The sequence below is a fragment of the Lissotriton vulgaris genome, chromosome 1_1 (assembly GCF_964263255.1).
Source record: "Lissotriton vulgaris chromosome 1_1, aLisVul1.2, whole genome shotgun sequence".
NCBI lineage: Eukaryota > Metazoa > Chordata > Amphibia > Caudata > Salamandridae > Lissotriton > Lissotriton vulgaris.
Genome location: NC_141685.1, coordinates 929,927,154 through 930,215,511, shown reverse-complemented (window position 1 = coordinate 930,215,511; position 288,358 = coordinate 929,927,154). Strand labels below are relative to the sequence as shown.

General features: G+C 44.7%; 2 protein-coding genes across 2 annotated transcripts in view; one reads left to right on the top strand and one right to left on the bottom strand.

Annotated features, from left to right (window-relative positions):
- The window catches only part of ZGLP1 (zinc finger GATA like protein 1), a 448,601-nt gene extending 446,872 nt beyond the window's left edge, over positions 1 to 1,729 (top strand). The window contains exon 6 of the mRNA XM_086936394.1: positions 1,534 to 1,729. Coding sequence (XP_086792520.1) covers positions 1,534 to 1,582 — 49 coding nt within the window. The 3' untranslated portion in view covers positions 1,583 to 1,729. The remainder of the gene's footprint in view (positions 1 to 1,533) is intronic.
- Positions 1,730 to 49,550: 47,821 nt separating this feature from the next.
- LOC147748197 (intercellular adhesion molecule 5-like) lies at positions 49,551 to 275,301 on the bottom strand. The gene is made up of 5 exons (XM_086959112.1): positions 274,998 to 275,301; positions 142,795 to 143,073; positions 126,110 to 126,385; positions 81,743 to 81,985; positions 49,551 to 52,059 (listed from the first exon to the last, which is right to left on the bottom strand). The coding sequence occupies exons 1-5, from the start codon at positions 275,059 to 275,061 to the stop codon at positions 51,977 to 51,979; spliced, it is 945 nt and encodes a 314-aa protein (XP_086815238.1). The 5' UTR covers positions 275,062 to 275,301; the 3' UTR covers positions 49,551 to 51,976.
- Positions 275,302 to 288,358: the final 13,057 nt, after the last annotated feature.

The window sequence follows — 288,358 nt, the reverse complement described above, 5'->3', positions numbered from 1 at the left end:
GGTAAGTAAAAGAAGTGTAAGGATAGTTGGTGTTTTGTTGCTGATAATGATGTTTTATAAGTTTGTTGGTTATGGCTGTATAAGGTTATGCCTTTCTCAAAATTGTGACACTGGTGATCATGTCTTTGGGATACAAGGCATTTTTTCAGGAGACTAACAAAATAAACTAAGTGTTTTCTACATGCTCCTATTACATACAAAACAGCTGTTAACATGTAGATGGCAGGGCCCTCTTTTTTGTAGCCAAAACGTAAAATAGCTTAATTGTGCATGGTGTCGTTTGCAGGGGTGGGTTGCGTGATGTCCCGCTCTGCACAAAAATAATTGCTCTGCCCGATTCATGCTGCCCGATTCATGCTTCCCGTCGACACTAACTCAATCACAGTTTGTCCAGTACTTTAAGTGCCATGATTATACACTCTGACCATACCATCTCCACCCCCCCTCCTTACAGTTTTCTGTAGCCAACAATTAACTGCGCAAGCAGACCTATCAGATCGCTACATCTGCTCCCTATCTAGAAGTAACCAGTTCCTATAGCTACAGGCTATCAACTCGCACTATCCAGCACAAAGCAGTGTGAGTCTTCTAGGGAGAGCATGGTGTGTGGGAGAGCATGGTGTGTGAGAGGCAGCAGTGTGAGTCTTCTAGGGAGAGCATGGTGTGTGGGAGAGCATGGTGTGTGGGAGAGCATGGTGTGTGAGAGGCAGCAGTGTGTGAGAGACAGCAGTGTGAGAGACCTTTTATTTATGTTTTGGTTTTTGAAACAAATAAAACGCATTGTTATCTGCAATATCATTAGCTCAAACTCGCGTAAATACGGGACCTATTGCATTGCAAATGCTATAGGTCTCGCGAGAGGTTAAGCTATTTGCATTGTAAATGACAATGCCATTTATTGATTTATTTTCAAAACCAACACATAAATAAAAATTGTCATTTACAATGCCAATAGCTCAAACTTTTCAAAAGGCGAAACCATTGCATTGTAAATGCTTGTTTTAAATATGTCATCCATACTGGAACTACAAAAAAAACACTACTCTGTTTACAATACCACTGCAAGATCGTTATTTTATATGTATTAGAAGCATATGCCCGGCAAGCATATGCAGTTTACTTTGACAGTATTTTTCACTGTGGTCGTGTAAATGTCAGCTGACTTAGGTAATAATGGTTAATTGAAAAATATGTACATTAATGGTTTAAACAAATCGGCATGTTCGACTCCTCTTGTGAAATACATTTTGTTTGTGACATTTTTACTAGGTGTTACAAATACTGCAGTTAGATTTTGATCGCTGCTGGTTTTTTTTTAAATTTCATCTTCACAAAGTTGCCAAATTTGGAAAAAGTAGAGGATGCAGAATTTTGCAAATGCTGGATTTTGAATGAGAAAATAGCAACTAAACATACTATTTACATGATAATTCACGTTTCTGAGGGTGACTCAGTCATCAAGAAAAGGCAAGGTTAATGCAATTTGAAATATAAGACACTAATACTGCCGTTTTTTTCTCTCTCTCTCCCTAGAAAATGTAACAGTTACCTGAAAGTACCTGGTGGAACGGTTTGCTGCTGAGAACGTATCCATCAACAACTGGGAATTTTTTTTTTTTTTTGGTTGTTTGCTTTTTGAAGTACATTTTGAGAATGTAATCAACTTGAAAACTTGCATTTGATGTTGTGTTTGGCAATGTCTCAAGACATCAATACAATACATGTTGTCAACAAACATATTTTGTGTGAGACTTTGGTATTGTACAAGTGTCATGTCTTTTACTGGCAAATGTGGTAAGCATTCGGACTTGGGGTCCTCGAAGGTGAATCTTTTGTTGTAGTTTTTGTTACGAGTGGGCACTATCCATTGTCCTGGAAGGTGAATGCAGCTTTATTACAAAGCAACATTGTCACTTTTTTTGTACTTGTATATAACTGTAGCATTGACACAGTCCCTTAAGAGCATTGTCAATCCTTGCACTGGTGTTTAACTGTAGCTTTGTCTACTCACAAGTATAAATGTTGCTGTAAGGAGTGCTGCTAGTTTGTGCCCTGGAAAAAGATGTAGCTTTTTGTCCCAGAGAAGCGTTACAAGTCGAAGGGTTGAATTGTAAAGGTAGCTACTTATTATATTCAAGTGAATGACCACAGAAAAGGAAAGACTTGTCTTATCTTAAGAAGACATATTCTGTTGCTGGGCCACGATTTAATTGAAATGTCATGTTGACTGATTGTTTTCCCTGTATGAGTAATTTCAGTTGATAATGATTAAGTTGAAGTTGCCCTCTAGGAACTATCAATCAAATTATAAAGCCACTTAGGATCAATATACAAAAGCAGAAATGTTTTAAATACAGTTGGATTGGTCTACGTTAAAAAGTAGGAAAAGTCCAATGTGGGCAGTGTCTCTAAAAGGGCAAGGTGGCTGGGTCATAGCCAGTCACTTGATTGACTGAGTCACCCATGGCTACCCTTATCCATTCCTGCTGGTCTCTCATCCGTTCTGGCCTCTTGGGAGTACGCCTGATAGTATCAGCTGGCTAGCATTCCCCTGCTGCACAACACTGAATAAATACGTTTTTATGATAAGTTATCAAATCTACCGTGTAGACATGTCATTTGCAGCATGACATTTTTTCTTTCTGGTGCAACCAGGCTTCCTAAAGCACAGGTATAGTTTATTAAAGTATTTATTTATTTAAAAAGTTCCTGCAGGAACTTGATTTTGTTTATTTCAAGTCAAATGTAAATTCTGTATATTTCTGTGAGAGATTTTTGTTTAAGATCAATTTTTGCTCAAAAGCTCTAGGTTTACCTTTACTTTGCACATGTGAAAACTAGAGGGAAAACTCTTATACCAGTCAGTGAACCTTGAGAATCCTGACAGGATTCAATATAGGCAAATCGTTTTGTTATTAAACAAAAGATTTAAAGTGTTATTGATTGTACTGTTGTCTAACACTCGCACTTTACAATAGATATAGTTTTCATGTTGTGTGCATTTTAAAATCGTCTTTCACTTAAGTCTTATTTGCTAAACCTAGTTAAGAATAAACCCGGGCAGGGCTGGCGTAGCGGGGATACGTGGAGGTCTACGGAGTTGGGAACAAACTCCATGGAACTCCGCTCCGCTACCTGCCTTCACCCCACCTATTAAAATATTAATAATACTTTGTGAAAACCCTAAAAAATAAACACTTATCTCTTCTCCCTGCGTCCCCGGGCTGCCCTCCTCCTCTTCCTCACCATCTCCGACTTGGGTCAGTCATCTTGCAGAACTGCGTATGGCCGCATGTGCATTTCTCGCAAGCTGATCGACCTAAGTAGGAGAAACGGGAGGATGAGGAGGAGGGCAGCCCGGGGACGCTGGCAGTAGAGGTAAGTGTTTATTTTTGGGGTTTTTATTAAAGTATTTTTAATTTTTTAATAAGCGGGGCTGGCCAACTCCGCTCCAATAAGGAGTAGGAATTTGCCGCGAGGTAGGGGAAATCTCTGCACACTCTGCTGGCGGAGCGGAGCTGTGGACTTGGCTTAGTTAAGAAGGTCTTGGATCTATGCCAGATCTACAAATTATAAATGACTATTTGAATGAGCTCCATTTATGATCATTTGAATGAGATCCATTTAGATTTGTTTCAAAGAAATTTAAATTATCAGGATATACTGAAAATCTAGCATGGTGCCTGCTTTTCTGGACCTTCATTTCCCATATTTCTTTTAAATGGATGTCGTTTTGACTTAAGCCTCTTGAGATGAGCCCTACATCTGATGGCTTATCAGGTTAAACTAGGAATAAGATTCCTACTTAAACGAATTAGAAGTCCCACCATTGTTCTGTCATTCCTATAACTGTGACGGCAGAACACTGAGCTTCTAGGGTTGGGGGGGGGAGTTTTGGAACTCCCTTCCTCTTGCCCTCCGGTCCCAATACAGCCTGCAGCTATTCAGAAAGCAGCTAATGACCTGGCTATTCCTGCCAGTAAACAACAAGGTCACTCAGACCTAACTCGGTTTGATGCTCCTTCCTTGATTCGCCTAGCGCTAAGACACCTGCTGGTAATGCATGCTCTATAAAACTATTTCATTCATTCATAACAATCTTCACTTATTCCTAGCTTTATCCTACTGACTTGACTCCAAAACCATCCAGATCTAGTCGAATTCATATCATGTGTTACTTTATGTTGAATATGAATTTATTTGCATAAGTTAATTAAAACCATTGCATTATAATTAGAGCATTAAAAGAAAAAAAGACATGACTGTTCATAAAGGTTAAAAACTCTGAGGTGCGATAGTTAAAGTCCTAATATTTGACTCCGGGCTTTTTCACATATTTGCGGTTCGCGTTGTTCTTTGACCTGTCCCCTATGAAAGTAACAACTGTCTGGCTCCTCAAATTTCCAGGATTACTTTTACCATTCTACACGCTGATATTCTTTCTTTTGTAGAGTGCTTGTGCGTTTGCAACTGTGTTGAAGAGTGTTCTTTCGAGGCCCTGTGTTTAAAATAGTCCAGTATTAGCGTTTGGACCTTACGAGGGCAGGGACGGGGGGCAGTTCCGGGGTGCATGGCACCCCTGATAGATTGTACAAATCTTCCGCCAGAATGTGAGGTTCATTTTGTGAGAAACATACTGCAAAGGACTCATGGCAGGTGGTTACTTTTTCTCTCAGGCATAGTTCTGAGAAAGATCCTCCTTTCAGTTGCTAAGGTTGGGCAACAGAACAGGAGGTGTAGCCATGATTCACGTTTGTAGTCACACAGTCAACATGCTCCTTCTGTGTTTTGGTTTGCCCAGGCCCGGCTGAAGTATGTAATTGGAAGTGCCAGCAATTGCATGTACATAATCTCTCTTCTGGTTTTAGGGTTAAGCGGGCGGTAAGGTAGGGCTGAGGTTTGTTTACTAAATATGAGTCATTCAGTGGGGTCAAAAAAGATAGTGTTTTTAATGAGGCCTGGTCTTGATGGAACGAGATTAGTTGGACTTATTGATACTCAATTTCTGGGTGGTGTATGAAACGCAAGGGAGAGCGAACGCTGGTTTGTTTATTTCAATAGAGGCCATGGCTCTTGTAAGCTGCTTATTCCATGGCAAGCCAATTTTTTCTAATGCGTCTCTGAGGCATCTCTTTAAGGATTCCCTCAGAGATTTTAGGATTTGAATATAATATTTTAGAAAGTCGGCCTCAAGGGTTAATGATTGCTTGCCCAGCCCGAGCCCCAGCCTAAGTCTTACCCTAGAAAGGTGTTTTGGGAGTTGAAAGATTTTTTTTTTTTTAGGCCACACATTGAGCCCACTATAGGAAACGCTTGATGCCCATATGAAAGTGCTGGGAGAAGAGAAGCTTGACTGACCTTTATGATGCCTACTGCTGACGGACTTTTTACCTAGTTGTTCAATTTTATTAAACCATATGTTATGGCATTCAATTTGTTAGATAGCTCTTTTTTATGGGCAGCGGGTCTTGCTGTTTCTGTGAACCAGACCTCAAAATACTTACATTTCTGCACTGAATTGATTATCCTGGGTAGAGCCTATGATGCATTTTTTGTTTGAATATATTTTATTGCATTTCTTTCATTAGAATACAGGAAAGCAGAATAGTACAGCCATATGAGTACATAAAAGAAAAAAAAAATCATGAATCAGGTAAAAGCATAGAATGACCAGGATGGTAAATGCAGCTGTACAAAGATACTTCTCCATGACAACAGTTTGCTGGTATTATAGCTCTGCCCAGTTTCATCCGGTAGAAAATGGACGTCTGTATGGCGGGATATCCATAACAATAAGGTGACTGATGAGAAGAGCTTGATTGCGCCAGAGGACTGACGAAAGAGCACTAAGCAGGACAGGTGTAGTGTGTCACGGTAATAAGTAATATCCAAGCCTCAAGAAGCGTTATAATGGGGGAAAGCCGGGCAGGCAGGGTGCTACCGCACTGATGAAACAAGTGTAGCTTAGTCATCCACTCCCTGTCGCAGGGCGTGTCCCTTTCATTATGTCCCTGAGTATCGCACTCATCCTAAGGGTGTTATCCGCAACTGAGTGGTCAAAGTCGTCCTATAGTCACCCCGCAGAGCACTGGAAAGAAACCTGCGAATAATCAATATTCAATATCATTTACTCAGAACGATGAACAGTGATTTAATAACTTGTGTAAATAGGGGCTATGAGCCAACAGAAGGGGAGAAAATAAAAATAGGGAGTTAGGGGGAATTTAAACGAAATAAGAAGCTTGCATTTAAACAAATGAGACGGGGCTATGGGCAAGTGCATGTGTAAGTGTATCCGCAGCGGGTGTCGTCCAGTGTCGTGCGTAATGGCCGCAAGTGCAGCGGCGATGGGGGGGAATGTCCAAGGAGGGTTCCTGTCTGGAGGGGGGGCGGGTTTGGGGGGCCAATAGGTAACCTAGAGGAAGGGGAGGAGAGAGGAAGGAGGAAAGAAGGGGGGGGGTCAGGCGGCGCTCAGTGGGAAGAGCCTCTATGTGATCCCGCCTTGTACGCACACTCGGTGAAAAGCAATTAGGGTGTCATCCCAGGTCTGAGTTATCGGGTACATGCGGATCCCCGCTGTTTCTTCCCTGTGTAGGGCTACACTTTCCGCCTGCGCCCAGGTAGCAAATGAAGTGCGCCAGTGTATGGCCTGGGGAGGCTCACCATTCTTCCAGCGTTTCGTGACAAGTCTCTTTGCTGTTATTAATCCAAGGTCCCAGAACCTAGCCTGGGTTTTCGACTGTTTTGTTCGCTTATACAGGCCCAGTAGACAAGCCTCCCATGTGTTTGGTAGGCTTCCCCTGGTGGACGCCGCCAGGGAGGACGATACTGCTGACCAATAGCTGAGCAGGTGTGGACATGTCCAGAGCATATGTAACAAGTTTGCATCCACTACGCACGGTGTATGAGGAAGTATTGGATAGTTTTAAAGCTGGAGTTGCGCGGGATGTTCAACACTCCCGCTAATACCCTCGTCCACTCCCCATCAGTCCAGTCCCGTCCCCTGTCCTCAGTCCTTTTGTCACGCAAGCGCCGTGAGGAGAACTGGGTGTGCATATGTAGGGCCTGTGCCAACCAATGAATAATGTGGGAACCATTCCCCATCACGTGCAGATACTGCATCAATAGGTGGGTAGGTGGCTCTTCCGTGAGATCACCCCAGGCCTGCGAGAATGAGCGTATGATCGCTACATGCGTGAGGAATTGTCCGACTGGTAGCCCCGAGGTGGCCGCCAGCGTCTCAAATGATAGTATTGCACCTTCAGACAACAAGTCTCCCAGTCCCTCCATGTCAGCTCGCGCCCAGCTACTTATTGTAGCCTCGTAGAGCCTATGATGCATGTGATATGTTTTTCGTGCATTTGCCTTCCTATTATTATAATCTTAGTCTTATCGTAGTTGATGGTAATATAATTAGATGTGCTGTATTCATGTAAACTGGTCAGAGGTCGTTGGAGGCCCACTTTGGTCTGATCCATGCTGACTATGTATTCTGCATACTGAAGAATATGTAGAGATTGATTGCCTAGTCGGGGGGGGGGGATCCAGCTGTTGTATACGACCGGATTGGGTGTCCAGTCCTATAAGTGCCACGCATCAGGTCTTAGACTAACGCATTGAAGTTTGGTGGTCCGCATCACCGCACTGAAATGCTAAGTCATGCATTATGCATAAGGCCTGCCTCGACTGTTAAGCCATATCACTGCTATACCCAATGCTGACAGTGAAACTAAAGCTGGTGGCAGTGCGCAGTAGCATGCGTGCTGCAGCTGGCATGCTTAGCTGGCTGAGCTGCTATATTGTTACAAAACTGGATTCTGCGCAGGGCAACTTGATTACAATGATGTCAGGAGTGGCTGTGTGGCGAGGTACAGCTCGGTTTATGGACCGCCTAGTCACGACGACTCCCATGGTAAATGCACCACTGAGCATGAATATTCAGACTATCAGTTGCAGCACAGAGGTGTGCTCTCCTCTGAGATCCAGTAGCTGCTGCGGTCTATGGGGTTTGGTCCGAGTCGTCCAGTTGCAGGGATTTACATTGTCGATTTTTGTGCTGCGCAGCCTCACACACAACTTCTCATTATGAACTGCAGCCACCTGCTCACGCCACCGTTGGAGGCAGAAGGACGTCCTCCTATTGAAGTCTGAACTGGGGTGGCAACGTGAGCTAAAGAATGATGATGGATTAAACCCAGATCTGTGACTTGGGGTGAGTGTCTGAAAAGTTTCAGAGCTCTGTCCATCATCGCCTTGTGTTTGCTTTGTTTGCCCTTATTTGGCAGGGTATTCCCAGACGTGGGTCCCTTGCTCACTTAGTCACTGGATTCAAGCTAGCCTGGCTGATGAGGGCTGTTCGCCTGAAAGCGGTCCCAGGATGCTTGTTTCCGGTCCAGGGAAGACATGGCTTGGCAGTTCAGGCTGGACCGTTCCCATAAGGCACAGGGTCAAGAGGGATTTGCATATAGCTGTGTCTCAACTGGCCTGGCGAAGTAAGCTAAAGAATGATGATGATTCAACTCAGATCTGTGACTGGGGGCGAGTGTCTGAAAAGTTTCAGCACTCAGTCTATCATCTCCTTGTGTTTGCTTGGATCTCTGAAGTCGAGCATTTATGAGCTATATTAAACAGAAAGACAGGTCTGTACTGTCTGTACTCAGCATTTTACTACATTAGATGTTCGTTAGTTGGGGTCTTCAGCTATGGAACCCTTAGTCACGGGCTCTTTTACTTCCATAAACCGGTTAAATCTTTTGGCATTTATTTCTCATTACGAGGCCCTCCTGCATAGTCAATGCAATTCCATTTCTGGTGCTTTTCAGCAGTTTTAAGTTGTTCTTCGTGTTTCTCATTGCTCAAATAGGTGTCATTTCTGATATTTATATATTTCCCTAGTCTTCATTGCTTTGATTTTGCTCGTGTGAAAGTGTCACATAAGTATGTTTCTACAATTGGGTAGTGAAGTTTTAACTGCGCAGAGTCTGAGGCAGATATATATTTTTTGAGTTATAATCAGGTTTGCTACCAAGGGAACCAAAAACAGCCACCACCCCGTGCTGTTGACTCACAATTGCTACCAATTGCTAAAAAATCAAAAATTTTGGTCGGATTCCCCGAACATTAACATAGTATTAGTAAATCTATACATTTTCAATAATTATCCAAAGTCAGGTGTTCAATAAAGTCCAAATCCAATCAGTAGTGTTTTATTTCCGTATTCTTCAGATTTCACAACGAAGACTTGTTAAAGCACAGGTCCAATTTCATACAGTACAGCCAATACCACTGCCAAAACAGCCAACACGCATGTTTCGTCAATGGAATATTATTCCAGAAGACTTCCTCAGGGCTGTAAATGAATAAATATACATCACTAATTTTTCTCAATATGAGGCTAGGCCAATCCTCCACCATGAGAAAAAGGGATGAGAGCAGAAATCAAGAATAGACAAAAATCACCAAAAATTGTTTTGTGTATGATAAGAACCCAACCACCGAACACGCTAAAAGGCAATCAAATGATTCATAATCAGATTATTTTCATCAAAATAATATTGTTATCTTCTCAATTCAAAAACCAAGGAAGAAGAGACGAGCAAACATGCAGTGCAGCGTGAATATATAAATCCACCAAAAAATAGCAAAAATTCTCTCGTATATCCAGCTCACCTCAGACAGCTTTAAATAACATTCCTTTATTGTTCTTAGTATTTCAAGGCCCACTGTATTCGGGCATAAATAAACTATAAGAAGATAGTATCACACCTATCAGTACAAGTACTATTTACATCTAAGTATTGCAATCTGTCAATTAATAACCACTTATCAGTGTACTCACCACATCCATTTTAATTCATCATATCATGGATCAATCTTTTTTATTTATTCCGGATTCCACGTAGCCTGTAATCACTTTCTGGCTGTAATGCCCTATTTCAACAAGCATTTACAATGCAATGGTTTTACCTTTGACAAAATTAGAGCTATTGGCATTGTAAATGTCAAAATGTTCACCTATGTTTTTATTTGTAAAACAGATAAAGAAATGGCTTTGTCGTTTACTAGTAAATAGCTTTATGGTTACGAAATGTGAGACCTATTGCATTTGCACTTATACACACATAGGTATATGTACACAGAGCTATACACACACACACAGAGCTCCTCCTCTACACACATTGACAGGCTTTGTATACACAGCTACATACACACACATAGCTACAGACATGCACAGTTACACACACACACACACACAGTATTATACATACATAGCATCACACATACATAGCATTACACACAGACAGCATCACTCAGCTCCTGGACACATCTGCACACATACACAGCTACAGACCCACACATACACATAGCATAATACACATATAGCATCACACACACATACACAGCATCACTTAGCTCTTGTACACATAGCTGCACACATACACAGGTACGCACAGTCCGTCAGTCTGCACAGTCAGTCTGCACTCACAGCCTGCACTCACAGCCTGCACTCACAGCCTGCACTCAGTCTCACAGGCACGAAAACGGAGGCACAAGCAGGCAACAGGGGCACAAGCAGGCAACAGAGTCACGGCACGAAAACGGAGGCACAAGCAGGCAACAGGGAGACACGAAAACGGAGGCACAAGCAGGCAACAGGGAGACACGAAAACGGAGGCACAAGCAGGCAACAGGGAGACATGAATTGTAACTTTAAATAAAAGCAACCTTTCTCACCGATGTGTCTGTGTGTATTTATTTATTTAATTCTATGTCCGTGTGTCTCTGGCATCTTTCTGTCCGGGGAATTTTTGTCAGGAGAGGAGTGGCGGCTCCAGAGTGTGAGGTGAGGGCAGAGGGCTGCGGGTCTGGGGTGGGCTGCAGGGGGGGTGCAGGGGGGGGGAGATGTGCAGGGCAAGAGGGGGTCACTGGAGGCTGCAGGATGTGCCGACGATGCACGGAGTGCTGGGGGTGTAGCGCCTTGTGGGGGTTGGATGGCGCTGGAGGGATCGAGCCGGATACGGGGTCCTCTCGTGGCTGAGAGTGCTGCAGGAGCCAGGCAGTGCGGGCAGTGTGCGGGCAGTAGGGGCAGTAGGGGCAGGGGAGGGGTGATTAGCCAGGGAGGGGGGGTGACAACGGGAGGGCGGGGGACAGAAACGCAGAACCGCTGAAAATATCGCAGGGCTGGGACAGAGTCCGTGTAACGGGCAGATCCCGGCTTCCAATGTTACTGAGGTAGCTCAGCGGGTTAACGCGGCTCCTTCTCCTCGTAACTGTACATGGTAAAGGGCCATGTTCACACCCTGTTGTTGATCAGTCTTCCCACTGCAGTACACGGTGGAGTATACTTAGCCACCCTCATTAGACAGATGTTGCAGCAAACCTCTCCTACCAACATCTAAACGTAGCGTCGCTCAATCACTGCAGCTTCAAAGAGCTAGAAACATGTTATTTTAGAGGATAAAAGGCTGAGTAGGCCTTGCTAGGATTCTAAGTTGTGAGCTGCCAATCAGGGGCAAACACTCAACTCATTCAGCTATTCCACCAAGATACTTCAGATGCATGTGTCGCGAGTACAGAGTTGGAAAATGGGGATTCCCTAAAATAAAATGAATACCCCTTTGTTAGTTGGGTTGAGGGTGTGGGAAGATAATGGTCTCTCCAGTTCCGAAGATTTCAAGGCTGTACGCCTATGAAGATTTTGAGTTTTAGGCCAGAATTTATATTTTAATGCAATACCGAGAATTAACAGGCGTGAGTCTAATTGAAAGCATCTACGGCTAACTTAGTATCAGGATATAAGGAGGCTACGGCCTCTGGTCATGCCTGCTTCAGTGTATGGTACATGCTGGTACCAGCTCATGCTGGTACTTCAGAAGAATTTAATGAAAACAATAGTTGTCTTTTTCTGGACCCAAAGTTGGTTTTGTGATCCCTACGGCAATATATAGTCCCCTGGGACTCACTTTATCCCCACCCCTCTCCCACTCATTGCCGCCAAGCCAAAAACTGTCACAGAACTGGCCGTTTTCCATGGTCTGCAGTTTTTCCTTTTGTAATAATTTAGAATTTGCTGAAACAAATGCTTAGGGAACGAGGACTACAGGGTAATACTTTTATGTTTATTGAATGTGGGTGTAACCTGCCCAAGGGGTTTGAAACTGGATAATTGGATGTATGCAGGGCCGTGGAATGCTGCAGCCATCGTGTTTACCGCATAGTAATGGATATACCCCATGTGGCACATAATCAACCATTTACTGAATAATCTGCAGATTTTACGAATGGTTAAAATGCGTCTTTTCAGGTGATGAGTGCTTTAGTCAGGTGCTACAGTAGTACTATTGAAGCGAAACCTTTGCCTGAACAGTATTAATGTGTCCATTGCACGGTCTCCATCGCGAAAGACCTCTGCCTCTGTTGACCTCTGTTGGTTAACAGGCACGGATCCTCCATAACAAAAGATTAAGATTTCTCACCCTTTTATGGTTGACCAGGCAATACGTGCTCCCGGTCAGAAGGTCTGTTCTAGTTCTTATGCAAGGCACCTAACCTATGACATGCAAACGCACTTAGGCTCTTTGCAAAATGCGCCCAGGCGGAATTTTGCTGCTTGCATGTTTCCAATCAGCCACTCCCAGGAGGACTTCACATTTAGCCGTATGTTCAGCAAAGGAAAGGCCACGTTGCTGCTGCGCCTTCTATTTACGGGTAGTTCTTTGGCTGATGCAGCCCCGCCAATAACCCTCATAAGTGTAACTATCAGTTGAAGGAGGCCCCAGTTGTTGGGCTTTACAAGTCTTAAAATAAACAAGCCATTTTACTTGCCCAGATCAACATGAGGTCCTATTCTATTTCTCATTATGTGTGGGGCTCTGATGGTGAATGCATCCTTCAGCACGTGTTCCCATGGGCCCGCTTGTTTGCGCCCTCTGGCGGTGGGCTGCAGCTCTGTGGAGAGATTTCGGCCAATTAAGAATTAAACCACTATCACTCTTTCTTAAATCAGTCTATTATGCAAGGGTTGGGAAGGAGTATGTGCCAGACTCTTCAAGAACCTGTGTATCTAGCCACCTTTCACATAGTCTCTTGCCTTCTCTCTCGCATCGTCTTTTTCACTCTCTCGCAGTCTGACTCGCATTCTCTGACTATCTTTGCCTCACTCACTTTCTCGGTGTCCAGAAGCCCCTCGCCGAAGCGCTGGTCAAAGAGGCGGCTGGCGAAGAGGGGGCCCGGGGGGCAGAAGGGGCGCCGCATCCAGGGGTGGCTGATGGTGACGTCCATGGCGTCGGGGCGAGGGTTGCAGCGGGAGCTTCTCTAGCGCTTCCTGCAGTCCTTGTCCGCCAGGCGCCTCGGCGCTTCCTTATAATCCCCCGCCGCGGCGCCCTGGAAGAAGCCATAAGTTTACAGAAGAGGACGGATGCCAGGGGGGGGGGGAGGGTGCAGATCATGCCAGGCGAGGAACCCCGGGCCAACATGTCACCAGGGAGAGGAGGAGGGCGGGGACAGGAGGGCCACCAGGGGAGGGGGCGAGTGAGAAGCAGCGAGAGAGGGAAGGAGGGAGAATCAGCGGGAGGGAACGGACACACGGAGAGCGGGAGGGAGGGTGCGGGGGCGGGAACGGACACACGGATAGCGGGAGGGAGCCTCCCCTAGCCCCAGCACGGAGGGTAAACAAACAAAGCACTCACCTGGACTTCGTCGTCACGGAATAACGAAAACAAACGTGCGGCTTCCTTCTTCTGTGGCCACGCCCACAGAAGAAAACACAGGAACGCCTCCCAATCTGGTCCGCGTTGACGGACAGCACTAGTGGTAATGGATTAGCAGGAAGGCGAGGCGATTCGGGGGCGTGTTTGGCCAGAATGACGTGCAACAAAGTCGATCCCACATAAGATAACCATGCCCAGGGAAAAAATTGCGGGAACGCCCCCGAATCTGGTCCGGCCTTGACGGACAGATCTCTGTTCCAATGGCTAGCCTCCATTTATGGAGCTAGCCAATGGAATAGAGGGCGGATTCAAGTCCCCCTTACTGAAAACTAAAGATTTCTCCTGGGGGCGGAGCTAAAGCTCCGTGCCCCAGGCAAAACCTAAAAAGCATATTATACTTGTAAGTTACCAACGACAAAGAAACCCCTTATTTCAATATTTGTACTTTTATAAAATGATTATAAAGGCTATTCGTTATTCTAATCCAAAAACTATAAATTGACATACTGTTCTTTATTATCGTATCAAGTATCATTTCCTATTCAAACACATCTCATACAGCTAAGTCACAAAAGGCCAAGAACCCTTACTTCGATACTTCCACTCGCATCAGATTGTTTTAAACACGGTCTGTTATTGTGGTCCATAGAGAACCACTATGTGTACAAGGGCAAGTTTTACATTTTACTATTGCGTCAAATATCATTCCACAAACCCCCAAACCATTAAAACTTACAATTTCTCCTCCAAGTATAAAACTACATATCCATACGCGTATTGTCTCAATATCAAAGGTATTTCCCAACTCACCAGTATTTCATAAGACCAAAGTCTCCCGGCGAGTATGCTAGAGCGTGATAGCGGCGTGTTCCACAGATGCCATTTCCCGTATCTAGGGATTGTCCGCTTCAACACAGTAGAAAACAGCCATATAATTCTTACGTGTGGGTCTTTGAAAGTCTCTCTTTCTGATGGATCGTGGTAGCTACAGAATTCTCATCTTAGAATTAAGCCTGGGCAATATTTTAATTATGCTGGCATAATTGGCATCCTTTTGGTAACTTAGCGTATATACAGACCTTATGCCACTTCACGTAATATCGGGCAGAAATTTTAGTACAAGATGTACCATTTTGGTAATATTTATACGCAAGTGGCGTTTCAGGTACATTTTTTTTTCATTTTTACCCGAGGGTACTGTTTGGGTTATTTTTTAGAGCAAAACTCCAAATCCAAATGTGATCAGCAGTGGTTTGAACACTTGTAGCAGTACCTCTAATATGGGTGGCCACCAAACATTTCAGGTCATTCTCTTACCCAAGCAGACTGTTTGGATACATTATGAGCATAAAACAATAGATTCAAACACAAGCAGCAGTGTTTTGAATGCAAGTAACCAGAAATCCCCTCTAGTTTCCATATTCTAGTTGAATTTTCACCCAAACAGACTGTTTGGGTAATTCTCTGAGTACCAGATGCGTTTCTTGTAATTGCATGTAATTCCAGAATAATTGTGCATAATTAGACCACAATGAAATTCAACATACGCGCGTTTCGCACACCACCCATCAGGTGCCATACTGTATCTGGAAAGCTTTCTTTAGCAATGCTCAACTTTGTAGTGAGGTGGTTCCCTCCAGATTTATGTTCACTCTGTATTACCACGGAAGTGACGGAGCAGAACCGCATGTAAGCGTCATCCCTGAGTACCTGTTTCTATATTTCTGTGTTTTCTAAAAAAAATTCAGAGCTCCACTGCCAACGATGTCCGCTTTCCGATTGACTCCAGAAAATCGAACCAATCCAGTCTGCATGGAATGATGTCCACTTGTACGGCTACTGGTTTAGAACCCTGCCTCAACTGTAGAAATTAGATTTCGCTCACAGAGCTGCCATGTTCAGTGTCTGATGTTTGAGGTCAGGACAAAACTTGAAGTTGTGCAATAAGTGTGCCCTCATACCCCCAAGGTGATCTGGGACCAAGAGGTGAAGCTCTACAGTACCAAACACGAGAGGTCATCCGAGACCTCCTATAGGTCTCGGACCCAGTCCTGCTCCCACTTTAAGTTAAGGGTGCTGAATTGCCATCTCTCCCAAGGTTGCTTCTCCCTGAGGGGCAACCAGGCAAAATGAGAATAATGGAAAACCCCTTAGAAGCCCTAGTGGGAAATCCAAAGATTTGAGAGTAGAGGCCTTGCCCACTAGATGGTGGCATGGTTCAATATCAGCACCTATCCACAACCTGGTAGGGTAATACCACCAGGGTGGATTCAACCATGAATGGGAGTTCCTATATAAGTCTCTTTCTGGATAAAGCAGGGATCCAGTTAGGAACATTATAATTCAAAATGTCCAAAGGTATACCCAAACAGAATTACTATTTTTTAATAGGGTACTATGGGTACGCTTAAAACAAGACGGTGAAGGGGCAGGAGAGAGTGTGAGACTGAAATAGAGGAAGTGTGGAGAGGCCAAGACAGTGAAGGGGCAGGAGAGAGTGAGACAGAAATAGAGGAAGAGTGAAGAGGTCAAGACAGTGAAGGGGCAGGAGAGAGTGAGACAGAAATAGAGGAAGAGTGGAAAGGCCAAGACAGCGAAGGGGCATGAGAGAGTGAGACAGAAATAGAGGAAGAGTGGAGAGGCCAAGACAGCGAGGGGGCAGGAGAGAGTGAGACGGAAATAGAGGAAGAGTGGCGAGGTCAATACAGTGAAGGGGCAGGAGAGAGTGAGACAGAAATAGAGGAAGAGTGGAGAGGTCAAGACAGTGAAGGGGCAGGAGAGAGTGAGACAGAAATAGAGGAAGAGTGGAAAGGCCAAGACAGTGAAGGGGCAGGAGAGAGTGAGACAGAAATAGAGGAAGAGTGGCGAGGTCAAGACAGTGAAGGGGCAGGAGAGAGTGAGGCGGAAACTGAGGAAGAGTGGAGAGGACAAGACAGTGAAGGGGCATGGGAGAGTGAAACAGAAATAGAGGAAGAGTGGAGAGGTCAAGACAGTGAAGGGACAGGAGAGAGTGAGACAGATAGAGGAAGAGTGGAGAGGCCAAGACAGTGAAGGGGCAGGAGAGAGTGGGGCGGAAACTGAGGAAGAGTGGAGAGGCCAAGACAGTGAAGGGGCAGGAGAGAGTGAGACGGAAACAAAGGAAGAGTGGAGAGGCCAAGAAAGTGAAGGGGCAGGAGAGAGGGAGACAGAAATAGAGGAAGAGTAGAGAGGCCAAGACAGTGAAGGGGCAGGAGAGAGGGAGACAGAAATAGAGGAAGAGTAGGGAGGCCAAGACAGTGAAGGGGTAGGAGAGAGTGAGACAGAAAGGAAAGGCATATGGCGAATTGCGAACAAATGTGAACATTAACAATGCAAAAATACAACAAAGCAAGGCGAAGTTGTGGTGTGCATGTACCTAAGACCAAACTGCAGGAAGAAGCTGCCTCAGCCATGTCTGGAGGATGTAAGAAAGGGTCGACAGAAGGCCATTCCTGGTGAGACAGCCATTGTTCCAGTGTCGCCCCCTTTACATGGTCAGTCGGAGCAAGTGGGAGGAGGGAGTGGGAGAGGGGTGTGAGATGGATCAAAGCCTTTACTGCGATCAGTGGCCGCAGGCTGCCAGTGGGAGGGAACGAGCACGGCAGGGGAGTCTGGTGCAAGGTGTGGGGGGCTGGGGAGGGGGAGCAGGCATATGGGGTGTGAGTGAGTCCAAGCGCGCGCCTGGGGAAGCTTTTACGCTCCAGTACACAACATCCATTGTAGGAAATCCGGCTTGTTCAAAAGAGTTTGGTCACATGTAATAGGTTTCGAGCAATAAATTGCTCGACCTAAAAAGTACAGGGTTTTAATTGAGCATTTGTTTGTCAATCATCCCTGAATTATGCCAACATGTTTCAGCCCTCGCAATGAGCCCACTTGTGTATGGATATTATTTTGGAAGAATGCAACTAGCTCTCTCCTTCTCCGCGTGAAAAAAGTGCTTCTGCCCGAGGTCAACTTCACAGTAATAGTTCTCTGGTATGTCACAGTTTGAAGTCCAAACAGAAGCAATAATAAATACAAAGCGGTAGTCTCCCTTACTCACCACCATCTAGCCAAAATAAAGGTGCAAGCGCAATGCTATGTCAGTGACTCTGATTTTGACGGAAGATAACTATCATACAGAGATGTAGGGGATGGTCTACCCCCTCATTATGACCATCTTTATGTAATGGGCTTGACCCTTCTGCAGATGCAGGGTTTAATTTGAAATTTGGACCACCAATGGAAGTCTGCAGGAAGCTGGCGTTTTATATAGTGATACCAATGTAAAGGCCCATCCTGCAAAAAGCCTAGACGTCCCTTATGTGGCTTTCTGGGCTTTCTTTAATAATTCCAAGTGCACGATTTGTGCTAGTGTGGTCGAGCAGCTTAGGCTTATCAGAGGGGAGTTTAAAGCATTTGTTGTAAAACACAGTCAATAAATCGTTCACACTCAATCAGAAATCTGAGACCCATCAACAGACTTTTACAAATATTTATGCACAAGATCTTTCGAATAACTTTAGTATAAGTGAAGGTATGTTTTAGAAAGACATAGAAATATAGCTCAAAGACCTTTTTTTGAGGCATGAGCCTTGAACTCTACAATGTTATCCTATAGAGGAAAAATACACATGGCAAACAGGTACTTGAAAGTGAAGTTCATAGGTGCCCTTTAAGGTGCTAGGGGGCCATGGTCCATTGTACCTAACCACAGTTTCACTTTACTTGCCCTGGTGTGTCTGGATGCAGACGGCTGGTCGGGATGGTAGTATCGAATGCTGCACCGATAAAGTCAATGGAACCTAAAACAAAGGCTGCAAAGGGGGACTTGGAGACAGGTCCGAATGAACCCAAAGGAAGGCTCTGGTCTGGGAGATCCCTAGTCCAAGCAGACCCAGTCAGAGGTTTGGGATCCGGACTGTGGAGCGCGGGTGCAGAGGTGCTTGTCTGACTGTCCACTTGAGTTTGAGGCTCTTAACGTCGTCTGGATACCTGCAGAGGGAAGAGAAACAAGACAGAAGAGGGCCACTCTGGTCATGGGTCTCATCTGTCCTGATGTCCCCTTCCGGAAGGCTTCCTGGACCAACAACTGCCTTCTATCTCTTTTTATTTTTAAATCATTTCTATTAGTTTATTAATAGGTGCAATAGTGACAAGTAATATAACATTAAAAATAATGTGCTCTACAATATTATTTGAAAAATAGATGTAAAAAGGTGTACACAGATACTAGTCATAAAAGGATTAAATGGTAGATCTTAAAAAGAAAAAATATCCAGATAATTAGAATTAATAGTTGAAAAGTGATAATCAATACATCTCATATGACAAGCAACCACAAACATTCAAATATATTTAAACTATTGTAAATGTCATACTTATCTTAGTTCCACTAAAACTACAACTGCCTTCTCTTGGTACTAAGACTAATGTCCTTATGTAACTCCTATTGCCAGCCACAACTGAGTCCTTGATCCTTTTCAATGAAGTCCTCACTCAAACCTTAATGGCTACCAGGTCAAAGCTTTGTTCTTGGTTACTGTTTAATAGGTAGATGGCCAGATATTTGGTGCCCGGTGATCCAGATTTTCACACTAAACATCCTATTCCAGAAATTCTTGTTGTTCAGGTCGCAAAAAGCAAGGTGAACCCTATTTCATTCCCTATGACTTTTCTGGACAGTTAGAAATCAAATATTCTCCTTGCCTATCCTAGCATTTAGATCGGTCAAAGCAGTATGCTTTTTGGCTAATATATGCATGGCTTAAGGAACATGGCCAGTGAGATCTTGAAAGTGGTCCCAGAATACCTTGGGGCCTCACTGGCTCAAGCAATTCAGGATCCGCAAAATACAGCCAAATAGATGATTTTGGCTGCCCATGATGCTACTGATTGTCTGGAATGGGTGGTTGTCACTGATGTGGTGCTTCGCCACCATGTGTGGATGCACTGCACAGGGTTTTTGGGAGACATGCAAGCCTGTCATGGGTTGTCTTTTGAAGGTTCACAGTCGTTCAGTAAGAAAGAGGATTCTGCATTGGGATGTTTCAAATAAAGTAGTGCCATGGCACACTGCATGGGTCTCGCCACATTTAAATTCTAAGGCAACTCTGGGGGGTGGAGTTGCTGGGCCGCATCGCGGCTCACATCCCACCATATGACCCCTCCTGGCTCATTCTGGAGGGTGGTACGCATGGCAAAACAGTGTGCAGGGCCCTGGAAGCACCTACAGCTACCGTGCCTCCTTAATGGCCTTATTTAACTGCTGGTGGCCCACCGGAGCAATCTTCTGTTCTCTTTGGACGGCCTGTCTAGAAGACACCTTCAATGCATCCATCTTTTTCTTCTTATTATTTCCAGAATACTCTTTGTAGGATCATCATGTTAAAAAGCAGCCCAAACCAAGATTGAAGTCATTCAGGGGTTCCCAATCGATTATGGCAGCACTAGTGTTGTGAGGTAATTTCCTGTTTTGGGGGTGTAAAAGAATCTATTTCCCTTACTTAAATGTTGCTGTTGGGGAGTTTCCTTGCTACTGTCAGCCCTGGGTTCCTGGGTTCTTCAGTCCTGTGCTTTGTTTGTTGGGCCTCCAATTTGTTGCCATTTCTACTGCCTGCCTCTGCCCTCGTTAAGCCTTGTTACCATCCTCGGAGATGTTTTACCTTCAGGCCTTTTGCTCCGTAGGGGCTTCTTATGGAAGGCACTACATGCTTAGGTGCTTTTAAGTGCCAGAGGCATTGTGGCTCCTGGAAGGAGTCGCTCTTTCCTCTGGTAGACCACAACCAGGGCTACAAGATTCACCCATAGCCAGATGTCTCTTGCTAGATGTTCATGCCCTGAGAGATCTGACAGATTTCACTGCCCATTTTCTAGTCCTGGCTCTGAAACTATGGAGTCAGCTCAAGATCTGGCTCGGACTGTGCCGGTCGATCCAGCTCAAGCATTGGTCCAAACTGTTCAACAATAACCTCAAGAACTCCAACTAAGTAATGAGAATATGATACTTTATCAAACTCTCACTGTAAGAGTGTCTGATGTTCCCACCCTTTCATCAGCTACTACTCATTTCTCTGCGGACCACAATAAGTTAAAGAAATTCTTGGTTTCCCTGATGGTCTTTTTTGCTTTCTATCCAGCACAATTTTCTAGGATAGAGCGAAAGTCTGATACCTTATCGGCACCCTCCCTCGTCCAGTGTTAACCTGGGGGACCATGTCAGTAGCCTCAGAAGATCTAGTCTGTCAAACTACTCCACCTTCCTCATGACTTTCAAGCGGATGCTTGAAAGATCAGGCCTAGAGTGTTCTGCCGATGAACCCCTTTGTAACATCCAGCAAGGCAATCAAGACGTCTTGTATCACCTTCTCCTGTTAGCTGGAAGCTGAGACCACATGGGTCAAACGGACCCTTGTTAGCCTTTTTTCAGGAGCCTCAAAGAAGAGATAAAGAAGAAATTTAGTGCAGCCTGTCCACACTGAAACAATTTCTACTTTGACAGCTCAAACATTATCAGGTAAAGATTGTGTGCATGAGTGTTAATCTGCAAAATGTTCAACTCAAACCTCTTCAGCCTTGAGAAGCACCAGATTACTCACCTGAAGGCTGAATCAGCTCCTCTGGAATCTTATTATTGAAGAACCTATGCAAATTGGTCTAGCTTGAAGGATTATTTCGGAAACAAAAACAAAATGAGCAGAATCATGTGTTAGTCATGTATTGTGGATCACCAGAGCATTTAACTCATGCTTGCCCAATTCAAGCTCCGAAGGCCTCGGAAAATGCCATGTCCTGTCCTTTTTTAAAGGTGAATTAAACGGGAATATCTTTCAGCCCTTTGATCTGCATGTCAGAGACATTCAAGCCTCACTTTTTCCTTGGACTATGCAACTAGGACTTCCTAATGGTCATAGGCTTCTTGATAGTGGAGCCAGTTGGTTATGTCTAGACACCTGTGGGCTCAAGAGAAAAGGATTCTCCTGCTTCTTAAACAGTCTCTAGAACAGGTTCATATGGTCAATGGAAAATATTTGGTCTTTAGAATGATTAAAGAGAAAACCTTTCTTTTGAAATTAACCTTCAGAAATATCATGAGGTTGTTTCCTTTGATCTTATTGCTTCTCCCAGCCATGTAATGTGTTTTGAATTCCATGATTTGTTCAGCACAACCCTTACATCAACTGGGAAACTAAGACAATGTCTTTGTCTTCCCAGTTCTGTCATCAATTTTGTTATACAACGGAAGATTATTGGACTCATAAGGAAATCTCCAAGAACCTTGTGGAATACTGCAATACCATTAATCTCCTGCAAGGATTCCTTGTGCAATATCAATAATTTGAAGATTTAGTCGACAAACCCAAGGAAGTGTTTCTATCTCTTCATTAAGATTTTGATTGTGTCATTCCCATTGAACCTGGAACCACCGTTTTGTTTAGAAGAATATAATGCCTTTCTGAATCTGAAAAGGCGGCCTTAAGACCAATACCTGGAAGAAAATCAGGAAAAGGGTCTCTTCACCCCATCCTCCTCACCAGTCAAGGTCTCTATGTTCCGTCTTCCTAAAACGTCTAACAAACTGAGACCCTGCATTGACTTCAGAGGCTTTAACAAAGTAACCATTAAGGATAGGTATCCCTTACTACTAATTCAATTTTAGAATCTGTTTGGGACATCAAGATTTTCACCAAATTAGACCTTCATGAGGCCTGTCAACTTTTATGAATCAAGGAGGGAGATGAATAGAAGATGGCTTTTAGATCCCCCTCTGGGACACTTTGAATACTGTATTATGCCATTAGGTTTAAGTGATGTTCCAGCAATCTTTCAGCTCTTTATGGATCAGATTGTCACTGACCTACTTAATTTATATGTTGTCTACATAACATTTTGTTTTTTCTAAAGACCCATGTCTACATCATCAGTCAACTACTCAGTCAGAAGGCTATGTTAAAATCCGTTATCTGAAAGAAACATAGGTTAGTTATAGATTCCTTACCTTAGAACTACCCCCAGGCGCCCAACTGGATCCGGAAAGTTTTTCATCAGCAGTACCCCTGCACGTCGGTAGGTGGCGTCGTCCGACTCCGCGTTCGTCGTCGTGGTCACTGCGATGATGTTGTGGTAGCTACATAGACGCTGCCCTCACGTGCTGCCGATAGATTTCTTTTTCTGCGCCAGCAAGAGCAGATCCGGAGAGAGTGGTACCTCCAGTCTCTTTTTGACTGACTACTTCTCGACTTTGTCGCCTTCAATTTTTGAGTCCAACGACTTCTGGTGCATGAGGGATGCCCGGCTTCAAGACATGCGGTTTCTGTTACCAACTGATGTCTGTGAAGGACCGGCACAGCATGTGCCTCTTCTGCTTGGAGCACGACCATGACCCCAAGTCATGCTCCGACTGCCGAACCATGGCCCTGAATTCTTTGCGGGAGCAGTCCTGAAAGCTCCTCGAGGCCCGGCAGTTGGCTCCACGTCACTCAAGGTCGCGGTCACTTGGGAGGTCAAGGGTACGATCGTGGAGTCATCATCACTCCTCTTCCAAGTCTGCGCACTTGGGGCTCAGGTACGTTGAAGCATAAGAAGAAGTTGAAGAAGCATTGTCACTCTTCAACTTCACCTCAATTGTTGGCTGACGCAACAAGGGGTGCAGGTAGTGCCCCTCCAGGAGATCTGCGTGCGGCGCCTACAGGGTCAACTGCAGCCTTCCCTCCCTTACCGGGAGCAACCCCTGCCCAGCTTCATCAATTTTACAAAGCAATCCATGCCATCCTGGGGCAGCCCAACTCTGCCGGCGCGCCTTTCGGCCCGCGCTTACTTGGCTGCGGGCCCTACACAGGTGGCTTCGGCCTCGGCACCGCAGGGCCCCCTTGGATCCAGGACTGGATCCAGATCAGCACTGGTCACCTTAGTTACACCTCCACCAATGCTGATTTCACCACCACCACGTCCGCAGCAGATGTCGGTTGGACCCCGAGCCTGTGTCTACTCCGGCTTGCACCCCTATGTGGACACGGAGCCGGACCGGCGTTGATGGGTACTTTTGTGCCTCTGTTCCACCCGAGTCCTTTTCAGACAGATTGGCAGTCAGAAGAGGGTGAGGAAGAGTGGGAGGCGTCTGGTGACCCTTTAACCGCTTCAGCGCAGCGCAAATTCCTGCGCTGTGCTGAATGTACCATTGGGCTTATGGAACCATGACGGAACGGTTCCGTCATGAGCACAGGCCAACCAACGCTCATGACGGAACCGTTCCGTCATGACCATGGAAGGGGTTAACAGACCTGTTGGGTTATGATCTGGACTGGAGAGAGGAACTGGGGGATGTCAGTGGTCTGGATACCTCTCTAGACCTAGGCATGTTTTCTCCTCCTACCATGGCTAAGGAGGGGGGAGCATTATACACAGTGGTGTTGCATAGGGCAGCTGAGGCCCTCCACCTCGAGCTACCTATGGTAGCAGTCGGGACTAACCTCCTGACAGAGGTGCTTCAGCCGGAAGTGAGCTCTTTGGAGCCCCTGCTACCGTTCAACGAAGCCCTAACAGACATTCCTTTGGGCACCTGGTCCAGGCCCAACACAGTGGCTCCTGTGGATAGGATAATTGCCTGATGCCACTGCCCCAGGCGACCCCACTTTGTTCTCCCAACACCCCACCCCTGGGAGCTTGTTAGTCCAAGCCTCCACATTCAAAGGCGCCTTCCCTAATGCTCTACCTTATAGGGAATCTAAAAAGCTTGCCCAACTTGGGAAGATGTTTTTTTCGTCCAGCGTGAGACTGCAGTTGGTAAACACTGCATGTCTGTTGGGCTGCTATTCCCACTCTTTGTGGGATACGGTGGTGCAAGCGTTGACTACCTGGGCCGTGCTCTCCTATGCAGTTGCCAAGGGGAGAGACTCAGGAAAGTGTACCATCCGCTGAGGACTGGACACCGCCGACTCGCTAAGTAGGATCTTTTCAACGTCGGTAGTCCTTCGACGCTACGCCTGGGTGAGGTCGACTGGTTTTTCTGGGGATGTCCAGAACACCCTGATGGACATGCCTTTTGATGGCCGTCGCCTGTTCGTCGACAAAGCAGATAGTGCGCTAGAGTGCTTCAAGGACTCTTGGGCTTAGGCCAATTCCTTGGGCTCTCCACCACACTCCCTGCATTGTTTGCTTTTTGCCTCTTTTGTGGCTACAAAAGGGGTGCCCACCACGTTCCTTCCAGGCCCACAGGCCGGTGAAATCTGTTTTAGCCCCAGCGCGGCTGGGGACGTGGAAACCACCGCCATGGTTCTAGGGGCCAGCGGGTAGGCCAGTACACCACTGTCCCCCTCTGCAGCAGCCTCCAAACCCACCTAGTCTAAGCTTTCAGGCCCATCACATGCGAGTGGGTGGCAGAATTCGCCATCATCTCTCCCACTGGTGTGCCATCATGTCCGACAGGTGGGTTTTGCAGATAGTCCGAAGGGGCTACTCCTTCCCCTTTGGGACTACCCACCCAGCCATGCCACCTCAGTACCATTGAATGTCGTGGGATCATCTGACCCTTCTCGAACAGGAAGTTACGGTCCCTTGGCCAAGGGCGCCATTGAACGAGTTCCCAGCCCAGAAGTCGGTTGTGGTTGCTACTCCCACTACTTTCTGGTGCCCTTGAAGGACAAGGGCCTGCTTCCTATCTTGAATCTTAGGAATGTCAGCAGCTTCCTCCGGAAGGAGAAGTTCAAAATGTTGACTCTGGCTCAGGTCCTGTCTGCCATCGACCCTGAAGACTTGATCGTAGCGTTGGACTTGTATGACGCTAATTTTCACATCCCCATCCTGCCGGCCCACCGGCGTTACCTGTGGTTCATGGTAGGCCATGAGCACTTTTAGTTTACCGTGCTTCCTTTTGGTCTTACCAGCGCCCCTCAGGTGTTCACAAAAGTGATAGCGGTGGTCGCAGCTCATCTGCGCAGATCAGGGGTTCCAGTCTTCCCCCTATCTTGACAAGTGGTTGTTGAAGGTGGTCTCGCCCCAGGCAGTTGTCTCCCACTTCTAGACTACGGCCGACCTCCTGCATTCTCTGGGGTTCTCCATCAATGTGCCGAAGTCACACCTGACTCCCTCTCAGAAGCTCTTCTTCATCGGAGCGGTTCTGTGCATGACACAGTTTAGGGTCTATCCTCCCGAACCGCACGTCTGGGATATGATTCTAATTTTTTAGCCTCTATGCCGGGTTTCGGTCAGGATGACCCTCCGGCTACTGGGCTTCATGGACTCCTGCATCCTGCTGATGGATCATGCTTGATGGCATATGTGGGCTCTGCAGTGGGACCTGAAGTTTCAATGGGCACAGCATCAGGGGAACACTTGAAATTTAGGACTGCAGCTTTACAGTGAAATTTAACTGTAAGTTTTCTTAATGCAAACCACAAAGTACATTCAAAAGGAGTACGCTGCTAATGGCACTTACAGTAGACATTTAGGACAATTTGGGTGATTACAATACATGCATTCAAGTCACTACTCAACACTGGACTTGCATACCTCCATCACCGGCTTCACTTCCAGCAATCCACCAGACAACTTCGCTCAGCATCACTCTCACTCGCACACACAACCTGCAACCTGCCTTGGTGCCTGTGGTCTTTCTTCCCTGACCCTCTGGTCTCCGGATTGAACTCCTCTGCCCCAGCTCCTCATGAACGATGAGGCTGTGACTTTGCTGCGGACTGCCTTTCTCACCCTGGACTTGCTGGCTATGTCTGCCCTCTTCCTGGACTTTCGGACTTAGACCTTTGCTTTGTGCTTCCCACTATTTTCTTTTTATGACTCGCTTCTTCTTCTACCTTTCTCCTCCGCCATTTTAGCGATCTCTGACCTCCCCCTCTGTCCTAGCGACCTTTCTATTGTCTCTCCTGTTGCCTCTGACACACTCCTTACTGTCTTACTCATTACTATCTGCTTCCCTCTCTCATTTGTCTCACTTTCCTGCCCTTCTCTGTCCCTCCCTTGGTGCTGTGACTGCATCCCCCTCCGACCCCACTTAATGGAACTCTTTTTTTCTTAATATAGAGATAACTCTAATCACTAGTATATGCAGTAGACCATTGTACTCTCTACCATTCCTATGTGTCTCTTAGAGTATATCCATTCATATCCCTTCCCTATGTATATAGACATAACTATAATCACCAGTCTCTTCTTTGTGTGACTTTACATCTTGTACATTTGCAATTGTTTTCTGTGTGTATTGTTTATGTAACGCATGTAATCCTAAGTCCTTATGTTTTGCAACTGGTTCTTATGTAAAGTGCTCTGACACCTTCGGGTAAAGTTTGCGCTATATGAAATCACATTAAATAAATAAATAATAATTAAAAAAAAGATCTCAAAGGGCACTGCTCGTCAACTGCAGTGGTGGCTCACGGACCAGGATTGGGTCGACGGCTGATCCCTTTCCCTTCCTAAACCAGAGTTCACAGTGGTGACCAATGCATCTCTTCTGGGATGGGGCAACCACATGGGAGGCGGAGATCAGAGGCCTCCGGTCTCCGGTGGAGTCCGGGCTCCATATCAACCTTATGGAGCTACGGGCAATTCGTCTTGCACTGAAGACATTCCTTCCCTCTGTCTGGGGAAGAGTAGTGCAGGTGTTCATGGACTACACCACTGCCACACTGTGGTACTGCAACAAGCAAGGCGGGGTAGGGTCGTCAACCCTATGTCAAGAGGCTTTCCGTCTCTGGACATGGCTGGAACACCAGGGTATTTCCCACACCTTTGCAGGTTTTCTGAATGCCAGGGCGGATGAACTCAGCCGGAGGTGCATGATGGATCACAAATGGTGCCTTCACTCTAAGGTGGTGCAATATCTCTTTCAACAGTGGTGAGAGCCTTGATTAGATCTATTCGCCACTGAAGAGAAGGCGCAATGTGAGCAATTCTGCACATTGGAATTTCCAAGGCGGCATTCGCTAGGCAACGCTTTTCGTCACAAGTGGAGTTGCGGTCTTCTATGCGCTTTTCCACCTATACTACTTCTGTCCAGAGTGCTGAAGAATATCAAGCGCGACCAGGCCCACGTCATTCTTGTGGGTCTGAATTGGGCACGAATAGTCTGTTATCCCAAGCTGCTCAACATGGCCATCGATCCTCCGATCCGACTGCCTCTTCGGGAGGATCTTCTGTCGCAGCAGCAGGAGACTGTCCTCCACTCAAACCTGTCCAGCCTCCACCTCCTTGCGTGGAGATTAAGCAGCAGCAGTTGACATCATTTGAGCAGCCTCCCGAAGTCTGCAATGTTATCTTGGCATCCAGGTGTCCCTCCACTAAGACTGTATATGCCTGCAGGTGGAACAAATTTGTGGCATGGTGCACAGCAAAGACTGTGGATCCCCTTTCCACTCCTCTTTCTGAGGTCCTCTTGTTCCTCCTTTCTTTGGCCCAGCAGGGCTCTGCTCTTGGTATTCCTAAGGGCTACCTCTCGGCCATTTCAGCCTTCCTTAGGCTTGCTGATCAACCTTCTCTGTTCAAGTTCCCTGTTGGAAATAGATTCCTTAAGGGCATTACTCATCTTTTTCCTCCTGTATCCTTCATAATGTCTCAGTGGGACTTGAACTTGGTTCTTACCTATCTTATGTGCGCTCTCTTTGAGCCACTACATAACTGTCCTCTCAGACTTCTCACTCAGAAAACTGCCTTTCTGTTGGCCATCACCTCTGCATGCAGGGTGACTGAGCTATAAGCTCTTTCTTCCAAACCTCAATTTCTGGCTATTTATCCGGACACGGTCGTCCTCAGAACTAGACCTTCCTTTCTTCCCAAGGTGGTTATTTCTTTCCACATTGGCCAAACCATCACTTTGCTGACCTTCTTTCTGCATCCACATCCTTCGAAAGAGGGAGAGGCTCCACCGTCTGGATCCAAAACGTTATGTTATGTATATACATTTATAAAGTGCATGGCTGCCCCAACATCGGGGCGTCACAGCGCTAGCTACCCGGGAGAAGAGAACATGAAGAAATAAATGGAGAAGAAAAGCCAAGTTTTAGTTAATTTCATGAAGGCCCATTGATCTTGTGTGCTCCACACAGCAAGAGGGGCGGCACTCAACAAGGCAGGGGCCAATGCCTTAAAGGAGCGCCCAACTGCTCTTTGTCGGTCCACTCTTGGAATACTGGCCAGATGCATATCGACCAAGCGCAGAGCATGCCCTGGGATGTATGGAGAGCAATGCTCTTGCAGAATTTGAGGGGCTTGGCCATGTAGGATCTTATGCATAATACAGAGTCTTAAACTAGACTCTGTTCAATCGGTAGCCAGTGCAGATGGCAGAGGAGGTGGGAGGTATGGCAATGCTTTGGAAAAGCAAAAAGAATGCCCGCTGCGCATTCTTAACCAGTTGGAGTCTTTTGGGGACAGTTTTATTGAGTCCAAGTAGGAGGCCATTACAATAGTTCAGATGGGACAGCACAATTGCTTGAACAATCGTTTGGCAAATAGGTGAATCAAAATGGGTTTCACACTGCATAGGAGGCCAAAACAAGTTCCTGCCACTTTTTTCGCGTGGTTCTCAAGAGAAAGGGAATTGTCTACCAAGACCCCTAGATTTTGAACTCCCAATTTAGATTGTGGAGAGGTGCCTAAGGCCTTCGGCCACCATTGGTTGTCCCATTGGTGAGTATACAGACCCACCAAGAGCACCTCAGACTTGGTGGGGTTCAATTGTAGACAGTTGTCTGCCATCCAGTCATGTGCGCTTTCCTTCTACTTGGATCGCACCAAACAATTCCGGGTGGATGACCAACTCTTTATGGGTTACGTGGATGCTAAGAAAGGTCAGGCCGTGCACAAACAAACCATCTCCAGGTGGGTTGTTCTGTGCATCAAAACCTGCTATTCTTTGGCAAAGAAGGAGCCTCCAGTGGGGCTGCGTGCCCATTCCACCAGGGCAACGGCAACTAATACTGCTTTGGGATGAGGAGTCCCCCTAAACTACATCCCTCAGGCAGCTATGTGGGCATCGCTGCACACGTTCCCCAAACACTACTGCCTGGACAGTCCAGTCCGGAGAGATGGCTTCTTTGGCCGTTCTGTTCTCCAGGACTTTCTGGTGTGAACTTCGTTTACAGACCCACCTCCGGGACTGGGATTGCTGGGGTGTCTATTCTAAGGTAAGGAATCTATAACTAGCTGTTTCTTTCAGAAGAACAAGTTACTTACCTGCGGTAACGATATATCTGTAAGAAACATAGGTTAGTTATAGATTCCTTAGCGCCCCACCCATCCTCTCTGTTCTGAGAACTGACTTCTAGGGTTAAGGACTTCCTTAAAGGGCCCTAGTGTTGTGCATCAGTGGTCAGTGTCTTGCACGGCTCTGTGCTTCTGCCGTGGAAAGATGTATACAGAACTGATGTCCATGCGCGTGGGTGGCGTCTATGTAGCTACCGCAACATCATCCCGGCGACCACAACGCCGACAAACGCGAAGTTGACCGACTCCCCCTTCTGAAGCACAGGGATACTGCTGATGAAAAACTTTCCGGATCCGGTCTTACGCTTGGGGGTAATTGTAAGGTAAGGAATCTATAACTAACCTATGTTTCTTACAGATATGTATCGTTACCGAAGGTAAGTAACTTGTTCATTTTGTATACCAGAAAAGTCAGTTTGACCAGTCTGAAAAATAATATTTAGTCTTCCGCCTAAACTATATTGGAATGTCTATTAATCACCAAATGGGTTTTGCCATTTTAGATTGGCCAACTCCTTCTAACATTATGGAAACAGTGTTTTCTTGGATCTGAATTTTTTTTGGCAATTTATAGGGAATTTTGCCTGGTTAAACGGTATTACCCCAGAATTCTTAAAAAGGAGAAGCTTCAACATGAGTTTAAGTGGGACACTCATGCTGAGGAGGCCTTAATAAATTAAACGAAGCAATCATTCAGGCCCCAGAATTGAACCTTCCAGCTCCAACTTAGAAGTTAATTGTTGAAACTGATGCCTCAGATCGAGTAGCTGGAGCTGTCCTGCTACAGCAGCAAAAAGATAATGACTATGAATACCCCATTTTCTGCCTTTTTCAGATCCTGTCTGACTCTGAAAGGAATTACTCAGTTTTAGAACTCTTAGCCATGAAGATATCTTGCACTGAATGGAAATGTTTTTCTGATGGGACCTGGAACCCATTTGAAATCCAACCCGACCACCGAAATCTTCATCTTCGAAACATGCAGTGCAGGAATAGCTGCCAGGCATGTTGGACCTATTTTTTCCAACATGTATGTCTTAATCACTACTCATATTCCTGGCACTAAGAATGGTTTGGCAGATGCTGTTTCTTGCAGATATCCTGCATTTCCAACCACCTTTGATCAGAATGTTCTTCCTCCACAGCAAATTATTGGAGTGACCCAATCTTTCCTTGACAGAGGATTATCTAGCTATGCTACAGTCCATAAAGAAGATTGGATGTCCTTAAAAGAACTTATCTGATAAAAAGTAATATGTTTGCTTATAATCACAGCTATTTTTTTCCCTCCAAGTTGTTACAATTAAACATTTTCGAAATGTGTCATGACTTCCCTATTGCTGGTCACAAAGGCACCCAATTCACTGTAGAGTATATGTATGAGTATGGTGTCTTGAAAAAGACACCATACTTCGGCCCTTCTTGTCCTACTTGTGCTCAAAGTAAGACTTCCCATGTCTACATTTCTGGTTTACTTCATCCCTTACCTGTTCCACCTGAGCCCTGGCACTCTGATTCTACTGACTTCATTAATGCACCACCTCCATCGGCAGGAAACTGAGTTATTATGGTAACATTTGATTTCTTTTCTGAGAGGACCCACTTCACTGCCCTGAAGGATCTACCCTCTACCAAAGTATTCGGGAAAATGTTTTTGTAAGGAATAGCAGTCTTCATGACCTACATCATGTTATGGTTTCTAATATGGGTCTACAATATATTTCCAGTTTTTGTAAATATGTTTTCAAATCCCTTCAGATCGAGGTTGCTTTGTCCCTTGGTTTCCATCCCCGAATTAACTAACCATTCCACACTCCCCCTGCTAATACCCCTAAACAGGCTCTAGCAGCACTCATTAATGTACGCTCCCTCCCAAAACACAAACTCGAAATCCTAGTTTATTGTGTCACACAATCTCGATTTACTATTCATCACCAAGACTTGGGGCGACAACTCCTCTGGTTCTGACTTCAAAGCTGCCCTTCCTGAAAACTACTGTGTTCACAGACTAGACAGAACCATTGCATGAGAATAGTAAGGAGTACTGTCAAAAAGAAGATGAATACGTGGGACACAAAATTGGAAAGGGAGGTAGAAAGGTGTCACCAGAGAAGGTAGAAATATCAGAAAAGGGGGATAAAACCACAAGATGAGAGAAGAGTTTACAACACAGGTTTCCTCGTGGAGTTACTAGCTACATGGGGTAACGGATTGACTTTCCACAAAATGTCCTGACTTCTTTCTGAATTTGAGGTGGATTTATCTTGGAAAATTAAAAACACAGAACAGGATAATGAGAGGGCAAGCGTTTATGACTTCTTTGTGTCCTCATGGGTTTCGCTAGGGAGGGTTCGTGTGCTGATTCGAAGGGGTCAAGGTTGACTCAATTGAATTGGGATGGTTTGGAACACTTGTTATGGCTGTTTGAAATGTAACTGTTTAATTATAGAGGCTGGGCGGTGTATCACGGTGCCCTTATTGTCTTTTGAAAGAGTTGCTTTACGTCCGTGTTTTGCGGCAGGGGGTGTCTGTGTTTGGGCGGGGGAGCTAAGGGGCCGGGAACATCGTATGACTATGCCCTCCTCCATTCTTCTTCTTCTTCCTTCCTTTAGGGTTTAGGTTAATGGGGCGACAGGCACGCTGCTAGTGGGGTTAGGCTATAGCCATCGGCAGGGGTGCAGGGTGGGGGGGTCTGTGCAGATTAGGATGTGACCGCCAGGGTGGCGGTCACATCCTCTATTCTCTATTTCTGTTCCTGCAGCTGCTAATATCAGGAAACAATCAACATCCCTTCCTTCTGTAACTTCAAATCAGTTTCTGAGAAACAAATCTCTCGACTAATCTCTAGCACCAAATCAGGATCACCCCTGGACCCTTGTCCACCTTCCATCCTCAACCTCATCCCTGATGCCATTTCCCCCGCCTTGATGAACATTTGTAATACTATGTTCACTACCGGCTCTTATCCCTCAGTCTGGAAGAAGGCCATCATCAAGCCACTTCTGAAAGAAACCACCCTTGATCCCGCCTCCCCATCCAGCTACAGACCCATTGCTTGTCTCCCATTCCCTGCAAAGATATTCAAAAAATAATGAATATACAACTTGCCAAATTTATCGATGAAAATAACTTACTGGACGACAACCGATTTGGCTTTAGGCAGGAACACGGAACAGAGACAGCCTTAATAAAAGCAGCAGACGAAATAAGAATGACACTAGATAAAGGCGGAGCAGCAGTATTAATACTGCTGGATCTATCTACGGCTTTCAACACGGTTGATCATGCCACTCTGATCAACCGTGTCTCAGCAATTGGCATTCACAACAATGCCAAAGAACTTCTTGCCTCTTTTCTGGCTAACCGTTCACAGGCAGTAAAGCTGGGCCCTTATTTCTCCCACACGTTCTCCCTTCCATGCAGAGTACCACAGGGCTCCTCGCTAAGTCCGACCCTGTTTAATATCTATGTTTCGGACTTAGCGAGGGTGATTAAGTCTTACGGCATTAGTCTCACAACCTATGCCGACGACACCCAGCTGGTCCTATCAGTACATAATGATGGACTGACAGTTGCAGCAAACTTTCAAGATGGAATGCTCGCCATCAGCTCCTGGATGTCCTCAAACTGTCTAAAATTAAACTCTGAAAAGACAGAGGTGATGACATTCGGGAAATTGGAACCTACCTGGTCCCCCCTATGGTGGCCCAATGAGATGGGACCTCCACCAGAACCTGTTACTAAGGTTCGCAACCTCAGTCATATTTGATGACAGACTGCTCTTCCACCATCACGTCAACTCCGTAGTCTCCACCTCCTTCTTCACTCTGAAGAAAATCAAGAAACTTCTTCCTTATCTTCCCACCTCAGCTGGAAAAACTCTGATCAGCACCCTCGTTTTTGCCAGAACGGACTATTGTAATGCCCTCCTTCTCAATGCACAGGAAAAGGTCCTTAAAGGCTTCAGTTAGTGCAAAATGCCTCAGCCAGAATCTTACTGGGCATTCCCAAGTTCCTCAATTACCCCTTACATCCAACAACTTCACTGGCTCCCTGTCAGAAGCCGTACAAAATTTAAGGCACTGTGCATTGCCTATAAAGCCATTCACAACTCAGGCCCGCAGTTTCTCAAAGATGCCCTCCGTCCGCTCAAAAACCCCAGAACCCTTCGTTCATCCTCAGCTCATCTGCTCAAAGTCCAACGCACAAGGAAAGCTAACTGGGGTGACAGATGCTTTGTGATCTCCACAGTCAGACTATGGAATTCACTCCCGATCACCATCAAAACTGCCTCAACCCTCCTTAGCTTCAGGAAGAAATTAAAAACCTGGCTGTTCCCACATTAAGATCTGCCATAGCCATCGACTGTTCAGTCAGTGCCGAGACACCCCTGGGTATTTGCGCGCTATAAAAATTGCCAAAAATAAAACATAAACATACTCTGGGTAACACTGGACCTGATGATAGCAAAGAGAAGCATCGCACAGCTATGGGGGATGGCTCACACAACCACAATAGAGGCCTGGAAAGCAGACATGGACTGGTGCATGTTTCGAGAGAAGAGAGAATACGTGGCTCAGGGATGCCCCCGAAAATGGTCCTCCATTTGGAATGCATGGAATACCTATCGAGGGAATGTCTGTACCCACTGAGCGCTCAACATGATCACCCTCCTTCGCCGGATGTAACAACTCAAGAACAGGGACTCAGAAACTGGTTAACCTGTGATTACCATGTAATTTTGATTTAATTCCTCATTGATATACTCTGTGTTGTCGATTCTATGGGGCATATTCTCAAGGAGCTATCGCCGAGTTATCAGCACTTTATCGCGGCAAAAGTCACTATAAAATTACCGCCCCAGTCACAAGCTGGTGCCTACAGCCGATATCACCAGTTTTCCGGCGATAGCAGCCGCAAGAAACATTGCCACGGATGACCCCGGCAACTATCGCTAATGAGATTCAGAGTAGGTGTTCCCGAGCAAATATCCGCGACAACACCACTCCACAACATTCTCAATGACCAGCCACATCTGCAATAAGATCACAAAACTTGTGATAAGGCGTTAGCAGCAGAAAATTAACACCTGCTCTGACCTGGTGTAAAGTCAGACGACAACTGGCAGCAGCCAAGGGAGCACAGCCCAAAGACAAACATGAGGAACAACAGATGCCCAAGAGCAACTGAACATGCAGCAAGGAGTCCCAATAGGTCAACAACACCCACTGCCACCACACCCAGGACTACAACCCCCACCCTCCCCCCGGACACCCTACCCCCGGGACCACCACAGAGGCAGCACGGAAAAAGACAGCGGACCCACAGGAAATGCACCAGCCTCACAGACACAACACCAAAGGATGCCATTGCCCACTACAGGCTCAAAAGGAAAACTATCCCCCTCATCCTGAACATCATTGCCCAACAGGCCAACTGCACCAACACAGCAGACAACCAACATCCCACCCCCACACAAAGCTACTGGCTGTGATGCACCTGTTAGGATCTGGTACCCACCAACCAACACCCGCCACAGTCGGAGGAGTCTCACAGCCAGCCATATCCAAGTCCCTCACACCTGTCCGGGATGCCATCATCAGCCTAGTACCCCAGTATCTATACATCCACCACAATGCACAGGATCTGCTGGAGACATAGCAAGGACCATACGCCATAGCTGGATGTGTTGGGGCAATCAACAGCACACATGTCCCACTTGTGCCCCCAAGTGACACAGCACACAATTACCGCAACAGAAAGCACACATCTCCCATCAATGTGCAGGCAACATCCAAACACCGTGGAATCTACACCAATGTTGTCGCCAAATTCCCAGCCAGTATGCATGATTCCTTCATCCTCCGACAGTTAATCATCCACCAGTGCTACCAGGATGTCACCAAGGAAATGCACAGCCCCTTTGCAAGTTCAAAATGAATACCCCACACACCTGAACTCCACAATCATGCAACTCACAACTCTGGCAATGCACATGTCACAAAATCACATACAAAATGCAAAACAACATGCCCACCCACCAGACATGACAGCACAACTTACTGTGGTAACCTGGGCCAGCCATGTACATGAGCCATCAATGGCATGGCACCTCAGCCACACAATAGCAGAATGTGGGGAGAGGTAGGAACCAGGCACGTGTGAAGGAGGCAGGAGAACCATGATTGGGAAAGTACACAATGCCAAAAGTGGCTGCAATGTGCTGGACAGACCGCAGTATGCTAAACACACCCATAACCATGGCTAAATACACTGCTGGTGTATGGAGTGTAGTGGACAGTGGACGCAACCACGTCACCCGAGCCAGTGGGGGAGTACGCAGAAAGGTTGCCTGTTACGTCCCCACCGTAAGCGTGAAAGGAGTGGGATGGCCCGGCATATACCAGGCCAGCGTAGGGGTGTGAATAAAAAGCACGTATCTCTGGGCGTGTTCTCTTCTGGAATGCCCAAATTATCTGCCAGGGCAGCGCCTCTCACCCTGCCACAAGGCTGATGCTGTCCTTGTGAGCGGAGTTGCCTGCGATCCTGTGCGCCTGCCGTACCCTGGCCCGCTGTACCCCGAAGCTGCCAGGCCTGGACCTGCGCAGCCAGGCCACAGTGATCACCTGCAGACACCGGCATGTGTCAAGGAGGGCCCACCACGTGCCGCCGCAAGCTCCAAGCTTGAGTTCCGTGACACTGGCAGCCTCCTCAGATGATCACTGCCTCCACGACACAGGCCCGCTTTACTCCTTTCTCGTTGAGGTACTCTACTGCTGCACCCGGCCTACACAACGGTCAAGTAGGTCACACATTTGAAATTGAGTCTTGATTACACCATGGCAGAGAACATCAATTATGGCAGATTTTATCTCACTATAGTCCCATCAATGTGGTGCCACTAAGTCTGTGCATAGCAGTCTATCCACAGGTGTCCGTGGGCCCAGGAGGACTACAGCCCTCAGGCCATGCTGCATTCGAGCGGTTCACACATGTGGGTCTGAGTCTTGATTTGTCAATGGCAGATTAAATAGCATTGCACGCAAGGAGAGGTGTAAGAGGATGACGCGTTTCAGTCCGGAGGGTAAAAGGGTCATCGATACTGAGGTGATCGAGCACTACTGACAACTGCCCTGGCGATACTAACTCTTTGCATGGCAAGCCGATGACACATGCCTGTGGGCCCCTGATGACCCCTGCCTCCGGCCTCCACTGTGGTTGAGTAGATCACGCACTATTCAAATTCAGTCTTGATTTATGTATGGCTGACTAGATTTCATTGTACAGGCCTCAAAGCAGACTGCATCCCCTCTCAGCACCGGTCCCACTAAGTCTGTTCCCTGACATTCATGGACACTCACTGGTCGTACATTGGTGGCGTCTGAGGGTATGGACTAGGGGGTAGTTTAATCCTCATGTAGCTGATACCGAATTTGGTCTGACGACGAGGCTGTCGCTTGCCACCCACTATTTGCTGCTTCTGGATAATATCAAACCTTCCGCATCATGCCCTGGAGAACACCTTCCACTGTCCCCAACAACCCTCCACCACATTCAACTTCGACATTGATGAGGACCCGCCCAGTCGGCGTGGCCCTACCTCAGTGCACCACAAGTCACCGTCCCGTGGCAGGGTGCCTCTGCCGGCAGCTGTGCATCTGGGGCCACTAACTCTGTGCAGCTCAAGTCAGAGACCCTGTTTGATCCAATATTTGATGGCCTCTGAGAAGATGGCTTTGGGGTTGTCAACACCATGTGTCTGTGGCCTTGCGCTGTCCACTGCCTCTGGCCTCATCTGCGGTCCACTAGGGCTCACACATCCAATCGAGTCCTGACCAGCCCGGTCGTGGCATTACCACAGGAGGCACACACCACCATCGCCAGGACCACCTCCAACCGCCATCTGCTAGAGTAGAAATAGTGGTCCTGACAGACTAACGGAGTTGCTCACACCTGTCGTGGATGACATCATCTGGATGTTACCCTGCTCAGCACTCCAGGTGCCACTAACTCAGTGCACCGCAACCCATGGAACATCACTGATTGACTTTTGTGCTGTGGAGAGGTTGGGCTGCAATGTCACCTCAGGGACTGTGGGAGACCTGGGACGCTTGATGTGGAAGATGATGCAGGTCTAAACACACCCCACTGCGTCTGCATCAGGAAGATCCCGAAGAACACAACCCTAGTCATTTTCATCACTTGAGCGCGCTCAGCTCTAGTGCCCCAACCTCAGTGTACTGCAACTCACAGACACTTCTATTTGTATGTTGGGTGACCTCTGTACTTGCTCCGGCTCCCTCCATGTTGCTCAGCAGTTGACTCTGCTATTCAGTTATCTATGTTACAGTTGCACTGGTGTCCACTGTTTAGGTTGTTGCCAGCACCACGCACTCCGTGCAAGCTGGCTTGCACTCACCCCACACACATCCAGGACAGACGTCACTGTACATGTGGCCCTGCCAATAATGGGGATGGATGCACGTGCCCTTAGCCAGTTCAACATAACATCTGCGTGTGTCCCTGTGGTTTTGTTGTATGCATGAGGGCCCTGGGTCCTACGACATTACATTGTACTGTATACAGGGGACCCAGACATGTCACCGCAGGCAGAGGGTTAGAGCTTGGATATGATGTAGCTTTGTCATCACCCACTCATTACGTAAGGGGAGTGGACTGGGCCGTCGTACGCAGAGACAACGTGGGTATGGGACTGATATTTGCGTGCCCCTGGGCGTGGTTCTGTAATGGGAATGTGCATCCGCATGTGTCTCTATGGCAGTATGGGTCTCCTTTGTGGGGTGTAGGTGATTCCTGAAGGATATTAGACACCCACGTATGTGATCTGATTCGCCTTCAATGGGTTCGGAAATTAGTCGAACCTGTTCGGCCATATCCTTCTGACGTTCTGATACCTGGCATTGGGATGCCATGTGTGGCTCGGTGAAGTGTTGTGAGCCAGCCGTGCTTGCGGGTGCTTCCTGCTGTGTGGTCTGTTGCAGGGTCTGTGTTTTCCTCCGAGTAGCTTGGCTGCCCTGTTCCTGGTGGTGGGTTGTGTGGGATGTCCATGGGCTGTTGTAGGGCGTCAGTGTCGAAGGTGTGGTGGTCCTCTCTGGCATCACTGATGTGTGGTCTTCTCTGCTCTGTTGGGCATGTTGTGTGTCCCTCTGCAATATGAAGGGGAGATGCATGTTGACCTTCTCTTGACATGTATGTCATCGCATTGTTCTTGTTTACATGCAGACTGTATGACAATGTACATTGTGACTGTTTGGGAGGAGCAGGATTTGGATGTGGGACCATGTACATTTGGACTACATGATGGATGTGAGGTTGTACGCGTACATTTTCATTTCACAGTTTCCAGCTCTGTCAGCTGTAGTAATCCTGTTTTTGCACATGTGCAGACCCATTTGTATCCTCTGTTATGCACAGTTGTGTTTGCGCATTTTACCACATTGTCGACAAAGTGAGTGTGCTGTTCATGCTATGTGTGTGTGCTGGAGTGTGCTACGGGGAACATGGACATGATCATGGGTCATTGTTGGTGCGCAGAGTGCTAGACCTCGTTTTGCATGTGTGCAATTGTGCCCATCTCCCCCATTCCCTGGTCGTTACTCACCCTGTGGATGTTGTGTCAGGTCCTCCCGAGCTGTGTCCACACTCCCGACTCCTTGCACCGTCTCCACACTGATGACTGTGGCCTCCATTTCCTCCTGTGTTGCAGGACTCCTGCCTCCTGTTGACGTTGATGCCTTCCTGTTGGCAGCAGCTTTGTGCCTGGTTTAGATTGTCACATCATGGCAGCGCCTCATGGCCTCCTCCATTGGCCTCTTCGATACTCCAACTGCATTCCCGGTAGTCTAATTGTGGACCAGTTGATGGTAGTGTTTAGTCACCTCCATGACGCTGATCTGGTTTTCCTGAGGACTGCACCCCGTCTTCCTCTCCCCCCTGGCCTTCCCCGACCCTGTTGTTCATTGCTGGTGGTCTGTAGGGGTTGTGATTTTCGCGTCGGCCTCTGTGCTTGGTCAGGGTGCATCAATGTTGCTACGCGCTTTGGGTTGTTTCTGGTGTGTTGTATTTGTAGCTTTTATAGTGCATTTTCCAGACAAACGCGTGGGATTTGCAGGCTTGTCGCTGGTTTTTGCTGCTTTATGTACCGCGCTTGGCCTCATTGCAGGATTTTTGCGTTCGCGTTTTGCATTTTTGCGGCGTGGCATTGATTTTTACGTGAACATTTGACGCGGTATCTGGAGACTATCGCATGGTACCATCGTGTTAAGAATACTGTTTAATTTTCCTGTGATAGACTGCGATGTTGGGAGTTGCGTTAAGTAACTTTTGCAATGGTTATCACACGTTCTTGAGAATATGCTCCTCTATGTTTAATAAAAAGAACTATAAAAAAATGTTTTGTAATTGCATGAAGTGCAGAATCGAGGATTTTGATTAATTCAGAGTGCAAAAAATAAAATTCTGCACAATGGAACATATTTTATTTTTGACTAGGCCCAGGCGGTAAATTCCGTTCCACTCGCGGAATTTGGGTAATTTTGTGTTCCACGGAGTACGCGAAATTGCTCAAAATCTGCGTTCCACGACTTCCCGAAATTTTTTGCTTGTTCGCGTTTCAAATGCGCGTTCGCGAGATATTCCCCCCCCCCCCCCCCCGAGCATGCAAACACCAATTGCCAACAGTAAAATACATAGTAAACAAGCAATTCCGCGTGTTTGAGGAATTTCTGCGTGTCTGCGGAGATTTTTTACCGTTTCGCGTAGATTTGCGTAACGCGATAAGGCAAATTCCGCCCACCCCTATTTTTGACCCCTAAGTATTTTTTTTGTAATACAGTGTCAAACCTGGTCGGGGTGCATAAGGCAGGCAGTACTATTGCGTCAAAACCTTGGTGGTTGTGGTGTTTGCCACAACTAATCTGGGACTCTGTTTTACTATGGCACGGCAAACTGGGATAAGTGCAAACTTTCCTGCACTTGTCTTTCAAGGTAGCAATGGCGTGCAGTCTTAGACTTCTCAAGGAGGCAACGTGTGGGGGGGGCAAGAGTTCTAAAACCAAAAGGCACAAAAACATAATGTCCAGTCCAATGCTTATTTATGTAAAAAAAGAGAGCACTTTAATCACACAGCAGAAATTAATACTACACAATTATTGGATGCGTCTTACAGGATTGAAAACTACATTGTGTTAGGGAGTGAGACATTGCACCCCTTCTTCCATGTGCCTTCTCAGTATCCTCCCTTCCTCCAGCTGTGGTTGAGGCCTTTTATATACAGGGTCACTGGAATCATGCGATTGTGCGACTGCGGCGATTTCTCATAATTATACATTTCCCGCGTTGCAGCATAATCCATTATCATGTGCATAAACTACAGATTTTAACAAACAAAAAATTAGTTTCTCGTTCAAATAGTTCAAAAGTTACTAAAACGCAACAACACGTGTTGCTGTGCTGTGGAAGGCCCTTTGCAAAAGTTGACTAGTCACCTTTCTGTTGCTTATTGATATATAATGGTGTTAAAGTGGTGCTAAAGAGGTGCAAACAAAGCCCAAACAGTGTTAACAAGTTCAACATTGACAAAATAATGAAGTAATACTATGAAGCTAAATGTACTGCAAAATGCCACATAATTTGCCTTTTCTTTACTGCCGCATAATTTGGTCCTCTGCTACCACATAATTCCAGTGGCCATACATATACTGTCGCAATAATAAGGGCCTTCATTTCTCTCACAGGTAAATTATGCAACTTCAGTGCAATGTCTCTTTATCCCTTTTTGGCAATAGTCTTTGAGTGTGGGCAGAGTCGCCTGTGCATGTCTAGTCTCTTGTGTCTAGTGCTGCCCTGCTAGCTTCAGAAGCAGTTTGGACAGCACGATCAGTGCGGATTGGCTCCCGGGCTTGCATCAGTGGCTCCTCTCATGTGTAGGCTGCCTTACATCCTCGTTCAGGAGGATCGTTGCAGAAGAAATTGGTGAAGTGAGCCTGCCCAGCAGTGTCAAACCTTGGCAGCAGGCTTCCTGGCCAGCTATGGCTCGTATCTCAGCATGCAATCTGCAGTCTTCAAGCTAAATGACTTGCGATAGTGTCTTCTGGAATTTGGAACATCTAGGCCGAGTAGGCCTTGTTGCTTTGGTGGCAACTCTGATTTCCTTCAACGCGACAACAGTGATAGCACCAGATACTCGGACCATGTTAAAATGCTGGGTGTTAGACGGACCGGGAGGGTCGGCCGAGGATAAGGGGAGAGGTCTCCGGGGAGAGCCGTCTCCAGCGATCGTACAGACAAGTAACTTCCCCCCCACAGACGGACACCACACAAGGTTAAAGTTCAACGAGACTTTATAGGCAATTCTTTAAGTTACGATGGAATGGTACAAGGAGGTCTGGACTCAGGGGTCCCCTCGATTCTGGTCTCTAGGTTGGGAAAAGGGTAGCGGGACAGTCTTGTTACCAAAAAGATGGAAATAGCTCTCAATCCTCGAGCTCGGCGTTCTCGATGATCGGGCCGCGGCGGAGCCAGCAGGTCCCGAGATGGACGAAGGAAACGACGGTCCGCGGCGGAGCCAGCAGGTCCCGATGAAGATGATGGTTACAAACGGTCCGCGGCCACGCCAGCAGGTCCCGACGACGATGAAGGATATGAAGGTTACGAAGGTTGCGGCAGCGCCAGCAGGCAAGACGATGGTGCACAAGACAGAGCTACGGCAGCGCCAGTAGTCCGTCAAGGATGAGTTCTTCTTTGCGTCTCTCGACTCCAAGATACAACTGCCTTCCTGCTCTGGAGCTGCCCCAGTTATAGGGCTGGTGTTCTTTGATGTCCGGACCCTCGCACTTGGAGGTCGGGAGGTCCGGGATGAGGGAGTCCAGACACCCAGCAGGGGGGTGGAGCCAGCGCCCGGGGAGGCGATGGGCGAGCGGCACTTGGCGGGGGAGAGCCATCGACACCTCTTTCTCCCATTGACTTGCCAAGCAGCCCGCTCACCTCCTGGGTGGATGGTGGTGCCGGGATGTCTGAGGCCTGGCCAGGCCCAGGGTTGAGGTCGATCGGGGGCCAGGCGGCCTCGTGGTGGAGTGTCCAAGATGGTGCCCAGGATGGGCGCGCAGGCCTGCAGTGGATCGGGCCCACGAGGTCGACATGTTCGAGGGCAGGGGTCCCTGAGGGGTCGGAGGACGTGTAATGGTGGTGTGTGGTACCTGCGGGACCGGGCTCGGGCCTGGTCGGGCCGGGGGAGAGCGGCCCTTCATGTGGCCTGTCCAACATGCGTCCCCCCCAGCTGAAGGCGGGGAGAGTTACCCATCCTCTTGGGGACTCTCCTCGTCGAGGCGGAAGAACCGGGACAGGCCATCCGCGTTGGCGTGATCTGGCCCAGGCCGGTGTTCAACCGTGAAGTCCATCCCTTGAAGGGAGATGGACCAACGTAGTAACTTCGGGTTTTCCCCCGCATCTGCATCAGCCACTGCAGGGGTCGGTGGTCGGTCTGCACCCGAAAGTGTGTGCCAAAGAGGTAGGGCCGGAGCTTCTTGAGGGCCCACACCACAGCGAAGGCCTCCCCCTCTATGGTGCTCCAGCGTTGTTCCCGTGGTAGGAGTCGCCTGCTGATGAAGGCCACTGGCTGATCAAGGCCTTCGGTGTTCACTTGAGACAGGACTGCCCCAATGCCATGGTCGGAGGCATCCGTCTGGACAACGAACTCCCGGCTGTAGTCGGGGGCCTGGAGCACAGGGGCGGAACACATGGCGTCTTTCAATTGCTCGAACGCTGTTTGACACTCTGGGGTCCAGTTGACTTTCTTGGGTTGATCTTTTGACGTGAGTTCTGTGAGGGGCCCCACTATAGTACCATAGTCTTTCACGAACCTTCGGTAATAGCCCGTGAGGCCCAGGAAGGCTCGTACCTCGGTCTGGGTGATGGGGGGGCTGCCAGGACTGGATGGCGGCAATTTTGAGTTGCAGAGGGGCCACCAGGCCGCTTCCCACCTGGTGCCCGAGGTAGGTTACAGACCCTTGACCAATTTGACATTTGCTGGCCTTGATCGTGAGGCCAGCTCGCTGAAGGGCTTGTAGCACTGCCCGGAGATGGTGGAGATGCTCGGACCAATGGTGGCTGTATACAGCGATGTCGTCGAGGTAGGCGGCGCTGAACCCTTCGAGCCCCGCCAGGACCTGATTGACGAGCCGCTGAAATGTTGCGGGGGCATTCTTCATGCCGAAGGGCATGACCTTGAAATGGTAATGGCCATCGGGGGTGGAAAAGGCAGAACGTTCTTGGGCCCGGGGTGTGAGGCCGATTTGCCAGTAGCCCGCTGTCAGGTCGAAAATACTGAGGTAGCGGGCAGCTCCCATGCGGTCGATTAGTTCATCTGCCCCGGGGGATGGGATGTGCGTCTGTTCTGGTGACCGCATTCAAGCCCCGGTAGTCGACGCAGAACCGGAGTTCCGGCGTGGTGCCAGGGGCGGCCGCTTTGGGGACCAGTACTACAGGACTGGCCCAGGGGCTGTCTGAGGGCTCGATGACCCCGAGCGTGAGCATCTTTGCTACCTCTTCCTGGATGCAGGCCCGTACCCGATCTGGCACGCGGTAGGCCCGGTGGCGGATAGGGGGGCTGTCCCCCGTGTCCACATCGTGCACACACCAGGAAGTGACACCTGGGGCGAGGGAGAACAGGCTGGCGAACTGTGACAGGAGGACTCGACACTCCTGGCGTTGTTCTCGGGTGAGGGCCTCCGAGAGTCGGACCCCATCCACGGAGCCGTCTTTCTCCCGAGTCCGTAGGAGGTCAGGGAGGGGCTCGGAGTCCTCTTCAGCCCCATTGTCTGTGGCCATCAGGAGACTGAGTTCTGAACGCACAAAGTGGGGTTTCAGTCTGTTAGCGTGGAGGACCCGGAGGGGGTTCCGGGAAGATTCCATGTCGATGAGATAGGTGGCAGGACCCTTGCGCTCGACTACTTTGAAGGGCCCCGTCCACTTGTCTTGCAGGGCGCAGGGTTCGGTGGGGGACATCACCCATACCTGTTGCCCAGGTTCAAATTCGATGGAGGAGGCATTCCGGTCATACCACTTTTTCATGTCCTCTTGACTGGCCTCTAGGTTGGCTTTTGCCAGCTCTCTGAACCGCCGGGTCTGGTTGCGGAGGGTGAGGAGGTACCGGAAGACATCTGGTGGGTTCTTTAGAGGGGGCATCTCCCAGCCTTCTTTGACTAGGCTGAGCGGCCCCCGCACTGGGTGTCCATATAGCAGTTCAAACGGGCTGAAGCCCAGGGACTTCTGGGGAACCTCTCGATATGCGAAGAGGAGGCACGGCAGCAGCACGTCCCACTGGCGACGGAGGGGCTCTTCCAACCCCCCGATCATCCCTTTGAGCATGCGGTTGAACCGCTCAACGAGTCCGTTTCCTTGAGGGTGATAGGGGGTCGTGAATCGGTAGGTAACCCCGCACTGTTGCCAGAGGGACTTCATATATTTAGAAATAAAGTTCGTGCCTCTGTCGCTGACGACTTCTCGGGGGAAGCCCACACGGGAGAAGATCCCCATTAGAGCCCGGCCGACTACCGGGGCTGTCACAGTTCGCAGGGGAACAGCCTCGGGGTAGCGGGTGGCGTGGTCCACTAGCACCAGGATGAATCGATGGCCTTGTTTTGTGCGCGGGTCCAGGGGCCCCACGATGTCTATCCCGACCCTCTCGAACGGGGTGGTGACCACGGGAAAAGGTTGCAGGGGGGCCTTTAGTTTGCGGCCGCTCTTTCCACTGGCTTGGCACGTGGGGCAAGATCGGCAATGCTGGTGTACATCGTTCCTCATTTTGGGCCAGAAGAAGTGGGTCACCAGACGACTGTAGGTTTTATCTTGACCCAGGTGTCCCGCCAGGGGGACATCGTGGGCCAGGTTTAGCAGAAAGTCTCTAAAACGGAGGGGCACCACTAGTACTCGGCTGGCCCCCAGCTCCGCGATTCTTTGCTCACTGTACAGCAGATCATTGTCCCAGTAGACCCAGTGAGTTCCGGACGTATCCCCTGCGCTTTGGGCGAGCGCTTGCTGGCGGAGTCCCTCGAGGGAGGGACAGGTCTTCTGTTCTTGGCGAAATTGTTCTTGCGTGGGCCCCCCCTCTTGAGGCCACTGGTCGAGGTTAGCGAGGTCTGGCGGTTGAGCGTGTTCTGGGGGGACGTCACGGTCGGTGGTTTCGGCTGGGGCGACCGGAGGCGGCGGCGCCGGCCATTCGGGTTCCTCTGGGCGGGGGTTGGCACGGGCGGCCATGGACCGGGTGGTGACGCACGCCCAGTCCGGGACGCCTAACATCCCCAGGTGTTCTCTGCGTTCTACGGCTGCCCACGGAGAGCTTTCAAGGTCATTCCCCAGGAGGCAGTCTACGGGGGCATCGTCTCGGACCGTTACCTTCAACATGCCGGAGACCCCTCCCCATTCGAAGGGGACGCAGGCCATCCGACACAGACTTTCCGAGTTATCGGCTGAACGTACCGGGCAGAGAATGTTCGGTAGATATTGTTCTGGGGTCACCAGGTGACAGCGGACGGCTGTTACACTGGCCCCGGTGTCACGAAGGGCTTCGGCCCGGCGTCCATTGATGCTCACCCATTGGCTGTACTTCTGGGTGTTAGCGGGTAGGGGGACCCGCGGGACCAAGTCTCTCCCCCCTAAGCAGGCTAGAGCCATGGCGGCTGGCTCCCATTCTTGGTGTTCCTGTTCATATTCCTCTTGTTCCTCTGAGATCTGTTCCTCCCCCAGAGCAGCAGCGGCTACTTGGCGGGGTCTTGGGCTCTGGTACTGGGGGCAGCTTGGGTCGTTTGCATAGTGGCCGACTCGTTGGCATCGATGGCACGTAACATTGGCTCGGTATCCCGGTCGCGCCGGGGTGCTGCCCCGGTTGGCCGGGGGGGTGGTGCTGGTAGCGGGGGCGACCGGAGCGTTGTCTCTTCCGCGTCCTTGGCCTCCTCCTCCTCCTCGGGGACGGTGCTGACCATTGTTGTTCCGGTTCTGCTCGTAGGACCCATTTCGGCCCACTCTGGTGATTTCCCACCGGTCAGCTTCGGCTGCGAGCTGCCGGGGATCCGTTAACTTGCTGTCGAGGAGGTGCTGGCGGAGTTCAATGAAGCAATTGTTCGACAGATGCTCCCATACCATAAGATTGAACAGTTGTTCGTAGGTTGTGACCTTGCTTCCTTTGATCCAGCCCTCGAAGGCTCGGCTAAAGTAATTTACATAGTCCACCCAAGTTGTACCCGGGATGCGGGTGCAGTCTCGGAACCTCTGACGGTACATCTCGGGTGTGAGGCCATAGCGGGTGAGGAGTGCAGCTTTCATATGGTCATAGGAGGTCATCTGGTGGTCCGGGAGTTGCAGCAGGGCGTTGCGGCCCTCATTGAGGAATCTCCCCCATAGACCGGCTCCCCAATCGCTTCTATCGATCCGGTGTGCAGTCATAGCGATTTCATAGGCTTTAAACCATTGCTGGATGTCGTCCTCTCGGAAGTATTCTCGAACGACATCCTTGGGGATGTGTACCTTTTTCTCTGTTGCCCCTGGGGTGTGGGGTTGCTCGGACACCCCTACTTCCTTATTCTGCTTGCGTAGGTCGATCTCAGCTAGTTTCCGCTCATGTTCATATGCCAGTTTCTTTTCCTCGAGCTCCCTTTGTCTCTGTTTCTCCTCTCTTTCTTCTCGGAGACGCAGGTGCTCTAAGTTGATTTTTTGTTCGGCCAACTTAAGTTCAACGTCCATTTTGAGCCGGGCCATTTCCAGCTCGTGTAGTCGGGTTTTTTCTCGTTCCTGGATCTCGTCTTGCGAGAGACCCGTTCTTCGCTCTTCAGGGGCCGGGGTGGTTTTTGCTGCGATGTTTTGATCGGGGGTTCCGGCAGCCCCGGTTTCTGCCCAAGATTCTAGGGCATGCTTAAAATCATCTTTGGTACTTAGTCCGGTGGTAGCGATACCTAGTTCGATGCAGAACTGCTTTAGTTCACGATGGCTGTACTCGTCCAATTTCTCCATCTGGAATTTCTCGGTTGCTCCGCTTTCTTTAGTTGTCATCGTGATTTCGTCGTGGGGTGAGCTACTCTCTGTACGATTATGCGGTGATTCGGATCGCGCCGCTGGCCACCAATGTTAGACGGACCGGGAGGGTCGGCCGAGGATAAGGGGAGAGGTCTCCGGGGAGAGCCGTCTCCAGCGATCGTACAGACAAGTAACTTCCCCCCCACAGACGGACACCACACAAGGTTAAAGTTCAACGAGACTTTATAGGCAATTCTTTAAGTTACGATGGAATGGTACAAGGAGGTCTGGACTCAGGGGTCCCCTCGATTCTGGTCTCTAGGTTGGGAAAAGGGTAGCGGGACAGTCTTGTTACCAAAAAGATGGAAATAGCTCTCAATCCTCGAGCTCGGCGTTCTCGATGATCGGGCCGCGGCGGAGCCAGCAGGTCCCGAGATGGACGAAGGAAACGACGGTCCGCGGCGGAGCCAGCAGGTCCCGATGAAGATGATGGTTACAAACGGTCCGCGGCCACGCCAGCAGGTCCCGACGACGATGAAGGATATGAAGGTTACGAAGGTTGCGGCAGCGCCAGCAGGCAAGACGATGGTGCACAAGACAGAGCTACGGCAGCGCCAGTAGTCCGTCAAGGATGAGTTCTTCTTTGCGTCTCTCGACTCCAAGATACAACTGCCTTCCTGCTCTGGAGCTGCCCCAGTTATAGGGCTGGTGTTCTTTGATGTCCGGACCCTCGCACTTGGAGGTCGGGAGGTCCGGGATGAGGGAGTCCAGACACCCAGCAGGGGGGTGGAGCCAGCGCCCGGGGAGGCGATGGGCGAGCGGCACTTGGCGGGGGAGAGCCATCGACACCTCTTTCTCCCATTGACTTGCCAAGCAGCCCGCTCACCTCCTGGGTGGATGGTGGTGCCGGGATGTCTGAGGCCTGGCCAGGCCCAGGGTTGAGGTCGATCGGGGGCCAGGCGGCCTCGTGGTGGAGTGTCCAAGATGGCGCCCAGGATGGGCGCGCAGGCCTGCAGTGGATCGGGCCCACGAGGTCGACATGTTCGAGGGCAGGGGTCCCTGAGGGGTCGGAGGACGTGTAATGGTGGTGTGTGGTACCTGCGGGACCGGGCTCGGGCCTGGTCGGGCCGGGGGAGAGCGGCCCTTCATGTGGCCTGTCCAACACTGGGTGACATGAGTAGTGCAGGTATTATCATATTGCAGCTTAACAGAAAACTGCACTGAGTGTCTGGGGGAACCATTTCACAACACAGATCGTTTCTGTTTTTGTGCTCAGGTAAAATAAGCTTTCTCTGGGTGCTTCTCGTGCTAGGGACATGCTGGGATTCTCTGGTCATCTTGCACAGCCAGACATACTCATTTCCCCTCTCAGAAGGCAGGCAGACCCTCCACTCAGAAAGTACAGACTTCAGGTGATGTCCACTTATCTCTGGGTCACCGGCTGTTATGCAGGCACCAGCGTAGGTCACTCATCAATCTTTTAAGTACTTTGTGGAGCACTCACATTCTCTGTAATGAAGAAAAACTTGGGACTACAACAAAATGGTGTGCTTTGGATCCCAATTTGATATACATTTTCCAGATGTTTTGATTTTGTTCTCTTTCAAGTGTAATTTTCAGGCTACTCTCCAGGCTAAAGCCATGGTGCAAAGTGATGGTTCTCACAGCAGGTTGCAAAGGAGCTGGCTACAAGCAAGAGTGTTCACACAGGGGAAGAATGAAGTGTGAGATCTCAGCATCTGGATGTCATCGGCCTTTCATAACGCAATTATCAAAGACAGATGAAAGGACTGACCCTGCCTAGAAACTGCCTCACTTCAAACAACTGTGCTGGAGCCCCACCATCTTTCAAATGACAGCGTTCAGGAATAACTACTCATCCACCCTCTGCTCATTGAATTTCTCAAGGTAGCCCTATCTCACTTCAGTATCTGGGCCTCCACTCTTCAGCCACTGGAACACATTCACTGTCTAGATGAAGCTGTCCTCATTGTGTGCTACACCAGAGGCATCCAAAATGGATCCCACTGGCCACTGTATTCAAACTTCCAGAACACAACAGAGTCGTACTATCGTGCATGTGCTGCACACACATGCACTGCACATGTACATGGGATGTCAACACAGAGTTCTCAGTTTTAGATAATAGCTGAATTTAATATGAGTGGGGTCAGTAGACCACACACTCACTGAACAGAGAAAAAGGTCTATTCACATGATTCATATACCATGGCATGTTGTCATCACCACATTATGTGACACACCCAGGGAATGAGCAGTAGCTCACTACCAACTCAAAGGGCACACTTGGTGCACTCCTCCGAGTTGCCGAACAGGATCTGAACCTCATGTTACCAGGGACCGGCTTAGATTTCTGTGCAAACCCTAGATTAGTGTGATGTCAAGGTCATAATATGTCAGGATACCAGTTTAGCCAGTTACCAGTTAAAGGTGGTCAGGCACTCCGGTCAGGGGGTAAAGGCTTTTTTAGATGAAACGGACGCCCCTGTCCCAACATAACAGCAAGGCATTATATACTCCTCTTACTGCCCACTTGCGTTCCCCCTTCTTTCTAACGTCCCCTACTCCATCCTTTGTGCTCATAACATAAAGCTTCCCTTATCACTGTACCCCATACAAATAACTCCGGTTTAACTGTGGTCCCAAAGCGCCTATGTTCTATCATACATCGATCTCTCTCAATCTAGATAGATCTTACATGTTTGGGTGCGTTGTATGTATGGCCAATAAAGTCTCACTTAATGGCTTTGGATTAGACTTCATAGAAGTTTAGGGACCTTTGAAAACTAATAATCGTACAGCCCAGGATGATAAATTGCAATAAAGGCATGTGCAAGGGTCTGGTTCGGTGGAAATACCATGGCTTCGCTCCGTACCGTCTCCATGTCTTGGAAAACTGCATGGGTGCAAGAATACGCCTTTGCTTCAGGCCTTAAACCCTTTGATGATGACCTATACCAAGAAGAGCAGAGGATATTGTACAGCTCGAGGGGGCAGCAATAACTAGCGAAGTTGATAGTGAGGTTGGGTGAACCAGGTGACTGAAAAGCAACATCGCCAAATGTGATGCAGCGTAGGCAACAAAATTCGTTTTTTTTTGTTTTTTTTGTTACTTACCTGTAATGGTCGATATCCCGCATTTTCAAACCCCCCACCCTGCCCCTCCCCCGCCTGACGTCACCGCCCGGTATAACGTCCTGCACGGGCAGGGCCTGACTCCCAGATATCACTGGAACACCATCAGAGACTCCTCATCCAATCCCCACATTGCTCTCATGCTGCATGAGAGCAGTGCGGGGATTGGCCTGAGCGGGCTGGTTTAATGCTCACTCAGACACAGGGAGTCAGGGCCGTTTCTCCACCTGGATGTGGAATACAGCTGGGTTGGAGAAACTCTGCAAGTCTGTTTGGCCACTTATAAGTGCACTCCACTCCTCCTCCCTCTTCCTATGACGCAGCCCTACCCTGCCCCTCCCTGCACGCACTTGGTTCAGACAGCAGCTGAAAAAAAAAACAATAATAAAATATAATTGTATCTTTCAGTTTGTGGCTCTAGGCAAGTGGGGCAACGCACCTCTGTCATTGCTGAGGAGCCACTGCTGATGAGGCCCTATATGAAGACCTAGCCCATTTACATGTTCTATAGAGAGTTGTTTGATTTATCTGTTGTGCCAAACAATTTTACAAATGCTACACATGTAGAATATATTGCTCCAAGCAAGAAGTAGGCCAAATTACACTTAAGGCACACTGTCAAAAAATATACATTTGAGATAGAAAAGCACAAGTGAATTTGTTTTTGCACTCTTACAAAACTTTCATTTTCAATAGAGGAGCTGGAACCCCATAAAGCGTAATCACATCTGATGCTTAAGTCCAGGTGAGTTCTTTTGTTAGAAATTTCCCTGAGCATTTGAGGGTACAGATATCCCACAAACTGCACAGGTTAGGGCTGCACATGTAGATCTGGCATCTTCTGTGTCAGAGGACTGTCTTGAAGATCCCTAAATCATGTGGCAGACCAGAACTAGCATTGCCGACAGGATGGTTCCAGAACTTGCTCTGTTTGTAAGCTTCGAGGGATTTTCTGAAAAGAAATAAAATAGATTGGTTTCAGGTTAGTGCTCCTCATTAGAATCTTTTTGCTTCTACTATAGTGTGTGGTACATGTTTTCCTAGATAATGTAATTTCAAAGTCTTACTAATGGGGCCCACTCCATATTTACGGAGTGCATATAGCGAAATACCAAGAACAGTTTTTAAAGTCAGATTAAAAAGGTGACGGTTTCTTATCCTTTTTTACTGTCAATATTTTGACAGCTGGATCTCTTCTTCACTTACTTCTCTACAGAAATGTAATTATAATTGAGACTTTTATCACGACCATTCTATGCGATCTGCAAGGAGGCCAAGGATAGGATAAAGATAAATTCTGAAAACCTTCATCACCCACTGATGGGAACTACATGAAACTCGCACTGCCTTCAACCCCAACCCCAAAACTCTCTTCTGTGCACAGCCACGAACATCCATCCCCACTTTGAACTCACCCAGACACCTATGGATGACCCAGTTTGCAGTATGCCCTATTCAGGACATGAAGTAAGCAGAATTAGGTTTATTCACCAGTAACAAGTTGTTCGTTCAACAGGCACGAGAGCACCATCCAACTGTCTGCAACTGTTACCCACCAAAACATTCTGAGCCTCAACGTTCTATAAAGAAACCACAGTGAAAGAGTAAACAAGGAAGGAAGAACTGGGAACGGGAGAATGCACAAGAAAGGTGGATGCAATGTAAAGAAAAACACACTGAGGGCCCGATTCTGCTGCGGAATGGAAAGCTTCCCAACCAAATGGGTTTGAGAATGGTTTCTGACAAAATCGGATTGGGAGAGTTCAACCAACTGAGTACACTGCACCGGATGCTTCCAGATACAATTTGGTTAGACTCCCATTGACTTCAATGGGACCCTTTGTTCCGACCCAATGCATAAGGCTCCCATTGAAGAAAGGGGTAGCAGGGGAAAATCGGACACCCTGTGGTGGGCACCCCCTGATGCCTGCCACACTGTATATGGCTGGTAAGGGGTGAGCCCATGGGTACCCCCATGGGCCCAATTGGGAAGGCTCTGGGTGTAGGGTGCTCACTTAGGCCCCCCAAAGTCTGATTCTGACTGCTGATTGAGTCAGACGGCACAATTCAGAAAGGCTGTCTAAATCCAGCATAGTACCAGGTCATTCGGAAACGCGGCCTGTAGAGACGTGCGATTCTGCTCCGTACTGCTCGGTCGTTTCCAAATGCCGTTGGGTTCTGATTGGGATATTCCTAATGCCTAACTCGCATCACACTCGGTTGGTCAGAAACCTTTCCAAGTCGGTCGGAAAGACACATTCCCGATCCGATTTGGACGGAGCAAATGCCCCACGGCGCGGGGGAAGGGGGTGCCGTGCCGCAGTGCTTGTGATGAGCCCAGCTTGTCATGAGTCACAGTAGAGCTGTGCTCATGACGAGCTGGGCTCCCCACGACTCCGCCCACTGAATAATTCTCCCGCACAGGCGGGGAATCAATCTCGCGTGGGCGGACCGCAACCGTTATGACGAGCTCATCTTGTCATGAATACAGCTCCACTGGGACTCATGACGAGCTGGGCTTGTCATGAGCATGGAAGGGGCTAAGGAAGGAGGGAGCCTTTTAAATGGTCCCACTATATTGAGACCAAGTTCCTGTCAAGGATTCTGAGTCCACTTGTCAGGCTTCATTGGTTGGGTGAGACACCTGACACATCTGTCATAACTCGTACTATCTTAACAGTCTGTAACAAAATGCGCTGCCTCAGCATCCATTTGCAGCCACCAACAATGTGATCTATTGAGGTTCTTCAAAGCAGACATTCCCATATGGCCATGGTGGCAAGCTTTTAAAATCAAGGAATGAATTCCCTCTGGAGGATTGCATGTATCCTTATGAAAAACGAAGCCATTCTTGACACTAACTTCCTCAGAAACTTGGTGATAGGGGTGTCAATGGGCTTGCAAGGTTTTGATGGGAAGCCCGCCCTCATTGACATATTTCATAACTAACTTTATAATGCCATCTTTCAAATCGTCTAAATTCCACATGTATTCAGTCAGATGGGACTCATTCTAGGACACGCATCTATCACACTCACAAAAGTAATCACATCCACAAAGTTGCAAAGTTGTGCACAAACTAAAAATAGAATTCGCAAAGTCTCAGAAAGGACAACAACTTCTTATCAGGTGGTAGGGCTTCCTTTATAACACGTAGTAGATATATCATCATCCTCCTCATCTTCAATTGCACAAGGTAGGAAAAACAAATAACTTGAAGTGCAGTTTATTTTCCTGGCACTACCTAACCGCAACACAATATTCCTGTAATTTAGAACAAAACCTTGCAGTCCATGCCATAGCAGAACACCCTCCTCCTGGAGACAGAATACAAACAAGGGGCTTGTTATCAGTCTACAAGGAAAATAACTTCCCCAAATTAAATGACGAAAATAGTTCACCGCCCATACTCATGCAAGTATCTCCCTCTCTATGACTGCATAACATCTCTCAGTTTCATTCAGGGCTCTTGAGGCAAAAGCTATCACCCAGCTGACATTGTTTGTGGTTTTCTGAGAAAGCACTGCTTCCAAATCGTATATGTGCTAGCATTTACTGTAATGAGACATTATTATCCTACAGTGAAAGTTTTTAAGGTGGTTCCAGGAATGGTCTGTTCTTTGATCTTTTCAAAAGTGGCTAGTTGGTCAATATCCCATTGGTACGCCACCCCTACATGTAGGAGTTCTCATAGGCTCAATTAAAGTTGCAAAGTTGTGCACAAACTAAAAATAGAATTCGTAAGGTCTCAGAAAGGACCACAACTTCTCCTTATCAGGTGGTAGGGCTTCCTTTATAGCACGTGTGAGGGAGTGCTTAGGTATCAGAACCTTAGAAGATATATTTTGGGGACAGGATGAGGCCTTACGGCTGAAGCGGTTGTCCTCGAGGCTGGGGAACAGGTTAGAGTCTTGGCAGGGACGCTAAACATCCTGTGATTCTGGGCAAATCACTTAATCTCCCTGTGCCCAACAAAAATTCATGTGTCCGTCTGTAACGCAGCTGGTGCTCATGTAAAGAGCTCTGATACCTTCATACCAAGTTCACACTATATAAAAGTCACAAAAAGATAATTTTGTGGTCCAAATAATCTATATGGGAACAGTAAAAGTTACATTTTCCTGGTGCAAGCACTAGACCATTCTTTTCTAAATGGGCAATTATTTCCTTGAGTACAAGATCATTTTCTATCCTATTCTTTGTAAAAACAAACTAAAATATGATCTTGAAAGCACTTAATGATGTCTTCTAGGTCTTTGAAAATGTGGTATATGGTAATAGGAAGCTCCTTTTGGGGACTCTTGTGCTTTACATAGTTAAAGAATAACTCACTAGTTGCGTGAGTTGCTTCTGAAACTTACACAGTTCTGGAACCCACAGAACGTTTGCTTTCCTTACAAGCTTTAGCAAAATGCCAGGTTTTACCACATGAGTTGCAACTTCTGCTTGATATCCCATATATGGAGGTTATATGGAAGGAGCTGCGAGTGAGGCAACAATTGGTTTCAGAACCAATTCTCTTATTCTTCTAATTGTCCCCTTTAGTCAGTTTACTAAGGGTGCATACTCTACATTTTTTCTTTTCTTTTCTTTTCTGCTCTCTGTTTTTTCCTTCACACAAGACATTGACTCTCAATAGACTTTGCTGACTTACGGACCTCTCCAAGCCTGGGATTACCCATGACCCACAGTTTCTCTTGAACATGCTTATTACTGGTGTTAACCATAAGTTTGTCGCAAAACATTTTGTTGGTAGCAGAACCAAAATCACATGGTATGGATAGTCCCCTCTGAGCAGTCATGAAATGTTATGTTATGTTATGTTATTATTGGCTTGTAAAGCGCTATATCACCCCGAGGTATCTAAAAGACTCAAAAGACTTTTCATCCTTTTGCCTACGAGTATAAAAGTGATATATTTTAAGCATAATGCTTGCAGTATGTTTAAAGTATCCTTTCAAACGAATAAACACCTCCTCATATTTGTCAGGATCACTGACATAATACACAAATATAGAATTACCAAAAATCAAGAAAAAAATATAGAATGCAAAAATATTGAATTCCTAACTACAAACAGTATAAAAATATTGAATCAAAAATATTGTTTTAAAAAATATAGTTAGTCAAAATATCCAATGTTTTTAATGTCTTCAAATTCATTTAAAATTAATGAAATAATAAATATAATTAACTAAACCATACTTAAAAATACTTAAATAACCTTCAAATTAATAAATAATTAATTTAAGTTATAAAAAAATATACAATTTTATGTTTTTTATACATATATATATAAATTACCATAGTATTTATAAAAAATATACAATATTTTTATTATAGGATAACGGGAGGGTAACATTTACTATTACCACTCCAGTGAGTGCAACAGTAGAGAAAACATTGGATAGCGTAGGGGGAAAAATTACTATTCCCACTCCAGTGAGTGCAACAGTAGGGAAAGCGTTGGATATCGGGAGGGTAAAAATTACTATTCCCACTCCAGTGAGTGCAACAGTAGGGAAAGCGTTGGATAGCGGGAGGGTAAAAATTACTATTCCCACTCCAGTGAGTGCAACAGTAGGGAAAGCGTTGGATTGCGGGAGGGTAAAAATTACTATTCCCACTCCAGAGAGTGCAACAGTAGGGAAAGCGTTGGGTAGCAGGAGGGTAAAAATTACTATTTCCACTCCAGAGAGTGCAACAGTGGGGAAAGCGTTGGGTAGCGTAGGGGTAAAAATTACTATTCCCACTCCAGAGAGTACAACAGTAGGGAAAGCGTTGGATAGCTTAGGGGTACAAATTATGATTCCCACTCTAGTGAATTTAACAGTAGGGAAAGTAATGATTTAATATATTAATAAAAATAAATTAAATATCAATACCAATAAAACATTAATTTAAATTAATTGGCAATTTAATATTATGTAATAATTAATCAATTATAAATAAAAATAAATATTAGTTATTCAAATTAAATACCTATTCATAATTAATTAACTAATTAATTTTCAATAACAAAAACTAATTCATAATAAAAATGAATACCAATTATTAAAATGAATTACCTATTCATAATTACCATCTAATACATTTTCAATAACAAAAACTAATTATAAAAATGAATACCAATTAATAATTCATTAACAGTAAATTAATTATCAATACACAAAAACGTATTTTTAAGATGTAATTAATTACAATTAAATTACTTCCCACCCTATTCCCCTATAATACAATTATCGTAATTATTAATAAATAAATAATACAAATTGATTACCAATTAATAAGAATTAATTACCAATTAACAATCAATTAACAATAAATAAAAAACCAATAAATAAATAAAAATTATTTACTTAATTACAATTATATTACTTCCCACCCTATTCCCCTATAAACCCACAACCCGCTACAGAAAATAAATTAATACAATTAACATAATTATCAATTAATAAAATGAATTACCAATTAAAATTTAATTAACAATTAATTCAAAATGAATACAATACATAAATACAAATATTTAATTAATTACAATTAAATTACTTCCCACCCTATTCCCCTATAAACCCACAACCCGCTACAGAACTAAAACTCAAAATTAAATTAAAAAGAATTAGTAATTCAAAAAATTTATATTTAATTTAATATAATTAAATTACTTCCCACCCTATTCCCTTATTATAAACCCACAGCACGCTACAGAATTAAATTACGCAAAAATTAAATAACATAAAATTCATTACTTAAAATAAATTACAAAAATAATATACACTTTTCACTTATATACTAACATAAAAACACTTTAAAAAAATGTGATATTATTAAAAATTCGATATATTTTAATACCTATATTATATACTTCGATATTTTGACTTCGATATTTTAAAAAGTCGATATTATATTACTTACCTTCAATTCGATATTTTTCACCTCTATATTCTGTTCATTCAATATTTTGTCCATTCTATATTTTGACTTCAATATTTTGGTAATTCTATATTTTGAATTCGATATCTTGTCTTGTTACCATTTGTCATGTTCCGTTTCAGTAGCTTCTACCATGGGAGGAATTGTAAAAGTCCCTGGTGCTACTGTTCCTGAACAATTAAGGAGAATTCTGCTGCAGTGTTCAACTAACAACCTGCCGGCATCTAATGCAACAATATAATTCAAGAATTCCTCCGTCAAATTTTTTTCAGGGCTGTGAAGGATCGCCCTTATTCTGTAAGAACTTTGAGGTGGGGAGGGAGGAGGGGGTTCAAACTGCATGGTAACAAGTGGAAGGAAAATCGAACCAAACCATATGGGAATTGGATCGAGGATGAGAAGAGTAAAAAATAGTCAAATCACCATCACACAGTGTAAAACGTGAGTGAGTGCAAAGAAGGAGAATGACTAACTCTACATCAATAACATGTCAGGCCAAGGAAACTGAATAATTATAGAATCCTTTGGGAATCCGTTTACCTTGGATGCATGCTCCACAGTGTCACTCAAAAGCCAATGGAGGGCAATAGCATTTCAAGACTGTGTCTGGAACTAAAATGAGGCTTAGAGCGCCACTTTGTTTGAGGAAATTCTTCTGGTGTGACAACAAAGAAAAAGTACATCCCAAACCCACCTCAATCAACCTACCATCCACTGTGAGAGAGGCATGAGGTCTTGTTTCGGCTTGCTATATGTCTCCGCTCAGAACAGAGCATCAGCGACTCCTCACACTTCGAGGGGGTTTCTTATGAAACACAGATGCCTCATGACCTGACGACCTGGTGAGGAACATTGTTCAGTTGGCTTCTACACTCTATAATAGTATGTCCTCTTTCAAAGGGATGTGGTACACTATAGGCTTCAGAAGAAAAAAGGGGGAAGGTAGAGGTATAAGCTAAGTCCACCCTCCAAAAACTGGAGTAGATCTTAAAAAACCCAAAGTATCAGGTAGAGATCCTAGCCAGAGGTGTGATTTCTTCACTCAATTCAAGATAATCTACAGGAAAGAAAAACTTTTTTTTTCTTGAGTCCCCTCACTCACCAGGGTTTCCCCAAGCCGACATGCTTCATCATAGGGGCCATCTCAGTTAGAAGCATAGCTAGAGCTTGTGGCACCCGGGGCTATCCTTCAGATTGCAGCCCCCTGGCGGGGTGATGGGGAAAAAAGACGGCGAGCACCTGAAAGAGGTCCGAGAGACACATTGTATCACCGCTAATAGTTACCTCGATGATGCAAGTTTCATGCACATTCATGACACGGTCCAGGGCTAGACCGCTCCCGTCCCCAAAATAGCGCCCCCTGGGGCGGACCTCCCCCCACCTAACTAAGCTGCTGAAGGAAAAGCAGAAGGAAACCCAAAACTTACATCAGTTCTACCTACCCTGTTTGTGACATGTCACTCATAACATCACAGCTTGTGCAGGACCCTTGTCCCCTGTCCCCTATCTGCCCCGTCCATGACATCTCACTTATGACATCACAGCTGGTGCAGGACCCCTTTCCTCTGGTCATATTCAAGCCACCTACCACATCACATGCCCAGCTTCTGTGGCACGAACACCTACTCCTCTAGGAATAAGCTGTGATTGTAGCAAACTGGTTTTAGGGGGTGCTGATCTGGTTAGATTTACAAGACCCCCCTCCCCCCTGCCTCTCACGACCTTAACTGGGTCCTGCAGCACCCACCGGTGCTGCCCCAATCCTTGGTTTAAGTGTCTGCAAACCCTCCTTAGAATCCACCTCTCTCCGTGACTCAGTATCACTCTGTGAATGAGTTCTTGTTCCACAACACATGACCTTCCTCGTCTACCTCACAGATGTCAGTTACAAAGTGTGCTGTGCCGAATGCTGAGTCAACCTTTCCTACCTCCGAAAAGGTGAACTTTATTCTCGTAACCCTATGACTGCCCCTCTCACCCAACCACGCTTGGAGGTGGAGGAAAATGTACCCTTGGTACATCACTATAAAACAAACTGTGTACCACATGTCATTTACTGCTCCTGTTAAAATGTACAAAGTCCAAATAGGAGAGTCACTTATTCTTATTACTGCATCCCCTCCACTTTGGTCTTTCACCATGACCATCTACTGTGACACTAAAAGTTAAACAGAACCTACGTCATTGCCGTTGTGTTTCAACAAAGGCTAGAGTAGAGGCCCCAATCTTGGCAAGAAGCAGATGGGTTTAAGTGAGGTCCAAATGAAATCAACTGGATAAGACAAGAAAAAGACTTCTTTCCCCAAACCTTAGAAAAAACCCTCCCCCTACATCTCAACACTAACGCTCCCTTAAGTTGGATGGCACCGTCATCACTCCTCTTGTCCCAGGCAGTTCCATTCCCCTTCATCATTTGCACTGTCGGTCTCTCATATCACCATTGATCAGTGAAATCTCATTAGGCTGTGCAACCCCTTTAAACCTATCAGCCACTCATGGCTTTAAGCAGCGCAGCTCCTAAAACTGACTTTGCAATGGATCACTAATGGCTCTATATCCAGCTACTTACATTTCAAGGCAAAAGCATGGATCAATTTCTCAATAATGCTCAAAGTGTGAACATAAATATATACACCTATCTCAATAATGGCCATAAAATAAAACCTTAAGGTAATCTATACCAGCAACGCAGTTCCTGTTTACAGTACGGAACACTGCATTAACGACGCAGATGTATGCAGTTCATCTTCATTACATCTTTCATTACATAAGAGTATTTTCTATTTTTCGATTTATGAGTTATATTGTTCCTAGACATCAAATTAAATTCTATTCAAATATGGTGTCCTGTACATTTTTTCTGACTAATATAATTGAGTCAACACACATTTGTTTTAAAATAAGATTGAAGTAGAATATAAATAAGTCCCACAGGAATATTGTTGGAATATAATAAAAATTAACCTGCTTCTCGTGGGCATATAGTTTCCTTGTTCTGTTCACACGGAAATTAAATGGAGGCAGCTCTGAAGAGTATAGAGTTTGCATACTGCTTATGGTGAATGTTTTACATGAGATCTCTAACATTAAGTATGTATGGAAGAATACTACTGGCTAAGCTCAAGACACCCCTGCCTGCTACTGTACTTTGACAAAGATAGGAAAAACAGAATGGGATCAGCACTAGGGAGTACTGTGGGTCCATGCTATTTAAGGGGCATGTTTTACATGAGAGATATCAAAGCAAGGGTACCATTTAGTGTGTATGGAATAACGCCACTGGCTAAGTTCTGAGACACTCCTGCCTGCTGTTTCCTTTGAAGAAAGAAGGTTTAAACAGAATGGAAGTATGCCTCTACATAAGAGTGTAAAGGTAGAGGTAGCATCTAGTATGTATGGGATAATGCAATTGACAAGGCTGAGAGACATCCCAAACTATTACTGCCCTGAGACAAAGATAATGGAAAAAGAATGGGACATCATTGGGGAGTATTGTGCATGTGTTTACAGCATATGGTGCACACCTCTACATGAGTTATCTCACAGTACAGGTACCATCTACTATGTATTGAATCTCATACATTATTGTGCTTTGTGCATCATCATGCATGCATTGGGAATTCATGATATTTAACTTTCTCCAGTGCTTTTTCAACACCCTACCCTTTGTTAGACACAGTCCCACCTTCTTTGGATGTGCTGCCCCACCATGAATAGTCTCTTCAACAAACATGGTGCCTCAAACGCAGATTAGAATTAAAGACAGTATTACATTGTGTGCCTAATAGGGAATCTTGTGTTAAACATACCTCATCAGCAACAAACATCTTATCAAACAGCCAGAATGCCCAAAGGCATGAATGCTTGCTTTACAAATGCAGATGTTAGAGTCCGCATTTAAGAATGAATCCATTAATCACTGCTCCTAAAGCAAAACTTTCCATTTTCAAAATCACAATTACAGACACAATGAATCATTCGTTTGTGAATTATCGCATACAAAATGTCACATAAGGCAAAGGAGACCAAAAAGTGTATGATTCACGCCATCCACACTGGTATAGGAACAACAGGAGAAAACCCATAGACCACGTTGGGATGGGTGTGTTGTGTAAATAGAAACAATTCCCAACAGGTATCATGTAAGGACAATTTAAGTAATGTATGCAGTCTGCATTACAAATAATAAACAAGGAGTCACTGAAGTTTTTAGAACAAAGGCAGTATTATTCACCAAATAGGCACAGGGAGAGGTCTTTCACATGGTAATACAGTTTAAACAGCACTGTACAGAACAGATCATGTGACAACCCTAGTGGCACTTGGTGCGTGATGCTATATACAGTGGTGATTGTGAAGGTGCAAATGCTCTAGGCATGAGCGGGAAATCCGTTACGCCCGCGGATTTTGCGGATTTTTGGGAAATCCGCAATCTGCGAATTTTGCGGATTTCCCGCAAAATCCGCAAAAAAAAATCCGCGGACGTAACGGGTTCAAAAGTTGACCCCCCACTCATGTAACTATTTTACAATGGCGCCAGCAAGCTGCCAGCGCCGTTGTAAAATAGTTACAAAGTTAGCTTGTACAGGAACCACTAGATAAAACGAAGCAGGTGCTGCTTTATTTTATCTAAGTGCTTCCTGTGCAAGCTAACTTTGTAACTATTTTACAACGGCGCTGGCAGCTTGCTGGCGCCATTGTAAAATAGTTACATCATACAGGCCAACATTTCAGAAGCCTATGTCGCTATTTCTGATAGAGACAATATTTTGTCAAAACATCCGGGTAAGATAGTATGTTTTGTTGATTTAAATCTTTATTCTTTATGTTCTTTTTAAATTTCAGTTAATCACTTCTAATTCTATGTCAGGACCGGAGGCTTCAGATTATGCTATATCTTCCTTCGCTTTATTAACATAAAGAAACCACAGCAGCTTAGGAAAAGATATAATATGAACAAAAAAATGCTTTAAACATAAAGCATTGACGTAATGTTCAACAAAAAATCAACAACAACTCCCAAGAGTCTCTTTGCGTATAATCATAGTCCATAGTCCTTTGTCTCTGTTCATCAACACTATATAACCGGACTTCCCATCATCTTCCTCCCTCTTTCTTCGCTGCTCCCGCAGCCAGATAAGTGCTTTTCTATTTTGTCTTCTTTTATTGTGATTGATTGTCTTGCGGTCTTTGGGGACTCCTTGCATGGTTATTCCCTTTCAGAGTCCCTGGTTGCGGGAACGTTCTGCCGTTCCTACGCGACTTTATTCCCACTTGTGCGGTGTGTACATAGACCGCAAGGGGGCGGCCTGTCGCCTCGCCGACCCTCCGGCGCGCCTCCGCTGTACGAGGAGCCGCACCGTGGGGTCTGCTTGCGCAGGGGCCGACCCTCGCGTACCCCTCTGACACCTGGTGATCCGGGTCTGTACTTTCACAATTTTTGACGCCCTCTGGGGCCTGTATAGCGGTTTTGACCGCGTGAATCGCCTTCGGGCGAGATCTGTGCACCTCTTTTAACAGTGTGTGGCCTAGCGCGCTTGAGGGGTACGTAGACCCGGTCCCGGCGAGGAGGGTCTGCGCGCTTGGGGGTTGGTGCAGCCCACCTGCCACGTCAGCTGGCCCAAAACGTGATCGCAGCCGCTGGGCCTGCCCACATTCGAGAACTTTCTCGGTTGCCGCCCTCTTGGGTGCCCCGCATTTGCCCCTTGGTTCCGAGATGGAAGGGGAGTACGAGGAAGAGACCTGCCCCTATCTGCAGGATGATGAGTTTTACCAGGCGGTGGACAACTCCATCTATCATTGTGTGACGGAGGTGGTAGGGCCCATGGAGGACCGCCTTTCGGCCCGCATCGTGGAGGAGTGTGCAAAGCTGGCAGCGGCGCAGGTGCCGCCGTCCCCCGAACTCCCGGGGACGTCCGGCGGGCTGCCGCCCGCTCCGAAGAGACCCCGGGGTGAGGGGCCTTTATCGGAAGCCCAAGGCGTGGATAAGGGCGCTTTCGAGCGTCTTCGTGACGCCTTCCTAGCCAAGGCGACGGCGGTGCCTCCGACGCCCTTGGTGGAGCCTGGCACTTCGGGCGGCCTGTCGACGGCGCCCGCCTCCCCGATCTACGACTCTCCGGACACGGATGACGACGGGGAGTCGACCCGTTCTTGGCTCCCGGCGCCTTCAGGGAAGGAGATGCCCCGAGATGAGTCGGGCATGCTGGACCCGGACGAGATCGTCCACCCCCGTTCCGCGGCCTGGGCCCCGGGGGAGACGGTGGCGAAGTTTGTCGCGGGCAGGTTGCGCAAGCCCCTGGAGAAGGAGGCGAGGGGTTGCCTGCGCGGGGAATGCCCTCGGCCTACTTTGGAGGGGAAAGTGGCCATGACACCAGAATTGGACCCCAAGATGGCCACCTTCCTGGCGAAATTCATGAAGGACCCCAGGAAGGGGATCGACCGATCCTGGCGGGCCTGCCAGGACAAGCTGTTGGATGCGGTCGGGCCCGCCACGAAGATCCTCGATATGGCGGAGGAGGCTCGAGCGAATGGCACCGCCATTTCACCGGAGGTGCTCTCCAACTGGGCCCAGAGGGTGATAGTGTTCTTGGGCAACGCCAACTGTGCCCTGTCCACGGAGCGGCGGCGGTCGCTCCTTATCAAGCTGGACCCGAAGCTAGGGGACCTGGCCTCGTCGGAGGCAGGTGCCGTGGCCCAGGGTGGCCTTTTCGGTGAGCCTTTCATCCGCGAGCTTGGAAAGTTCGTGAACACGTTCACGTCGCTGGACAAGGCCCAGTCCAGCATCAAGAGGGTGTTCCACCAGCGTTTTTCTGGAGGGGCCGGTCGCGGCAGGGGCCGCGCGATCAGCCGTGGTCAGCATACCAACAACCGTGGACAAGGCTCCGGAAGAGGTCAGTACCAGACCTCGGCCAACTACACCAATTTCTACCCCACGAGGGGACAGCGCTATGGTGGCAGAGGATTCAAAAGGAACTCCGGACAAGGGAATGCCCCCGGTAAGTGTACTTTGCTTGGATCAAGTTCCGATTGGGGGGCGGCTGGCAAGCTTTTACGGGGAGTGGGAATTGCTCACTGCCGATGCTTGGGTTTTGCAAACTGTGAGAGGTTTCCATATAGAGTTTCACGACCAACCAACTCAGGTGAGGCCCCCGCGCCCGATGGTTTTCTCAGAATCCGACGCGCGTTTGATAGACGGGGAGGTCTCAGACTTGCTGCGCAAGGGAGCCATCCGTCTATCAACGCGCCACCCACATGGGTTCCTCAGCAACGTCTTCCTGGTAGACAAGACGGATGGGGGCAAGAGGCCTGTGATCAATCTCAAGGAATTCAATGGGTGGTTGGTCTACCGTCACTTCAAGATGGAGGGGATCCACCTCCTTCGGGACGTGCTCCTCCCTCGGGATTGGATGGTGCGACTGGATCTCAAGGATGCCTACTTGGTCGTTCCCATCCACCCCCCTCATCGTCGTTTCCTACAATTCCTGTGGGACGGCAAGGTGTTCGAATTCACCGCCCTGCCGTTCGGCCTTTCTTCGGCCCCGTGGTGCTTCACGAAGGTCCTCCACCCGGTAGTGGAGTTTCTCAGAAGTCATGGGGTCCGTATGATAGTATACTTGGACGACATCCTCCTCATGGGGCAGTGCCCAGAGGTACTGGCGGGACAGCTGCGTCAAGCTGTCGGCCTGCTTCAGAGACTGGGGTTCGTCATCAACGGCTCCAAGTCGGTCTTGGTTCCCACTCAGCAGATCACCTTTTTAGGTTTCGTGGTGGACTCGGTACAGGCGGTCTTGAGCCTACCGGGTCGGAAGGTCGCAAAGATTCGACACCTGCTTCGGCAGACGATCGCGAGGGATCGTACGTCACTGCGCCATGTCGCCAAGGTGGTGGGTCTTCTATCGTCCTCCATCCAGGCGATTTTCCCAGGGCCGCTGCACTACAGGGCTCTTCAGCGCCTGAAGGCACAGCACTTGCGCCGTGGGATGTGTTACGATCAGTGGGTTCCCCTCACGGACGAAGTGAAGGAGGAGATGTCATGGTGGCTGTCTCACATGGAGGCATGGAATGGGCGAGCGATCTTCGGGTCGGCTCCAGACTTGATCATAGAATCCGACGCCAGCAGGTCGGGCTGGGGCGCCCGGTGCGGGGATTTTTCCACCGGCGGCGGCTGGTCATCAGAAGAACAACAATTGCATATCAATTGTTTGGAGCTCCTTGCGGGCTCCTTCGCGGTTCGCTGTTGGACCAAAGATTCGGTCAAGGCTTGTGTCCTGCTACGGATGGACAATGTTTCGGCGGTCCGATATGTGAACCACCTGGGAGGTCCTCGGTCCCGCACGTTGGCGGACTTAGCGAAAGACTTCTGGAATTATTGCCTGTCTCGTCACATTGCGGTGACGGCGGAGTATCTGCCAGGCCAATCCAATCAAGTAGCGGATTGGCACTCTCGACATCTCAGGGATGCCAGCCAGTGGAAACTGGATCCGGGAGTCTTCCGGTGGCTACACTCCCTCTGGGGCCCCTTCTCGGTGGACCTCTTCGCGTCCCGTCTCGACCACCAGCTGCCGCGGTTCTACAGCTGGAGGCCGGACCCTCTGGCGGAGGCCACGGACGCGTTCTTGCAGGATTGGAGTCGGGAACAGCCGTTTGCGTTTCCCCCGTTCTCCATGATCATGCGAACGGCGGCTCAAATACGCCGCCAGGGTGCGGAACTGGTGTTGGTTACACCGCTGTGGAGGTCTCAAGTATGGTTTCCGGTTCTTCTGGAACTTTCTTGGGATTTTCCAATCCTACTCCCCCTGTTTCCTCTGCTCCTGACGAGCCCGGATCAGGAACCTCACCCTCTCGCCATGCAGAACACTCTCCGCCTCGTGGCGTGGAGGCTCTCAGGAGACGCTGGACGCTCCCGGGCCTTTCGGGGTCAGCTGCGCACTTGCTCTCCAAAGCATGGGCCGATAGTACGACGAAGCGTTACAGATCCGCTTGGCTTAAGTGGATGCGTTGGTGTTTACGAAGGGATTTGGATCCCATGGTCGCCGGCCTTGTTCCCGTGCTGAATTTCCTGGCTCATTTGGCCGACAAGGGTTTAGCGTATAGGACGATCAATGCTATCCGGTCGGCGATATCTGCGGGCCATGATAACATCGATGGCCATCCGGTAGGGGAACACCCTTTTGTGTGCCGGCTTCTGCGAGCGGTTCGCCTCGCCCTGCCGCCAGAACCTAGGTACTCCGTCCTTTGGGACGTCAATTTGGTTCTGAATCTGTTCCTGTCGTGGCCAGCGAATTCTTATCTCTCTCTTAAGGAGCTCTCGGCGAAATTAGCCATGTTGTTATGTCTGGTCTCTTGTAGGCGCGTCTCGGACGTGCGCGCGCTGGATGTTTCTGCACGCATTTTTTCCCCGGATGGGGTTACTTTTACGGTGGGCCGACGCACTAAGACGTCGTCGCGTTCCATTTCTTATCCAGCTTTTACTGACACTCCTAAGTTGTGTGTCGTGCAATGCCTCAAAGCATATGAGGACCTGACCTTGGATCTGCGCCCTCCGGGCGAGCGTCAGTTGTTGATTGCCCTGCGGAAGCCACACAAAGCTGTCTCCTCCCCCACTATTGCTCGGTGGGTGCGGTGGGTCATGCAGGAAGCGGGCATCAATACTTCTCTCTTTGGAGCACACTCCGCCAGGGGGGCCATGGCCTCTAAGGCATTCTCGGTGGGTGCTCGTCTGGAGGACCTTATGCGAGCGGCGGACTGGTCCTCGGATTCCACCTTCAAGAGGTTTTATTTTAAGCCGGTGGTGGATTTAGCTCAGTTGGTGGTAAGTAAGCTTTAAACTAGCATAATCTGAAGCCTCCGGTCCTGACATAGAATCGAAATTTGCCTAGCTTACGTAACGGTAAGTTTCAATTCTATTAAGGACACGGAGGCGAGGATTATCCCACCCGGACTACAGTGGTGTCTCTACCCACCCGTATGGCAGTAAGTAAAGCGTTTTCCTTTACGTTGTCAGTACTGTGTTGTTCACTGAATGCTCCTCGCCTTGTTGTCGCATTTTCCTGGGCCACCTCGCTGATGCTGTTCCTTTTTTGACAGGCAACGACGGTGCTAAACAGGACCAATGAGGCTTAAGCGTGATCTGCGCGAAGAAAGAGGAGGAAGATGATGGGAAGTCCGGTTATATAGTGTTGATGAACAGAGACAAAGGACTATGGACTATGATTATACGCAAAGAGACTCTTGGGAGTTGTTGTTGATTTTTTGTTGAACATTACGTCAATGCTTTATGTTTAAAGCATTTTTTTGTTCATATTATATCTTTTCCTAAGCTGCTGTGGTTTCTTTATGTTAATAAAGCGAAGGAAGATATAGCATAATCCTCGCCTCCGTGTCCTTAATAGAATTGAAACTTACCGTTACGTAAGCTAGGCAAATTTCGATTCAGCACAAATATATATCTACAGTTTATATTTCCCTTAATTCTTGATTTATTGAATTTGGCTTGAAAATAAACAGGTTTAATTTTCAAGCCAAATTCAATAAATCAAGACATTGAGTTCGCACGGGTTTCTGCAAGTTCGCGAGGGTTTTGTACAATTTCGCAATTTGCGAAATTGTACAAAACCCTCGCGAACTTGCAGAAACCCGTGCGAACACACAAAAAAAAAATCCGCGGATTTTCACAATCCGCAAATTCGCAAATCCGCAAATTCGCGGATTGCCAATCCGCAAAATCCGCCCATGCCTAAAATGCTCAAGTGAACAGCGTGATCGGCGCATAGAACCAAGTTTGTACATCAATAAAGGCCCCGTGAACAACAAGTAGTAATCACTTAAAACATGTTTGCATAAATTTGAACAGGAGCACAAAGAGTGATATGCGTCGTATTGTTTATGCTGTAGAGTCAACAGCGTTTCGATCCCCGTTAGTCGGGATCGTCATCAGGACAGGGTTGTAGATAGATTCAGTGAGTGGCACCCAGGCAGGGAGGCGTGGGCGGCTGGGGTCCAAGCGGTGACTAAGGACTCGCGGGCTGATCGTGGGATGAGTCCGATCAGTGGACAGGACGTGCGGCGCCTGTGTTAATCAGGGCGGCTGGCGGCAATTGGGGCTCTACAGGAGACGGGCTGCTAGCAATGAATGCAGGAGCTGGTAGACACTTTTTAGAGTGCTTGGTCTGGAGAATGACTAAATCAGGATTCAGAACATAACACAGTGGTTAGGGTCTACTTTAATAAGAATTTATTTCTACCCAAGCACACCTTTCTTTGCAACATCAGGATCGAAAGACTAGGAAAAAAACATAACATTTCGCATGATATTAACCACCTGCGCTACCTCACACAAATGAAACCTGCCACTAGATGAAACTCCCATCTCTCTCCCACAGCTAAATGAATCACCAGAGATTACTTGACACTGTGTGTTGCCCGAAAACTGCTCAATATACAAGTAACATTGTAGTACTTTTAACACCTCTGACTGTACTACTACAAAATTGCGAAACAAAGGTTCCATTACTGAAGAGAAGAATATTTTGAAGTGCAGGCCCATTTAAAACACTGCCCCTGTTACTGAGCCAGTTTGTCCCTGTGTCCAAGGCCAAGGCCAGAGCCTGCAACCCACACCCTCTACACATAACAGAGAAAGCACTTCTCTTCAGTGTCCTCCTTTCCCTAACATCACCTCCAGAGTGATACACATCTTTTTCTTTTCAGAAGTGCCTTCAAAAACAGTCTACAAACTTCAGAGAAAACTTACTTGTAGTTGCTTCAATCTCCCAAGGAGCAGCAGGCACCACCACAAGGAGAGTTGAGAGTCAATGTCTTACTCTCACAACCTGCCCAGTGCCCGAGGCCCAACCAACTAACTCAGTAAGAGTGACAAGTGCAGCAAGTCACTCCCTCATGGCCGGAGACTGGGAATTGGTTCGGTTCCCACTTCCCGAACTTGCGTTGGCCCGCCTGTTGAGTCAGTCTCTGAAGGCATACACACCACCACGTGCGTGCGTGTTGCGTGCTAAATGACGTGGTACAAAAGGGGGTGGTGATGGACGGAGCATCTGAACCAATCAAACACTCAAACCCAGTCAACAGATCTGGGTTTAATCCATCACCATTCTTTAACCCAGTCTGCCACCCCAGTTCAGACATGGCCATATGCAAATCAGTCTGACCCTGTGCCTCATGGGAACAGTCCAGCCCGAACTGCCAAGCCATGCCTTCCCTGGGGATCACTGAAATAATATTGAGAGACAAAATATCGACCTGCAAGAATATCGTTGAGAAAATATAGACTGACAAAATATTGAGTTTCTATCTACAAACAGGTAAGTACAAAAATATTGAGTTAAAAATATTGTTTACAAATATATAGTTTTAAAAAATATCGACTTTACTAAAAACAATGTTAAATTAAATTATTATTAAAAACGAAGTACTAAAATATACTTAAAAATACTTAAATTAATTTATAATAATTAAATAATTAATGAAAGTAAAAAAATATTTTAATTAATATTTCTTAAAACATATATATATACTAGCAGCCCGTCCCGACGTTGTCCGGGAGCAATCATGGCTCAGGGCCCCCGCCCGCCCTGACGTTGTGCAGTATTATGCCTCTATGTTTACTTTATACGCTTTTGTAAACTGCCCACGTCACACGTTTCTTTCTCCTCCCGTAATGCCCCGTTTGGTACCTGCCCACATCACTGCCCACGTAACTTTTTCATCCTGTAATGCCCCGTTTGCTACCTTCTCCCGATTGTCATTTTAGCTTTCAGCTGACCGCTCCACTTTGTATGCTTTTGTAACCTGCACACGTTTCTTTTTCCGTTTGGTACCTGTGGCTTACTCACCGCTCTTCTCCGCCGCCACTCCTCCCTCACGTTTGCTTTGCTCACTCCTTACTTGGCGCCCTACCTCATCCGCCGCTCACCGCTCCTCCCCGCCGCCACTCCTCACTGCCTGCCCGCCGATCCTCAGCGCCTGTCCCCCACTCATCTCCGCTGCTCCTCTGCTCGTCACTGCTTCTCCCCGCGCTGATCTCCGCCGCTCCTCGTCACTGCTCCTCCCCATGCTGATCTCCGCCGCTCCTGATGTAAGCACGCACATGGTGGCCGGCGATACTTTGAAGGGACTACTTTTTTTTAACTTATATTTTTTAAATAACATATTTATTTTTAATTTATCTAGCCTATGTCCATCTGCACACCCTGAGGATTACAACGATGTATCGGGTGTGTGGATTGACGCTGTGGTTCCCGAGTTTACCCGCCTCAAAGCCTTAAAGTTCTTCCTTTATAATAGTAGTATAGATATATAAATAAATAAATAGCCAATATTATTAACGTACAATAACAAAAGAGTGAAAAATACTATTCCCACTCCAATGGTTGCAACAGTAGGGAAAGTGTTGGATAGCGTAGGGGTTAAAATTACTATTCCCACTCCAGTGGGTGCAACAGTAGGGAAAGTGTTGGATAGCGTAGCGGTTAAAATTTACTATTCCCACTCCAAAGAGTGCAACAATGGGGAAAGCGTTGGATAGCGTAGGGGTTAAAATTACTATTTCCACTCCAGTGGGTGCAACAGTAGAGAAAATGTTGGATAGCGTAGGGGTTAAAAATACTATTCCCACTCCAGTGGGTGCAACAGTAGGGAAAGCGTTGGATAGCGTAGGGGTAAAAATTACTATTCCCAATCCAAAGAGTGCAACAGTAGGGAAAGCGTTGGATAGCGTAGGGGTTAAAATTACTATTCCCACTCCAGTGGGTGCAACAGTAGGGAAAGTGTTGGATAGCGTAGGGGTTAAAATTACTATTCCCACTCCAGTGGGTGCAACAGTAGGGAAAGCGTTGGATAGCGTAAGGGTTAAAATTACTATTCCCACTCCAGTGGGTGCAACAATAGGGAAAGCGTTGGATAGCGTAGGGGTTAAAATTACTATTCCCACTCCAATTAATTAAAAAAAAATTAAAATGTTATCTAATATAATAATTAATATTTTAAAATTACTAATTAACAATAATTATTTTAATTAATCACCTATTAATACAAATTAATTAAACATTAACAATTAATTATTTAATAATTAAAAATGATTTTACAATTATTTCCAACTAAATACATTTTAATTATTTTTATTATTTAATTAATTATTAATAAATTACTTTCCACCCTATGCCCCTATAAAACCACAACCCGCTACAGAAATTAAATTTATAAAATTTACAAAATTACCAATTAATCATTTAATATAAATTAATTAACAATTGTAATTAAATTAATTAACAAATATAAATTAATTAACAATGAATTACTATAAATTATCAATACATAAATGTACATATTTAATTAATTATAATTAAATTACTTCCCACCCTATTCTCCTATAAACCCACAACCCGCTACAGAATTAAATTAGTAAAATTTACATAATTACCAATTAATCAATTAATAATAATTGTTTTCCAATTACAATTAAATTAGTTAACACATATAAATTAATTAACAATTTCAAATTACTATCAATAATTTAATTTACATATTTAATTCATTATAATTAAATTATTTCCCACCCTATTCCCCTATAAACCCACAACCCGCTACAGAATTAAATTACGCAATAATTATAAAAAATAAATTCATTAAATATAATTTATAACATAAATACACACTTTTCACGCATATTATATAAAAAAAATACACGATAAAAAATTATATATTAATAAAAAATCTATATTTTTAACTATCTATATTACATACTTTGATATTTTGACTATCTATATTTTTAACAGTCGATAATATTTCAGTTACCTTAAAAACGATATTTTTGTAGTCTATATTCTGTCCTGTCGATATTTTGTCCAGTCTATATTAAAAACACGATAATATGTCCAATCCATATTTTGGACTCGATATTATGTCTGTGCACTCTTCCCTGGACCAGATTCAAGCTTCCTAGGACCGGTTTCTGGCATTACAGCCGTCTTCAGCCAGGCGTGCTTGAATCCAGTGGCAAAGTGAGCAAGAGCCTCACGTCTGAGTATACCCTGCCAACGTATGGCGAACAAAGCGGTACAAAAGTGGGTGGTGATGGTCGGATCATCTGAACCAATCAAACACTCACACCCAGTAGTTCAGGGAGAATAAGTGGGTAAGAATTAGTGAGATATTGACAGTAAGAGTGTTCAAGTAAGTGTGAGTGAAAGTGACAGAGATAGGGAGAATGAATGAGTAAAAGTGAGCAAAAGCCTGCGTGTATGTGCTTCAGGGAATGTGAGTACATGTATGAGTGAAAGAGTGCAAGTGAAATTCCGTGAGATTGAGCAAGTGGAAATAACTGAGAATTAGGGAGTGGGATTGTGCTTGAGAATCAGAGTGCAATTGACATGAGTGAGAATGAATGAGCATGTGAATGTAAGTGAGCATGAGTCAGAATGTGTGTGTGAGTGTGTGATGGCAAAATCTGTCACAGGTAGTCGCTAGGTAATTCTTGTCATAAAGGACATTGATAGCAAAATGCTCACTCTGGCATGCTATAGGTAATTTTTGGAATTGGGGAGAACCACCCGAGTTCTCCTAGAAGAAGTCTGACTCTAACTTGCTGGAATTCAGGGCATGTATTATGCCTCACCACTTTCAAAGATCACTAGCTGCCACTGGCTTTAACAGACCTGTTTTCTCCAGCCAGATATCACACTCAGTAGGAGAGGACTTCAGAAATGTGCTTCACCACTGTCACTTAGGGCTGTTCTAGCCTTTAGATGCAGCAGGCAAACACATTAGCTGCCACTTAAAGACTTTGTCACATCCTTTCCTCGTTGGTGAAAGTCCCACTCAGGGTCATAGGGCAGGGGGGAAAACCGAGATACTCAAACAATTGTATGCAGCTGGGGAGCAGCGTGACCAAAGCCCTGCAGATCAGCTAGAGCATTCAAACTGCAGTGAAGTGCCCCTTAGTGTCCCCAGCCGACGTCCTCCTTGTATTCTTGGTAGGAAGTGACCGACCATGGGGCGTTGCATGCAAAACGATGGGCCCATACTACTTGATGTTTCACAAGTGTCTGTAAGAGATGCGTACTGATAATTATTTCGTAGGTGTTTACAACGTCTTTTTTCTTTCATTGTGGTCAGGTAGCTATTTATTTGTGCTCCGTGTTATTCATCGTTAGCCAGGCCTCTATGAGTTATTCTTTACGAAACTCTAATGGTTGCTATGGTGTGGTATTAAAGGTGTGTTTTTTCTGATGATGTGGTGCAACACGGCTATGTGATGTTGGTGGATGCTGTGTTAGATTGGTGTTGAAGGTGTGCTGTGCAGGAATATCTAACCAGATGTCTTGAGAGAAGAGAAGAAAAGAATGAAAAGAATACTCAAAGGTGGATAGGCTGGTTACATTATGCACCACACAGTGCAGGAAGAATTTGATTCTGATGCAGTCATTGAAAGCATTTGAGACTCTAATGAAACATACAGTTGACATATTCAAGGGAGTTGAGTCTAGAGTTACCTGGAATCCCAACAACCCGATTCAGAAGGGCACATGGGGCCAGTGCAGAAGGAGGTGCATGATTTACTGGCGTCATGTTGTGTCTTAATGCCATGACTTTGTAAAAGAGCAAACTTGAGGCTTTGGGAATTGAACGTTGAGCAACAAATGTATGTTTGTTAGGTCTCCACAAGCTAACAGCTAATATGGACTGTACAGAGGTGACGCGCGCAATCGTTGAGCTGTGCTTTGCTCCTGTGAGCACTCCGACCCAGCGCTGGTGAGGAAGGCTTACAGACTACTGCCCAGGGTACTTACTGCCTTCCCGTGTGAGGCATGCTAAGCAATCAAGAACCTAAAAAGAAGCATTCTAGCCCTCCAATAAGATATATAAATAAAAATGTTTTTAGAGTACATGGCATTGGGAGTGGGAGAGCAATGAGACAAAAAAACAAAAAAGAATTACTTTTTCAACACACTGGCTTTGCCAGTGCTTTTTGCCAATGCTGAACCTCATCAGCAAACAAGCATTGGAAATGCAATAGGTCTCGCATTAGAAAAGTTGGAGCTATTGGTCTTGTAAATGACAAATATTTTATTTATTTGTTGCTTTTTAAAATAGCTAAATTGATAGCTTTGTCATTTACAATGCCAATAGTTATAACTTTCGCGAATGCGAGACCTATAGCATTTGGAATGCAACATGTTTTGTATTTATGTGACTTAGATGGCAGCTCTGGTCATTAGGCCACATCTCCAGAGAGCAGGAGAGTGCAGCAGGGGAATCTCTGAAAGGTCCCGTGTTGGAGAACTTTCTGTTCCCAACTGGTTAGTTGGGCATAAAGAAGACAGTCATCAACACTTGAAGATAATAAGTCCTTCGACTCCTCTGGTGCAGCCTCTGAGATGTTTTAAATTGACTTAGAATCTCTGTCTAGTGATGATAATTTTTAGGTGATTTTCAGCTTATTGCCTTCTGACTGTGCGAGCCACATGATGCTGTGATTGAAACTTATATATATTTTTAACTTATTCTGCAGAGTATAACCGAGTTGCATAACAGTGAACAAACATATAGAATAACTCAGTAATACTATCTGAACTCTGCCTTCCCGCTCTTAAGTGTAACAGACAAACACCCTCTGCGTGCTTCACTCCCAGGATTCACCCTGAATTTAACAAGAAGTGAATAACTTTAAATAAATGCAGCATCCTAAGCACTGTGATTTGCGGAGCCAAATTCTATGCTCTGTACAGGGTGTTGTATTAACTATTACAACGCAAATCACTTTTTGTTACCGTTTAGGCTCTTGTGCAGTACCTACAGAGTTGCTGCCTGTGTTGTTGTGAGTCTTATTTTGAAATTCATTCTGAAAAGTTTACCCTTTAAAACATTCTTTTTGTAAAGCTTACGTCTGGAGGTTCTACTCTAATAGGGCATTGCTGTGGGGAGGGGGGAGGAGAAATACAACACGGCCGCAGCAGGGGGCGGAGCGGGGAGAGCGGCGATGGGGGAGAGACACGGCCGTAGTGTGAAGCAGCAGGGGCCTTTGAAGTGAAGCTAAGCTTCACTTCAAAGGTGTGGGAGGAGTGCTGCTGGGGAACAGATGGCGATTTGATGATGTGCACGCGCATTTTAGTCGCCAGTCAATCGCCAGCCTAGGTAAACCTTATTTAAGCCCCTATAGTCTCGTTCAATGCGCATGCGCATTGAGAGGCGAGACCTGAAAACATATATTTTCAGCTTCAGCTATTGCTGTACATCATTTCCAAAAAATCGAAAGGAAAAACAGTGCAATGGCTTCCATGCATCATAATGCTACAGCAGCATGCACAGTGCCTGTATATGCGTGTCACCATGCATGTATTTACATAAGGCATGTCAAAGCTGCCATTTGGTTTATTGTTTTCTATTTAGCGCTCCAAGATGACGGATGCCAATCTTGGAGTGGTAAATAAAGAAAGAATGCCTTTTTTTTAAGGAGAAGTCTGGCCCTCCATTAAAATATATAAATACATTTTTTTTTTTAAAGGACATAGCATTGGGAGTGGGAGAGCAATGGAAGTGTATGATGCATGGGCAAAGTAGAAATGAATTAAAAACCCAGGGATGGATGGGTGAAGCAATGGATGGTCTGGGGTGGAAGTAGAAGTGAGCAACACGGAGCACACTAGGGAGCCTGGAATTGAATGGCAAAGCAGCAAATGAGGGCAATACAAAATATGCACTCTCATGGACGGCTGAAACAAAAAGAAAATAGTATATGAGCGGTGGAAGGATATACATAATCTATTTGAAATATTGGTAAAAAATATAGATGCTGCTGGAGAGGGACAAACACAGGAAGAGGTAGCAAAGTCATCAAGTAGGAAGCAAACACATGGGAGTGACAAGAAAGCCAACCAATGAGAAGCGATGGGTCAGCCAAAAGCCCACTGTAAGTTTTGGTGTTGTAGACAATGGGTCTTCAACAAAATACAACTGAAAGCCTGTCTGTAGGTGAGCCATAGAAAGCTGCTTTTCTGAGCTGGGAATTGCTATATATGGAACAGAGGCTTAAATGTTTTCTAGATGCGTGAGTGGTGATACAAAAGTGCAAATCCATCTCCTACACGAGGTCTGTAAGGAACTTTTGTCCCTTGAGAGTCATGTCCACCTTGAGGAGACTGGTGTGGGATAGCAACATAACATTCTTTTTTTGCAAGCGTGGGCTAACAGTTTTTTTGAAGAACATGTGTGATGGCTAGAGTCTGACTAGGATAGAAAATAGGACCAGGCACCAAAATAAAAGTGGCCTACTCTATTGAATTAGATAGTTAAAAAGTGGGCCAATTTTGCAAATTGGTCAGTTGTGTAATTGAAAAGACATGGTGTGTTGATGGTTTGCAAGGTATGGGAGACTGCATGGTTTTAAGATTTATAATGCATTGGGGTCCATCACTCCTATACCTAGTTGCGGGGGTAGTTCACACTTGAGGTTTGGACCTACTTAACCTCTTTGCAGTCAAATAAGAAAAGGAAATTGAGTGTCTCTTCCTTTTGATTTCAAGAGAAACACAAAAGTACTTGTTGTCTTGTTTTTTTGTTTTTTTCATTGTTCTTTGGTAATAGTTGATTCCAGGTTTACCGAAAGATCTCATTCTGATGTGATTTTTTTTATACTGTTGATGTATAGTAAGACAACCGACGTGTTTTGCCCACTGCGTGGCTATATTGCCTAGGGTTTTCTCAAGGCTGCAAAGTTGAACAAAGCTTGGATACGTTTATGAATTCTCAGATAGGTGTGAACACAAATGTGAAGCGATTTTGATTCCCTGTATAGCAATCATTTTGGTGTGTGTGATGTCCCACAAAATAAGTGAGCAGTTTATATTGCCCACATGCGAGTATCCAGGCATGTGTGTGCAATGATTAGTTCATAAACCTGAGAGAGTGGTGCATAAAATTGTGATCACCCAAAGTGATAGAGGCTATACAAAAAATGAGTGATCAATTTAAAATTTCCTTTTTTCTTTCCTTTCTTTCAATATCGATGATATTTTACCGTCCACAAAAGAGTTGCGTGACAGTTGCTTTCAGGAATGATTTTAAAACTAACATGCTCATTTTTTCATATAACCACTAGCACTTTGATTGATCACAATTCTACACACCACTATCTCAGTTCTATGAAGTAATCATTGCACACATGTGATCGGACATTCCCATGTGGGAAAAATACATCGCTTAATCATGGTGTTGGAGCTCACACACGCCAAAATGATTGGCATGCACAGAATCGAAATGACTTCACATATGGTGGTGGACACAACTATCTGAGAATTAATAACTATTTCCACACTTTCTTCAACTTGGCAGCCTTGAGAAAGCCCCAGGCAATATAGCCATTCAGGGACGGAAACACGCGTTGACTGTTTTACTACACATCAGCAGTATAAAAAATTCATATGAGAAAGAATGAAATCTTTCTGCAAAACTTGAATCAACTATTTCCAAAATAAAATGGAAAAAAGAAAAAAAACAAGACAACAAGTCATTTTGTGCCTCTTTTGAAATCAAAGGGTAGAGACACTCAATTTCCGTTTCTTATGGTTGTAAGATTGTAATGCAATCTATGTGTTTTTTCAATATGTCGGAAAGCAACAATAAAAACAGGCTCACAAACAGCCAGATAACAGGCCCACAAGTTGACCTCTCAGACGAGCCAATCAGGGTGCCTGATGGCTCCATTACAGTCTTATAGCCGCTCTTTGGGCTGTACCAGATCCCCCGCCTAACCATGACCAACTGCCCCATTCAGCCAAATAGCGGCCTCATAGAAGGTGCGACACAGCAGGAATATTTTGATGCCGCACCCTGAGGATGCCTATCATTTTATTTATTTCTTCGTCCCTCTGAAGTATTTCTTTTTAGTCTGTTCACTTTTTTGCATTTCCCCTGTTACTTCCTCTCTTGCTGTGCCTTTCTTCATTCTAGTCTATACTGAAGGCATGGGACTCTTCTAGTTAGTTTCTGTAATTAGGGCTGCTTTAAAAAACAAGCAGCGGCAAAGCCAATAAATAGCTTCTTTTGACCTATTGGCTTTGCCAATATTTTTTAGCCGAACTGTACAGCCTCCTCAACTCTGTGCAGCGTGTCTAAAGTAAAAAAAAAACACAATAGCCTTTGACACTGAGGGACGGCAGGAGTAATGTAGGTAGAGGGAGAGGAAGACAAAGAGTGCAGGTGCAGTGAAGCATGGGGAGACGCATAAAGGTGAGCATAAGAGGGAAGGGCAGGGGAGAAACAGTCGGATGGCAGAGAGCAACAGGGAGTATAGGGGGAACGAAGTACATGAGTGGAGATGGCCTGAAAACACACATATTCTAATGAAGTGCTTCCCACAAATGTTAAAAGTAGTGCTTGAAAAACAAGCAGTGGAATCAGCGATGCCAGCTAGTCAAACAGATTGTAAAGAAACAGTTCTCTATGGGAGGGACAAACAAACTACTGACATGCTGGGACACCAATTGAAGCAGGCAAATGAGTGACAAAGTAAACCACCAATGGAAGCAAAGTGCGGGCTCCAAGCACCTCTATTTTCTTGGTAAAATACAGGGTACCTCCCAACTGACAGCGTATGCGCTGGCTAGTAAGCTCAGCCTAGTTAGTAGGAGCATTATGTTAAGAGGTGATGGCTATGGGGATTGCTATCGGGGGCTTGGGTCTTTCAATAATGCCCAGTGCACCGCTGCCATTCATGTAAACTAGAATTGATTAATATGATATTCCTTTTGGCAGCATGCTTTAAATTACGCTTCAGCTGGGCTTCCACCCAGGGTATAGCATGGAATCCACCTGTGTGGAAGTCGCTGACACCATTACGTTGGTGGTTTATCTAGGGAAACAGGTTGCATTGCTTCTTTTAGATCTATCCGCAGCTTTCAACACAGTGTCTCATATTACTCTTCTACAACAGTTAGAAAATATAGGCATTAGGGGATCCACATTGGCTTGGATGTGATCATCTGACAGAAGCCAATTGGTCTGGATGTCACCTTATGCCTCTGAAACCAAGCTCTTAAAGTATGGAGATCCTTAAAGCTCTGCTTGAAGCTAGACACTGTTCAATATTTATATGACCCCTCTGGCTGCACTTGTGGAATCTTTTGGCATCCAGGTGGTATCCTAGGCCGATGACATGCTGACATCATTAATTTGAACAGAAATGTACCAAACGCCTAGAGTAGTTTCAAGGCCTGCCTTACGCCCATGTTCCAGTGGATGTGTCTTGCAATTTTCAGTGTAACATAAGCGGAACAGAAATCATGCTATTTGGCATACCTTCCCCCATGTTGGATGGTGAATGCTGGCCCAGTCTTGTCCCTTGCCTGCCACCATAACATGGAATCTAGGAGTAACATTTGACAACGGACCTTCTTTTGGCCCACAGGTGGATGGCGTGGTGGGCGTTTGTTTCGATCTTCTAAAACTGCTAAAGAAATTTGTGTATCTGTTACATATGCCGTATCAGAAGATGGTAATACATGCCCTTATCACTTCTCGGCTTGACAACCCCAACTCCCTTTACTTCGGCCTACTGGCATACCAACTTAGAAGACTCCAGCTGGTATAGAATGCCATAGCTCAGCTTCTATTAAAATTGCCAAAAAGCCACCATATCCAGCATCATCTTAAAAGAGCTGCAATGGCTGCCTATCAAGGAGAGAGTATGGCTTAAAGGGCTTATGTTGGACCAAAGAGCCTTCCAGCAGGCAGGCAGGCGGTACCTGCCGAAGAGAATTATTCAATACTATCCAGCAAGACCTCTGCGCTCTTCTGATGCTATGTTGGCAGTGGTTCTGAGAATAAAGAGGAAAACATGGGGTGGCTCCTTCTTTTCTTTCCTTTCTGCCATCTCATGGAATTCCCTTCCTTTCCATCTGCTTGTGCTGAAGGATGAACATGCCTTCAAACTCTACCTTAAAAATTGGCTGTTTGAGGTGGCGTATCAGTACTTTGCTTGTTGTACAGGTGGTCAACGAGTCTAAGCAGCACCGGGACAATGTTCGAGTAGCTGTGCACTTTAAAAATCAGGTGATTGATTGACTGATTGATTAAGTTGTAATTTGTTGATGTTATGTTGTGGGGAACGGTGCTGTAGTTATAGTGTTATGATGCGTGGTTTGTGGAGGGGTGATTTACTATGTTGTGGTAATATGTGACGTATTATCTAGCATGATGAGATGTGGATTTGCTTGATTGCTTCTATGTAGAGTGTTGGAGTACCATGTTAAAAGTTGTATTCAGTGGCATATAGTCTGGTGTATAGAGTTATGAAACTGTACTGACTGGTGATTGTTGAACAGTATTTGACCTTGTTAGATGTTGAGGATGGTGTTGAATACATTGATTCCATGCATCCCAGAATGAATGGTAAGGTATGAATGTACTTTGTGGTAGGTAGTGGAATGCATCTTAGATATAAGCATCAATGTTTGGGATGCCAATGAAGTTGGGTACAGAAAACTGAATGGGAAAGAGAATTTTCCTTAATAGGAGAACATTTAGAATAAACATTCTTACTAAGTAAAGAGGTGAATAAAGAAAAATGTAAAACAGGCATGGTGGGTTTGAGCTCAAAGGCCAGGAATCGCAAAGCAAGAGATGCATTGCAAAAAGAGAACAAAAACAAACAAGTTTAGATAGATATTGATAAAATAAACATACTTTACCTTGAACTGAGACAGTGATAATTTTCTTAGCAATGTCAAGTTTGTTCTTAGCTCTGCATGTGTATTTGCCAGAATCATTTCCTGTGACTTCAGCCAATATTCCTTTTGGGTACGTCAATGTGTCCTTGGAACAACTGACCTCAGGGGTAGGCTTTCCGACAGCATTGCATAAAACCACGTTTACTTCCCCTTCTCTTAGTGTTTGATTAGTTGGACAGCCATCATCCGTGAAGCCTGGCGCATCTGTAAGGAATGGGGACAACACAGTATACTGAATCAGAGATCTTCAGCCAGTGGAAGCTGATGTGGTGCACTGTGGACATATTTTATCTGCCCCTTAATATACTCTTTGGCCAACCTCCCACTGCACTATCTTCGTCCGTGCATGGCATGGGGGTTGGCCACTCGTTGGTGGTTGAGGGTTCAGGTCCTGCAACCATCCTCCTACCATGAACTGCTGAAGTTTACTTGGGTACAATAATCAGTGATTCATTTGAGCCTGTGGTTGTGGTGGGAGTCACCGGCACACTTTTTAGGAGACCGGCTCTTAGTTTTCCTTATCATACATTTATGGAGTGAAACAGAAGGAAAAACTCATAAACCCAAATAACAGTAAAAGAGAAAGTCGGAAAAAACGTCAGAAAGAGGGAAAGCAGGAACCTGCAAGAGTGAGATAAATGGGCAGGGAATGTCTGGTAAGCATGGGCGAATTTTGCGAATCTGGCGTTCTCGAATTTTGCGAATTTGCGAACTCGCAGTCCGCAGAATCTCGCCAATTTTTTTTTTTGTGTTTGCAAGGATTTCTGCCAGTTCGCGAGGATTTTGTACCAGTTCGCAATTGTGAACTTACATGTCGGCTCGCAACGGTCGCGATTATGTTGTTTCTACGTCTGGTTCATCATCACAGGTTCCCAGCACCCTCTGTTTCACCCCTGCCACCTTCTGTTTCACCCATGCCACCCTCTGGTATATCAATGCCACCCTCTGGTTCATCATCACTGTAGATTATGGGGGGGGAAAAGCAAGCACACCTGCCCTGCTTCAACTGACATGAATAAAATTTGGGGTTGATTTATTAATGTGTCACTGTTTTAAAATTCCAGTCTGGCACCTGCTTCCTTATCTGTAATTTGCTTTCTGTTGCAGTGCAATTTTTTTTTCCAGGACCTTTGTGGCCTACTTGTAGCTATTCTATGAGCCTGCTGTGAGGGTCAGAGCAGGGTCATACAATTGTTGCAACTAGCAACTGAACTCTGGAGGGGCCCTAGTCAGGAAGCACTACAGGGAATGGTTACTAATGAAGAGTTGGAACTTTTGAACCTGCTGAATGCTTTCACTTTTGCAAAACTCGTTTTTCTGCAGAACAGCATTACAGCAACTGTAATGCCCCAAACAAGCTTACTTGAGAAAGTTGATTTCTAATCCAAAAGTGATCCAAAGAAAGTCAAAAGGCCTCAAATCCAAAAAACTGCAGGCAAATGTCAACCTGAGGAGTTATTCTGATAAAAATCATCATTTTCAGAAGGTCTATGCTGCTTGCTAGTAGATTTCTTGTGCAGAATTGCAATTTTTGTAATTCCGCGAGTGTGAGATTGTTGCTGCCCGCCGCACCTACATGATCGCAATTTTCTGTCAGGTTCTCTTTGAGATTAATATACCCTAAAACCATATATCTCAAGACTTGTCTTGCATCATATTTTAGTACACAATAGAAGTTTTTGGAATGTGCATTGTGAGAATTGCTGCAAAAGATGAGAATTATCTTCTACCACTGGCATATTAGGGTTTCTATTTAATGTTCCTGTTTATCCAGTGTTCTTGGAGTTCTAAACTAGAGAAGGGGATGCCTAGAGTCTATTGCTGTTCCACCTCTTGAGGAAATACCTGAAAAACTATGAGAACGTGCCATTTGCACTCTCTTCTGTTGACTTGTTTTGACTTTGTAAAATGCCCACATTCTTTACGCATGTTTGATCTCTTGAAGACATTTTCCAATTGGACATTATTACATGATATGTGGTCTTGTAGTTTTAGAGTGAGCTACACCTTTTGGATGATTTGAAGTCAGCTGTCAGTGCAGAGAATCGGAAAGGACATTTGCGAAGAGTGACGTGGACTAATTTGTGAAATTAATTATCAAGGGTTGGCATACTGCATGCAAGAGGAAAATACCAAGGAATACAGAGCATCCTAACAATGTTAATATAAGATGATTGGGATCGTTTTGGCTTCTTGTCCTGACAATTCTGGAATGAAGATAAAAGAGCCTTCTATTATGAAATAGTAACCTCTATTTTTAAAACTGGGAGGTTGCTTGATAGTGTAGTTGCCAAGCAAGAAAGCTCTTTGGACAGCTAAGAACATCTGAAAATCATTTAGGACGTAAAGTGGGACATGGAATCAATGTTATTAATCTTACTCATAATCTAGTTTATCCCACTTGGTCAATTCAAGCTAAAACATTCAATTAAGTCAACATGTGGGCGAGCCCTACATCTTCAACTAAGCTACGTTCATTTAAGAGGTCACCCTTATTTGAAATCATGCATTGGTTGGAGTTTCATCCCGCAAGATGTAGCTGACTATGTTGGAACCATGTCCATTTTCGTTTGCAATTGTGAATGAGTGTCACCCATTTTACTAGTGATCTCAGCTGATGATGTAATTTTCCTTTTCTTGAAGCTTTGACTGTACGTGCATGTCAACATTCTCGCTTTATGTTTTCTTATTGATTTTTTATCTTTATATTTGGTGTGAAGTTTGCAAGTTATTAATGTATTAATTTAGTTTTGCATTGGTTGGTTTAAGCCCAATGCCTATGTAGACTTTCTCTGAGGGTTGCATGGGTTCTCCGGCAAAATGACTAAATGGTCATACAAATTACATTTTTTTACCTAGAACTACATGCCATGTTTTTGCCATTTATAAGTGCTATAAGTGACAGGTGTTTCCAAAACGTACGTCAAGGTTGCACTCACTGAAATTGGCTTAGATCTGTTGAATAGACTACGGGGCATTCCCAGATAGGACAGGTTCTCATAACATCCCATTAACCAGGAGAGTCTTTGCCCTGCACTGAACACCGTAGCCCCAGAAATCACATTAACTGGATACTTAATATGTTATGTTAGACAAGTCACCTCAGGACCTCAAACACTCTCATTGTTGTGTGCAGATATGGATCATGTTATGCTTCTGGATAGTGGAGTTTGGGTGCTTAAAACGTGTTTGTGCGTTGTGACATTTTTTGCAGATTATAAGCCCTTGGGTTCAAACCTATTAAAGTTCCACCCTCAAAGACATTCCCACCTCCTGCAGAAAAAGACATGGTTTGTGTGCTAACATGCAAATGATTCTAAAGATAGCCAAGCCAAGATCTTTCATTCACAGAACAACATTGGCACGTCGGTGTTATGTTATTCCCAACTATAGTGCCTCAGTCTGGACGCGTGCAATGAAAACTGGATCATGTGCTGGCCTCAAAATGGGCTAAATATTTTTTTCCAGTTTGTCTTTGTTTTTACTATAGTAAATATAGAACAATACTCTTTATAAATATATAGCAGTGTCTGAATTTCAAACCATCATCATCTCTTGGAGTTAGCCTTGACTGCTTGATCACATATCTTTGGAGAGTTACTTCCTAAATAGGAAAACGGAGCAATTAAATAGTTCCCCAGGGCCTGGGGCACCAATAGAAAACTACACTTCGCAACGAGATAATTGTTGAGTAACCACTTACTGCCTCAGGTTGCCGCAGGCTGCTGACTAAGCAGGCTGCAATTGCAGTTACTCTCCAAAGCTCAGATGCTGGCTCTGCCGTTACTGATACTGCTCACATATTGGAAAACACTCTGGGGAAACTTTAGTCCTCTTTGATACCACACACTAGGGAAAGGTGAGGTTCAACATTGGGCTACAACTTGCATCAGAATCGTCCATGTTGAGTGGAGAACGATAACTGCAAACATATGCGTAAGCTTCTCTAGGTATGAATAAATGAATATTTAAATATATTTTTTATGAAAAATATTGTTAAAAGTTAAGTTACAACCACCAACGCTAATGAATAATTAAAAAGATATGGTCTAGAATGAAGGGACAGTCAATACTTCCCATAGCCCTTACGGTGTCTTCATATTGTAGAGTAATAATTTCATGCAATCATGCTTGCATTTCAAGTTTCATGTGTGATGTGTTATATTTGTATCATGTCAGAGTGGTGCGAGTCACAATGGGGCAGATGTATCAAGTGTTTTGCATGTCGCAAAAGCTGCGAATCTCTATTTTTCAGCGTTTGCGACATGCAAAAAAGAAATTGGCATGTATGAAAGAATTCGCATCGCACATTAGGAATTCGCATGTTTGCGAATTCCTAATGTGCGAGAATGGATAAATCGCAGAATAATTAGCGAATTCCGATTTTGCATTGTCGCATAATTGCGGAATTCGCATGGATATGTAAGAATATTCGCAAATTGCGATTTTTCCTATTTTGCACATTAAGGAATCGCTATTAACACCAGGTAGAAGCAGGTGGTAAAAAAAACCTATAAATGAACACCCAGAATGCATTTTCACTGTTTCCAAAATGGCGGGACTGTACCTGATTGCCAGGAGGATGCGCATCCAAGCTCTTGGCCAGAGAAGACAACGGCAGGAAAGGATATTCCGATTACGCATTACGCTGTTCCAGCAGACACAGGAGGAGATATATGAAAAATACAGGCTACATCCCCACAGCATTCTTGACCTCATTACTGAATTGAAACCATTTTTGACACACCCAACTGCCAGAACACAATCAATACCAACACATGTGCAGGTATTGTGCTCACTGCACCTTTTGGTTTCTGGCTCCTTTCAAACAGTAATAGCAGAGGTTGGTGGAGTCTCACAGAGTGCCCTATCACGTTTCTTCCATGTCTTCTTGGATGCAATGATCAGTAGACTTCAACATCATATATATTTTTCAAATACACATCAAGCCATACAGGAAGACAAGTTGGATTTCTATCAAATTGCAAGATTTCCACATGTGATTGGATGCATAGATGGAACCCATATTGCCATCACCCCACCAGCAGCCATTGAATATGTATTCCGCAACAGAAAAAACTACCACTCACTGAACATCCAGGTCATATGCAACGCTAAATACATAATCCAGGACATTGTGGCAAAGTTTCCAGGGAGTACACATGACTCTTACATCTTCAGACATAGTGCAATACATAGACGTCTCAGTGCTGGTCAGTTTGGAGATGGATACCTGCTGGGTAAGTAATACTCATCCATCCTCCCTTCCACCCAACCAATGTAATGGAACTCTGAGTCACTTTTTCCTCTCTAACTTGCAGGTGATAGTGCCTACGCAGTGCGTGATTTCATACTCACCCCATACTTGAATCCTGCAAATGCAAGTGAAAGACGCTACAACAGGGCACACCGATCCACACGTGGGGTAATAGAACGTACATTTGGAATTCTGAAAAGCCGTTTCAGACGCATACACAAAAGTGGAGGTGCATTGCAATACAATCCAGAGACATGTTGCAAAATAGTGACAGCATGTGCAATGCTGCATAACATGGCAATCCGCAAAGGCACAGAAATTGAAGTGAGTGACTCAGACACATCTGATGATGATGATGATAACCCTCCCCCAAGAATGGCAGTGGCAGGAGTAGGAGCCATGGCTGGTCGTCAAAGGAGGGCAGAGATTACACGTAACTATTTTTAGGTGAGAAAAAAAACTAAACACCATTTTCACTTTGCTATTGTTCTTTTATTCAGAACTTGCAAACAGTGCTATATGTATGTTAAATTATTTGTAATCATTGTGAATTTACATATCCATACTACTAAAACCAAACAAAAAATAGTATCTATGCATGACTGCTGCATAGGTACTTCAACATGGTAAGTCATTTTTTCCGTTGGCGGCTGCCAGCATGTTGCTCAAGTGGAGCCATGGCCTCTTGCTCTGCTCCAGTAGTGGAACGCCTTCCACTCCTGCGTTGCACCATGATGTTTGTTGGTGTGGGGTTGTTGCTACTCCTACTGGAGTTGTCCTCGCTTTCTCCCGAGCACAGGAGGGCCCTTGCACCTGAGTGGGCTGTTTGCATACTTTCCAGTACCAATGTCATATTGTCCACACTCTTTCCAACAGAACATGTGCAATCACTCAATTCACGCTGCATGTTCACACTGCGACGTGTGAAGTTGCTGGTGACTGCACATAGCCTGTTGATGGCTTTGGTGTAGTTGTGCATTGTGTCCTGCGCAGCCTGTGCAGCCCTGTTCCGTGCCTCCTCTGTGTTGACAAGTGTCAGGCAAAGTGTATCTATGGCATCAGCCATGCGTTCCTGGTTCTTGTTGGATTTGACTAGCTGCCTATTGATAGATCTCAGTGCCTTATGTTGAAGGCTTTGTACCTCAAGCATGTTGTGCTCAAGGCCTGCAAACACTGTCACTACTTCACTTTGTCCTGTGTTATTTACAGATGGCTCAATACGGAATGCACGTGCCCACCTTGGACTTTGTGATTGCTGTTGTGCATCTTGGGAGGACACAGTGACTGTCTCATTGGACACTGCTTCTACATCTGAGTTTTCATCCTCTCCCATTGGTTGTAGAGGTAGAACTCGCCGGCGCTTGCTTTGTATGGTCACAGGGGCATTAGTGACTTCATTGTCTATATCTGACATCACATGGGGAGGTGACAATTCAACATCATTGTCAGTCCTGTCCTCACTGGTATGTCCTGTGAATGTAGAGTGCAAAATATGAATTTGTGTTCATGACAAAATAAAAATTCTCATGGCAGAGTATTACTTGTACTGCACTGTTTCAGCATTACGAAGTCCCAATTTAAAAAGTAATATAAGTGACTATGATTGAGAGTGTTACTATGTCAATGGGACTACCACTCCCATAATGCATTGCTCTGTTCTTGTTTCACAGTGTTAATGGACTAATGGTAATCTTACATGCAGTGCACACACACACACACACACATTCTTTGTACACACACATGGGTGCACTTTCAAATCCTCTTACCTTGTGCTGTTGCTGTGGGTTCTGAGCTGTCTATGTTAGTCACTCCACTCACACTTTCAGTTGTCAGTGTGGATTCTATCAGTTCCTCATGGGGTGTGGGTTTGTCCACCATGGAAGTTCCACCACCTGTCAGGTTGGCATCTTTGATCCTCTCCGCAAGTCTTTCTTTGGATCTGAGTCTCATGTCATGCCACCTTTTTTTGATTTCATCAATGGAGCGAGTGGTGACTCCTACAGAGTTGACTTTCTCCTGGATCTCCAGCCATATTTTTCTTTTCCTGGAGTCCGGTACCTTGAAAGATTTTTTCCCAAACAGGTCCTCATGGTTACACACAATTTCTTCTATTAGCACTTCTTGCTCCTTTTCTGAAAACTTCTGCTTTCTTTTTTTCTTTTCAATTGGCTGCTCCTCCTGTGCCTTCTGTGACTCCATTGCTGAACAAACAGGTCTGCTCTGCCTCAGCACACTCTTCCAACTGCCACTGGCTGTGGCTCTGGGTAGCAGGTGCAAGCAATCACTGGTACTTCCTGCTTGTGATGTCATCAACTTGTTCCAGCATTGCATGATTCCCGTTTTAGCGAATTCTTAAATTGCAAAAATCGCAATTATGCGATTCGCACATTTATCTCATTATTTTCTGCGATTTTTAAGAAATCGCTATTTTCTCGCAATATTTTTGTTACATACCATTTTGTGATTCCAAAATTGCGATTCGCAACAAATCGCTATTACGGACTCGCAAAATGGTTTTTTGATACATCTGCCCCTATATGTGTACTTCAGGTTTTTGATTACAGTGTGCTAAGTGTTAATAGTGAGTGTTTGAAGTATGTATTCCCATTGATTACTGGCTATTTGTTTTAGTCTGTGTTCATTTTATTTATAATTGATATGTAGTCTGATGCTGACTATATGGAAGCAGTGTATTTGACTTTTAGTGAACTTAATGGTCTTTGCCATTACTCATTTATAGTGAGCTGAGTTTTATTTTTTCCACTATAACCTTTAAAGGCCCCCACATTTTAGACTTGTTTTTCAATTAAATTATGTCTTTATTGAAAATAGATCAGTTTTTTAGTAAGACCTTAATGAGTGTTGAAAATATTTTCTGTACTGGCTTAGTTTCATGAAAAGCTTCCGAAAATATTATAAAACATGTGGCATTAAGGAAATTAGTTATAAAATGTACTTCCTGCCATTACCTAAATACATTTTAATCAAAATAGTTATGTTCTCTTTCTATATATACATTTTTACCAAGTACCCTGATTTCATACTTTTCAAATGATGGAACTCTGGAGTGTATGATAAAATATTCTTAACAAACCTTCTTTGATAGCCCCGCTCACCCCCTCTGTAGCTTGGCACGAGCAGCCAGGCTTATCTTCAAGACAAATGTATAAAGTATTCGCAATCACGCTCACAATGACCCAATGATGATACCACAAATATTATAAAACGAGTATAAACTTTATTTAAAAAGATATACAATAAGGCCACATGATATAAAACCAACATATGAGGTTGTATAATATTTCTCCCGGCCTGTTGCTAGGCCAGCCAGCCCTGGTAAGTTCTGGTGATGTCAATGAGCACTTCTAAACATTCTCCTGTACTCCTACTATCATGTCATACACTTCGTAATGCTAGAATCAGGCACTTTTGTAATGTAAAAATACTGTTACTCGTAACGTAGCAATCAGACACACTGCAATGAAAAAAATGCAATCTGCAATGCAATAATCAGGCACTTTGCAAGGTAAATTAATGTAATGCGTAATACAACCACTAGATATGTCATTCTGCAAAAATAAGGCAATGCGTATACACTAATCAGGTAATTTGTTATGGAGGTATAATGCAATGCGCAATACGCTAATCAGTGCGTTCGGTATGCAGAAACAAGGCAATTCGTCATACGACAATCAGGTAGTTCGTTATACAGAAATTATGCAATGTGTGATACGTCAGTCGGGTACTCCGTTCTGCAGGAATGGAATACTACGTACCACTCTCCTCTCCTCGTCCAGCGGCTGAGCCTCCAATGCAGCTCTGTAAAATGGCAACGGAGGCTGGGGCCGACAACTTAGCTCCTCCGGGACTGCCGGTCCGGGCCGCTTCACTTACGAAGATCTCAGGCTGCCACAAAGCACACGCACACAGTGTCGCTAAGTCTTCTTTCACTCTCGGTGCCCGATCACGGGGCACTCCACACACAAGTCTCAGGCTGCACAAAGATCACGTGCACAGCGTCGCTGAGACTCACTTTACTCCGGTGCAAACAATAAAACAGCAAATCCTTATGAAAGTCTCCTGGTGCACAACGCACCCGCACACAGCGGCAATGAGACTCACTTGGATTCCGGTGCACACAATAACAAGGCAAATCCTCACGAAGGTCTCACAGTGCACAACACACATGCTCACAGTGTCGATGAGGCTCACTTGGATCCCCATGCACACGATCACTGGACAATCCTCACAACGGGGTTCAGGTTGCACAAAGCACACGACCACAGCGTCGCTGATCCTTGCTTGAATTCCAGGTGCCCACGATCACAGACCGATCCTCCTGAAGATCTCAGCTGCAATAAGCACAGGCCCACAGCATCGCTGAGACTCACTTGGAATCCAGGCGCCCACAATAACAGGGCAGTTCTTACAAGGGTCTCAGACTGCAACAGGCACGCTCACACAGCACCATTAAGACTCTCCTGGAAACTTTTTTGTTCCTGTGTTTCACAACAGGGAGCCAGCTCACCTCAGGCCCTTGGGGATAAGTTACTTCAGGACACAGCACACAGCAAAGTCCTTCAAGCAGGGGGACACAGCACACAGCAACGTTCCTTTAGCCTTTCCTTGGTTAAAACAGCAAACTGCAGGCCAGCCCCAGAACACACAGCAAGGGTCAGTCCTATACTTCAGTCTATTCAGTTGTCTCTTCCTTGGCAAAGGTCCTCTTGATCACGAAGTAGCTCCAGTCTTGTTCACACTTGATCAAGCCATTCTCCAAAGTTTAGGGGTTTCAGCTCTCATAGTTATACCCCTCAATGGTTCTGAAGTTCTTGTGTTTCAGGGGGCACTGACCCTTGTTCAAACCAGTTCTGGGTGCCTCCCAGCCAGTGACATCTTTCTTCCTTTGATAAGTGGGGGTCTGGACTCTCAATCAATCAGCAGGAGATGAGCCAATTGTTTTATAGCAGCAACCCATGCCTCTTCTCCTCTAGGAGCTTCTCCTCAACCTACACTCCAGATGTAGGGCAGCCTGTTGCTGTCTCACCTCCTACCCTGGGTCAAGACATTCCCTCAATCATATCGCTTTCAAATCCAGACAGTCAATCCATAGCCAGGCAGAGACACACAGAAATGTTAGAGCACAAAAACTCAGCCACTTCTAAAAGAGTGGCTTCTGAACACACAATGCAAAAACCACCTCCATAAAAAGATGTGTGATTACATTGTGAGTTCAGACATACTAATCTTCACCTTTCCATCTTAAGCCTTTGGGAAGATAGGATGGAAAACATATTACATAGCATTCCCATTCTATCCTATGGGCAAGATGGCCTTTCCACAGTGAAAAACGAAAATAGAGATAATTTCACTGTCAAGACATGTCACAAACCTTAGTACATGTCCTTGTCCTACCTCTCGCATGCACTGCACCCTGCCCAGGGGGTACCCTGGACCTACCATAGGGTCTGGTAAGTGAGTGCACTTGACAGAACAACATGGCAGTTTAACAAACTTTGCACAGGCCCTGTAATGGCAGACCTGAGCTTCCTTTTTAGAATCAAACAATTTTATTCAGCAGGCACGTAGCAGTGAACACAGCTGAGCTGCCTACATCCACAGGCCGGCAGAGCAGAGTTAAATTGCACAGAACACAGTAACACAGCCATAGGGTCTACAACCCGGAGGGCGACCCGGCGAAGGTGGGCTAACAGCCAGGCGGTGAGTTCATGTAGGGAGGCGAGGCTGCTTTTTGTCAAAACCAGAAAAGAAAACAACCCGAAGGAAACCGAACCCTCCCGCCCCCCCAGTACCCAACCAACTCTAACTCCCCCCCCCCATCCCCTCCCACCCTCTCCGCATCAGCATAGTTCAGAAAACCCTCCGAATCCCAGGGTCAGAGTCCCCGTTGCTGTCCTAAGACGACCTAGCAGCCATCATGCCATCATGCCACAGCCCCGGGCGGTTCCAAGGGAATAAGTTGTAAAATCTGGAGGAACTTGGGGCACGTGACCTCCCGCAAGTCCCGGGACAACAGGTGTATGAAGGGTGCCCAAAGTTTAGCATATGTGTCCCCTTTACCATCCACACACAGGGAAAGCCTCTCCATCCCCAGAAGCAGCCATAAGCGCCTAATCCAGTCCCTGGGGTCAGGGGCGTCCAGTGAGCGCCACTTCGAAAGGATCACCAGGCGCGCCGCCAGAAGCGCCAGCGCAATCTGTCAACCTCGAGGGGAGCGCAAGGGAAACGCCTTAGGGTGAGGGAGGCCCAGTAGTACATATTCCCGAGCCCTGGGAAAGACGATACCGAAAGCATTGTCTATGTCATCTAAAACTGCTTGCCAGTAGCGCACCAGCTTGGGACAGTGCCAGAGCAAATGGGAAAGAGTGCCTGTAGCGCCGGAGCCCCTCCAGCAAAGCTTCGAGCACTTGGGGTCCCACCCATGGAGCCTCGCCGGTGTGTGGTACCAATAAGTTACGATTTTGAAGGCCGCTTCCGCTCCCGCCACGTTCGCCGCTGTGTGGTGCGCGCGATAGAACATTTTACCCCATTCCTTACTCGTTAGGGGGCGGCCCAACTCCGTCTCCCAACGAACCTGTGCCTTGGAGCGCTGCGGGTGGTGGCGTTTCATAATGAAGGCGTACAGCTCGGAGATAAGCTTGCGATCGTCTTTCTTGAAGGCCACCCAGCGTTCCAGAGGTGTCATTGGACGAGACATGTCCGCGATGTTGTCAGGAAGCGTCACCCAATGCGCCACCTGCGAGTAGTGGAAGGCATCAGCCACGGTCAGCTCAAAGTACTCCCGGCGCAGCGTGGTGAACGGTATCAGCCCCTCCGGCTGAAAGAGGTGACCCACTCTCTTACAGCCCAGTTCCCTCCAACGCTGGAAGACCGGCGAGTCGCACTCGGGGGGGAAGTCCGGGTTGTCAACGATAGGCGTCAGTGGGGATGGAAAAGTGGTCCAGCCACGCCTGAGAGCTAGACGATCCCACACCGCCAGGGTCGGGGAGGTCACCGGGGAGGAGTAAAGGCCCCAGGATCTGTGTTTGCGTGGGAGCCATAGCTCGCGCCAGATGTTGCGCCCGGCCACAGTCTGGTCCATGAAGAGCCAGTGCTTGCTGGACAGCGGCCTATTCCATTCCAGAATGAAACGTAGGCACGCTGCCTGGTAGTACGCCTCCACGCACGGGAAGTTAAGGCCGCCGTCATCGCGCGGCGCCATGAGGCGGTCAATAGCGATGCGAGGGCGCTTATGGTTCCACAAAAAGGTGGTCAGCGACCGCTGGAGCTTTCGTAGAGTTCCCGGGGGGGGCGCAGAGGCAGCATCTGGAAGAGATAGAGGATGCGGGGAAGGATCGTCATTTTGATCGCCGCGAGGCGGCCAAACCAGGCCAGCTGCAGCCGGGACCAGTCCGAGACAGACTTAGCCGTTTGGTCAATGAGGAGCCTGTAGTTGAGAGCAACCGTTTGCGCGAGCGTGGGCGCCAGCTGGATCCCGAGGTACGGGATGGCCGAGTGGACCCATTGGAACGCGAAATCGGCATCGAGGTCCCGGACCTCCTCTTCCGGCACCGAGAGGTTCAGGATTTGGGACTTCGAGAAATTGACCTTGAAGCCGGCCACCAGGCCGAAGTCTTCTAGCTCCCGGGAGAGATGTCTCAGTGAGGAGCGCGGGTGCGTGAGGGATAGGATGACATCATCCGCATAGAGGCTCACCTTGTGCTCCTCTGCCCCAAAGCGCACCCCCTGTACGTCCGCATTGTCCCGGAGGCGTTGCGCAAAAGGCTCCATATAGAGCGCGAATAACAGGGGCGAGAGAGGGCACCCCTGCCTCGTCCCCCGGGTGATCGGAAAACAATCAGACCGACAGCCGTTCACTCGAACAGCGGCTCGGGGGGAAGCGTAAAGGCAGCGGACCCAGCTAACAAACGAGTCCCCCAGCCCGAACTTACGCAGGACCGCAAACATGTACGACCAGTCAACACGGTCGAAAGCCTTCTCGGCGTCGATGGAGAGGAAGCATGCCTGCGTACGCGACCGGCGAACCAGATCCATCAGATGCAGGAGGCGTTTGGTGTTCTCCCCGCCCTGACGCGTCGGCACAAAGCCCACCTGGTCGGGTTCAATGATACCGTCCATAAACGGGCTGAGGCGAGCGGCCAGGATGCCCGAAAATAACTTCATGTCTATATTCAGAAGCGAAATGGGGCGGTAGGAGCCACACTCCTGGGCGTCCTTGCCTGCCTTATGAATAACAGTGACCACGGCCTCGGCCATGGACGGCGTCACGTTCCCGGACTCTCGGAAGGAGTTGAAGAGACGTGTCAGGAAGGGGGCCAGCGCGGGACGAAACTTCTTGTAGAAGGCGGCCGTAAAGCCGTCAGGGCCAGGCGATTTCGCCACCTTCAGGCGCGCAATCGCTGAGATGACCTCCTCAATGCGTATCTCGGCGTCTAGCGACGCAGCCGAGGTCTGCGACAGGGGAGTGATGTCACAAGACTCCAAGTATGCTTGTACTTTGTCTGGGTCCGGGGGGTCAGCAGAGTAGAGAGCTTGGTAGAAGCGCTGGAAGCTGTTCGCCACTTGTGCGTCAGCCACCTGTACCTCCCCATGTTCGTCCTTGACAGAGGACACCATCAATTGTTGCGTTTGCGCCCTCAGACGGTGCGCCAGCATCTTACCCCCTTTGTCGCCACTAAGATAAAATTTATGCCGCAGACGGAGGAGCGCGTATTCAGCCCTGTCCAGGTCAAGGTGTTTCAGCATGCGCCGTTTCGTCTCCAGTTCCCTCCAGACCCTTTGCGCCCCGGTCCGTTTATGTATCGCTTCCAGCCCGTGGACGTCCCTCTCGAGCTCCTCGCGCTTCTCTTTGCGCGCCTTCGCCAACGAGGCCGAAATCGCGATGCATTCCCCCCGCACCACCAGTTTAAGCGCTTCCCAAACCGAGCTAAGCGACATCCCGTCGGTCTCGTTGGTGTCAAAGTAATGCTTGATCGTGTCCTGCAAACGATCCACCACCGAGGCGGCGTTAAGCAGAGAGTCGCGCAGCCGCCAGCTCCCGCGCGCCCGCGTCCCGGACCCTCCCGACAGCATAACCGAGATAAGCGCATGGTCAGAGAGGGAGCGCGGCGCTATCTCCGCAGAAGAGAGCTGGGAAAGCAGGGAAGAAGAGGCAAGGAAGTGATCCAGGCGCGCATAGGACTTGTGCGCAGCAGAGTAATAGGTGAAATCGCGCTCAGCTGGGTGCAAATGCCGCCACACATCATGGAGCCCCCCTTCTTGCAACCAAAGCAGACCCCCTTTGGAAAGCGCGCCAGACGCGTGAGAGCGCGCCTCAGACCTATCAAGCGCCGGATCCATCACCACATTCAAATCACCACCTACCAGGATCCCGGGATCAGGAGAAGCCAACACATCCGCGAGCGCTGAGGTCAAAAAGGCCTCCTGTTGCACATTTGGGGCATAGATGGAGCCTACCGTGAGTTGGGAGTCCCCCCATTGGATCCTAACCGCCAGAAAGCGCCCTCTAATGCCAACCACCTGGGATAGCACTTTACAATGGGCTTTCGCACTGATCAATATCGCCACCCCCTGTCTCTTTGTGCCACAGGAGGACCATATCTGGGTGGGGAAGCGCCTGTCCTTCATCCGCCTCGTGTCTTTGGCGAGTAGGTGCGTCTCTTGCAGGAGACAGATGTCGCCACCCGACCCCTCCAGCAGGGAGAGGATCGCCGCCCTCTTGACAGGGCTATTGAGACCTCTCACATTCAAGCTAACAACCTTCAAATCCCTCCCCATCTAGCGAGCAAAAGAAGCACTCTGCTGAGAGAAACTAGCGGCTGATGCGGAGAACCCTCCCTCCCCCTCCCTCCCCTCCCCTGACCCACAACCACCCCAAAACCTTCCAAGTCAAACCCCCCAAAACATACCCACCCCAACAACAACAAACCCCGACATGGACCCCAGGAGCGAACTGCCAAGAGGGAACAAGAGTCTGTCAGTGAAGTCCCAAGGGCTGGGGGCATGGACTTACTCCCACCAGCCACCCAGATCCTGATACAGGACAATATACACGGGGAACGTGTCAGTACATTACCCATCAGTGTCCAGTAGGTCGGTCCCTCCACTGCCAGCCAGCCAAGATGCACAGGGGAAGAAGTGCAGCCAAACCATTCAGGGCCCCTCGGGCGAGACCGTCACCTTCGACACCGAGGCCACTGCGGCGTCACGCTCCTGCAGGCTGACGGACAAGTCCGGGCCCACTGGCTTGGACGACCTGCCCACGGTGTGCCATTCCTCGGAGCGGCGGCGAGACCTCGAGGTAGGCGATGGATGCTCAGCGGCCGGGTCGGCCTGCTCCATACCCAACAGGTCACGGGCCACCTCCACTGAGCGCACCTGAATCAGCTTCCCCTTCCATCGGAAGACTAGCCTGAAGGGGTGCCCCCAGGAGTAGGGGACACCCTGTTCCTTCAGAAAAGCTGTGACCTCCCGGAAGCCCCGTCGCTTGGCCAGGGTGGTGGCCGCCAAGTCCTGGTAGAGCACAGGGCGATGGCCACGAAACAGAAGGGGGTCATGCTCACGGGCTTTCTTCAGGATCCTCTCTTTGAGTTGGAAGTTGTGGACGCACACCAGGATGTCCGGGGGGGGTGCGTTGGAGCCACGAGGCAAGCCGACTCTATGGGCCCTGTCCAGCTGGATCTCGCCGAGCTTCTCGTCCTGTAAGATGTGGCGGAACAAGCCGTCGATGTACTCGCGCAGGTCCGGCCCCTCACCTTTCCAAGGGACCGCACGAATACGAATGTTATTGCGCCTGGATCTGTTCTCCAGATCCTCCGTGTGTGATTGCAGGTCGAGGAATTGAGTGTTAAGGCGGAGGATCTCCTGCTGGAGCCCATGGATGTCCCCCGCCGTGTCCACGTCGTGCTCCTCGAGGGTCGCTACCCTCTCCCCGATGGCGTCGACGTCTCGGCGTACTTCCCGGAGGTCCGAGGCCAGCTGCGTCCGGAGTTCCTGTATGTCCTCCTTGATGGCCGCAAAGAGGTCACGCATAAAGGCCTTGGTGGCCGGCGCCTCGCCCTCCTCTGGCGCCGCCGCTTTGTCAGGGGCCGTCGACGACCGCAGCGGAGAGCTTTTCAGCGAGGCCTCCTTCAGGGCTTTCTCCCTCTCCTTGTCCTTCTTGGTTCTGTTGGCCGTCATGGTGGCGGCGGACCCCCAGACGCCAAAAGCGCGCCTCCGTGCAGTCGCCGGGCGTGTAGCAGGGTCCGCAGGCGTAGTGCGCCCAGGCAACCGCGCTGTCCAGGGGCCAGCGAGCATCAAATCCGCTGTCCACGGTAGGGGCTCACCACCCGGAGGCCCTGACCAGGCCGATGGCGCCGGGGGTGAGGATGGGACTACCGCCCCCACGTGCTGTGTGTGCGCCTTTTCCACCGCCGGCCCAGGCAGGAGGGGGGAGGGGATGCCGAATGGCGCCCCGCGGGTCTCTTCTCCCCAGGCAGGGCCCAGGCACACGAGTGTCTCCACAGAGCTAGCACTGTTCCATCAGGTGCAGCACGGTGCACCACGCTGGGTATCCCCGCCAGGCGACACCACCGCCGGCCCAGGCGGGAGGGGGGGGGGATACTGGTCGGTGTCACGCGGGCCTCTCCTCACCGGCCAGGCCCCAGGCACATCAATGCCCGCTTAGTGCCGCTGCTGTCTCGCCGGGTCCAGCGCCGTGCCCCCCGCTGGGTGTCCTCTTCGGGTGCTCCCCACCGCTGGTCCAGGCGGGAGGGGGGAGGGGATGCTGGACGGCGCCACGTGGGCCTCTCCGCAACGGCCAGGACCCAGGCACGCCAATGACCTCTGAATGCTGCTACGGTCTCGCCGGGTCCAGCGCTGTGCCCTCTGCTGGGAGCCTCCGTCGATTGCCTTCCCCCGCTGTCCTAGGCGGGAGGGGGGAGGGGATGCAAGCCGGTGCCACGCAGGCCTTCTCACTCTGGCCGCTCTCACCTCGTCGGGTCCGCCCCACCAGCTGCAGCGCGGAGCACCTCGGCGGGTGTCACCAGCGGCCTCCGGCGAACCTCCGTTGCGATGGGACGCCACAGCAATGGCGGCCCGCGCGATGCAGTACTAGTGCAGGCCGCCGAGCCGGGACCCACAGTGGGCAGCGCGCCGGCCGCGCGCACCACGGTCGCTAGGCGCCGCGCCGGCTCCACCGCCACCCAGCGCCGCGTCCGCCTCTCCGGGGCTGGAGCGCCAGGAACCGCATCCGCGGCTACCGGACCGTCACTGAGGCTGCCGGCGACACTTTGGAGACGGCAGCGAGGTCCCCTGCAGGGCTAGTTCAACGCTTTGCAGAAGCGGCAGCGGAGGGACCGAGAAAGACGTCCTACGCTGCCGCCATCTTGGCCACGCCCCCCTGAGCTTCCTTTTTAAGGCTACTTATGTGGGTGGCACAAATGGTGCTGCAGGCTCACTAGCCCTGGCACACATAGTGCACTTTACTAGAGACATTATTAGTAAGGCAAAAGGGTCTAGGGGGAAATCAAACATTTTAAGGACTTTAGCCAAAAAGGGCCAAGTCCTACAGGATATAATTGTTAAAAATTGTGGGCCCGGGGGAGGAGCCAAGATGGCAACCTGAACGGACGTTCTGATTCCCGGCTCTGCGAGCCTGTACATCCAGCACCGACATCCTGCCTTCTATCCTGATTTCTAACCGCAGCAGAGCGATGCTGTGATCGTGCTGAATCTATCCGTGCTCATCCGAGGTCCCTGGGTGCCGTATTGGGGGAGTTATTGTCATGCTGACTGGACGACCATCACAGCCCTGGCTCTGGGACCCGTTCAGTTCCTCTCCGCCGACGGACGCTGGACCGGCAACAGTCTGTTGAACCCGGGGTGCCCCGATACGATCATCTGCCTAGTGACGGAGCGGCAGCGCCATCCCCCGTGCGGCGCTCTAAGGCCGTGGGCCAGGATTGCGGTCACTCGATACCGCGCTCGCCCCCCTTCTCTGTGCAGACGTCCGAGGAGGAAGAAATGGCGGCTGTCTTCCCCGGGATGGCGAGAACTGCCTCGCATTGTCATTATGCCGCCCTGCCCGATGGCGAGCTGGGGGCTGCACTCAGTAACTCATCACCTACTGTGGAACTAGAGAGCCTGCGGCCGGAGCCAACGTACAGGACCGTTCTGGCTGCGCTTGCCGAGCTCAGCCGTGACTGGCGTTCCCTCTTCGGTGCGCTGAGTGTGCAACTCAACGGTGTCCTTCTCTCGGGTCGGGGGAGACCGGCCAACTCCCAGCACTGTACTGGTTTGCCTTTGTCTGTCTCTGTGGGGGACACCATGATGCGGAGCGAGTGTGGGGAGGTGTTTTTCCCTACTTGCCGTGATGATTGTGAACGGCCGTCTAACAGCTTCAGTGGCGCTACAATGTTTCCCCTTTTGCCGGGGTCTGAGACTTTGTCTACGCAGAGGTTAGTGTTTCCAACTTTGCCTTTGATGCCATCGGTTCCCTTTGAACCAGCAGCCTCGCAAGCATTCTTCTCCAGGCGATGGCTTGGATATTGTCTCCTATGTTTGTGGGTGACTATCCTGGGTGCCTGCGGCTCGACCAGTGACGGGAGGCACCCATTTTGTCTCTGCCTCCTTTCTCTTCATCGGGGGTGGCCATTTTGTCCTCCGGCTTTGTTTGGGTCGGACCTCCCCCGGAGGCCATGTTTACAGAGACGGTTGCGATCTGGCCAGGGCTGAGGGAATCTTCGTCGATGCTCGTTATAGACTGGCTGATGGAGACTCGACTCGGACTGTTTTCACTGTATATTCATTGGAACTGTATGTGCCTGACGTGTCAACTTGCCTGAGTCGTACTGATTCTCTCTCCTCTTGTTTATATTCCCCCTGAACTGCCTAACTTTGCGCTGATTTATCTACTTGGCCAGCTGAGACCTGAACTGGGACGCTTTCCTGGAACTTTTGTATGAGCTACTTGCGATGGTCTTTTTTCATTTCAGGTTGCCATTGATGTGTCCGGTCTTTGATCCTTCTTCGCAGGGTGCATGTTTTTTGCGGGCTGGGGGACCGGGGGTAAATGTTGCTGCTGGTGGTTTCGGTACTCATGTCTAATCGGCTGGGGGGGACCCGGATTGAAACGCTGTTTTGGTATACCTAGGGGCTCTACTTGTGCTATCCCTTCCCACTTGCGGCTACGACTGATGTGCTTTTCTTGACCTTGTGGATGGGGTGGAGGTTTTGTGCGGGCAGTGGAGTCCGGGACTCAGTGATTATGGCCCTCCTCCGGGGTTGGGTGCTTCATGGGAGTTTTAGATTAGGCTACTCTTTTCTTGCTCCCTATATCTTATGTGTTATGATATTATTCTCTTTTTTCTTCTCTCACTTTCTTCTTCTATATTTCGGGTTTATTGGGTGACAGACACACTGCTGGGGGGGGGGGGTAGGCCATAGCCTCTGCATGCGTGTAGGGTGGGGGTTGGGGGATGGGGTTTTTAGTTCTCTTCTTTGTTTCTATGGTGCCTTGTTTTTCTTCTTTGTTTTATTTCTTCTTTTCCTTTCGATCTTGGGTCCATGTCGATGTTACTGGTGGGCGGGTGGCGGTAGACAAATGTTGGGAAGTTGACTCTGATACCTTGCTGCACACTCTATGGGCCGCCATGCCGCCTGGGGGGATTTGACATTTGGGTTACTGGGATATGTGTGACTCTGTCGCTACTGGTATATCACGTCTACATGGACCCTGCTTTCTTAGTTTATAGTTTCTATTTTCAATTCAAACGGAACAGTTGGACTTTAATAGTTGCTACTAAAAAAAAATGTTAAAATGAACCTTCGATGCTCCTGAGGCGCGGTAGCACGTGATGTACAGTGTAACTGCTGAATGCTCGCTAATTGATATTGATGTGCTATTGCGCCGCCGTATTGCATGCACTGGTGCCTAAACAGTATTCGTAGCCGGCCTGAGGGTTGTGGGCCCGTATTTGTACTTTTATGATTGCACAAATAAAGGTTTTCAAAAATTTTAAAAAAAATAAAAAAAATTGTGGGCCCCATTTATGAGGCCTGCAGCTTCACTTTTGCGTAGCCGGAGCATCTTTTTTCTGACGCCCCGTTGGCCCATGTGCCACAGCATATATACAAGGCCACCCAAAGCCACTTTCGTGAAAGGGACAGTCCATGGATGTCGCTGTGAGTGTTGCCATGCAACATCCATGGATTCTGAAGCATTACCAGATTTAGGAGGAATCGTAAACCTGTGATTGCACCAGAAATCCAAGGCCACCCCATGGGTGGCATTAGGTAGGCGCAAGGAGGAGTAATGTCCTTATTTCTTTTCGTTTTTACCTCTTTCTATGTGTGCTGCATTTGGCAGCACACAGAGAAAGTGGAAACACCTATTGTGATTGTTTTTGTGCAGGAAGGTGTCCCTTTCTGCACAATAACAATCACCCCTGCAACACAGACACCATTGCACCATGGACAATGGAGCCTGAATTGGTGCATAGCAGCCCACTGTGCATTAGCGCAGGGGAAAAGGACATGAATGCACCATATTTCATAGATACAGCAAATTCCTGTCCCTTTCATTTGCCACAGGGCAACACAGCAAGATTCCTTGTGTCACTGCCCTGCGCCAAAACCTCATAAAAGATGCACTCTGTGTTTAAAATGTTGTTTCTGATGTTTAAATATACTGTCACAACATGTCTACAAATCCCCATGCCCAGTTTGTTTAACAGATGTCTCAAAAAGCTTCTCTCATTTGCTAGCTCTGGGCATATAAGCACAATATGAATGATGGACCCAAAACACCTGTTGGCACAGTCTACAAATGTTGGAGGACCTCTGTGATTCTCTTATGGACATTTAATGGGAAAGTGCATATTATTTCATGTTTAACAAAGGGTTTGAAGCTACTGATATTTGGAGGAGGTTCCTGTCTTTCGAGTTAGGCTTAAGATCCTTTCCCAGAAATGTAGTTTTCTTTTTACATCTATATTTAATGTACTGTAGAACTGTTGTGTTTAGTTTAGGTAACTTTGTCCTATTTATTGCAATAAGTCTTCTTTACTATGCGTTCTTCTCACAGGGTATGTTTTCTTGAAAACATATTTTATTGAGTAATTTACATTATGTATCTGGAGCATTAAGATGTAATACCTATGCTATTTCAAAAGAAAGTTATTTGAAATCAAGGATTTATTTGAAAAAGGTCAACTGAATAATCAATATTATTGTTATTTGAAGTAAGGGAGATACTCTGAAGCAGGACTTGGGATCATAAACATGTCTGAGTTGAAAATAATAGTGTATTTAGAAATCTCTGGTTTACTTGAAGCTGGCCAATGAATCTTTTAATGTTACGTTCCACCTGAAATAAAAGAACTGAATTGAAATCTAGCACCTATGTTCAAAAACTGTTTTTTACTTGCAAATGCTCACGGAAATTATTTTGTTGTATTTATTGTTTTAAAAATAAAGAACTCTGCCGAAATCATGACTCCTGCTCCACAATCACACATTTTCTGTAGTCATGTTGCATTTTAAACTCATGCAGTGATATGAAATTGAGCAGTGTCTTACATTTAGAGCCTGTGAACCCTCACAACAACTCAGGCCCCCCTGAGTTCTCTACCTTAACTGCTGGTGTGAAATCAGGGATCTGAATTAAAATCAATGTTCAACTTCAACAATCATTGATTGATATTTGTAGGAAAAAGCATTTTGAAATCCAACATTTACTTCAAAGCAGCCCACTGAATTCTCTGTTGAAACTGTAATTTTGAAACACAGAAATTGAAATAATATTAAATCCATCAGCAGCTATTTACTACAGTCATAGATTTATCATCTTCTGTTACAAGTTGCTGAAAAATACATTTGAAATGTGAGGTGTAATTGAAATCAGCCCATTCTTCAATCAAGATATTGCCTACTTGAGGGAATAATTAGATTGTATATGACTGATCATATTGAAGCCCTGCTGGAAACCACAAAGACGTAATCTATGTGCATTGCTTCATTATAAAGTCCTTCATCCAGAATGACCATGCATCTGGATTGGCTCAACTTTTATCACAGAGGGCTTGATAATATCAGTCAAAAAGTCTCCAACAAGTGTGTTAAAATTGCCTAGTGGGCAAGCCCGTCAATTACATTTATTATGGGGTCCCCTGGCAAGTTTAAACGTACAAAGATTGATGCATGGAAATATTTATTACTACTGTGTCTGCAATTCTACATGTTGCAGCTGCTTTTTCTTTCTCCTCAGAGTCATATGGCCTTCTTCAGGACCAAAGTTAATGCTAATGCAAACTGATTAGATGGAAAGAGGCAACGGAGAGTGATCAATCCTCCTGTAACTTAAACAATTCTTTTCCAAACCTCTTACAGTTGGGAGGCCCATATATACTTCGACAAAGTAATAGATTTTTTACTCTACGTTCATTTGCAAGTAAGACTGATTAGGACAAAAGCCAATAACACAATTTCTCTAATGCAGGTACTGGCACTTATGCCAACTGACCTCCCAAAAACCATCCTGACTTTCAAGAAGGGATGGCATCACTACTAATTACAATGAACCCATCAACAGAGGGACTCTCTCGCAGCCAAGTCATATGCAACATTAAAACCGGGATTTCTTCTACGATGCACTTGTAAATAGATGAGTCCTCGAGTGTATTAAATTCATGTACATTCCAAACCAACATTTTACTTGCTGCAGGATGCATGTTGTAATGTCATCCGCTCCTTCTGTTTCTATACTAACTCAAAATCCCAACATTTAGCTTGCCACCTAGTCATGACTCATCCTGAATCCTTTCACCCTCTCCTTTTTCATTAATAAATATTACAGTTACTATGACATTTAATATTAATAATAGTAATCCATATCTGTAAAACGCGAACACATCACCCCTTAAGGTTTGAAGGCACTGGGGGTCATTGGGGAGATTAAGTGCGCTATTAACCAGAGTCAAATGGTGCTAAGCTGTGCTGCCACCAGTGCAGGGGATCAAGCTGTGTGCCCCGCACTCCAGAGTCACCCACTCTGCCCGCTGCCCAACACAACACCCTTAATTTAAAGGGCACCCCTATCATGATGACTAAGTTTTCTCCTATCAAAATGGATCCCAGGTAAGTGTGGTAACTCAATTTGGGTAGAAACAAGCAAGAACCCCAAGATTTCTAACAAGAGGCACTTTAAGCTGGTTTATAAATTCTCCAAGGACCCCTGATTATCACTAATCATTATGCCATGCTCTGTTAATTCAACCTTTTTCTCAATTCCTTTTGCTGCAACTACTTTAGAGTAAAAGTCAATGCCGGTTAATTTGCCTCCATTCGCCATACAAAATAGCATCAGGTCTAGGTACCCTGATGTTACTGCACTTGAAGGTGGAATACATTTGAAAAGTGTTACCAATTTGGACCAATTTCAGAGATACATTTTAGATTTTTTTCTCCCTCTCTTTACTATTTTAAAGTAGATAGTCATAGTAACCCAGATATTGACCTGGGAGGTTTGACTTTGAGCTTTGCTTCCTGGTTTATTTTGTGTCTTATTTCCCCTTCTTCCTTCTGTTTATCTTCTAGATGATAACTTCTGCTTCTCATAATGAGCTGAACTGTACTTACGGAAGGGAAATGTCAGCCGCAGCCCATTATCCTTTGCTTTAATAGTAAATGGTCAATCAGAAAATCTCTAGTTACCACTATAGCATACTTCTTCGATTAGCCTATTGGACTGGGACAAAGTCTTTACAAGTCAGTTATGACCTACATTTGACTGCCATTGCTCCAGCCTACAGCCTTTCTAGGAAAAGTAGCCTGTTGGGAAATATAGCCTGTGAGATAATGTATCTGATCTAGCTATCCTTATTTTGTTTTCAGGAGCCATATAATTTATTAGGTTAATTTGCCTTCTGCAGAGGCCTGCAAAAACCCTAAATAGCAGTAGTTTGAATCCGAAATGACCAAATATAGCCTGACAAGTCACAAAGTGATGTTATAATAATAGCTACCTGTAGTAATGTCTAACAATCGCTACGCAAGTAAATATTTTCCATTTCTAGTGCACATGGCAGGCTCCCATACTTTCTATATATACCACTCAGAAAAGGGCATGATCAACCAAAGAACGTTGGGCACATAGAGGGTTATATACAAGGGGTCTACTGAATGTGAAAGAGAGGGGAATGTCCATAATTCTGGAAGTGGATGACTTTGTATCATCCAAATGGGAGGTTCCATGCAAACAGCACCAAAGGGAGAGGTCATCACGGAGCAGGATCCTAGATGCAAACTGTGAAACAGCCATTCAGAGTCATTCAGGCAAAGCTGCTGGCTGGTCATCTACAGCTACTCTAACAGGAGATGGAACTTGTGATCTCAGTCAGGCCACAGGCCTCATATGGACCAATCTAAGGCTCACAGAAAGCACCTCTCCTATACCATGCCTACCTATCTTGCTGTTCGATGTCTGACAAAAGTCTCCTTTTGTACATAACATTTTGCACAACCTGCCTGTAACTATGCGGGGTGTATGACAATGTTAAAGCCTGCTTCAGTACATGCAGTTTCGACTGCTGCTTTTGATCCAATGTAATTGAACTATCCATCTTTTGTCACAACCTTATAGTGAAAAGCATTGTGGGTCCATCCCAACATCCCCTGTAACATGACATTTAAATTCTATTTATTTTTTACCTTTGTTCCCAGCCCTAAAATGTTTAAAACATACTGTTCACCACTAATTTCCCACAATGTCCTGGATGAATATGCTCTAAGCCCTCTGAAAAGGTACTTTAAATTAGTGATTTGATTTTTTCAATGATTTGAAATCAAGAATGTACTTGAAAAGAGACAAGTGAATGTTGTACTGTAATTGTTAATTTGAATGTATATAACTTAATTATAATCAGGACCAATCGATCACATTCCGGGATTCATCATCCCCAGTGATGGTTGTGCCTCCCCAGCCGAGTGGTTGAAGTCAGGCCACTAATTTATCTATTTTAACCTTTGATTTGAATTTGGGGAACTGAAAAAAAATAAAGCTAGGTAAGGACTCCTCTCACACGGGTTTTGATTAGTTGTCCGCAAACATGCTTCATTTAAAAATAAAGGTAGTGTTTTTAAATCAGAGATTTACTTGGACATAGATGGATCAGTTGAACTCCGAGTGATGATCATTAGACTCACAGACACAGGCTTTGAGGTGTACATTGTTGTACCTTATAAATCAATCAACCAATCAATTCTTTACTTTAACAATTGACATTAAATGAAAGAACAGATTCAAAATTAGGATTTATCTTCTGCGGTCATGAAGTCATCATTCCAAATTATAAAATGTTTTAAAGTAAAAGTGACTTGAAATCACAGATTTGTTTGAAACTAGGCCATTCAATTATTTACTCTTACAAATGATTTGAAATTGAGGAACTGCAATGCAATTATGAATCCCCTTGCTTTCACAATCATGGATCTAATCAGGATTTAGTAAAAAATTAATTCTGTAATTTGAAATCAGAGTATGATGTAAATTCAAACCACTAAATCCTCTGCTCTACTGGTGAATTTGAAATCTCAAATTTTCAGATTGATATCTCACTTCAAAATGAATGTGATATTAGAAATCAAGAGTTTTTTGTCATTATTAGCTGAAATAAAAAATAGACAAATCTTTCACAGTCATTAAAAATGATCTTCTCTTGTGCTTAGTTAAAAAGAATTGTGATTTGAAGCCATTCAAATGTCTTGTCAATTCAATTCATAAAGCTTTATTCGGAACATTAAAAAGCATGTCCATAAAAGCACATACAGTTACAGATACAAACATTTCATTAAACATTAAACATTAAACATTTCATTTGAGAAAAAAAAGGAACACATAATACATATATTATCCAGAGGGGGATGGAATAAATATTTAAAATAGTTAAAAGCACATACTTTTCCTGGCGCTAATAGCTTTAAGCAAAAATGTAGCAGTAAAAAAGCAAATGTCCGGATGGTGCAGATTAAAAAGCAGTTTCATAGCGTCCATGGTTGTTCTCACTCCAAATCTCTTTAACATTGGCTTTAGGTAGAATTTCCGGAGTTCACTATACAATTCGCATGATAATAAAAAGTGCTTAGTGCTCTGTTCCGTTTTGTTATCACATACACAGGGTCCATTAGGGCGCATTTTAATATTAGGGCACGCAACAAGGTAATGTACTATTTCCATCCTCATTCTGGTGAGTACAAACTGGTGCGAAACTCTGGTTACCTGTGACAAATACGGATGAAATCCAATAAAATCATTCATGCTATTGTACAGTACACATGTGGATAGTTTAGAATCCTCCAGAAAATGCCTTTCATTACAATAATTCAAGAAAGTTATTTTCATACTTGATTTAGAGATATCCGAGGCACTGTATGGATCATTGATCACATTAATCCCAAAAATCTTTTGGGAACATTCAATGATATATTTAATCCAAGGGATCTTTAAATGCTGGTCTAAAGAAAGGCAGTCCTCAATAATAGCTCTATTCAATGAGGTGCCATCGCTGACCCAAATGGAGCGCCACAATAATAGGGGTCTTAACATGATCATATCATTTATGGTTTGAGTCCCTGTTTCCTTATGGACCAAGGAGTTGGAGGTAGACTTGGGTAAACACAGGAGCCTTTTCAGGAAGTTATTCTCCTCCATCTGAAGGCTCCCCGCTGGTGACACACCCCATACACCAGCCCCATAAAGGGCTGCAGAAAGACATCTGGTTTGATACATTTTTAACATGTCTTTAATACGTCTGCTCCCCAGCTTCTTGGCAAATGCAAAGACCCCATTAGCACTCCTAATCATCTTGGTTTTAACAGCTTTGTGTTCAGTGACCCAGCTCCCATTATTAGAAAAAGTAATTCCCAAGTAGCAAAAATTTTCAACTTTTTCGACCAGGACGCCATCAATAAAGTAATGGGATTTACCTTTCATTTTAACTCTTCCTGGCCCACACTCCATCACATATGTTTTGGATTTATTGATCACCAGTTTCCTATTTTTGATGAACCGCACAAAGTGGTTCATCAAGCGTTGAAGACCCAGGGGAGTCCTGGACAGTAACACTGCGTCATCCGCATAAAGTAATACGGGTATGTTAAGATTATTGACTCTAGGGGCATCCGCAGTGACTGTCTGCAGGACAGAATCTACCTCATTTATGAAGAGGGTGAAAAGCAGGGGTGCTAAAACACACCCCTGTCTAATTCCCCTTCCGATCCTAAACTTGGTCGTACACTCCCCATTAGGTCCATATCGGACACTGGTGCTAAGCTTTTCATACAGGCGGGCGAGGAAGTATATTATACGTTCAGGGGCCCCCATTTCTAATAATTTGACCCATAATATAGCGTGGTCTACCATGTCAAATGCGCTCCTTAGGTCAGCAAAACATAAATAAAGCAACCCTTTTTTGGCCTGGGTGTATTTCCCTACCAAGAGCTCTAGATTCAGACACTGCTCTATAGTGCCACGTCCTTTTCTGAATCCAAACTGGCAGTTAGTTAAAATCTCGTTGGTTTCTGCCCATTCCTCTAGTCTTACTAAAAGGACCCAGCTCATAATTTTAACAGATGAATCCAGTAAGGATATAGGTCGGTAATTTTTAGCATCGCCCCGGTCACCTTTTTTGTAAATGGGGACGATTATTGATTCCTCCCAGGTAGACGGTATTTTACAGCAAATGACTGCATTGAAGATTTTGGCCAACAATGGGCCCCAAATCTCTGGTACAGTCTTATACACGTCTATAGGCACACCATCCGGTCCCTGGGCCTTCCCTCCCTTACTGGATCTTATACTAGCCATAACCTCATCTATGGTGATATCTAAGGCTATGATGGGCCATCCTTCTCCATTAGGTACAGTCCTATTACTTGAATCAAAAATAATGGAGAAGTGTTGGATCCAAGATTCCATACTCACATTTGATGTGAGTTCCGGTGTCTTTTCATCTTTTAGGAAAGGACTATTCACCGTAGACCAAAACAAAGTACAGTTCTTCAATTCTGCAGCTTGACTGAGGTTGTCCCATGCTTCCTGCTGTAATTCAGCTTTTCTACGTTTAAGGATCATATTATAATCCTGCCTAAGTTGAATTACCAGACTCTTATCTCTTGGTTTAACTGCTAATGCCTCTTTGAGATCCCTCCGGGCAGTAGAGCAGGCATGATCAAACCATCCCCTTTTATATCTATTCTTATGCCCAACCTCTTTGGTAAACTTCTTATTGATGGTTGAATTAATTCTATCAAAGTGGTCAATACTGACAGCCGAGGTGTCATCCTGTTCTAAAATTGCCGTGATTTCCATCAGACAACTAGAAATGATGGACTCAGATGTTATGTTCGCTTTTTCTCCCTTCCACCTCAACCTATACCCATTCTGACTATGGGGTTCAATATTAACAATACTGCCCTGTTCACGTGAATAGACATTATTCCATATTATTAATTCAGTAGTTAAACAGTTATGATCACTTAACATAACATCAATCACCTTGGGCACTGGGCATAATGGAATAAGGGTTGAAGACATGCAAATAAAATCAATAATGGTATTAGCGCCCCTTCCTTTAAAAGTCGGGATATTTTCATCCGCATCATTTTTGGCATTTTCCATAATTTCCATATCATACTGTATCAAAAAGTTATTCAGGGTCTCCCCATAGGTGTGATGGGGAAAATGAACATCAGCATCCCCCAAACGATTATACACACCGCACAACCTTTGAGAAGATAATGGGCATACAGAAACATTAAAATCCCCCACAAAAATAAATTTTAAAAAACCATTAAAAATTTTAACAAAATTTTTCAATGTCCTATCTAATTCATTAATTGCAACATATCTAGTGCCATCAAATGTATTATTGTAGAAATTAATCAAAAGTATATTTCTACCCGCTTCTTGTGTTAGCCATAGAATTTGTGAATGAGCCCCCACTTTTACATACTTTTTCACCGAGATAGGTAATTTGACTGAAATCAACACCAACAACCCTCCTTTAGCTCTACCATGGGTTGAGGCTAAGGCTGGGAGTTCATAGGATACAAAACCATCAATGCCTTTAAAGTTTTTACACCAGGTTTCCTGAAGGCAAAGAATATCAAATAAGTTCACAAACTCTTTCCATCCTAGCATATCCTCCTTGGCCACTAAGCCTGCAATATTCCAGCTCGTGATATAACCAGTTTGACTATCTCTCTTATGGCTGACAATAGGCGGTTCATCACTAAATATGGACATGTTATTCTCTATGTTAAAAAGCTCTATGTTATACGTTGGATTAGAGACTTCTCCCCCTGTCAGTATACAATCTGTAAGCACATCATTGTCTAATTCATCTACAGACATAATTACTTCTCCATAATTATTACTATTTGCATCGTCCCGGGAGGGATCAATCTCATGTCAGTCATTTTGATCTAAACAACTCAGTGACTGATATCTGTTCTGAGTTGGGACTTGATAGACCATCCCACTAACCGACAAAGGCGTACTACCATAGGTTACAAATGGGTTGGGGGTATGTGTTATGGAATTATTCCCGCCTAACATAGTATTCACCATATGCATCGGCGGGGTAAATGTGCCATCATGTGAACCTGGACAGAAGTTGGACAACACAGGTCTATTTACAGAAGATGGGTAAGTAAAGTTGCTCATTGCCCCCTCCCTAGAATTAACTGAAGGCATCCTGCTAAGATGGTTGTAAAAATAGCCCAGAGGTCTAGCAACTACTTCTGTCTCTAACTGCGTGATTGAGGCTGCTCTAAGCAAAACAGTCGCAACGTGTTGCGGATGCTTAAAATTAATGATCACACAGTCACCCCCACATGACTTTTTGGTATTACCGATCCAATTGACTCTTCTGATAGAGATGATTTGATCAGAGTAGCCAACTGGATAACCACAATGGCAGTTTAGCCAGGAAATTGTTTTATTCTTCAAAGATTCCTCTGACTCCTGATTATGAGGGAACTGGGTTAGGATCGGGACATTAGTTAAGACCACAACGTAGGGTACACATTCAGGTCGAAGATCTACTGGACGCCTGCATATCCGTGTGGGTACCCCATTAGTTCCCCCTGTAGTAGCCGGTAAAGCTGAAGCCGCTGGAACCGAGGCTGTCTTAGGAGCTAATGATGTAGGTCTAATATCATTCTGCATAGTACCCGACATTGTGCTTGTTGACCCAGCATTTAGTTGCTTTGAAGGTCTAACTGCCTCCTGGGCTGTTGTAAGTAATGGTACAGGTAGCTCTTTGGATGTTGTTTACTAGTATTGGTGGGAGGAGCACTATTTATGGGTCTTGGCTGTGTTTGCACCCTATCTTTTGTAGAGACAGGGGTTGGGCACGCTGGTATGTTAATATCTGATATAGATTTTGCCAATTTATCAGCATGCTGATCCACAACGTCCCTTAGTCTAACTACTTCTGCCTGTATATCTTCAATTTTTGTTAACAGGGGCTCTACCACCATATTAAATTTACTGTAGATGCTACTCAGTAGTTGGTCAATTTGATCGGGCTTAATGGAAATTATCATTTACTAAAGACCCTGTTTCCTCGGCGCTCTCCTTGTGTGTGGCTTCTTTTTTGTTCTTTCTAGTAGAGTGACTACCCCGCTTAGGTGCCGTTTTCCTACAAGCTCGCATAAACTTAGTAGCCCTAACGGACTGCTGAGGTGTACCCCCGGATTTATCACGTGGGTCATCTACCGCCCTTGTCAAATTGTCTGAGGCCGTAGTTAAATCAACATTGTCTCGGATATTATCATACTCCACTGCTGTGTCTGTGTCATTAACGATGATATCCGCATTATTAAGATCCGCAGATAGAGTCAGTGGGGGGTCTGGAACAGTATTTTTTCCCAGGGATTTCCTTCTGTCGCTATTGATTCTGGATACTACTTTCAGCAAATAGTTATCTGGTAGAGTACTTTGGACAGACATTTTGGGGGATCGGACAAAAGTCTCAAATACAGTAGTTTTTTCAAACTTAAAGAACAAGGTTATTTCTGCAGATATACACCTAAGGGTACTCACAATTCAAACCAAAGGGGGTGGTCCAGCCCGGCCTCTTCTGGCCCCTGACGGCCACAGACGGCCCCGCCCTTGTCCCGGGCTTCTCCCGGCACTGCCCGCGCGCGTCCCGCGATGCGGGAGGCGTTCCAAGTTCTTAAAGCGCCTCCGGGCGCATGCAGAGCGTCAGGGTTGGCCGTCACCCCCGGGGCTTATGGGGAGTGTAGTTCGCCTGGTTGAACTACCTGGCGGCGAGTCCAGGCGTGTCCTGCCGTTTCCCTCACGGCGTTGGCGGTAAGGAACTGGTGCCGTTGCCCTCACGGCGTGCTGAGAGCCTGTGCATCTGATTGCCCCCAGGAGCGTTCGGCGCTCCAAGTTCTTAAAGTGCCTCCGGGCGCGTGCAGAGCATCAGGGTTGGCTGTCACCCCCGGGGCTTATGGGGAGTGTAGTTCGCCTGGTTGAACTACCTGGCGGCGAGTCCTGGCGTGTCCTGCCGTTTCCCTCACGGCTCTGGCGGTAAGGAACTGGTGCCGTTGCCCTCACGGCGTGCTGAGAGCCTGTGCCTCTGATTGCCCCCAGGAGCGTTCGGCGCTCCAAGTTCTTAAAGTGCCTCCGGGCGCGTGCAGAGCGTCAGGGTTGGCCGTCACCCCCGGGGCTTATGGGGAGTGTAGTTCGCCTGGTTGAACTACCTGGCGGCGAGTCCTGGCGTGTCCTGCCGTTTCCCTCACGGCGCTGGCGGTAAGGAACTGGTGCCGTTGCCCTCACGGCATGCTGAGAGCCTGTGCCTCTGATTGCCCCCAGGAGCGTTCGGCGCTCCAAGTTCTTAAAGTGCCTCCGGGCGCGTGCAGAGCGTCAGGGTTGGCCGTCACCCCCGGGGCTTATGGGGAGTGTAGTTCGCCTGGTTGAACTACCTGGCGGCGAGTCCTGGCGTGTCCTGCCGTTTCCCTCATGGCGCTGGCGGTAAGGAACTGGTGCCGTTGCCCTCATGGAGTGCTGAGAGCCTGTCTAATTGTTTATTTCAAATCAAGAAAATGATTTGAAATCAATAAATTATGACATGCCTTACACGATCAAGGGCTAATAGAGGAGCAGTGAATACATTACTGAAATCCATATATGCTTGTGCTGTTGAAGTTTTCCACAGCATTTGATACTGTGTCTCATCCCAGGCTGCTTCAAAGGCTGTATGAGATTGGAATCCATTGGACAGCTCTACAATGGTTCAGTGATTTCCTAACAAACAGAACACAAACCTTCTCCCTCTGTTCCTACAAATCTCACACCATGACCTTGGACAAGGGGGTGCCCCAGATCTTTTGCCTCAGATCTATGTTTTTAAACTTATATGTTGCTCCCCTTGCCAAGACGGTCAAATCTTTTGAATTTGAAGTACTATCCTATGCTGATGACATGCAGTTGGTCATCTCCTATGACAAAGACCTGGTCAAAGTAAAAGAATGCTTTTCAAAAGGGATGAAAGTGATTGCTGCCTGGATGACTAAGAACTGCCTTCAGTTGATTGCAAAAAGAACAGAGATTGTGCTGTTTGGTAAGGCCGTACAGCTCTGAGCCTCCCTCTGACTGGTAGCCTTCAGAACTAGGTGCTGCACTGACACCCAAACAGGTAGTTAAGGATTTGGGTGTCTAATTGGACCAATCCTTTACCATGAAAGAGCAGGTTTGGTCTACCATTGGCACCTGCTTCCACTAGATGCGGTGTCTGAGGAAAGCCTTTCGTTTCCTCCCTCTGTCAACAAGGAAAACTCTGGTCCAGGCACTTGTCATCTTTATTATGGCAATGCCCTACTAGCCTCTGCAAATAAGATGGTATTATCGAAACTACAAGTTGCTCAAAACACTGCCGCAGGTTTCATTTGCAATCTTCCATCTGCCTCCTCTTCTCTTTTGCGTTCTTTACATTGGTTGCATGTCCATAAAATAATAATTTTTTTAATCTGCACTTTGACACATAACTCATTGATGATGAGGAAAAGCCAAGGCTACCTATATTTCAAGCTCAATTACTATTGTCCAATCAGACTTCTAAAATCCAGTGATAAAGCTCTGCTCATTGTCCCATTGGATAGAAGGTCAATAGCTGGTGGCAGGTCATCCTCATATCTAGTCCCTCTCTACTGGAATGAGTTGTCTCTTCACATTTGAATCTACACAGATCATCTTAAACTTATGAAGTTGCCGTTTGTAATTCAGTAGTTTCCCCTATGGCTGCTCTCAGCCCTGCGCTGAGAAACCCACCCTGGGGTGATTCAAGTGCGTTATCAAATTAAACTGACATTACATAACATTATGCCACTTTGCGTAATTATGTGCCATTTGTGGTAAAAGGTTTATGTGAAAAGTGTGATTTGTGATACAAATTTACAGAGAATGCATTTGAAAAACAGGACACGAGTAGCTGTTGTTTCTGGTGCTTTGTGTAAATGTATTGTTGCAACAACAATTGATGCAAGTGTATTTCACGATAAAATGTAGCACAAAAAAACAAATTTGCATTTTGTGTAATTACGCCTAATTTTGCCACAATTTGGCATAATTATGCACCCCCCTTCAAATAACCATGTTACATACAAGTGAATAGGGAAAAAATCCAGACAACTCCCGCAATAACGTTAGTAAATGACGTTAGTAAATGCCTAGAAGAGAACGCAGCAAACACAAGATGTTGTATGGAGTGCTGAAATATTTCAGGCACTCACCCCCAGTCACAGATCTGGGTTGAATCCATTATCATTCTTTAGCTCACTTTGCCACCCCAGTTCAGACCCAACCATATGCCAATCAGTCTTGACCCTGTTTCTCATTGGAACCGCATACCCTGAATTACCAAGCCAGTTCTTCCCTGGACAGGAAACAAGCATCCGGAGACCGGTTTCTGGGTAACATCCGTCATCAGCCAGGTTAGTTTGAATCCAGTGGCAAAGTGAGCAAGAGACCCACATCTGGGCATACCCTACCAACTTAGGACAAACAATTCAAACAGAAGGAGATGATGGACGGAGTGCTGAAACTTTTCAGACGCTCACCCCCAGATCTGGGTTGAATCCATCACTCTTTAACTCATTTTACCACCCCAGTTCAGACCCAGCCATATTCAAATCGGTCTCGAAATTGTCCCTCATGGAAACAGTCCAGCGCCAGATGCCAAGCCAGGCCTTCCCGGTACCAGAAACAAGCATCCTGGGACCAGTTTGGGGAAACATCCCTCATCAGCTAGGCTACTTGGAATCCAGCGGCAAAGTGAGCAAGGGACCCAAGTCTACGCATACCCTGCCAACATAGGGTGAACAAAGCAAACACAAGGAGATGATGGACGGTGCGCTGAAACTGTTCAAATGGTCATCCCCAGTCACAGAACTGCGTTGAATCCATCATCATTCTTTAACTCACTTCGCCACCCTAGTTCACACAAAGGCATATGCAAATCAGTCTTGACCCTATTCCTCATGGGAACAGTGTGAGAAATGCCCTCTTTCTGCATGGTATGCCCCCACTTTTTGCTGAATTGCAGAAGTTCTTTGTCTGAGTGTGCCCTGGGCTCCTGCTAACCAGGTACCCAGGGTCTATGTTCTTTCCCTAAAATTGCATTGAAGCCTAAACCCAATTGGCATATCTGGCCACAGGTCAGCCCCTGGTGAATGGTACCACAGGTACCCAGGGCACTGTGACCGGAGAAGGCCTTATTGTGGCACCCTTAGAGGTCCTGTACCCTAACACTCAGACACTGCCTTTGCAGGCTGCGTTTCTTGGTAAAGAACAAAGTGAAGAGTCGGCATGGCACACATCTCTGTGTGCCATGACCACAAACCACTGCGATGGCATAGATCAGTCAACCCTCTAGCAGGGTGCACTATGCCAGTGATGAGGGTACAGGTGCATGAGCCCTGACCAAAACAACACAAATCCAACATACACAGTTCAAGAATATGATTTTAAAAGAGTTCTTAAGGTTGCGTTAAAATAATCCACAGTTGCGACACGTTTTAGTCAACAGTACCTTTAGATGCAACAAAAGTTCCAAGTGAAAGCTGCAGCATTGAAAAATAAGCGATGCGTCACTCCTGAGACCCTGGGGAGGCGATGCGACAACCTCGCTGGACGCAGCCGGCATGTTGTAGTGACTCCGGTCTGTATGGGGAGGGATGCGATACCTTGTGTGGATTCCGGTGCACAGGTTTCGTAGGAAGATTCTCGCAAAGGTACGATGCGACGATCTTCGGGACGACGACGATCTCAGGTGCGGCGACGATGCGCAGCGTCGATCTTTTCCTCTCGCGGCCCCTTGATGCGATGGCTCTGCGACGACTCTCTCAGCGATGTGATGCGGTCCGCAAGCAAGCGGTGCGACGATCTCACCCAGTGACGACAGGCGCTGCGACGATACTCGCAGCAATGGTACTTTTCCCGCACCGGAGCGATGCGTTCTGCAAACGAGGGATGTGTCGGTTCTTGCAGCGGCAACAGGCGCTGCAACGATCTTGATCTTCGCAGCAGCAGGAATTTCCTTGCATTGACGGGGATGCGCTCCGCAAGCGAGCGATGCGTGAAACTTGGTAGAAAGACTCAGTTTCTTCTTGTCCAGCTTCCCAGCCAACAGGTACAACTTCCAGAGGCACCATAACTGGCCCAAGCACTCTAAGAAGGACAGAACTCTCTCAATAGAGTTCAGGGGGGAAGCCGGGGGTGAAGTCCTTTTGTTTCTGGGACTTCTTAACAGGGAGCCAGCTCAACTCAGGCCCTTGGAGATCTATTCAAGCAAGGGGACACAGCACAAAGCAAAGTCCTTCTCCTCTCCTTGGCAGCAAAGCAACTGCAGGTCAGCCCACAAACACACAGCAGAACAGTCCTTCAACTTCAGTCCTCCAGGTTTCTCCTTGGCAGAGGTTCCTTCTTGATTCCAGGATGATCTAATTTTCTGTAGTCTATGGTCCTGTACTTATACCCCTAGAAGTCTTTGTTCCCTTTGCGCATGAGGGCTCTGAGCCCGGTCTGAACCAGTTCTGGGTGTTCCTCAAGCACTTTGTTTTCCTGGCCTCTCCTTTCCTTTCAAAGAGAGGAGCAGGGTCATCAGACGCCCAGCAGGAGGTAGAACCAGCATTGTGGAAGGCAGACACAGCCCTATTCAGACCCAGGTGCTACCCCCTCCCACCACTCTAGATGCAGATGGAGCTATTCAGCCCAGGGATGTCCCACTCAGCCTCTGGGAGCCACCCAGCCCCTGCCACTCACCAACCCAACAGTCAATTCACAAACAGGCGAAGGCACACAGAAAGGTCAGACAAGAGGAAAACCACTTTCTAAAAGTGCTGTTCTCAAACACAGGATTTAAAAACTACCTTTCCTAAAAGATGTGTTATTAAATTCTGAGTTCAGGGATTACAGACTTTTATGTCCTATCTTGCTCCTATGGGAAGATATGCAGCTAACCACTGTACACAGCATTCCCCATTATAGCCTATGGGCAAGATAGCCTTACAATAGTGCAAAACATAAAATGGCTGTAATTCACTACCAGAGCATGTCACCCGCTCTAGTACATGGGTTGCAATATAGTACATCGCTGGGCATAGAATCCCATCCAACTGTGTCATAATGATACAACTCTACCTCTCACACACACTGCACCCTGCCCAGGGGGGTACCTAGGGCCTTCCATAGGGGTGTCCAATGTGTACAGAAAGGGAAGGGTTAGGCCTGGCCAGTGTGGACACTGGTCAGGTCAGCATGGCAGTTAGCAACTGCACACAGACATTGCGGTGGCAGGCCTGAGACACCATTTTAGGGCTACTCCTTTGGGTGGCACAATCAGTGCTGCAGGCCCACTAGTAGCATTTGAGTCACCAGCCTTGGCACACCCAGTGCACTTTACTAGGGACTTCCTGGTAACACAAATATGCCAATCGTGGATAACCAATCACAATAACAATGTTATACCGAGAACATATGCACTTTAGCACTGATCAGCAGTGGTAAAGTGCCCAGAGTCCTATTGCCAACAACCACGGGTCAGGAAAAATAAGGGAGGAAGAAGCAAAAAGTTTGGGGATAACCCTGCAAAAAGGGCCATTTCCAACAGCAATGGAGTAGGTTGACCGAACCTTTTTCAGTCCTGACCTTTTAAACTACATACAACTATCATTTTTGGGCAAATTCGTGCAGTGGGAGCAAACCAACATAATCAAAACACACACTCACCCAGAGCACCAGCGCTTCACAAGTTAATTGACAAGGGATTTATCCAATTCAGGTTTTGTTTTTTATCTCCTAGAGCTTGCAGGTGTGCGTGTGTATGTAGCGTAAATTCAGCACTACAAGTAGCTGACCACAGCAAAGAACCTGTGGCTACCTTTATTCTGTGCATTTTAGGACCTGTAGAACTGTTGATTAAATTAAATTCAGGATTACAATTAAGGGACACAGAAAAATAGAAAGGAAAATAGCTCACCTGGACAGGGTGCTTGTGAATGGAATCTTGAATATCCCTTTGTCACTAACATGTGCTTGTAAGCAGAGGACTCAAGTCTTCAGCTTCCATGAGTGAGCAGCTCATCAAGTCCAGGACTTTCCATTGAATTGTGGGACTTGTAGTCCAGGTTGTTTAATGGTTTGAACAGGACAGCAAAGTCCAGTATGCATTGAAATAATTTTGGCATGGATCTCCTAATCACAGCCGGGCCAGAGTAACTTGAGAGCTCCGCTGTAACCATGTCCACTATCATTATGTAATTCTGTGTCTGCCGCATATTTTGCATAATTATAGATTTGCCGCTTTTGCCACATAATCCATCACCTGCATTATTTGCAGATTGTAACAAAAACATTTTTTTGAGCTCAAATGGCTCACACGTATTAAAATGAGGCCACAAAATGGATGGTCAACTTTCTTTTGGCTGTGGCTGTATTTGGGTATTAAGCCCGGTGGTAGAAGTGGATGGCATCAGAGGGGCAGAACGTGCCCATGTTGCACACATGGTCCAGTATGCTCAGCTGCCACGTTTTCCAGATCAATGGGTGATGACCTGCTCCCTCCAGTCCAGGTTCTTTCTCTGAATTTTGGAACTTGTAGTCCCGCTTTTAAAGTGGAATCGAGACTAAAGGAAGAAACCTCCACTGGAGCGGCTCATCACGCATGGAACTGGGAAACCAGGCAGGAGTGATTGCCCCAGAATAACTAGAAGGAGGTACATACATTGCCAAATGTATTCCAATCGCTCCTGGTCCGAATGTTTTTCCACTTACGGCTCATTCCAGAAAACAGTACAAATAAGTCTAGCCCATCACTGTCCTCTAAAACCGATTTTAAGTGACTTGTGACACAGGGTTAAGAAGCACAACTACTACCAGGTGTGTAAGAGATTCATAGCTGCTAAGGTTTCAGATTGCGATGTCTGACATTTTCATTTTGTCAGCGTAATTATGAGTGACATTTCAATGACTATGAGTGACACTTTCTAGTGAGCAAAATCAAGCAATGAAGATGAGGGAAAAAGATAAATATCAGAAATTACACACATTGGAGCATTAAGAAACTCTAAAAAGATCTTAAAACTTCAATAAATTACCAGAAATTAAAGGAAGGCCACTAACCGGAGACAGACTGCGTGACTGCAGTTCTCAGTGACAGAGACATTTTTTCCATTGAAATAAAACGATGGAAAAAGCAACATTTCCGAAATTACGCCCTTTAAAACAATAATAAGCTTTGGAAAGACTTTCAAGATGCTGCGAAACCCCTGAATTGCAAAGTTACTAACCTACTTGCCCTTTCTAAGGTGATTGTTACAGGAAGAAGATCTGAGAGGAACCATTTCATATTTCAGGCTAGCAACAGGCTTGTCTTTTCAAACTCTATTGAGGTTAAAAGAGATAACCAATCCTGGTAATTGAGAAATATATTTTAGAACCATTAATTGTGAACTGTAACTTAGTTCAAGTGCGATATTTCTCTTTTAAGGGACCATTCCTCCCTTTTCCTTTTTCATACTGCTTTTCAAGAAGTGTGCATGCCTTACAAGCAATATGCTGTTTAGCCGCATGTGGAGAGCAGAACATCACTTGTGGATGGCAGCGCTCTAACATGAAACCTGACTCCAGAACTCCCAGCGTTTTTAGATTACCTCTAGACGCCATAATGCACTATAGAAACAGCCTGTTGAAAATAAAAGTTAATCGTTTAGACAAAAATGCAATCATTGAGATCGGAAGGAGTCAGGGTATTAACATAACGAGAGGGGTTCGGATTTAAATATACTCGTAACCCTGTGCCTGCCACTTTATTCTAACTGTAGCTCCCCCGTAACAAGTTGTGCCTCAGCGTCATGAAAGTAATGTACCTTGATCATGTAATGTACCTTAATCATGATGCGCCTGCGCTGCGTGTCGGGTGAATATTAAGAGGCCCGGCATGTGCACCATTTAATTCTTGATAAAGAGGCTTGCTGAGTGAGGGGCCCCCTGGAGCGTGGGGACCCCCTGCAATGCGGGGGCTGCGGGCCTGTGTTACGCCCCTGGCAGGCAGAAGATGTCAAAAGGGACGGGGCTCCAAATATTCTTCAGAACTCCCCCCCCCCCCTTTCTAATAGCCACTCTGTGGATAATTTGACACTTTAGCAAAGCCTGCCTGACTAGAATAGTTTGTTTGGCAATCATGTATTTGATTGTATTTTTAGAACTGTAACAACTTAACTGCGATGTTTAAAAGGGTGTAGACATATTTAAACATGCCAATTTAATAGAATAATTGTGAAAATTCTAAGGGGGGGCCTGATGATTTGTTTTTTACTCGGGGTCGCAGCATTAAAAAGTTTATAGACCACTGATATAGGGTATTGGATTACTTATTAATTATGTAAACATTATGTAGAATTGAAAGCTAATGCAATCTGATTTTTGTATTACAAAATATCATTATTTAAATAAACTCTGTTTAGGAATATAGTGAAATGATCCTGACTATTATTCCCTGTTTTTGCTCGTTGTATACGAGTTAAATATAGAAAAGTTACTCCCATCAAAACATAGACCAATTATCGTACAGAATATTGTGAAATACCTAGTAAGTGGCAGTGGACCTGTCGGATGGGTTTGAGCATCTGCCTGACCACTGATACAGAGTGCCTAGCGGCAGATTTACTAGCCCCTTGAAATACTTTGGCACCGCCGTTGCATCACTTTTGTGATGCAGCGGCGGCATAAACAATGTGCCATGTGCCGACACATTTACAACGTAACGCATCTAGGGAGATGCGTTACATTATTAAGCCCTTTGTCACATTATACCTGCATCAGGTATAATGTATGCAGGGTGGGCGTTCCGACGCTAGAAAGCCTCGTAAAAGTGACGCCGTGAAATCTACAAGATTTTACTGCGCCACTTCTACGATGCCACTGTGTCAAAATCATCTTTGAAGCAGGCGTAAGGAGTGACGCAGCACAGTAGGTATAGGCCTTCCTGAGCTCGAAGGCATTGTGTCATGCTGGAGGCACGACTCCAGCAATGCATGACTTTTGCGCCGACAGATGTGTGACGCATCTGTCAATCCTTGCACCATTGTGAGCTGCATTGTAAATGCGAAGCATTCATGGTGGTGCAAAAGGTTTTTTGCGCGATGCAAGTCAACTGACGCATCTCTGCTATAATGCAGAGATGAGTCCGTTTCTCGTAAATCTGCCCCCTATTTTCTCTCTTTTCTTCTGTAAAAAAATCAACAATGAGGTACTTATAATACAGGTTCATGTTGTTACCCACCTCCCCAAAACATTTAATCCCTAATCTCTTATTTCCTCACATGAATGAATATGATTGCAGATATGTGGTTTAACCGTGGAATGCGTGGTGCACACCTAAATACACCAATTTGCAACCAGCACAGTAGGTATAGGCCTTCCTGAGCATTGAAGGCATTGTGTCATGCTGGTGGCACGACTCCAGCAATGCATGACTTTTGCGCCAACAGATGTGTGACACATCTGTCAATCCTTGCGCCATTGTGAGCTGCATTGTAAATGCGAAGCATTCATGGTGGTGCAAAAGGTTTTTTGCGCGATGCAAGTCAACTGACGCATCTCTGCTATAATGCAGAGATGAGTCCATTTCTCGTAAATCTGCCCCCTATTTTCTCTCTTTTATTCTATAAAAAAATCAACAATGAGGTACTTATAATACAGGTTCATGTTGTTACCCACCTCCCCAAAATATTTAATCCCTAATCTCTTATTTCCTCACATGAATGAATATGATTGCTGATATGTGGTTTAACCGTGGAATGCGTGGTGCACACCTAAATACACCAATTTGCAACCAGCAATTTGCTGCAAAAGCATATTGCATGCAGTTTAATGTGAGTCACTTTTGAAAAACAGCTAGAGGTCATAATCTAAATCAGCATGCAGAGAGGTGAATGCTTTTCTATGATGAACTGCAGCTGTACAAAATATAAACATGCAGCTTTAAACGATTAATTTTGCTAATGACCTCATTTTAGGAAACAGTTCAGGAAAGCTGAAAAACTGGGCCTCATTTTCTTGCTTCACCAACGGCTGTTGCGCTACCTAATGAGCATTTATCATTTTGTGGGGGTTTGGAGTTGCTTTTTTGTGTGCTGTGGAATGTTGTTTTATAGTTGTTTTTGTCTGGGTGCAGCGTGGAGTCGGACAGATAAACGTATGTTAATACCATTTGTCAAGTCATACTTATTTCTCGTAAAAGTCAGTTTCACGGTGGTAAATTCGACTTTGTTTTTAGGCACGTTGATAAGCAATGCCTGTTTTTTACATCGTCATTTGATGATGGCCACTGATTTTTCTGTGCTGGGACTTAACTGTTTCATTTTGGGCTTTTTGAGAGCCCCTTTCTCTCCAATGGAGCAACCTCCACTGGTACTAGCCACAGCATGCACACAGACCAAACCTCATCTACACAAGACGGTGTTAGAGGAAAAAGTCTAAAGGGTGCTTGCTCCATGTCATAGTCACCAATTTGCAAATAACTTTGCAAGCAATGCCACAACCCCATCAAGAAACCAATTAATTGACAAATGACACTTCGTACAAAAAATCGCGTAACATGGCATTAAATCTAAATAAGGTCCCAAGTGAGGGGCTATACTTGAATTTCTTCACCAGAACTTTACAAGGGTGTGTAGTTTGAACAATCTAGACAATGCGAAACCATCTTCAATTAATCCAGTTGCACCCTGGATTTCTGTTGAGAAAGAAGCTTAGTGGACTAATTCTGGACAGCCAGTTTTATGTATTAAATTCTTTCACTTATTGTTTCATAATGATGCTTTCTGCTTTGGTTTGAATACGTTACATAGTTTTTAAAAAAAAGATATCCATTTTAATTATGGCTGTGCAAACTTTTTATTGTTCAAGTGTAATCTTGAGTAAATCACAGTTATTGGGTTTCATAGGTTTGTTTTACATTTCTATTAACTAAATGATCTCGCTGATCGCAAACTTTTTATTTGAGCAGAAATATCTGGTGGGAACTGAGAAAGTGTGAGACACTTTCGCATACACTGTGCTAGCAATCTTCACTGTATGACTTTAAAATCATCGGTATGAACAATACATCAAGCTTATTTGCAATGAGCGAGGTGTTGGTGTCTAATCAAAATCTATAGTGGTTTTATTAATATACCGTAGGGAGGACCTTCACTTGAATGACAATTAGAGCCACGTGGACTTGGCCTATCTTGAAGACCTGTGCATGCTCCAGAAAGCCTCTGCTACAAGAAATCCTCATATGCCAATTATCCACTTTTAGCAATTGTGAAAAGATGGCCTGGGCTGCCTGAGAATCTGTATGCAAGATTCACAAACTTAAAAAAATCTTCTGGATGATTTTATGGGTTAGCGCCTGGTCCTAGGCAAAGATATCTATAATATGAATGCATTCAACAGATTATCTGTGCCAAATTCATTTATGGAGTTTTGAGGCTTGCTATTAGGATGACTATCAGCTATGTTTATGTTCTATCAGGTATTAAATGTAGAACAGGAATGGTAAATCACAAAAGGGTCGAGACCCATTCTTATAGAAGAGCGGGCTATTTTCCAGACAGTGGTTCAACAGGATGAAATGCAGCGGATGGTGAACAACGCAGGCTACTGATGTCAAGCATTCCTCTGCACTGAAGTTCTAAGCATTGAATTAAGGGATTATAGTAGATGTGACCTGTGTGGGTGTTGGGAAAACCTTCTACAGCGACACATCCCCTCACCAAAGTTATGAGGATGTGTTGAGTTATTTTTCATTATAACCAAGGCTGGGTCGTTGTAATGAGAGAATGGTTTTATTACGTTGATTCGAATTACAGTTACTTTAAATCAGTAGTTTGAGAGTGCAGTTAGTGAGAAATCAAACAGTGACTGGCGAGATAAATTTAAAGTTAAGGAACTACAGTTAAGGTGAGGGCAAACTGTAGTTTGAAAGTTAGAGTTAAGTAAGGGTTGAAATTGGGAAGAAGGTGAAGGTTTCGTGTGAATTTAGGATGGAGATTAGGATTAGAGAAAAAATGAAGATTAGAATAAGAGTCATATTAAGGTTAAAGGGTACAGTATGATTTGGGTTTAGGGGGAAGTTAGGAAGAGGGTTAGAAGAGTTAGTGTTATTGAGAAGTTTAAGGAACTATCAGGGTACATGCTAAGGTTAAGGTTGAAGTATGTTTTGAGATAAAGACAGAGGTTAGGTCAAGGATGTGGGAAACGGACGAAAATAACAAAAGGGGATTTCCATCATGTGATTCTAACGTATTTCTATTTTAGTATTTTCAAACCATTAGCCAAGAAATATTTCGAACCTACCTACGTCTATTTCATACAAACTGGTTCAAATAGGATTGGGAGTTCGTTTATTGGGTTCATGCCAGAGAAATGGAGGCGACAAGAGAACGCCAGAGCGAGTCCACATCAGATGTGTTTCAGTGAATTTGTATGGTGGACTGCAGTGTCATTTGCATTTACTCACACTCAATGTCAAGCACTATCGTCTTCTCCTTCGTCAATAGTTTCCCAGGAAGTGACATCACAGCTTTACAGGTGACTGTCTTCCCATCATATTCTTTCTGGTTCGTCAAACTGCAGCTCTTTTCAGTGGATCTCTGTTCTTCACAGGTGAGGATTGCACTTGTAGCTGTGATATGTATTTCCACCATTGGGCTCACTTTGCGCAGCGTGCAAGTGATCATTATGTTCTCACCATCATCCTCATCCTCCTCATAGGCAAGGAGAGGATCTGGGAAATCTACAAAAAAAACATTTCCAAAGCACGTTAAATGAACTGCATGCATTTTTAGTTATTGCTTTAGGTTCTTTTTCATGTATTTCATATGATATTTTTTGTTGTTTCATTAGAATGTTTATGATGCGCAGAGCTAGCTCCAATGACCAAAAGGGAGCCAGACAGCGCATGCTTTAGTTTTAGCAGAAGCCTCTCAAACAAGCTGTGATGTACACGGAACAGTATGGTGTGTGTAAGGGGGGGAGGAGGGGGGGGGGTCTGCTGAGACCAGGTTACAGAATTTAGGATGTAATGGGTGAGAGAACATCCAATAGACACATTAACAACATGGATGTCATTTTGGGGTCTCCCATGCGACCCCCCGATGCCACCCCAAGTGCCAGGGGTTGCTCATGTGACGATCAACAAAGGGAGAGACAGGGTTCAAGGGCACTCTTAGTCCCCAGTCAATAGATACACAAACAAAGGAAGAGTGTCCGTCAGTGAAGCGTGGGTGTGATCAGGATAGCACGTATAAATATGAGGCCAGCTTTAGTTGGTCAAAAGGCTGGACTAACTTTCAAGAAAAAACGCATTATTTCTTCAAGAAACCCTCACTCACCCTAGTGGTGACATGCTTCATCATCGGGTCCACTCGGGAGATCGAGTACCTCCCGAGTGTGCTACGACGCCAGGAGACTGCGGAGCAGGTTGTTGTGAGAGTGAATGTGAAAAAGAGGGTGTAGTTAAAAATGTCAGAGGTTGTCCCAAAAAATCTTTTATTCGCTGGTCAAATTGACATATTAAAATTAGAAGCTATGTGCAGGGAAACTATCCACAAGAAATACAGGTGTTTCCCTGTTAGGGGAAGGTCAACATGTTTCTGCCCTTTTAAGTGTGTGAGTTTACAGGGCTTTCGTCAGGACCAGTAAGTGGGTGTTACCTCAACAGGTATAGGCGCGCTAAGGCCTACCCTGCTGTAGGTTGTGAAAGTTAAAAACAGTGGCACTATGTGTAAAAATAAGTGCGTGGGAATACAAACCAAAGGCTTGGGGATTTACCTCTATTGTGAGGAGCCCAGAAGTCTGCAGGTAGGTAAAAGACAGACAGACAAACACAACATGAAACACAAAAATGAGCAAATGGTCATTAAGGATCACGGTTTTATGCCACGCAACTTTGGATGTGGCGTGATACGTGCTAACAGACCTATCAATGGCCGTGGTCAGGGGGGAGAGAGAGATATCACGTTGTAGAGTGGAACTTGTGCCCAAGACCGTTAGTGATGGGCCTCAACTAGGGCCAGGGTAGTGTGACCTGGCGCTATAAAAAATAGTGGGTAATGCAACGGGGGCTTGCAGTGCTAAGTCCGGCCGTGTGGGAAGCCTGGTAGGCTGCCCTTAATAGTAAAATTACCTATGGTTACAGTACGGAGAAGTATTCCCCGAAGGGTGATATTATTAGACATAGCTACGCAGTGGTAATGCGCAGCTTTGCTGGCCGTGAATTAGAGAGCTTAAAGTGGCACACTAATAAATAATATAGGTGGCAGAGTTCTCACTTGTACTCAGTATGAACCACGCCCCATAGATTCAGAGGGGGGGTGGGAGCGACAATGGCACACCCTGTCAGGGTAAAAAGAAACACACAAAGGAGAGTTCAAGGAAAGTAGGCAGAAGTTCACACACAAACACTTAGCTTGTTAGGAAGTCAGGTCGCTTGTACATACGCCCGCAACGCTCAGCACCCTCTCGGCACCTAGCTGTCCCCGCTGGATCTCGTGGATCACGAGCGAGGAACAAGCCCGGCGCTAAGAGAGGGAGGCGTCGGGACGTCGTCCAATCACGAGCGCTGACTCAAACGAGGCTTGAGAAGCAAGCCTCGCGTCATCGCGTGCAGATCTCTCTCGCACGTCGTGCTGAAACCGAGGCTTGGAGTGCGCAGTCTGTGCGCATGCGCGGGCATGATCAGTGTTGTGGCCAGATCGAGGCCTGAAAACGAAAACGAGGCTTGGAAAGCAAACTGTCAACCGGGATTCGGAGACAGAGGCTTGACACGCAAGCCAAATAGACGGACCGACTGAATGAGTTATAAGTCGGAAGTCCGCTATGGAAACAACCAAAGAATTCACATTAAAATAGTGGTGGGTGTAGGTTCATTGACAGGATTACAGAAATACCAGACAAGGGGTTGGAGTACCCGTCTAGGGAGATATAATTAGAGGGTGAATAAATTGTGCACAATTAAATGGTGACACAGGCATACAAATATTCGATGCAAGCGGCACACATAACGATAGTGAAGAGTGCCCACCATCATAGATGTTATTCTCCAGGGTTACTCTTGTCATCTATGGTATTGGTAGAATGAAAGTTGTCACAAACAGAGCGATCTCATCAGTAGAGGGTATGCATCATGGACGTTGCTGTTGGGAAGTAGGACAGTGTTAATGTTTGAGAACGCTGGCCCAAGGTATTTGGTCATTTAGACCTTCATTGTGTGTGTTGAGTCTGTAGACCCAGCGCTGCTCTTTTTCAAACAGGATGTTCTCTCTGTTCCTGGGGTTGTTGACTTGTTCTATTACTGTCCAGGTCATGTCATTGGGGGTATGGTTTGCCTGCAGAAAGTGCTCGCTGAGTTTGGTCGTTATTTTCTTACAGCGAACATTGCTGCGATGTTCGCCAATGCGGGTCTTCACTTTCCGGGTTGTCATGCCTACATATCTCTTGGCACACGGGCAAGTAATCAGATAAACAACATGAGTGGAATTGCAGTTGGTATGGGACATTTGCGTCCATACTTTGCCCGGTTCCAGATTCAACTGTTTAGTGTGGGTAGTCAAATGACAGACACTACAGTCAGTGCATGGAAAATGGCCGGTTACGGGGGGTAAATTCCATGGTTCAGTAACTGATCTGATCAATGATGATTGAATTGCTAAGGGCCTCGTGTGTACCAGGGCATCCTTGATACTCCTGCCCTTTTTAAAAGAGAATAGTGGTTTTTCCCAATTGCCAATACTACTGGTGATAATTCTCCAATTTTTGTTTATTGACTTTTTCACATTGTCTGATAGTGTGCTATATGTTGTGACACATGTCAAAGGGACCTCTGTGTCCAATTTCTCGTTCTCTTCCAGGAGGACTTCCCGGGGTTGGTTCCGGGCCCGAGTCTGTCCTTTGTTGAGGATGCCTTGTGGGTAGCCTCTTTGTTTCAGTTTGACAGTTAGCTCCGCTGCCTGTATCTTGTAGTCCGTAGTGCTACTGCAGTTCCTTCTGAGACGGAGGTATTGCCCATAGGGCAGGTTCTCACGTAATGGTCTTGGGTGGAAGCTACTGAATTGTAGAAGGTTGTTCCTTGCTGTTGGTTTGTGGTGGGTCACAGTAGTGAGAGCTGTCCCATTAATCTTTATCACCACGTCCAAGAAAACTATTGATTCTTTGCTATAGCTGTTCGTGAATTTTAAATAAGGGTCAAGAGTGTTGACCCAGCTCAGGAATTCAATGAGACTGTTTTCAGTGCCCGTCCATAGGATGAGAATATCATCTATGTACCTCCTCCATAAGCCTATGGAGGAGGCAAACGGGTTGGAAGGGGGCAGGATGTGTTTCGTCTCAAAATCGTACACGTACAGCCCCGCTACGCTTGGAGCGAAGGTGCTGCCCATAGAGGTCCCTGTGCATTGAAGGTACAGTTGTCCCTTGTACTCAAAATAATTTTCTGTTAGTGCCATCCTTGCACACTGTAAAATGAACGTCTTAGGTGTGACATATTCCCAAGTCACTGTGTCCAGTGCTTGTGCCAGTACCCGTAATGTTTCTTCCTGCGGGATACTCGTGTACAGACTCTCTATGTCCATAGTGACTAAAGTGACTGAGTCTGGTTCAAAAGAGATGTCATTCAGTAGCTTAAGAAGGCTTTTAGTATCCTTCAAATAAGTGCTGGAGTTTTGAACTATTGGCTTTAGGTAATGATCGCAGAATGTAGATAGCGGTTCCAGTACAGAGCCAATGCCAGACACTATAGGGCGTCCTGGTGGCGGTAATCTATTTTTATGGGTTTTTGGCAGTGTATAGAAGTAAGGGATTGTTGGTCCCCCTGCCGTGAGATATGCCGCCTCATGAGCTGAGATATGACCATTCGCCTCTGCCTCCTGAACAATTGTGGATATTCGTGCTTTCATATCCGCAGTTGGGTCTATATTGAGAAGGGTATAATTGGTCCTGTCATGAAGGTTGATTTAGGTCTGAATGTTGTATCAAACTCCTGTTCGTGGGTTTCAGGCTGTTCTTTAGACTCAAAAAACGCCTTGAGTTTGAGTTTTTGAAAGAATTGTGCTAACTCGCAATGGAGTCGAAATTTGTCCGGACGTGAAGTTGGGACAAACCCTAGGCCCCTCTCTAGGACTTTTGTTTCTTCTGGTGTGAGAATTTTCTTTGAGAGGTTTGTTACGAGACTTAGATTGCACTCGTGCTGGCTGTTGCTGTTCGACTGCGAGTGTGTTTCTCAACCTTCATGCCACCCCCGCATACTATACCAGCCGCAATCACGACCTTTGAACAGGCGGTTACTAAAGATCTGGAAGCCCTTGAAAACCCAAAACGGTACAACAACTTTTCGGCGGCAGAACACAAAGCCCTTGAGAATTTGAAAAATGACAAAGACATTGTCATAAAACCCGCCGACAAAGGCGGTGGCATTGTCATCCAGGATACCAAGGATTATGACGAAGTATGCTTAACTCTCCTAAATGACAGGACCAATTATACCCTTCTCAATATAGACCCAACTGCGGATATGAAAGCACGAATATCCACAATTGTTCAGGAGGCAGAGGCGAATGGTCATATCTCAGCTCATGAGGCGGCATATCTCACGGCAGGGGGACCAACAATCCCTTACTTCTATACACTGCCAAAAACCCATAAAAATAGATTACCGCCACCAGGACGCCCTATAGTGTCTGGCATTGGCTCTGTACTGGAACCGCTATCTACATTCTGCGATCATTACCTAAAGCCAATAGTTCAAAACTCCAGCACTTATTTGAAGGATACTAAAAGCCTTCTTAAGCTACTGAATGACATCTCTTTTGAACCAGACTCAGTCACTTTAGTCACTATGGACATAGAGAGTCTGTACACGAGTATCCCGCAGGAAGAAACATTACGGGTACTGGCACAAGCACTGGACACAGTGACTTGGGAATATGTCACACCTAAGACGTTCATTTTACAGTGTGCAAGGATGGCACTAACAGAAAATTATTTTGAGTACAAGGGACAACTGTACCTTCAATGCACAGGGACCTCTATGGGCAGCACCTTCGCTCCAAGCGTAGCGGGGCTGTACGTGTACGATTTTGAGACGAAACACATCCTGCCCCCTTCCAACCCGTTTGCCTCCTCCATAGGCTTATGGAGGAGGTACATAGATGATATTCTCATCCTATGGACGGGCACTGAAAACAGTCTCATTGAATTCCTGAGCTGGGTCAACACTCTTGACCCTTATTTAAAATTCACGAACAGCTATAGCAAAGAATCAATAGTTTTCTTGGACGTGGTGATAAAGATTAATGGGACAGCTCTCACTACTGTGACCCACCACAAACCAACAGCAAGGAACAACCTTCTACAATTCAGTAGCTTCCACCCAAGACCATTACGTGAGAACCTGCCCTATGGGCAATACCTCCGTCTCAGAAGGAACTGCAGTAGCACTACGGACTACAAGATACAGGCAGCGGAGCTAACTGTCAAACTGAAACAAAGAGGCTACCCACAAGGCATCCTCAACAAAGGACAGACTCGGGCCCGGAACCAACCCCGGGAAGTCCTCCTGGAAGAGAACGAGAAATTGGACACAGAGGTCCCTTTGACATGTGTCACAACATATAGCACACTATCAGACAATGTGAAAAAGTCAATAAACAAAAATTGGAGAATTATCACCAGTAGTATTGGCAATTGGGAAAAACCACTATTCTCTTTTAAAAAGGGCAGGAGTATCAAGGATGCCCTGGTACACACGAGGCCCTTAGCAATTCAATCATCATTGATCAGATCAGTTACTGAACCATGGAATTTACCCCCCGTAACCGGCCATTTTCCATGCACTGACTGTAGTGTCTGTCATTTGACTACCCACACTAAACAGTTGAATCTGGAACCGGGCAAAGTATGGACGCAAATGTCCCATACCAACTGCAATTCCACTCATGTTGTTTATCTGATTACTTGCCCGTGTGCCAAGAGATATGTAGGCATGACAACCCGGAAAGTGAAGACCCGCATTGGCGAACATCGCAGCAATGTTCGCTGTAAGAAAATAACGACCAAACTCAGCGAGCACTTTCTGCAGGCAAACCATACCCCCAATGACATGACCTGGACAGTAATAGAACAAGTCAACAACCCCAGGAACAGAGAGAACATCCTGTTTGAAAAAGAGCAGCGCTGGGTCTACAGACTCAACACACACAATGAAGGTCTAAATGACCAAATACCTTGGGCCAGCGTTCTCAAACATTAACACTGTCCTACTTCCCAACAGCAACGTCCATGATGCATACCCTCTACTGATGAGATCGCTCTGTTTGTGACAACTTTCATTCTACCAATACCATAGATGACAAGAGTAACCCTGGAGAATAACATCTATGATGGTGGGCACTCTTCACTATCGTTATGTGTGCCGCTTGCATCGAATATTTGTATGCCTGTGTCACCATTTAATTGTGCACAATTTATTCACCCTCTAATTATATCTCCCTAGACGGGTACTCCAACCCCTTGTCTGGTATTTCTGTAATCCTGTCAATGAACCTACACCCACCACTATTTTAATGTGAATTCTTTGGTTGTTTCCATAGCGGACTTCCGACTTATAACTCATTCAGTCGGTCCGTCTATTTGGCTTGCGTGTCAAGCCTCTGTCTCCGAATCCCGGTTGACAGTTTGCTTTCCAAGCCTCGTTTTCGTTTTCAAGCCTCGATCTGGCCACAACACTGATCATGCCCGCGCATGCGCACAGACTGCGCACTCCAAGCCTCGGTTTCAGCACGACGTGCGAGAGAGATCTGCACGCGATGACGCGAGGCTTGCTTCTCAAGCCTCGTTTGAGTCAGCGCTCGTGATTGGACGACGTCCCGACGCCTCCCTCTCTTAGCGCCGGGCTTGTTCCTCGCTCGTGATCCACGAGATCCAGCGGGGACAGCTAGGTGCCGAGAGGGTGCTGAGCGTTGCGGGCGTATGTACAAGCGACCTGACTTCCTAACAAGCTAAGTGTTTGTGTGTGAACTTCTGCCTACTTTCCTTGAACTCTCCTTTGTGTGTTTCTTTTTACCCTGACAGGGTGTGCCATTGTCGCTCCCACCCCCCGTCTGAATCTATGGGGCGTGGTTCATACTGAGTACAAGTGAGAACTCTGCCACCTATATTATTTATTAGTGTGCCACTTTAAGCTCTCTAATTCACGGCCAGCAAAGCTGCGCATTACCACTGCGTAGCTATGTCTAATAATATCACCCTTCGGGGAATACTTCTCCGTACTGTAACCATAGGTAATTTTACTATTAAGGGCAGCCTACCAGGCTTCCCACACGGCCGGACTTAGCACTGCAAGCCCCCGTTGCATTACCCACTATTTTTTATAGCGCCAGGTCACACTACCCTGGCCCTAGTTGAGGCCCATCACTAACGGTCTTGGGCACAAGTTCCACTCTACAACGTGATATCTCTCTCTCCCCCCTGACCACGGCCATTGATAGGTCTGTTAGCACGTATCACGCCACATCCAAAGTTGCATGGCATAAAACCGTGATCCTTAATGACCATTTGCTCATTTTTGTGTTTCATGTTGTGTTTGTCTGTCTGTCTTTTACCTACCTGCAGACTTCTGGGCTCCTCACAATAGAGGTAAATCCCCAAGCCTTTGGTTTGTATTCCCACGCACTTATTTTTACACATAGTGCCACTGTTTTTAACTTTCACAACCTACAGCAGGGTAGGCCTTAGCGCGCCTATACCTGTTGAGGTAACACCCACTTACTGGTCCTGACGAAAGCCCTGTAAACTCACACACTTAAAAGGGCAGAAACATGTTGACCTTCCCCTAACAGGGAAACACCTGTATTTCTTGTGGATAGTTTCCCTGCACATAGCTTCTAATTTTAATATGTCAAGTTGACCAGCGAATAAAAGATTTTTTGGGACAACCTCTGACATTTTTAACTACACCCTCTTTTTCACATTCACTCTCACAACAACCTGCTCCGCAGTCTCCTGGCGTCGTAGCACACTCGGGAGGTACTCGATCTCCCGAGTGGACCCGATGATGAAGCATGTCACCACTAGGGTGAGTGAGGGTTTCTTGAAGAAATAATGCGTTTTTTCTTGAAAGTTAGTCCAGCCTTTTGACCAACTAAAGCTGGCCTCATATTTATACGTTGCTCATGTGACCCCTGACACCGCCCTTGTTACCCCTATCCTCAGAAGGGGGGGAGAGGCAGCCCCAGAAACAGTTTGCTCCAGGGCTGCAGAAAACAGCCGCTGCTCGTGGCAGCACCGTTTGAGATTGTAACTGTTACACCTCAGCTTGATCAGCCAAGGTGTCTCTTAGCAACAGTGTCACTATAAGTGCCTCTCAGGCCCTGTGCAGCCTAAAGTACTCATAAATGTGGCTTCACCTGAAGTCTTTCAGTACTGATGTTGGTACTCCACTCTGGACTGCACACAGTTGTGTCGGTACTCGTTCCACTGCTGCCCAAACACTTGCTTTTCTTGTGGGCAAACTTTTGCAATGACATACATTCCTGCACACATTCACAGTGGGTTATTAATTATCGTATATTCATTAACATTTGACCCCAGCTTCGCATTTCAAAAGTGGCGGGAATCAGTGCAAAATGGTTATTTGAAATGTACTTTCAGCACAAAACGTTTTTTTTTGCCCAGGAAAGTTGCCTGAAAGTAACACAAAGCTGTGCCTAGCGCTGTTTCACTGTGCTTTGCGTTATGGGGGATGCACCACTTGAGGTAAATTGGCATTCCCATGGAACCATCCATGTCTTTTTTAATCAAAACCCTATCTACTGAAAAAAGTATACAGGGCTTTGCATCAAGAAATAATGCTGTTTTAATAATTGCAATATCAAGGAGAAACGTTTTTATTTCGAAAATCTTTCCCTACTTTGCATGGGTGCTGCACTGTAGAAAGGTTTTAAAGTGTGTCTAGGCATGGTATTTTGTACTAGAAGGACAGCCTTCCAGCACAAAACCTATGCTAGACATGACACAGACACCAGTAGTGTGAGGTGTGCACCACGGTGGGTGGGGTGGGGTGGGGGAGAGTACAGGATATCTTAGTAGATATGGCATTTTCCTATTTTTTCTCTCCCATACAACACAGCACAGCAACTATGGCTGCTGTACTGCATTGCAAGACATTTCAGTTAATATACTCCTATGTTCTTAAAATACCATGTTTCAGATATTTTTAGTCACCACTTTTTTTCAAGATGGTTCTCATTATCGGCATATGATTCACCCAGAAAGGAAAGTTAGCCTTTTCATCTAGGTTTGGGCAGGGCCGTTTCTAGGTGTTTTGCCACCCTAGGCGAGAATTGAAAAAAGACGCCCCCTCCCATGTCCAGATTTTTTTGCTTTTAAAGTTATAGCAAAAGCACAGAACAGTATTGCGACAAGTCTGGGAAAAGTCCCAGGATTTGCCTCCCTGGGCACATCCTATTTCCGCTGTTCTTGCGCTCTGCTGGGTCCAGGGATTCATGTACAAAACAGCTGCAATTTGAACCCTAGACACATGTTTACCAAGTGGAACCCCAGGGCTAAGAAACACTAAATTGTTTGGAGGGGGCAGACAGAGAAAGGGGTGAAGTTGACCTAAATCTGTACCAAATGCTCAGAAACACTTGTTAAACACAAATGAAGGACCATCAAATATAAACTTTATGTAACTGGCATTAACTCCAAATTGTTTCATCCAGAAGTTCTAGCTGGGGAGCGCCAATAGATTAGGCGTGCCTGTTTCCTCGGGATCGGGCAGGTGCATTTTGTAGATCTGTCCACTTCAGCTGGCCCCCACTCCAAAATAGCGCCAGTGAGGATTACAGCTTTGAGCTGCCTGTGCAAGGGTGGGAGGGAGCCCTACTGTAATTTTCCGAAATCCTTCGGAGTCATGTGGAAGGGCCAAAGTAGAGGCCAGATTTGTACCCAATGCACGTTTACTTTTTGCAGTTTTATTTAGGCAAACTCGACCCAAAGGTATTGGAGCGCTTTACATGAGGGCCACTTATGTTACACAAGGACACATTCATTTTTGGTAGGCACAGGAAGGTTGAGTGATTTGCCCAGAATCACAGGATGTTCAGCCGACGTGAGGCTCGAATCTGGTTCCCCAGCTCCTATGTTGGCATCTCTGGCCCTTACCCCACATCTTCACCCCTTGGCACCAGGGGGAGACATTGATCCAAAAATAAAACAATGATCAGAAGCACATTTTCAAGACAACACCATTAAAAATAAACATTTTGGCTATAATAAACTTCATATTGTGTACTACAGAAAACCTAGGCGGCGCTAAGAAATGAAGCCTATCTCTAGTGCTTTCTCAGGAATGGGCACATGCGTCTTCTGCAGCGTTGCACCATTACTACTCACTAGAAGGGGCCTGCGGGGATGCTGGCGGTGGCCCTGGAAGGATGTCTAGTTCTGACTTGGACAGACATCCATTCTTGGCAAGCCAATATCCTCCAGCCTCTGCGGGAAGCGGCCCGTGAGGATGCCTTTCATGAGTGCCGGCTGGCTGCAATCAAAGGCAAAGATTATTTCTTAATGGGAGATTGACCCCATCCAGCTCTGTGGAATGGATGAAATGCGGAGCTAATGAAAGGCTCTGTGGACTTGGCCATGGCTTCCTGGGCCTGCCTCACATCTGCATCGACGTTTTAGGTGAGAGCGGCAGGTGTTACTGAAGGAAGAATCGAGCTCCTAGTAACGCTCTCACTCCCTCTCTGAAATAACCACTATCTGCCCTGCTAATGATTGGCATGATAGGGCTGGCTTAACTCCACATAGTGTGTGTTATGAACGCAGGCATTGCAACCCTCCATTACCATTTCGGAAAATGGGAAACATTTTTATGTGAGTATGGTTTGTTTAAAAGAAACCAACATGACAAAAACTGGATTAGGCACTTCAAAGTTCCAAGTAACGTCTTCCACAGCAGTTCGGCACTGACGTTAATAGACATATTCTTGCATTGCCCACAGCTGGTGACCTGAGGCTGTCCAAGTGCTTAGAGGCGGGCACTAGGAGGGAGGCCCTGCTAAAGGCCGGGGCCACGGGCGGGCAGGTCTCTGCACCTTCTAACTAACGTCCTTCCGAGCAGAGCCATGGGCCCTGCTTGATGATGCCCCCCACCCGCTCCTCTGCTGCTCCTTGGGGACTCAAGGCGCCCTCCCCTGTGTTCAAGACGGTGGCACAGTGCTGTGCATGTGGCATCCTCGGACAGGACTCTACCAAAGCGTGCCGGGCCTTCCAAGTGACCCCGACCTTCAGGCACACATGTTTTTTGCCGCTCTCCCCCTTTTGCCGCCCTAGGCGGCCGCCTAGTCCTGCCTAATGGCAGAAACGGCCCTGGGTTTGGGTAGAAGGGAGACATTGAATTTTTAGCGACCGACAATATTGTTTGGGGGTTGTAGGTCAGGTGAATGAGTGTATGGAATAGGACACGCTGATATATGTCTTGATGAGGTGTATGGCAGAGTTGCTTGTAGTCCTCACTGCTGCTGTTAGTTGCTGCATGTTAGGATTGAGGAGTATAAAATAGCTACATGTATGCAAAAGAGGTTGGTAGGGGCTGCATGTCAGGATTAAGGTGTTTGACATAGCTGTGTGTAGGTCCCAACACAGGAAGAGCAGTGGGTGAAGGCTGTATGTCAGGACTGAGGTGTGTTGTAGCACCGCTGATACAATCCAGGGGAAACAACACTTACAACGCAACTTTTACAACGCACTACCTTTACAACGGAACTTTTACAACACAACATCCATAACAACGCATGCCATTATAACGTACCCATTACAACGCATGTCTCTACAACGCATACCACTACAACGCATGTCATTACAACGCAATCATTACAATGCATACCATTACAACGCATACCTACACTATCCAACACTTACCCTACTGTTGCACCCCCTGGAGTTAGAATAGTAATTTTTACCCCTCCGCTATTCAATACTTACCATACATGCAATGTAATGGTATGCGTTCTAATTGTATGCGTTGTAAATGTAGTATGCGTTGTAGTGGAATGCGTTGTAAAGGTAGTTTCAAAGAATTCGTTGTAATGGCATGCGGGTTGCAGTGTTAAAAATGTGTTGTAAAGGTATGCGTTGTAAAAGTATGCGTTGTAACGACATACATCCACAATCCAGTACTGGTTGCAGGTTAGTAATGAAGAGTACGGGAGCTCACGTGTCTCCCAGTACTGGAATGCCAGTGGGTGGGTGTGATTGGAGAGTAAGGTATATGGAATATCTGCATGTGTGTACCTTTACTGGAAGAGCAGGTGGGGGATACTACCTGTAATGATTTAGATCTTTTTCAGAGATGCATGTGGTCCTGGTACTCAAACATCAGTGCACTGGGGCTGTAAGTCAGTTTTGTAGGGTATTGAGGAGCTGCATGGTGAGTGTGTGACAGGGCAGCATGTGGCTCCTAGTACAGGAGTAGCAATACCGATCAGTGCTGGACAGACCTTTCAGGCAGTCTGGCACTGCCAGATGGGTGAGCTTTAAAGAGACAGTGTGTGGGCTGTTGTCACAGGCAAACATAAATGGCTCACACACCGGCCCTTCCAAGCTGGCCCAGCTAGCAGTGCCAGACTGCCTGAAAGGCGTTTACAAAACAGGGAATGGGGTGTATTTTAATAGCAGTAGGATGATTTGCTGAATATGTGCTTGTAGGACCAAGAAGTAATGGCAGAGGGTGCAGTGCTGCAGGCCAGGATGGAGATGCACTGTGGACCTGCTAGTGCCCCAAACACTGGTGGAACAGTGGGTGAGTTAGTATGTCAATAATCAGGAGTATGGTAGAGCTATGTTCATCTCCTAGTAATGGAAGACCTGTGGGTGGGTACTGCCATGGACATTAACTGGGGGTCAACTGGGGTAGCTGCTGCCACCCCTGGCCTTCCCATTGCGCATGAGCCACTGTCCTTGTCACCCCCTGGCATCAACGGTAGCAGGAGTGGCATCCGAACACAAACAGGGCTTAAGGATTTGTGTTTATTTTCTTTAATCACTGCCCCTGCCTACATCTCAACAACATGATGTCCCTGTATAATGCATGTTTTTGTGTCAAATGGCATGTATTTCTTCGGAAAATGACCAAGATCATGCATAATTTCAGTGTCTGTATGCACACCTACTTGGGGAGAAAAATGCCTAAATCGGTGCCAGGACTTTCATTAGCAAAGTATTCTTGAAAAGAATGATTGTAATATTCTATTTAGCTACACTGAAACGCAATGTGAAATAATTACTGGGTATACACCGTCACATAAAACGTGTGAGATAATTTTTAAATGAAAACAAGCTCGAAGTCTCATTTCAGTATTGATATTATTTTTCAAATTTGTAGAATCACAAATACTTGACTACAACTGTACACAACATTTTAACCATTCATTAAACTATTATTTCTTTAGTCCTGAAGTGAATAAACCATGCATAATCATATAGTTATCTAAACCAATTAGATAGAGTGACCGTAGATTAAATCACAAATGTATGATAAGTAACAAATATGTTAAATGCTAAAGATTAAAATACGAGGCACATGAGTAAACGTGAATGTATTTTATTCTCTGCTATGAAGACATTCATCCTTTGCAGTCTGGTCACTAACTTCTGTATTAACTAAGAAAGGGTGAATATTGAGGAAGTAAAATTGATGTTGTTGGACAGTGTTACCCTGCCCTTCCTACCTTTGACAGCATTTAATCTCTGTGTTACCCAATGGAAACTTCTGCAATCTGAGATCTGAGGGTCTAAGATCTGTTTCATTGTAAGGTTATATCTACTATCCTAACCCCCGAGTAGTCAAATGCGGTAACCTGAGAACAAAGTCTGCTGCCCATAACTCAGCCTGTAACATATGTGTAACCTTAGGAATAGCTGTGTCGTCTGAAGTCTCACAAATCTGCTTAATGTTATGGCTACTGCTGCTGTCCGACGTCTGCGGGATCTGGGTACCATTAGGGGCACCTCTGTTTTCTTGTTGTAAAACTCTGGGGTAGGCCTGGGCCTGAGCATTTGAAACTATGTTTAGACATCTGAAGCAATGCATGAATATTTGATGACTGTGCCTAGGTATAACAGATTACAGCTGCTTATATGACGTTGTACTAATGTATGCATAGCAGCATATGAACACTCAATGCAAGTGTGGTTTGAATCTGAATTTTAACACATGAATAACCATGCTGACGTGCAGTGCAGTTGTTGTATCCAAAGGTATGCGGGATCACACACACCCACACACACACACACACTAGAAACACGTTTATCACACATATGCTAAGAAAATAAAAATAGTAACATTTAGGGGGGCTTTTAGCACATGGACAGGCAATAAAAGGAGATGGTTGTAGAAGGACAGGCAGCAAGAGGAGCTTGAAGCTCATGGATACAATGTAAGGGCCCTGGGTACATGGTCAGACTATGTTACGAGAGAGATACATATGTAGAGATTATATAGTATCAGAGACAAGGGTAGCACAATTATTTGGAAGAACATGGACAGTGTGAAGAGTTTGGGGCACAAAGAAAGGGCTTGAGAATCATCTACAACTGTGTAGGACATGAGCGTCTAGTACCTTGGACATGTACCGCACCTTAGTGCCAAGAGGTGATTCAGCTCACAATATGCACCAATTGGAAAGTGGAACTATTTCGTGTTTTTACCTGAGCTGTTCATGGCACTTAACAGAGATAAGCTAACTACTGCCTAGGCCACAATTCCTTCAAGAGTAACTAAAATCATGGGCTCAAGTCACAAAAAAGTGTAAAACTACAAATATTACTTTACACCAACGTTTGGTTGTAGATTTGTTTTTTGGAATTATCAAAATATCCCTGAAGTTCTCATGGGAAGCCTTGGCAGTAGCAACTTGTGTGTGAATTTATGTAGCACACAAGCATGCCCTCCCACCCAAACTATTTTGGGAGCATTGCTACCCATTCTCACTTTGGAAACAAGTTTTCTCCTGCACTTAATAGGAGTACATTGAATATGAAAGTGGAACTTTTGCACACAAAAGCCTTTGTGAATACGGCCAAAGAATAAGACTCTGAAATGAGAAGCGCAATGTAAGATCGTGATGTGACATTTTATATTGGTAATGATCAAGGTAGGGCAATCACTCTTATAAGCATTCAGACATGTAACAGTATTTCATCAGAAATTCGCCTATTGAAAAGTATCTAAGATTTAGAGAAATATTGAAAATGTGGTTATATGCCCAAAGTATACTGAGGGCACCGGTGCATAATTTGCACCAGTGGTTGCCAGTAGGGTCACCTACACTTATTGTTGTGGACCAGCACTTATCTTTCCGCCTCAGACATTTCCTGAGGAGGGAAAAACACACAAATCAGAAAGATGGAGGAAAAGGAATATGAAAAATGCATGATAAAGAGATGAAGCAGGAATCTACAAGAGTGATATAAAGCGCGTGCAGCCGGCACAGGTAAGAGCGGTGGGGTGGTGGAGCAGGGGCAGGGCGGGGGTAACGTCGACAAATGACGGGATTGTTAAAAATAAATATCACCACTTACATTGCGCCTGAGCACAAGGTAAGTGGTTATAATAATTTTGTATTTAATTTTACCTAGTCCGTCGACTTCCCCCCGCCCCACTGCTCTTACCTGTGCCGGCAGCGCCTGAGATAAAGGGGCAGGGAGGGTCTGGTAGTGGAGTAAAGAGACAGGAGTTGGATTTCAGACTACCTTCCTTAAGCACTGACTGGCCTTCTCCATGGGCGTTAAACCAGAATATTGTCAGAACATCGTCTGACATCAATATTACTCCTACAAATTGTTTACAAAAAATCACCCCATTGGATTTACTAATAGCAAATCTTCACCAAATACAGAAATAGTTTTAAAAACGCAATATTCATGTCAGACATTATTCTTGACAATGATATTCTGGCATTCAACCTCTCGAGCTGTCCACCTGCGACGTGGTTACGTTAAATAATATCAATTAGAGCTAAAATGCTATCAGGCCAAAAAGCCCTCTATGAAAACACTAGTTGGTCATTCATCTATTTAGAAATAAATCCACAGTATTGCTAATTGAGAGGATAATAAAGAGAGGAATACTCAAGGTCTACTTACTATACACTATGATGCTGGAACTTGCTGTCTTAGAGTCTAGTCCATTGCTGGCCGTGCAGTTCACACTGTAGGTTCCAGCTTGATCAAAGCTTAGTGTCGCTTGTGCAATCTCCTTGTCACCTTCCCTGGTTTGTGTAGTGCTCAGTTTTTCATTCTGAAGGTACATGTTGATCAGCAAGCTGTCAGATTCGGACTGATTGGAAACTTCGCACACCGCCATCTCTGCACTTCCCAACTCATTCAATGTCTGAACAGAGAGCTTGGGCTCTGGTAGAAAACCTGCAACAAACATTAAAAATACCCATAAACAGATAACACTACTTTAACAAGTGTGATTTCATCTGAGGCAGCAGAGAAGCATGAACAGTGTTATGTTGCTTACACTCACAGGAACTAAGATACATACACTTTTTACATTTGATGAAAGTACTCCTGAAGCCACAATTGAACAAGTGCTCTTGGCAGTAAATGGAATAGGGATTTAATTTACCTGAGGAACTTGTATTCTGGTTGACAGTAACAATTTTAGGGTATTTGGCCCTACCGTTTTCCTGGACTCATGTAATAAACAATTCATAAATATACATATATATATACATATATATATATATATATACTACTCTCATACAGCAGCTTGGGTCAGCCCTCTTCACTCATTGGTCTGTAAGTGTCATTCAGACTTTTTTTCTGCCCATAACAGTATGCATCATGGATCAATTTGTCAGTTCACTTCAGCCCAATGGCTGTATTGTGCTCACAGTTTTTCTGATCACGTGTGCGCATCTGCCCAAATAAAGTGCACTTCAGTGTCAGGGCGAGTGGACAACTGATGGTGGGCCCAGCGGTTGTAGTTAACTTTTTACTTCAATTTCATTATAGGCATGTGCCCCTCTACCTCTAAAGTGTGCAATTTTAATTTTCTTTACGTTAATCTTTTAATTTCTATGGCATATGTTTATCACAAAAAAAGCACGCTGGATAATCCCAGACCTGTTGGCTTTGACAATTAATGCTACATAGACAGACTAGACTGTCTGTTGGTAAATGGGAAGACGGTGAGATTTCAGTCCGACTGCTGCTTATGTCAAGAATTTGTCAGGGAGAGGGTAGTGTCTGAAATGTGGTTGGCTCTTCTTCAGCCCTACTAGAAATGTCCCATTCCCTTCAGGCCATTCAACATTCGGTTCAGAAATGTAGGGTGCAGTGTGTGTACACTCCCGTCCGAAAACAGCCGTGCAAACCTCCTTTGTGACCCGATTCTTATCAAATACAATTGCTAAACACAGCACTTAAAGCTGCACAGGTCACCAAAGAATTTTTGGTCGAGAAGTAAGTTTTTTTAAATAAAGGAAAATTCAATTCTACAGGTATAGGCATAGACAATCTAATCTATGCCATTGCAGTGTTTTTCTCATTGATGAACCAAACCGTCTCACGTTGTTAATATAAAATACCCATAAAACATGGGCACTTGCATAAGGTTCTTTCAATATGATACTTGTTAAAAATAAGTATTTATTCAAAGCTGTGCAAATTCAGGGTATAAAGATACATCAAATAGTTCTTTTTTTATTTAGGGGAAGTTAAGCTGTCCCTCAGTGCCTGAATAACAGGCAGTGTCTGGATACCCCCTGGGGTGAGTAGTATTAATATTACCCATGTGAATGCTGCTAATCCTATTATGCATCGGCAAAGTCAATAGGTCTCGCCTATGCAAGAGCTATGGGCTTTGCCAATGTGTTTTAACTATGTTGTACACCAGCATGACTACTGTTAAGCATGACTGTAAGTTAGTGGCGTAGAGGAGAGTGGCATGGAGTTCAGTGATACAGGTTGTAGTATTGTGGAGTGGCATAGAGTGTTGAAGAGTGGCATGGAGTGAAGTGGGGTGGAGTGCAGTGTCATGGAGTGTCATTGAATGGTATAATGTGCTGTGGAGTGTTGTAGACTAGACTATCATAAAATTGAGTGGTTTAGAGTGGAGTAAGGTGTTGTTGAGTACAGTGGCGGCTGGTGAGCTTTTAAAGTGGTGAGGTGTTAAGACTTAGGGCCTGATTTAGATTTGGGCGGATGGGTTACTCCATCACAACATGGAGGGATATCCCGTCCTCCGTAATGTAAATCCCATTATATCCTATGAGATTTGTGGTTGGACAGACAGGATATCCATCATGATTGTGACAGAGTAACCCCTCTGCTGAGATTTAAATCAGGCCCTTAATATAAGTAGACCAAAAAGCAATAGTTTATATTGGTATTTCAAAGGAAACACTAAAAAAAAATTGTAAACTCCTACTTGCCAAGTAAGCCTGACATGGCCATGCCTGCAGGCTGGTAGAGCTTGGGCCAAAACCCTCATCTGAGAAACTTTTATAATACGAAACAAGTAATCCTTTTGAATGCGACAGAGTTTTCAAAGTTCATGCATGCAAGGCTGACAGGCTAGGAACATTGAGAACAACGGATGCATACAAAAACAGGCAAGGAATGTGCATGGGCTCTGTCTGACAACAGCAGCAGGCAGGGTCACTTAATAGGCCAAAGTACACTTTCTTGACTCTGCTGCTGAAGAAGCAACAATGTAGCAGTGACTGTGTCTGATAAATTCTTTTTGGGAAGGTATCTCCCTAGATCTCATGTATTTGTGTTTTAATGGGAGTTGTTACACTTTGTGCTGCATCATCTTCTTCAGATCACATGACTTTGTACCTCATGCACTCCTGGTAGTGGCTGCACTGTACCTCTCTGCAAACCTTAAGGTAAGCAGGCTTGAAGGAGAGTAGAAAAATGTTTTGAAATGGTGAGTTGAGGAGGGCTCAAGGGGTGAGTAGACAAAAAGCAATTAGTGATGGAGTCAAGGAAGGCTGGAGAGGAGGGTGAGAAAAACCCAAGGAATCGGAGAAAGTTAAAGCAAGCTGAGGCGAGTGGACCAACTTCAGAGTAGGTGAGAGTTTAAAAAGGTGGAGGACACAAAGCAGTGAGGATTGACAGTTCAAGGGTGCTAGTGGCAAGTTGAGGAGGTCATAAGAGTTAAGAAGACAAAAACATGGAAGGAAAATAGTTGAATAGAGAATGAAGGGTAGATTTAGCAAATAAATGCGATGCTGGATGGGAAGAAGGCCTGGGGTTCAGAGTGGACAAAAAAGCAGATGTGTGGATGCAGGATCGAAGACAAAATGCTTTGAGACTATTCAGTGAAGACTGGGGTTCAGATTGAACAAAAGGCATGCATGCAGTCAAACTTTGAGGGTGGCTGGAGAAGAAAGTAGATAGAAATCAAGGATGAGAGAGTGTAGGGTGGTTGGCGAGGAGAAGCATGAACAATGGTCAAGGACTGACAAGGTTATTAACTTATTATTCTTAACAAAGAGCGTATAATAAAAATTACCACAATGTGCCTTGCCTTTAAAATGTGCCTTTCCAGTTTGGTCATGTTTGGATGAGACACTGCACAGCAGAGGATTGCGTCAGCTTCACCTCATCCATTCATTTAACTAAGGTATATGAAACAGTTTAGTGCTGTTGCCTGCCATGTACACAGGTCTTGTCTAGTGTCCTGGTCCTGACTTTGCAATATTGTAGTGGTTGGTTTCATAGCTGTATGGAAAGCAGACAGCATGAAGCGTTGGATGCAAAACTCACATTTGCTGCACATGGAGCACCATGGGGGTGTAGTCCACTCTCAAAGAGAATTTTGTGATATGTAGCTCTTTATGCCCACTGCTATTGGAATGCAACATTTGTAACCTTTACACACACAGTACACTCATGTTATCACTCTTGAGGGGACGAACGTCTAAGTCTGTCCTGAAGGTATTCATACATTGCCCTGTAGGTTTAATGCAGTGTTCCACTGATACTTCAGCCCACTAAGTTACCCTACAAGAAAAGCAAGGGACACCTTGTGTTCTGGTGACACCTAATTTAAAATGGAGCCAAGGTGTCTGTAGCATTAACCCAGCATGCCCATGGAAGAAAATAATTAAGTGTTACATGACACCACCTAAAACACTTCTAACAGCACAAGTACTTGAACTAGAAAAAATGTGCCATTGCCGGGTGAAATGTTTTTTAGAGCACTGCCTCCCAAATCACTTCAGTCCAGGGGCGATTTTTAACACAGCAAGTGGTTTTGTAGATGGGAGGAGGGGGTTTGCCATGGCAGAGATTGAGGGTGGAAAGCAATGGGGCAGGGGGATACCTGTGAGGCTGTGACTTGATTTTTCATGTCTGAAGTCCAGGCAATTTCTTTCTGAAATGCACAGGTGTGCACACTGAGCATATGTGCCTGGGGGAGAGTTTAGGAAAGGCCTGAGTCTAGCAGAACCCATGAGCAAGCAATTTGTATTTAAAATACTATGGGCCTTCACAGATTATTCTACTTTAAAATCCCCATAAGACTTTTAATTGTGAACCTTTGATGTGCCTTACAGTTCCATATACGAGCTCCAAACCCCATACATTCTAAGCATTCCCTGATAAAGTTTGCAATACATGCCAAGAGCTTCATACCGGGCTGCATGAATTGCAATGGTTAATTTCTTCAGCTCTGTTAGTGTTGATACAATCTTACACACCACATGGTAGATGATACAAGATTACCAGCACAGCTATTTTTGCCTGCACCAGTTTACTTGAAATTAAAGTCTATCCCCGGTTTGTAGTTTCTATTTTGTAGCCAGCTCTTCCCGGAGAACAACTGACCCACACTGTGGCCCTCGACTGACCGAAAAATACATGTGTTAGAAGGCCTGTAGGGCTGAGCCAGAGTCAGTTGTGTGCCATTTGGGAGCCTTTTATTTGATCATCTGCATGGTTTTTAGAACTTCTCTCAGCAGGTAACAGGTTTTGACAACATACTAATTACCCATACAGAAGTCGCAGAGCAGGGGAGCCAGGGCTGTCTTAAGAGGGATTCACCAGTGCCCTGTGTTAACTGTTTGCTGAATGCATGCAGAACTGCACATCATTTGTACTATACAGATCAAAAGCATCACATGCACCGATTTCTTACATGCATGCAGTTCTGCACATTATTCACTCCGTAATCAGTTGCATGCTGTTTAGTACATCAATAGCACAGTGTGCGCTCAGAACAAACGTGTTTTGGAAAGAGATGCCTGCTGCTCACAAGGAAGGCTGACATGTGAGATAGTAAAAAAGAGTGCAGAGCTACCTTTTCACAGGGCGCACAGTCTCACACTGCTGGCCGGGCGAGTCAAGACATACCTGAGTGGTGGCATCACAGATACTGGCTAACCCGACGCCATCTTCCCCATTAACAGCACTGGGTGGGAGTTGAACTGAGCTCACAGTTTCGGAGCGAGGGTTCGCAATAGGTTACAGCCAGCATTTATAAATAGAAAGGAGTTGATGTGATCAGATATACTCTGCATGTTTTTCAGCCCACACTGAAGCATGTGCAGTATATTTGTTCACAGCATGTGAGTGGTATCACATTCAACACCAGTCACAGGTGCACTGATTTGCGCTTCTCTCTCTCTCCTCCCCAATGGAGGCATATTTAGGCAGGCCGCAGCTTAATGTTACGGCCACCCTCTGACACCCTCGTTGATTGACACACAGCCTCTGCAGCAAAGGGCTTAAACCTACTGTGCCCATGCTGTGATCAATTAGCGAGGCTTTTCTTTCGTCACAGAGGGGTGTGGCCCTACACTGTCAGAGGCGACAGTGAACCAGGGTTGGAAGAATGTAAGCCCTGTGCAACCTGCGACAAGCGGCATATGCGCACTAGGGCATCTGACAATGAAACTTCCCGGACTCTGCCTGACATACTGTATGATCTAAATAAAACAAAAACAAAATAGAAGATGGGAAATATGGTGTGGGCGGAACCCCGACGCCCTCATAAACAAATCGCCCATGGTTGAGTAGCATACAGTTGAGTGGTGTAGAGTGGAATCACATAGAATGGCGTGGCAAGAAGTAACGTTTTGTGTATTGGAGTGTAGTGTCATAGAGTGTTTTAAAGTGGAGGATCATAGAGTGGAGGGTCATAGAGTGGAGTGTTGCAGAGTGGATGGCAATAGAAGATCATGGAGTGGCTTAGAGTGGAGTTACATAGAGGTTAGTGGAATGGCGTAGAGTGGAGTGTCATAGAGTAAAGTGTCATAGACAGGGCACAAGTCCTAAAAAAAGAAGTGGGGGGATGCTGACATCACAACAGGAAGTGACGTCACGAAAGGTGGCTTGCACAATCAGACTTATTACCTCCCCTCGCTCACCCCTTAGATGCAATTGCATCAGAGAAGCCAGCGCGTAAGCGGCGTTCTTAATGAGCTTCGATCTTGCCCCAGAGAGGCCAAAGAGTGAATGTGTGGCTCCATTTGCTCCAGCTATCAAGCCCCCAGTAAAATAAGTGGGAGGATGCCATACACCCGCGTGGTACCCCGACTCGAGCCCAGGTCATAGAGTGGAGTGTCCTATAGTAGAGTATTGTAGAGTGGAGAATCGTAGAGAGTTGTGGAGTGGCTTAGAGTGGAGTAGAATGTAGTGGAATCAAGTGTTGTAGAGCTGAGTGGAGAAGTGTAGGGGTGTAAAATGGAGGGGTGTAGAGTGTCATTGGGTGGAGTAAAGTGGAGTGTTGTAGAGTAGAGTTTTTAAGAGTGGTGTAGAGCGTCGATGAGTGGAGTGGCGTGGAGTGTCATAGAGTGTAGTGACATACAGTGGAGGGATGTAAAGTGGAGCGGCATTGCATACAGTGGAGTGTCGTGAAGTGTCATAGAGAGGAGTAAAGTGTTGTAGAGTGGAGTAGAGTGGGATGACATGGAATATATTGGAGGAAATTATAGTAGAGTGGAGTGGCATAGGGTGGAGTGGAATTGGGTGGCGTAGAGTGGAGTAAAATGGCTGGAGTGTCATTGAGTTTCATATAGTTTTGTAGAATGGCATAGAGTGTCATAGAATGGAGTGTCGTACAGTGGAGTGGTATGATGTGCCGTAGAGTGGAGTGGTATTGAGTTTCATAGAGTGGTGTAGAGTGGAGTAGTGTAGAGTGGTGCAGAATGGAGTATAATGTCATAGAGTGGAGTATCGCGTTGTGGAGTGTCGTAGAATGGAGTGACATAGAGTGGAGTAGAGTGGCCTAGAGTGAAGTGGCATAGAGTGGCATTTAGTGGCATAGAGTGGAGTGGTGAAGAGTGGAATAGAGTGTTGTAAAGTGGAGTAACATAGAGTGGAGTGGATTGGAGTGGAGTGTAGTAGAGTAGAGTGGTGCACAGTGGAGTTCAGTGGTGTAGAGTAGAGCATCATAGAGTAGAGTAGAGTGTCATAGATGTCGTGGATTGGTGTAGAGCAGAGTGGAATAACCCAGAGAGGAGTAGAATGTCATAGAGTGTCATGGAGGAGAGTGTTGTGGAGTATGAAAGGTGTTGTAGGGCACAGCCATTACAGACAACACATTTTCATCTGAATAGACTATTGCAATTGCACAGACATACAGCTTTACTGATAGAGTTATACATTGCACACAAAAAAGAATGTGTGGGAATGGTATCACCTAGGGTATTGATTTGTGTTGATTTCATTAGAATATTTGTTTCCACCACACTGTAGCATTACAAAAAAACGTGTTTCATTATGCGTTCCTATTCCTGATATTCAGACATCTGCACAGTTAATTTACAGACATTTACATTTTGATGTGAGCAAGAAAAACCACATTGTACATCCTTCCTCCAGCAAATCTCCGGTAGCCAGCATGAGTGTCACATAAATCCTCTCACTTTGAAAGTCAGAGAAGAGAAGCAAACACCAAGCTCTTGGAAGATAGAGCCTGACATTTGACCTCTGTCTTGCAATGCACAGCAAACTTGACATGATGAGGACAATATTTCAAGGCCTGTTTACAGAAAGGAAGCACTCATGGAAGAAAACAAGGAGCGGTGGTAAACAGGCTATACTCCACAGGAGGGACTAATCCTTGCTGATCAGCGTAAAACAAATAAAGCCAGCAAATAGAAAACAAGCAAATGTGTGTTACCAAACACCAAGATAAAGGTAAGCAATGGGCAGAAGGAATGCCCATGGAAGCTTTCCGAATGTTCCCAAGATGTCTTTGCAAACCAGACAGCTGATCTCTCTGGTAGGCTTGGACCTAAAAATGACAAAACATTTTTATACATTACTTTACATTTGCTAAATAGCATTGAGTATGTGCATAGAACCTAAGTGTCATGGAGAGCTGAAGCCTTGAGTTTTAGGTCACCTGTAGATATCCTTTCCCACTTTGAGAAGCTGTTTGCTATTAAATGCCAGTTAAGCCGCATGCTGCTATGTGTTACCACATGACGTGCTGTATGGCAAAGAACAATTTCAATGAAAGTACTCCTGCTGCATTGCACTTTCGCCAGAAAATGCCCACCAATTAAGGAGGGTTAATTAAATGTGGTAAATGGGTTGCTACTGAGTGGGTAACCCTTGAGGCTGAGGGCCCATCCAGTGGCTGTTATGAGCCCCAATATGCCTAAACACAAATGGCAATTTCAGAAAATAACTAAAAACAGCACATTCTCTACTTTAAAAACATGTAGCTCTATATCTAACACAACATAATTCTTAATCACTAGAAATGCTTTCTTAACAATTTCTTGGAGCACGCTCAAGCACCAGGCAATAGAGGTAACATCCCAACTCGAACAAGATTAACTTAAAAACAAGCATAGTGAGAAGATGGGAAAAGGGAGTTCTAGATGCCCATAACAGACAGAAATAACAAAGAGAAGAACTGTACACTTAAGTAATGACACCTGTGAATAATACCAAACACAACTTCAAAAGCAGGGAAGCCTTGAGTTTGAATCTAGATATCTTCACTTGACCCAGATTGTGTGATGGTATTCGGGGGAAATATAGAAATAAAATATCGAGATGCAGAAATATCGAATTGGAAATATCGAGATGCACATATCGTGTGTAAAAATATTATTGACGAGAATATCGATTTTAAGGTAAGTAATATTGATGTTAAAAATATCTATTGTTAATATAGATGTTAAACATATCTATGTTATTAATATCATTTACAAAAATATTGTTGAACATATCATTTTTTATTATTTGTATGTAGTTTAGTATATATCTTAATTGTATATGCTATAAATTGTTTGCATAAATAATATTTTTTAATAACTTTTGTAAATTTTTCATTGTTATTAAATTGAATTTGATAGTTTGTCATTTGTTGTTCTGCGGGGAGTTGTAGGGGTACAAGGTGGGAAGTAAATTAATTATAATTAATTTTTATTACTAATTATTTAATTGGTAATGATATTTACTGTGTAATTCATTTTTTATTAAGTTACGTTTTAGGTGCAGGTTGTGAGGTTTGTAGGGGTATAGAGAGGGGATTAATTTAGTTATCATACTTTATTAATTATTTTTCATTATTTAATTGATAATTATATAAATTGTGTAAATAATTAAACAAGTTTAATTATAATTTTGGTGTGGGTAGTGGTTTTTGTAGGGGTAAAGGGTGTGAACGAAATTAAATATAATAATTAATAATAAATATTAATTATTAATAATTAGTTATTAGATTGTGTAGGGGTAAAGGGTGAGAAGTTAGTTAAATAAAATTAATTTATTATTAGTTAATTATTATTCATTTACTTGATAATTAATTATGTTAATTATGTAATTCATTTTTTTATTTGTTATATGAGGTACGGGTTGTTGAGCTTGTAGGGATAAAGGGTGGGAAGTTAATTACATATAACTATTTTATTATTAGTTATTTACTATTAATTGTTTAACTGATAATTATGTAAAATTTGTAATTATTATACTTATTAAGATATATTTTAGGTGTGTCTTGTTTAGTTTATGGAGGTATAGGGTAAGAAGTTATGTAAGTAATAATAATTGTGTTACTTATTATGTTATGTGTTAATTGTGTTATGCTTTTTAATTGTAAATAATATTATATTTGTTAGTTATGATTGTGAGAATATAGGGGCTCATTATGATAGCGGGCCGACATCAGTCCGCCCCCCCCCACCATCATAACAGTGATGGGACCGTCTGCCAGACGTGCAGCAGTCCCTCCAGCCCAATTAGGATGCACCCCCCATACTGGCGGGCACATCCTAGCCTTTTACCATCGTGGGCAATGCTGCTGACTGCATTACGCAATGGTAAAAGAACATGCACAGCATTTCCCTGCACCATGTAGCTGGCACCATGCAGTGTCTGCCACTTGGTGCAGAGAACGTCAGGGGGGTACCATGGGTACCCCCAGGGCATCCCCCCACACCCTCCCCCCCACAGAGGGGGCTCGCAACGGACCCCAATCCCCGCCAGCCTCCATGTATAGGCCTGTCCAATGCCCTGATCCTAATATGGCGGACTGTGCCTGCTAGGCACTGCCACCATGTTAGTGGCCCAGCTCCGCCCGGCAAGCAATCCTAACGATTGCCACCAGCGGAAAAAGCGGCAGATGGACTTTGCGTCTGCCACAATACCCACTGCCATCCTAATATGGCGGTGGGTAATTCTCATTACAATGGCATAACGATCGGAACTGCCGGCCCGGCGGTCGCGATCGATACGCCATGGTAATGAGCCCCATAGTGTGGTATTTTAATATTATTTGTTTTAATTCATAATATTCATAAATATATTTGTCTTTTGTTACTTACAATATTTTTATATATTTGTTTTATATCTAAATATTTATATTTAATATCATTGTTAAAATATTGTATTTGTTTGAAGTAAACTACTCTCTCTCTACTGTGGGACAGACTTGAGTTAGAATAGTAAATGTTACCCCTCCTGAGTCCAACCTTTTCCCTGATGTTGCACATACTGGAGTGGGAATAGTAAGGATTACCCCTCCTGAGTCCAACGCTTTCCCTACTGTTGTCTCAACTGGAGTGGGAATAGTAATTTTTACTCCTCTGATACCAATGCTTTCCCTCCTGCTGCACAGACTGGAGTGGGAATAGCAAATTCTAACCCCTTGATTCCAACCCTTTCCCTACTGTTGTACTGATAGGAGTAGGAATAGTAAAGTTTACCCCTCCAGAGTCCAGCGCTGTTCCTACTGTTGCAAAGATTGGAGTGGGAATAGTATATTTATTATTCCTACAGTTTTATAGTTTTGTTTATATTGTTTAATGTATATTATTTTAATGTTTCTGTATATTTTACATTATATTATTTTTATTTAGTAATGTTTGTAATATGTAATATATTTTTAGTAAAATGTAATTTTTTATATTGATACATTTTTAATGTGTAATGAAATTGGCAATTTTTTTCCAGTTCATTTACTATGGCTTTTAACTTATTGGGGGTGTGTGTGTGTATATCCATATCCATAAATAAATACATTTAAAAAAAGAATATATATATATATATATATATATATATATATATATATATATATATATATATATATATATATATATATATATATATATGAATGTCTGACATAATATCGACAGACAGAATATCGAAATGCAAAAATATCGGAGCAAAAATATCGACAGCAAAAATATCGGAATCCTATCTTCATTAAGGTAAGTACAAAAGTATCGAAAAAATCATATCGTAGTACAAAAATATCGGAATCAAAAATATCTTTTTTTAAATGTAATAATAATAATGTAAAAATAATTTTAAAATACATATAATTTTACAACTATTAAATAAAAATATTAAAACAAAATTAAAACTAATACATATCCATTTAAAATAAATAAAACACTTAATATTTTAATGTAATTTTAATTTTTTTCATGTAATTTATTTGATTTAATGTAATATTTTTTTGTTTTTACCCTGTACACCTGTACCCCAAAAACCCAAAACTGACCCTGAACCCTAAAAATATCCCTGTACCCCAAAAACCCAAAACTGACCCTGAAACCTAAAAATACCCCTTTACCCAAAAACTGAAAACTGACCCTTATCCCTAAAAATACCCCTTTACCCAAAAACTGAAAACTGACCCTGAACCCTAAAAATACCCCTTTACCCAAAAACTGAAAACTGACCCTAAACCCTAAAAATACCCCTTTACACAAAAACTGAAAACTGACCCTGAACCCTAAAAATACCCCTTTACCCATGAACTGAAAACTGACCCAGAACCCTAAAAATACCCCTTTACCCAAAAACTGAAAACTGACCCAGAACCCTAAAAATACCCCTTTACCCAAAAACTGAAAACTGACCCTGAACCCTAAAAATACCCCTTTACCCATGAACTGAAAACTGACCCTGAACCCTAAAAATACCCCTTTACCCAAAAACTGAAAACTGACCCAGAACCCTAAAAATACCCCTTTACCCAAAAACTGAAAACTGACCCTGAACCCTAAAAATACTCCTTTACCCAAAATTAATTAATATTATTTAATTACCAATTAATTATTAATTAACAATAACAATAAAGTAAATATATTAGCACATTTGCTGTAATTAATTTAATTTAATAATTAATATTATTTTTCCCAATTAATTAATTAAGAATAACAATAAATTATATATAAAAAAATTACTATAATTAATGTAATTAAATAATTAATATTAATTAATTACCAACTAATTAATAATTATAAATATGTAAAAAATTATATTAATTAATTAACGAATTAATAGAAATTAATTACCAATTAATTATTAATTAAAATATGTACAAACATATATCAATTAATTAATTATTATTAAATTACTTCCCACCCTATTCCCCTATAAACCCATAACCCGCTACAGAACATATTTATCAATTAATCAATTAATTAAAAATATTTAAAAATTATTTCTCAATTAATTAATTAATAATTCCTACTAATTAATAATTAATTTAACATAATTAAATTACTTCCCACCCTATTCCCCTATAAACCCACAACCCGCTACAGTAGTAAAAGACAATATTTAATTAAATTACGTTAAAAATAAATAATAAAACATAATAAATACAATATAATATACACTAAATTTATTTAAAAATTGATATTAGTAACATCGAAGTTATTAATTTCGATATTATTGACATCGATATTCACAACTTCGATATTACTGATATCATACCAATATCGATATTAAGACTGTCGATATTACTTACCTTCGATATTTTGTCCCATCGATATTTAAACTTCGATATTTTTGTATATCGATATTTAAAAATCGATATTTTGTCTGTGTACCCATATATATATATATATATTCACTGAAAAAACCATAGGTTTCACATCCGTTATAGTTAGGAATTAGCATTTAAAAAACCTATTAAATTCAATGAAAAAAACATAGGTTTCATACCAGTTATAGTTAGGTGGAAATTTTACTGACATAAAACCAATGAAATTCCCACGTTATAGTTAGTTGGACTCACTATAACTTGCGCGTGTAATGCACTGCTGAGGACATCACATATTACATCACTCATGACATGGTCAGTGACATCACTCATGACATCACTGATGACACCATCCAGTGAATGTGTGTCTTTCTGAAAAATAAATATGTTTTATATATGTATATGTGAAGGTCGATGGAAGAATAAATGTTTAAATGGATGTTTTTTTATAATAAAAATTGATTGGTTAACTGGCATATTAAGTGTATCTTAGTGAATACATATATTAGCGAGTATTGTTTAAATATGTTTGTATCAGTGTTTCACTTTGTGTATAAGTGGCTGCATGGGTTGGTGAGTCGCTACATGTATGTGTATATGGATAATTAGATGTTTTTTTAGTATCAGTATAAGTGTCTGTATGATTTGGTGAGGGTGTTACTTAGCACATAGACGCATCAATGACTGACTCACTGTTTGTATGTGTTTTGAAGACAGCATATGTGAAGGACTGTATGGGTGGATGAGTGTGTATATGTGTGTAAGTGAGTGAATGCCTGCCTCACTAGTGTCTTTATCAGTAACTACATATGTCTAGTTTATGTGAGTATTGATATATATAAGTGAGTAAATGTGAGAGTGAGAAATTGTAAGAGTTCCTGTTTAAATAAGTATGTGTTTCTATAAGTGATTGTTTAAGAGAGTAAGTATGTGTAAGTTTCCTTAGAAGTAAGGTGGTAGTGTGTGTATATCTGTATATTTAAATAAATGGATGTTTATTAGTTTATTTGCATGTGAGAATATGTGTGTGAGTAACTTTTGGATAACTGTCAGTGTGTAACAGGATGTATAGGTGTATGACTACATATGATGAGTGAGTATATGTACGAGTGACTATATAGAACTGTTGGTGAATGAGTGGATGTGTATATAGATTGTGGAATTACTGAATTGGTTGTTGTAACTGGTGTGGGTATATCCACTTTTTTGAAAATGTTAGTTTCTATTTTTGATTATGTGTTTCAACGGTTACTTTACAGTGAAAGGAGGTCTGTCACTCTGTCACACGGATGGTGTCATCAGTGATGTCATGAGTGATGTCACTGACCATGTCATGAGTGATGTAATATGTGATGTCCTCAGCAGTGCATTACACGCGCAAGTTATAGTGAGTCCAACTAACTATAACGTGGGAATTTCATTGGTTTTATGTCAGTAAAATTTCCACCTAACTATAACTGGTGTGAAACCTATGGTTTTTTCAGTGAATTTAATAGGTTTTTTAAATGTTAATTCCTAACTATAACGGATGTGAAACCTATGGTTTTTTCAGTGAATTTCATAGGTTTTTTAAATGCTAATTCCTAACTATAACTGGTGTGAAACCTTTGTTTTTTTCTGTGAATTTCAAAGGTTTTTAAATGCTAATTCCTAACTATAAATCTCAGTTTATAAGTAAGACTGGTAGCGCCCTAGTTGTTCTCTGGGACATTCTGTCATTGGGCTATATTTGGACTACATCTGTCTGATATTTTGGCTACATTTTTTTTGTCTCTGGTGGCCATCTTTGGGCTACATTAGGCTATATTGGGCTACATTGGGCTACATTTGGGCTCTAACATATATATAGCCCAATGTAGCCCAATATATATTTTTTCAAAGTTAACTTTCGTTAAAACCACGTGAGCATATATCTTGAGACATAGCAAAGGCACATCGGGCTACCAGTCCCTACAATTTTGCCTATTTTAAAAAAAAATATATATATATATATATTTTTTTTGCCTTGGTGCGCTCCCAGTGCGCGCCCCGGGGAGCGCCCCAGAAAGCGTAAATATATGAAGCGCCCCGGGGCGCGCACCGGGGAGCGTCCCGTAAGCGCCATTATCGTGAACGAAAACATGATCGTGACGTATCACGTAGCTGCGTCTGCGTGAAACGCACGGCGTAAGCGCACCCGGAAGCACTCGTGCAAATACGATCGCGCAACGTAAACTTCCGACGCGCTTACGCGAGAAGAGAGTGTAGTGGCCAGGAAGAGAAAGTTAATGTTCACGCGTAAGCGTGTCGGGTCATGTGACCTGAAAATAACTCTTTTCATTGGTTCGTAACAGTTTTGGTTTCATAATGATGAAGCCCCTGGTCATGTGACCTGAAAATAACACTTTTCATTGGATCTAACTTTTTTTTTTCCTTCTGATGAAAGACCCCACCTTTTTCCTTTCTTCTGACTTTGTCCTTTGACTGAGGAAGACCTGCTTGTACCTCTCTGTACAATTTTCATCTTTATAATGGCTTCAGTAGCAGCAGCAGCTGGTGCATCTGCACCACCACCACCACCACAACAACCAAAAGGACCACCACAAGTTTTCATTGGTGGTCAAGAAGAGGAGGAAGAGGAGGAGGAGGAAGAAGAGACGAGAACATTTCTCCAAGAACCCAATACCCCATACCAGCCCAGACCACACATTATTTGGGAGTTTTTTTCTCTTCCACAGGGGAAGAAAAAGGTAAATGCAGCCAAGGTGACTTGCCTGATCTGTGGCATGGAGCTTTCCAGAGGGAACCCTCTTAAAAAATCTTCCTTTGGAAATCACACAATGATCCGCCACATGCAGCGCAAGCATCCTATAAACTATCTGCTGCAGAGATGAAGGAACTGGCCAGTAACCCTTCCCCATCAACAAGAACCATCTCAAAAAGAAAGCAACCCACTCCGTCAACACCAGAAGAAAGTGAAACGATGCGTTGCGTTCAGCCCCGATTTGCAGATTTCAGAATCACATGCAAATATCTTCTCCCCATGAAAAATACAAAAAAATATAAAAGTGTTCAGAAAAGCCAAAAAAAGTACAAAATGTTCAAAAAAATATAAAACAACAAAAAGAAGAAAAAAACAGTTCTTTTTAGAACTACCTCCAATTTCTAAAAAAAGGCTACATTTTTTAAAAATGCTATTATTCATTTTTCCCCATGGTACGCTCCCCGGTCCGCTCCCCGGTGCGCGTACCAGGCGCGTACCGGGCGCTCCCCCGCGCCCTTTTATGGCCCAAACATCAAACCTAGGGGTCAGGGGGGTCTATCCCTGCCCCCTTATGGTCATTTCCCCCTTAGATTTTTCTACCTCTTATCTCTCGATTTTCCTGTGACAGAAAATGGCGGCCGCTCCGGACTGTTTCGAATGTTTACAGACACCCGAGAGCCAATCAGCTTTCCGTGCGCACCTCACGTGTCGCGCCCGGTGCGCTTCCCGGTGCGCGTACGGGGGCGCTGCCATAGATATATATATATTTTTTTAACCTAAATTACTCAAAATCCACTGGAGCACATATCTTGAGACATAGCAAAGGCACATCGGGCTACCAGTCCCTACAATTTTGCCAAGTTTGGTGGAAATCCATTCAGCCGTTCGGGCTAAAAGTGAAATCGACCGCCCTATGGAAATTAACATGGGGAAATGCGTTTTGGGACCCCCATTTTATCTCGGCCCCCGCTTGACGCATCCCCCCCAAACTTTCAGGGAATGACGGGAACGCCGCGAGGCCATTTTGAGGCAGATTCGTCAATCGGCGCCAAAGTTATTCCAAATAGAATTTTGAGATTTAACATTGAAAAAAATCCTAACTATAACTACCTACTGGCGACCGCCAGTAGGAGATATATATATATATATATATATATATATATATATATATATATATCACACATTGCCAGATTCCCAAAGTGAAGTGGACCAACTGGAAGCTTCTTGTTGAAAACACCAGGTTTATTCGCAACTTGCTCGTGACACAAAAGCATGATAGCAGCCTCAGTAAAATACTCCGGCCAAACGCGTTTCGGGATCACCATCTCCCTTCGTCAGTGGCGCTTCGTAAAAGCAAGCGATCTCGCTGTAATTAAAGTGTTCAGTTCAACGCCTGCCCCTGGGCGGGGGCGTGGCCGCAACACCGGCCTTCTGGGCGTTGTATTATCTTGATTAACTCCCATGTGGGTAAGTTAGTTCGTTCGCCAATAAATTCAAATTCATGCCCCAGTGGGTGGAGGGCGCCACCAGCTCCTTTGACTCGCAGCTTTGTAGATGCAAACAGTGTTTGTGTGAGCGTGCACTGGGATAACGCTCACACAGCTTCCCTCCATGTGCAATACACCGAGTGGTGTTGCAGGTCCGTAAATAAGTACGGGGTCCTCTTCGCGACTGGGACGGCCGCTAACATCACACACATTGCCAGATTCCCACAGTGAAGTGGACCAACTGGAAGCTTCTTGTTGAAAACACCAGGTTTAATCGCAACTTGCTTGTGACACTAAAGCATGATAGCAGCCTCAGTAAAATACTCCGGCCAAACGCGTTTCGGGATCACCATCTCCCTTCGTCAGTGGCGCTTCGTAAAAGCAAGTGATCTCGCTGTAATTAAAGTGTTCAGTTCAACGCCTGTCCCTGGGCGGGGGCTTGGCCGTAACACTGGCCTTCTGGGCGTTGTAGTATCTTGATTAACTCCCATGTGGGTAAGTGAGTTAGTTCGCCAATAAATTCAAATTCATGCCCAGTGGGTGGAGCGCGCCCCCAGATCCTTTGACTCGCAGCTTTGTAGATGCAAACAGTGTTTGTGTGAGCGCGCACTGGGATAACGCTCACACAGCTTCCCTCCATGTGCAATACACCGAGTGGTGTTGCAGGTCTGTAAATAAGTACGGGGTCCTCTTAGGGAATCTGGCAATGTGTGTGATATATATATATATATATATATATATATATATATATATATATATATATATATATATATATATATATACACACACACACACACATACATTTTATTTTATTGTATTGTAATTGCATTTACATAGCGCTTACTACCCCTGACGAGGCATCAAATCGCTTTTTCGGCGAGTAGCCCGCTACTCCGGGATCCGGGACCCATAGAGGATTAGTGTTGAATTAGTATAGTAAAACATGCAAGTACATTCTAAGTGGTGGATAGGTTAGTCAGTTATTTGGATTTGGAATGATAGCAGAAGGATAGAGGAGGAAAAAGGTTTGTATTTATATAGCGCTTGTTACCCCTGATGGGGTGATGACGCACGCTATTCAGGAAGCCTAAAGGATTAGTGGTGAATTAATATGGTGAAATATGAAGTAATTTCAGTGGTGGATATTAGTCAGTTATTTGGAGTCAGAAGGATAGCCGAGGGATAAAAGGGAAAGAAAGGTTTGCAATCATTTAGCACTTGTTACCCTGATGGGTGTTGAAGGGCTTTTCTGGCAAGTAGCACGCCATTCCGGAACCCCTAAAGGTTTAATGGTGAATTAGTATAGTTGAATATGAAATTTGAGAAATATGAAATTTGAGAAGTGAACATGTTAGTCTGCTAATTTTGATTGAAAAGGATAGTGGAGGGATAAAATAAAGAAATATTTTTTTTAGCAGTAGGAGGAGGCTTTTGGATGAGTAAAAAGGAGTTTTGGAGGGGGGGTCAGAGGGAAGAGTTTAGAAAGGTTTGTTTTAGGGGATCTGTATAGTAAAAGAGGTGTCAGAAGATGCCAGGAGGGGTAGAGTAGGAGAGAGTCTAGAAAGGGTTATTTTAGGGATCATAGTAGTGGTATGGGGTTTGGGATAAATGAGAGTGGATGTAGAGGATATATTGACAGATGTATGGGATGAGAGATAGGGTAGTGCATTGGAAAGAGTAGTAGTAAGATGTTTGAGAGGAGTCAGAAGGTTGGGCTAGAAGATATATTGAGCGAAGTATAGGCTGAGAAATAGGGTAGTGCATTGGAAATGCTAAATTAGAAGAAAGTGATAAATATATAGATCCATAAGTACCATAAGTTTGTGGGTGTGGATGGTGTGGGCTGGGTATTGCTATATGGGAAAATGGGCAGCATTTCTGCCCCTGGCCATGGTCCATCTCGAACAGGCTCAAACAGGCAACTGCCATTGTCCTCTCTGCCCTTAGCCTCTTTGCCCGGGCTGAGACGCCCTAACCCTGACCTTTTATAGCCCTAGTAATTAAATGACCCCTTTAGCCAATGGGAGCCCTAGACCTAACACTATCCAATCACAACACTAGCCCTAAAATCTAGAACCAATAGGAGACCAGGACATTACAGCCAATCTAAGCCCCAGGTCAAGCACCCAATCAGTTAAAAAACCCTGATCTCTTCGTCCAATAGAGGCCCTAGCCCTTCCAGTTGTCCCAACCCAATTCCAAGCAACCAATGGCACAGGAAGCCCTAGTCCCTTCTTCCAATAGAAAGCCTAACCCTACTCTTAGTCCCACAACTAGTCCAGCAACCAATCACACTAGAAGCCCTAATCGCTACTTCCAATTAAAGGTCTAACCCTAGCTCTAGTCCCACTCTATTCCCAACAACCAATAACATATGAAGCCCTAGTCCCTACTTCTAATAGGAATCCTAACCCTAGCCCTAATCCCAACCCAACATTGATTGAATCACAGACCCAGAAACCAATCAGAACCCTCAAATACCCAACCAATGAGGACATTAACCCTAATCCAATAGAAACACCAGATACAACCTCCAATCAGTGTACACGTATACCAACCACTTGCAGACCATATAAGGTTCTAGCGACCTCAGACAAGGTTTGCTGGCCAGGGAGTTAGAAGTTGCTTCTCCTATTCAGAATCTCTTAGGAGACAGACAGGCTCAATCCACACTTTGGACTTCTACAGGTAAAGGCATCACTAACTTGAAATCTAACAATACTGTTTGAATAAAACTTTACTCCCTCTCCTCGCCAAAAAATGAAGTGCACAGTCCCTAGTAAGCACAGTTTAAACAGCTCACCCTCTAATGTAGAATATCCCTGTTGCTGGGGGGCTGGTTTCACTGGCTTGTGAACACAAAATGGTGGCTGGGAGTGCACTGTTTTAACAAACAGGCCTTAGCACAGAGCAAAGGAGAACTTTGAAGGGAAAACTGAATTGTCACCAGGAGTGAGAGGGATAAACTACAGAGTTTGGATTACAAATCCCACAATTCAAAATGTTAAATGGAAGCAATCATGGGCAGGGAAAACCACAAGTTTAAAACACTAAACGTGATAGAATATGCAATCACAGGCAGGTTAAAACTACAATTTTACGTTGTAACAACCACAGGCAAAGACAGTAATCACAGAAAGGGAAAATCATTTTTTAACAACTTTTATTGTGGGGAAGAGACATCACTAGTCTGTCTCCTTACCATTTCCTGAACTCTGCTCACTGCAATCTGGGGCACAGGTAGGCTACAACTCACAAGATGGAGGAGAATGATTTGGGGTGCACGCAGCAAAGCCTTAAGGGGCCTGGGCAAGTGTGGGGGGAGGGCTCAGATGTAACACATTACTAGAGGACCAGTCCTGGGTAAGTACAGTCTTCGCTGCCGACCCACTGTCAGAAACATTCATGCTCTTTGCTGGTGGTTGGTTTCTTCTCGGAGATGGTCTACAGTTTTATACCTAACAAGCCGACGAAGAACACTCTGAATATGTTTCCTCCCAAAAAGTCAGAGCCCATCAAACTATGTAAAAGGCTCAAATCTAAGTGGGAACTAGAGCAATGTCCACTGCTGAAGTACAGCTTAGGTACTGAGTCCTACCAGTCAGTACTCAATAAAGATGATGATTAACAGCAGTAAAAGTACCCAAAATCGCTGGAAAATGTTATGAAATCCCAGTGAGAAATTGGAGCAATTTACAGTATTAAATTCCTAAAATGATATGCAAAAATGGAACCAACAACTTTAAAATCCACTTGCTTTTTTTTTTATTAAATTCTTGATTATTTAGAAAATGCCACCAATAAAATATCTTTGCCAGGGCAAGTTTATTGTAATACTTTTTCATGTTTTAGTGCCCGTCACAAATCTAGCAGATGGCAGAGATATATTAAAGTGATGCGTGATGAAGAGGGCACAGGGTGACGTGATGTGACAAGACTAATTACTAGATGCTCTCTTGGCACTTTAAGCCCTCCTCCACCTGAACTGGCATGGGTGCATGATTTTTAGGTTTTGGCACAGTGGGACTTGAAATGTTACAGCACACTATTTCAAAAATTAAGGTCTAATGGCATGGTGTTTGTTTCTGGATTTATATACTTTTTAATTATTTAAATCATAACAATAACAATTTATGTTATTATTATTATTAATTATTTAAATATATTTAAAATATATTATATCACTGATAAATGTTAATATATGTAGGCCCTAAATTAGGATGTCGGGCGAACTTGAATCCGTCTGACACCATTACAGTGTGGGGACCGACCGACCGTAGGTCGGCGGTTCCGACCGCCGTATTATGAGGCAATGGCACATGGTTCAGTTGCAAACTCCCATTTATGTATGGGAACGTTTGCTGTGGGCGGTTTCCTCCAGCAGCACAAGCTTCCATAGAGAAATAGGAGTTTGTGGAAATCCCTTTACTGTGTGGAAGGCACCTCATGGTGCCTGCCACACAGTGCAGGAATTTACAGGAGGGCACCATAGGTACCCCCTCGGCCCCCAACCGGGGGCCACTGGGAAAATGGGGCCTGCTAGGGACCCCCAAAGTCGCTTTCCAACAGGCTTTCCATGTCGGAAAGCCCAAAATGGAAAGCCTATCTGAAACCGACATCATAATCCCGACAGCAGAAACACCTTCCATAGGGTTTATGTTGCAGTTTCCGGCTGGACGATGGTCTCCTTGAGCCTGTTGGAAGTCATGCAGTCAGAGGCTTTCCAACTGACATCCTAATGTTTACTATTTTTAACTATATGTGGTAAAAAATCGTTATTTTGTAATCTATATTTGTGTACAAGGATTATTTCTTTTCAATATTTTTGTAATTTACATTATAAGTATTGAAAAACATTTTTGTGCTCAATATGTTTGACTTGTTATTTATTCACTACAATATTTGTGGTTTCAATGTTTTGTCAGTGAACAGTGTGCGATTGTGGTCCAAAATTGCTCCCTTAATTAACCAAATTTGGGAGCTTGCATAAACAAGGCACCATCAGAATTAGAGCTACTTATGTTAGCGGCTGTTCTGGGATTCAGAGGGCAGACATGGGCTCTTGGGCCGCAACCATGGCGGTTGCAGCAGGTTTTTTTCAAATGTCCTGGGGTCCATCCCACTATGGCTTTACAAACTGGGCCAAGTACAACCTTTTCTGCACTTGACTCTCAAAGTGATGAAGGCAAGAAGTCACTGGCTTCTCAGAGAGGGAGTGTAGGGGGCAAACGTGCAGACCTCACAAAGCAACTAAGTGACACAATAAGCTAGTGTCCAGGCTAGGGCTTATCCATAGAAAAAATAAACTACCAAAACTCACTGCAAACTAGATGCTGCACAATTCTATGGATACAACATATGTGGTTGCGGAATACTGTGTTCTGTGAGTGAGGCTCTACAACCGTTTAATTCTCAGTAATCTTCCTTCTCCCCAGTAGAGTCAAGATTTCCGCTATTTCCATCCCTATCCTTTTATGGGTGTAGAGAGGATTAGGCTACGGTTTAGCTAACTCAGAGGTTGTCGCTGTTTTAAGTAGGCAGCTCAGTACAACACTATATCACTTCAATAGCATCAAAGAATAGTCCCCAGCAGGTGTGCATATCGGGCTGCCACGTTAGTTTCATTCATCCCCTGGTCAAGGCTAATTCCGTAGTTTACATGCAAGTTGCTCTCAACAGTTCCAGGTAGCAAGTGGATGGGGTTGCACCCTACCATCTTCGCAGTGTGGGCAATCTCACTTAGATAATCTACATGGTAATCAAAATGACACCCAAATGCAGGGTCAAAGATGGTGTTATACTCAAGAATAGATGACACTGGGCCTCATTTGGATGTCGTTCTGACCGCCACCAACAGCCTGTCAGTGGCAGGGTCTGACCGGCTGACAGCCCTTCGATGTGACCACCGGATTATGATACCAGCAGTTGGACAATTTCCTGTCGGGGGAAGACTGCCGCCTTCGACAGGATCTAGGTTCCCATTGGGAGGCAGTGCCTGTGGAGGAACCACCGCTGGGGTTAGGGATTAGGACGACTGCCATAAAAAAGGTGGGCTGATAAGGGACTTTGGGGGCCCCAAGCAGAGCCCCCATACCCCATGGGTCACTGCTAGGTGACCCGGGGGCACATGGAGTGCCCCTCCACACATCTATGCACCATGTGCCAGGCACCACATGGTCCCTTGCACACAGTGCATGAATGTGCACAAAATGCCTTTTCCTACAGCAGCTCGTGCTGTGGCCCTTTTCCTGGGCCGTAGCGCAAGCTGCAGCACGAAAAGGCACTTTCCGACTGCCTGCATGGTATTCCTATCATATTAGGGAAGATGGGAACGTCAACTCATTGTCTGATGGACACCTGCCCGTGGCAATGACGGTTGGATGCTTGTCCAACCGCCATAGTAATGAAGGGCAATATGTCCCTGAACTCAGGATTCAATACAGCATTTAAAAATAGTCAATAATGAAGAATAAGTAAAAAAGTGAGTTTGAGATCAGTAATTTTAAAAAAACATGAAGGTTTATTAAAATATTACAGTACAATACAGACAGAAAAAATGCAAGAAGCAGACAAAGGACATTGAAATCATTTGCTATGAAGGATCTCAGAATTTAAGTAAAATACAGCATTAAGCAAAATATGAAAAAATAGACTACTTCTCAAAGGTGCAGCAAATTACTAGAGAATCGGACAGGATCCCAAGTAGAAACTCAAAAGTCACTAGCTCACGCCAAGTCTCAGAATTGATATAGCCAATGATAGATTTTGACATGTTAGCATGGTGAGAGCAAAAGTATCATTATTTTGACAAATCAAATTTCAGTTTTTAAAACCTCATATAACCCTCCCATCCTAACACTATCCCAGTACATGAATATTGACTCGCCCCTTTTGAGCTAAAGTCATCCAGACGTGTCAGAACAAATTAGTTGCATAAACAAAAGAAAATAGTCATGAATTAATACAACATAATGTGCTACCAAAAATAACCTTGGAAAGTAACAAAGGCTGCCTGTACAGAGATCTTCGATAACAACATGCTATCCAAAATAAACAGTGCACATTTTGCTGCATGTGATGACAATGAGAAATAAAAATCCACAATGACTGTAAAGTCAGCAGCCATATTTACAAAGATGGAGCCATGGCCTGGTTAGCACTAGGCCATAAAATCAGTATTACACATCACAACTTTTTCATTAAAAATTACAAATGACTCAAAATATTGAGCACACATATTTATAATAGCAGTGTGTACTCTTTGTTGAAGGGCCAAGATAGCAATTTGGGGAGGCAGGTCTTGAAAGCAGTGCCTGGCTGAGGGCAGGTGCTCATCTGAGGTACTTGAGGCCTCCAGACTGATTCGTCTCGCTGTGATATCTTCGGGCAGTGGCAACCCATGGGCAGATTGGGCTCTGTGGTTACACAGTCTTCACTCTTTGTTGACAGCACCAAATGAGCAAGCCAGCAGCCCGCTGGTGGGTAAGACGTTTGTGGTACAACCCCAATACATCTCATCAGTTGATTGTTCCCCCTCTTTGCCTCTTGAAGCCTTTCATTGCTGCTTATGTGACATTTCTACTTGGCTAGGAGGTAAATCCCTAAAACTCGACAGAGGGAAGGTGGAGATTCTCTGCTGCTCTATAGGTAGTCCAGTTACCTCATTACCATCCGATGTCTGGCCAATACCCAGCAATCCTGTTCGTAAGGCCTCTTCGGGGAGTTCGGAACCTAGGAGTATCTCTGGATACATATCTTTTGCTTACATCACATGTGGAAAAGCTGTCTTTCACCTTCTTGCTTTGATGTGACAAAATCTTATCACTCCTCCCACTTCATTGCCATTCCCTGATGGTCCAATCATTGTTCCTTGGTCTGCCTACCTACCTGGGGAAATGGCTGTTTCCTATATCGAAACAATAGATGCCAAGCTAGCACTGTCTAGTCCCCACTTTTTCTCATCCTCTGATGCTCTTAATGCCTTGACTGGCTCCCTGGCTCCTGGTGCCTCAAAGGATCAAATTTAAATCATTGTACGTACACAGAGCTATACACCAGGTAGGGCCCTGTTTTCTTCAAACAAGATTTTTCTGGTACACACCTAATCGCCTATTGTGCATTTCTAAGACCAATCTTCTTATTATACTTAGATTCTGAAAAGGTACAGCTGGGAGGCCGTGCTTTCTCTGTCCAGGCTGTCATATTATGGAATTCTCTTCCTTTTGAGCTACGAGAGACTAGCAATCTACTTATTTTCATTTATCTCTACATCCCATTAATACGGTCAATTTGGTTCCTGTAGTTATCATCAGCGCCAGGACATCTTTGCGGGTAATGGTGCACTCAATACGTGGAATTCAAAATATTAATAATAATAACTCAGCACACTTCATAAATTGAGCAGAGAGACTGGGGACTCTTTCACATCTCAGGTCTCCAGGCAACACTTCTTGCGTCATCAGCTTTCTCTGTGGTTCCCCTCCCTGTGTACATCCAGTGCTGTCTTCATGGACAGTCTCTCCTCCCACAGTGCCAGGCATACACCGTCCCCTTTTCAGCACTCAGGTAGTCTTTTATGTTCTTTAGGTAGGCCCTCAGCTCCTCCAACAAAAAATGGTAACTTCAGGTAATGTTCTCTCACCTCTCGGAGACAGGCTGTCAGGCATTCAACAGCCCTGGTTACACAGCAGCTCTTCAAGTACTCTGGAGCACTACCATCCTTGCTGGAAAAGAACTTGGGACTAGAACAAAGTGGAATGGTTTGGATCCCACTTTTATACACATTTTCCAGACAGGGTATATGGATCGATTTTCTCAAACTTCGGAACTGGTTTCGGATGTTTCTCGTTCAAATGTCCTTCTCAGGCTACTCTCCAGGCACATATTTTGTGAAAAGCCATGATTCTCACAGCAGATAGCATTAGGCTTGGCTCTTAGCAGGAGTGGCAATTGCATGAACATTAAGGGCCCGATTCCGAATTTGGTAGTATGAGCCGGGTTCGCCCAGCAGTCTTGCCAAACATGGATGCCACCTGACCGCCGCAACACCTCCAGGGAATGGTGGTTCCCTGGAGGCTGCGTGAAATGAAGAGGAAATCCAAGTAAATTATAATAGATGCTTTAATCAAACGAAGAGCATATGAGAAGTAATCCAGCAAGTTCAGTATCCAAGAATAACTGACACTTACACAGCAATGCAAGTACATGACATATGTAACATTCCACATTCAGAAGTGACATGAGTAGAATGTGAAGGATTAAAGGAACAGTAATAATAAATAAGCAACACAACACATCCCCCTATCTAATAATAAAAAAAAAAAAAAAGAAAGAAAAAACAAAAAAAAGGAATTAGGAGGAACTACTACTAATGGTTGAGAAATACTAACTATTGTTAACTATTATTAGTGATATAATCTTTAAGCCACAAAGGCACCACCTTCTTCCTTGAGGAATGGCGGAGGGAGAATCTCCACTAGTAGGTTGAACCTTGTCCTCAGGAGTGAAAACAGAATCTTCAGAGATGTTGTTAGAAGACCGTAGATCACTATTTTCAGAAATATTTACATTTGAATTTACATTAGAATCAGGCATACAACTCGTACCAGGATTCGCACTAGAATTGTCAAATGAATTATCATTGACATCAGAACTTTCAACATCTAAATCTTCTGGTTTCCAAGAAGTGTTAGGACTAGAAGAACTACAAGGATTACATCTGGCAACTCTACCTAAGTTCCAAACTTTTCCATTGCTAAGTTTAACAGAATTCTTTAAAATTTCCATTACTTGAAAAGGTTCAGAAAAGGTAGATTCACCTTTCTGTACCTTATAAGGTTTTTTTATTCTAACCCAATCACCAACATTTATCCTAACTTCTTTAGATCCATGCTTCCAATCATGATATTTTTTACTTTTGTCGTGTACCTGTACCAATCGTGCCTTAACAAGATCCTTAGAGTAGGGTTCAATTTCTCCAGAGAATAGCCAAGTAGGAATACTTTTAGAACGTGGGTTCCTACCTTTCATTAAGACAAATGGAGAAATACCAGTAGAATCATTTACAGTAATACGATAATTCCAAACAACTTTCCCAACCTGAGTTGGCCAATCCAAATTATTGCTACTAGAAAGTTGAATAGTATTTTTCAAAACCCTGTTAAAGCGTTCTACAACTCCATTTCCACCTGGATTATAGAGAGCTGTTGTTCTATGCCTAATACCAAGTTTACTAAAATATCTTTTCGCTTTAACAGATAAGAACTGAACACCATTATCAGTGAGAATGCAAGAAGGAATGCCTTCAGTAACAAAAGTTTCATCCAAGAAACTCAAAACGGAATCAGTATCTGCTCTCTCTACTATCTTAACAACCGGCCATTTTGAAAACAGATCAATGATGACTATTAGGTAACGATGAGAACCATCTTGATCTTGAATGGGACCCATAATATCCACAGCAACAGATTCCCAAGATGAATCAGGGGGGGAACACTCCAACATAGGAGGACGAAAAGTACGTAAGGTTTTATCTGCAGAGGCACAAATGACGCAATCCCTAACAATCTTTTCTATCTGAGAATCACAACCAGGCCACCAGAATAAGTTTTTTACTAAAGATTTGGATCTCACATTACCAGGATGACCTTCATGGCAAAGTTCAATAATGCCCTCACGTAAACCACTAGGGGGAACGATTTTTTCACCCCTCAATAAAGTCTCCTGGGAAACAGAAAGTTCAGACCTGACTTCCCAAAAAGGTCTGAAAATATCATCCAAAAGATCTTTCTTATCTGGCCAACCCTCAATTGTGTAGGAAATCACCCTTTGTAAACATTCATCAGATAAATACTAATTATTCCACTCTTCTCTGCTGAATGCTGAAAGACCTTCATCATGAACATATGCTATTTGTAATTCATTCCAATCATTATTGTCTACCTCTTCCAACATCACGGGCATCCTTGACAGAAAATCCGCAAGAACATTGCTTTTGCCAGGAACATAAACAATCTTGTAAATGAAATTCTGTAATCTCATGGAAATTCTAGCTAAACGAGCAGAAGCATTAATAACCCCTTCAGTAGTCAAAATCTTTACTAATGGTTTATGGTCACTGCGTAACAAACACATTTTACCCCACACAAAAGATTTAAAATGATCAAGAGCCCAGGCACAAGCCAAAGCCTCCCTTTCTATAATAGGGTACTTTTCTTCACAAGGAGAAAGAGATCTTGATGCATAGGCTATAACATTTTCCTTCCCCTTCTCATCAATCTGCACCAACACAGCTCCCAAACCTTTGTTACTTGCATCTGTAGTAATTACATTTTCCAAAGAAGGATCAAAACTGTGCAAGGCAGTGGTCTGGGCAATAGCGTTCTTAATATTCATGAAATCTTCATCACAAGACTTTGACCATTCAAACTTCACACCCTTTTTTAAAAGTTGCCGAATATTGTAAGAAACACTCGCAAAATTAGGAACATATTTAGAGCAAAACTCAGCCATTCCTAAGAATGACTTGATGTCATCTTTACTTGTAGGAACAGGAGCCTCGGAGATTGCTGAAACCAAAGAGGGTTTGGGTTTAACTCCCTCAGCGTCAATGATATGGCCTAGATAAGTTACACTTTTCTGAGCAAATTTACATTTGGAATGTTCAACAGTGAGGCCTTTACTTTCAAGGATATTCAAAACTTTATGTAACCTTGATAAATGCTCATTTTCATCATCTCCGAAAACTAGAATATCGTCCTGAAAAAATCTGACACCCTTTTCTCCCTTGAATAATTGGTACATAAGCCGTTGAAAAACAGCAGCCGCTGAGGCTAAGCCAAACGGCATGCGTTTATAACGGAAGCAACCAAAAGGTGTCACAAAAGACGTGAACTTCATTGAATCAGGGCAAAGGGAAATCTGGTGGTATGCAGATGACAGATCTATGGTAGAGAACCATTGAGCATTTCCAATACTAGAGACCATCTCATTGATCTTGGGAAGTGGGAATTTGTCAACCACAATGTTGTTGTTTAAATATCTTAGGTCTACACACAACCTGATTTTGCCATTGCTACGTCTTGCGACGACAATTGGCGAAACCCATTCACTCGCTTCAATAGGTTCTATGATGTCAGTAGACACAAGTTTGTCCAATTCTTTACTGACCTCATCTCTCACTAAAATAGGCACATTTCTACACTTGTGCACCTTAGGACAAGCATCATCCTTTAATATGATTTTATGTTCAAAACCAATTAAATTCCCCAAAGTTTTACTAAAAACTTTTGGAAATTTCTTCAAAATGCTATCCGTAACAATAGAACAATCGTCAACTATTAGGACTTGTTCTTTACTATTAGGATCCAAGATAATGTGGAGTTGTTTTTGGTCGAACCACCCTAAAACAGGTGGTCCTTTCTTCGAGATGTATAGTTTCCCTCTACACTCCCTGTCCTTGAACCTGAAAACAAACCAACGAAAACCCAAGATGGAGATAGGGTCTCCCAAATAACCTTCAGGGTGGATATCTGATGGTAATAATCTCTCTCCAACATGTTGGATAAATGAAGATTTCCACATTTCTTCATTAACAATGGTGTAAGGTGAGCCCGAATCGGCATAAATTTTTACAACTACACCACCAATACTCATTGTGCAAATAGGTTTGTTAACCATATCTTCATCTCTTATTCTTAAAACTAACTTATCGTGAACATTCATCACTAGATTATCCTCAACATCATTTTCAAAATTCTCTTCCTCCTCAATGTCATTCACGAAATTTACTTTACTTCTCTTTTTCCTATTGCATGCTTTCGTTAAATGACCTTTCAAACCACAACTAGAACACTTGGCTTTCAACCCAGGACATCCTTTGAAGTCAGCCAAATGGTCTAAACTGTTGCATCTGTAACATTTAAGTTTAAAATTTGAGGAGGACTGAGGATGTTTAGTTGAGGAAGTCTTGTTGTTAGAACTAAAAGACTGCCTAGAACTATAGTTAAACCTTTTTTTATCAGTAGCATTAACTTTGCAAACTACCTCGTTAGTCATTGCACTATTATCATTTTTTATCACATTGGCGCATCTGCCAGACATTTCTGCCTTGCGTGCAATGGCAAGAATATCATCAAGAGGAGAGTCCCCATTTATCCATAACCTATCCTGTATGGAGGTATTGTATGAATGCATAACAATTTGGTCTCTAATTAACTCTTCTTGTAGAACACCAAATTTGCAATCCAAAGACAATTTCTTCAGATCAGCTAAAAAATGATCAATATTTTCTTCTTTAGTCTGTTTCCTAGAGAAAAATGTATACCTCGTTACGCCAATACACACCTTAGGAGCAAAATAAGTGTCTAAATGTAAAAGTGCTAACATATAAACATTTAAATCACCAGGAAAGGATGGTTTAGTCATAGTTTCATAAACTTTTAGTCCAACAGGACCTAAAGAATGAAGAAGAAGTCTCTTTTTCTGAGCATGAGACATTTTTCCATCCTCATCTAATGCATCAATGTAATTACAAAAATAGGGTTTCCATTCCAACCATTTAAGTGGTGGTTCATTACCAGAAACCCAAAATGCTTGAGGAGGACTAATATTGTAGTTGGGTTGAGTCATTCTGAATTAAAACCTAAAGCTACAATAATTTTAAAAAAATTAAGTAAGAAAATGCTGGACTAATACTTCTATTAATATCACAAATATCACAATTAATATCACAACAGTGTTATTAAACTTGTTAATTAAAAATCGCTAAAAATTCATACACCTATAATGTAATAAATATGGAATAATAAAGGTGTGCGAGTCACCGTTGTTGATTTCTGATAAGGTCATTAGAAGGTGTGCGAATCACCGTTAATGGTAACTCGCCGTTGCAATCTTCTTTACGATGTGTCAAGGAAGGTGTGCGAATCACCGTTAATGGTAATCCGCCGTGATGTAATCCGTCGTGAAAGTAATCTTCTTTACGATGTATCAAGGAAGGTGTGCGAATCACCGTTAAGGTAATCCGCCGTGACAACAAAAGACGCTTGCTCCCTTCGTGAGAAGTCTGCAACGTGAAACGGAGAAGTCTGCGATCTGACTTCAAGTTTTATCAAAATGGCCGCTGCAACGTGTGACGTCAGACGTGATTACCCAGAATCCAAGGCGGAACGACGTAGTTGTCCACGCAACGTAGGGTAAACGTCACTGGAGAAGAAGGAATGGAACGAAGAGGAGTTGTTTACCTTTGCAAATGGTGCGAGCCTTCGAGCGAGCTGTGGTGCGAGTTGTCACACGCGCTGAAGTAACGGCAACGCTTCTTGAAAGACAACAGTTCTTTCAAACAACGCTATTTGGCAAAAATAAACGGTAAATCGCTTCTTTCTTCAATTCCCAATTCAATAGTATATTGTCAAGTTGTGAAGGGAACGATGAAGTTAATGCCAATTAGTTGTTTAAAGCACCTTTCACTTTTCGCCTCAAATTAATAAGAAATAATTATGCTCAACACGCAAAGATAATCCAAAAAAAATGATAATACTTATCAGGAATGATCTCCAATGTAGATAGAAGTCGAAAGAGTTCCTTTAAGTCCTTCTTAAAGTCCTTCCAACAAAGATGAAGTAAATCAATAAAATTGATTTAAATGAGTTATTCCACGTAGGTTCTGCTCTTCGAATCCCGTCGCCAGTGAAATGAAGAGGAAATCCAAGTAAATTATAATAGATGCTTTAATCAAACGAAGAGCATATGAGAAGTAATCCAGCAAGTTCAGTATCCAAGAATAACTGACACTTACACAGCAATGCAAGTACATGACATATGTAACATTCCACATTCAGAAGTGACATGAGTAGAATGTGAAGGATTAAAGGAACAGTAATAATAAATAAGCAACACAACACTGCGGTGTGGCTGTGGTGGTCCCATTCCCATCACATAATAGGAGTGCCAGACTCCTAATTGGGCCCAAAGTGTGAGTTTTCCGCTCCTGGCTATCATCAGTCTTCCTTGAGCAGGTATCGGACATAGACAAAAGGTGAAGCTTGGCTAGACACTTTTTAAACTTGAACAGCAGCATTTCTAGTCCCGCCCCTAACCTCTACCATCTACCAAATTTCAGTGCTCAGGAAGAACTGATTAGTAACCCCTTGCTAATGAAGTCTTCATGAAATTTCGGAAGGTAGTCCTGTAGCCATCCTCCGCACTTCAGTGTCTGGGTCTCCACCATTCAGCAACAGGAAGGGAGGGAATACACTTCCAATATCTGGAAACGCTATCCTTACCCACCGTCTTGTGTCATGATAAGGTCAGAGCCACTGCTTCAATGTTTCCAATACTCGGATTCACACAAACAATATGTCACATGCTCACTATACATGCACTTGCATTGTCAGGCCTAGGCCTCTACTCACACACCAGATTGGGGTGATGTCAATGCCAAAACTAAAGATAAAACCTGGTCTCACATGCAGTTGGGCACTTATGGCAAGGGAACAAGCCTATTGACAATGCAGGAGATATTTCCTGCATACATAACATGCACAATTATTGAGATTAGTGAATGCATACAGTCACCTAACATATGGAGGCATAGGCACACAATCATTCACATAGGAAGACAAAGCAAGGCAGTTATATGTTTATATTCTTTCCCTCAGTGCCATCAATGAAAATATCAGGTGCCTAATTATGCCACTGCAACAGCAAACGACATTCTTATTGCATAATGCTCTAATACCTCGACCAATCACTAAGGTAACAACTCCACATGCTAATGGCATGAATAAATGCTGTAAAATGCATTCTTTAAGCCAAATCTAGAAAGCATTGGCAATTCAATAGGTTTGACATATTTTAGATTTATGTGTTTTGTTGTAATGAGCTTGTGTTGGTGAGTGACATTCTTAGATGCACATACAGACACAACACATACAGGCATGCATACACATATGCAATCCTTTTCATGAGGTACATAAACACTTGAAGCCAGATGCAGTAATACAACACACTTCCGGACAGATGCAGACACAAATGGATATTTGTTGGATGTGTGGAAGGCTTGATCGCTTCATGGTGCTGTATGAGCACTTAGAATAATAGGTTAATGGATGTAGGTGCATCAGCGGATTATATGATGGTAGACTGATGAATATGATTGTGTAGCTAGTTCGATGCCTGTGTGGGTGGATGGATATATGCTTGTGTGTGGGTGGATAGATATATGCCTGGGTGATGGTACAAAATGGATGCATCAGTAAAAGAGGCTGATTACTGTCTGGTGGGGTGGATGCATAGTTGTTGGCAAATATGTATGGATGGGTGTATTTCCAAGAAAGAATCAAAAGATGAGTGTATGGGGGCGTTTTAGCAGAACTGTGGATGGAAATATGACTCTGTCAATTAATGGGTGAATATATGTGAGGTGAAGCGTGCATGCATGCATGCAGGAGGGTAAGTGGGGTTGAAAGCATGCGCAAGTGTGAGTAGACCGGTGTGTATGTGGGGTAAGTCTATGCATGGATGTATGAGGATAAAATAATTAATTCATTGGTGCTTGTTGATACGTGTCAGGATTTGTGATAATAGATCAACAACTGTGGTCAGTGAACAGCTGCCTGCTTGTGAGTGGCTTCACATCAGAATAGTAGCATACATGAGCTTGGTTGGTGATTAAATGCCTTTAAGCTCATGGATGACTCAACCCTGCAACCAGGATATCAGAGAGAGGAGCTGCCGACTTTAGAGCTGGGGAACCAAGTTCGAGTCTTGGCTCAACATCCTTTGATTGTGGGCAAATCGCTTAATTTCCTCGTGCCTAAAAAATATAATTAATGTGTTCTTGTGTAATGTAGCTGGTGCTCATGTAAAGTGCTCCAATACCTTTGTGTCATGTTTGAGCTATATAAAACTGCGAGAGAAAAAAAGATCAATACAGAAAGTCTTAAAGCACTCTTTTATGCAGTATCTAAAAAGTGACCTTGATTGGAAAAATATAAAACAAGATTCTTGGAGAAGCAACACCCCAAAAACTTTTTTTTTTTTTAAAGCTCCTATCAGTTGGCAAATTTTGGTCTTCCCACTAACTGTTGCTATAAAATTACAACAGGGCTCCAACACCAAATTTGTCCCTTTAAGAATTCTTATAGAGATGCTCCTTAGACATTTTTGTACATTCAGCAACTTCGCTCTGTTAGGCCAATTCGTATGGTGCAGCTTATCACCCGTGAGGGTATCCAGGTATTGGAGCAGGAACGTAGGCCGGCAGAGCTCCTAGTTGAACAGCCAGGCCTTCAGTTACTTGCAGAAATTGAGAAGTGAAGGAGATGTCCTGAGGTGTTGAGGAAGTGCATTCCAGCTCTTGGCAGCGATGAAGGAGAAGGCGTGCTGTGGGACCCATGCAAGAGGGAGAGAGGTAGGGCGTGGTTGTCTGGACAGCTGTTAGAGTTGAAGTTGGTCGTTGCGGTCCGGTCCAGTGTTGTGGAGGGTTTTGTAGGTGTGGATGAGCAGCCTGAATTGGCAGCGTTTCAGGATGGCTAGCCAATATAGTTCAATGAGGTAGGCAGTGATGGGAGCGCTTCAGGGGATGTCTAGAATGAATCTGACAATGGTGTTTTGAATGGTCTGGAGGCTTTGTGTGAGCTAGTTAGAGATGCCGACATAGAACGCATTGCTGTAGTCAAGTCTGCTGGCTATGAAGGCCTGGGTGACCATGCGTAATTTATACCTTAAACATTGATTTATTACCAGAGACAACAGTAAAAACAAAGAAAACTATTTCTGAGACTTTCCCTCTGTATGCTTTTTTACATCACCTCCAAATTAGATGGAAATATGCACAAAATAATATACATTTGTTTGCTAAATTTGAATCTACAGTACTTAGATTTAAGAAGCATTTTAAAACACTTCATTAATAATTCTACGATAAAGTTAAATATGATTTGAAGCAAATGATAATCTGTCCAAGGCTTTGTATTTTCCTTTTTGGTATCTCAAGAGAAGAAGCAGATCAAGAGGATTCGACTTAACTGCAGCAAATAACAAAGGGGCTCAGGCAGTTCTAACATGTTGATTCATAACAAACATGTTGTATGATTCACTAAGTCTTTCATACAATACGGTCGCCTCCTATTTGTGTTTGCATCATGATCCGTCAACAACTTGGTGTTCCAGTTGGAATATTTCTCTCTCTTTGTTGACATATCCACCCACCTAGATTAGTGGTTGGCTAACATACTTCACTGCTTGAGATCTGGCCCTTTCTTGTAATAGAGGTCATGGCTTTCACAAATGTTTGGTAAGTTTACTTTGGCACCCAGTCATCCATGTTTAAATAACATGATAACAATTCCTGTTACTTTCTCCTTATTGTGCACTACAGTTAAATTTGCATGTAAAGTAACAGCGTAACAAAGTAGCTTGGGATAATGTGTGCCTATAATGCTGAAGCTAAAAGACAGAAAAATCCTCCTTTCATCACTATTAAAGCAGGACTTAGCAATTTATATTATTAAGTAAGATGCTTAAAGCTTCACAAGTGGGAAACTACTGAAATCTTATATCACTTTTGAAGAAGTGTTGGATGGTTCAGGTTTATCAGGTCCCCTGAAGATGTAGTGGTTAGAGCTTAGCAGGATCTTTGTAAAAAGTCATGCTCAGAGCTTGGTGTGATCTCCAGAAGATGCAATTGACTGAGCTTGGTGTGGTCTCCTGAAAAAGTAATGTTTGGAGGGGGGTCTCCCGAAGATGTTGTGGTTGGAGCGTAGCAGGATCTCTAGAAAATGTAATGGTCAGAACTTGGTGTGGTCTCCAGAAGATGCAATGGTCTGAGCTTGGTGTGGTCTCCAGAAGATGTAATACTTGGAGGGGGGTCTCCAAAAGAAGTAGTTGCTGGAGCATAGCAGGATCTCTCGAAAATGTAATGGTCAAAGTTTGGTGTGGTCTCACGAAAACGTAATGGTAGGAGTTTGGAGGGGTCTTTTGAAGATGTAATGGTTTGAGTTCTAGGAGTCTTCCGAAGGGGTGTTGGCCAGGGCTTGCCTGGATCTCCTAAAGAGGTATTAGAAGAACAAGTGAAATCTTCGAGTGCACCCCTATCTGACACTTATATTCTTCCAGTGACAAATGTTGGGGCACATTGAGGCTGAAAGGAAGGAACCTTAGCTTCGAGTAACTCATGGAAATTAGGCACACCTCTGTGCCAGACCTAAATATTAGACAGAAAAATGTCAGGCGACAGGCTCCAATCAAATACATACATGTTATGGCAATAAACATATCATGTAAACCCCAAGCTACTCAAGCTTTGGCACAGTCTGAAGAAAAGACAGAGGGCCCTGTTGCAAGTTCCCTTTTAACTCTTCAGGAAAATATCCTGGCTGTCATTAACAATTTTGGCTGGTATCTCGCCATGAGTTAATGACGATCACAAGTTAAACTCTCTGGATTGGAGAAAAACATTCAGGGCCTGGAAGATTGCCAGGTCCTTTAACTCAGATTTCCCCTGATTCCATGAAGTAAATTGCTGTTATTTACCCTCTACTCTTAGCATGTGCTAAATATCTGTGGGGAAGCTGGTGTGGGTTAAGGGTGTTCTCAGGGAACCTGAGGCTGTCAGGGTGCTGTGGTTTCTTGGTGGGGCCGGGCATCGTCTGCTCCCCTGTGGTACAGGATCTGGGCTATGCCCTTGCATGCATCCCCTGCCCCTTTCCACTTGTGGTTTTATCGGATACGAAATTGCAACCAGTAAAAAGAGGGTCTGTTTTTTTCAGTCCTAGAAATATCAAATCCAGAAACACTAGACTACACTGGCTGACAGAAGGAGCTAATTCCCCCAGTTCCCCAACCCTCCCATGGTTTCAGTCCAGCAACTTTTAATGGGGCCCGGAGAGTGCCTCACAAGATTGTTTTGCTTGATCTGGCAATATAAAGTAATTTTGTTGCTTTGATGAAGAATTATTGTTAACTGTTTACTAAAGAATGTGTTATTTTTAATCAGCCATCAAATTTGACGACCCACCCAAGAAAAAAGAAGAATTTTACAATTCTTCAATGCAAAAGTTAAATTGCTCCTTGATCATGATACATATTCAATGTCACAGGAGGTATGCAAATCCAAAAGCTCTTTGTACAGTTTTCATGGCATCACTGAAGTTGCTCTTCTTAAGAGCGTCTTGAAACCCAAACCTTCAAACCACTCTCTAGACCCTATACGAAGCGGCATTGCAATAGACCTATATACCCACACTCTCACCTACTGGACAAATCTGATGAATCACTTTCTCAGCCATGGATCCTTTCCTGATGCCCTCAAATATGGTCAGGTGACACCATTACTAAAGAAACCCTCTGCTGATGTGGTTGACCTTAGCAACTTCCACCCTATCACCAACCTTGCTTTCCTCACCAAAATCACAGAAAGATGGATAGCAGAGCAATTCACCCAACAATCTTCTTGGCAAATTTCAATCCAGCTTAAGTCAAGGCTGCAGCACCAAAACAGCACTGCTATAGGTTATCGATGATGCTTTTAGAGCCCTAGACTCAGGCAACTCTTGCCTCCTGATCCTTTGTGACCTTTCTGCAGCCTTTGGTACTGTAAACCATCATACACTTCTTAACACACTAAAACAAAGGATGGGAATTGAAAGAGTAGTACATAAATGGTTTGAATCTGACCTCATGGGGAGATCTTATATGATTAAGATTGAAAACTGTTTCTCAACTCCAAGGACTGCAGATTAAGGTGTCCCTCAATGCTCTATCCTTTCACTGAACCAAATCAATATTTACATTGAACCATTAGGAGCCCTATTAAAAGAAACCGGGACCCTCTATCACCTCTATGCTGAACAACACCCAACTCTTCCTCAAGGTGTCCTCTGCACACATCTCACTTTTTGCCACTACCCTTTACTCCATCCAAAAATGGATTGCGTCTCATCACCTGAAACTTGATCCCTCTTAAACTGAATTCCTTTTTATCTCTACCTCAAACTCTCCACCTCCTATTTGATAATGGATGAATGATATGAGCATTTTTAGCAGTAAATCTACCATTGTTGACAGAGCCAAATCCCTAGATGTCATACTGGAAAAAAATGTAACCTCCAATCCCAAATCAACACCATGGCCAAGAATGTGTTTCCAACTGTGACTTCTCTGGGGGATTCCGATATTACATTCCTGAGTATGACCTGAAAACGCTTGTCCAATCTTTGGTACTCGCCAGACTGGACTACTGTAATTCTCTACTTGCAGGCTTCCACAAGACCCACCTATTGCCTTTTAAATCCATCCTCCAATCGGCCACACATTTCATCCACAGGGCCAATAGAAATGACCATATCACACCTTTTTTGATAACTCTTCACAGGCTTCTTATTGAAGCTAGGACATATATATGACTGCTTGCATCACCAATAAAGCCACTCACACCACCATCCCCGCTACCTAGCAAACAAACTCAGGCTATCAGGTGGCTCTAGACCTTCATGAAATGATGACAATCTGCAACTCGAACCTCCAACTTTCAAACGGGAAAGTCTTATGGTGCAATCGTTCCCAGGAATTTGCAACTAGAATTAAGAAATTGCTACGTCCAAACCTTTGCACCACAACCTCTTGCCAGAACTACAAAATGGACCTCAAAACTCTAATCTTCCAAAGACATTTTTCACAATAACACTCCTCACCAAGCTCTGCACAACGCATACGCTCTTGCATTTAATGGCATGACCATGACTATTACATAACATCATTGAGAGCTATAAAGCTGTAACTTAACTGAAGTTAACTTTTACTTAATCTGTAAATATGTAATATTTATCTGTGTAACCTGAATTGCAAATTTTTCTAAATATTTCAACTATAATTAATTATGTAATTTGTAAACATGTAACTCTCACCATGAGTAACCGTAAAGACGTGTTGACTTTACCAGTGCTTGTTACCTTAGTCAGCAGCACCTTTCTTTTCGTTGAACACACTGCTTACTCTCCACTAAGCACCTATCTCTCTAACTCCGGCAACTGCTACCTCACACTCACTACATATCTTTTCACAAGCACCTCTCTCTTTCATAGTCACCACCCTTCCCACTAACCATGTCTCACTTCCACGAAGGACCTGTGACTCCTCTCTTCAGCAACCCCCTCCTTCTACTTACCAACCATCTACTCTCGCAATTAACCATCCATATCTCCCAACCAACCACCTCTCTTGGAAACAGCCATATTTTTACTCTTCCTCCTGCTGTGTGTATATCTCTCTCGACCTCAGTTACTTGCATAGATTGACAAGTGAACACAAGATTTGTATTTTTGTTGAACAATCTTGGATATAAAACGAATTACTGGGAGTGAGTCAGATGGGGTGGAGTGGCCACTCTCAGAAGGGTTAGAGAAAACAAAAGGGCCGCCAAGTTCCCGGGCTTGATATGTGAGACTGAAATAATATTTTCAGGAATGTCCCCAGAGAGAGACTGCTGGTACATTCTGGAGGCTGCTGGGCTCTGTGTTAAGGGAGGGGGCAGCTACAACAATGACCATTGGCTGCAAAGGGAGTACTAAACTCTCTCAAAAAATCTGTGGATTTGTTTCTGCTCTGGTTTAACACTAGCTGTGTGGGTCGGTCAGCTCTTGTTTCATTTCATTTCTGATATTGCATCTATTCTTTAATCCAAATGATTAGCGACATATATTTTCAATTTGAGAGATCATGTTGCCTTTTGGACATCACCCTCCGTGACTTGACCTCAGTCTAAACGACGTCACTTCATCCTTTCTGACTCCACTTCTCTCTCATGCTTTCTATCTGGCAAAGGTTTGGTGGAACACAATCTTTCCAGCCTGGGATTTTAATTGACAACTTCATGCATTTTGTCAGTTTAGATTTAGCTTGACACCATTAAACAGACTGGAATTTTTTTTTGCAGATTTATATTGCGCAATCTAGACCCGAAGGTATTGGAACGCCTTACATGAGCACCAGTTACGTTAAACAAGGACACGTTCATGTTTTTCTGGTAGGCACCGGGAGATTGAGGGATCTGCCCAGCATCACAGGAAGTGGATGCGACCCCGAGGCCTTGGTTTCCCAACTCCAAAGTCAGCAGTCTAGCCGTCAGACCACATCCTCTCTGCCTTGATGGACGTGATGACATTGATTGATAGCAGAAAAGCACAAGACCGGAAGTTTGGTGTCCTGTCAACATGGAGCAATCTGGCTACCATGTTCGCCATATCTCACGGTGTGTGGCATCCCTTTGCACTCTGTGACCACTGTTTGTAACATTGCAGGTCAGACTTCCTGTCACTCTACTGATCAGTTTGTTGTGAAAATGAAGTTTTTGTGCTTCCAGATGCATGGGCCTGCCTTTCGATTTGAGCACAGCACTCTGTGTCTAGGTGGCGCCAAGACTCCTTATACAGCCTGTTGATCCCAACCATCTAAGGGCAAAGACAGGTCTAGTTGCTGTAACAGTCCGCCAAGCGAAAGTGCTTGAGAAAGTGCGCCAGATTTGAGGCGCGACATCATAATAACACCAAAGATCTAAAACCCTGACCTTGATCGAGGACAAATCCCGTTGTGGCCACAAACTCCCATTTGCACCCATAATAGGTTTATGATCCTGGCCCAATCTGTGTTTATGCCGGCCAATTAGAGCTGGGGAAATCTCGCTCAAATTGCAGGAGCAAACAACATAATATATAATCAGCTTCCATGTTATTCCCCATTCTCACATAATTGAGTACAAATAGTGGCGCCATCGGTATTGGCGACAGTTTCTTCACTTTTGCAGTTAATTACTTTTTCCTTACAAGAACCGATTACAGAAATTAAAAACTTGACGCTTAGACACCCTCTCTGAAAATATTAAATTCAGAGCCTCTGTGTGAACATGAGAAAGTTCTGCAATGTTGAATTCTCGTGACATCATGGCCCTCCGGGCTTCTGCGCTACGTCGAAATACCAAATTTTGACCCAGGGAGGTCTCTCTCCCCATCTGTCTCTGGTAGCACTCAAGCTGATATTGATCTTGTAGTGGTCTTTTCTTCTACCCTTACATCTTTGGTACTTATATTTCAGATGATTTTCTTAGCTGTCCTTTCACTACTGCATTGAGTCCAGCACATCAACTAAATGTCCTTTACTGACTTTCTAGTGGGAAATACTACGGATACGTTATTCTGATAATTATTTTCTTTATTTTCGAGGTTTATTACATTCTTTTTACTTGGCAGATCAATGTTTATTTTTTTCCTCACTCTATAGAATTGTATTTATCAATTGATTATGCTCACACGTCACCATTGACTGTAGTTCTACTATTGGACCTCTTTGCTGCCTTTAACACATTCATCCATCACACCCTCCTACTTAGGGTCAAATGCAGGAATTTGGCACGTGTGAGAAGTGAAGTAGTTGGGAAAGTGATGCAGGGAGATCAGATGGAAAAAGAACATTCAGGTACAGAGGGAGGAATGAGAGAAAGAAGTGATTGAGAGTGATAGATACAAATGTAAACACAGAGAGTGGCAGAGAGGGCAAGGTCATGAGAAAGAGGTAGAGTGATGTTTATTGAGCATCTTGACAGAGAGGTGAGGTAGACCAAGGTGAGGTAGAGAGAGTTGGATAGAAAGAGAGGCTGAAGAAGATACATAGAGAATGAAATTTTGGGAGAGAGGTTAAGAGAGGGGGTTTAAGGAGAGAGAAAAGGCAGAGTAAGGTTATTTTTCAAGTTAGTTGCTACCAAGTGCCTAAGAATTAGTGGGTAAGGCTGACAGGCCAGCTGTCCATTCTAAGTGGCATATTTATTGTTGTTTTATCACACCACTGCTCAGCAACAAAAGCTGCTGTGCTGAATTGGGCAAGGGGAGAAATCATTGCAGAGCCATATTTATTAGAGATAGACACTGCTGCTCACTACCCTCGTGCTGGCGCACAAACAGGCTGCTTTGCTCCATGTGAAACCTTTGCGCCATGATGCAGAGGTTTGTGCGAATGCCTGCTTCAAGGGGGTGTTCTTTTTTTGCATAAAGCTGAGTCTACCTATCTTGTAGCTTGGGCATGTTGTCAAAATCCATCTGTGCTTGTGCTAATCTGCCCATGTTACAATTTAAGACAGTGCAACTCCTTTAGAGGCATGAGGTCAAGGGTAGCTGCCAAAAATTTGCAGATGTCCCATTAGCCAACCTCCTCATTTAGGGGCAACAGAAGCGCCATATTTCAGATAGGGGAGGCAGCAGGCTCTGCTTTTGGAAACACCCTCTCTCCTTGATGTCCACCGATTGAGAGGAAGTGGAAGGGCATCTGTAGTTAGGGCGAGGCTTCCGACAGCATGTATGCCGTGTTTTTCTTCTCTGGTACTGCCAATCAGGAAAGACCGAAACTCCCTACCAGTCTTTCAACGCGCCAGGGATCTATATATTTCTTTTTTTTTTCATTTTCCAGAAAATAAACTGACATGCAATGGTGGCTCGACCATCAGCTACTTTACTATAAATCTGCTCCCACTAAGGCAACCTGGAGTAATTCCAGCAAAAAAATAGCTACCACCGCCTTGACAAACTCCAGATTTGGTAGGCGAGTTCAGTTGGTCCAGCAGAAGTGACGAAGTAAAAAGGGTGTCATACTCCCTAATGTACACCTAAAAAAAATTCTCTCCCCCCATTTGGGAGGTAAAATGCAGTAAGAATTGGGGTCCAGCAATCACCCACACTTTAGCACCATGGTGCAACGGCACCTGCTGCATTATTGATAGCCAAGCAGCTGGGTGGAGATGACTCTGCTGCCCCGGCTAACTGGCGGTACAGCTGGCAAAAGCTATGTGACATTCATTCATGGAGAAAACATTTAGATCTGGCAGATCTGGTGGCAATGATGGTTTCAGAAGTATACCAGTAAACAAAAATCTCTAGTTTTACTATCTCCTGTGAAAAGGGTCACTCCACTTTTTACAATCAAGTCTTAAATTTTACTTACTACTTTTCACCCCGCCCCTAAAGCCCCCTCCACCCCTAAATTACACCTCTGATCTCATCGTGCAATTTAAGACGTTTTGTCAAGCCCACCAATATTCAGTATGGGGCTATTGGACCAGGTGCTGCCCCACAGACCTTTTTGTGCACACTCCTTAGAAGCATGCACTGCTACGTCAGCCCTGATTAGCAAACGCGCCGCTTTCATTTCAGAGTTCGCCGCAGGACGTTGAACTCAACCCACCACATGGTTTGAAAACAATGTTTTTGTTTTCTTTTCCATCTTCTAATTTAAAAATCCAAATCTTTTATCTTTTAGGATTTAATATACATTTTGATGTGTAGTACTGTGCTCTTAGGTTTCCCAAATGCATGTGTGAGTAGCTTATCCAGTCCGGGACTTGTAATCTTGCACATCCTATTACAAAAACAGGACATCAAATGGTCAAGTGAAACTTGAGAGCTCTGGTTAATGCTGTCATAAGCTTCTTTGTTATGTGAATAATGAAAGGAGTGCAGGGGTGGAAGGACCAATAAAATAAATACAGATTGTAGCCAAGTCTTCAGGACATCAAAGCTGAGCAGCAACAAGGTACCAAGCCTTTCAATTGGACACATTCATAGGTTGGCTCTAGAATAGGATTTCGTAAATGAACTGCAGTTGGACACATGCATTTGCACTGCACCACTCTCGTGCACTGCAACTTGACCCACATTTGTTCTTTCATCCTTCCATTGCCCTCTGGGATTGTTTCATTATTACTATAGGTCCACAAATGTCTACCAGATGGACCCTTGTCTTGGGCGACGCAGTGAACAAAAGCACGCTTTCTAGCTTACAACAAATTGCATTCGGGGCCTTGTACTTTCCCCTATAAGTATCTAAATATGGCCTCAAAGGTGCCTCCACGTGCAGTGGTGTTAGCCTAAGAGCCGTGGCTGGCTGAAGGCGTCACACATGATGTATGGCTTCATGGCATCAATAGGCACACAGTGCTGCAGTGAACATATGCTGTGCATGTACACTCCATGAACGGAAGCTGTGTGTCTTTAATTCGCTTACTTCTCTGGGGTTTCTCTACTACAGACTCAGTCAGATGTACACACAGTTTAGGGGGGGGGGGGGGCGTGTGCGTTAATGTGATGCTGATGGGAGACCAAACCAGCCCCTCCTGTGAAGATCACTGCTGCACGTGCACATCAGTAACACGGAGAATCAGATGGGGGAGACATCCTCATCTCGTAAAGGCACAAATACCAACAGGCCCCATCTCGGATATGACACTTTCGACCAGGTCTGGTCTTTTGGTGTGAGTCCCACACCAATACTTGAAGCAGTGTTTGAAACTTCTCATCTTTTCAGCAATTTATGGGCTATTATATACTTTAAAACGTAACATTTTGCTTAAAAACTTTTATTTCAGGAACGTGACGGGCAAACTTCTTGAATATCTCTTCTTACATTTTCTTATTGTTTGTATCAGGCTTAGTTCAGTGTCTTCTTTATTTATTTTGGTTCAGTTAGTGTTTAACCTAGATAATGTATCCTGTTGGGCTTGTTTTTGTCATACCCTAAAATATCATTTATGTTGCCGTACACAATGTTTGTGAGTCCCCAGGTCTAGTCCTATGTTCTTAACTTACATTTTTTACGATTTCTCTAGCAACGGTTAAGTCTTTGACTGTGAGTGATACCTCGCGTCACTGACATGCCATTTTCAATTACTTTATTGTTTTTTTCAGTTAGCAAGAAGAATTATTTTCCTAATTTCTGCAGCACACCACTCACTCACATACCACATTTAAGTTTTAGGCACCCCCACATACATGACAGGGCCACCAGACACCTGCAAGCATGCATGCCAGCAACATGCCAAGGTGCTGTAATCCGAGAGTCCTACAAGGCTGGGTTGTCTGGTAGAGCTTGCATTCTCTAACTTTTTAGGAACTCCGTGAACAATACACCTGCTGAGGAGCTCAATATTTGCATTAGGAAATGGACACAATACCCCCAACCAGGAAATGTCGGCTCTATATTGACTTTACTTCCCTGCAGCGCAGTTCTCCCTCCTCTCAGGAAGTCAGTGTAGTGCTGGGCTTTGCTTTGTGAAAACAACTCTTTCCCTCTCACATTTTAGTTCCCAGCTGACCTATAGAGGCGAATCAGATGCCTGGACTTTCACAGTCCCTGAAGGCCAGCTTGTAAGCCAGGCATTCATCAGTTCTCGGAAAAGGCCTCTTGACTTGTTTCCAGAGGTCCCAGCCCAACAAATCTGATGACTTACTATTCAATACAGTCCATGTCCTAGCTGAATTCTTAGAAAAGGGAATTATGCAAAGCGACCCAATATTCTCCAATTCTTGGACAATACACTTGTGGACTAATTAATCTGTGCAAAAAATTCAAGCTCTGTATCTTCCCTCTGGTCAAATTCATTCACTCCTTCATCGAACCACTCACTCATTAATGTAAGGAAAATAAATCTGCAGATATCTTTCTGGTCCGATTACTCTAGGAAATAGAAAAGTATTCAGCTGCTGGTAATAAGTAGGTGAAAAGGTAGAGTCCAGCTGAAGCCTGGATCATGAGGGAGGAAGCTGAGCTTGAAAGTGTTGGGGAGTGAGTTCAGAAGACCAGATAGTGTTTAGGACTGTCTTATGCTGCAATAAGCTCTTGGGCTCATGAATACTAGCAGATTCCTTGGCACCAAGCTACTGGCAAATTGCCTTATGCAGGCAAATCAGTGGCCATCCTGAAATTTTAAGGAATCAGAGATACTGGCAAACTCACACGCATCCAAATATTGAAAAATATATGGGCATCTGAAACACTGACAAATCAATTTGCAGCTGGAAAATTGGCAAATATATGGGCATCAGAATACAAGCATATTCATTGGCTCCAGAATAGTGGCAAATGTATAAGCACCAGAACGTTAGTGCCTCCTAGTACTGGTCATTTGGCACATCAAATACTGGCAGAATAATGGAAACAAGAATATTGGCAAATATATGACCGATGACATACTGGCAAGTCCATATGCACCAGTATATTGACAAGCAAATTATTGGCAACTCATAATGGTGCCAAACAAATACAGGGGTGTATGGCATTCTGGAAAACACTCCCGCTGTCCGTAGCAGGACGAGTAGCTCTGCTTAACATGATGGCATTGCCTAGACTTCTAGATTTTTTTAGGACCCTCCCATCTGGCTTCCAGCGACAATTTTTAAACAATTGCAGTCAATGATCACGGGCTTTCTCTTGCACACTGGCAGGCGACGGGTGGCACTGAAAACCTTATTATGCCTGAGAGGAGAGGGGGGGTTTAGCAGTACCGGACTTCGAGTCCTATTATCTTGCGGCCCAGCTGCAATGGTTTACACAGGAGGTGGCTTTGGAGTTCTGGGGAGTGGGTGAACGAGAAGTCAGACGAATCCCCCAACAGATATTGTCTTGCATCATTTTACAGCAGCCAATGTCCCTCAGGGCACTATCCACGGTAGTCAAAACATATAGATTGAGTTGGAACAGAAACCAACGGAGGGCACAGATTACACGTCCCTATGCTCCTGAGATTCTCATCAGCGTATGCACTATTCTCCCACATGGGGGTAACGGGTCGGCGATTCACCAGTGGGCTGACATGGGCCTGACAGCAATAGGAGATCTGTATGAGGAGAATGTTCTCCTACCCTTTGAGACTCTGAGAGACCGCTATGATCTGCCCTGGGGGGATTACCTGATCCAGTCGACCCTAGTGGCGGCAATTCAAAAATATTGGGGGGAAGGATTATCCGACCCAAAGACCTCCATGACATGCCAATATGTGGAGTCAGCGGCGGGCACAATTAAGGGGGTTTCGTGCTTATACCGACGGATGACACATGAGAGGCTCACCCCCCAAGTAGAATTTAAACAGAAGTGGGAGGAGAACCTGGGTAGTGAGATCTCAGAGAGAGTGTGGGCAGAATTGGTTGAGCAACCTTGCAAATACAATAGGAATACTAGATTCCAACTGTTTACATTTTTCATACTACATAGAGCATACCTAACCCCGGCTAAAATGAACAAATATTTTAATTTGACCATGGTGCTGTGTCCGAGATGTGGCAAAGAGGGGGCCGATTTTAGACATATGCTCTGGGATTGTCCCAATATATTGACGTATTGGGAGAAAAAATACTAGAGCTGCTCTGCGATATAACTGAGAGACTCATTGACCTAGCACCAGGCCCTTGTTTACTTCAATGGTTCCCTCATACCTCCAAAAATAAGATCACTTGCAAGTTCCTAGATCTAGGGCTGGTGTTAGTTAAAAGGGAGATTACAGCACATTGGAAGGCTAAAGGGGGCCCGAGGTATCGTAGATGGAGGAATGTATTTCTTAGATGGGCAGAATGCAAGGGTACTGCCAGATTGCAGGCAGCAAGCCGAGCAAATAACGAAAGGGCACCTGAGACTGCAAGGGCTTGGGAAGCGCTTACATTATTTCTGAAAACATCAGAAACGGACTCGGATGGGAACTCTACAGTGAATGAACTGAATGATCTGAGTGTCCCTGCTTGATGCCTGCTAGGTTGTCATAGATGTGAGGAAGCCATTGTGATACCTGTAATCAATCTTAGAATTGCTACAGACCCTACTGCTATCCATAGAAATGTATAAGCATGTTGTACTTGATTGTCTTGCTCTACCTAGTTACTACTTCCATTCGATTTTCAGATCAAATGCCACGTCTGGGAGCGAGGGGGGGCGGTGGAGGGGGGGGGGGGGATTTGGGGTTGTTTTTATTCAGTATTTGTTCTTTGTAAGCTACTGACTTGAACTTTATCACATTGGCACAGATATGATGGTACTGCACTAATGTCGGAGCTGCTTTGTTTTATTCTGGACTAATGATTTGCATTGAACTCTTTCGCAGCAGACTGGAACTATATGATGTGATAGGAATGTGGACCTATCTGGAGACCAAATTAATGATGTGGGAACATGCTATTCTGTGTATGGTGAATGATTCTTTTGTTAAAATGAATAAACAAATGTTAAAAGAACTTAATAATAATTAAGCTCACATAATGCTGCCAAACAAATGGAGTTTTGGTAGGCTAATACATTCATACACTACCAAATACTGGAAAACGCAAAACACTGGCAATATTCGTGGATACCACAATGCTGGCTTCTTGTTGGGCAACAGTTTATTTCGAAATTATTGCGCATTAATATACTGGCAAACTAGTGCACATTCCAATAGCAGCAACTTGTTGAGCTCCCAAGTATTCGTGGGCACTAGTAAACTGGCAAACAAGTAGGCACAAGAATCTTGGTAAATGAAAGAATACAAATAGAAAATCTAGTGCAAAATTAAAAACATCAAAGGCCTGTTAGATATTTGTTGCAAAACGATATTAGAAACAGCTCCATACAAGTCATTTGAAAAAAATGCAGTTACTTAGCATGTGTAGAAACATGCAGAAAGATTCTAACTTTTCTTTAATTATCTAAGGAATGCCAAAAATAATCATGTTTTTTCTGCTTGTCAACATAAGCTTCAACATAAGCTAGACAAACAGAGCAGAAGAGAGAAAAGTACGTTTCATTTTAGTTGCTTTGAACAGCTGCTCTGTTACCTGACCTGCCTTTCACCTCGGCTTCTGGCTCGGGCAGCAGATATTGTGATGTCAGAACTCGACAGTAATTACTGTGAGAGGCTATATGGTCTCCAGTTAAACTGTTCACTAAAGTGCAGGTCTCAAGGATATGACATTAGAGGGAGAGAAAGAAGTATGGTGAGAAGAGAAACAAAAATAGAAAGGAGGACAGAGCATGAGTTAAGAAAGGGAGGAAGCAGAGAGGGAAGGGCGGGTAGCGGGAAAAAGAGGGAGAAAAGCAGGGGAGGAGGAGAGAGGATGAGAGAAGTGGGAGGATGAGAGAAGTAGGAGGGAGGATTACCTAGGGTGGGAAATGAAGCAAAAAAATAATGGCAGCAACAAAAGAGAGATGAGGAGACAGAATAGGGAGGAAGAAAATGGAAGTACAAACAATGGGGTAGAAGAAGAGAATATTTGTGAGGAAGGAACAGACAAAAGGAGGGGCGAGAAGAAGTTGCAGAAAAAAGTTATGAAGAAAGAAATTAGAAAGAAAGAAAGAAAGAAAGAAAGAAAGAAAGAAAGAAAGAAAGAAAGAAAGAAAGGGACCTAGACGAAGGATGAGAGATGTGAAGAAAAAAACAGAGGAAAAGAAGATGGAGAAGAGGTACTGCATGATGAAAATGTACTGAAACATGCTTCTTATTCCACTCCTTTTTGGAGAAAAGAATACCCTCCCAATTCACTTTAAGAGGCTGGCTTACTCGCTGGGCTTTCTTGACCAGGGCACTGTGTGTGTGTGGGGGCGGGTAGGGGGGGGAGTGGAGAGTGGTATGGCAAAACATCCCAGAGGTTCTTTAGGTTACCAGTTCACTCCTCCTGACTGGGCGCTCAAAATTATGGGCACATTTTCAGGAATATTAAATATTGGCAAAGTAAGAAATGCTGGCAATAGTATTCTGAGTTGGGCTCCAGCGCCACTCCAATATAATTATTTTGAGCATGGCACGAAATGCATGCATGTCCCACAGTCCGCTACAGCCTTCACCAGGGCTATGGAATTGGGTCGCAAAGAGCAGCAGCGATTTTGGTTGTAATGTCCACAGAAAGGCCAAAAATATCTCTAATCTAATCATTAACTTTGTTTAGCGCTTATAGACCAAATGTGCGTCCTGGCTCACACCCAGCAGGCACACTGGTGGGCTGGGGGCGACCCCGTGTATGCGTAGATTAAATGTATTTTTGCAAGGGGTGGGGTGGTCGACTTTTAACACTCATGGTTTAGAGGTAATAAACCTGGGGGCATATTATCAAGGACTGCGTTAAAATTATCGCCGGTTTATCTGCAGAAAACTGCTGCTAAAACGGCAATAATGGGCTTGATAATTGCCCTGGAGAATTCCAATAGAAGCCCATGTTCACACCAGAACATAGACTTATATTGGAATTCTCAAGGGCATATTATCAAGCCTCTTATCGCCGCTTTAGCAGCAGTTTTCTGCCGTAAAGCGGCGATAATTTTTAACGCCTTCCTTGATAATATGCCCCTTAGTTCTCTGGTTCTAGAATCAGTTGCCACGCGTCATTATACCATATAGCCTGGTAGTAGCCGCCATCGACTCTGGACTGAGGGGCCTACTGCACCCCTGGCGGTGCAAGGGGTGTGGGTGGGGGGGCGCCCTTCTGGGGAGCCCAAACTCACCAGGTAGGCCTCATTCAGCTAAAGGCTGATAAATATCTGCGACAAATGGGAAACTCTGGGTCTGCTCCACATTCTGCAAGGGGGGGGGGGCATTTTGTGTTACCCAACTGAGCAAGGGGGGAAACTGAGGGGCAGATTTACAATAACTGGAGCATCCCTGCATATCAGCAGGGGTGCGCCAGTTATTTTGCATGATGGTTGAAACCCCTTGCGCCAGCATGGATGCGCCGCATTTACAATGCGGCGCACAGTGGCACAAGGATAGAGAGATGCGTGACGCATCTGATGAGATAATGGTGACACAGTGCTGGAGTTGTGTCACAAGCGTGACGCAACTCCAGCACTGCTCAGGGGTGCCCTATACTTGCTGTGCTGCGTCACTCCTTACGCCTGCGATGCAGCGGGGACGTAAAAGTGACTCCGTGAAATCTTGTAGATTTCACTGCGTCACTTTTACGGGCTTCCTTGCGACGAAACGCCCACCCTACATACATTATACTTGACGCAGGTATAATGTAGCGCAGGGCTTTACAACGTGACGCATCTCACTAGATGCGTCACGTTGTAAATATGTCGCATAGTAGCACATTGTTTACACCGCCGCTGCGTCACAAAAGTGACGCATCGGCGGCATAAAAGTGTGGCAAGGGGCTTGTAAATCTGCCCCTTAAGGTCTAACCGACCCGGTAGAATCTGACGCTCTCCTGACGAACCTCAGAAACAAGGATCCTCTCCAGGAGACTGGCAATTTGTCAAGTCCGGAAGTGTAGGGGTAGCAAATGCAGGAAAGACGAGCAAATGTGCTTTTCCATCAAACCGCCCTGGAGCTGACCAGGATACAAACATCTTTGGAACCAGGCCCTACGATTGGACAGACAGTCTTCTGCGCCTCAAGGACACCGACAAGTATGGAAGAGGGATAAGCAGCCAGACATACAACCTTCTGAGTCAGAGTTTTCTCACAACCTGCGCAGCCCAGAGTAGAGATTAAGACTCCGAATGAATGCGCAGTCCCGGCTCACCCCTGACACAGTGTGCCTCTGCGCAAGTAAATATTCCACGGGAAGCACGAGTTCCTCGGACGCCATTTCCATGGGAGATACAGAGATAAACGTGGGCGAGAGCAGGACAGGCCGCAGGCTTGAATGGGACGGATGTGACCTTCAAGAAAGTAATGTTGCGACTGTCCTATTTCTCTGGGATGTATGTGAGTGCCGGCGGGGCCGTGCGGGACTGCCGATGGGGTTGTATGAGACAGCAGATGAGGGACACATATCGCCCTATAAGACTGCTGATAGGGCGGTGTGAGACTGCTGGTAGGAGCCATATCAGACTGCCAATGGGGCGCATGAGACTGCTGACGAAGCACTTGACTTTGATGGGTTCAAATGCTGATGGGACTCGGGCCTCGGCTGCTGGAGCGATATTAGGGCCGTAAGAAACTGCAGAATTAGACTGTCCAATATGACTGGTAAACTTTCCAACAGGTCACCACCCAGTATTGTTGTAAGTAACCGAACAAACGGGAAGGAGTCTGGCCACTCACAGGGAGATGGGATGGGGTTTCTCCACTCGCTCCCACCGAACCCCCCAAAAAGTTTCAAATAAATTGAGCAAAATGATTTCTTCTAGGGCACAGTTTGGAAGAGACATTTGCTAAAACTCATAGGGGCAGATTTATGATAACTGGCGCGTCCCCAGGGATGCGCCAGTTATTTTGCGCCGCTGCTCCGCCACCCACGGTGCGCCGCATTTACAATGCGGCGCACCATGGGGCAAAACCGGCACAGATGCGTGACGCATCTGTGCCGTAAAGGTGGCGCATTGCTGGAGTTGCGTCGGAAGCGCGACGCAGCTCCAGCAAGGCTCGGGGCTGCCCCATCTTTACAATGCTGTGTCAAGACCTACGCCTGCTTCAAGCAGGCGCAGGGTTTTGACGCAGCATTGGCCAGAAAGTGACTGAGTGAAATCTTATAGATTTCACTCAGCCACTTTTGCGAGGCGCACTTGCCCCGGAACGCCCACCCTGCGCCAGAACGCCCACAAGTGGCGCAGGGCTTTACAACGTGACGCATCTGCCTAGATGCGTCACGTTGAAAAAGGGTCGTAGGGATGCGCCACGTTTACGCCGCAGTTGCATGACGCAAACGTGGCGCATTCCCAACATAAATCTGCCCCATAATTTTTACAGTCAGTGGCGAGCGCTAGTTTTTTCAACTTTACACTTTAAGGAGGCTCAATTATCTATTTTCATATTCTCAGAAAGTCCAAAATCTTAACACTTGTTTTGCATCTAGATTGAACTATAGTAAGACGGTGTACCATGATCCTCCCGCAAAAGATATCAAGAAGCTTCAGCTGGTCGTTTAGACCAGTATTAATCCAATAACTGGAATAACTCGCATCAGTCTCTGGATTTAAAGCAAATTAATCTAAAGGCCCTACCCCCCCCCCCCTCCCAGGGACAATCTAAACAGTAATATAGATTTTTGGATTCCATTGGGATGGCCATTCTATACAGTACCTAGGTATCTTTTTGATAAAAGATACACAGCACACCTATAAGATCAATACCCCACCCTTACTGGAAGTATAAAGACTTATACTGATGGGGATATTGGAACTGTCATGGCTGGGTCGTGTGGAAACATTAACAAGAACTTCCTTCCTTGACTATTGCATCTCCTCCAGGCACTCCCACTTAGCTGTAGCAAAAGAAGTGCTTAAACAAACCCAGAGGGAACTTCTAGCCTTGGTTTGAGACAACAAATCCCATAGAATTGCCAGGCTGGCTCCCTTTAGAAAACCAGCAGATGGAGGGGTGCGTATCCCCAACAATGAAGGTCAAGCATTAGCTGCCCAACTGTGCCCAGCAGTGGACTGGCACCAAACCTCCTTTACACAACTAAGCTCCGAAGTGAAACAATATTATTCCCATCCTCCATTGATCCATGTCGTACGGATACCACACACTCATAGTCCGACACAAACTGCTATGCTTTGTTCCACCAGCATTCTTCTAGTCCACTAGGAGACACTTTCTCACAAGTAAAATGTAACTACATTACCCTTCCCCATGACCTCCATTAACTACAATACAGACTTCCACCCGGGGTAATGGATCCAGGCTTTTCACACTAGAATGAAGGGTACCAATTTGCTAGGAGACTTACTCATAGGCCGAATGGTGTGAGGCTGAGATGGAAAGGAGATAAATGTGCGGAATTGCTTAGTACCATTGTGAGTAAGTGTCTAGGGGAAATTAATAATATCTTAAGTCCTGATTACTAGTCAGAACTGGTTCTGAATAATTTTAGACGCTATATTTACTAGGTCTGGCAAAGTGAAATCCAACGCTAGCCCGGGTTGGTTTGATCACACTTGTACATCACTTTTGAAGGAGTTAAAACGGGCGCTATCATCGAAGCCTAGGGACCAGAATTTGATTATTCAGTTGAGACTAGATTATAATAATGCTCTGAAGTGTAGAAAGGGTGAGTTGCAACAGCAGGCTTGGGAAACTTTGACGCAGGCTGTTGAATTGTCTAATTGTGCACTTTTTTGGGCTACGGTTAACTCCCCGTTTCTTAAGGAAGACTCTATCCCTGTGCTTACATCGAATGTTACTAGTGAGACCTGGGTTTCCCATTTCTCGGAAATCTTTAAATCTAACCTTTTGGCCGGAACTGATCCTAGCCCATGGCCGATTGTGCCCTTGGATATTAGTGTAGAAGAAGTGGAACATGGATTTAGTAACAGCAAGGGGGGGGAGGCCCAGGGGCCGGATGGGGTTCCTATTGATGTTTATAAAACCGCCCGTCCTTGTGGAGCCCTATACTGGCAATCGTATTTAATGCTGCTGTGAGTAGCGGGGCACCTTCCACGTGGGGAGAATCGATCATCATCCCAATCCATAAGAAGGGGGAAAGGTCGCATGTTAAAAACTACTGGCCCATATCTCTACTTGACTCCTCAATCAAGATCATGAGTAGAGTATTGCTGGTTAGATTGGAGGAATGGGCGGAGGCTAACGGAATTTTGACAAACAGCCAGTATGGCTTACGGAAAGGTCGTGGTACTCTCGATCGATGCTTAAATCTAGATCTTTTGATCGGGAAATATACCCAGGCCAAACAGGGATCTCTCTACCTCTGCTTTGCAGATTTAAGCAGTGCGTTCGACCTGGTGGATCACGCCATTTTATGGATGACCCTGCTAGAGCTTGGTGCCCCTGAGGGTATAATCTTTTTTTTAGCCCGGCTCTATGAAAAATTGCAAAGTTGTGTACGATTTGGTCTAAGTGGAGAGTGCACCCCTAGATTTAGTGTTAAGAGGGGTATTAGACAAGGTTGTGTCCTCGCCCCCCTTCTTTTCACTTTATTTATCAATGAAATAGATGTGGTTCTAAAAACTGTTAACTCCGATGCACCCCAGGTTAAAGGGACTGCAGTGCCGGTATTGCTGTATGCGGACGATGCCGTGCTACTGTCCAGGACCCCCATTGGTCTCCAAAGATTGATGGATAGATTCTCTGTTTTTATTAAGGACAGGAAACTGCTCATCAACAAAAAGAAAACTCATACCATGACCTGTGGGTTGAGCCGCAAGAAGACTCACGCCTTTTTCATAGATGGCCAGAAAATGCTACACGTATATAAATTCTGTTATCTAGGAATTACCTTCGACAAAGATAGTTCATGGACCCACAAATTCACAAATGTCCTTGCCAAGATGGCTAAAAGCGCTCATGGGGTGTTTAGATTTGCGACCAAGGTTGGCGAAAGATGTACCAGGGATATGATACAGATCTATTAAGCCAGATGTGTATCAATTGCCATTTATGGGGCAGGGGTGTGGGGGCATCACTCCGATAGTCGTCTGCAAACAGAGGAACATTGCTTTCTTAAAAAGCTACTATGTTTACCCACTTCTGCCCCAACTGAGTTAATACATCGGGAACTGGGGATTAATTACTTATCAGATCTAACGTCCCTAAGGCCACTAATGATTTGGCGATCAATCTGGCTAAAGGATTGTTTCACACTGGATAACTATGAAGAGATTCCCTGGTTAAAATACATTATCTAGAGATTCCAGGAAATTTTTGGTTTAAATATTCTGGCCAACCCGTATGCTGCCACTGATATACCTAAAAGCGAGCTGAAGTCAACTTTCCTATTGTATAGAACTAGGATGTGGGCGGTTAGTACAGGATTGCTGTCCTCGACCATCTTCTATAATAAATATACTGCTACCGAAGGTTTCCAACTATACCTAACCCAGGTGAACCGTCCCTCACACAGATTTTTATTCACCAGGATCAGATTTGGATTGGTACATCACCTGGTGGCTTTCCCCAGCCTTAAAAAACACCCGGTTGGAGCCTGCCCTTGTGATGGTTCATCAAAGCAGAGCACAATGCACTTTCTTTTGATATGCAATCTTTACATGAACTTACGTGTTGTTTATTTGAAACCGATGTTTATTAAATATGGAGTTCGTTCTGTAAATGATGCAATGGGAATGATTTTTAACATGCAGTTTTCGGATGTTTTTTTTTTTACGGCCACCTTTCTTTGTAAATCTATTAATGCAAGGGAAAGTATGTTTTTTTAAATTGTCATGTTTACTTTGTATACCTCTGCAATTGTGATTTTATGTGCTTTTATGGTCATTTTTTATGCACCGAATAAAGCTGTATGAATTGAATTGAACTGTTCTTCATCGTTCTCTTCTTTATATATGGACAATAAATATCACTCATTAAGGAAGCAGGTCCTGCTATATTGTCCAGTAAATCATAATCCTGCCAACAATTGCCATGTGCTTTGAATCCGTAAAGAATTTGATAGTTTGCTACAAGAACACATGCATATGCTGACTTCTCACTGGTAGTACTAATTTCTTTTAGAAAGGCTTCCACCGCTCAAATGTATTTCCTATTTCCCTATACTAATTCACCGCTAAACCTTTTGGGTGCTACTCACCGAAAAAGCACTTTGACACCTCGTCAGGGGGTTGTAAGCGCTAAATAAATGCAATTACAATTATAATTATCACTTTATAAGCAAGTAGCTTTGACTTTTTGGGAACGTTGCAAAATGATTTTCAAAAAGCCCTTAAACGCGGTTCTCACAGACTATGTGAGGAAACGTCTAGAACTCGACAGCAGCACACTACTTGGGAGTTAATTCAATTGACTAAATCTTTAATCCTCCCAAGCCTATCAAAAATATGTCACTGTGTTTGCTAGTAGTAACATATGTTACAGGCAGCAGATCTTAGGCACTCTAAGTGCGACACTGAGAACATAGATTCAAAGACCATTACGAGAAGGGTATACAACGTTTAGCACGCATTTGTTACAATGCACTACCATTACAACGCAGGCATTACCACGCATACCATTACAACGCATTGCGCTGGGGGGCGCTCTAGGATAGGGAATAAGTTTAATTTTATATCCAACACCTTCCCTAGTGTCCACGGGGACTGGAGTTGGAATATAAAATTATACTTACCACTATCCAGCACCTCAAAGCGCTATGCGTTGTAACGGTATTCGTTGTAAATACCGCGTTGTAAAGGTATGCGTGGTAATAGTATGCGTGCTAATGTCATACATCCCCGAGAAGTGACAGGGGAGCAGTCTTTGAGAACTGCAAACTTTGGGCTCAATTCACAAAGGTAAGCGCACACTTTTGTGTAAGTTTACTACTTTTCGGTATTCACAAAGGTAAGCTTAGATTAAAAGTCTAACTTTACTACTTTTTAGTATTCACGAAGGTAAACTTAGATCAGAAGTCTAACTTTACAAGTAGTAACCTACCTTTGTGAATACTGAAAAGTAGTAAAGTTAGACCAAAAGTCTAATGTTGTGAATCAGGACTACTGTGTTTGTGCCATCTGACCTATGGCTGTGTGCTCCAGTGGCCAATGTCGTTAATAATGGGAGGCCTGTGATGGGGTATTTTCTACATCATACTGAAATTAGGATTGCATTGATAAAGCGCTAACTACTGTGGGCGAGGTGTGGAAGCGCTTGCGGTCACTGCAACCATGAGCCTACAATTAACAGGAGAACCTTATTTTTTTTGGTTTCGCCTAAGTGAAAGCTGCGCACTACGCAGCTTTTCGCGCAGGCGAAAACCTAATGAGAATAACTATGTGGCTTGGGAATCCGCCCTCTGTTCCATTGGCTAGCTCCATAAATGGAGGCTAGCCATTGGAATAGAGATCTGTCTGTCATGGCCGGACCAGATTCATTCGCGTTCCCGCAATTTCTTCCCTCTCCACCCTTTTCTGATCGTCATCGCGGCGGTGGGCGGTTCCTATTTTTTGGGGGGGGAAGGTTTGTTTTGGTCATTGCAGGCCGACCGCCGCCGGAAGAAGTCCAGGTGAGTGCTTTTTCTTGCCGTTTGCCATTCCCGCCCCCCCTCCCGCTGTCCGTGCCTTTCCCGCCCCCCTCCCGCTGTCCGTGCCTTTCCCACCCCCCCTTCCGCTGTCTGTGCCTTTCCCGCCCCCCTCCTGCTGTCTGTGCCTTTCCCGCCCCCTCCCGCTGTCCGTGCATTTCCCGCCCCCCTCCCGCTGTCTCTGCCTTTCCACTGTCTCATTTTACAGGTTTATACTTTGCCTACTTTTGTGTCGTATGTGCATGAGTTAGTATTGTAGGTCTGCTTGCATCAGAGCAGGAAGTTACAGGAAGTCTCATTGACCCTCTTTTAAAAACGTTTTTAGGACTATCGGCACATATTCGGAAATGGACAGTCAGCAATGTTTGATCAATGGCTAGGGGTTCTACACAAGTAACTTACTGTTCGATATGTCAGGTTTGATTGTGCAGCTGTGCTTGATGGATTCTTACCAATCCTTTAAAACAGAAGTACCTTTCCCGCACCCCCCTCCCACTGTCCGTGCCTTTCCCGCCCCCCCTCCCGCTGTCCGTGCCTTTCCCGCCCCCCTCCCGCTGTCCGTGCCTTTCCCGCCCCCCTCCCGCTGTCCATGTCTTTCCTGCCCTCCCTCCCTCCCGCTGTCCGTGTCTTTCCTGCCCTCCCTCCCGCTGTCCGTGCCTTTCCTTGTTCTCCTAGGTGCTGGTCAGATGGTTTTGCTTACATGGATCCCAAACTGTCGAAATGGCTGCCACTCTCCCTACAGAATCTCCCCTTCCTGGTCTCTGGGGCAGCTCTGCTAGCACAGTGTGCTACTCTGTATTGTAATGTATAAGACCTTTTTCTAACATGTGCTCTGCATAAATCCTGCATAATGTTGTTATTAAAGGAACCGCTAATTTGTTTAGATTGCACATTTTGACCGTTCTCCTCGCCCATGGCTGAGTAAAGCAGAAGAGTAGAAGAGATTTAAAACCTGTATTGTTCCAGCAATAAACTTGGAAAAACGCATTGGTAGATTAGGGTAATTTGCTAAAAGTTTATGCATGTCTCTTAATTAACAATGTTATTTGGTGCTTGAAAAGCGGCATATTGCAAAACCTTTCCACAGTTGCCAGCAAGTGGGTTTGGTGAGTGTGCCTCTAAAGAGCAGCAGAGGAGAAACTGACTGGGCTACCATGGGAACAGATCATAAGATTTAAATAGTCAGCTGCGCTCATCAAGATTTCCATTGGAGTCGGTCGCACGGGCCATACTGCAGCTCCTCACTTACGCAACACCCCGCTCCAAATGGATGTGCTGCCAGTTATTCACTACCTGAAAGCAAGACACTGAAGTTTGGATCGAAGGTTGGGCTTGTATCTTGTGCTTTCAAAAAGGGGTTCACCCTATGTTTTCCTTTCAACATGTTTACCTAAAATGCATTTCCAAAATGTGTTTTGTATTTCCTTACTTAGCTCAGAATTTTTCTTTGGTGTATGTGCGCGAAAGCCATCAGACATACATTTTTTCGTGACAGATCTGTGGGTGCTATTCCATTGATTTGGCCTGATAGAGCGAAGGCTCACCTGCTCGGGATTTTACCATACTCACCTGGGCCCATAAACACATACTGCTAATGGCAATGTAAATGACAATGCCATTTATTTATCTGTTTTCAAAACGAATACATAAATACAAATTTTGTCATTTACAATGCCAATAGCTCAAACTTTTCCAAAGGCGAAACCATTGCATTGTAAATGCTTGTTCTTTAACGTGGTATATAGTTAACGGCATGCTTCCTTTTGCAGTGGAAGTACTAATCTGCCTGCGCATCCTGCAATGTTGTTTCCATTTGAGTCTGGAGCGGGTCTAGTTTATGTTATGTGTGTTTATATTTTGTTCCCGATTCAGATGCCCTACCCTGGGCGAGGTGTGGCAGCTCTTCCTGTCTGTCATTATGATGCCAGGCTTTTTGATTGTGGGACATAGTGCAAGGACTCTGGGTGAGTGGCAAAGCGGGTGAAAGCAGCAAGGGCCACGCAACGGAGGAGGGGGGTGGGTGAAAGCAGCAAGAGGCAAGCAAGGGAGGGGAGGGGTAATGCAGCAAGGAGCAAGCAACAGAGTGTGGGGGCGGGAGAAAACAATGGGGCAAGTGATGAAGGGAAGGGGTGGGTGAAAGCAGTCACAGGGCACGCGATGGAGGAAGAGTGTCAGGTGAAACCATCAAGGGGATGCAGCAAAGCAATCAACCACGACAAGGAAGACCACAAGAGAAACAAAAAATGTAGCACCTCAGTGCGGACAGCATGAGGGGGGACTGAAGGGGAAATGGTGAGTGGGAGGTTATTACCACAGAAAGCAGCAGGAGGCCAGGGGTGTAGAGGGAGTGCAGAAGCTAGCAATCTGTAGGAGTGCATGCTGAAAGGTGAAAGGGTACCTTCAGGCGTCTACAGTAGAAGGACACTGGCCACCGGAAGCAGTACTTGGTCCAGGCTCCATGGCAAAACCAAGGACTTGAAGCAAGGAGGACAACTGAGGTAAGAGGAGAGGAGGAGGCAATGACTCAGGAAATGAGAGTGCATGGGAGCAAACCAATAGTAAGTAAAGGTCAATAATGGGCAGGTTCAAAGCCCCTTTTAAGTTTTTTTTTAAAAATACAAGAGATTTCGCATGTACAGTGCAAGTGCCGACGGAGGTGAGGAGGAGGCAATCGATGACCAATAGGAAACAGGAGTGACGTGGGAGCCAGGCACTGGTAAGTAATGGGTCGGCTCTAAGACCCTTTCAAGATTTTTTTTAAAAATACAAGATATTTTGCATGCACATTGCAAGCGCTGTTCAGGCAAAACCTAAAGATTAAACTATGTTTCCGGGGGGAGAGGGGGGGGGGCTTTCAACAACGACGATGAGGGAAATTAATTATTTATTTATTTTTCCCTCGTCCTCTAAGTCGAAATCCAACCCCCCCACCCAGCTTCACAGCTCTTGCCTGCACGGGCTGCGGCTGCTCCCCACGACCCTAGTACTGCCAATTATTCTTAGCACCCAGCTTTTTTCCTGGCTCGCTCCAACCTGGGATCATCCCAGGATGTTTTAGATGTTCTTTCATTGCTGCTTTTACTTAAAACGGTGTCCTTAATTCACCAGGATTTCACCTCACCCTAGCCGTGGCCTGTGCATGCAAAAGTGATGGGGCTGTGGGGCCGAGTGGGGGGGGGGGGGTGGGAGAGGGGTTTCGATGGACTATGAAGAGGGTAAATGAAATAAACAATTAATTTCCCCTCGTCGTTGTCTGTCGCAATACCCACGACTCAGCCCCTCCGCCCCACCGCTCTTACCTGCACGGGCCACATCGGCCTCACCCTGGACCCAGTCTTAGGAGAAGGGAGGCATTTATTGCGCTCTGGATCGCTGCCAGGTACCACAGCCTGGATAAAAAATTTACTTCATAAGCAGCTGACCCCAACGCGTCTTTATTGTCACAGTAAAAATAAAAGTCATGAAATGAACTTCCTTTCTTACGGGAGCTGTTACACCAGGGTCGAGAAGAGGTTGCTCACGTTTTCTTTGTATGCATTTCCTCTTCAAGCCATCAAACAATTAGACCAGGTTCTTGGAATTCGGCAAAGTAATAATGACTGGGCGAGTGGTGTGTAGGGGTGATATATATCTAGAGAAACACAAAAGTATGTCTATAACTCTGCCATCACCTCTATGTGTAGTTCTTCCATAATGTTGTCAATAGCTTTATGTATATTACCATGTCTAAATCTGTCAGCAAATTTAAGGATAATACCGTCTATAACTCTTCACAGACTTTATCTAAAAACTGTCTATATCTCTCTCTGTCAAAAATTGTATGTACCATGACGTTATAGCCCTGTTAACAATGTTTTATATAATTACATCTATAACTGCCAATAACTTCATTTGCACCTTGAAAGTGAAAATAAATGTGTCCAATAACAGGTTATCTGGAACTAATATAGTATTAACCCCTTCGATGCTGATGACAAGCTCAGTTCGTCATCAGCCACGGGTGACGTGTGCGGATGACGAGCTGAGCTCGTCATGTATCGCAGTTAATTGAAAACAGCCGCACAGCGCAAAAATCACCGCAGCAGCGATGCGGTTAAGCACACATCCACATTTTTACAACACTGTAAAGGTCAAGTCCTGTGTTAATACCACAGTACACTATAAATGACCCGCACAAACAGGGTCTCATTTACAATATTTTGACGCATGCCAGCACAGCAAGCCGTGCTGGGCCGCCATGCGTCAAAGTAAAAGGGGACGAAAGTGCCGTATCGACAAGATACGACGCATTCATGTCCTATTACCCTGAGCAGGCACACAACCAGCAACCATGCGCCAGCGCAGATACCTTTGCGTCATTTTGGGAACACCCACAGCAACACCCATGGAATACCCCTTTAACACAGAGTTATGCATGAAAGGGAAACATGTGTACAAGGCCATGAAAAGTCACGCAGGGTGACTTTACATGGCCTGCTAAATATGGGGAAGCCCATTGCTCTACAGGTGTGTCAGTAAAAATTACTCACCTACGGTGCAATGGACTTGTAAATAAGCCTCACAATACTTTAGGGCTTGTGTATGAAATAGTGCTGCAGTGCAGCACAGCAAATCACCTTGTTAAGCTGCCCTGCCCCACTGGGAAAAGGCAGGAATGCATCGTATTTATCCAAAACTGTGCACTCCTGTCCTTTCCCCGTGTGCTGACGCTATTTTGTCAACCTAGCCCCAACCTAGGCACCCTTGCACTATGGTGCAAGTGTGCCTCTGTTGCATGCAGGGCTGTTTTTGTGCAAGAAGGGGCACCTTCCTGCACAAAACAATCTTGAGAGGCTTTTTTTTTCCTATGTGGGCTCCAGAATACAGCCCACATGAGAAATAAAGATATTTCTCTTCTTTACACCTCACCTGTAGAGGTGTAAGATTTTGGCACATTCTCAGATTTACAAGTCCTTATAAATCTGAGAATGCGTCAAAAACCAAGGGAGTTGCGTGGGAACACCCACTGCAACGCTCATGGAACACCTCAGTTGCCCAGAGTAAGTCAACGCAGCAATTTGCACTGTGTTAGTTTACTCCAGATTTTTAAAGCCATACAAAGTGGCTTTGGATGGTGTCATAAATCTGACTTAGAGGCTTGCATTACTCATGTACCACTTTGCGTGGCGGAAACGTGACGCAAGCCTCTCATAAATATGCCCCTTAATGTCTCATAGATTACATGTTAGAATCAGCTGATAGGTGAAAACAACAGGCCTTACACACAATCTATCTGATCTATCTGGTACACACTTTAAACTCTTGTCTTTTGGAAATGGTTAAACCCTTGGATTATAATTAATGCACATGTAAAAACAGCATGGCATAAACCACATAGAAAGAGCTCGGTAGCCAGGCGCAGCAATACTCATTCTCAACCTCCCTCACAGAACTCACATCACCCCATACCTCAGGGAGCTACGCTGACTCCTGATACACAAATGTGCACATTTCAAACTCCTTACACACACATTCAAGGCACTACACAACTTAGGCCCTGCCTACCTGAATAGTTGCATCTCCTTCCATCAACAAAAAGTAAACTCCGCTCAACAGGACTCCTACTCGTACACATCCCCAGTGGGGGCTGACATGTACCGAGGGTGTTGGGGTGGGGGCACAAAAAAAATAAAGTAAATAAAATTGACTTACCCTCTTGCTTGCAGCATGACTTCCTCCTCCCTCAGGTGCCTTCTCGGGAAACAAGAACCTGCACTACCCAATCGTGGCACTGCTCTCACAGCATGAGAACAGCGCAAGGATTGTATGAGCAGGCTCTCTCAGTGCTCCAAGGAGCACTGGCGGCCCTCTCTTTCTCTAACTCAGCTGTCATAAACAACAAAAATAGAGAAATAAAAAATGCGCATGTCTGGCTATTTGTCGCAAGACCGATGGCCATAGAGACAAGCACATTTTAAAGCACACAGCTCCCTGCTGCTGCCACTCAACAGCACTGGTCCGTCCCGTCCTCACACGTAGTTCGGGATGGGTGGCTGAAAATAAAATGGTGACAAGTAAACGTTATTACCATTTTATTTTTCAGCTCTGGGACTTGTGGGGCGACGCTCCTCCGCTCAAATGGAGGCACCACCCCTGCACATCCCTGGCATACACAGAACCAGATCAAGAGGACTAGCGGGCGTTCTCTTACATTGATCCCAAAGCGCGGAAAGGCCTCCCACTCCTCATCAGAGCCTCATCCTGCCTTCTTGATTTCCCCCAGAAGCTGAAGGCCTGACTTTTTAATTTACCAACCTACCATGGGCAAGGCTGGGCCCATTCACCTGCTCAGTACCATGATACCCTCCAGGGTGATAGTGCACTTTACAAATACACATAACATACCATAACAAAGATGTGTAGAGTGTAATATGCAATGTAATATAACCTCTTCGCAGCCGGGGAAATTTCCCTGCTGTGCCGGTGGGGGTGGGGCCATTAGGGCGCGCACAGCGCCCCCGTGCTCATGACGAGGTCAGCTCGTCATGACCACACCCGTTTCTTTAGAACGCTCGCACAGCAGGGGAATTAGCCCAGCATGCGAGCGTTCTAAAGGTCATGACAAGCTCAGCTCGTCATGAGCACACGGGCACCATGGCTCATGACGAGCTGAGCTCGTCATCAGATGCACTTTACAAATACACATAACATACCATAAAAAAGATGTATAGAGTGTAATGTGCAATGTAATATAACCCCTTCGCAGCTGGGGAAATTCCCCTGCTGTGCTGGGGGGCGGGGGGCACGCACAGCGCCCCCGTGCTCATGACGAGGTCAGCTCGTCATGAGCCACAGTGGTTGTGTGCAGGGCCGGACTGGGAACCAGAACCGGCCCTGGCAAAGTGCTCGGCCGGCCCCCCTCCCCCCCTCCGGGAGGAGAGGGGAGGGGGGAGAGGTGCGACCGCGCTCTGTGACAGGGCCGGTTTTCGGCCGTTTTTGTTACAGGGCCGTTTTTGCAGCATAACGGCCCTGTAACAAAAACGGCCCCAGGGGCCCAAAACCGGCCCCCAACCATGCGGCCCACCGGGGAATTGCCCGGTGCCCTCAACGGCCAGTCCGGGCCTGGTTGTGTGCTCATGACGAGCTCTGCTCATCATGACCACACCCGTTTCTTTAGAACGCTCGCACAGCAGGGGAATTAGCCCAGCATGCGAGCGTTCTAAAGGTCATGAAGAGCTGAGCTCGTCATCAGATGCGAAGGTGTTAAAATCTGGCTCTAGTTTTCTTACTGGAGTTTAGCTGTGCCATCATCATTTAGCTGTATTATGAAAGTGACATAGCTGTTCACTTGTAATAAACTATTACAGTTGAGTTGTGACATTAAAATGCAAGATAACATAGCCACTGTCAAAAGCAGGTCATAGAGCAGAACCATAGCTGTTGTTTAACTAATAAGAATGAGAACTAGGGGCATGGCTGAGCCATCAAGATGGCGGACATACATCTGTGGGGTCCCGGGCCACCACCATCATTTCCTGAATAAAAAAGACCAAAGAAGCAAATACAAAGTGATGAGACAAGGCCATAACAGATATATGAAAACTCTCTGCTGCCAGGAGCAGTACCCCGCTGCTATGATCCCGATCCGACCTCCAGCGCCGGCAGTGATGGTACCACCTGGGAGGAGGAACGAAGGGAGGCGCTGCAAGGATATGTGGAGTGTGGTTTTTTTATAAGGCGGGGACATTAACCAGGTATTTCATGGCAATTTGGACTGCTCTCAAGAATGCTCTGACCAAACTAGTCAGAGTCTTGTGAGACAAAAGAATGCATTAGAGAGTTTGGGACTAGCTGAAGGAAGACTCACAAAGAAGAAAAAATGACACATGTTATTCCAAACGTATTCCAAAATAATGGTGTTGGCTGTACGTATGGGGCAAATAACTAACATAGAAATAGGAGTTATTTCTGTGTCTGATCATGGACCCCTCATCTTCACACTTACAGGAATTGATGCTGTGCCGAAAAATAGGAAATAGGGATTAGGTAGGTACAACCCAAGAGATACAGCAAATGGACAGGAAATCACACGAACGATAAAGGACTTTCTGCAGGTTAACAACACCCCTATATCTCAAGAGAAACATTGTGGGATACCCTTAAACCTGTAGTTAGAGGTAGAATTCTAGAACTATTTGTTCATCATTGACAAAAGTGATAGGACTCTGATGCAGAGAAACTAAGAAGCAGACTTGAAAGCAACTGAATAGAGGCATAAAACAGGAGGCAGTAGATTGGGAGCAGAAGAGACAAAACTATATTGAGCGATCTTACATCATTCTCCTCAAAGGTAGTCAAAGTGCTTGACAAATGCACATCATATTAAGTTTTCGAAAGAGAAGATATTTTGATATCTTGTGAAATTCTTACAATTCATGAGAAGGGTAATAATCTAATGAGACCTTTACAGCAACATAAAAGGATAGCATTTGATAAACTAATATAGAGCTTTTCATCTAATGGAAGGATTTGATAAATAAATGTAGAGCTTTTCATCTACTCAAGGGATTGTGGGTTTGCTCATTGGTATAGACTCAGGCCCTCATTACTTTTGCCCTGGATGTCTGCTAACTAATTCCACCCCTAATAACTACTGATACAAGGGGCATCAGTAACTCTGGAGGGTAGGAGAAAGAGTGTAGTTATTAGGTATTATCAGTGGGATGCTGAGTGTCCACTTAAAATGGAAGTTCATGGGGGAAATCGGTAATTCCACACCTTATTCCCCTTGCTATTCCTCCTTTCTCTCCTGTATTTCAACTTAGGGTTCCACCTGCTTTTAGCAGATGGAATCTCCAAGTAAAAGACATCAGCTTCACAGAGGTACTATGAAACTCATAATTCCAATGGGGCCAATAACTAGATTTACCATGCAAATTAGAATGAAAAGTCTCTGCATAATGCAGGCATAGGAAGGAAAAAAGAGGATGAGGGCAGATTATAAATTCTTCAGATACCCTGAAGTTTGCATTGGAGATGGGTTTCAACAGGCACCGGAAGAGGGAAAGAGGGGGAGAGACTGGGGAGAGAGACAGAGAGGGACGGTCTTATTCATTGTATTGTAGCATTTACATACTGCTTGCTAACTCAATGTGGGGCACTGAAGCACATGCGTGCCTGGGTAACATGCTACATCATGTATGGTGTGTGGTTGGGAGTGTGTTGTCTTTTTTTAATCCTGTGTGGGATCTGTTTTGATATTGTGCACAATTACCGCAGAGGTGTGGTTGAATATATGGGATGCTCCACTCAGCAGAAGGATGGATGAAGACAATGGAGGCCCACAGTTCGTGGTGTTCTGTAAACTGAAAGCTTTGATCAGTTCTGCAGGTGCCTTTATGGTAGTTCTTAGGATCATAACCCACTCAGCTGGTTACTGTACTGGATTGCCCATTCTGAGATAATTTGTTTAAAGTTTATGATCCTGAGAAGCCATAGGTTGGAGGAAGACGTGCTTGTTCCAAGGAATGAAATTCTGCATGTAGCCTGACTCATGGCCTGCATTGTCCTCACTACTACAAATTTGCCACTGTTCCTAAAGCCAACCCGGCTTTACTCCCTGATGGGGCCCAGGCTGTTCCACTATTGAGAACATCCTCCTGTGTTTGCACCCTCATACACACACTTCCCACCTGCCTGTCCATACCAGATCCAGGCTTGGACCGGGACAGTAAATAGATCCAGTCACCAAACTAAAAGTGGCCCAAATGAGTGAAGCTTAAAAAAGTGTACCACATTGGAAATCATGGCAGTTTTGAATTTTGTAAAGACCCTCTGTATAGGTGGTTTGCAAGGTGTGGGAGACTGTCTGCATCTGTGCATGTTACAGGCAATGTTTGTAGCAATATCATTGAAATCAACAGTAAAACCCAGCCTAGAAGACCATATAGCAGGCCCACAAAAATCCAAAAACGGGCCTTGCACTGATTTGTCAGACCAGCCCTTCTGGCACAGCCAGATTGCCCTATAAGTTAGTCCAACCATGGCTCTGTGAAGTAAACTGAAGGTGCAGTGGGTCAGCGGCCTCGTGGAAGGCTAAAAAAATCAAAAAAACGGAACGGAACAAGAAGGTAAAACTGGCAACCAGCTATAAGCTGGTGCTGGGAGTTGGTAGCGGTCACGATCATTTGTCAGCAGAAGTGAGGAGCATTACAGTTGAACTTCGGGGTCATTAAGCTAACGTCTGTGCAGACAACAGAAACCAGGTCGCTGCAAATTATCAAAGGCCCCTATTGCCGGCAAGGGCAGCCGCCATTTTAGAACTGACTATAACAATGGGTAAACCTGAAAAGGGGCAGCGCCGATTCAACTTTGAAGTAAAGAAATCGCTAAGAACAGCGCAGAATGATCTAGGCGACCAGGGTGACCAGGAACAGTCCCCTAATGTGCCGGAAACTACACAATTTGCGGCGACGCTTCAGGCCATGCAGCAGAGCCTTCTATCCATAGAGAGAAAGATGGACGCCCTAAACCAGCGGAGGGATTCCATAGCATCCAAGCTGGACAAACAAGCCTCCAGAATTGCAGAGGCAGAGCAGAGGATAGCCAATGGTGAAGACGATGTAGAAGCCACGACAAGAAAATGCACGGAAATGGGGAAGCTCCTCACCATCATTCAGGCCAAAAACGAAGACCTAGAGGCGCTCTCGGCGCAACAACGTCTGAATTCTTGGTATTCCGGAAACCAACAACACTGGAAAGATGGAGCTCTATGTGGAACAGATGCTTATCGAACTGTTCAGCCGGAAAGGCTTATCAACGATGTTTGTGATTGAGCAAGCCCATAGATCACTGGCAGCGAGGCTGCCCCCGGGCACCTCCCCAGGGCGGTGATTGCCAAGCACTTAAACTACCGGGATCGTGACGCAATCCTCCGCTAGGCCTGTGAAAAGGCTGATATAAACTACCAGGGATTCCAGGTGGCCATCTACCCAGACTTTACGACCACGATATAAGCGGCACGGAGAGAATATTTTGCGGTCAAGAAACCGCTGCAGAAGGCGACCATCACATACGCCATGTCATACCTGGCAAGATTGCGAATTGAATATGAAGGGCGGGAAAAAATCTACAACTCCCTCAAGGCAGTGCAAGAGTTCCTGAAAAACACTTTGAAAAAAGCACGTGCTCAGCGCTCACAGGAAACTGTGGACTCGGATTAAAGATGAATGCAGTCGCTTTCAGACTACGCTAATGCAAGTGAATATACTGCAGACTTATACAGGGGATCTGTGATGTGGATTGAAATTTATGCCACCTGGCCACCTCCATTAAGGAGGATGCTCGGACATCTGACAACCCTCCAGTGGGAGATCCCCGCTTCTCACTTGTCATCTTAAGTAGGTTTCTTAAGGTTGTGGGGAGGGTTTTGTTCTATACTGTCCTCAGCATATTTGGGATGCTGTTGTGGGTGGGATGGGACAGGGGTTGGGGAGGTTTCTCCTTTATTACAGGTTTGTTTTATATGGCTTGCTGTTGTTATGGTTTCTCCTTTCTGGATATTTGCGTGACATGGAATGTGCATGGGCTGAACTACCCCAAAAAAATTAGACACCACATCAAGGTAGCTCTCTTTCAGGAAACGCACCTACCCAAAAATAATGACATCAGGATGGGAGCCCACTGGGCGTGATATGGAATGTTCTCCTCATATTCCACTTCCGCAAGAAGGGGGGCTATACTAGTCAAAAAAGGAGCTCCCTTTACAGTGTTTAACTCAGTCATAGATGGCAATGGAAGGTGTGCATTGTCCATGGCAAACTCCATGGGATGCACATCACTTTAGTGAACACATACGGGCCCAATAAGGACACACCAACCTATTTTGAGGAGCTGTTGGGGGTGCTACGAGAGTGGCCAGAATCAGAGATTATATTGGGGTTGAGACCTTAATACACATTTAGATCCATATACGGAGAAATCAATTCAGCAGAGAGGGCACTCCCCTAGGGCTGCTAACGTCATCAGAATAGGAAGGAAGGAACTGGGTCTTGTGGACGCTTGGAGAATGCGAAACGTGGATGCACTAGAAGGTACTTGCATGTCGACTGCGCATGGAAGCTGGTCGAGGCTGGACTATTGGCTCCTCAGTGAAGGGGCAAATGCCTGAGTGTCAGATAAAGCTAGGCTGCCCAGAACTCTTTCAGACCACAACCCGGTCAAGCTCACACTAAACATCACGACCATGATTCTCCGCCAGTTCACCTGGAGATTTAGGGCTGAGGCATTGCTCGATACGACATACAAAACCATGATCAGGGAAGCTACCTAACAATACTTTACTCTAACTATGGGGTCGGTCAGTGAAGCGGGCACACTTTGGGAGGCCTTAAAAACCACGATTAGAGGGACTTGCATCAGCACCAATGCAGACATATTAACCCCTTGCCTGCTTATGGCGGAACCAAGCCGTCATGAGCAATGGGCAAAGTGTGCTCATGATGGCGTGGTTCCGTCTTGTGGCTGCCGCTCCGCACACGTGGCATTCATTCTCCGCCTGTGTAGGCGAATTAATGAGGGGGCAGGCCGTGTAACAACCCGTCGTCATGAGCACAGGCCATCCGTGACTCATTACGTGACTCATGGCGGCGTGGCTCCGTCATGAGCGCCGAAGCGCCGCACCCGCCCCCCAGTGCCGCAGCGGAATTCGCGCCGCGGCCAAGGGGGTTAAAAGACATCAGAGGGTGGCTCTTGAGGGTGGAATCTGCTCTGAGACATTTCAAACGCGATCAAGAGGCCGCTCCACGCTCTGCAACGCTGCCTTTCTGTTAGGGTCAAGAGGAGGCAGGACCATCACGCTATAAGTCAGATCACTGACAATATGGGGAAGGGTCACTTTACGCCACACACAATCACTGATCAATTTCAGAAATTCTACCCTGATCTATATACTTCTAAGGGTGGATCAGAACCAGAGGAACTGAATGAATACCTAGCTGATATCGCTTTGACCTGGTTATCTAATTCGCAACAGGAATATTTATCACGGCCAATAGAGGCAGAAGAAATTAGTTACAATTCTTTACGCCACACACAATCACTGATCAATTTCAGAAATTCTACCCTGATGTATATACTTCTAAGGGTGGATCAGAACCAGAGGAACTGAATGAATACCTAGCTGATATCCCTTTGGCTTGGTTATCTAATTCGCAACAGGAATATTTATCACGACCAATAGAGGCAGAAGAAATTAGAGATACAATTCAGGCGCTTCCAAACAGGAAGGCGCCGGGGCCTGATGGACTCTCAAGCGAATTCTATAAGGAATTCGCAGACAATTTGGTGCCTCATCTGCAGGCTATGTATAAGGAGGCCTATGAAAAAGACAGACTTCCACCCACAGTCAGAGAGGCCCTGATTATTGCCCTGTTAAAGAGGGACAAACCTCCATCACAGTGTGAATCATATCGCCCGCTATCACTCATAAATATAGATACTAAGATCCTAGCAAAGATATTAGCCACCAGACTGCAACCCCTGCTCCCAAATATGGTTTTGCTGGATCAGTCCAGTTTTGTACCAGAAAGATATACGTTGCATAATTAATCTTCGCCCTGTTCCACATACTAAACCCTGCACTACCAGCGGTAGCCATCCCGTTAGAAACAGACAAGGCCTTTGATTCCATCGAGTGGGTCTATATGTTTCAAATATTAGAAAAATGGGGTTCCCTATGATTTACTGTAGGTGGGTGCAATCATTACATGCTGATCCTACAGCAAGAGTAAGGATTAAGGGCCTGACGACGGAACCTATAAAGATCAGCAGAGGGACAAGACAAGGGTGCCCACTATCGCCACTACTCTTTTCAATACTGCTGGAACCCCTGGCCTGTATCATTAGGCAACGGCACAGATAGTCTGCTTTTCACTTTGCACTGAGACCGGTCAGTATCTCGCTATACGCGGATGACATGATGCTGATCGTCAGAGAACCCCAGAGGTATTTACAGACAATACTAAGGGAATACATTTGCTTTGGGCGCTTCTCGGGCCTTAGTATAAATTGGGCCAAACCAGTCACCGTGCCTTTGACTGAGGGTACACCCCCGTCCGATCTAGAGTTTCCACTTGAGTGGGCGGTCAACCCTGTTAAGTATTTAGGTATAATGATACATCACAACCCAGATACAGTGGTCAGACAAAACTATGGTAAGGCATATTGCAAACTAGAGTGTCAGGTAGAAAGGTGGATTGGGCTGCCGCTATCGCTGGCGGACAGAATTGCTCTCATTAAGATGACAGTGCTCCTGTGCTTTCCTTACCTTTTTAGCAATATACCTATTAAGCTGCCCAGTCAGTTTTTAAAGAATTTACGCTCATAATTGCTGAAACTGAGCTGGGGCGGCAAACAACCCCGAGTGAGCTGGGACATACTTATACTGGACTACAAAAAAGGAGGGTTTGGTGTCCGGCCCTTTACCTGTACTATCTTTGTGATCAAGCGCAATATGCCCACTACTGGTATAACCACCACATGTTCATTCCGCATGTAGCAGTGGAAGATGGGGATGCACACCCAATTCCTCTGTGCAGCATCCTATCACACTCCAAACGTGGTACACCAGAAACCGAAATTAATATTATTGAATAAACTATATCTGCCTGGCAGGCGATAGGTCGCTTAACGGCAAAACTTCCATTATATGCCCCGCAGCTCCCTATTGCACATCATGCTGCAATATCGGTCACACAAGAGGCAGGGGCAGTACGCTCCCTTAAGCTAGCAGGTATAGATAAAATGCAAGACCTGCTCCTGAATGGTACTTTCTTAACACTAGAAGAGCTGAAATACATACAAAATAAGACGCCGCTATTTATGTTCAGATACCGCAGACTAAGGGCAGCTGTACAGGCTCTTTATCACACCTTTATTGATGAGCCTCTGACATTAAAAGTGCTACAGACACTAATAGTGAACCCAACGAGACACAAATGAATCACTAGGGGCCATATGTATCAACACATTTCTCCATAGACACAGAATGGTCAAAACCCTTTGATACATCTGGCCCTACGTTATATCGCACAATGAGGGAGGATTGCCTTTCGGACACTGAAAACAGCCCCAAATTACGCAGAAGGAATGGGAATATAGCTGCCAGCTCATCGGGGCCTTGTCCTCGAGTGGTAATTTACGGACCATACATTTTTGATACTTATACTAGGTCTATTACACACCTGTCCAGTTGCGGAAGTATGGGAACAGAGACTCTGATGAATGTAAAAGGTGTGGGTCTCAGAGAGCAGATTTTATGCACCTGGCATGTATTTTTTTTTTTATAATACAGATTTTATTAAGTTTAGCAATTTTGATGAAAAAACATATTACTTTACATGTAAATGTAAATGTAAATGTAGGTATACTTATATAGCGCAACCTGTCACCACAAGGGCATCCTGGCGCTTGCCTAGGGAACCCGTCCTGGTATTCCCCTGTGAGAAGTCCCGACAGGGTGTCCACAGGGTGAAAGTCAGGCATCCCGCCGCAAGGGGCCGTTGTGGAGATTAAGCAAGCTATTGCCCAGAGTCGCAGAGTGTGAACCCGTGAGTCGAGGAGGCACCGGGACGAGAATTATCGAGTCCGTGGAATTTTTAGCCCAAGACCCGCCGGGGTGGGGAATTGAACCCTGGTCCAGGACCGATCTCAGATTCCGGGTCTGCCGCCTCTAACCCCTGAGCCACACTTCTCCACATCTGTGTATACATTCGTTTGTTGAAACAGAGAAGGTAACAGATAATGAAAAGTTATTATGACCAATAATAGAATCATAATAGTTATGCCTTCAAGGTACCTGTCTACATATATAGGTCGTAGAAATAGGCAGTACTAACCTAATTAGCGTCAATGAATTCTAATATACAATATACATGTATAAGCGATAGTTTGATCACAATCCCGACTGCATTGTCCATTATCTCGTTATTACGTACCCAATCTATATTGAAGGTAACAAAAAAAAATGCAACAATAAAGAACTGTGGGGCATATTATCTAGATGTGCGTTATATAACGCACATCGCACATTTCCATATAGCCGGCTATCGCTGGATTTTTTCGCTGTGTTAGCGCGTAATTATCAATGCGCAACACGTAGGCGAAATTAAATCCGGCGATAGTCGGCGATATGGAACATTAGCGCATGAAAACAAACGTTGTTTTCACGCGCTTATGTGTGCCTTGATAATATGGGAGGGTGGATTCAGCGTTATGATCCACACCCCCATGTTATCAATGACTTAACACCTGGTCAGAGCAGGTGTTGGGAGACCTGCGATAAACGAGTTTATCGCAGGTCTTCTTCTCCCAACGCCTGCCTTGGTAATAGGGTGTTCCCACCTCCAACCACATTTTACATGTGGTTGGACGTGGGAACGCCCACTTTGCATGTCATTATCGATTTTTCTCGCTGACATGCAAAGTGGGCTTGAGGCAGGCGTTAGCATGCCCTTGTTAATAGGGCACTGGAAGTATTGCCGCTTTCTCGGCACAATTCGCCGACTAAGCGGCGATACTTCAGCTTGCTAATATGCCCCTCCGCTACTAAAAAACTAAGGGCCCGATTAGGATCGCGGACGGACTTGAGTCCGTCAGCGACCCCTGAGGAGGAGGTAACGTCCGCAGGGGCTGCTGCGTTCCCTCCGAGCAGATTAGGATGTGACCGCCAGGGTGGCGGTCACATCCACTAACTTTAACATTGCGGCGGGTGCAGCTTCAAGGTGCAACCACCGCAAGGTTAAAAATGCATGCATCGCATTTGCATGCACAAAGCGGAGGCACCATGCGGTGCCTGCTGCTTTGTGCACGCAAATGCAGGGGGGTACCATAGGAACCCCCATGTGCATCCCCCACCCCCTCTTCACCCAGAGGGCCTGCAACGGGAAGTGAAAGTCCGTATGCTTTTCCACGGCAGGAAAGCCACCGCGGAAAAGCATGTCTTTTCCACCATCCTAATATGGCTGGCGGTGTCTGATAGACACCGCCACCATATTAGAGCTTTTCCGCCACGATCAGAAGGCAACCGCGGCGGAAAAGCGGCGGACGGACTTCTCGTTCCCCCAGCCATCCTAATCTGGCGGGGGACATTGAAGGCTCCGCTGCGGAGAATCCGCATCCTCCGGGCCGGCGGTGGATTCCGCCAGCCCGGAGGATGCGAATTCTCCGCGATCCTAATCGGCCCCATAGTGTCTGTCTCAATTTCCATCAGGGGGCAGGTCACGACAGGAGCTTCGATATCAGTGGCGGGGGGAGGTAAGGTGGGGCAGGGAGGAGGGAGGGAAGGAAGGGGAAGGGGAGGAGGGGAGAAGGGGGAGAATGGGCAAAAAGGAAGGGGGAGGGAGCAGGTCGCGATTTCAGTATCACCTCAGTCATCAGTGATATCCACATTTTGTATTTTGAAATGATCTATCAGTTGAGCCCATTCTAAAGATATAGGTTTCTTCCACAGCCCTCTGTATTCTCTGCATTGCAATGCCTCCCTCTGTGGCTAATGGCTAATTTATCCAGATAAATCGGGTCTTATAATTGTAGAAGTTGTAGGCGCCACATGGGAATCGGTGTGGGGCCCGACCCCAATTAAGTACCAACTCCATGGGATTGTGATCAGAAATAGTTTATCTAAATATGTGGTACGCACTATCATAGGGAACAGGTCTGAAGAACAGAAGAAATGGTCTGTGTGCAGGGAGTGCGGATAAGAATAGAATGAGTATTCCCCGCATGCCAATGTGTTGCATCCTCCATACGTCCAACAGTCCCCACCCCTTCGCCCAATTAGTCAAGTTGACCTCTTGTACAGTGGCGGCCATGTTGATTAAGGGAGGGTGTGATCGGTCAAGGTGGGTATCAGACACAGCATTAAATCCCCCCCTATTATCCAAGGATATTGCGCCCAGTATGATAGCGCCTCTGAAAGGCGAGAAAGGAAGGCATCCTGATCAGTATTAGGTGACTAGATTTACGCTAAGACCACCTGTACACCATTTAATGTCCCAAGTAATAATACATATCTCTCTTGATCGCCTATTCTACTCTCGGTCAGTGAGAAAGGGACTCCTGCTCGCAGCCAAATCGCTGCTCCCTGGGAGAAGGAAGAATATACAGTACCATATAATTGGCCCCTCCAACATCTCTGTACCTTATTAAGTTCAGTAGAGATGCATTTCTTGGAGATATACTATCTGTGCCCGGCTGCGGTGTAATTGGGCAACTATGCCATGCCGCTTTTGTATCAAACCCATCCCCCATATATTCCAGGAGATGACAGTATATGACTTTGCTTCAGACAAAACATCCAAGCATGCATCCCATCCCCTCACCCCACCCAACACCCCACAGGCTCCCGTCCCCCAGACCCCGAGGAACATCTGGAAACAGATCAGTAGCTTAAACAAAATAACAAAAACCCAATACCGGGTCAATCGACTAAACTTTGGTCAACCAAACTGTGTGTGAGCAAAACACAAAACTCTCTGAATACCAAAAAGGCTTCTCGCCTGTGGGGTAGGCTGCTTACTTTAGATACGTAAGTATCGGCTAGAAAAAGTGGAGTATCCCAAGACAGGCCAGGCCACGGGATCATAATATCTAAGCTTACCCTGCAGGCATTGGACTGTTAATGTATAATCTGGAAAAATTGAGATTTTGGTATTGTCGAAAAAGATAGGGCCAGCATCCCGGTCTGCCTGCAAGATGTTATCGCAGTCCTTGTAATTCAGATCTCTGGCCACCAGCGGTCTAGGGTTAGCACCAGGAATAGGTTTCTGCACAGGCTCCATTGTGAAAAGCACCTAGAGGCCTGTGGGAGCCACTTTAGTTTTCAGCCAGTCCTCGACAAAGGTAGTGGGGTGCTGCCCCTCCACTCCCTCCGGAAGCCCCACAATGCAAAAGTAGTTACGACGGGCCCTACCTTCTGCATCATCAGCTCGGGCCTGCAAGTTCTCAACCTGTTGCTGTGGCAGCTGTATTTGTACATCATGCTCTTTCACTTGTGGTTGCAGCATTGAAATCGAGTGGACAAATTATTTTACTTTATCCACCAGTTTTTTTATGGTCATCCTTAAGTAAGTTTAGTTCAGTAGATATAGTGCCTATTTGTTGCTCTACAGCTGAGGGCGAGACACGGATTTCCTGAAGGATCATATTCAGCTTGTCAATGGGAAGACGAGGTGTAGTGACATCATCAGTCCGATCTGATTGCAACGAGGAGGTCTCAGAAGGCGGCGAGCCAGCTCGGCCCGAGTCTCCCGTCATGTTCGTTTTATTTCTACCCGTTGCCGTCTGTAGCTGTCGTGTCACAGGGTAGGCCACAACCAGGGACACTCCATGAGAACAGCCGATCGACAGCACATGTTCAGTGATGACTACCGTTGTGACCGGTATCTCCTATTATCTGTCCCTACTGGGGACAATAAAGGCACACCCCGGTGATTGCAGGCACTATTGATGGCAAAGTTTTTCTGGGGTACACAGCTGGACAATTGAGGGGGGGTTCTCAGACCACCATTGAATCAAAAGGGGGGCAGTGCCCACCAGCACCACCGGTGAAGAATTGATGTCCTGATAGGCCTCGTCCCCCCTCCAACACCAGAGGCAAGCACAATCACAGGAACAATCAGCGCTCTCTCACTGTGCCATATAAGAGACCCCTCTGGATCACCGCAGGCAGTGAAGGAACTGGTAGAAAAAAGGAGGGAGGACAACCACCACCCTCACACTGCAGACAGTGCCCCAGTGTATGCATTAGGCCGTAAGTAGAGTCTGCGCATGAGTAGGTACTCCAAATCCCCAAATCCGCAATGGTGATCAAGCAACAGGAAGGACCGGTAGCACGAGGTCCATCCCTATTCAGCAGCAGTCCATCCCCAACTGGTTCATGCTAGCATGTAGAGAGGGTTGCCACGAACCTGCAGCATCAGGAGGAGCTGAGGAGGAGAAGGGCCAAGCCGCCAGTTCTCCCTCTCTGGCAGGCTCTGCAGGACACGAGTGCGGGCACTGCAGACAGCACCAGCCAGCACTGCTACATCAAGTTCAAAAGTCAGAGGCACCAGCCTCCGCACATAGCATCTCTGGGTCCAGCCAGGGGTTAGCACAGCTCCTAAAGCAACAAACGCACTCACGTGTCTCGCACATGGAGATCACTGCGCCAGGACCGGATGCCAATCGAGGAGCAATTGAGGTGTAGGCAGGGGGAGGAAGGAAGGAGACCCCTGGTTCGTCAGCGCCCAAGCTCTGGCAGTGCTGCACCAGAGCACATCCCACGACAACAAGAACCCTTCAGGTAGGCCGTCAGCCGGGGCATCGCACTGTGTGGCGCCCGCCTTGCACGGTCAGCAGCGCCGCCTAGAACATTAGGAAAGGCCGGTGCTCACGCGCCTGGGTCACCTCCATATCAGCCGGCCACATCGGGTCCACTCCTGGATGCTCGGTGACCCGCAATCACACTCCACGGGTTCTGAAGGGGGTGCACTACGGTCGCCAGAAGTTCCGGTAGCTGTGCACTGCCTCACAGGAATGCAGGGCCACAAGAGGCAGTCAGGAATTGCCGGATGAAGATTCCGTGCCCAGAGCTCGTCGCTTACACAACCTCCATCTTGGGCTACTAGCCACGCCCCCATGCTCCTGGCATGGTATTATTGGAGAACACAAGTGTTCTGGGTTTAGGTGGTATCCCGGCTGGGGTCAATGACTAATGATGCAATACAATGCTGTCAAAAAAATATGGTTGCAAGGTATAGCGCCTACTCCCTAAGGTATAACAGGGATATTTATACAAACTGCTTCTTGACAAAAGGAGGGTGGCGATGTGTTGGGAAAGCTGAGAAGCTCCACGGCCTGATCACCGGGTACAAGATATAGTATACGGTAAAGAAAACCTGGAACAATACGCGGAAGAGTTGCAACCGACACCAAGGCCAAAAGACATTTAGGAGCCACTGTTGGGCTGTTTGAGAATGCGGGATTTACCTTCATCAGATGATGAACAAGCCTGAGCATCAGTCCACGTGAGAAGATCATATATTGTCACCAAAATGTACCCTTGTTTGTTGTTGTGAAGTGATCAGTCAATGTTTTTTCAGCAAGCCATATACTCTGTTTTTTTGTTCCTTGTATGATGATTAATAAGCCAAAATAAAAATAAATAAAAATAAAAACATGGCGAGTGCACAAAACTAAACCACAGAGAAACAAGAGGCACTATGACACTGGACATATCCCACGCTCCCACTCTGCTCACGGTTTTTTATGGTTCCTAAAGAAGAATTCTACAACGCGCTGGCTACTTGTGCCTATACCCAGCATATAAGGGAATGGCCTTTTGTTGCACAATCGGCTTCTACGCGCTGCAAAACAAGTGTTATAATAACGAATCCTATTTTCTCAGTTTACCGACCCTGAAAACATGAAACACAGAGTTGGCCCTATCAAGATAGGAACTACTGATCAACTGGTCCAAATCTCAAAGGCTACCGTTTAGCTCACTGTGCCGTTCTGATGGCTTTTCTAAATTCAGAATAATCCAAAAACATGAGCGAAGAAGCTAAATACTTTGATAGATTGTACTGTTTTAAAATATGACTTCCAGATGTGGAGCATTCAACTATTCTCGAAGTGAACGAATGCATATTTGTTCTGTGACCTTCTCCCGACTCCCCCTTATCCGCTCTACATGTCCTAATTCTAGATCTAAACACATGTTGGTATTTCATTCAACGCTGTGGGAGCAAGCGCTGCCAGAGATTTGGCATGTGTGGATTTGTCTAATGGAGACAGAAGACTGTTAGCCTGGCCTTTACTTTGCCTTTGAGATTGCCAGAACTGCTTGTCAGAGTTGATGATTCTGGACAGTGGTGCTGCAACAAATTTCAGAGTGGGGATGCTGCCATCAAATGCTACATCACTGAAGTGATACTTGTGAGAGAAAAAATCCAAGAGTCGCACAAAAGAACAAGTGTAGCACACAAGCCACACCCATTCAGCAGGAAAGTTGTAGGTGTGTGGTTTGTAGCGATGGTGCATTTTGGAGCAGACTGTTGTAAATATTACTAAAGCATGGTGTGGTAACGCACAGTCATTTACAGACAGCATATTTTACATTGAAAAGGCCTCCAAATTTGCACTGACATGCGGTTTTACTGGTAAATAAATATAGTGGATAAATGATGATGTGTGGAAATTGGGTTTCAACAAATATTTTTCATTTGTACACACGAAGTAAAGTGTCTTGATTTGTTCTGATCCTCTTAAAATCTTTGTTTGCTTCACACTTCAGAATTACAAAAAATGGTCTTTGTGCTTTTCTAGCTGTATTTTGAAATATTTTTCCAGTTAATTTACAGCTTCTTAAATGTGTGCTAGAATGAAATGATATCCTACATTCATTGCTTTCACATCTTTGTACCCCGGCAAGATTGTCAGACAGCTCGGTTTATAAAATCCTCTCACTTAGCAGTCAGAGAAAGAAAAGTAAACAAAAATATTCACACTAAAAGAAATAGGAACAATTTGTCGGAAGACAGAGCCTGACACTGACCTCTGCCTTTGAGCACACAGAAAACGACAAGATAAACATAAAATGTAAAGGAGTCTTTATTGCTCATTCACCTTCTGAACTCCTGCATGATTTTTTGGGGGTGCTACAACACTACTTCTTCTAGCTTCTATGAATCTGGTACTGCCTGACAGACTCATCATTTTGACTAGAAACGTGAGATAGTTCAGGTAAACAGCCTCGTGTGTCAGGCCTCGAGCATTGAATGAGCTTCTTACCAATCTCACCTTCTAAGAAAATTAGAGGTGTGAAGAGGTCAAATTTGCAATTGTTTGTGTCACAGCAGAAATCACTGCCCTTAGAGGTGTTGCCAGTTTCTTTTTATGTGACAACTTCTAAGAGTCTCATTCTGTGACTGATAAGCAGCAATATAATGCATTGGGCTACAATTCTGACGTAAGAGGCCCAGTTGCCAGAAATCGATTTTTAACACATTTTTTGACCAGTGATTCTAGTTTTGGATTTGAAAAACATTCCTCTTTTGCAATATGTCAGATGCCGTTCAACAGGTCTTTTTTGTTTGGTGGAAGGAAGGGCAGTGACATTGATTATAAGTAGTTTGTACCAGGCTGATCGAGGGCTGAGGCTAGTATGTTCCTTCCTTTTAATAACTTCAAGAGCTTTTTCCATCTGTTTTTGCTGTGTTGATCTGTGTTTTGAACAATTCTGCTTTGGTCTTGACCAACTTTCTCTTAAAGTTGCATCTTTTAGGAGAGGTGTATGAGGGGTGGTAGGATCTTCACTCCATCTTCTCTCAGCGTAGATTATTTTCTTCCTTTTACTGTTTAGGTCTATGGAGTAACAATGTGCTGTTTTTGTTAATTAAGCGGCTGGTTAGTGTTGTGTTGTTTTAGGTTGGCGCGGGTAGGTATGTCCATTGGTACGGCAGAGGACCTCACTCCCGCCATACTGAGGTACCTCCGCTTGCCAAATTTTGAGTTATCAGTCAGCCCTGCAAATAACTCTAAACATTGGCACGATCTGATGACATGTCGGTTCCTGTTAAAGTACTAAAACTTTGACTGACGGCCAAACTGATGGCACCATCTGTCAAACCTTTAACATGAGTTTGTTTTTGAGCAAACAAAAACTAATTACCCCTCACCATGAGAGATGGGGATCATCTAAACGTTTTTACTGTCCCTTAATACTATGTTGTTCATGGGAGTAAGGGGGAGTAACAAGTTTTGGCAAAGTCAATAGGTCTTGCCTTTGCGAGCTACTGACTTTGCCAGTGTTTTGCGGCAATGCTGTGCAGCATTGGCAAACAGACATGCTTTTTTGCTGATGTTGTGCATCATCAGACAAAAAGCAAGAAAGAAAACTAATGCAATGACATGTAGGCACACATGAGTGTGTACAGGTCATGATACTATGGCGACCTATGCATCACCAAGCATGTGTATGCTTACAGCATGAACCAGCTGTCATTTTGTTTTATTATTTACTGTGCCAATGTGCCAGAAGCCCCTTGAAGTGGTTACTTTAAAGTAAACAAGCATTGCCAAAAACAATAGACCTGGGTTTCATGTGCTGCTGCATTCAAAGATATGGATGCAGAACTGCTGCTTGTGTGTGTTATCGCATTGAAGCAACAAATAGCATTTAAAGCCACTGGAGGTGAATGTCAGACTGTCAACAACCCTTAAAAGAGAGGAATATTTCAGAGAGTGCAACAGTATTTGTCTTTATTAATGAGGAGCAATTATGGAACCCACACTTCAAAAGCAGTGACTGGTGGTACCATGCTACTGCAGATGTTATGTTATGTTATGTGTTTTTATTAGGCGCACAGATGCTCCAGCCATGGAGCGTCCTGGCGCCCGACAAGGCAGCTGCACAACACAACGAAACAATAAATCAGACAAATTTAAACTAAGGGAATAAAAAAGTTTTCACCGCACGGCGAAAGGAGAGCAGATCCCTAAGAGCACGGATAGCCGGGGGAAGGGGGTTCCAGAGAACCGCCGCACGAACTTGAAAAGAGCGCCCACCGGCCCTGCTCCGCTTAAAGCGTGGGACAACAGCCAGTTCTAAATCCGCAGATCTTAAAGCTCGGGCTGGAATGTAATGGGCCAGAAGTGTAGCAAGAATCATAGCTGGGGACCCCTTCAGAATCTTATAAGCGACACAGAGGACCTTAAACTGGATCCGCTGCGCCACCGGGAGCCAGTGCAATGAACGCAAAGTACTAGAAGTGGGGCACGATCTAGGTAATCCTACCACCGATCTTGCTGCGGCATTCTGGATCCGTTGTAAACGCCCAATCTCTGCCTGGTTCAGACCTACCAATAGGGAACTCGCATAATCCAGCCTAGAGATGACAGTGGCTTGGATCATGAGTTGCCTAGTGGGGGCATCAAAAAACTTGAGCACAGGACGGAGCCCGCGCAAGATGCCAAAGCAACAAGCCGCCGTACGTTTGGTATGACAAGCAAACGTAAGGGAAGGGTCCAGCCAGACCCCGAGGTTTTTTAGCTCGGCAACTGGGATGGGAGTAGGACCCAAATCCCCTGGCCACCATCTCTCTCCCCAAAGCTCCGGTTGTTTGCCAAAAATCATGACCTCGGTCTTACTAGCGTTCAGCTGGAGACAGTTGGTCGTCATCCAGCCAGCGACCGCCCGCAGTCCTTGTTGGAACCTGGGGGCATCGACATCGGCATCCCCGCTGATCGTAACCGCTAGCTGGGTGTCATCGGCGTATGACACCATCGTCATACCCCATTGCCTGACAACCTCAGATTGAACAGCGTAGGATTCAGCGAGGAGCCTTGGGGAACCCCCAGGCCCAGCGGATGGTATTTGGACTGGTAAGGCGGGACGGTCACGCTAAAGGCCCGATTGGCTAAAAAGGACCGGAACCATTGGAGAGCCACGCCGGTGACACCAACCTCCTCTAAGCGACGCAGAAGGATCGGGTGCGATACGGTGTCAAAGGCGGCGCTCAGGTCCAATAGCACCAGCGCCGCCGTTTGCCCTGCATCGAGCACGGAGCGGAGATGCTCCACCATATACAGCAGAGCCGTCTCCGTGCTGTGACCGGCCCTGAACCCATTCTGCGTCACATCGAGGACGTCAGCGTGAAGTAGATGTTCCGAGAGGACCGCGTTGACATGCGCCTCAGTCACCTTAGCAGGCCACGGTAGGAGGGAGATTGGCCGATAGCTCTCAGGCTTGCTACCATCCAAGTTCGGTTTCTTGAGAATAGGACGAACCATGGCTTGCTTCCACTTCAGTGGGACGACGCCGGATGTAAGCGACGTGTTGATCAGAGAACATAGCGGTGAGATGTCATGTACCGCTAAGTCTTTGAACACCGCTGGGCAAAGCGGATCCGCTGGGGACCCCGACTTCACTTGACGAGCCAATTTGTCAAGGCTTTCAGGTGTTAAAGTAGGAAAAGAATGCAACCCCTCTGATGTTAACGGCTTAAGAGGTGGATTAGCCGGAGGAGTGGCCAGCGGAAAAGCCCGGTAAATGGCGTTGACCTTTTCCAAAAAGAAATCCGCCAGTTTTTCACAGTGCTCGACAGAGCTCTGGTGGATCGTTGTTACCTTTTTGGCAGTGAGATCTTTCAGCACCTTGAAAATAGCCTTAGACGGGTTCGAACTAGTCCTAAATTGAGCAGCATAGAAGGCGGCGTGGGTTCTGCACACTGCCCGGTGATACAATTTCACCGCGGACAAGTACAAAACTTTCTTCACGCTGTTGTAGGATTTGCGCCAGGCCCGCTCGGCACGCCTACAAGAAACCTTCAACGCCCGCAGCGAGTCATCGTACCAAGGGCTGGATTTGCCGGTCCTGGATTTACAGCATACAATGGGGATAAGAGTATCTAAAGCCCTGGTAACCCAGTTGCAGAACCTATCATAGACCTGATCTGCCGACCCAGTAATGTCGAATGAGTCGGTCGATAGGAGATGGAAAAACACTTCCAGCTTAAGTTTATTCCAGCGCCTTCTTGGAATAGAGCACACCACTGGCTTAGATTGTATAGCCGATGTAGGGCAGTGGATCTGTATCAAATAATGATCAGGAAGCTAGAAGGGTGTTCCTACAGTGGCCGTATCATTCAGTAATGTGTGTACATCTCTAATTAATCAACACAAATAGTGACAGAAGGAGATAAAGTACAAGCGAAGTTCATTCAAAAAATATATATTTTTATTTACTTATTCTATTTTATTTTTTTATGAATATAAATACATATGAATTTAATCCTTAATCAGCGAATCTTCTTTTATAAAGTTCATAGGTAATACATGAAATGTTTGAAAAAATTCATAAAGGACACAAAAACGATTCTAAAATCCATAACAAATTAGTAGAAGTTCCCCTGAAAAACAATCATACACAGCAACTCACTCACGTGCTGACAGTCATTCTGCATTCATACCACATACAAAGATGAAAAAAGGAACTGGATTCCAATTAGCAAGATGACTACGCTAATGTGGTTCAAGGGCACCGAGGTGTAGTTGTTGGCCCTTGTGGCGGGTCTACGCGCGTTTCGGTGGGCAAGCCACCTTCATCAGGACCTTGTACATCGAATTGTGCAGATAGCAGGGGATCAGACAAGAAAGAAGTTGGCCTAAAAGGAAAAGACAAATCTGTCACTATCACATACACAAAAAATCTATAAACAAGTGAGCATTAATACATTCACTGTTGGGTAAAACCCATGGTTCATTACTCTAGTAAGAGAGAAAGTCTACCTCTTAGAGAAGAGAGCAGAGGAATCTAATAGTATGAAAGCAAAATATTGACACAAAGTGACGGGTCACATTATCATTTAATGAGGGACCAATTGTGCAATAAGATATCTTATTCTGCACAAGCCGATTGAAGGGGTACTCCATACAAAGACATGTACAATCATTTAGTAATACTTACAAAGTGATAAATCAGCTATCATTAAAACGAAGTCTCTATAAGAGTAGAATGGTAGGGTCACTCAAGTGGCACTGCATCTATAAAGGGGCCAGGGGAAACTGTTAGAGTAGGTTCTGGTATAAAAAATTCCATGGTATACATACATGGTCCCTAATAATTAGGCTTACCCAAAATGCCAAGTCAGATGTGCTAGGTGACAGATTTGTCTTTTCCTTTTAGGCCAACTTCTTTCTTGTCTGATCCCCTGCTATCTGCACAATTCGATGTACAAGGTCCTGATGAAGGTGGCTTGCCCACCGAAACGCGCGTAGACCCGCCACAAGGGCCAACAACTACACCTCGGTGCCCTTGAACCACATTAGCGTAGTCATCTTGCTAATTGGAATCCAGTTCCTTTTTTCATCTTTGTATGTGGTATGAATGCAGAATGACTGTCAGCACGGGAGTGAGTTGCTGTGTATGATTGTTTTTCAGGGGAACTTCTACTAATTTGTTATGGATTTTAGAATCGTTTTTGTGTCCTTTATGAATTTTTTCAAACATTTCATGTATTACCTATGAACTTTATAAAAGAAGATTCGCTGATTAAGGATTAAATTCATATGTATTTATATTCATAAAAAAATAAAATAGAATAAGTAAATAAAAATATATATTTTTTGAATGAACTTCGCTTGTACTTTATCTCCTTCTGTCACTATTTGTGTTGATTAATTAGAGATGTACACACATTACTGAATGATACGGCCACTGTAGGAACACCCTTCTAGCTTCGTGTATTCTTTTTCCCCTCGGTTCCTGGGCCATAATTTACTTGTTTGAGGGGGTCCCATTGCTCATGTTCAAATAATGATCAGTCCATGCCAAAGGTGTGTAGCTGGAAATGCAGGCTTCCGTAAGGTTGTTGAAAAACGGATCGAGGGTATGGCCCCCTGAATGGGTGGGCTGTGCCACCAGCTGAGTCAGCTGGAGCGCCTCCAGATCTGCCATGAAACTGGACACTGTAGGGCTGGCTAGGTTGTCAAAGTGCAAATTTAAATCCCCAACGATGGAGAAGTTGGAGCACCCAGCAGCCAGTTCACTAATGGCGTCAGGTAGCGCCGCTCTAAAAGCCACTTTACTCCCTGGGGGCCGATAGATCAAAAGCCCCGACAGGGTGAAATTAGGCGTAATGGCTACCTTAAACATTGCACCAGAGATTCGTTGACCCTGCCAGGTACACGAATAACATGACTTAACAGCAAGGGCTATCCCTCCGCCTCTAGAAGCTCGGTTAAGAGTGAAAACCGAGTATTCCGGCGGAAAGGCCAGATTGACAACGGCCGTATCGGCATCCTGCAGCCAAGTCTCCGTCAGACAAAATATATCAGGAGAGTCGTTGCCTAGCAGGTCAAAAATGTCTAGATGATGCTTGACAAGCGACCTAGCGTTTAGATTCCAGATGCTGATATAAGGCTGTGGGCTGACAGCCTCAGTGATATCATCCCTACAGCTCCTACTTACGGGGGCTGAAAGAGTGAAACATCCGCATCCACACGTAAAAGGGCCGCATAGGGGATCCACCCGAGGCACGCCACAAGTCCCCCATGACCGGTTGATGGCAACAAGACTATCCCTTGTGTAAAACAGCATGATGGACAGGAGAACGGCCAGGAGCGGAGTCAGAGTCCAGCCACGTCCAGCGCGTCCTGTCGCGGACGGGTGCAGACGGGCAGGACTCTGGCACGACTCCGGCCACGCGAGGGCGCGCCCGCTACGCGATCCCGCTACGCTGGGGAGGAGCATTAAGTAGGCGTCCCCTCGCTGGCTCATGCGCAGTCAAGCGCTGGCGGAAGGAAGCTGCTCTGCCCCTCTCAGTAATGGCGACCCACCCCAGGAACCAAGCCCGCCAAGCGGCGGTGAGGGACACGATTTAATGTGCAGGTAAGGGAAGTTTTAAAAACCCAGCAGTCTACTAACCGCTCGCGCACAAACAATAAACAAAATACAGTTTATTAAAAACGGCAAACACGCCAAGCGCTCTTGCGTCCAAGCGATCCGCTACCTTGTCTAAAGGAAAGAGCCGGGACTCGCCTTAAGTAGGCGTCCCCTCGCTGGCTCATGCGCAGTCAAGCGCTGGCGGAAGGAAGCTGCTCTGCCCCTCTCAGTAATGGCGACCCACCCCAGGAACCAAGCCCGCCAAGCGGCGGTGAGGGACACGATTTAATGTGCAGGTAAGGGAAGTTTTAAAAACCCAGCAGTCTACTAACCGCTCGCGCACAAACAATAAACAAAATACAGTTTCTTAAAAACGGCAAACACGCCAAGCGCTCCTGCGTCAAAGCGCTCCGCTACCTACATGAATTGTACTGGAGATGAGCGTTGACTCGTTTCGGTGGTTAGAACAGATAAACTCCACCTTTTTCAAGACCTTTCTTTGTCGTCTGTCGTGACAGGAGGTCTGGTAAAACACCCTGATGTTACTTGGCAAGGCAACACGGGACGAGGTGCTATGATACACGTCCGGTCTTTGTTACTATAGTTTCCTAGGTTTCAGCGTAGAAGTCTAAAGCCCTGCAATAAGAGACTTGACTAGTTTATCCGCCCTGCACTGTTCTAGGACAGGAGTAAGTCGATCTTTATTGTTGGACTATGACCTGAGATAGGAGAGGCACCCGTGTTTTCTCCCAAATGGCGCTGTCTATATGCAGAAAAATTGCCGTAATCTCTTCCAGGTCTGAAGGCCTCCAGTACGAGTTTTCTCCCGCGTCAGCTGGGGTTCTGTTGCGAATGCGGAATGTGGAAAGAGAGGAAAGGTTTGGCCCTTGATAACATAGGAAACAAGGGCCTTTGGGGGATATTTGCAAAGAAGGTGCTGGAGTGAGGTGTTAGCCGTCATGGCTTAATGCCTCACTCGCTCACTTCAGAAACACACGGCTGCACCATATTAACAAGGATATGTTGCTCTCTTGCATTTCCCCCGTTGGTGCAGGCAACCTTGCACCAGAGTGCATGGGTGTTTGCGTGCAGGGGAAGATTGTTTATGTGCAGGAAGGTGTCTCTTCCTGCACAAAAACAATCTTTAAATGCTGTTCTGTCACTTCTATGTCTGTTACTAAATACAGCACACATGGAAGTTACAAATGTAATTTATTAAGGATTGTTTATGTGCAGGCAGGGTCGCCTTCCTACAAATAAACAATCCAAGGCATTTTGCTTTTTCCATGTATGCTGCACACATGGAAAAAGCAAAAACAAGGAGAAATATACAATTTCTCCTCGTTACGCAAAGTTACAACCAGGTTTTTCCTGGTCTTAATTTTGGCGCTGCCTCCTATTTACGCTGCCCTTGTAAACAGGGGGTAGTTTAAAAAATGTTGGGTGTTGCGGTGGAATGCCACCACAACACCCACTGCCCACCCCTTTCACGCTAAGCATAGCATGAAAGGGTGCCAATGACGTTTCTGTGGCGATAGGGGCTTGTACATATGACCCTTTGTTCTTCTAACTAAATCAGAAGAAGACACTACTTTTGGAGCAGATGTTGTATTGGAAGAGGGGGGTTTCTCAATTACCATGTCACCACTGATTAGTATGCATATCGACCAACACAGCGAATATTACTTATTGTAAACAAAAGCAGGCGTTTTCACTTTAGCAACAGCTGCCTTGTGCCGACAATGTTCGTTCTGTGTAAAGCACTTGGCCTTTCCATCATGTGTTTAAGCCTGCCTCTTACCTGAGGCTCTAGAAATAGGACTTAAAGAAAATTCATCTACCCCACACCCTAATGTTATTTTTCCTGTTGTTTGGTCACTCTAAAGTGTTACAAACTGCAACACAAATACCACTGGCTTACATGTGTGCCCCTCAAACATACTGACCTCACATTCAAAGACAGGCCCTGCAGTGCACCAGCAAACGAACATACCATAAGTCAGCAAGCATGAGCACAGCTGTGCGCAGTGAAAGGCAGGCACTGAGGCTAATTCACTAAAAGACTCATGAAGCCTTAGGAGAAGAGACAGTCCACAGCAAATTTAGTCATTTCACATGTTGTTAAGGTGAATGCAGCACTTTTATGCAAAATAATATTGTATTATTTTTTATATAATAAGGGTCTTTCTTTTTATACTTGAAAATTGAAAACGTGTGAACAACTGCCCACATGTTGTCGTAATCTCCCACACAGAAGAGGTCACAATAATTTGGTAAGCAATTTAAGGACAGTAATTAGGTGAACAGCTTAATGGCATAGCCAGTTGCATAATAACGTCTGCCTGTGCAACTATTCAAACAATGCACAGTCTTTTTAATTCCTACAAGCAGAATGTTGGAAAAAGTTGGAAAGTTTCTATGCAGAGTGGCATCCATTGAAAACGTTTGTCTTGTTTTGGTCTCTTGGTTAAATCGAGTTAGAAAAACAGTGTTGTGGATGAGTATTTTCCAGGGCCACAGCAGAATATGTCATTTTTTCCACATTTATACATTCTACAAAGTTTGTGTTTGTTGGGGGTTAGGAATTGAGCTGGGTCTGAGCAAAGACTATTGTATATTATATGTGCCAACATAGGTAAGGAAGAATTTGAACAACAGCAATCTCCCTTTTTTCCTTAAATACATCCATTGTGAAAATAAATGATTCGATTTTTGTGCGAGAAAGAACCTTCATAATTTGACAGTTTAGTTGAAAGCACTCTCCTAAGCGTGGCAGGCTGACAGACCGGCTCCAACCCTCTCCAACCACACTCAGGCCTCTCTGGCCTCAGAACTAGATTCCGGTACAATAATGATTATAGTGGGAGCTGAAACTTAAAAGGGAATTGGGGCCAGGCCATGCTCTGATTCCCTCCTCTGCATCAACTGAAGGCAGGAAAACCATATCAAAGTGATCCCTGCCACAACACAAAGGCAAATGTAACCGGGTAATTTGACTTTTAAATTAACTTAACATTCCCTGGCTTTTTGAGGGCCATCCAACTAATTCTCATCAACTGGGCAGATAACAGATTGAAGATTAGCCATGTTGTGTTTTTTTAATGAAAGTTACATTTAAATAAAACTTGAAATACACCATTTAATAGTGTTTTTTAAAGCTAAAAATACAATTTTCACTAAAAGCTAAAATATAACGCACTCTTTCAAAACACGAATCCTGCTCTGGTAGTATGCACCATATAAAAGCAACTGCAATGCAATGCGGATCTATCTCCTGATTCAAATCTAAGTGGTAGAGCCACTAAGACAGGAAATAACTGCACAGCATGACGGTTCGTTCAGGATTACTCACGTAGTGTGAGCAGGTCAAGCAAACACATGAATCTTGATACCATATGCTGCTAGATAAGAGAACTTGAGAGCCCAAAGCACAGCCAGCAAATGTAAAACAGCAGGCCGTTTGTGGGAGATAAATAACAAAATACAGGGAAAAAATAGAAAAAGATGGGTGGATGAAGCAATAGCCAATGTGGGGATGGGGGCGAGCAAAGAACAGCAACATGCAGCCTGGCTGGGCAGTATTTGGTGGGGGAGGAAGCACGCAAGAGAGAGAGCTCATGGAGTGCTTAAAGAAAAAGAAAAAAAAGTAGATTTCTAAAAGTGAACTGTGAGAGCAGTCACAGAGATGGTAAAGAGGCTATGCTCCAGGGGAGAGACAAACATAAGATTGACAATCTGGGGCAGAAAAGCAATTGAATAAAAAGCAAGCAAAAAAGAGTGAAAGTAAGGCAGCCAATGGTAAGCAAAGGGTGGGCTGCAAGGCCCTGTAAGTTCTTGGTAAGCGCACAATATATCTTTTGCAACCAGACAGCTAGTGCTGCCTGGTAGACCCCACCTAAAACTGCCCATTTGCTCGCCCACTCTAAAGCTACAGAAGGGCAAAATAACTGTCAGAACAGAGGTGTAAAACAAAAGTAACGAGGGTGATGTCAGCATACCTGCATGCCCTTTAGAGAAGAAGGGGAATTCCCCAGATCTACCGAAACTGCTTGAAGGGCTCATATACCAGCAGCCAATGTTCCAAAGTCTGTTCGCAGTGTCTATGTTCCTACCACCTATGCAGGGGACCAATTGTGTTAATCCATTTGTCATTTAACAAAGCCAAGGGGAGAGTTCCTAATTTAAATTTTAGATCTAAAGTTAGGAAAAACTTAGGGGTAACAATAGCTTTTTGTAAATTCTAAATCCAGTTGAAGTTCTTTGAGTTATAATTAGGGCTTGTGGTTATATGGATTTTATTTTTTAGCCATATGCATCTGTATTTATCAATATTTATTTTTTGTTCATTTATCCATATTTCTTTATATTTATGTTGTGTTTTGTGAAAATAATCAAGCCACAACGACTATATTTCCACATGTATTTAGGTGGTAAAGGTTACCTGCCTCAGTATCTTTATATAGAAGCCATATACGTTGCATCATTTGTATGCAATACACTCATATGAAAAATTAGGATTGTAGTGCAAACACACTCACATCTGTAGCTCTTTAAAGCTTCATTAAGAAACATTGTCCTGATTTTTAGCTCCCCTGCGCATCAGTCGGCACAGCTATTGGCCTGACAATCATGATTGACAGCTCTGGAAATCAATTAATGAAGGCCTATTTTAATTTTTTCATATTTGAAAATAAATTTAGACAGAGTAATACATGTTTTTCTCTCGGTATCTGTTAAAAACAGAAAACCGATAGGCTTAGTTATAATATGGAATTGCGAAGGACTGGATTGTGGCTATAGAAAAAAAATCCTTGCTCAAGGTCCTTTCTTTGAGACTAGTAATTATTTTGCTGATTTGGAAATGCCAAGCTCCCCTTTACTAAAGCTTTTACTTGGCGGAAAACGAAGCAAAGTCCGGTAAGAATATTTACTATTTAGCGTAAAATGTGATTTGCACTGGAAAAATGCAATTTCCTCAGTGCAGAAACCCCTTTGAATCAAGAGATTGCCACCGGGACATTACTGGGGTGTATCTGAGAAAAGCTTAATCTACTAAGAAAGCCAGACCTGTCTTTGACTAAAAAACGAATACTTCCTTGAAACAATCATTACCGAGAGGAAATGTTCTGTATTTCTAAAAAAAAAAAAAAAGGATTATTGCATGCCTGCTGCAGTGGACAACACTTATCTAATTTGTGAAATTCTGAGTTTTTCTAGACATACGATTATTTTCTGGAATGGTTTGCCTCCAGTACAAATTATTTGCTGGACAGCACACATTCGGGTACATGGCTGTGCCTGTTCGTGCACCGTTGCACAGGATGACAGCAACAACAGGCCAATCTTAGTAGTTATGTCTCTGTGCTGTGTTCCGCCGTTGCATAAGGAAGGGCACCAAATTTGATCACTGCGTTACGTGAAAAAATTGTAAATCTGGCACCAGAGTCTCTTGCCTCCTTGCCTTGTTGTGAACCTTATACTTTTTAGGTCTCGCCTAGCATTGCAGCGCGCATGCGCTGCCCTCTCGGCAAGACATATTGTGAGAGAGGACATTTCAGAAGGGGGCTCGAAAACCTACCCCTCATTTTCATTGGAAGGCATCATTGTTTATGGTAAACGGTGGCCTCCCAATGAAAATTAGTCTTCTTTGTTACCGCCTTTTCGCCTTTTGTGGCGGCCCATCCAGACTGGATCGTTTGCTTCACGGGCTGCCGTGAAGCAATTTCTTATCTAAAGTAGGCGTGTTATCTAAACAAGCCGTGAAGCAAAGGATCCAGTCTGGATGGGCTGTCCCAAAAGGAGCACGCAACAAAGTGTTTAGGTGGAGGGCGAGATGGAAAGCAGCTGTGTTTGTGAGTGTGGTTGGCGTTAGGGTCCTGGTTCTGGGGAGGAAGTTTCAGAAGAAGGCAATCGCAGTTTGGAAGCCCTGATGACAGAGCTGGAGGTACTGTGTGAAATTCACATCTGCTGTGCAAGCAGCGAGACATGACAGGGCGTGTGCTAAAGCGCTTGGCCACACTCCCCGGGTGTGCCCAGACGGAACCAATGCGGGTGCAGTTCTTTGCAGAATTTCACACTCAGGGGTGCAAGGTGATCTGCGGGTGATGCATAGGAACCTGGAGCTCATTCTTATCTAAGGCCAGTGGCAGGTCCACAGATTAGAGACTGTAAGTTCAAGACAGGGCGTGTGCTAAAGTGCTTGGCCACACGCCCCGGGTGTGCCCAGACGGAACCAGCGCTGGTGCAGTTCTTTGCGGAATTTCACACTCGGGGCTGCACCATGATCTGCGGACAGTGCATAGGAACCCCGAGTTCATTCTTATCTTAGGCCAGTGGCAGGTCCATAGATTAGAGACTGTATGTTTACGTCATTTCTCGACACACATACGGTGCGTGGCATCCATTTTTACTCTGCTGTACATCGTACTGTTGTGCCTCTCTAGCCAAGGCTTTTATTTTTAAATCATTTACTATTTGCCCCTATTGTTCCAGCTGGGAGATATGTTTTCACTCTCCTTGTGAGAACGTATGTAATCGTAATGCCGCCCCCCCCTTTCAGCGTCAAACTGCTGAAAGAGCCTTCTTTTGGTTTTTATTTTATTAAGAATGAGAGTATCCTTCTAGTGTCTCACACAGACCCTGTTTTCTTCAGGGTACATCTGTTTACATTGGAGAACATCTCATAGGGCATTTGATCACCTTTATTTGGTGTAAATATATGGATAGCTCTGTGCATGGGAGTTTGGACTGCAGAACTGGACTCCGTGTTTTAGGTTAAGTTTAGAGAACTTGTCTCAGTACCCCATGCTGGGCGTACAAGAATGTAAACAAGAACAGGTCCCAACAGGTATTATTTAAAAGACTGTTTCAATAGGAGTATGCCACAAGCATTACTAAGAACAGAACACAAGGAGTCAGAGGATTGAAAAAAGGGTGGTATTATTCACCAAGGGTAAGGGGTAATACATTTACAGTTAAGACAGCACTGTAAAGATTAGATCTTGTGACAACCCAGTGGCACTTGGTGCAAGGTGCTATATACAGTTTGAAGTGAAAATGAGAAGTGCAAGTGCTTTTAAAAACAGCATAAGTGGCGCATACATGAAATTATGTACATCATTTAAAGCTTCAATTACAGAACAAGTTACAATCACTTGAACAATAGTTTTTGGTAAGAGCTTTAAGTGTGATATGCGTCGTATGATTCACGCTGTGTGGTCGACGGCGTTTCGATCCCCTTGGTTTGGGATCGTCATCAGGACGGGGTTGTCGATGGATACAGTGAGTTGCCAGTTGGGATGGCGAGTCTGGCGGCACACGGCTGTTACTAGCGTCAATTGCTGGTCGCGTTCCGTCCCAGGGAACAGGTTCCCGCATTTACTGCCGACCAGCCACGCCAGATGAGCGCCTGCCTTCTGTGCTTTTCATTTTTCCAGACGCTGCCCAACTCTGTGAGCATCCCTGGGACGGAACGCGACCAGCAATTGACGCTAGTAACAGCCGTGTGCCGCCAGACTCGCCATCCCAACTGGCAACTCACTGTATCCATCGACAACCCCGTCCTGATGACGATCCCAAACCAAGGGGATCGAAACGCCGTCGACCACACAGCGTGAATCATACGACGCATATCACACTTAAAGCTCTTACCAAAAACTATTGTTCAAGTGATTGTAACTTGTTCTGTAATTGAAGCTTTAAATGATGTACATAATTTCATGTATGCGCCACTTATGCTGTTTTTAAAAGCACTTGCACTTCTCATTTTCACTTCAAACTGTATATAGCACCTTGCACCAAGTGCCACTGGGTTGTCACAAGATCTAATCTTTACAGTGCTGTCTTAACTGTAAATGTATTACCCCTTACCCTTGGTGAATAATACCACCCTTTTTTCAATCCTCTGACTCCTTGTGTTCTGTTCTTAGTAATGCTTGTGGCATACTCCTATTGAAACAGTCTTTTAAATAATACCTGTTGGGACCTGTTCTTGTTTACATAACGCACCCTTCCCAACGTGGTTTATGGGTTACCTCCTGTGCTTCCTACAACTAAAGGGCGTACAAGAATGGCACAAAACATCAGGTGAGGCCTCAGAAGTGGTTACGTGTGTGGTCTCCAGAACTGGGCACAGCACTCCTGATGAGTGAGGTCTCAAAATCGGCACAATACTTAAGGTTAGGTATTAGGAAATGACACAACGCTGAAGTGTTGTTCTTTAGGTTTCTGCTTTATGTGTGGTACAGACCTGGGCATATATGTGCATTTTCAGTTGTGGAACTGGGCACACTACCCCAAATGAGACCTTGATTAGTAAATTAAATGAAAATGAAATTTATAGAGCGCTCTACTTCCCTGGGGTGTTTAGGCACTATAGTGATGTAAACTGAATTAAAAGAACATTTTTGTCTGGCTGCTGGGTCCCCCCCCGGCTCCTGTTGGGTAGATCTGGGCCTCAAAGCACTGTTGTCTGTGGGTATTTCCAGTTGGACCACTCTGACAATGAGTCATTTATACAGCACACGTCATGAATTGCAGGTGTTCTCTGTAGCATTACAGCAGCTGCCATAAATTATTTATGAAAATGCCTGCAAGGAGCAATTCCATCTAATTTTTCTCTACTGCAAAAAATCTACAGCAGCTTAGTGAACGTTTTTCATAGAACACCTTCAATAGGTGCTTGTTCTGTCCATTGGGCTGTGGCTCTTTCACCTCTCTGAAGCGCTCTTCGCCGGCAGTGCCGCTCTGCCCCCCATCCCCCTGATAGGGGCTGATAATGTACATTACTGCCCCACAGAGCGTCAGTCAGTCTCACTGATCTACACGTTCTACACAGTCTGAGAATAAACTGACCGGAGCAACAAAAAAAGCCTAATAAAACATGACAATTCTGCCTCCAGGTGTAACTGATACCCCGGCTAGGTATATTGGTATATTTGTTGATGTGTTGTAAAAGAATATTGAGTTTCGAGAGAGAATGTACTATAGTACAAATGCAATGCAATAGATTTCACAATTACAACAAAGTAAGCTATTGCCATTTTCAATTAAACCATTTGATTAATGCTTCACTAAGGGAAAAAAAACAATAACATTTTCAATGCCAATAGCTCAAAACAATGTCATTGCGGGACCTATTGCATTGTAAATGCGTGTTACATAATGCAGTCTGGGTAGGGAAGGGGCTTTGTGATTTGGTAGAACACCCTTCTGAGGCATTCTGTAGTATTCAAATGAAGTATTAATGTTGAAATCCTCAATAATGAGGATTGGGGACGTTGGTAGAAGAAGTTGTGATTAATTCATGAAATTGTAGCTTCTGGGTTCAGTTAGTGGAGTCCAGATTTCTCCACCTTATGCTGCAGTTGGGGCAGATTAATGGTCACAAAACACTGTAGTGGATTCAATTGCAATGCTGCTGAATTTACTTTGATAGGAACAGTCGGGTTTACACTCTTTCCAGCTGTTATACTGAAAATGTGTATGAGAAAAGCACCCAAATAGCCAAACCATGTCACAGTCTCTATATTTATCCTTTTGTCCTTAGCAAAGAGCTTAATATAATGTCAATGCCAGGGGCCAAGCTTTGTGTTTTTCTTTTATACAGAAGTTCATACTGCACGTCAGCTATTTCTAAGGGCTGTAAATAACACGAGTTAATATTGCCCACTCTCTTGGTACTCAATTTAGCAACCTCAGAAGGAAGCATGGCTGAGCGGGTATTACTAGGGTTCGAACTTATGCCCCACAAATCACAGTAGATGTCAGCAGCGACCTTGTGCAAACAGAGGGAGGAATGGCACTTCTCATTCCTAGCTTCTGGCCGTGATAAATATGCATGTGAGAAGAATAGGCTAGTGAGATGTAAACATAGATCAACGGGCAACCCAAAAAGTTAAATCAACAGATTAAAAAATCATTGTGCTTTTAATCTTAACAAGACTTTATGAATTATTATTATTATTATTATTATTATTATTATTATTATTATTATTATTATTAACAACAATAATAATAATATTAATATCAATGTCTGATTTATAACGGAAATTTGTGTCTACAAAAGTGGAAATTGTAAAGCACAAAAGTGTGTGCTATTCCAATGGTAAGTTCTTTATTCGATCAAAAACATGATCATTTACAATGATAAAACATTTCGTAAGTATAAAAACAATAAAAGATTAAAAAACAATATTTCATAAAAGTCATATAGCAGATGAACTATAACAGCACCAAAAGAGAATATATAAAATACATGATTCGATCCCCAGGACCTATATTAGTCGGTATTAACCAATCATATTTACAATGACACCTTTATACAGTTTGGACCTTCTCCACCAAGCATACAGCAAAAATCTCGATATTGCAAAAACGAGCCACCTTGTGGTGTCAGATCTAAACGACAGTGGCGACAGACTGGAATTATCTGGGTTTTCCTATGGTCAACATCTGTGGGACAGCAAAAGAGAAAATGATCGATGGTCTCTGATCGGGTGTCACACGTGGTGTTACAGCTGCATTCCCCCATGCGCTTCCTCTAGAATTTAAGGGTAAGGTCCCAAGTCTAAATTGAATATACAAAGCTTTTGCCTGTGGGGGTTTGATGTCGTCCATAAATGTTTCAAAACCAAACACTACTTTAAAACTTAAAAAAAACTAGTGGTTAAAGTGCCATGTGCAGTACCGTCTACATTTTGGTGATCCATATACTCCAAGAACCATTTTTTGAGGAGAGGAACCATCGATTTTGATATGGACCCAGGGTCCTCCCAAACACACCCCAACCCTAGTTCCAGAAGCCAGTCCTTGATTTTATTGAACCATTTAATGCGACCTGATTGTTTATGCAAAGCAATCAGTTCTTCCAGGGCCTGCTTCAGCGGGACATGTGTGTTGCTGGTCCAGATTCTAATCCAAAACAGAATTGCCCTAAGGATAGCAAAATGGTCTATTGGTTTTAGGCCAAGATCAAGTCTTGTGTGTGCTATTCATAATTACAAATCACAATGGATATTCTTCTGGAAAAAGGAGGAGAAAAGGGTGAATCCCTTTCCTTTACGATTCACAAAGGTGTGCACAAATTCTTTGTGACCATTCTATTCCAGTAAAAGTCATGAAAACATCCTAGCCTGCTGAAAGCAGTTTGTAACCATTGGCACAGTATAAGCCACCGTTTTTGAGAGCTTACCCCTAGAGTGTGCAGACTGGGCAAATCTTGAGCAGACAGGGCCCCTCAGATGGCTGGGTGGTCTCCCGGATGCCTGAACCCCACTTTTTGTGGGACTGTGACCCTTGAATCAAAGGCTTGTATCCCCAGGACATTGAAGTTTCGAACTCTGCAATGGAGGCCTGCTGTCCCGTGGAGGCCTGCACCTCAGCATCCAAATCTTTTCACTAGAAGCATGAGACTTTCGACTGTTTGCAAAATTTATTTTGCAATGTGAGGGCTTTGAGCGTCTCTCGCACCCCAACGGGAAAGTCTGGTCACAGCAAAATAAAAGAAAATGCGCAGTGACCAATTTCGAGAATCAGGCCCAATGTTTTATATAGCACTTTGTACCACAGTGTTTGCAATCTCACATATACTGGTACTGTTACCCAATTCAGGGATAACCAATCAAACAATCTCAAAAGGACGAAAGTTTGAGTTGACTACACAGGGAGATGTCAGTGATGAGCATTTAACTCACTGGTCTCTATACCTAGTTTTTGATCTGCTACTATCTCTAATAGACTGTTCAGTAGATTTAAAAACAGCAGGTAGATCCACAAAGTGCAATAACCTGTTCTCAGCTTTACATATTTTCATATAGTTGAATGAAAACTCTGATCCTCTCTGAAGCCAGACTTGGTGGCAAGATGCTATTTGGTTGAGCATCCAAAACTTAATTGTGTCCAGTAGAACATTATCCTACAGTTTACAGGTTGCATCGAGTACTGAACTAGCCAAGAGCTTGCAGGATCCATAGGGTAACTAATAGATACAGTGGAACAACCACTGCTGAGCTGCACAAAACAGGAAACAAGCCTGTCAATAACTTTGCCAATCAATCATTCTTTCTATGATTTACTTCTAACTCTCCCTGCAGCTTTCATTACATCTGTCCTAACACAGAACTCAACAGTATCTGTAAGTGTCTTAAATCTCTTTATAACTCTGGGCCTTATTAAGCTATGGAGGCAGGCCCACCTTTTAACCGGTGAAGGGCTGCCTGCTGAATTTAGAAGTTGGTGACGGCCTAGTGAGGGTCTCTCAGCTGCGTTGCTGCTGCCATGGCAGCTCCTTTAATCGCAGCGAAGTCTGCAAAGCCCCATAGGAAACAAACTCTGTAAGTGGGAGTTTGATGTCGTTGAACAAAAAGTAAATGGTCCCGACATGCAGGTTGTTTTTGTGCCTGCATATTGTGCATATTGAGGCAGTTGAACATTTTCCATGTTACGATATGTTATGTCATTTTCGTTATGTTATGTTAATTGGCATGTAATATAGTGCAGTAACTCACCCCGAAGGTTCATCTCGGGGCTGTAGCAGAGTCAATCCGTCTCCATCATACCAAGGGCAACCACATTTTCTGATGGAAAAACTGCGACGGACACTGACATAGTACCAGGACTAAATGTCTTATTACATTTCAGGGCATCATATATCATATATATATATATATATATATATATATATATATATATATATATATATATATATACATATACTCCAACCAGAAACTCGTGCAGCGCCTTTGCACAAAGTACAGTACGCAGACACAGATGAATAAATCCACAGCCAGTCTTACATGGATATTCTTCTTTTTATTTCATGATAAAGTGCAGAGGTGCAACAGGATGCCGAACAGACGCGTTTCGGGCGTAAACGCCCTTGCTCACTGTCTCCATCATACCAAGGGCAACCAAATTTTCTGATGGAAAAACTGCGACGGACACTGACATAGTACCAGGACTAAATGTCTTATTACATTTCAGGGGATCATATATATATATATATATATATATATATATATATATATATATATATATATATATATATATATATACACATACATACATACATACATACATACATACATATATATATATATATATATATATATATATATATATATATATATATATAAGAACATCTACTGAGATCGGAATTACTGTTGGGGAGAGAGGTACCGTCACTGACTGGTAAAAGGTGTGTGTTTACAGGACTTACCATTCATGCCTCCCAAAGGAACTGTCCTACGAGCTTTTTGGTCCGTGGCTAGTAATGTGGGACACCACATGGTGTTCGGGAGCCTAATCACTGCATGTAGGCTCCTGCAGCGGTATCCTGAAAAACTCGGTTGGGACAGGTTTTGGGACCTGCGCTCTCCATAGCCTGGGGCAGTGAGAACTAATGGGCGTGACAACTGGCTCGGAAGGGAGTGGATTGCCGAGTACTTAACCAGGCCCCCAGGTGTGTGTGCAGCGTAGACAGTGAAACCGGCACTGAAGAAAGGCGCATGCCTGAAACGCGTCTGCTTAGCGTTTCGCTGCTGAAATCATCGTTGTTGTGCGCAGATGGAATTTGGCAACATTAAAGTCGACTAACCACACCGAGCATGTGTCGGCCCCTTCTGTTCTGTGGAAGTGGATTGGTTTGGATATATATATATATATATATATATATATATATATATCAAACGAAGTAGGTTAACCTTAGGAATGCCAGTTGTTAGTTCTGTCCCAAGTAGAAAAACCAACGAATCCCAAATTGCTGGCAGAAGGTACTTTATTTAAGTGAAGGTCACAGCAGCGCTCACAGATGACGCGTTTCGGGCGGATGCCCTTGCTCACATAAAAAATGTTTCCCATAATGCCTCTTTTTAAACCTGTTCATAAACACCATGTGATGCACAAATAATGAATATAAAGAAAATACTTATAGGTCACATGTTAATACAATGTAAAGTGCCTTTAGTTACATGTGTATATAGTTGGTTGACATTATTTCTTTCAGTTGTTAACTTTTCATTTTATAACAGCATAAATGCTTATTTTCATTCAATTTGCCCAAAACAGCAATAAAGTGCAATATGCATATATCCCTTTAGTATGTGCAAAAGAGTGCCAATAAATATTTTACGCCATATTTCAAAAAATATATATGATTTATCCTATTTGTAAAATAGATATAAAATCAATATTCTAAAACATGCAGTAAAACCAGTACCTTTTTCCACCAGAAACAGTTTAAAAACATTATTTTAAAAAATTGTTGAATATAGGTAGAACAATATCTGTCATTTCATTCCTAAATTTACATTTTTTAAAGTGCAATGGCAGGATGTAAACTAAACACTCTACTGTGCAACTTACGCAAAAAAATTTTTGTGCAATATCAAGCAAGATAAATAATTGCAGTTTTTGAAACCTCTCATTTCACAACCAACTAGTTACATATTCGGGGACATCAGATGTCGATGGCAACCCCACTAATTACACATTCGGGGACATCAAATGTCGATGGCAACCCCTATGTGACCTATTTTTTTGAAAAACAATAACATAAAGTGACTGTAATATAACAGGGAGAATCCCTATTCACCCCTGTTTATTATATATATATATATATATATTTGTATATATATATGTATATATATAAGAAAGCAGTCCTAGTCCCGTCCAATAATGGCGAAACCGAGTAGATCCGGACCTCAAAAGCCTCACGCCCAGCAGCGAAATACAGCCACAAAAAAAAACAGGAATCCTCAAATGGATAGCAGGGAAGACGGTTTATTGAAATAGAGATGGCGCGTTTCGCTCCACAAGGGAGCTTGTTCACATAGCGTGTCAGGAACAGAAAGGGCATTTAAATAGTGAAATATATATATATATACATATACTCCAACCAGAAACTCGTGCAGCGCCTTTGCACAAAGTATAGTACGCAGACACAGATGAATAAATCCACAGCCAGTCTTACATGGATATTCTTCTTTTTATTTCATGATAAAGTGCAGAGGTGCAACAGGATGCCGAACAGACGCGTTTCGGGCGTAAACGCCCTTGCTCACTGTCTCTATCATACCAAGGGCAACCAAATTTTCTGATGGAAAAACTGCGACGGACACTGACATAGTACCAGGACTAAATGTCTTATTACATTTCAGGGCATCATATATATATATATATATAATATATATATATATATATATATATATATGTATATATATATATAATATATATATATATATATATGTATATATATATATATATATATATATATATATATATATATATATATATATATATATATATATATGTATATATATATATATATATATATATATATATATATATATATATATATATGTATATATATATATATATATATATATATATATATATATATATATATATATATATATATATATATATATATATATATAAAGCAGTCCTAGTCCCGTCCAATAATGGCGAAACCGAGTAGATCCGGACCTCAAAAGCCTCACGCCCAGCAGCGAAATACAGCCACAAAAAAAACAGGAATCCTCAAATGGATAGCAGGGAAGACGGTTTATTGAAATAGAGATGACGCGTTTCGCTCCACAAGGGAGCTTGTTCACATAGCGTGTCAGGAACAGAAAGGGCATTTAAATAGTGAAAACAGAAATAGGACAATGCGAAAAAAATGCAAATGGTGAACGCCTTCTCTACAATTCACGATAAACATAGTGAAAAGACTCACTATCAAGCAAGTGCACAAAAAAACAATAATGTGGAACCCGTATTAAAAAGCATACAAAGCAGTTCATAAATCAGAGTTCATTCAAGAAAAGATTCAATAATCAATATAGCCAAAGGAAATGCATTCCCAATGGAGAAAATAGAAAATGTAAACATGGACAAATTGCAATACTTATATAGAGATTCAATACCTCCTAAGACATTGTGAATTTACGCCAGCAGTTCATTTAAGCGAATAATGACATAGTGCCATAAAATGAAAAGAAACATGATTATTCACAACAAAAAAATAAGTCAAAACTCCATGTCCAGGAAATGATGAGAATGCATCAACAAGTAGAATGAAGACATATGAAACAGTGACCCTGAACAATACTATCTACACAATGGATAAAAGACCAGTAATAATGAAAAGGAGCGAGTGATGACAGAATATACTAAAAATCAATATAAAGAAAGAAAGCGATAAAAAACAAGAAGTGAGAAAATAAAAAACAAAATGAGAATGAAAAGTAGAAAAATAGATTAGAGGGCCACAACTGAAGAGCTGACAGAATAAAAGAGAATAATCACACAATATATATTTCTCAAATCTGGCAAACCAATATTCATTAACCAAACATCTGATTGTAATAATAGAGGGTCAGCACCAGAAAAGAATAAATGACAAAATAGAGGCAACCACACGGCCAACTGAGAAGTGAAAACCTTGATCAAATAGAGATAACATCATGAAAATCAATAAGAATCAAGACCACAGTAATGCAAAAACAGTTCATAAGAAATTACTAAGATCTTCTGTTAAGTTCAGCCCATTAGGAGCCTTAGTATCTAAGGCCAATATCAGATGTGATTCTTTCTGCCTTAGAAGCTTCATACGGTCACCCCCCCGGCCAGTTTGAGGTACCGAACATAGAACTGTGTATTCATAGTCTTTGAGCTTTTTGTCATGCACTGAACGGAAGTGTCTAGCAACAGGATAACTACTATCGCTATTGACAATTGCACGGATGTGCTGCAAAATACATTGGTATACCGGAAGTTTACTACTTCCAATGTACTCAAGATTGCACGTACACTTCAATTTGTACACAACATACTCAGATCTACACGTGAGATGTTCACGGATAGGGATGGGTGTGGTGCTGAAAGCAGTTACATAGTATGTACTATTCTTGGCAAAGGTGCAGGCACGACAGGAGGTGCATCTGAAAAAGCCAGTTTAAGTTGCAAAGCTTTTTTTGATCGGTCCCTCTGGCATGGGTCTATCGAGTGCATCACGCATCGTGGGTGCCCTTCTGAATGTGATGTTAGGTGTGCTAGGAAGCAATGGCCCATCAGTTAAAATTATGGGCCATTCAGTGCAGATAATACGCCTGATTTTGCGTTCCTGTATGCTGTAGTTGGTAATAAGACGCACACTACACTCTGAGGTGGATTTGTTGGGAAACCTTGGGTGCTAGTAGTGTTTTGCGCTCAAGTGCGCAAGCCTTTTGAAGGGCTTTTTCCAGAATGGAATCAGAATAGCCCCTATTAGTGAATCGCTGTTTAGACTCACGGAGGCACATGTCGAGGGAATCTTTGTCACTACAGATCCTGCAAATACGTATGAACTCCCCATAGGGGATGCTGCGGATGGTGTGGGCAGGATGGGCACTACGGGCATGCAGAATTGCGTTGCCTGCTGTAGCCTTTCAATGCAGTCGGGTTTCAATTCTGTTGTTTTTAATGAAAATATGTACCTCCAAAAATTCTGCTGCATCAGTGGTGACAGTGGAAGTGAATTTGAGATTGAAATCATTATCATTCAAATCGGTGACAAAAGCATTAGCTTCCTCTGATGACCCATTCCAGATTATACAGACATCGTCTATATAGCGCCAATAATGCACAATATTGGATAGCCAGCGTTGGTGTGTGGCCCTGAGCTCGTGTTCCTCCCACTAGCCCACAAGGAAACATGAGTAACTGGGGGAAAAACACAAGCCCATCGCCACTCCACGCAACTGTTGGTATATCTGGCCCTGAAATCTGAAAAAGTTAGTGTTAAGGCAGATTTTTATCATTTCCATTAACTTGGCATTGTGATCCCGGAAACAGATATCTCTTTTGTCCAGATAGTATTTGCATGCCTGCATGCCGTGCTGATGATGAATCGAGGTATAGAGTGACTCAATGTCCATTACCAGGAACAGAAAGTTGTCACACCATTCCACCGCCATGATCTTGTTCAAAAAGTCAGTGGTGTCCTTCAAGAATGATGGGAGATTATGCATATGAGGCTGCAGAAAGTAGTCCACATATTTTGAGAGGTTCTCATTCATGCTGCCAATTGCAGCAATGATAGGACGTCCTGGAGTAGGAGTCAATTGTTTATGCACTTTCGGGAGAAAATACAGGACAGGTGTGATAGGGTGATCGTTGGTCAGAAAGTTACATTCATCTTTAGTTAACAGACCCAATCGCTTCCATGAATGGACTGTTTTCCGTGTTGTGTCGTAGCATTTATTCATAGCGAATTGAGTTGACAAAAGATAACACGAAGTGTCACTTAGATGCCTTTCTGCTTCGATGATATAGTCCTTGGTACGCCAAAGCACCGTATTTCCTCCTTTATCGGCATTTTTTATTATAACATCCTTGTTCTTTTGGAGCCTACTCACAAGTTGATGGTACTGATTGTCACTGTAGTTGGTTTGTTTCCTTTGATTCATAATCTCTCTATTGAGAGCTTTCAATTCTGTAATGACCCTATCGCTAAAGATATCCACCGCATCACGAGGCATGATGGGTAGAAAGGTAGATTTGGGGCGAAAGGGAGTAACAGCTGAACGCCTGACATCAATGTTCTGACTAACAGTAGTTGTTGGTTGTGAATCGTTGTCAAAGGCTAAATCCAACAGGTTCTGTAGCCCTGTGATATCTCATACTTGTAGGGAAGATGTTGCAGTCCCTTCGTCTTCCGCAATGCTTGTTTGGTTCCGTTTGGATTCAAGTTTGAAATATTTATTCAATTTGATCTTTATATATATATATATATATATATATATATATATATATATATATATATATATATATCCAGTCCAATGCTCTCTCCCAAAGTAGGAAAAAAGCGCGACACAGCTCTGGGGACAAACAAAGCTTTATTCCTTTCAAAGCGCAAGGTGAGTGAAGTCACGAAACGCTTGGGCAGACGCATTTCAGCCATCCATTTGGCCTCATCAGTGCCGGTTCCATGGGCTTCTCGATGTTCCTGAGAATGGAGCGATGTTTTGTTGGTAACGAGACCACTCCCAGTCAGGTGGTCACTTGCTCCTCCTCCACTTTATGATTGAAACTAGCCTTGCGCTGGCCCATCTCGCAGGTGCATGCTGGTCAAGGGAGTCCGAATTAGAGGCCATATGCAGTGATAGGCGTAACTGACATCAAGTGATGCCCCAATTTCCATTGGAGTGAGTCCCCAAGAGCAGTTGCCATTGCCTGGAAAAGTTCAGCCTTTACGTTTGTCCCCTTATCAGGCAATCAGTGTTGCCTACTCTCTCCCCTTCAGTCCCTAATGCAACTGAACCGTCGGGGGGCGCCGCGTTTGTAGTTTATACGTAGTCCAGGTTTTGTTGCAGGTATAACGCGGTGCACCAGACCGAGAGGGTGTGTTGTTTACCAGCGCCTGCTTGCCGGTTAAACATCCAGTCCAATGCTCTCTCCCAAAGTAGGAAAAAAGCGCGACACAGCTCCGGGGACAAACAAAGCTTTATTCCTTTCAAAGCGCAAGGTGAGTGAAGTCACGAAACGCTTGGGCAGACGCGTTTCAGCCATCCATTTGGCCTCATCAGTGCCGGATCCATGGGCTTCTCGATGTTCCTGAGAATGGAGCGATGTTTTGTTGATAACGAGACCACTCCCAGTCAGGTGGTCACTTGCTCCTCCTCCACTTTATGATTGAAACTAGCCTTGCGCTGGTCCATCTTGCAGGTGCATGCTGGTCAAGGGAGTCCGAATTAGAGGCCATATGCAGTGATAGGCTTAACTGACATCAAGTGATGCCCCAATTTCCATTGGATTCAGTCCCCAAGAGCAGTTGACATTGCCTGGAAAAGTTCAGCCTTTACGTTTGTCCCCTTATCAGGCAATCAGTGTTGCCTACTCTCTCCCCTTCAGCCCCTAATGCAACAGAACCGGCGGGGGGGGCGCCGCGTTTGTATTCACGGCATTATGTATAATTCGCAATAAGTTTAAAATTATGGCTTGTAAGTAATTTTGATTGCTGATTAAGTATGAATTCTTGCTTATTTTGCACATTCCAATATGGCGCTCGTGTAATGAGGACGAGCAGTCCTACCTCACTTCCCTCATGAGATCGCGCATTGCACTTTAAAATTTCTCCTGTGCAACATTTGTGTTGACACATTGATAAAGGGCTTGACCCGAAACGCGTCTGTGAGGAGCGCACAAATAAAGGAAATATCTGGTTAAACACCCCGCGAGTGCTGTTTCTTCTTTCCCGGCTGGGGGAGGAGATTTGGAGCAATATATATATTTTATTAAAATTATATGCGCGTGGTGCTAGCAGTTCCCTTGAAACGCTAAGGCAGACGCGTTTTAAGCCTTCCAAATGGCTCTCATCAGTGCCTGTTCCTGGATCTCTGCGCTCTCTGTGCTGGTTAAAACGAGGTGCAGGTGAGTGGTAACTTGCTCCTTAATGCTGTTATGATGCTCCTACTCCAATGGGCGGTATCTTGACCACTCACGTTTTCAGCCTGCCAAGCAATGCATGCTGATAGATGTAGTCCATAGGGATGCCTGTCAGTGACAGAGCCCCTCCTTACATCCGATTGTGTGTCCAGTTACTGGATATGGGCTGTACTCCAGCTTGAGTGCCCTGCAGGACGACCAAAAAGCCTCTCACCCCAACTCCTTAATCAGGCGAACAGCGTCGCCTCCTCTCTCCCCAATGCAGCGTATCCTGCAATGGTGGCTGTCCAAGCTGCTAGTGGGGCTCCGTGTTTTTGCAGTTCGTGCAAATGTCCAAAGGAAGAATGCTGGTCTCAACACGGCGCACCAGACCGAGAGGGTGTGCCGTTAGTCAGCGACCCGCTTGCTGACAACACACAAGACCAGTACCTCCTCCTCATCGAAAAAGACACGGCACACTCCGGAGTTCAAGGGCAAGGGTTTTATTTAAATTATATGCGCGTGGTGCTAGCAGTTCCCTTAAAACGCTAAGGCAGACGCGTTTCAAGCCCTCCATATGGCTCTCATCAGTGCCTGTTCCTGGGTCTGTGCGCTCTCTGTGCTGGTTAAAACGAGGTGCAGGTGAGTGGTAACTTGCTCCTTAATGCTGTTAGGATGCTCCTACTCCAATGGGCGGTATCTTGACCACTCACGTTTTCAGCCTGCCAAGCAATGCATGCTGATAGATGTAGTCCATAGGGATGCCTGTCAGTGACAGAGCCCCTCCTCACATCCGATTGTGTGTCCAGTTACTGGATATGGGCTGTACTCCAGCTTGAGTGCCCAGCAGGACGACCAAAAAGCCTCTCACCCCAACTCCTTAATCAGGCGAACAGCGTTGCCTCCTCTCTCCCCAATGCAGCGTATCCTGCAATGGTGGCTGTCCAAGCTGCTAGGGGGGCTCCGTGTTTTTGCAGTTCGTGCAAATGTCCAAAGGAAGAATGCTGGTCTCAACACGGCGCACCAGACCGAGAGGGTGTGCCGTTAGTCAGCGACCTACTTGCTGACAACACAGAAGACCAGCACCTCCTCCTCATCGAAAAAGGCACGGCACACTCCGGAGTTCAAGGGCAAGGGTTTAATTAAAATTATATGCGCGTGGTGCTAGCAGTTCCCTTGAAACGCTAAGGCAGACGCGTTTCAAGCCTTCCAAATGGCTCTCATCAGTGCCTGTTCCTGGGTTTTTGCGCTCTCTGTGCTGGTTAAAACAAGGTGCAGGTGAGTGGTAACTTGCTCCTTAATGCTGTTATGATGCTCCTCCTCAAATGGGCGGTATCTTGACCACTCGCGCTTTCAGCCTGCCAAGCAATGCATGCTGGTAGATGTAGTCCATAGGGGTGCCTGTACAGTGACAGAGCCCCTCCTCACATCCGATTGTGTGTCCAGTTACTGGATATGGGCTGTACTCCAGCTTGAGTGGCCAGCAGGACGACCAAAAAGCCTCTCACCCCAACTCCTTAATCAGGCGAACAGCGCCGCCTCCTCTCTCCCCATATATATATTCATTGAAAAAACCTCATGTTTCAGGGACGTTATAGTTAGTTGGACATTTCCTGCACAACACTGTGATTATTGTGCAGGTTCTCCCGACCCACCCTTTAAAAGTGGGACATTTTTGTGTTTTAAGAGAAAGTGTCGGGACACTGTGACAGTCCTTCAAAAGCTGGAACTGTCCAGACAAATCCAAGATGTCTGGTCACCCTATTCACGCCTTAAATGACAGACACAGGTAGGGAAGTTGAGCGATGGTAGCCCCTGCCCTCAGTAGCACAGGACAACCTTCTTTGTGACCCAGTGGTTCTGTGACTGTTAACAACTACCACCGATGGAAATGGCAGGGGCTCTGCCAATGATAATTCAGCTGTTACTCTAAACACAGTTATTGTGGCTTCAGGACTGCAGGTTTTGAACGTTCCTTCCACCAATCCTAAATGAGGCCCACTGTCTACAAACAAGTCTGTGACTGTGTCTATAACTCCCTCAATGACTCCTAACCATTCAATCCATAATTAGCTATAAACATTATAGGCCAGATATATCAATGTTTTGTGTCACCCTTGTGCCACACAAGGGTGAAGCAAAGCCTAAGTCCGGTTTATCAAGCCACGCAAGGCCTTCTGCGTGGCCCTGCATGGCTTGATAGATTTAGAGTAACCAAGGTATTGCAAATCGCTGCCTTGCGGTACTCTGTCCCAGGGAATCCTTCCATGGGAGGAGCGTGGGTGTTATACCGCATCCACCCGTGGATTTTGGCACATTTCCTGATTTTCCATTAGTGGTAGACCTGGGAATGTATCAAAATGCTACGTCTCCCTAGGGGAGGTGTAACGTGGAGAAATTTCTTTATTTCTCCCAGGTTTTTCCTCTTTCTACATGTGCAGTTTCTGCAGCACAGATAGAAAGAGGAAAATTCCTCTCGAGATTGTTCTTGTGCAGGAAGGTGCCCCTTCCTGAACAAAAACAATCCTGCCAGCAATGCAGGCATCCTTGACCTATGATGCAAGGGTTCCTGTGTTGGTGCTAGGCAGCCAAAAGTGTGTCAGCGACAGGAAAGGACATGAATGCTCTGTATAATGTTAAATATGGCACATTCCTGCTCTTTCCCTTTCAGACATCGCAGCAAGGTGGCTTGCTGCATTGAGCTGTGTGAAAAAATTATAAATATGGGCCATTATGTGTGCAACAGAAGCCAAACTCTGCAGCATAATGCGGCAAATTCTGTGGCAGTATTATTTCACTATGTTATCATTTTAAAACACACTAGCAGCCCGTCCCGACGTTGTCCGGGTATGAATTGCTGCCGGACAGTAGTATATGTTTTGTAGGATTTCGTTTTGATAGCATTTATCTGTGACAGGCCTGTGAAACGCTCTGATTCACAGTGCACTGCTGATGCACTTAAGAGTGCGCGTTCAGTAGTGTGTGAACTCGAGTTTCCCTACTTTATTTTTCCTTGCAATATTATATAGCGCGAACTCGACAACATGGCATGAGCACAATTTACATTACAGAAGAACACATTCATTTGTGGTAGGCATTGGGAGACAAAGCGATTTGCCTGGAATCACAGGATGTTGAGCTGATGCTGAGATTCGAACGTAGCTCCCCAGCTCTAAAGTTCGCAATTCTAGAACTTGTGGCGGGAGGTGTGTCTAAAAGTGTATGTCGGTGCAGGCCATCAATGAGAGAGACCTGTGCATTTTTCAAATGGGTGGTGAAAAAATATGAGTATGTTGCTGGAGATGTGGGCCACCGTGCCACCAATGTACTTACCGGGGGGAGGGTAAACACCCATTATTCCGCAACTTTCTTTCCGCATAAAATCACTCCACATACTTTCATTACGAAAGTACCATGACTCCGCAATGCCATTATAACGCATGGCATTACATTGTATATGCTTTCACCACGCATACATTTACAACGAAATTCGTTGTAAATGCATGAATGGTAAAAGCATGTTTTTTTTAAATGTTTGGATAAGGTAAGTATGGGTATAGGGGTATATGTGTTGGGGTACTGAGGTATATCTTTTGGGGTGTTTGGGTATTTTAAGGGTTCAGATATCGTTTTGGGTTATGGGGTACAGGGGTAGTTTTAGGGTTTAGGGATAGGTATGGGTTTTGGGGTACAGGGGTATTTTTAGGGTTCAGGGCTAGGTTTGGGTTTTGGGCTATAGGGGTATTTTTAGGGTTCAGGGGTAGATTTGGGTTTTGGGGTACAGGGGTATTTTAAGGGTTCAGGGCTAGGTTTGGGTTTTGGGGTACAGGGGTATTTTTAGGGTTCAGGGGTAGGTTTGGGTTTTGGAGTACAGGGGTATTTTAGGGTTCAGGGGTAGGTTTGGGTTTTGGGGTACAGGGTTATTTTTAGGGTTGAGGGCTAGGTTTGGGTTTTGGGGTACAGGGGTATTTTTAGGGTTCAGAGGTAGGTTTGGGTTTTGTGGTACAGGGGTATTTTAAGGGTTCAGGGCTAGGTTTGGGTTTTGGGGTACAGGGGTATTTTAGGGTTCAGGGGTAGGTTTGGGTTTTGGGGTGCAGTGGTATTTTTAGGGTTCAGGGCTAGGTTTGGGTTTTGGGGTACAGGGGTATTTTTAGGGTTCAGGGCTAGGTTTGGGATTTGGGGTACAGGGGTATCTTTAGGGTTTAGGGATAGGTTTGGGTTTTGGGGTACAGGGTATATTTATAGGGTTAAGATGGGTTAGTGTTTAAGGGTGTTGGGGTATTTTAAGGAGTACGGGTGGGTTATGATTATGGGGTGTAGGGGTATTTAAAGGGAGCAGGGTGGGATTAGCACACGATATGAGACATGGCATGAAGGGCGGAATGTACCACACGCCCCCAGCATTTGTCACGCCCCCAGCACACGCCCACAGCACAACGCAGACACGCCCCCAATGGACTTCTTTGCTGGCACGGTTCTTTTACCTTTTAAATATATATGGTGGGCGTCTGCATAGCCTATCCGCCAGATTCATGAAGCTTAATTGCGCTCGCAAAGGGCCAGATTCTCAGAATCTGACATTTTGCGAGCGCAATTATTGCATTTGGGATTCATCATCCCAAATACAAAAATCGGTATTAGCGAATTCGCTAATTTGCGAGGAATTACATTTAAGGAATCTCTATTTGAGATTCCTTAAATGCAATTCATCATCCATTTTTAAATTGCGAAATCGCAATTACGGGCCGCTATTTACCGCGAGGTCAAACCTCGTGGTAAATAGCGAAAACTTAGAAAAATGCTTTTAAAAGCATTTTTCTAAGTTGCATGTTGCACACACACATGTCCTTTGGACATGTGTGTGCGCAACACCAATGTAGATTACCTTTCAGGGGTGCTACAGGGTGTCCTTTGGACACCCCTAGCACCCTTGAAATCGCATCCTTATTTGCGATTAGCAAATTGCCATTCGCAAATATGGAATAACTCCCCATTCATTCCTATGGGTTTAGGCCCATGGGAATGAATGGGGAGTTATTCCTTATTTGCGATTAGCAATTTGCTAATCGCAAATAAGGAATGTGTAGGAATCGCAATTTATTTTGCGATTCCTACATGAATCCCGTTTTGCGAGTCTGTATTAGCGATTCCTTATGAATCAATATTACAGACTTGCAAAACGGGTCTTTGATGAATCTGGCAGATAGTCCTTCTGCTGCAATTGCCATTTTCCAACGCTGTATTGGGTGTTGTGATTGGTGCTGTGGTTCCTGAGATTACCCGTCTCAAAGGTTTGGGCTCTCTCTTTATTATATTTGTATAGATAGATTAATTATGTTCGGGCTAAATTTCACCTCTTTTGGTACTACTTCAATACCTGATTATAGTAACGGCAACTGAAAGATGACCAATTAGAATCTGCAGAGGGCTTCAATTCTGCGGCATCAAACTTGGCACTTTCGTTTAGTTACTTTAAAATCATTGGAGATAGAAACTAAGCATGGGCGGAAAATCCGTTTCGCTCGCGGATTTTGCGGATTTTCGGTAAATTCGCAATCCGCGAGATTCGCGAATCTCCCGCAAAATCCGCAAATCCGCGAGCAGCGGATTTTGCTCGCACTGTTCGCGTGAGTTCGCGGCTTCCCAGTACAACTTCGCGCCTTGCGAATAAGTGCAAAATTGCAGAAATACGATCTTAGCAAAACTGAAACTACTTACCAGGTTCAAAAGTTCAGGCTCATCATTAGTAGCCATTTCCTGTAGTGCTTCCTGAGGGGCCCCTCCAGAGTTCAGTTGCCAGTTGCAACTATTATGTGACCCTGCTCTGAACCTCAGAATAGTTACACATATGCCACAAAGGTCCTGAATTACAGCTAAGGGAGACAAGCAGGAGCCAGGCTGGAAGTTCAAATCCATTAATCAGCCCCTAATTCATTATTGTCAGTTGGGGCAGGGCAGGTGTTGTAACTAATTTTGCAACAATGAAAGCACTTAGCAAGTGCAAAAGATCACTAATCAGGAAGCACTAAGGAAGCAGGTGCCAGCTAAAAAAATATTCTGTGACACATTAATCAGCCCCAAATTAATTCAGGTCACTTGAGGCAGGGAAGGTGTGCTTGCGTTGCCACAATAATGTACACTGACTGGACAACCAGAGGGTGCTGTGATGAAACAGAGGGTGGCATGGGTGGGCCAGAGGGTGGCATGAGTAGTCAGAGAGTGGCAGTGGTGACAGAGAGTGGCAGTGATGAAGAAGAGTGTCCCAAACAGGCTGGACACGTAGAAACAACAAGTTCGCGAAACTTGCGACCCGACAGGTAAGTTCGCAATTTGCGAAAGTGTACAAAACCCTCGCGAACTGGCAGAAACCCGCGCAAACACAAAAAAAAAAATCCGCAAATTCGCGAGAATTCGCGGATTTTGCGGATTGCGAGTTCGCAAATCCGCAAAATTCGCGAACGCGAGATTCGCAAAATTCGCCCATGCTTAATAGAAACCATTTTTGATAAATATTGACATATTATACAGTGAATAGGCTAGCACCAGAATAACAGGGATAATGCTGGGGCCACAGGATCGCATATTTCTAGTGGCCATGATTACAACACTCTCTATGGCTACCTGTAAATATTTCTGTGAAGCTGTATTTAAAACTGTCTCTGTCACTCTATTAAGCTGTAAATTAGTGTCTATAATCCTTACTATAGCTGTCAATAAAATGTCTATAAACCCTTTCGTTCTAAAATTGATTCTCACCCATTAAACCTCTCGATGGCTGCTTAAGATTCTGGGTCTGAGTTGGAGTTTGGCAGATGTGCCCTCCGTCACAAATATAGCGGACTAAAATAACCCCATAGGGGTGAGGAGGAAAAGCAACATCCTGTAGTCGCACCATTCAGGGCCGGAAGGAGCTCAGGTTGAATCATGGGCAGATCTTCTTGACAATTGTGTGACTACAGGATGTTGCCTTTCTTTCCCCCTTCCCTACCGCCATGGGGCATTATCAGTCCCCAGTGTAGGGAAGCCTACAATGTGTGTATGCATTTAGAGTGTGAATGAATGAATGAATGAATGAAAATTATTTGTAAAGCGCGCGACGGCCAAACGGCTTCCTGGCGCTGGGAGCTCTAAAGAACCGGACAGACAAGGCCAGGAGGATTAGCAGGGGTAGGCCTGGGCAAACAGGAAAGTTTTTAGCGCTTTACGAAAGTGGGAAAAGATAGGGATCGAACGCATAGAAAGAGGAAGGGAGTTCCAGAACCAGGGGGCAAGAACAGAAAAACGGGTACCACCGGTGCGAGATTTGCGAAAGCGGGGAACAGTGAGGAGGGCAGAAGATGAAGAACGGAGAGTGCGGGCAGGGGTGTGAAGAGAAACCAGAGAATTGATGAAAGCCGGTCCAGAGTGATCAAGGGCCCGATAAACAAGGCACCCTAATTTGAACAGGGATCTCTGCAAGATGGGCAACCAGTGAAGGGATTTAAGGACGGGAGTGATGTGATGGGTTTTGGGCAAGTGAAAGATGAGACGGGCTGCCTGATTCTGGATAGCTTGTAAGCGGCGGGTTTCATAAGCTGGAATGCCAGCGAACAAGCTATTGCCGTAATCAAGGCGGGAGGTGATGAGGGCAGAAATAATAATTTTAAGGGAGTCAAGAGAAAAGAAACGAGAGATTTTCCGGATCATCCGGAGGGAGAGAAAACAGGAGGACACCACGGCACTGACCTGGCCGTGCATGGACAGGTCCTGTCTAACCTTGATGCCCAAGGTTTTAACGGAAGGAACAGGGGTGGGGGAAGGGCCAAGAATGGGAGGCCAGAAAGCAGAGGACCAGGGGTTGGATGAGCCGCCAATCAGAACAAGCTCAGTCTTATCGGGATTGAGCTTGAGGTGGTTGGCGCTCATCCACCCAGAGATGAAAACCATGGTGGAATGAAAAAAAGATAAAGCGTGAGAAGATGAGGAAAGATCAAAGACGAGCTGGAGGTCGTCAGCGTAGTTATACACAGAGACCCCCAGCTCAAGAAGGGAAGAAATAAGAGGGTGAATGTAGAGATTGAAGAGAAGGGGAGAAAGAGAGGAACCTTGGGGGACCCCACAGGGCACCGGGAGGGGGGAAGCAGAAAAGCCAGGAAGGTGAACAGCTTGAGAACGGCCTGTCAGAAAGGAAGTGATCCAGGAGAAGACAGTGCCTCGTATGCCCGCTGCGCTGACACGGTCCAGAAGAATGTTATGGTCGACCGTGTCAAACGCAGCGGACAAGTCGAGGAGGATCAAAGCTTGGGGAGAGTTGACGTCGGCCTTGGCTTTAAGCTCGTCAAGGACGGCTAACACCACGGTTTCGGTCGAATGACCTGAACGGAAACCGGCCTGGTGAGAGGCCAAAAGCTGGTTCCGTTCAACATAAGCAGAAAGACAGGAAGTAACATAAGATTCGAGAATTTTAGCAAGATAGGGAAGAAGAGAGATAGGTCTGAAGTTAGAGGGAAGAGAAGAATCAAGACCAGGTTTTTTAAGAATGGGAGAAACAATAGCAGATTTAAATGAAGAAGGGACCAATCCAGTGGAGAGAGAAGCATTAAGAAGAGAGAGGGGGGTGTCAGGGCAGGAAGAAAAAAGGGTTTTGAGAATACGAGTGTGAGTCAGTGAATAAACAGGGCCCTATTTGTCAAGGGTTGTGTTGCTTTTGCACCATGCAACGGGGTGCAAAAGCCACGCAACCTTTGAGATGTGATTTAGAAAGCCACGTAAGGCCACTTTGCGTGGCCCTGAGTGACTTGATAAATCCAGAGTAATGCAAGGCAGTGCAAATTGCTGTGTTGCATTACTCTGCCCCAGGGAGGCATTTCACGGGTGGTGCGTGGGTGTTCCCACACAAACCCTACGGACTTTAACGCATTCCCAGATTTACTATAAGTTGTAGACCTAGGAATGCACTAAAACTGGCACGCCATCCCTGGTGAGGCGTAACGAGGAGAAATATGTTGACATTGCCTCCTTTTTTTCCTCTCTCTATGTGTGCTGCATTTGGCAGCACACTTATAAAGAGGAAAATGCCTCAGGGGATTGTTTCTGTGCAGGAAGGTGTCCCTTCCTGCTAAAAAACAATCCTGCTAACAACGCACTCACCCCTGCACCATGGTGTAAGAGTGCCTGCGTTGGCACTTGGTAGCACATTATGCGCCAGCGCAGGGAAAAAGCAGGAATGCTCGTACAATGTTAAGTATGTCGCATTTCTGCCCTTTCCCTATCAGGCAGCGCAGTGCTGAAAAGTGATTTGCTGCGCTGCATGATATAATATGGCTCATAGTTTAACACTGTTTAAAAGCACCATGATAAGCAGGAGGGACAAGGTGAAGTAAGCAAACTTTATTGAAACGGAAACCTCAAAGGATCAACTTGATGTTATTCTAACCTTACTAAATCTGGGTTCTAAGGGGCCGATTTGGTGGAAAAGGGACCGCCCGCCATAGGTGCGGCAGTCCAGCAAAACTAATTAGGATGCGCCCGCCACAATGGTGGGCGCATCCTGTATGTTTACACTGTGGCGGGCGGCAGCACCCGCCACAATGTAAAAACACATGTTTTACGTTTGCTTGTACAACATGGCAGGCACTTGCCACCTTGTACATGCAAATGTAGGGGGTACCATAGGTACCCCCCACTTCCCCCCTTGGGGGCCCGCAACGGGCCCCCCAAAGGCATTTTCCGCCTGTCTTTTTGCGGCGGGAACTCTGCAGCAAAAGACAGGCATCCAAATGCCTGTCTCCACTGACCCCTTGTACCTGGTCCCGCAAGGCGGGCGGAAAAGGCCCGCCTCGCGGGACCATGGTGGAAGGTCTTTCTGTCCGCCGAGGTACCTTTCCCCCTCCCACCGCCATCCTAATTTGGCAGTGGGAATTTTAAGGACGATGGCGGTAAATCCACGACCGTCGGGCCGGCGGGCCTCACCGCTGGCCCGGCGGTCGCGGATTTACCACCATGGAAATCGGCCCCTATGTTCGAGGTAGAAGTGTACAGGAGGGGGGGGGGGGCGGTGCAGAGCAGGGGGAAATTGGAACAGAAGAGAAATAACGCCATGGCTTGTCCCAGAGAGCGCAGCACCGAAACTGAACATCAGGAAAAAATTAATATTTGTATGACCCTGCTTGAATCACTGCTCCCCTGTCTTCACTGCCAAGACCATTCTACTTCCAGCAACATCCAAGAATCAGTGGCAGAACACGGGCACCTCTGTGACTCGACGTCTGAACTATCAGGACTGAAGCATGATGCCAGAGATTCAGTCCCTGCTTCCTCACGTCAAGAAAGGGTGTGATCCTGGGCAAAGTCTGTAAAGTCCGTGTGCCTTGCTCTCCTTATAAGTCAACTCGCAAGTCCCTACAAATAGCCTGAACGGGATATATTAAGCCCTGTACACGGAATCAGGTTTTACAGCTTGCAATCTCTGCAAAAAGGCCTCGGATTGAATGTTCCCAGGCTCGGCATTAACTAGAGACCGACAGTAGAAAAAAAATGCAATCACTTCAGTCTCCAGAGTGCTCACCCCTGACATTCTGGCGAAATTACATGAATGAAATATGTGTTTCCTATTCCGCAGGTGAAGTGCCTGCGTGAAAATATCTACAAAGTGGGTCCAAATAAATCTGTTATCCCAACAGCCCCAGTAACTAAGGGCCATATGTATCATCATCACCATTTGAGATTTCTAAATAGCGATTTTTAAGGAATCGCTATTTAGAAATCGCAAAATGATATGTATGTAGAAAATCGCAATTTTTTTGCGATTTCCAATTATTTCTTATTTGCGAATTCGCAAATAAGGAATATTTTCCCATTCATTTCTATGGGCCAGGAGGCCCATAGAATAGACTGTGCAATAATTCTCAATTTGCGAATTCGCAATTTGCTAATCGCAATTTGTGAATTATTTCAAGGGCGCAGGGGTGTCTCAAAGACACCCTGCTGCACCCCTGAAAATTACATGTGTGTGTGCATATGGCGCACATACATGCCCAATGGGCATGTATGTGCGTCATATGCCACCCTCACAAATGCACAATTGTGCATATTTACAAGAAATCGCAAATTACCGCCAACTACAAGTTGGTGGTAATTTGCGATTTCTAAACCTGAATTCGCAATTTTGAAAAAGCTTCATACATAGCATTTAAGGAATCGCAAAATTGCGATTCGTTAAATGCTTAAGCAAAATAAGGAATCGCAATTTTTTGCGATTCCTTATTTTGCTAATTTTTCATACATTTCAAAATCGGAAAAAAGGCTGTTTGTGATTCGCTAAGGCTGAAATTCTGCGAATTTCGGCCTTAACGAATCGCAAAAGGCTTGATACATATGGCCCTAACTCCCTTTATCTGCCTCATCAGTGCCCAAATCATGCAGCAGGCCTGACTAAAGCATGCAATGAAGAAAGCAGACGAGGTGACATTATGCAGCACATTCTATGACACTACAAGCTCTCTATTTTGTCATTTTAGCACACAGTGATAAAAACGGGATTCCAACACTGTAAAACACAAAATTCTTAAGAAGGGAAAAGACACGTTCACTATACTGTATTAAAAAGGCTATTCACAGACACATAAGGATTTTGCCTTCGAATTTGCCTTAGAATTGAAGTACAGAAACAACATTTTGCTAGCACTGCCTATGTTAACTCCCAGCGTAAAATAGTTTGTAGAAAACATACATTATTACACTCAGCAGAAAACAGACCCCGATGTACACACTGTATAAGTTAAAAGGTGTGTCTCCTGTATTCTGCATATCACAGCCATGATTTAGAAGTGGTCTTCAGTTTTGGTGTTGTGTGTTGTCCACATTATCCGCCTCTATAGACCCCTCATTCTCTTAGGGAACAACCTTGCAGAATAGAGTTTTATATTACGTATATATAATGCAAGGCATTGTAGGAGTCAAGAAGTGATACCTTAAGAAAATCGAAATGTCCGGTACTTTTCTGTACTCTTTGTAAGCTCTTGAGATTACTGCTCCTTTAAGAACAGTGCATTTGGTGTAAAAGGCATACGAACCACTAAGGCAGCAAAATCATTTTTAGTCAAACAGGCAATAGCATTGCTTCACACTCTAGTCAAGGGAGAGAAGGGTTAAATCAATTCTACAACTCAGTTCCCCTTAGAGAGATATAAAGATAAATGATGAAAGAAAGTGTTACGGAAATGAAATTCAGCAAATTTGCAGAAGAACCCAAGATGCCACATGCAACAGGCAATGTTAAATTATTTAAGACCTTAGTATGGAGTGGCATGGGACCACACAGAGTTGCCAATGGACATTATATTTCATTCGAGGCATTTAAAACACACAGTATTTTTGATGCAGTACAGGATCTACTGAATCCCCCAGTTCTCTAACTCTGAGCTAATTTGATTTGATTTGATTTAATGATTTGATTTATCCACTTATAAAGCGCGCGATGGCCCGAAGGCGTCTTGGCGCCTAATGGATCACCAGGGAAAAAATAGTGGCTTTAATGACAAAATTGTGCTCTTCTACAACCCCAGGCCCACGCGGGATACCAATGGATGTGATTAAAGCAGACATTCCTTTGTGGTGTGAGATGCTCGGTGCCCTATTTACACAGGTCAGTTGCACAGGTCTTGGAATCTGACATTATTCCGCCTTCTTGGAAAGGAGCTGTTATTTACCCTCTACAAAAGAAGGATCCGAACAATTACAGACTCATTGCCCTTATTGACGCCGACGGTAAACTCTTAGTAATATTCATAGCAGAAGAATTGTACGCGTATGCGACAAATCTAAATGTAATTCCTTTTAATCAATCTGGCTATAGGTCAGGATGCTCAACAGTAGATAATATCATTGCTCTACAAATATTAATAAATAACACTCGAAGAAAGAATCTTTGGTTGTACGTTTGCTATGCAGATTATTCTTCTGCATTTGATAAAGTAAATTGGAGCAAACTATGGGAGAAGTTAAGAAAGTGGGGAATTTACTGGAGTATAATTCATTTTTCAATAACACATCATGAAAACACCTGGCTACGGGTCAAGTTAACAAACACATCTCTAACAGCAAATATTGCTACTGGGCTTTAACAGGGTACCACAGTCGCTCCGCTGCTCTTTTCATTATGCTTAGCTGATCTGTCTTCATATTTAAACTATAGTGATGCTTTGTTCCCTAGGTTAGAAGAAACTGCCATCAGCTACTTGGCCTATGCATACGTCATAATCATATTCGCCTTGATGCCAGCCGACTTACAAACACAGTCAACAAAATTATGCAAATTTAATTCAGCAAATGATCTAAAAGTGAATTTAGGAAAAACAAAACTAGTGGAGCCTGCCAGGACCCACTATCCAGCGTGACACTTGACCCCTCAAACATCTGTTTTTTTTCGTAGCCTCGTTGGTGACCACAACCCATCTGGATCGCCTCTCTGGTCCTAGCCACCCACATGATCGGTTGTTAGGAAACGAGCCAGATGTCATCTTTCCTGGGCTACAGCATCTCAGGACTTGCCCCCTCCCAGTAAATCACACCACCACACCCAACCCCTCAGGCTACTTAATGCCGGCCACTGTGCAGCATTAGCTGTGACCACACGCTTTTCCGCATCCTTTTTCCACATCCTTTTTCCACATCCTTTTTCTTTCGATCTCATCGGAGGCCGCAACCCATAAGGATCGGCTCTCCGATCCTAGCCACAGATGTGACAAGTTGCTAGGCAACCAGCGGGCCGCCATCTTTCCCGGCCTACGATGCTTGCATGTCGTAGGCCTCACCTCCAGTCCCACCTCCAGCCCTGCCCATTCCCTCAGGCTACTTAATGCCAGCCGCTGTGCTGCATTAGTGAGCAGGTGCCTGCCACCACTACCCACTCTCCCGCGTGACACCCAGTCCTGAACTTCTGCTTTTCTCCTGGCCATATCAGAGGCCACACTCCATCCAGATCGGCTCATCGATCCTAGCCACTCACGTGACTGGTTACTAGGCAACCGGCCAGACTCCATCTTTCCAGGCCTACGACGCTAGCACGTTGCAGGCCTCAGCCCCCAATCCCATCCACCACCCGCGCACCCTCCAGGCTACTTAATGCCGGCCGCTGCGTGGGTGGACCAAAGGCAAGCCTGTCTGTGCCCAGCGCCAGAACCCCCAGCCCAACAACTGACCACCCACCGCTAAACCAGTGCCGCTCTCGAAGAATTGGACCCAGGACGCCGCAGCACCCTCTGCTGCACCTGCTGACCCAAAGACACTCCACAGAACCTCAACATTTTCCACAAGGACACCATCAAACTCAACACCTTCAACGACCTCCCTTGCCCGACATAGAACACCTGAACTTCCACCTCCAAGTCAATGCCTACTCAACCATCAGAGGTACCCTCTCCTACAGGCCACCAGGGCCCGACCCCCTTCTGCAACTCCATCTCAGAAATCATTGCACCCCTCGCCTTGGAATACAGAAATTTCCTCTTCTTCTGTGACCTCAACTTCCACCTCGAAGACCCCTCAGACACCAACTTGACCACCGTGCTAGACTCCATGGTCAACCTCAGTCTTAAACAGATCATCACCAACTCCACGCACAGCACCGGCCACTCCTTATCCCCATCTTCATGTCCAGCGACAAAATCTGGTTTAGCCACATAACTGAGCTCACTTGGTAAGACCACAGCATCATCCATTTCACCATCACTGTCAACCGACAAGCCACCATCACTTCACCCCCCACCTCTTGCCACAGCTGGAAACCCATTACCAAATCCCAATAGATGACCTCCCTGAACACACCACCCTCTACTCATCTGACATCAATCAAGCCGCCACTCTCCTATTGGAATGGATCACCACTAGTGCCAATACCATCGCTCCTATCAAAAACCTCAACAGCAAAAGAACAAGCAAGCACGCTAACTGGTTCACTCCCAAACTCAAAGCAGAAAAATGCATATGCAAACTTCTGGAGAGACACTGGCAAACCAGCAAAGATCCAGGCAATCACACAGCATTCAAAATGGCCATCAAATCCTACAACCACGCAATCAGAGAAGAAAAGAAAACTGCACTCGCCACCCACCTCTAATCCACCAACCGCAACAAAAAACTTTTCCACTTCATCAGAGAATTTACCTCCCCCAGATGCCAACAAAAACACCATCCAGCCCTCACAGTCCCTCTGCAACTCTCTCGCCAACTTCTTCCACACCAAGATTGCCAACATCTATGCAAACTTTGAACTCTAAGCGCCACAACCGGACCTCCCGGATCCTCCCTCCATCCTCCCTACACAAGGTTATCAGAGCCCCGCTCACCAGCATCAGCAACATAGTGCTCAGATTCGCCACCTTCCAGAAATCTTGGAAACATGTCAAAGTCAAACCGCTTCTGAAAAAACCCACAGTGGTCCCATCCGACCTCAAGAACTACTGCCCCTTATTGCTCAACCACTACCTGGCAATGGTTCTGGAGAAAGCTGTAAACTGCCAACTCACAGCCCACCTGGAATCCCAACCACCTGCTCAACCTCTCCCAATCCGGCTTCCGCTCAAATCACAACAGTGAGACCGCACTCATAGCCGCCACAAGAGACATCAGAGCCATCCTTGACCGCGGCAAGTCAGCAGCCCTGACACTCCTCGAGCTGTCAGCAGCCTTCGGCACAATCTCCCACCACCTATTCATCCAAAGACTTCGCCACATCAGCATCTGCAGCAACACCATTGAGCTACTATCATCGTTCCTCACGGGGCACACTCAGAGAACCCGCCTCCTGCCATTCAGCTCCAGCCCCAAGAGCATCATCTGAGGTGTACCCCAGGACTCCTCGCTCAGACCCACCCTTTTCAACATCTACATGATGCCGCTAGCACCCATCACTCGCAGCCGTGTCTCAACATCATCTCCTACGCTGACGACACCCAGCTCATACTCTCCTTCACCAAAGACATGGACACAAATAGGGCGAACTTCCAGAAAGCCTGACTGACGCCGCCGCCTGGATGAGAACCAACTGCCTCAAAGTCAACTCAGACAAAACCAAAGTTCTCCTTTTCGGAAGACCCCCCTCTCCATGGAACAACGGTGCAGAGACTGATTATTGAGTACAAAATATCAAGTCATTAATATCGTGGGTCAGGAATATCGACAGCAAGAATATTGACTTAAGGTAAGAAATATTGTTTTTAAAAATATCGAAGTGTTTAATATGATTTGCAAAAATATAGTTGTTAAAAAGATTGTTTTTTATTATTATGTATTTTAGTATATATTTTATATGTATGTGATGCATGTTTTTTCATAAGATTTGTTTATATTTGTAATATATGTGTTACATTTTTAGTAGTCATTAATTTTTTTTATTTTAATTTTGTGCTTTGCTAGAAAGTTTTTAACTTCTAAAATGACAAGCCACGAATTCGGGGAAAGAATAGGCCGGATCTTGGCGACAAAACTCCGAATGAAACATTCCGCTGAACATATAAGTGCAATGGAAGATTCTCATGGCAATTTACATTATGATCAAGAAAGTATACTGGGAATTTTTCAAACTTATTATGCAAAACTTTATGCTAGGGAAGACATTACAGTGCCTGATGATCAATGGTATGATAGGATGTTGATTGACTTGAAAGTACTAGACCCTGGAATAGCTGATGAACTAGACCAACCCATAACTCTGGGGGAAGTGGAAATTGCAGTGAACAGTTTAGCATTGGGTAAAGCTGCGGGGCCCGATAGGTTGCCTGCTGAAGTTTATAAACGTTTTTTGTATAACATCAAGGATGAACTACACCGGGTAATTTTATCTGCTCAAGGTGGCAATCCCCCTGCTACATGGGCCGAAGCAACAATTGTAGTGTTCTGTAAAACAGATAAACCTACTGATAGGGTGGGGTCTTATAGACCTATATCCCTGCTGAATGTGGACAATAAGATTTACTCAAAGATATTGGCTAATCGATTGTCCGGGGTAGTGTCATCTCCAGGGTACCAGACATCAACATGGGTTTATTCCTAAAAGGAGCACCATTGAACTAATCAATAAAGTTATCACCCTGTTTGATTTGGTTGCGGTTAATAAAAGAAAATTAGCGCTCTTTCAATTAGACGCGGAAAAAGCGTTCGATCGGGTGGCATAGGAGTACCTATGGATCTTAATGGATAAAATGGGTTTTGGTCAGAGATATATTAAGGCTATAAAAACACTCTATCTCCAACCCAACGCTAAGATATCTACTTTGGGCGGACTCTCTGACGTGATCAATATTACCAGAGGGACCCGCCAAGGCTGCCCATGTTTCCCCCTTTTATCTGCATTATATATTAACCCCTTTATTGAGTCACTAAGTCAGAATAGGTTGATTCCCCCCTTTATAGTTGCTGATTTTTCTTTCTCCGTCTTCGCTTATGCGGACGACATAGCAGTAGTGACGGATAGTCCGGAAACTGCTAGTTTGGAAATTGAGAGGTTAGCCAAAGAATTCGGCAGGATAACAGGATATAAACTCAATGCTTCCAAAACACAAATACTCTGTTCCGGTGCTATAACTTGGGGGGATGAAAGGGTGGTTGATGAAGTTACTTACTTAGGAATACCTATTAAAACGGATATGGATGAGCTGGTTAATGCTAACTGGAGTATTGTTTTCCATAAAATTAAAACCTCCTTGGAGAAATGGGAGCGGCTATATTTGACTATTATTGGTAGGACCAATGTCATCAAAATGAATGTCCTTCCGAAAATTCTTTATTTATTCCGATCGATACCCCTGGACTTTCCATAACCCAAATTACAGGCTTTACAATCTCTCTGCAGTAAATTTATTTGGAGTCCCGGAAAACCCAGGCAGGCAATGAAATATCTTACCTTACCAATTGAAAGGGGAGGGTTGGGGGTACCTGACTTTTTTTTGTATTATGCAGTATGTTTTTTGTTAAAAATGAGATTTTTGTTAATAAGAGATGCCAGGGAGGATATGCATAATTACCCCTCTATATTTGAGATTTTGATGGGGTCACAAACAAAACAAGTGTTTTTCAATGAAATCGATGGCAATTATTACAAAAGGACACGATTTAAGGTTCTTATAAGTGCTCATAAAGTTTGGAAATGGGTGGCCCGTCTTATTGATGTAAGGAAAGTCTCATATTACACTCCATATTGTTCGGTTGGTTTCTTACCCATGATATTCTCGGATGGAGTGGCTCGGAATTTGCAAAAAAAAGCGGTATTTAGGTTGGGAGATTTCTTTTCGAGTGCAGGAGAATGTAAGTCGTTCTTAGAAATGAGTGAAGAATTTGGGTTATCCAAAATTATTTCTTTAAGTTCTTACAAATACGAGATTATTTTAACAGACATAAAATTTCCCTAAGGGAGCATAAAATTATAGAGGGTATAACACAACAAGTTAAGATAGGTGTTCTCTATCGCATGTTTTTGGAAGAGAAAACTCATGATTTGGATAAAATACAAGGAAAATGGAGGGAATTATTGGGAGACAATGATATTGAAGTGGGAAATCTGATTTTGATGTCGATAGATGTACTGATGTCTGCTAATTTAAAAGCTCAATTTTTCAAAAGCCTCTTTGATTTATACTACACACCGGTTCGAATGTTAAAGTGGGGAAGAGGTTATGATGGCAAATGTTTTCGCTGTAAAATGGATAATGCAGATTGTATACATATTTTTTTTTTCTTGCCCCATATTAGGGAAATTTATTCAAGATATTGAAAATTTTGTCTCTATTATTTTAAAGGTTAATCTAAAAATTACTCCTTCAATGATGATTTTAGGAAAGATTCCTGAGGATGGTCAAAATAAGGAATTTATTGGTTTTCGACAGTTCATTTTTTTTATAATGACAGTAGCCAGATTATGTATTGCGGCAGAATGGCTTCAAGAAAAACCTCCATTATTTCAACAATGGCAAGCTCGGTTATATAAATTGTATAAGTTAGAATGGAGTCTCTTCTCGTTATCTGAATCAAGAAGGAAAAATAGATTGGGATGGAAAATTTTGGGGACTTTTTCTGATTTCTATGAGACTTAAAGAACTAATGATGTGGTTATATCTGCGTGTATCTCTTACTGTGTAGTTTTCTCTTTTTCTCATTTGTAAGTTGTATATGAGTATGTTCGCTTGTATTCTTCATCTAAGCCAAGGTTGGAAACTTGTTTTGAACTTTGAATTATGTACTGTGTGATGATTATCTTGTGTACCTTGTATGTTTATGTTTTCTTTCTTTTTTCTGTCGTGTTCCAATAAAAAAAAAAAAAAAAAATAGCGGGCTGTGGGTTTATATGGGAATAGGATGAGAAGTAATGTAATTATGTTACATTTATTTAAAAACAAAATTGTGTTTTAAGTTCTGTAGTGTGTTGTGTGTTTAAAGAGGAATAAGGTGAGCAGTAATTTAATTATATCAAATGTATACATATTTTCTTAATTTTATTTCTGAATTGTTTAGTTCCATAGCGGGTTGTGGGTTTATAGGGGAATAGGATGGGAAGTCATTTTATTATATTTAATTTATTGAATAATTTGTATTTATTAGTATTTGTTTAATTGAGGTGTTATAGTATTACATTTGTAAATTATTGTATTACTTTATTAATAATTGGTTGTTAATTAATTTTAATTAATTAATTGGTAATTAATGATGGTAATTGTGTAATTAATTTTAGGCGGGTGTTGTGGTGTTTATAGGTGTACATGGTGGGAAGAAATTATTTTTAATTTATGAATTCATAATTGGTTGTTAATTAATTTTAATTAATTCATTTGTAATGATTTTTGTAATTTTGTAATTAATTATATTTGTGTGTGGAAGTTTTTATAGGTGTAAAGGGTGGGAAGGTGGGAAGTAAATTATTTTTAATCAATGAATTAATAATTAGTTGTTAATTCATTCTAATTAATTAATTGGCTACTAATTAATGTAATTGTGTAATTAATTGTATGCGTGTGTTGTGGTGTTTATAGGAGTAAAGGGTGGGAAGTAATTTGTGTTTAATTAATGACTATACAGGTGTTACTGTTAATTAATGTTAATTACTTGATATTTATTTTGGGTAAATGTTTATTTTTTGTGTTTTGATTTTACTTTTAAAGGGGTAAAGGGTGGCTATAAAATACAATTTTTGTTATTAAATTATTAGTTGCTAATAGTAATTGTTTTTCTTAAAAGGATAATATATAATTGTGTTTTATTATTTTATAGTTTAATTTAGGTGTGTGTTGTGGATATTAGAGTGTTAAAGCTTGTGTACTCAATTCATGTTTTTGTTTATTGATAAGATTTTTTTAAACGATTATTAATTAAGTTATTTATGGAAATAAATGTAATTAAAAATGTTGAAGTGATTTGTTATTTGTGTAGTGTTATAGGGTATTAAATACAATAAATGCATTTATGTTTTAAATATTGTATTTGTTTGTTAATAGCTGCAACTTTTAAATAATTATTTTTACTAATGTATTTTTATATATTATTTGTAGGTTTTTGTTGTATGTATTAATTTTATAAAATGTGTTCTCTTTTATATAGTTAATATATTTAAATTTATATATTTTAAATATTGTTTTTTATTTTTATGATTTTTAAAAAGTTGTATTATTTTTTTTTAACTGTTTAGGTATTATTAGTCATTTTTACCCCTTCGCTACCCAACACTTTCCCTACTATTGCACTCTTTGGAGTGGAAATGGTAATTTTTTCCCCTCCGCTATCCAACACTTTCCCTACTATTGCTATCATTGATGTGGGAATTGTAATTTTTACCCCTCCGCTATCCAACACTTTCCCTACTGTTGCACTCACTGGAGTTGGAATAGTAAATGTAATTATTCTGCTATCCAACACTATCCCTACTGTTGCACTTATTGTATTAGGAAATGTTAGTTTACATTCTTTTAATAGTTTAATATTTGAATTTATTATAAAATGTTTTTTTATTTTAAATTATTGATACATATATATATTTTTATATCATTTTAAAGTTTAAAAATTAAATAAAGATAATAGTTAAGTTGTATTAAGTAAATATATGTATATGTATAAATTATTATGTTTGTGTGTTTATATTATTTTTTATTAAGTTTCTTTGTTATATTTAGTTAAAATGTATATTAAATTTAATTAATTTTGTTTAAAATAATATTCGTATTTAATATATTTATTTTATAATATTTTATTTTATGTATATTTTTAAATCAATATTTTTTATATCTATATTTTTTACCTAGATATTTTGGAGTCAATATTTTTGCACTTACCTGCTAAGCTATGGTAGTCGATATTTTTGCAGTCTATATTTTTTTCTCAAAATTTAGAACATCGGTGTTTGTGACATCGATATTCTATCAGTGACCCTAAAACAACTCCCGGTGAACTCAGCTCTAGGATTGGCACTCTCCCCCACCACCCACACCTGCAACGTCAGTATCATCCTTGACAGCGAGCTCTCTATGAGACACCAGGTCAACACTGTTGCCAAAACCGACTTCAACACACTCAGAATGCTCCATAAGGTCTTCAGATGGTTCTCAACTGACACAAGAGGAACCGTGTCACAAGCCCTCATCACTAGTTGTCTTGACTAAGGCAACACCCTCTACACCGGAACGACCACCCTCCACCTCAAGAGCCTCCCAAACTATCCAGAATGCAGCAGCAAGATTCACCCTGTACCTGCCCAGACGATCCCACATAACCTCCCACCTCCGCTGCCTGCACTGGCTCCCCGTCAAGAAGTGATGCCACTTCAAACTACTCACCCATGCCTACAAGATCCTCTACAACATGGGACCAGAATACCTGAACAACTGCCTGGCCTTCCACCAGCCCACCAGACACCTGCGGTCTGCCTCCCTGGCCCTCACTACCATCTCCTGCATACATCACACCCGAGCCAGATGACGCACCATCTCCCACCTTGCTGCTAAGACCTGGGCGGACCTCACCATCCACCTCCGAACTTCCACCTCCCTCACAGAATTCAGGAGCAGCCTCAAGACCTGGCTGGTCGAATAGACCCAGCTCACACAGTGCCTTGCTACCCCCTGGGGTGATTAGCGCACTATACCAGTGCTGATTGATTCATTCATTGGATGGTATTCTGCAAATCCAGATCTCAAATAAGAGTAAACATTGATGGGCAAGTACCTTAGGAAGATACCACATACGTTTATCTGGGTGTAATGGTGGAGAGTAAGTTAAATTGAATGAGTCAGATCACCAATCTGAGATCCATGGCCCAAGTAACAAAGCAGGCAATCAAAAGATTATCTAATGTATTTGGGGTGGGGGTACGCTATGTGAAAGTAGTACCTTCCTTATTGTATGAATCCATAGTTTTTCTGGACAATAATATTAATATTTTAAATAGTAAATTGGCAAAAGAGATTACATTTCTGATAAACTTACACTCCTCAATTCCACAGTGTAAAATAAGACAGGAACCATCATTGATTTAGTTAATTTCTCAACATCTTTTCATATTGAGAATGTATCTATGTAATTATATTGAAGAGAACGAAGACTCCCTGAGACCGATGGTGACAACAATGTGTGATTCCTCCTCGTACCTTAATCTTGCTGAGATCAACACAGTAATTACAGAAAAAATTGCCTTTTCTAACACATCTCCAAAATATGTCTCGTCTTGAATGGAAGCCACTAATAACGAATATCATGAATAAAAATGTGAGAGCTTTCGATCTGTGAACAGCAACAAAATAGATACATGCACGTATTACAGTCGACTCAAACGACTCGTATTTTAGTATAAAACAAAAATACCTTACTTATAATTTGGTGTCCAGCTCTGAACTAAAGTATCTAAGATTCCATTTTATGCTTATACCACTGTGCCGGTTTGAAGGTTCTTGGAATGTAAAGCGCCTGTCATTAAAGAACTGTTGTTTATGTGGTTATAAGGAAGAAACTATATAACAAACTATCTGTATATATCCGGTTCCACTTGATTTCAGGAGCAAATATTTGAAGACTGTATTTATTATTTCCAGTTGTGAGACTATCCAGGATGCTTTGGGTTACTGTTTCTCTGCTGCAGACTCCCAATTTATTGGGAAATTGATAAGATTTTTAAATCTATCTTATTGTCGTTTTAATTAAGTATGATTTCGCTGTATCGTTATTAAATGTATTAAGGCGAGGGATTTAATACTTAAGTATTTTATATTTTTTATGTAATGGCTCTTTTATTATCATGAATATTTGTAATATTGTTATACTAGAAACCTTTTCAGTAAACGAAAATACAACTCATTTGATTCCACCTTGTTTGAATGGTTAGGTCAGGGGGTATCATGCCGATAAAAGCTAGTCCACAGTTCATCATTAGCAGATGTTAATTCTATCTGGAGAAAGGTGTCACCACATTAGTACCAGGTTAAATTACAAAGAAAATAGAAATCAACAAGAGAAAGGCGACCATTTTATGTTTGGAAAATGTCTAAAAAATGCACTGACCCTAGTACCTCACGTTATTGTAACTTTAGAAAAAAAATGTGTGGAAATCTGTAAATGAAAAAGCAGAAGGTGGAGTATGGGACAAGTGCTCTACATCCATAATGACATGGAAAACGTAGTGGCTGCCCCTCTGATTTTATTCTATGTGTAGCCATGCTAAAAGCCTACCTACAGATTCAACGTTCTCCTAAATTCACTCAGTGAACCATTCATCCATATATTCGTCCAAGTACCAACTAACACATGCCCTTCCCATCACCTCACTCATCTGCAAACTCACTTTTAGGCTATTCTGTAAAAACTGTAATCACTACTCTCCATCTAACCACCCATCCACTCCTCTAACTCACTCTGCCTAACCACCCTTTGACTTAACCCTTCACTCAAGTACACTCTCAAACTCCCCGACCAGAAGCACCCCTATCGATACACATCACCCAGTGACTCATGCACTCAACTAGGCAAACACCAATTTCCACACCTACCCCTCCACTCACATACTACTACTTCATTCCCCTGAACAACACTCATGCGCTAAGATATTTATCCAACCTCTAACTTAGACACTCAGCAGTCACCCACACAACGATTCACCCTGGCGATTATTCACAACATTCACACACCCATGCAGTCACTCATTCAGCAACTCATAAACACAACCACACATTAAGTCAGTCACCCCTTCATCCGACCAATCGCCCACCCACTTACTGAAGCAACCACCCACCCATTCAGCCACTACTCAATCATTCGTCCACCCGCTCAGTAAGATTCTCAGCACTGCTAGCGCACAGAAATCACCAACGCATCCATCCACTCATTCATGCAGTTGCTCTGGCCTCTTTCACTCACTCACCCGAGACGCCCGTGCCAATGACAGCCAACAGGAGAAGCACTCGAGGCAGCCGCGGTGTCCTCATGATGATGGCCGTGTGGTGGCTGGTGATCACTGGGACTGAGTCGCAGTGAGAGAGGCCCTTCTGAGAGGGGAATCAGCGCAGAGCAGTCACTCGAGCAGAGCCCTCCCCCCCTGCGTTGGGTCTACAGAGTTGTGATTTGCATTGCCAGACTCCGGAGGAAGGAAGGAAGGCACCCGCCTGGGCAGTGAGATTTGCAGCTCAGACCTCAGGGTGCAAAACTCACTCAGGCTTGAAGCGAGTGAGATAAACGGGGGCTGGCACTAGTGCACGCAAGCCTTGGCGGCCGAGGCTGGCACTCGAGCACGCATGCCCTCGGCGGTGCTGGCTCTCAAATGAAAACATGCTTCGGGTGGGCTCCTCGGATGCCCCACGGGAGTCCTGGCGCCTGCACCGCCCCGGGCATGTTTCCATTTTCTGTCAATGGGCAAAGATGACGTAGTCGGCCGGAAAGCCGAGTGATAGCGAGGACGGCCTGTTTTTACCTCACGAAGCCAGGGTTAAAGGGGTGGTTGCGTTGGGAGGAGGATGTGGCGGCGCTTGCAGGAGGCGTCTGTGACCGAGAAGAAGTCAGTGGGTAAATACACGGACAGCGAGCGCAATGTAGATTGGCTTAACGGCTAGAGCGGCCGACTTTGAAGCTGGGGCACAGGCCCGGTTCTAGAGGATGGGCCGGGTGGGCCAGGCCCACCCAAACATGAGCGTGGCCCACCCAAACACGAGTCTGGGCCACCCAAACATGAGACTTGGCCCTCGCAGTGAACCTGCCACTGACGTACAACGACAATAACAGCTGTTCAGATAACTGGTGATTTACGATACTGCTGCAGAGCAACCATTTGTCTTTTGGTCGTTTTTAAATGCAGATAAAACTGAATTTTTTGGGAATAGCTCAGTGGGTTACTACCTCTGTCACAGATATCCTTGTGTTACTTGCAGTCCAGAAGTTACTATCCTAACATAGGACAGTGACCTATGAAATGTCCTCAAGGAGCTGAATACAAACTTCGCTTTTTTACTTTGTGATATGGTTAGAGCTTCTACATTCTTTCAACTTTCTAATGTTACTAAAAAGATTTTTTTTGGGCAGTTGTACCTTTTTATCAGTAAAGCCAACCCCCAACCACTGGAGTACTCTTTAAATCTTGAGTTTGTGCTTCCCCAGACCAAACCCTTGTAAAATAAATTACCTACCAGTATGGATGACATGTGATTTCTACACCTTGTTATCCTCATGGTCTTATGTGACATTCCCCGTAGACTGATTTATTGTCTCTGTATAATATGTGCGGTTATGTAAAGTTCTGTGACACCCCACACTGATCTGAGTAGCGCTATACAACAAATGGAATGGATATGAGAGAGGGGCAATGGCGAGTTGAGGGGCACTAGTGGAGGGTGGCAGTGAGGGAATCCGAGGAGGAGGTCACGGGGTTGTGGGCTACGGAGAGATGAGGGGCACTGGTAGAGGGTGGCAGTGAGGGAATCCGAGGAGGAGGTCACAGGGTTGTGGGCTACGGAGAGATGAGGGGCGCTGGTAGAGTGTGGCAGTGAGGGAATCCGAGGAGGAGGTCACAGGGTTGGGGGCTACGGAGAGATGAGGGGCGCTGGTAGAGGGTGGCAGTGAGGGAAGCCGGGGAGAAGTTTATGGGGTGGAGGGAGGGAACTACAGAGAGATGAGGGGCACTAGTGGACGGTGGCAGTGAGTGAGTCTGAGGAGGAGGTCACAGGTTGGGGGGAACTACGGAGAGATGAGGAGCGCTGGTGGAGGGAGCAGTGAGGGAAGCAGAGGAGGAGGTCATGAGGTGGGGGGCTACAGAGAAATGAGGGGCACTCGTGGAGGGTGGCAGTTAGGGAATCCGAGAAGGAGGTCACAGGGTGGGGGGAACTATGGAGCAATAAGGGGTGCTGGTGGAGGGTGGCAGTGAGGGAATCTGAGGAGGTGGTCATGGGGTGTGGGGGAGCTACGGAGAGATGAGGGGCACTGGTGGAGGGTGGTAGTTGGGGAGTCGGAGGCGGAGACCATGCAGGGTAGTGGCTATGGAGAGATAAAGGGCGGTAGTTGAGTTATCTACAGAGAAAGAGGTAAAAAAAAAAAGAGGTCAAAAAGACTTTTGCACCGGCACTAAAGCTGGCTGATTAGAACAACTGTGGAGCATACTTCAACATGCATGCTAATTACATTTACTGCTATATTCAATGTTTCAAGTTTGAAGGTGATTTTACTATTGTTTTTTACTGGAAATAATGAAAGTGGAACTGAATGGTGGCTGATATGGGACTGGGGAACACGATCAACTGTGAAATAAGGTGTAACGTAGATGGGTGGTAGAAAAGTGGATATTCAAGCCTGTAAGGGAGCGTGCTGCAGAGTCGGGGGTCAGGTGGAGGTAGTAATGGAGAGGGTTTATCCCTGAAGGCTCGCACAGAGGGAGCCCCAGTAGTGTCACTTGCTTAATACTCCAACCTTAGAAACCTCCCCTTCCCATCAAAGGGACATTACATGGAAGAAAAGCACTTTTGAGAGTGATAACATTTAGAAAGAGACTTTGAAAAGAGTGCGTTTTACTGTGCCTTGTAAGACTAAGGAGAGAAAGGAGGGCCCAGAAGCAGGCCTGGCTAGATATATAAGCGGATAAATTGGGGCAGCAGTGGCCCACCCAAATGTACCTTTGGCCCACCCAAATAAATATTCCTGGGGCCGGGCCTGCTGGGGCATCAGATTCGAGTCTGGCGGGAGGCTGAAGCATCCTGTGATTCTTGGAAAATCATGTAATCTCCCAGTGCCTAAAACGAATGTGCCCGTCTGTAATGCAACTGGTGCTCATGTGCAGCGCTCTGGTACCTTCGGGTGGAGTTAGTGCTATATAAAACTGCAAAAATGCTACATTTACTGTTGCAGGATTAACTCACAGCAGGAGATAACATTGACTGCAGCAATGACATTAGTTCCCACAGAAGGAACCCAAAGAATGAACTTACTGCTGAACTCATAGCTACAATATATACTCACTGAGTGTCGCAGAAGAAACCTTATTGGCCCCTTCTGAATGAGCTTTCGGTCTGAAGCAGAATGCGCTCACTATTCATAATAAACTTACAGACCATTACAGAATGAACTTAGAGCCTCTTGTATCAAGCAATTTTGTGTTCATAAACAGGCCGATCGAATCGACCCTTTTGCGAATGCAAAAAAGGCTTTCCCAAGAATCAAATCCTATTTTGCAATTTGGTAACCTGTTACAGAATCACAAAATGGGTTTGAGATTCGGTATTTGAAGGGGCGTGTTCAGGGCGTCCCTTCCAAATACTGAATTGTGACGAGATGTATGAATGTTTTGTGACAATGAATGCGGTCGCAAAACATTTGCATTTTGCCACCAACTTTAAGTTGGTGGTAACCCATCCGCAAACAGGAAGGGGTTCCCAAGGGACACCTTCCCCTTTGTGAATGCATTGGTGTCACAAAACTTGAGGGCCCCCCTGCAAAGTACCTGCAGTGGTCCCCTCACACTCCCATACATGCCAACATTTCAGAAGAGCTAAGAGGGAGATTAAAAAGAAAAAAAAAATCGGGAGAATGGGGCCTTGAATCGGGTTACTGGCATGTATGGGCTTTGGAAGTGTGCTGCTTCAGGATTTGACATTTGAAACACAAATGCACGTTTTTTCCTTACCTTTCGGAAGCATGGAGCGCAATGGCAGGCAGAGAGATGGTGATGCAAGTGTTGTGCACTGGCCTGGCAGGTTGCTGGCAGTGCATGCTCCCCCCCGCCCCACCCCCGTGTGACAGCCCGGGCTAAAACAGCTTCTTGTGCACACACACAGACCCCCCCCTCCCCCAACCAATACTTCACAGGTCTTTAAAAGACCATTACGCTTTGTTGGTTTTTCACCCCTTCTAGAGCCCCTGAATGCCATTCTGACTATTGCTGGAAGAGTTGGCACTTTACACAATACCAAGCCCTGTCAGCTGAAACACCAAGGAGTCGGGTTTTTGCTTGCATGAATCTGGAGGCGGGAGACTAGCCTTGAAATCGGTAGTCTCACGCCTGAATCGGGAGGGTTGGCATGTCTGCACTCCGGACCCAGTCCGAAGCTTTAATGGCAGGAAGCTGCCTGTGCCAGTGGGGGACCTGGAGCTCGGTGGCCCCCCTGCTCCGCAGGGGTTGCGGGGGCTATTGTTACACCACTCTGTGAATGTATGCAAAAACTTTTTTATAATAGCAGGCAACCCACTTTCATACATGCTGTTTTGCGATTTCCTAATTGCGAAGCGCAAGGATCCGCAATTAGGGAATCGCAAAATGGTTTCTTAGCACATCTGGCACTTACTGCTTAGAATGAACTCACTACTTAGAATGAACTTACTGCTGCAGAAGAGTCATTGACTACTACAGTGAACTCACTGACTGAAGAAGGAAGAACTCACCGATCATTGCCAACAAGCTCTCTAAGTGCTATAATATGACCTCAAGACTCTTGCGATGAACTCACTGTTTGCAACAATACACTTACTACTTAGAGTGAACTCAGTGCTGACTTCACCACCATGGAATGGGGAACATCCTTTTCAACGCGGATGTTACCCCGCAGTGCTTTTACGAGGCGTCCTTTACAACGCAAGTCGTAACCACGACTTGCGCTGGAGGGCGCTAAAGGATAAAGAATAGTATATTTACTATTCCAAAACCGTCCCTACTATCCACGGGGACTGGTGTTAGAATAGTAAATTATACTATTCACTAACCGCGCCCCCCCAACGCAAGTCGTGGTTACGGCTTGCGTTGTTAAACATGCGTCGTAAAAGCACGCGTTGAAACGGTATGCGTTGTACCGTCATACATCCCCATGGAATGAACAGACTGACTGAAGAAGAAAGAACTTTAGTAATTTGAGGTATAAGGTGTTTTTAAAGGGGCTAATAATAGTTAGAGAGAGATGTTAGCATAAGTGCCTCGTCTGTTTCCTCAACCAGTCCATCTTCTCAGCCACTTAACACACATGTATTAATACATCGTCCAGTGGACAGCCCTAAACTGTCCGGAAAATATACACATATTTGCCAACCTGAACTTTCCGTTGTTGTCTAAAGTACCAAAAAAAATGGAACCCCTTCAAATTGCTACACTGGAGGGGAAAACGGGACCGTTAAGGCAGTTTTAATCCCATAATGCACTTTAACTGATTAACCTATTTAGGAGACCCACTGGAGGGCAAAACAAACATTGTGCAGGCTGATTAGCGAGTGCAACAGCAGTGAGATATTGCCAGCCAATTATCGGTGATCACCTGTGAACAAGGACTATAAAGTCCGAAACGAGTCAGGGAAAGGAAATCTTTGCAACCTGACTTGTTTAGACTTATGAATAAAAGCAATGCCTGAATGAAGCGTGTGTCTTCGATCGATCTATATATAAATATATTTGGCACTGGTTGACGAATCTTCGCGAATTATTTAAAACTTGTGGGGCGTGCCGGTCAGCTCCCATCCTGAAAGTTTCGGGATGATTCAGCAAGCGGGAGCCAAGAAAAAAGGGGGGTCCCAAAACATGTTTTTTCCATGTTATTTTCCATAGGAAACTTTAAACACGACTACAGCCCGAACTGCTGAACGGAATTACACCAAATTTGGCAAAAAGGTAGCTCTTGTTTCAGAAAGAACTCTTTTTGTTAAATGGTATAAAACCGTTCTGTAGTTGCTGAGAAAAAAAAAAGTTTCAATATATAGAGGCGCTGTGGATCCACGGACCCTTCCAACCACAAGCTTTATTCAAATTAATTGTCTGTCAACACTCCAAACCAGGAAGTGTTGGCAGCCATCTAGTGACTTGGTAGAACCGAGTCATAAGAAAAGAGAAAAAGAAACGTGAGAAACAAGAAAAGGGGGCATGGTAGAAGCGCCCTGACCCCCTAGGCCTCCTCAGGGGGTCCCACAAGGACCCCCAGGGCCCAAAAAAGCATAAAGAAAAAATCGTTTGAATTCGCCCTGGGTGCGCGAATCCAGCTGGGAAAATAAAGCAAGCATTGGCATAGCTAATAGGTCTCGTTTTTGGGACCTTATAAGTATTTCGTTATGCAGCATAATATACGTGGTTAAACACTTATAAGGCCCCAAAGGCGAGACCTATTGGCTATGCCAATGCTTGTTTTTTTTATTAAAAGGACAAGCAGTGCTATCAGGCTCCGGCTGCCATTTAGAGGTAGAGAGGGAGAGGTGTGTAGAGTGAGAGAGAGGTGTGTAGAGAGAGAGAGAGAGAGAGAGAGAGGGGTGTAGAGAGAGAGAGAGACAGGTGTGCAGAGAGAGAGAGAGGTGTGTAGAGAGAGGTGTGTGGAGAGAGAGAGAGGTGTGTAGAGAGGTGGGTAGAGAGAGGGGTGTAAGGAGAGGGGTGTAGAGAGAGGATTGTAGAGAAAGGAGTAGAGAGAGAGGGGTGTAGAGAGGTAGTAAGAGAGAGTTAGAGAGAGGTAGGGAGAGAGAGTTAGTGTTATGTGTACAACGGTCATCACATTTTGGGATCAAGCAAGGATAAGAATTCTTACTTATAAACACAGAAATGGACCAGGAGCGAACTACTAAATCTGACCGCTGCAAAGAGAGAAGACAATATACAATTTTGTATGAGGTAGCTGGTCTTACTGAAAATTGCTTACTGTGCTTAAAAAAAAAAAAAGAACAGTGGTCTTGTACCTTCATCCTTAAATAGCATAAAGTGAAATATCAAAAGAATAGCTTAGGACCAATCATTGATTATCCATAGGTGCAACGGAATGCAACAATCGGTGAAGAAGAAAGATGCAAACTCTTGATCTGCAAAGTGATAAAGAAAAGGGGGAGACATCCGGAGACATATAACATCCCAGATTCAAAGAAAGGTGTACAAATATGCCAAATCAGCAAGGACGGTACAAAAGGGGGTGGTGATGGACGGAGCATCTGAACCAATCAAACACTCACACCCAGTCAAAAGATCTGGGTTTAATCCATCACCGTTCTTTGGCCCACTCTGCCACCCCAGTTCAGACATGGCTATATGCAAATCAGTCTGACCCTGTGCCTCTTGGGAACAGTCCAGCCCGAACTGCCAAGCCATGTCTTCCCTTGTATGAGGTAGCTGGTCTTACTGAAAATTGCTTACTGTGCTTAAAAAAAAAAAAAAAGAACAGTGGTCTTGTACCTTCATCCTTAAATAGCATAAAGTGAAATATCAAAAGAATAGCTTAGGACCAATCATTGATTATCCAGAGGTGCAACGGAATGCAACAATCGGTGAAGAAGAAAGATGCAAACTCTTGATCTGCAAAGTGGTAAAGAAAAGGGGGAGACATCCGGAGACATGTAACATCCCAGATTCAAAGAAAGGTGTACAAATATGCCAAATCAGCAAGGACAGCCTCAGCAAAAGCATACTTGGTAATACATAACTGGTAGCGCGAATGTAATTACCGCGCAATTTTAGTATGTTGAGTATTGAAGACCTGAGACTCACTGAGTAGTTTATAAATGAATAAATACCCCAGAGCACTACTGGAGTGCCTCATCATAAATAATAATTAAGACATGGCTGCAGCGTCATGGATGCGTGGCGTTCAGTTAAGCAAATGGCATGATAAATACGATACTAATAATCTGTAGTTTAGGAAAAGTATAAAAAAAGTTTTAATGCATCTCTGCTCCCGTGACCTGGCCCGAGAGTAAATGCGACACTTTTATAATTTATGCACATGAGGACTATATATAGCCTTATACAGCAGAAGCCCACAGGTAAAATTGCGTGTTAACACGATGCGGCAAATGGATACAAGACTACATGGCCCGATAGCCATATACGACAGTAGCCCACAAGCAAAAATTGCATGTTAATATGCGGCAAACGGGTACACGGTTAATGGCCCGGTATACTCTGGGATCCGTAATACATATTGTGCTCTTAATATGTCTTAAACAATGCAGATGACTAGAGCGCATCAAGTGTTTTGATACAAGTGTTAAAGCCAGCCCAGGGCCATGGAAAGGGTCGTCTGGAGCCAGCGCTTGGGAGAGCGCTGTGCTTTATGACCCATGATGGCCAGAAAGAGGAAAGAAAGAAGGCGGATCAGCAAGGACAGCCTCAGCAAAGGCATACTTGGTAATACATAACTGGTAGCGCGAATGCAAACTACCTAATGATTTCAGTATGTTGAGTATTGAAGACCAGAGACTCACTGAGTAGTTTATAAACGAATAAATACCCCAGAGCACTACTGGAGTGCCTTGTCATAAATGATAATTAAGACGTGGCTGCAGCGTCATGGATGGGTGGCGTCCAGGTAAGCAAATGGCACAGTTACCAGGCTCAAAGGGAAGCAGCGTTGGTTTGGTAACTTACTTGGTTACTTGGGGGCTCTGCCTTTAATAATTGGCCTGCTGTTCTTTACTTCGCACATCGTGTTTAACTGCTGGCGATTCGTATGGTGGGTAAATGCTTAAGCTAATAAAAACAGGGACACAAGCGGCAAATGAAACTGACCAAAAGGGAGGGGGGAGAAGGGACGGGGGAGTGTGAGCAGAAGAGACTGATTACAGCAATAAAAACGCAGATGGCAGCTGTGCACGCGCTCGTGAACGCAGGGTGTAGGCCAGCAAAAGGCTCTGGTGGTACTTTTAAAAGCCACTTACTAGATGTTTCGAAGAGACAGCCATGCGCTGTCTCAGACGAGACCTAAAAAGACGAATCGCGGGCTCCCGCGCTTCGTTGTAATGAAGCTCCCGGGCGGGCCAGGTCCCGGGGACACTGGAAAAATGTGTTGGGGGCCCCAATCCCCCCCACACTGCCCCGGGGACCGCCACCTCCCTGGGGCTTGATTAAAGAATTGCGGGGGTCACGCAGCCCCCCAGCACCGGGGACCGCCACCCCGGGGCTAATTTTTAAATATGTGTGGGGCCTGCAAAAACCCCTAGACCCGGGGACCGCCACCACGAGGGCTTGTTTTAAAAAAAATATATAAACCTGTGGGGGGGGGGGGCCCGAGCCCCCCCACATGCCCCGGGGACTGCCAAAATGCTAAAATGCAAATTTGGAGGTCCGTTATGGAGGCTATGTGTGCAAACACGCCCTGTGGGGCATTTTAAGTTGTGGAATTAATTCCCCTTCAATCCTGAGGGCCCCTGGGGCCAACTAGCCCACAAGGTACCTCCAGTAAGCACCACAGGTCTGCGTTGCAGAGAGGTGGTCCAGGCCATGCCCCTTTTTACACCTCTCTGCAACCCAGCTCTGTGGCGCTTACTGGAGGTACCTGGTGGGATACTTGGACCCCAAGGACTCTCAGGATTCAAACAGACTTAATCCCCCAACTTACAACCCTCCAGCGGCACATTTGCAGATTGTTGAAAGAAATACGGGCATACCCTTTATCTACCTCACACCAATCCCACTGACTGAGGCTTACTGGAGGTAAAAGGTAGGCTAGTTGGCCCCATATAGGACCCCCAGCAGTAAAGGGGACTTCAATCCCCATCCAAGAACATACCACGTAGCACGTATGTAGAGTGGTGGGCAAAGTGGGCGTGGCCTGGTACAAGTACTTACCAGTGCTGCTGTGTGGGACTGACTGGAGGTAATAGTTTGGGAAGTTGGCCCCCAAGGACGTCCTTGGGGGCCAACTACCCCTCTTGTTACCTCCAGTAAGTCCCACACAGTGGGATTGCTAAGACGTCTTCGGAGGTCATGGCCCCCTTTCTCTACCACTCTTCAAACGTGCCTGGTGGCAGACCACAAGAAGGGGGATGAAGTCCAATTTAGTCCTGAGGGAGTTCGGGGGCCAAGAATCCCTCCTGGTACCTCATGTAAGTCCTGCGCAGCGGAATTGCTGAGCATTGGTTGGACCCACAGCACCATTTCTCCACCACTCTTCAAACGCAAATACTAGTTAAAGTAGCATATTTCTGCACCTCTGACTCAGAGGTAGTTTTAATCCCCCTGCCCTATTATGTACTAGGGCCTTACAGAGGAGGTCATGCTAATCACAGGGGCACCCCAATGCATAGTGTTCCCTAGTGTATGTATGTGTTTTCACTGTATTGTAAGTGTCTTTTAGCATAGCAGTGGCTCTAGGCCTGGTTAGTCAGAGTCAGTAACCACCAGTACCCATCTAAAAAAGTTGTGGGCACAGGATGATTTTGCAATAAACCTCTTTCTGCTCCTCTGTTGCTTCTTTCTGCACATGACTTGCTTCTTCCTGCACTTTTCTTCGTGTTTGTGGACTTCTGTTGCTTCTTTATGCATTTCTTTTGCTTCTTCCTGTTCGTTTTTTCTTCACATGTCCTACCTCTGTAGGCATAGTTAGAAACTAGCATTTAAAAAACCTTTGAAATTAATTAAAAAAACATAGGTTTCAGGCACATTATAGTTAGAAATTAGCATTTAAAAAAATGTTGAAATTCATTGAAAAAACCATAGGTTTCAGGCGCGTTATAGTTAGAAATTAGCATTTAAAAAACCATAGAAATTCACTGAAAAAACTATAGGTTTTAGGGAAAGCTATAGTTAGTTGGACATTTCACTTGTACAAAACCAGAGAAATTTCCCCCGTTATAGTTACTACCGCTAACTATAACTCGCGCCCCCGCAATGCACTGCTAATGATGTCACATATTACATCACTCATGACATGGTCAGTGACATCACTGATGACATCATCCATGTGATAATTTGATGCATCTTCTCACACCCTAATATAACCTTTGATACATCCACTCTAAATTACAGACTGCCATTCTCAAAACCATAGACACTCCAACACCAATAACTACATACCCACACACTGATTCTTAGGTTTACACACATATCCACTCATTCATCCGTACAGTCACTCATACGTATGGTCACTCAGTACAGGACTATCGTATGCACTCATACACCTATATAGACACTCACACACCACCACTCATCCATAGAGGTACGCACACACTTACTCCATCATGCAAATAATTAATCAGACTGCAATTTACTCACCTATACAGTTATACACACACCAGCTCACTTACTCATACAAATACTAGCACATTCATACGCTCTTATACAATCACTAATACAAGCACACACTCATCCATACAGCCACTCTCACAATCACACACTCTCTTATAGCCATTTATATACTCCAACACACATATATACTGCCTTTCATGAATGTAGTTACTCATACATGTACCACTGAGTTATACATTCACTCACAAACACACTCATACACACACTCACCCATGTCTTGAACCAAAACGCGACGGAGCAATAAACTAATTTTGTTGCACTAACTTGGTGGTCCTTGTCCATGTGCAGCAATCAGCTGGGATACTAACGGAATCTTTGGATATATAATATATACATATAAATTAATATATATATATATATATATTTGGGACTCGATGGACTCTGCTCAAGACAGGTATGAGCCACAAACCCATTGGAGGGATCAAAAACTAAAAAACATTAGAAACTACATTGACCACAATACTGAGCGAGGGATAGAAACGCCCATTGAAAACATTACAAAAAACGAAGTGATGTAGTTTCTTTACCATACCTGGTTTGAACGGCAGCAGGCATAAACCCTTTGAGAAAGCTCAAGACCAACGAGCGAAACATGTCAGGAAGATGGGGCTGCTTTTGAATAAATTGATGCGGATTCCATCATGGTGTGCGGCTACTTGCTTTCCTTTTGGGAAGGTGTTTGGAGGAATATATATATATGTATATATATATATATATATATATATATATATATATATATATATATATACACTGAAAAAAACAATAGGTTTTTGGGGTGTTATAGTTAGCTGGACATTTAACTCGTACAAAACCATTGAAATTTCTCCGTTATAGTTAGTTCTGCTAACTATAACTCGCGCGCCCACAATCCACTGCTGATGATGTCACACATTACATCATTCATGACATGGTCAGTGACATGGCCTTTATAAATACGTGGGACAAAGTCCGGAAGGGAAAAAATGGCACCTTAAACAGCTACCTGTGGTCAGAACTAGAGCGAAATCCAGCCTCGCCATCCGCGAAGTATTTGAAAAACAGCCTGGCTAATCTAGGGCTACAGGAGCTGTGGAATACCCCTACCAATCATACTACAATCAAAAGATTGGTAAAGAAAACAATAAAATGCCTCTCATGGATTGAAGATAAAGCGTGTGTTGCCAAAAGGTCACATGGGTGGATTATCCTAAACTCCTATTCTAAACAAGGACATCAGAGTTACCTTGACCTCGGGTACTCAAGAACCACAAAATTGAAGTTTTTAAAGTATAGATTGGGCCTGTTACCTTGCATATGTCATCTCCCTCACTGATTCAGAAAAGGGGGTGGTGATGAACAGAGTGTCTGAATTAAGCAGACCACTCTTACCCAGTCCAAAGATCAGGGCTTGATCCATCACCGTTATTTATCTCACTGCACCATCCCAGCTCAGAACCTGGCTATATGCAAATCAGTCTGTCCCTGGCCCAGTGCATCATGGGAACAGGGCAGTCTAAACTACCAAGCCAATTCTTCACCTGAAAGGAGACAAGCTACCGGGGACCGGTTTCTGGCATTTCAGCCGTCTTCGGCCCGGCTTGCTTGAATCCTGATGGTGCAGTGAGAAAGGGACTCATGTCTGAGTATACCCTGCCACACCTATAGTGGCTAAAAACGAATCAGAAAAGGGGGTGGTGATGAACGGAGTTTCTGAATTAAGCAGACCACTCTTACCCAGTCCAAAGATCAGGGCTTGATCCATCACCGTTATTTATCTCACTGCACCATCCCAGCTCAGAACCTGGCTATATGCAAATCAGTCTGTCCCTGCCCCAGTGCATCATGGGAACAGGGCAGACTAAACTACCAAGCCAATTCTTCACCATAAAGGAGACAAGCTACCGGGGACCGGTTTCTGGCATTTCAACCGTCTTCGGCCCGGCTTGCTTGAATCCTGATGGCGCAGTGAGAAAGGGACTCATGTCTGAGTATACCCTGCCACACCTATAGTGGCCAAAAACAATTCAGAAAAGGGGGGTGGTGATGAACAGAGTGTCTGAATTAAGCAGACCACTCTTACCCAGTCCAAAGATCAGGGCTTGATCCATCACCGTTATTTATCTCACTGCACCATCCCAGCTCAGAACCTGGCTATATGCAAATCAGTCTGTCCCTGGCCCAGTGCATCATGGGAACAGGGCAGACTAAACTACCAAGCTAATTCTTCACCAGAAAGGAGACAAGCTACCGGGGACCGGTTTCTGGCATTTCAGCCGTCTTCGGCCCGGCTTGCTTGA

Bases quoted from the DNA above. Each gene is read 5' to 3' on its own strand.
- LOC147748197 (XM_086959112.1), bottom strand. From the start codon at position 275,061: ATGAGGACACCGCGGCTGCCTCGAGTGCTTCTCCTGTTGGCTGTCATT. The intron at 126,386-142,794 runs GTAAGTAGACCT...TTTTTTTTGTAG, and splicing joins TTCCAGCATCATAGTGTATA to ATTTCCCAGATCCTCTCCTT. The intron at 81,986-126,109 runs GTGAGTAAATGC...CATTCCTTACAG, and splicing joins GATAGTGCTTGACATTGAGT to ATGCGCCAGGCTTCACGGAT.